General features: G+C 47.5%; 6 protein-coding genes across 6 annotated transcripts; 4 read left to right on the top strand and 2 right to left on the bottom strand.

The window, feature by feature from the left end:
- Window positions 1-2,483: 2,483 nt before the first annotated feature.
- LHX4 (LIM homeobox 4) lies at window positions 2,484-14,777 on the top strand. Its single transcript, XM_051625098.1, has 6 exons — window positions 2,484-2,562; window positions 9,163-9,334; window positions 13,165-13,367; window positions 13,564-13,718; window positions 14,105-14,276; window positions 14,380-14,777. The coding sequence occupies exons 1-6, from the start codon at window positions 2,487-2,489 to the stop codon at window positions 14,775-14,777; spliced, it is 1,176 nt and encodes a 391-aa protein (XP_051481058.1). The 5' UTR covers window positions 2,484-2,486.
- A 4,054-nt stretch (window positions 14,778-18,831) lies between these two features.
- ACBD6 (acyl-CoA binding domain containing 6) lies at window positions 18,832-106,345 on the bottom strand. The gene is made up of 8 exons (XM_051625385.1): window positions 106,117-106,345; window positions 98,771-98,835; window positions 98,160-98,256; window positions 79,065-79,147; window positions 68,503-68,608; window positions 61,858-61,947; window positions 23,311-23,341; window positions 18,832-19,438 (listed from the first exon to the last, which is right to left on the bottom strand). The coding sequence occupies exons 1-8, from the start codon at window positions 106,300-106,302 to the stop codon at window positions 19,284-19,286; spliced, it is 813 nt and encodes a 270-aa protein (XP_051481345.1). The 5' UTR covers window positions 106,303-106,345; the 3' UTR covers window positions 18,832-19,283.
- A 14,394-nt stretch (window positions 106,346-120,739) lies between these two features.
- XPR1 (xenotropic and polytropic retrovirus receptor 1) lies at window positions 120,740-223,342 on the top strand. Its single transcript, XM_051624634.1, has 15 exons — window positions 120,740-121,044; window positions 127,257-127,308; window positions 187,327-187,428; window positions 193,312-193,535; window positions 197,060-197,209; window positions 197,617-197,700; window positions 198,210-198,291; window positions 201,486-201,673; window positions 201,912-202,091; window positions 205,893-206,058; window positions 207,893-208,084; window positions 220,221-220,387; window positions 220,650-220,789; window positions 221,519-221,740; window positions 222,982-223,342. Exons 1-15 carry the CDS (start codon window positions 120,976-120,978, stop codon window positions 223,040-223,042), a joined length of 2,079 nt encoding a protein of 692 aa, XP_051480594.1. The 5' UTR covers window positions 120,740-120,975; the 3' UTR covers window positions 223,043-223,342.
- Window positions 223,343-230,602: 7,260 nt separating this feature from the next.
- KIAA1614 (KIAA1614 ortholog) lies at window positions 230,603-239,191 on the top strand. The gene is made up of 10 exons (XM_051624944.1): window positions 230,603-230,623; window positions 231,363-231,971; window positions 232,577-232,640; window positions 233,861-234,010; window positions 235,111-236,336; window positions 236,415-236,532; window positions 237,265-237,505; window positions 237,972-238,084; window positions 238,233-238,417; window positions 238,770-239,191. Exons 2-10 carry the CDS (start codon window positions 231,368-231,370, stop codon window positions 238,961-238,963), a joined length of 2,895 nt encoding a protein of 964 aa, XP_051480904.1. The 5' UTR covers window positions 230,603-230,623; window positions 231,363-231,367; the 3' UTR covers window positions 238,964-239,191.
- Window positions 239,192-241,258: 2,067 nt separating this feature from the next.
- Window positions 241,259-254,468, bottom strand: STX6 (syntaxin 6). The gene is made up of 8 exons (XM_051625436.1): window positions 254,390-254,468; window positions 251,438-251,607; window positions 250,813-250,907; window positions 249,348-249,410; window positions 247,035-247,157; window positions 245,663-245,769; window positions 243,977-244,071; window positions 241,259-242,401 (listed from the first exon to the last, which is right to left on the bottom strand). The coding sequence occupies exons 1-8, from the start codon at window positions 254,422-254,424 to the stop codon at window positions 242,325-242,327; spliced, it is 765 nt and encodes a 254-aa protein (XP_051481396.1). The 5' UTR covers window positions 254,425-254,468; the 3' UTR covers window positions 241,259-242,324.
- Window positions 254,469-264,350: 9,882 nt separating this feature from the next.
- IER5 (immediate early response 5) lies at window positions 264,351-265,965 on the top strand. The gene has a single exon (XM_051625662.1). The coding sequence runs from the start codon at window positions 264,469-264,471 to the stop codon at window positions 265,246-265,248; it is 780 nt and encodes a 259-aa protein (XP_051481622.1). The 5' UTR covers window positions 264,351-264,468; the 3' UTR covers window positions 265,249-265,965.
- The last annotated feature ends 17,750 nt before the right edge of the window (window positions 265,966-283,715 follow it).

Genomic DNA, 283,715 nt, shown 5'->3' on the forward strand with positions numbered 1-283,715 from the left:
CCTCTCCTCCCTGCACTCTAGGGTGTGCTGGGGAAAACAAACCCTTAAGAGACCAAAAAACACCCTCGAAGAGAAAAAAAAACCACCAAAAACCAACACAAAGCAACAAAAGACACCAAACCTGACCAACTCAAGGAATAGATGGACAGCAGGAAGGGTTGGGGGGGGGGAACACAAAGCAGTAGTATAAGGGAGGAAGAGATGAAGGCTCTACTGGGATGATGTGAGCCAAGAGCAAGATGCTGCTGGGTTGTTTTTTGGGTGGACACTTGTGGTGGCAGCCCCCCCAGCAGCACAATGGTCTCCTGAGATGAAGGCTTGGTGCTGGGTGACTCCCTTTGCCCACTGGCCCCTGCCATGAGTGATCCAGAGCGGGGCAGAGGGGGGAGGCAGATCAATCTGGCAAAGCAGAAAAATGAATGAAAATTGAATTCCCCGAGGAGAAGGGGGTGGGGGGAGCTGTTAGCCAGGCTGAGAGATAAATCAGAGCCTGCCAGAGAGGGGAGACAGAGACGACTCCCAGCAGTGGTGGAATAATTAGGGAAAGAGGTTGGAAATTCCAAGTGGTGGGACAGGGAAGCCACTGGGCGGTGTCCATCTCTCTGTCTGTCTGAACGTCCAGCCAAACTTCTCCCCTAAGTCTGCCTTAGGGACCTGTTTTTCTGTGTCCCCAGGCTGGCAGCCACGCTCTGGTGCTGCTGGTTGGCTGGGGACCCTGCAGGGGAGAGTGGCCCCTGTCCCAGGGGGGCTGTGAGCGCAGGTGGCTGGGGGTGGCAGGGGCCTGGTTCCTGCTTAATGCACTTAAGAGCTGGTGCTTGATTTAGGGGAGGAGATAGGATGGGAGGAGGTGGGATTCTCCTCCCCCGTGATGGGAAGCCCATTTTGGGGCTGGCTGAACTTGGGGTGGTGGTGGGGGGTGCCCCTCACTCCTGCAATGAGTGTGCAAGGGCTCTGCACAGTGGTGTGAGGTGAGCTGGCTGGGGCTTTGCTAGTACAACAAAGCTTTTGGGGTTAAAAACCAGGAGCTGATTGAAAAACTGTCCCTAAGGAACGACCAGACTCAACACAGGCTTATCACTTTTATTTGTAAACAACATTTTTTTCCCCCCTCTCCCTCCAGTTGCTGGTGTGTCTCACCTGCACATTTCCAGAGGGGCTGGTTCAGGTTTGGGGGTGGTTTGTTGTTTGTTTGGTTGTTTTTTTTCAGGTGGGAAAAGCCTCTTCCTAGTTTGCGTTTTGGCATGGAAGTGAAGGCATGGAAAGGGCAGATGTGAGCTGAGGGTGGCTGCTCTCCAGGCTGGGTGAGCTCCCTCCCCTCCTGTCACTGCCATGTTGTGCCACCTCGGGGGGTTGCTAAGCCCTTGTTGGAAGGGCAGAGCGGGATGTCACAGCACGCTGGGGACATTTGGCACTTTGTTCCCAAGCCAGTGGAGCGGTGATCATCAGGAAGGGCGATGCTGGAGGCACCCACTCTGGCTGCACTTTGGTGAGTTTCCTCACTCCATCCTTTGCTGCTGGGTGCCACCACCTCTTGACACGTGGGTTTCACCCTGGTGCCACAAGGGTTTTCCTTCTGGAAGCTGTCACCAGGCTGAGCCCTTTTCCCTGTGACTTTGGCAGCGCCAGCCTTGTGCTGCAGCAGCCAGCGGGGCTGCTGGGCTGGGTGTGCCACAGGACATGGGTGGGCCCTTTCCATGCCCAGGTGTTGGTTTTTGGTCTCTCTAGGGTTTGTGTGTCCCCAGCACACCCTAGGATGCAGGGAGGAGCTGCCATTGAGGCGGGACCTGGGACACAGGTGCCTTGTGTTGCCCTGTCAAAGCAGAGCTTGCTGCGGCCGTGCTTGGCTCTGGGACTGCCCACGGGGATTAGCAGTTGCTGGGACAGAACTGATGGCGGTGAGGGGATGGGGGTGTGCCCGCTGGAGCCAGGGGTGCTCCCGGGACCGGGCTGGGCTCGTGTGCCAAGGGGGGGGGGGACCCGCCATCCCCTCCCACGGAGTGGGAGCGCGTCCCTGCGCCCCCACAGCAGGGACCCTCGGCTCTTCGCTCTCTCCCACCAAGCGGCACAACCGGACGCAGCGTCCCCGCTCCCCTCTGTCGCGACAGGGCCCGGCGGGCTCGAGGCACCCCCAAGCCCCGCCCCTTCCCCGCAGGCCCCGCCCCCCAGCAGACCAAAGCCCCGCCTCCTTCGCCCTCAAGCTCCGCCCACACCGGTGCGGAGCGGGCGTCGATTGGTCGCGGGGGGGGGCAAGCCCCGCCCCCCCGCCCCCCGCGGCGGGCGTGACGTCAGGCGCGCTATTCCCCCGCAGGGTGAATGAATGGGAGGCGGGCGGCGCTGGCGGCACCGGCACCGGCACCGGGACCCGGACCCGCCTCCGGCACCGCCACCGGGACCCGGACCCGCCTCCCGCCGCCGGGCTCCTCCGGCCCGGCCCGCACCTCTTCCTCCCCTCTTCTCTCCCTTCCGTCACCCCTGGGGCCAATAAAATGATGCAAAGCTCCGCGCTCGCTGCCGAAGGGGCTGTCAAGGGGCTTCCCGAGATCCTCGGTGTGCCGGTGCAACGTAAGGACGCGTTTTCTCTTCTCGCTCCCTGCCGCAAAGGCGGCCCCGGGTCGGCGGAGCAGGGCGGGCAGGGGCTGGAGGGGCAGCGGGCTGGGCAGGTGCCTCCCACTCCCTCCTGGGGGTGTTTGGTGGGGTGTTTTGTGTTTTTTTCCTCCCATTTATTTCTTCCATCCCCCCTACCCGTGTGCGTTGCGGCGTTAATAGACGTAAAAACGGGGAGCGTGCGGGGAGGGAGAGCGGTTCCCCGGGGCGGAAGGCGGGAGCCGTGCGGTGCGGCCCCGACGGGGAGGTCGGTCGGTCGGTCGGCTCGTCGGCGGCTCTGGCTGAGCGCGTACAAGTGTCCATGTGTGTGCAAACGCCCATCTGTGTGCAAGCCTACATGTGTGCGCCCGGTGCCCTGGCCCACGCGCAACAGCTGCGGCTGCCCCGCTTTGATATCGCTGGTCGCGACAGGCTGAGCGGCGGGAGCTGCGGGAAAGGGACGGCGAGCTCGGCTGGGCTCCGCGCGACGCGTGGTTGCGGTGCCGCCGCGTCTGCGTCTGTCCCCAAAACCCGCTGCTATAATCCGGCCGTGGCCGCGGGGAGCGTGTCCGTGGGCAAGCACATGCTGGCGCGTGCCGTGGGGGTGCGTGTGCACGTCGAGGTGCGGGGTGGGGGGGCGGGAGGTACATGCACCCACCTCCGCCTGGATCTGTAGGGACCCCGCGGGTGTAGGGACCCCCCGAGAGTGTTCCAGCGGGGCGCAGACGCCGGCAGCTGGGGGGGGGAGCTGTAGGGGGGGAGTTACAGGAGGGGGGAACTATAGGGGGGGGGAGCTATAGGGGCCCGCGGCCGCCCCGCTTGCATAGGGCCGAACCCTATGCGGGGGAAGCCTCTGTGCCGGCACCCCAACCCCCCCCCCCACGGATGCAGAGCCGGTGCGGGGGCGGCCGTGCTCCCCCCTGCCCCCCCAGGGCTGCTAGGGCGAACCGTGGGGCTGGAGCTGCTCCGGTGTCAGTGTCACAATTACTACTATTATTATTCTTGTGATTATTGTTTATTATTAATAATAATAATAATAATTTCCCTCCGTTTGCAAACGGTTCCTGAGAACCGGGGTGTCCCTGCAGGTCCGCAGCGGGTGTGAGCCTCCCCGGGGGGAGCTCTGTGTCCCCCCCCCGAGGTATCCGAAAAGTTGAGGCGGGGGGAGCCCCGATGGTGGGGGAGTCAAGCCGGGCCCGAGCCCCGGCAGAGCTCGGCAGGGACGAGCAGCCCTGCGGGGGGGGTCGGGCCGCGTTTCGGGGGGGCACAGAGGGCTAGTGGGGTGTGCAACCCCGGCCACCTTCCAGCTCCGGGCCAGGCGCTGCCCCCCCAGAGCCTCCCCCTCCGTTCCGTGCCCCGCAGCAACCTCCCCCCCGCCCCAGGCGACTGTAATTCGTTTTCCGTGGGTGTTTCCACGGGGAGCAAATCCGTTGCCCCTGCCCGAAGCTCCGGGCCGGCAATCCCCATCCTGCTTTGGGTTGGCCTGTCCTCAGTATCCCCCATTTCGATCCAGTTGTCGGGCCCCGGCCTGGGAGAGGTGCAGGCGGGCAGGTTTCACCGCATTTCACCGCAGCAGAGGGTAAGAAAAATCCCCGTCGGAGCGTGCGGAGATGGAGAGGCTCTGTCCCACGGCCGAATCCCTGCCATCGAATGAATAAATGCCGCCGGTTCCCAGCCGCGGGGTCACTTTTGTGGTCCTGAAATTCGTTTTTATGGTTGTTTAAGGGGAAATTGGGCGCTTAAATTACCCGGGAGCAGCGCTCGCACCAGCAAAGCTCCCTGGTTTGGCCCTTCTGGGTGTCCCCAACCTCTCCTGTCTGTGACATTGCCATTTTGGTACCAGCTGACGTGTGTCAGGAATGATGAGGAAATAATCCAACGAACTATGATGATGATTATTTATTTAGAGCGCAAAATATCGGTGGCGGGAACGAAATACTGGAGGGTGGGCTGCCACAAAAGTTGCCGTGGCTCTGCAATATTCAATCCCCCAGCTCCCGGCCATCGGGGTTTCGTGGGGTTACACCTCTGGGGACTGATCCTGCCCTGTTTACCCATATGCAGGGCTCCCCGGGGCTATCCCTGGGCAGGGAATGCCTTCCCAAAGGGAATTCAGCCCCGCTAGCTGCGCCGGGGTCCCTTCCCCCCCCTCTCCCCCCTCAGAAGCACCTCGATATTTCATCGTGTGTGCAATGAAAATGCGTGACATTTTCATTTCTAATCTCTATTAAATCGCAGGTTTTCCTCACTAGTTAACCCCTGCCCAGCCTCCTCATTTTAGCAGGGACGGCGAGATTTTTGGGGAGCATCAGCTCATCCCTTCCACCCCAACCCCCTCGTCCCTCCACCCCGGGCAAACCCACCTACAGTTTTGCAGAGGGGATTGTGAAAACGATTCATTCCAAATATTATTTATGAATATTGTTTTGCAAATCTCACCGAAGGAAAAACTTCTGCCAAAGCCTGTGGGAATGGTGCCCGGGTGCCGCCAGGCTCTGGCCAAGGGCTTGAGGCGGGGGGGGGGGATTGATTAATCGCCGCTGGGAAAGTCGTTTGCAAGGCTGCAGAGAAATGAATCGGAGAGGGTTGGTTTTTGTTTTTTTTTTCTTTTGCGTGTGAAGGAATGAGTTTTCTTCCCTGCAGACAATCTTTTAAAGGAGTCTCCTGCTTGATGTTTTCCTGTGTGGGGTGGGTGTTTGGTGCAGGCTCCGGTACCGAAGTCGGGGGGCGGGGGATGGTTCTGGATCACATTCGTGATCCCGTTTCCCACCCGCATTGCCGAGGCACCCAGCCTGCAGCACCTTCCTCTCCCCGGGTGATGGTCCTTTTTCCCTTAAAAGACTTTAAAAAAAAAAACAAACAACCCCCAAACCAAAAGCAACCCAAAAAAGGGGGTCGTTTGCCCGTCGGGAGCTGGGCTGGGGGGTGCGCTGGAGGAGCGCAGCCCCCCAAAAACCCTCCCCGGCATCATCGCCTCTGCCCTGGGCTTTTTGGTGGGTTCTGTGGTCTCAGGGTCCCCCTCCCTCAAGTTTATTTCGTTTCCATCGTTATTTCTATCTTTTCCGTCGGGGAGAGGGAGAGAGGGATGGATGGAAAGATGGACCGGCTGCTAATAAATCCCGGTAACGGCGGGCACGTTGCTGGTGGGGGACAGACCCCCTGCACCCCTCCTCAGGCCATCGCTGGGGTACCCCGGGGCTTGGGAGGGTTCTGGGGGGGGGGTGGAGGGTCCCAGACCTGGCTACTGGTTTTAATGGGATACGGCCAAACCCTGCCGGGGAGGGAGGCAGGGATCCACAGATCTGTGCGCTCCCCCTCCCGGGTGCATCCGGGGTTGGGGGGGACTTAGTGGCTCCCCCCATCTGGGGGAGCGGTTTTCAACGCGGCTGCTCCATCCCTGGGGTGTCCCCAGGTCCTCCGGGGGACCGAGGGGCTGCGTGTGACCATCAACCCCCCTCTCCCCGGGCTGCCTGCCCGAGCATCCATCAAACCACCCTGCATCCAGAGCTGGGCAGCGACAGCCACCGAGCCCGTAGCGCCATTAGCCTGATTCCCTGTTCTATCAAATAATTTAGTTAAAACAAGTGAAATAAATGCCAGGTTCTCCGCAGGCGGGGAAGCAGCCGCTTGGGGTGCAAAGCACAAAGCGAGGGGCTGAAGATATTTTCTCTCTGCATGTGCTGGACAAACCAATGGGTTGATTGGGACACCTTCTGGTGCCCCCGTAGCATCTATTATTGTTATTATTGTTATTATTGTTATTATTGTTATTATTATTATTATTATTGTTATTATTACCACCATTACTATTACTAATATTATTATTATTCGAGGGGGAAAGCAGCCAAGTGGGTGCCAGTTCTGCACAAGCTCTATGTGCACACACAGCCCTGCGTGCATTTGGCTGGTGCTGCAAATCTGCAGACAAATCAGAAGCAAAAAAATAGAAGTCTCTTTTGTTAATTTATTTTTTTTTCCCCCTTTGGAAATTCAGCAGAAGATATTGTAGTATCTGTTGCAGTTGTTTGCTTGTTGAATTTAAGCCGGGTTGCTTTTTTTCTTTTTTTTTTTTAAACACCTGTAGGTGCGGGAAAGCTCCTGTGTGTTTATATAAATAACGGTTTATATGTAAAACAGGTTGATAAACGTGTTTATGAAAGAAATGAGGAAGATTTACTTTGCAATGCCATCAAACGCTGCTGTGCTCGGTGCCATCCTCCCTGCCAGCGGCTCCCGCGTCGCTCTGAAATGGGTTTTAACAATTAAAATGTGGAAAACGTGGCCAGTGCCGACCTGCAACCGTGGGGCTGGGGCGGGGAGCAGAGCACCCAGGTGTTTTCCCAGCAAGGAGGAGGAGAGAGACCTAAGGAAGCTGTAGATGCATTCGTTGTTTGTTTGTTTGTTTGTTTCATTTGTTCTCGTGTTGTTAATGCGACACAGGCTTAAATGCCAGCAATAACTATGGTCTGAAGGGCACTGGGATTGTAACTATCTAACCTGATGAATTATAAAATAAGCTGCCTTCAATTGAGGCATTTGACAGAACCCACAGTATTTAAAAATAAAGCTGTAGCAATACAATTTTCTACTGTTCTTTCACCCCCCCTTTCTTTCATCTTTCCCCTTCCTTTCTTTCCACGTTCCTCCCCGACTTCTTTCCTCATTTTTTCCCCCCGTCTTTTTGTCCTAATTTGTCCTCTTTTCTTTCCTGCTCCTTTCCCTTTCTTTCCTCTTTCCCCCTCCTTTCTTTCTTGTTCCTCCCCCTTTCTTTCTAGGTTTTCCCCCCCCCCTTTCTTTTCTCTTCCCCCCCCCTTTTTCTCTCCTCTTTCTCCCCCTTTTTCCTCTTCCCTTCCCTGCTTTCTTCTTTCCCCCTCTTTCTTACCTTCTGTTTTATTTTTTTCCTTTTCCCTCCTTTTCTTCCCTTTTAAAATTTCGTTCCTTTCCCCTCCTCTCTTTCCTTTTTTCCTTCCCCCCTTTTTCCTTTTTTCTTGTTCCTTTTTGTTTTTATTTTTTCCTTTTTTCCTTTTCCCATTTTTTCCCCTTTTTTTTTCTTTCCCCCTTTTTTCCCTCCCCTTATTTGTTTCCCCCCCCTTTCTCCTTTTTTTTGTTTGTTTTGTTTTTCCCTCCGTTTTATTCCTTCCTAGTAGCCCCCAGATTAGGGGACAGGAGGTTCCCTGCCGGGTGCTGCAGGGAGAGCAGCCCCTGAGCACGGGGCTGGTTCCTCCCATCCCTTGTCCCTGTCCCTCGCTGCCCAGCTATGCCCAACCATCGGGCGTGGGGGCTTGTTTTACCGTGGGTCAGGAAAGGAGCCCCCCACCTCGGACACTTCAGCTGGGGGCAGCAGGGTCCCTCCTGAGCCTCCCCAGCACTTGTAGCCGCATAACCCTCCCCCTAAATTCCCCTCCAGCCCCCAGGTATTTACTGCCGGCTGCTCTCAGGCAGGAGAGGGAGGCAGCCCTAATGCATAAACATCTCTCTTGCTACAGGGATGGTTTTGTGGTTTCTTTCTTTTTTCTTTCTTTCATTTCCCCCCCCCCCCCCCCCCCCCTTAAAATCAATCATCTTTGGTGCGTGCCTGTCAGTGTGATGTGCTTGGCTTTTACCGGGCAATCTCCTCCTGCAGACTTTTCACAGCACCTCCCCTTCGTGCTGAGCTGTGGGCAGCCAGGCAGGGAAAACCAAGCTCTGGAGCTATGGAAGCTTTCCCAGCTACAGAGAGGGATCAGACGGGAGTCCGGATGGCCAGGTGTACAGCTTGCTTTAGGAAAAGCCTCCTCTCCCCCCTTCCCCCATCCCCAGGCCTGTGCTGTGGGGTGGCTGGATGGGGCTAGACCCCATTATCCGTGCTTGCCACTGCTATGCTCCGGTGTGGCCTTCAGACCATGTTTTCCAGCCATTTCCAGCCACAGAGGGTCTGTAACCCCAGGCTAGATGGGAGAAAGCAGGTAGAAACCTGCTGTCCCTGGGGATGCAGTGTCATTTGGTACCCTGGCCCTGCAGATAGAGGGCCATGGGGCAGGGGGGGCAGCAGGATTGGCACGGGAGGCTTGTGGTCCTCAGGATGCAGCAGGAGCAGAGGGGAAGAGATGTTTGCTCATGTTGAAGAAGCTTCTATGGGTGGGTTGGAGGAGGTGGGTGTACTGCAACCCTGGGTCACAGCTGGGACCTCACAGGTAAACTCCTGGGCCAGCCTGGCCCTTGTGGGAGAGGGGGTGACCATGGGGAGCAACAAGTTGTGTCCCAGCCTGGGGGTCATGGGATGTCATCGCAGAGGGAGGTGGGAATCAGGTGGCAGGGAGTAGGACACGACCTGAAAATTCGGATGCAGAGGGAAAAAGCATCAGCTGCCCGTGCCTGTGCACAGGGCGGGGGGGTGGGGGGGGCTGGGCTTGGCTGTCCCAGAGGGTTTTGGTGAAGGTTTGCAAACGAGGATGTGCCGGGAGGCCGGCGGTGTCAGCTCGTCCCCCCGCCAAGCACCGGCACATCCCGCCGCGGGGCTCTGATGCTGCTCTTATCTCCATCTCTCTCTCTCTCTCTCTGTCTCTCTCTGTCTCTCTCTCTCTCCCCTCACCCTCCCAGAGATCCCCCAGTGTGCCGGCTGCAACCAGCACATCCTGGACAAGTTCATCCTCAAGGTCCTGGACCGGCACTGGCACAGCTCCTGCCTCAAGTGTGCCGACTGCCAGATGCAGCTGGCCGAGCGCTGCTTCTCCCGGGCCGGCAGTGTCTACTGCAAGGAGGACTTCTTCAAGTGAGTATCCCCTCGGGCGGGGAAGGGGGGCACCATGCCCAGAAACCGGCCTCTCTCCTTGCCCTCGAAGCAGTCCCACCGCCGAATTTTAAGTGTCATTTCTCCCAAACCGTCACCCATCTTCGTGTTGCGGGAAGAAGGGGAACCTCGGTGCCCTGCAGCTGCCGCCAGCTGGATGCCGTTTGTTGGGATTTAAGCTTCTGAAAGCCCCAAACGCCCGCGGGTGCTCCCGTCCCTCCCCTGGGCTGGTTCCCAAGCCCACGGGCTGGGGAGATGCAGGGGTTGGGGCTGTGCTGGAGCTAGAGGGCAGGAGAATCCCGCACAAGCAGCGCTGCCCGAGCTCCCCGCTCACCTCGCTGGGGTTTGCTGACGCCGTTTCCTCTCTCTTCACCTTTTCCTATTTTCATTTTCTTCGTTTATTTATTTTTTTCTTTATTATTATTTTTTTTTTCCTCCCCACAGTGTGAAAAAAAAAAAAAACCCTTCCTTTGGTCTGGTTGGCCGCTGCACCCGAGCTGTGCCGTGTCCCCCCCCAGGACAGGCCAACCCTTTTCCTTTTTAAAGACGGACTTTTTTCCGGCCAGGGATGTTCTCATCCCTGGCTGCCGGGAAAACCTGGGAGCTTCGCTGAGGGTGAGGAAGACAGAGGGGGTTGCACCAGAGCTGGTGAATCCCTGTGAAGCTGGGAGGGGATGCAGCTTTACACCTCTGGGCCGGATCCTGGCCATCAGGTGGCTTTTGTGGGTGCAGGTGATGGGGCTTGGCTGAGAAGGACCTGCCACACCCTGGGGACCAGGGACCATCTCCTCTGCATTCCCTGCTGCAGTGGCTCTCCCCATCACCCCCTGCCACCGGCTGGCTGGCTAAACCCCACACTAATCCCTGGGAAGGACTTTCCCTGATTGTCCATCTCTGGGCTCTCAGGCTTCCTACGTGTCCTGTGTCCCACCAGGGCACAAAATGCAGCTTGGATCTCCTTCCCAGCTGGGGAGAGTGTGGTGGTCAAAGCAGCCTCCTCAGCCTGGGTAATAACACTTCTCTTCTGATATTTTCCAGCCTATTAATCTCCAAGTCGTTTAAATAGTCGCCCGAAAGGTGCGGGTAATCAATGTTAATTAGAGTTGAAAGATCAGCGACTTTCTTAGATGAGGTCCTGCCTGGATTATTTTGGTGGCAATCAATAGCATCTCGGTGTTCACTCAGGCTCTCTCCTCACCTTTATTTCAACCGCTCATTGATTTCAGGGCAGGGAACCTGTGGAGGACACAAGGATTTAAGGCCAATTGCAGAGGCAGGTTTGCAATTCAGGAGCTGCTTCCAGAATGATCAGGTTTTGGTTGTTTTTTATAATCTTTTTTTTTTTTTCCACCCTCCCTAAATTGCAGCTCTCAGTCCCCAGCTGTGGGCAGCTCTGTTCAGGCTCCACCCATTTCCAGGTGGTGTAGGAACATCCCTGAATACTGGGAATAGGTGTCAAAATGGCTTTATTCTTTCTTTCTTTCTTTCTTTCTTTCTTTCTTTCTTTCTTTCTTTCTTTCTTTCTTTCTTTCTTTCTTTCTTTCTTTCTTTCTTTCTTTCTTTCTTTCTTTCTTTCTTTCTTTCTTTCTTTCTTTCTTTCTTTCTTTCTTTCTTTCTTTCTTTCTTTCTTTCTTTCTTTCTTTCTTTCTATCTTTCTTTCTTTCTTTCTTTCTTTCTTTCTTTCTTTCTTTCTTTCTTTCTTTCTTTCTTTCTTTCTTTCTTTCTTTCTTTCTTTCTTTCTTTCTTTCTTTCTTTCTTTCTTTCTTTCTTTCTTTCTTTCTTTCTTTTTCTCTATCTCTCTTTCTTCTCTGCCCTTCCTTCCTTCCTTCCTTCCTTCCCTTCCTTCCTTCCTTCCTTCCTTCCTTCCTTCCTTCCTTCCTTCCTTCCTTCCTTCCTTCCTTCCTTCCTTCCTTCCTTCCTTCCTTCCTTCCTTCCTTCCTTCCTTCCTCTCTCTTTTCTTCTTTCTTTTTTGTGGTAGGGGGAGGATGGGGCTGCAGACTGTGAATCATTTCAGCCTTGGGCACAGAAAAGAATTTTCTGTCTGTCCTATCCCTCCCTCTGTATATCCCCCCATCTCTTTATTCCCTCCCTCCCTTCCTCCCTCCCTCTCTTCATCTCCTGTCCCCTCCATCTCCCATCCCATTCCCTCCCTCTCTCTCTGTCCCTCCCTCCCAGCTGACTCCGGGAGAGCTGAGGTCTCCCCAGCAGATGGCCAGGGACTCTCCTTTTAGGATACAACCCAGAAAACGAGACCAACCAGGTTTTCCCTCCTTGCCTTCTGCTTCCTGACACCCCTTTGGGCAGCTGCTGGAATTGCACCGGTGCCACTCAGGCCCATCCCTGGGTGACACCTGCGTGACTCAGGAACAGCTTCAGGGCCCCAGCTGTGGTGGCTGTACCCCAGCATGGGCAGCTCTGGGGATCACGGGTGATTTTGCAGGGCTGGGTGGATGTAGCCCCCCCAGGCACTCCCCAGTGCCACCACCTGCCCCTGTGGCCTTGGGACCGGGGGCTGAAAGGCTCTGGGGTTTTCCTGGGATGCCTCCTCGGAAGGAGATGGGGCTGTTTAAGGTGTGGGGGACAGATTGACTCAGAGACCTGCTGCTGCAATGGCAGGACAGCTGCGTGGTGTCCTGGTGCCCTGCTCCTGGGGTGTTTAGTGGGGCAGGGGGCACACCCAGCAGAGCCCTTGTGGTGGCAGTGGGTCCCACACCAGTCCCAAAGCCCATGGCATTTGCCACTGAGAGCAGCAGTGGTATGTCCTGCTTATTTCTGACTCTCCTCTGTGCTGCCACCACCTCGTAGCATGTGTGGTCCTCGTGTCACTAATTCAGTTTACACAGGGTGTTGTCAGGGTGCCAGCCTCCATAGGGCTGCCACAGCCTGGGCTGCACCCACACAGGTTCACCCAGCTGGTGGGTTACAGGTTCCCCAGATGCTGCCAGCTGTGGGGGCTGCTGGGTGAGACCTAAGCTCCTTGTGCCTTCCTTGCACACTTTTTCACACCACTCTTCCATGTTCCTTGCACATGCCTTGCGTGCTCCTTCTGCACTTGTTGTGCTCTTCTTGCATGTTCCTTGCAGGTTCCTTCTGCACTTCTTGCACCATCCTTGTGTGTTCCTCGCAAGCTCCTTGCACACTCCTTTCTGCACTCCTCACACACGTCTGGCATGCTTCTTCCACACTTCTTGTCCTGTTCTTGGCGTGCTCCTGGCATGCTGTTTCCACACTTCTTGCATATTCTTAGGCCATTCTTGCACACTCCTTCCACACGTCTTGCACCCTTCTTGTGTGTTCTTTGCGTGCTGCTTCCACGTCTCGCACACTCCTTGCACACTCCTTGCACACTCCTCACAGGTGTGCTGGCTCTCTTACTTGGGCCCATGCCTACCCTAAGCTGGCCCACCCCAACCCACCCTTCAGGCTGTCATTACAGTGTAAGAGCCCCATCATTCTGCATTAATCTGGGATCCATCACGCTACCGGGGCGGCGCAATTAATATATTTGGTATTAATGTGGATGAAATATGTACTGTCCTTGCAGGGGAAAATCAGGCAGCCTATAAGCATTAGTTAAAAGAACCATTAAAATCAAACCTTCCTCAGCTCCATTAGGCCTCTTGTTCAGACTGAGGAAGACGAAGCCCTGTGGTGTGAAGTGTCACTCGTAATTAGGTTGATTGCTGGTTGAAACCCTGCCCTGTCTCCTGGTGTCCGTGTCCCCCCCCCCCCAGTCTCCACCAAAGCCCACCTCTCTGCGAGGGGGAGGGGGGGGTGGAGCTGTGCTGAGGGTCTCCTGCTTCTCCTTGCAGGCGTTTTGGGACCAAATGCACGGCGTGCCAGCAGGGCATCCCCCCCACCCAGGTGGTCCGCAAAGCCCAGGACTTTGTCTACCACCTCCACTGCTTTGCCTGCATCATCTGCAGCCGGCAGCTGGCCACCGGGGACGAGTTCTACCTGATGGAGGACGGGCGGCTGGTCTGCAAGGAGGACTATGAGACAGCCAAGCAGAACGGTAGGCACCCCAAAAGCAGGCTAGAAGGCGGGACAACACGCTGAGGGGTTGGCCATGGGTCGTGTCACCTGTGGGAAGGGGTCGCTGCTGGGGCTGATGGTTTGGGGAGGGGGGGGGCTGACCCAGCCTGGGCTGATGGTTTGGGGTTGCTCACGGTGCTGCGGTCGGGGCTGGTGCCGGCCCCCTTCCCTTGCAGATGACTCGGAGGCGGGCGCGAAGCGGCCCCGCACCACCATCACGGCCAAGCAGCTGGAGACCCTGAAGAACGCCTACAAAAACTCCCCCAAGCCCGCCCGGCACGTGCGGGAGCAGCTGTCCTCCGAGACCGGGCTGGACATGCGGGTGGTGCAGGTGAGCCCAAGGAGGTGCCCCTCTCCACCCTGCCCATAGCGGAGCGGGGGGGGGTGGTCCCGCTGGGGTGCAGGGGCAGGTAGGAGCTGGGTTGCACAGGTGTCAGCATGCTGGGCTGGCAAAGGCTCCGGGGTGCCGGCATGCTGGGGTGTAGGGGTGCCCGGGCGCTGGCTTGCAGAGGTGCTGGCATGCAGGGGTGCTGGCATGCAGGGGTGCTGGCTTGCAGGGGTGCTGGCATGGAGGGGTGCTGGCATGGAGGGGTGCTGGCACGCAGGGGTGCTGGCATGGAGGGGTTCTGGCTTGCAGGGTTGCTGGCTTGCAGGGGTGCTGGCTTGCAGGGGTGCTGGCATGGAGGGGTGCCATGGCTGTCCCCGTTTCTCCCCCAGGTGTGGTTCCAGAACCGGCGGGCCAAGGAGAAGCGGCTGAAAAAGGACGCCGGGCGGCACCGCTGGGGCCAGTTCTACAAGAGCGTGAAGCGGAGCCGCGGGGGCGGGAAGCTGGAGAAGGAGAGCTCGGCCGAGGACTGCGGTGTCAGCGACAGTGAGCTCAGCTTCCGAGGTGAGCTCTGGGGGGGGGGGGGGGGTGGCTGCCACGGGGCCAGGGGGCTGTGGGGCTCTCCCCTGTGCTGACCTCCCCCCCCCCCCTCTGCTTTCCCCGGCAGAAGACCAGATTCTCTCCGAGCTCGGCCACACCAACAGGGTTTACGGCACGGTGGGGGACGTGGCGGGCGGACAGTTGCTGAACGGCAGCTTCTCCATGGAGGGGACGGGACAGTCGTACCAGGACTTGCGGGACGGCAGCCCCTACGGCCTCCCCCAGTCACCTTCCTCCATCTCCTCCCTGCCGTCCCACCCGCCCTTGCTCAACGGGCTGGACTACGCCATGGATGGCAACCTGGGGCTGGTGGCCCACGGGGGGCAGGGGGTGAGTCAGACACTGCGGGCCATGGCCGGGGGGGGCCCCACCTCTGACATCTCCACGGGGAGCAGCGTTGGGTACCCAGACTTTCCCACCAGCCCGGCCTCTTGGCTGGACGACATGGATCACCCCCCTTTCTAAGTGATGCTCGCCCCTGCCCTGGCCTCTCCCCCACGCCCCCCCCAACACTCCCCCCCTTTTGCTCCCCCACTCCCCAGCCCACAAGCGCAGCACTGGGGAGGGCGGGGGGGGGGGGGCATCCACCAGCAGTTGAACTTTTCAGGATTTCCCATGGGAATCAGGCCTGGTGGGCTGGAAGGAGGCCGGAGGGGGTGTGTGCGGGTGTGTGTGTGTCATCATGGGGAGGGGTGTTGTGGGGGGGGGGTGTGTGTGAGGCGCAGCTGTGCCTGGAGCTGGGAAGGGGCACGGATGCCTTTGGGTGTAAGCACAAGAGAGGTGTCGGCGCACGGGATGCTCGGCGAGGACCTCGGCACAGGGCTGGGACGCAGCGGGGTGACAGCGACGGTGCCAGCAGGGGTGGGGGGGAAGGACAATCAGGGATGGCAGCATCTCCCCCCCCCCCCGCCCAGTGCCCGTGTTGCTCCCGCCCGGCACCGTTGCTGCTGTTGTTGTCAAGAATTATTTTTCGATACGGAGTTGAAACTCGACTCGGCGCTGCCCGGAGCCTCAGTGGAGAGAGAGAAAAGTCTATATTGTAGAAAGGTTTATTTTAGTGTGACTGGGGACCTGTCCAGGCAGGGCCACTTGCCCACTGCCTGGGGGACAATGTTGCCCAGGGTGATGCTGCCTGCTCCGAGTGCGATGGGAGTGGAGATGTCACACAGGCTGGGGTTTATCCCTGGGGGTGCAGGAGTGCTCCTGGTGCTTCCCTGTAGGTTTGACCTTGGTTGTGCTGCTGGGAGGGTTTAAAAAAACAAAGGGAAAAAAAACCAAAACAAACCAACCAAACCTGCAGCCCAACGGCCAAGCTGGGCTGTGGTGGGGCCGGGTGGGATGCTGGGGGCTGGCACTTGGAGAGGAGCCCCCACAAGTGCTGGGAAAGGTGGGTGGGAAAGGTGGGGAGTGTTTGTTCTGAGGGTGTTGCAAAGACTTCCCCAAAATCAAAGGGGGGGGGGGGGGAAGGCATTTTGTCAGGTGCAGGAACACCTGCATGCTCAGGACAGGAGGGCACAGTGGGGTGAGACCCCACACATCTCCTCTGGTGCCATGGGACTGAGGGTGGGTGCAGGCAGCCAGGGAGCACCTGGGTGGTTTTGGGGACAGGCCATGAGCCCCATGGGGTCTGCTCCTGGCTGAGCCCACCCAGCACCAGCCCCCTTCTCAAAACCCACATCCCTGGGCTTGTGCTCTCTGCCTGGCCATCTTCCCCCCCCCCCACAGCCTGGGGAGGCTCTGAAAGCAAAGGGGAGAAAAAAAAAGTGGAAGAAAAGAAGCCACACGAGAAAGCACATCACCGGTATGTCCCTGTTCCTCCTTGCCCCCCCCTCCAGGTGTCCTGGTGCTGCAGGAATTGCCCTGGTTGCACCCATGTGACGCCCCCCCCCTCACCCCTGCCCTTGCCATGGGTGCTGCTTTGTGCCAAGCCCCTGGGGGCAGTTGGCAGGGAGGGGGGGAAAGGGGCTGCTCCACCCCGTTTTGACACGGCCAAACGCCTCCTCCCTTCGCTCTGTAAATTTTGTACAGTTCCAGAAAGTGAGAGTCTTGATTCCGGGGGGGGGGGGAAAAGAAAGGGGGAAAAAGAAAAAAAAAAAAAAAAAAAGAGAACAAGAACCCGACAAAAAGAATAATAATATAAAAAAAAACCAATTCAGAGAATAAAAGCATATTTATTGCCATGTTTTTTGGGGGAGAACCCTCCCACCCCCCCCCTCAGCTCCCTCGAATTTGGGCCCAGGGCGTTGCTTTTGTACCCTGCCTCCTGTGCGTTGGCATGAGATGTGTATGGTCACCCCCTCTGCCTGGAGGGAAAGCCATGTCAAATAAACTCGGGATGCTCTTTAGCAGCTGCTGGCTTTGGGAATTTCTTCACTCAACTTCCTCACCGTTGCCTGTTTGAGGTCAGGATCCCCCGGGTCTTGCCCCTGGATGGAGAAGCCAGCGTCCCTAGGTGGGGACAAGCGACACCGGTCGTCGTGGCCTGGCTTTTTTTTGCAGGGCTGGAGCAGTGGGTGGGTTTGGGGGTGGGCATCTCCACCCCTGCTACATGGCACCCCCCCAAGATGCCACCACCATCACCCAGCTGTACCACCGCAGCACTGGCCGGGCACAGGTGAGATGGAAAAGCCATGCTGAGGTGGGGGGGGGGGCGTGGGTGGGTCCATGCTCGCCCCATGGACACCGGTGTGTTGGCTTTTTCTATGTTTTAATCATTTTAACATTTAATGCTTCTCAATTAAAGTGATTTCCTGGAGTAGATGCCAAGCTTAGGCCGAATGCACATTAACCACTTTCTGTATCGGTAGTTAAAGGCATCGAGGGATTTAAACAGCAATCTGCAAGGCTGCTGGGGAAAGGTTTGGCTGAATAAAGCAGATTATAAACAATAATATATGTCTTTTGCTTGCTTTTTTTTTTTTTTTTTTTTCCCCCCCCTCCGTGCTCTGTGCTTTTTTTTTGGAAAGGCTCCAACCTCACAAACAGACCTAGAGGGCTATAAACATCTCCAGGGCTGAAAGCACAGGCACGGCGGCTGCTGCTTTTCATCCCTGCTTTAAGAGAGGGTTGTTTTTTTGTTGTTTTTTTTATTACCCAGCATGTCCACCAAGCCAGGCAGTGTCTGTGCATTATGGCACTGCACAAGGGTGGCCTCAACTTGTCCCTAACCTTGATGCCACTCTGTCTCCATCCCAAAGCCAGCAGTTCCGTGTGGAGCACCCCAGGTGTCGGGTTGGCACCTTTTGCTCCCCCCACATCCAAAAGCTGCCAGCAGCTGTGTTCCCACTGCACGTGGCTGTGATGAGACCCAGCAGTGCCATCCTGGGGGTCCCCTTGGCAGGGTGAAGGGGAGCAGGAGCCATGGTGGGAACCTTGCTTAAGGGTCAAAGGGCTGCTGCATCACTTCCATCTAATAAGCATCACCCTGCAAGGGCACTAAATGTTGAGACCTGACATTTAGTTTATCATCATTAATGCTTATCGAGACATGGCTCCAAGGAATTGTTGAATGGCTTGGGTGGGGAGGAACTTTTAAAGGCCATCTAGTCCAATCCCCCTGCAATGAGCAGAGACATCTCCAACTAGATCAGGTTGCCTGATCCCCACTGCAGCTCCCCAGCCCGTCAGATGCCTCCAATATTAAGTTTAATGGAAAATAAGTTGACCTGGTCAATATAAAGGCCTGTTACCTTGCCCAAACCATGCTGTCCCCACCACCAGGCCTGCCCTGTGCCTCAGGTGCCTGAGCCATGTTGTGGTGGTGCTTTGGCTGCTGGCAGCCCTCAAGCCAGTGCAGCAAAACTTCATCAGTGTTAGCAAAAGCTGGCAGGAGCCAGTGGCCACCACGCAGGGCCAGAACCCACACGTGCCTCCAGCACGGCCAGTCCTAGCAGAGGGAACATTCCCACTTATTCTTCTGAGGCTGGATGTGCTGCAGAAAGGACTCAATGGCAAGCAGCTTCCCATCACAGTGATGGAGATGTCCTGCACTTCCCCAGGCTGTGCACAGCCCAGTGGGAAGCCCAATGAGGATGCAGAAAGCCCCACACCAGGACCTGAGGTATTGCCACAATTTTCCCCTTTTTCTGGGTCTTTAGCCATCTGAGAGGACCATGAAGCGTCCCAGACAGGTCCATAGGGTGAGTGCAGGTTTATGTCCTGGCCATACACAACCCCCATGCCTGAAGAACCACCCCAGGGGCTGGGATGTGACAGGAGGACCTGGAGCTGCTGATGGGGAGGGGTTTTAACGCCACTGAACTCAGCAAAGCGGCTGTGTGACGTGGTCAGAGTCCTCTCAGCTTGGAGAGGTTGGTTAGTCACAAAGCACTTGTCTTACACACGTTAGGTGAGAACTAGAGGGATGGACAGACAGATGTATGTCCCCACCAGCTTTTGTAGCCCTCTCCCCAAGGATGAGAGCTTGAGCAGAGCTTCCCAAGGGCTCCGTGCTGCCTCCCACCCTGAATGCTTCCATGGAATCAAGTCCTTCCCTGAAAGAAAACCACACAGAGGCTCCTTCCCCACACTGTGCTTTTATTTATAATATTTCGTTTGGACCCAGGAGAAAAAAACAAAACAAAACAACAAACGAAAACCAAAACTCAACCTGAACAGGAGAAATGAGGATCATACCTGGCCCAGCAGCCCACCCCTCCTACAGGAGAGACACCCAACACACTTACTTGTGTTTAATACATTACAACAATACTTGGGGCCTCTCCAGACTGTCTCTCCCCTCCCTGGCCACCCCCCTACCCCTAAAAAAACCCCCACAAAACCCAAACAAACTGATAAATGTCACAGCATGCACAACCCTGATCCCATCCTGCCCTGGACACGTGCTTGGCCAGCCAGCCCCTTGGTGCTGGAGAGCCCACCCAGCCCCTGTGTGTTCTAAAAGCTGCCCTTCAAACCCTTTTGGAGGGCAGCCGGGGAAGAGAAGGGTGTTAAACTGTGGAGGTGTCTCTGCTAGGCCTGGCCAGCCGTGTGCTGCTGCAGAGCTGAAGTGATGGCTTTACAGTCTGTCACCTCCTCCGGCAGGCAGCCCTCCTGGTCCCGCAGCCTGGGGTCAGCTCCCGACTTCAGCAACAGCTCCACGATGTCCAAAAACTCGCAGGCGGCAGCTGGGGAGGGAGGAAAAGAAGGGTTAGTCTGGGTTGGTCACTTGACCTGAGGTGGTGGTGATGGGCGTTGCTGGAGCCGGGCTGGAGCTGGCGACTTCCCATGTGTGCGTCCCAGCGGCAGGAAACGCTGCCTCAGCACCTGGCCCGCCCCAGCAGATCCATTTTTCAGGGCAGTGTTCTGTACTCAGTGTATTACCTTACCTCTGGATTTAAAAGAGCCAAAAGGAAGAGAAAAGAGTGAAAGCCACGAGAAGGCAGCAGCCCTGAGGGGGGGGGTGTTGCTGACGCAGCCCCAGAGATGCAGGGTTGGAGATGCAGGGTGTCTGGGCACAGCTCGGATCATGCTCCTTCTCAGGACTGGAGGCAGGAACAGTCCCAGAGTGCTACTGCAGCACGGCAGAGAGCCCCAAAGCCACCTGGGGATGCCTTTCTCACCTTCTTTTGTACCCAGGATTTATCGTGCATTTATAATTTCTAACACATTTATAAACCCCTACCTCTCACCTGCTTCCTGAACCTCCCGAGGACTCTGCAGGCAGGATGTCCCAGGCAGGACATCACCAGTGCTGCCTCGATCCTGACTTTCATCCATCTTTGCAGAAAATTCAGATGTTTTTTTAGCCACTGCCTGGCCCTTCCCTGAGCACCAGCTCTGGTGGACGTGCCCATGCCCAGGGACAGCCAGTGACAACACACCACTGCTCCTTCCAACCCATAGTTCCACTAGCAACTGTTTTTACAACCCCAATTTACTCTGCCAAGACAGAACCAAGTTTGCCCTGAGCTCTTCCCTGTCCTGAGGACAGCGGGGCAGCTTTCAGCTCCCTCTCCAACCTCGCCTGAGGACATTAAAAGAAAAACACCCAGGAAAAACTCGTAACACTGAAGAGTCAGACTGGGCTGATCGCAGCTGAAGTCTCAGTCCCTGGATTTTCCCTCAAACCCAAGAAAAGCAGAGCCTAGAAAACTGCCTCAGCCCCGACCTGCCTTACCAGACCCCAAAGCCAGCAGGTTTCTCTTGCATCGGTAGTGATGGGTTTTAATTATATTTTAGGGGCTTCAACCAACTCACTCGTTTTTGCCATTAAATGTGGTAATTAGAGCATCTTTTGCACTACTCTGCAGCTTCCTGCCGACCCACAGGGACAAGCAGCAGTGTTTAATTAAAATAAATTTGACGTGATTCAAGCTTATACAGAAAAAGATAAAAAAAACCAACAACAACACAACAAAAGGGAAAGGGGTTGATGAGAAGGCAGGTGGGGATGTGGGTGAGGCTGGGGGCTAATCCCGGGGTGATGGCAGAGCATCCGTGCGGAAAGACAGGAGAGCTGTGGTGGCAGCTCGTGTGGATGGGGAGCTGGTGGGGAGGTGGCTTCCCCGTTGGGTGCCACCAGCAGGCACAGCCCGTGTTCCCAAGTGGGCTGGGGGATGTCCCGGGGGGATGAGCACAGCTGCTGGATTTATCACAGCCTGGGACCCTCGATTTGTCAAGGGCCGGAGCGGCAGCCCTGACACTGGCACGGGTGAAGATGAATTTCCATTCAGCGCCGTTCGCCCTCCGACTCCATTAATCCTCAGGGTTCAGATGATGAATTCCTTCTCTTTTTTTTTTTTTTTTTAATTATTATTTATTTTCCCTCCAGCATCCCCTCCCACAGCACAAGACAGAGCCGAACAGATGGTGCTTTGCAGGGAAGCTGGAGCACCCATGAGGATACAGAGCCTGCCCACTCCGCGGCCACGTGGCCACGGTGCAAGCCTTGATTTCCTCTGGGAGAGGCAGAGGCAATGATTTTAGTATTCCCGGCGGGTGGGTGGGTGGATGGATGGATGGACGGAGAGGAGAGGAAGGCTAACAGGCTGTTCAGGAGGGAGACTGTGCTCCTACAGCTCCACAGGGCTTGGTGGTGGGCACCCCGGTGCCTTCGGCCCTCGCTGCCGGTGGCCTCCACTTAACCTCCGATTAAACCCGGGGTCGGCACCGATCGGAAGGAGGGAGGATTTATAACCCCCCGCAGGATGCAGCTCCCCACCGGCTGTAATCAGGAGAGCTGTCATCACAAGGACAGCTGTCAGGCCATGCTGGCTCGTAAAAAGGGATGGAGACACCCTAAAAGCCGTGGCTGTCTCGCTGGGCCTTGCTCGCTGGGTTTAACCCTTCCCTGAACAGCCTCGGACAAACAGCACCAGCAGAGGCATGCAAGCTCTCATGCCTCCCTACTGCAATTAACAGATTGGTTAACGAAGCTCTAACTGAGATGGTATCAGGAGGTCTTCAGTGAGCTCCAGTTTCAGGCCAACAGCCACCTGAAGCGAAACCATTCACTCCTTTAACGAGCTGTCTTCAAGATTGGGCTGATTTCTGAGCAGATCAGCTAGGTAAGGGAATGAGGATAAGCTCAGTGCCCCCATGGGGCATCAGGGACCTGTTGTGCCAGAGACCATGAGGGGCTTCCCCAAAGGGAACGTGCAGCGAGGGGATCACACTCAAAGGGAAGAAAAAAACTTTAACACTTAAAAACGTTAATGAAAAAAATCCCTGGTTAACTGTCAATATTGAAGCATCTGAGCTGGGTGGATCAGAGGAAGCACTCTGAAATGTTGTTAAATTAAATTTAGGTTTGTTTGCTTCTGCTGAAGAATCAGTTTCAGCCACCAGCCAGGGGGATCTACCTGCACATCATTTACTCTGAGGGGATGCATCCACCCTCTGCTTCCATGAGTTGGACTTGCTTGAAGCAGGTGCTCTTGGATAACTTGCATGCTATGCTTCTGCACAGACTGCTCTAATCCACTCTGCACACCTCAGGAGGCAGAGATCAGTGCTGGAGTTAGGAGCAGGGGAGAGGCATCTCCCCAGGAGAGAGAAAGCCCAAAATGTGGAATGAGCCAGGCAGAGAAAGAAGCAACATGGAGTGCTGTCATTCCATGGATACTGCAGCACTGAGCAACAGATTCGCTACATGAGTCAGAATGAGAAGAATTGGAAAAATAAAGTAACCTACAGGGAAGATTTACATGGGGAGAAATCACACATTATTGTAATTACAGTCTCTGCTCAGGGGCCCTGGAATCTGGTAGTTTAGATCCAGATCCAAATGCCGTGCCTTGGACTGATGGTCTGCAAAGCAATTTCACAACCCTGCTAATGTCCTTGTGGAGAGCTCACAAGAGAGAAAAAGACACAAACACTTCAGAATGACAAGGATGCTCTTAATTACACAGTCACAGGCATCGAGAGAGAGTATAACTGGGTAGGTCTAAATTTTGGAAAAAAACCCCTATGATACAGATTAAATTGATACTTTTTTCCTGTTCCCCACACATCGGCACCACGTTGTCACTTTAGCCTCTACTTTTCTCATTCATTTCTCTTGCAATTAAAGATCAAACAGGTTTGACACTAGGATATGTGGAGGGGAAGGCCCTTTTGCTTGTCCTTGTCCCTTCACCTGCTGTACCTGCTGTTAAAGCTGGTACAGACCCTCCTCTCAAGCTCCTGATGGCTGAGGGACTCAGCATTCCCCAATTCTTGGGTCTGGAGGTAGCACAACAGCATCCTGGAGCCACACAGGGGTGCACCGGACAAACTCTGCAGAAAGTGGATCATGGACTGGGGGAAAAGGAAGGTTTTAAGGTGAATTCTGCAGGGGAGAGGGAAGGGAGGACAGCAGTTTTCCTCGCTGCTTCTCCCAGGGCTCCTACTCATAGCAAACTGGGACTTGCCAGTGGAAGCAGCTGCTGGTTAATCAAATCCAGCTTCCCTGCTCGTATTCTTGGCTGAAATTTGCTTTCTGTACACAGACCATTTACTCCAGCTGCAAATCCATCCTGCTTAAAGGGAACAACTGAGCGGATGGGCAACTTACCATAATGGAGGGCAGTCTGGCCTTCCCCATCCTGAAAGAGAGACACAGAGACTTGATTTTAGAGGTACAGGTGTTGTCACGGCGACACAAGTCAATTCCAGTTTTAAATAAATAAGGTGAATCACACCAGTGATTTGAATGGACTAGATAAACAGCCCAGGACAGCCAGCTACCTGGCAGGTCAGCTTTGAATCATCATCCACCATCAATCCATATTGATGGATAATCAATATCTATCCACCTGTAGGAGTGCGCGGATCACGTCAAGACATGAAATATAATTCAGTTCATGGTGTTATCACTTCCAGCCCATAGAATCAAAAGATGTCAGTACTTTGGGACCCTCACTGATTCTGATGCTTTAGTGCAAGATGCTTCTGTGCAAGCTCAACCTTGGCCAGCTACTTGAGAGAAGGCTGAAGCAGTGGGCTGCTGGAACAGCTCGGCACTCTGCGCTCTTCAGCACAAGGAAGCACACGGAAAAAAACCCTAAAAAAAAAATCCCACTTTTCATCCAACTGAATAAATCTTAGGTCCTTGCTCTTCAGAATTCAGGTCTGGACCCAAACCCAAGTCATTTCTGCTGGCTGCTGGTGTCCTGGCAGCAGGAAGGCGAGGAAAGGGCTATGCACAGCACTTGGGAATGAGTGGTTGCTGAACTCAGCCTTTTCAAATGCCTGCAGTAAAGCAAACCTCATGGTTTGAAGACATCAGCACACAGGTCCCTCTTCAAGCTAACACCTACACCTTCACATCAGCTGCAAGGTTTGGGAAGTGTGTCCCCTTCCCAAACACAGGCAGGGCTTTGCAATGAGTGGTTGGTGCCTGCAGGGCATGTCCAGGCATCACACCGTGCTGTCCCACAGCCTAGTCCTGCCACAGGAACAGGTGAAATCACAGAAGGAAAGAATTACTGGCCCCTTGGCTTTCACTACCCCACCAGGATTAGCCTCTAATTCAGACCTTTGCCTCCTTAATTTATTTGCATCTGTTTACAGAGACTTAAGTTTTTAATTACCATCATTGCTGGGATTAAGGTGCCAATTCTACAGCCTGATTCTGGAGCAGGTGAAAGGGAAAAGAAGAACAGGAAAACAGGTAAAAATCTCACCTGTTGCTCTTTGGAAAATTCTGGTTTTTCAGCTTGCTTGATATTAGCCCTGTTCAGCTGAGGCACTAGGGAGGACTTGTGTTTTGGGTGGAAGGTGCCACACTTTGCTCTGGGACAACAACAACAACCAATTGCCACAACCACAGGAGCCAACAGGGACAAAAGAGAAAAGCCAGAGCATCCATTTAACGTCTCTGCTGGGGAAAATGGGGGTGGGGGGTGGTGGAGGGTGGTGAGGCTTTCCCTTCCACGTGCTGCTATGCCCCATCCATGGCCAATTTCTGGATGTGCCACGTTTAAGAAGCCTATTTCTGCCGAGCCTGTGGGGAGCATAATGCAAATGGGTGTCATTAGAAGATGCCACAAACCGAAGAACTGAAGGAATCAGGGACCACATCCATTGATTATTCCACACTAATAAGGTAACTGATCCGAGCCAGAGCCCCTGAGCGGCCCTTAAGCAGCTCGGAGGAATGACAGGACTTCAGCAGAATATGGAGCAGGGCTGGGGCAGAAGAAGAGGTGGGAGTGCTAGGAATGAGTGATTGGAAAGGCTTTCAAACATGCAGGCTGTGTGTGGTGGCGGGTGGGAAGCCAGCTCCCCTTTCCATCACCACCTTCCCAATCATAGCCGACAGAACCCGCAGGTGAACAGGACTGGAGATGTGCAGCAGAAATCCCTTTCCACAGGGAAGCCTTGCTGCAAAACTGTAAAAAATACACAGGTCTGCTCCAAGAACACCACAGCCATTTGCTCTTTTTCCAAAGGCTCTGCTGTTTCAGCTGCAGGCTTCGGGCTAACAAGGCTTTTTATTTCTTAGACGTATTTTCTGGCATTTATTAGGCTAAGAAGAGAGAGCACAAGTCCCCAGCATATGAAATGAGTCTCTTTTAATCCCAGCGTGGCTTTAAAACAGAACTATTAATCCAATGTTATGCAAACATAGTTTACACTTTATTTATGCTGTGGATTTCCCCCCCCACTTAATCCTGTCGTCTGGCCAAATGCTGTTTTGTTACACTTCTCAGGTATTTGCTTGCATTTTCTCTGTGACCAATTTTAATCCAGGTAAATGGAAAAAGCTCTAGTGTGGTCACTTGAAATGCCCTCTGGAGGCTGCTGTTCTCACTCCCTCTGTCATTTGGTTTCCTGGAGCACCGTGGCTAATGGGAGCCTGACGTGGCTGGTGCTCAGTGCGTGGCTCCGGGGACGGCACCGCTGAGCCTGCCGAGTGAAACTGTCACACCTAGGAACTCATCAAAGATGGGCCATGAAAGTGAGGATTACAGCTCCCGTTGTGGAAATTGTGCGAGACGAATCTTGCCTCCCAGGCACTCGAAATGTTTGTTTTACAATGAAAGAAGAAAGTTGAAGATTAATTCTAGCTGGCCTTGATGAAAGGGATAATTCCCGACGTGTGATAGAAAGCAGCTGTTTCTGGAGCATCCTTAGGGAAGGATGTGGTGTGTCCTTCTTCCAGGACGTGCCTCTGTTGGGACAAAGGACCCTGAATGGTAAGCAGACAGGGACAGCCTGTAGCAGCCCCTGCCCTCACTCTGCTGCACCCTGCCTAGGGCACTGGCAAATGTCACCACCCAGCCCGGGATCGCCGGTACCAGCCATCAGCAGGGCATCCCAAGAGCATCCTCTGCAGCCAGGAGAAACATGGAGATGCTGGTGGTGATGACAGAATCACAGAATTGGAGGTGTTGGAAGGGACCACCGATCATCTAGTCGAACACCCCTGCTAAAGCAGGCTGACCTAGAGGAGGTCACACAGGAACACGTCAGGGTGGGTTTTGACTATCTCCAGAGAAGGAGACTGCACAGCCTCTCTGGGCAGGTGTGTTCCAGTGCTCTGTCACCCTCACAGTAAAGAATTTCTTCCTCATGTTTAGGTCGAATCTTCTGTGTTCCAGTTTGTGACCCCTGCCCTGTCACTGGACACCACTGGACACCGTCCATCAGATGGACCATTTTGCTCACCTTGCTTTCAGGCAGGAGCAGCTAATTTTTCTCTATTGAAATCAATCAGGACTCTTGTTGGTTTGTTTTGTACAAAGTGTGGAGTTGGAGGGGGCTGCTTGTCATGAATGTTTATTTCTTCCCTCTCCAATTTAGCTTTCAGATTGCACCAATGTAAATCTCACAGAGCCGCAAGGACAAGATCCAGAGTCTATTGATATTCACTGAAACCAACCCTTTAATGTAGAAACCTGAATAGTGTAACCAGCTATTTCCAAACTGTGCTATGGAACATTAGGAAATCACAGTGTGCTATAATTTCTTGTGCTAAGATGTTAAAAGAAATTGTTTGTTGTGTTTTTTTTTGCCCCAATATAAGCTTCTGTAACGTGACAGAAGCACAAAGAGAAGGTGTTAAGTAGGGGAGCTGATGTCAGGGAATGCAGAAGAAGGGATGGGCATCTCCAGGGCCAATGTCAAGCTCTGCCCTATGCCAGAATGCCTCTGAGAAATGCCCTTTCACCATCATGCATTAGCTGGAACAATGTTGATGCAACAGGTTAAAAAGGAGGCAATGGGTGCTCTGATTCAGTGAATCTCAGTACAAAAGGGGGAAAATGCCAGGTACAAAGCAATGATAGGTAGTGCTTCTTTACAGCTTTGTTTTCCACTTGCAAGGCTCTGGCACGTACCTGTCCCACAGCTCTTTTAGCAATGGTCTGTCTATAAAAAGGAGGAGCTTGTGGACGTGGCAGATCCATATAAGCAGACAGAAGAAGACCAGAAAGGAAGAACAGACCATTACACACTCAAACATGAGAGTGCTCAGTCCTGCACATGTGAGTTCTCAACCAGCAACAGGTCAATTCCAAGCTCTCCTCTTGCTTCCTAACGCCATGTGTCATCCCTGGGGCCTTTTACAGCCTCCTGGCACATCTGGCCACAGCAGGATGACAGCTGAGTTGCACAGCCTTCAAGAGAGATGAGAGCATTTCCACAGACTTCAAAACTAAAACCAATTGTCCACGTCTTAACAAACTCATCAAAACAAAGATGCTACAAAATCACCCATAACTCCTATGTCCGTGGCCTGCGACAGATGTCACTCAATGAAAATCCAACTACCAGTGGGTAACTTATTGGATAACAGGATTTTGTTCTGCTCCTGAGAAATTTAAGCAAGAGAAATGAGAGAAGATGGACCAAGTGCAGATGGACCAACTGTCTTATCCCTTAAGTGGTACTATGGCTACTGCACGTCAATTTTGTCTTATAAGTGATAGGATTATATCGGTGTTGCCATCCCATGTTCATTCCTTGGGAATTTCTGAACCCTGCTTAACCTAACACAAGGTTTCTGGACCGAGGAGCAGAGACACGGAAATGGCTTGGCTGAGCCCTGCTGAAATGCTGCACAAGCTACAGAACCAGATTCCAGTCTTTTATTTTAAGGTTTCCTGCATCGCCTCTTCTTTCTGTTCATCTGTGGCACCTCTTAAGGTGGTTCCCACTGACAGCCTCCAAATGTTGGCAGGGATCTCAGGAGATAAGACCTATGAGGTGATAAGAGTGTTTAACAGCACTGGGTCCTGGGCAGCATGGATAGGCCGGAGAGAAGATAAATATTTACACTACATCTTTAGAAGGTGAGTGAATAAAAAGGGCTAGAATAATACAGCTTCTGAACAAGCACCAGTGCTTAGAACCTGTGAATATAAATCTCTGCAGCCTCACGACACACACTCACTCAAGCCAGGGAGATGAAAAATAGCAAGAAAATACTTCCCTCCACTTTTAAAAAGGGTTTTATTTCTCATTTATTTCCACTTTAGACTTCAATTTCCCAACAATTTACTTTAACCTCATCATCTTCTTTTTCTGTCTCTGAAATTCTATCCCTGAGATGACTGAGGGTGAGACTACAGCTAAAAGCAGAGCAGAATTTATATGCTAATACCCACCAATATGTAAAACCAGGCAACGTGGGCTAATATAACCAGTCTGAACTCCACCAGGCAACTCAGTGGATAGCCCCAGGACAGCCTTTATTTTCACTTACATGCTGCTTTTGCACACAGCAGCCTGAGTTTGGACACGTCCATTCACACATGTAAAATGAACACTTGTCCAGTTTGAGCAGATGGACGAGTGGGTCACTGTGGGTGCAAATGTTGGCACAGAGAAGCACTGTTTTTACTGGGAAATTTGATCCAGTTCTTTTAAAATCCCTGCCTTTGACCAGTGTGCTCCCACAGGCACCCAGACTTTTGCTTTTAATTGCCTCCAGAGCGATACCAGAAGCAGTGCCATTTGAGAGGCAGGACCATCTAACAGCTTTGTGCCCTGAAATGAAGCAGACCTTTATGTTTTCTCCTCACTTTTCAGCTCGCGATTTCGCTGAAGTAAAACATACTTGTGAGGGCTCACCTTCACCTCTTGTTCTAGACTGTTGCAAGAGATCACGACATGCATCCTTGGTGGCAGCTGGAAGGAAGCTCAGGTGCTCACTGACAACCAACACCGTGGGACAAAGAGCAACCTCTGGCAGAAGCAAAACCAAGATTCATGCACTGGTCACAAGAAGCTCTTATTTGGGGACTGCAGACTGCAAATAGCACAAGCTAACAAGTGCAGGGCTTGAATACCCCTGAAGTTTGGTTTCTCAGTAAGCTCTTCCACCTTTCCCAAATGTGGGTAGGCTTGGCAGGGTCCCCTCTCTTACTGAGCTGTCCCTCTCCTAGAGCTCTCTCCTCCGTCCCCTTCCTCCCACTCAGACCTTCTCCTGTGCTGTGCTGGGCAGATATCCATAAGGATGGAAGGTGCTAGACAGATCTTTATCATCACCTCTTGGGCCCTTCTCCAGAGCCTACTGCCAGGCTATCGTTTGGCCTATCTTCTAAGTGCCTCACAGATAAATTAGATCTGCATAGAGAAGCAATTATTACATTTCTAATGGCATGGACTCTTACAGCCCAATCTGCTACTGAAAGGCAAAGAAAATTGCATTAGCTTTTGTTTGATTCAAAATTATGATCAAGGGAAAGGGGGATGTTGAAGCCCTTTAAATCTTTCAATCTGGGGATCTTTCTGTCTGGGGACCTCCCTATTCATACTCGCCGCCTGAGCTCGTGCTCCCAGTTCATTTAGGTGCACTCATCTGGAGGAGCCCAGGATAGGGTATGATATGGATATGATGCCCAGGAACTGCCAGTTGCTCCCTCCTGCATCTGCTGATGCACCCAAAGGCCGCCGGCCGGAGGAGTTCAGCGTGCCAGGGTGACGCTAATCCCTCATTGCCCTAGTTTCTAACTGCTGCTGCACCTAAATTTCCAAGTGCAATTTCAATGGCATTTATTACATCTACTATCATCAGCATGTAGTGCTGCTGGCACAGAGACAAACTCTCAACAACCCACCGTGGACATGGCTGTCTTTCATGCGAGAACAAACTGATGTCTGACTCTACACAGCGGCTCATCCAGCGAGCCCCAGACTCTCAGGACTGTTTTCCTATCGTGTATTTGCACCCCAATTTGCAGCTGATAGTTTGAGCAGAGCTGTGTATGTACATATTTATAGGTTGCTCCAAAGAATATTTGCTGCTGCTTGTTACTTTTAGCGTGAGGCATCTTTCTGCTCATCAAACAAGTGTGTCAGGGTAATATAAAAGCTGCTTGGGAAGCTTCCTCAGCCCAGGGATCAGAAATACGTTTGGGAAGAGCCAGTGCCTAGAGCTGTAACAAGTGTCACTGAGCCAGCCTTCAACAAAACCATGTGAATGCAAGCCCAGGCTGCAAACAGGACCATACTCTTAAGGGCAAGATGCTAAAACCTCTCTTCTCGGGGTGCTCCCCTGCCCCCTCCCCACATAAAAGTTAGTGGCTCTCGTACTGCTTTATCACTTTAGCGTGGCTGAGGCAGATACCTGGTTATTTAAGGGGCAGGATAAATGGGCTGAGACAGCTTTCCCATCCCCAATTCACTAGGGAATGCTTGGAAATTCCACCTGACACCGGGACCGCGCTGTGCTCTTAAACAATCTCCCGTCTGATCCGATTGTTCCCCAGTGGGGAGGCAGGCTGCAGCTCGCTCAAGAGTCATTGATTGGATTAACAGCCTAATTCCCAACAGATGAATAGAATACTGATGTCTTGTCAGCCCACATCATAGAAGGAAAACACAATCTGCTTCTACAGCCCCGAAATTTAACCCTTTGCTTCCTTGCTCCCCCTCCTTGGCATGGGGCTGAACACATGGGTCCTGCACTTCCAGCTTGAGACCCTACCCACTGGAATGAGAAAAGAGATATTAACCTTTGGGATGGTTTGCCTAATCACCTGCCTGCTACGGGATCACACGTTATTTTCCAAAAGGTTAGTTTTGTCAGCAGCCCTCTTTTCAACCTTTCTGGCCAGAAGAGATTTATACTGGGGACCTTAATTTCTTTTCTTCCCTCTCTATTTTATCACCTGCAGCTAAAGGAAACACACGCTTCGCAGCAAGTGCTTGAAAATTAATTAGTGGTAACGATGTTTCTTCTGAAATGTACAGATATTGAATGTTTTCTGAGTCTATCATGAGATCAGGAGGACAGATCAGCCTGGAGAAGAGCAGGTGGCAGGAGAGGCACTGCTGCAATGCCCTCTCCCTCCAGCAGCTCTTGGCAAACCACAGGGCACGGGAGAGAAGCCGGGCTCATCGTTTGCTTCTCGGAGAGCTCTCATTCTCCACCTCCTAATGGAGACACTAATGTTTTCTTACCTCATAGAAAGACTGTGATAAGAAATTAATTGCTACTGGTCAAACGCTCACTACTACAGAAGCAGGACCGTGTGTGCATATTAAAGAGATGTGCCAAGAACAAAATTTATTTATGGACTCTTTGGCACTGTCCGCCTTTATTTCCTTGCTCGGGAGACAAAAATAAATAAAAATAACCTCATTTTAAGAAACGTATACAAAATTACCTTTTTTTTAGTTTTTCTTTTTCTCAGATCATTGGGATGCATAATGCTGTGGGTTTTGTTTCTTTCTAGCAGCCACCTTTTATGCTTGCACTTACAAAGCAGGCAGATACACATTTAAATATTGTCATTTTTCAGTAGCAATCCTAGAATATACAGAAATATGGCTAGAGCACTCATACCAGGAGTGTAACCCATATTGAGAGGTGGTCTCTGGAGTATCTGTGATCAACAGTCTCCATGGGAATTGTTTATCAGCCCTTTAACTGGTTTTCCCACCTCCAAGCCAGGTTGCTCTGTGAAATAGAAATACGGTATTTCCAGTTTCACTTGGATTTTAAAGCTTATATGCAGAGTAGAAAAATTCCCTCCATCATTCCTTAACTCTAAAAACTAATTAGCCAAGGACTAACCAACATGATAAACGGGAGCGAAAGCATGAAAGGATGGAGGTGCAGACCCTTTCTTCTCCTTTCCTTTTAACAGCACCTGTGAGCAACGACGCTTTTCCAGACTTCATCATTTCACAGCACTAATATGCATATAAAAAACTTGCTAGGAGACAGAACGAAATAAATAGGCCTTCCCTCTCCTGGCTGACAATACATCAACCCTACAGAGAGCCCTGTCTTCAGAGACACAAGGTGCTTCATGTTCCCAACAGAGGCAGTGGGGAGGCATCAGTGTGCATTAATGACTGAGCTGCCTTCACCAAAACAATTAGCGAGAGATGCTGTATCGACTCAAACAATTCAATTAATGCAGTGTTAGTGCTAGTATTTTAAAGTAATTAGAATTATTAGCTCCTTTTACAATTTGAAACCATAATGTTTCATTTCCATCCCAGATGTGAATTGTTCCAGAAAGGCAATAAACAAGTCAAGTGACCCCTGTCCAGTCCAGCCCCTGTCCTGTAATACGGCTGCATTTTATGTGCGCGAATCCAGGTTACGGATGGGGACTGGGGCAGTTGTGCCCTGGAACTAGCAGACTGCAGGTTTTATAAATACATACAGAAATAATTAAAATCTAAGGGGTTTAGAAGGGTTAATCTCCTTTAAATAATCTCTGCCACAAAGCCTGTAAAGTCACTGCTGGCCCCGTGCCCGCATGGGACCGGCTGTCGGATATCAGGGCAGCACGTGTGGATGTGGGAGCAGAGAGATTAAGCGGCAGCGCCACGGCGGTGGCCGCTCAGACACGCTGCTGCCCTGCATATGGCTCCCCTGGTCACTGCCCAGGGGCTGGAGAAGCTGCAAGAAGCACTGGATCCAGCGCCAACCAGCAAGTCAACAGGCCACTTGCTCCACCTGATTAAAGAGGGAGAAGGAAGCTTGATTAGGCTGCTAAATTTAGCAGGTTGGACAGGCGACAGCAGGAGCCGGGAGTGTCGCTGCCACTGCTCAGCTCACCCGAGCCCTTTCTGACTTCAAGACAAATGCTGGCTTGTATTTACATAAAGTCCTGAAAGCTTTGGAAATAACTCCTTTTCCTACGCAGGCTTGAAGTCACAGCCCTGGGTCACCAAGGTGATGTTGCACTTTTAATTGTCACCTATAATAGACTCAGAGCTGCCACGCTGCAGTTCAGGATGTCCTCTTCTTAATAGTGTCCTTTTAAAGCCAACAACTGAGTGACCATTAGAGATCCAGACATCCAAAAGAATGCAGAGAAACCACCCCTGTGTGGGCTAAAGCACCTGTTATGGTCTGCTAAACCTTCTTCAGCTTGGTGTGCAAAATCAAAAGTTTCCATGTTGAGAAGGTCTGAACCATCCTTCGAACTCATTAAGTGAGATCTGGATTTTATTAAGCCAAGCTTGGGGGAAGCCTGGAGCAGCAGGGGAGCTGATGTACATTGGCCCACGGCCCTTCAATTTGAAAGGCACTTCTTTTCTTTCTCTTTTTTTTTCCTGTTCCTTTAGAAAAACCCAGTGCTAGGGACCTTGCTCAGACATCTCAAAGCATCTCAGGATAGCACTGTGCCCTGCAGCCTCCAGCCAACCTTTCTGTCCCGAGCACGCCTTCTTTCTTAAGGATGACAACTCCTCTTTGTGGCTAATCTGGAATTAGAGAGGACGTTTGCACACTCACAGCTGTCTGCCAGAGAGGGATGGCATCAGAGCCTGGATCCTGCCCTGAAGTGGACCACTGCCAGGGAGAAGCCAACTGCACGTGTTGACTTCAGAAGCTCCCATCTCATCTCCTCAAAGAGCTGCTGTTTTTGTAACATCCAACAGCCTTTTAGCAGCCTCTGTGAATTGTATTAGTAGCTGATTTAACATTTTTTTCTTTTATAAGGCACGAAGCTGCTCTTTCATTTGATCATCCACCACCAAGTACAACCACACATTAGACTCTGAAAACTCCTCCTCTCAGTCTATGACTGTTGGGAGTGCTCCCTGATGGAAAAAATAAATAGAGAGGGAAAAGGTTTATTGGTTCTGCTTAGTCACAGCTATTAATAAAGTGCCAATACTAAAGAAAAAAAGGAAAAATGTCTGCAGAAAACTGGCTCAGGACATCAAACTATACCAGTAACTGGGATTTCTCGACGGAGCCACAATGCTATTAAAATAAAGCTGAACTAAGTACTTGCAGTTTGGTCTGTCATTACTTATTTAGTGAGATGCAAAAATGATCTTTGCTTTAAAGGGCTCTTTTCAAAGTCTAGAGGCAGCACTTGCTCTTTCCTTGTGCTTGTACAATAGAAGTGTTCCTAATGAAATTCAGAAGGATCTGGAGGCAACCAAGGAAAACTGCAGCCAACTTTGTAACAGACAGATTTATGTCCAGGGATGTCCTGCTTTTTGAATGAGTTATTCTGCACAGGGCAGGGATGGCAGGTTTGCCATTCACGGGTCGTACAAGCACGGCCGAAGGTCAAGTTCCCTGGCTGGTGCTCAGTCCCAGCTAAAGGCTGGGGGGCTGCTGTCACATCTGGGGCTGAGCTGAGCAGGTCTGTCCCATTTCCTACTAAAACAGCCCAGGGAGTCAGCTGGGACCTGGACATCTGTCCCCCATTGCCCAGAACTGGGAGCAGCCCATTTGGCACTAGGTGGGCGGCTGGGGAGGAGCAGATGGCAGGGACTGGTGGTGGCGATCGACGTGGGGCAGAGCTGAACCAGTGACCTCGAGGTGAAAGGCTTCCTATCTCCCATTATCCATCCCCAGAGCCCCCTCTGAAGTAAGTGTTGATACATTAATCTTTCTGACAAACTGCAAATATAACGTTCCACGGGGGAATCTTTTTATTTATTTTGAGCCAAAACAAGGCTTAACATCGTAAAGTTAAGGGCATGCTCGGGTTTCATTCTTTCATCAGAAATGTTCCTAGTTAATGCCAGCCTTTTTCTCTTCCAAGTACCACATTTAAAGAGCACGTCATCACACATTAGCCTCTGAGCACAGCCCCAGCGTGGATTGCTGCAGTAAATAATAAACTGGTGTTTGTGTTTCCTCCTGTGCATGCTGTCCTCCTAAACAGTTTAATAACAAAGGAGTATATTTAGGAGTGCTGCTGGAGTGCCTCGATGGAGCATGTTGTGTAGGATAAATACCTCCACATCAGGACACTTTTCAAAGCCATCAGGCAGAGGGGTCAGTCTGTTGTGGGTTTTTTTAAACCTGCACGAGCTAATGCTTTAAGAGTGTCTTGATGGAATCAGGGAAATTGGATTGTCCCCCCATTTGCTGGCCTAAAACAAGCCTTTTTTTATTTATCCCATTAGAGGAACACAAGAGAAACCTTTTAAATGTCACTAAAATTTTCCCTGCATTGCAAAACCCAGTCAAAAGGGTTTTAATTTTCCCTGAGACCTCTTAAGTAATGCAGTATGTCAAGGTTTAATACATTGCTTGTAGGGAACTGTCTATATTCTGTGCTGTTTCACCAGAGTGACTCTGTCGGGTTGATCCTACTTGCTGGATTCAGTCCCTGCCAGCACCAAGATGCCCAACTGAACCCAGCAAGTAGGACCAACCCAACAGAGTCACTCTGGTGAAACACACCACTTTACATCAGTTCTGGTGACACAAACAGGAAAGTGACAACGAGATGAGATGCAGCTTTCCCTAGATCAGTCTGGGATTCCCAAAAATTCAGCAGGGCTGGTCACTCTCCAGTAATTTTGGTCTGTGAATTGGGGCTCTCTGGTTTAGCAACAGCCTGTAATTACAGGCTTTATTTACTTATTTATAGGAGGACTAGAGAGACTTGGCAAGAGGCACTTACGTACACAAGGCTCCCAATTCCCCTGAAGTATTTAATATGACAAACACAAGCTGCATACCAGAGGCAGAGCCCAGGACTGGAAGCTGGCAGCACACAAAGCACTGAAGCACACTGGCTAAAATCAGCAACAGGGTCACACACACCCTCTAAGCTGGGCTGGTGCCCACTCAACCCTTGCTGTCCCAATAGCTGTGGGCATTAATACCAAAACAGCTTCTCTCAGCCCCTCCAAACCCATCCCATTTGTCAGCCAGCCTGGAAGCTATGGATGATCTGTTCTCCCAGATTAACCCCAACTAGTAACCTTTGCTACTAAAATACACCATTATTTTGCTCCTATGGGAGTCTCTATTCACAATGTACCCATTTCTTTTTGCAAACTGGAAACGTGCTGTCACACCAAGGTAGTTTTGGGATGACTGTATAATTCCCCCCAGACCTGGTTTTGTTGGGAGAGGAGGAACTGGAGGACACTGAGCAACTAGCCTGGGGGTACATGAGCACTGAGCCTCTTGTCCTTAAGCTCACATATGCACACTGGGAGCTGGGAAAGGTGTGGAACTGGGGAGAGTGAGGAAGAGGAGGCAAATTCCAGCCTCTCAACTAGCCACAATAAAACACAGCCCTGAGATGAAGACAGAGCCTCCAGATCTTCCCTGTGGGGCTGCATAATCTATTTTAGAAAATGTCAAAATTCAGCACGAAAATTGGAAAAGGGGGGGGGGGTGGTGGTTTGGAAATATATCAGACTGGCTGGTTATTGGGCCAAGGGCTGTGTTAAAAGGATCAGGAGGTGGTGGGCCGAGTGGTGGGGGAGGGAGTGGGATAAAGCAGTGGGTCTAATCAAATCAGTTTAAAAAGCTGCAGCCTCTCGGAGTTAACCTTGCCAATCAGAGAGCGAGCGGGAGCATGTCTGCGCACATTAAAGCGGGAGCGTGTCCTTGAACCCGCAGCGTGTGTGTGTGTGCCCAGCACCTCAGCCTGGCTGTGTGTGTGCCCAGCACCCCGGGCAGGCTGGGTGTGTGTGTGCCCAGCACCTCAGCCTGGCTGTGTGTGTGTGCCCAGCACCCCGGGCAGGCTGGGTGTGTGTGCCCTGCACCCCGGGCAGGCTGGGTGTGTGCCCAGCACCTCAGCCTGGCTGGGTGTGTGCCCAGCACCCTAGGCAGGCTGTGTGTGTGTGTGCCCAGCACCATGGGCAGGCTGGGTGTGTGCCCAGCACCTCAGGCAGGCTGTGTGTGTGTGCCCAGCACCCTTAGCAGGCTGTGTGTGTGTACCCAGCACCCCAGGCAGGCTGTGTGTGTGTGCCCAGCACCCTGGGCAGGCTATGTGTGTACCCAGCACCCCAGGCAGGCTGTGTGTGTGTGCCCAGCACCCTGGGCAGGCTGGGTGTGTGTGCCCAGCACCCTGGGCAGGCTGTGTGTGTGTCCAGCACCTCAGGCTGGCTGTGTGTGTGTACCCAGCACCCCGGGGAGGCTGTGTGTGTGTGCCCAGCACCCCAGCCTGGCTGTGTGTGTGCCCAGCACCCCGGGCAGGCTATGTGTGTACTCAGCAGGCTATGTGTGGGCAGGCTCAGGCAGGCTGTGTGTGTGTGCCCAGCCCCCTTAGCAGGCTGTGTGTGTGTGCCCAGCACCCTGGGCAGGCTGTGTGTGTGTGTGCCCAGCACCCCGGGCAGGCTGGGTGTGTGTGTGCCCAGCACCCCGGGCAGGCTGGGTGTGTACCCAGCACCCTGGACAGACAGGGGGAGCAAAGCCTGGGATTAGGCACCTTCCTTAGCCTCGCTCAAGTGGAAGTCAACACGGCAAAGGCAGCCCGGATGCTTCCCTGTGATTAGAGGGGGAGCTCATGGGATTAAGCCAGCAAGAGTTGGAGAAGTCTTAAAAAACAAACAAACAGACAAAAAAAAAAAAAAAAAAAGGGGAACCAAAGGAGAAAAGCTCCCAATGACAACTGCTGTCATATTGAGTCTGGCAGCTGTGAGACGCATTACTAACCTCTGCTAATGACTAAGGGCACTGAAGTCACTTTAAAATAAATATTCACTAGGAATTACACGGGTAATCTAAGGGGATTATCCTGCTGCCTTAACAGGTCCATAAACTAAATGTTAAATGGTCTACACAAGTGTTTGCATTAATTTTGACCCAAATCAACCCTTCTGCTAAAAGCTGCAGAAAGACAGATTCAATTTTGGAAACCCTGTGTCTGCTCTGAGTTACCGTTCTTACAAATGCCCCCAGATCCCCTAATTTCTGAAGGAAAAATGGGGCTGAGCTCTTGGAAGCCTGGAGCCTGCCAGCAGCCAGGGAAAGGATTTAGCAGAAACACACGTTCCGAACATGAAGCAGCAGGCACAGATCCAGTCTGCCACATAAGCCAGGCCCTGTGGCAAAAGTGTCCAGAATCTTAGCTCCAGCCCTTCTTCCGTACAGAGATGGGAGGAGGAGCTTTGCCACAAGCAGTGGCTGAACTCCAGCTGTTCCGTGCCTCTGTTTCCCCACCTGTAAAACGTGGAATGTGCCATGAGCCTTCCAGCTGAAGCCCTTGTCCTGTGCCTCAGACTCCAGGAGGGGAATTAATCTGAAGCAGGGCCCTCTGTCTGCATTCAGACTAGCTGGTACTCAGGCAGTTCAGGAGAGCAGGAGTTAAGGCACCATATTCTTCAACAACAGGAGCCGAATTCTGAGGTAAAAACATCTCCTGTGCACCAGTCTGCAGCTCCTGACTACAGCTTCATTGTCTGCACACGAACAAGTACAGTCTAAAAACACACAGATGCCTCAAAGCCACTTCATACAATGCCTGAATTCTGCCTAATTAAAACAATTTTATCACACACGAATGGGGAATAAGTACTCCAGAGGAATAATCAAAAGTACATTAATGCTTCCTTCCAGCAGGCATTTCAGACCCAGCCTTATAGAAAGGACTCAGGGTTTTCCTCATTTCCCAGCCAGCCAGGGAACACACCAGAGTGTTCAGTGCCCCTCAGTCCAACAGGAAAGATGCATCTCCAGCCTGTGATCTGACACACCAGACACGTGCCCACCTGGTAAACCTGTGTTAACCTTTTTAACCTGCACCCTTCAGTCTGAATCAACCAGCCAGTGTTCACACCTTCACAGCTATTTCTCAAAAGCATCCTCAATTCACCTGTAAGAACACAACAGCAGCAAGAGAATGGGAGAGACACAAAATTCTTTGAAATCCCACTGCTCCTGCACAATCACTGGCAATTAAGCTCCTCTTGGGAGTAAATTAGGAAAGTGAGGGACATGATCAGGCTGCTTGGAGCACAGAAACATGCAATGGCAATGGATCTGAAAAAACCAGCCCCTGGAGTCCTTCAAGGTCCACTGTACAACTCAGGGAAAAGAAGGACACACCATGGAAAGCTGGGAGATGAAACACAGTCCAGAGAAAGACCAAGATTTAAAAAGCTTGCTTTTACTGAGAGAGGGAAGAAAAACATTTGCAGCCTCTATGTTTTTTAAAGATTTCTTCACAATCTTCAGAATTTCCTGCTTTTTTTTTTTTTTTTTTTTTTTTTTTTATTTTATATTATAAAAAGCCAGGAAAATCTAACCTGGTAAAACCTAATTTCACAGATCTTTGGCAATAGCAGTGGAAGTGCTATCACCCACTGAAGGCAGTGCAGGAGGAGTGCTCTAACAAGACCATTTTAAACTCAAATGCCAGGCAAACATTAAGAGCAAGTAAAGACACAATTTTACACACTCTCAAATGAAAAATCATTCTGTTAAATGAGATTTCTTCCCTCTGAAATGCATATTTTTATGAACCCCTAAAGATATTCTAGAAAAAAACTAGCAGATAAAAACTAGGACTTCTATCTTCAAAGAAGATTAATTCTCCCCCTTCCTGTTTTAAACAGTTTCAAAGTTTTCTTTATATATTGTCAAAGAATGATAAAGGGGAACAGATCAGCATCTTCCTCACTGATTTCCATCTGCCAACAGTGACCTAAAACAATCTCTTGCAGCTGATGGAGTCCTGAACAAACCTGAGAACGTCACAGCAATCTTCACTTAACCAGCTCCGAAATAAGATACTAATTAAGTGCCATAAAAAATACACAGTTGCTATTTTCACTCCCCACCTCAGCTGGCAAGGGGATAGGGAGTGAAAAAGAAGGAGAAAAAGAAGTCACAGGGTCAGGTAGGGCAAACCCTTATCCACAGGAGTGTCCCTGCAGGTGTAGGACAACTTAGCCCATGGTCACAAGCCTCACTGGGTAGGCTGGCAACATCAGCCACCCTCACTTGGTGGATAATTCACTCCAGCAAATGTGTTTGCCCTTGTCAACGAGGTGTGAAACCTTCAGGAAGGGCTCAGAGCACCAGGTTCATTGCAGGAATTGAACTGGCAGAAATCACATTCCTGTGTTGATTAACAGGGCACCCATGTGGCACTTGCTAATACTGGCTGCTCTGGGCTGCAGCCACCAAGGATGTGTGAGAGAAAAGGGAGAGCAGAGCCAGCCAGTTCTGCTGAACTCCTGAGAGCAGTAGGAAGCTTGCTAGCTGTAGTCAACAAGGATACTCAAAGATCAGCAGCTTTCCAGAACACCTCTCCTAGACAATCATCAGTCCATCCAGGATAACTCATCCTGCTGCATCTCCTGGTTGATACCACAAAGCTTCCCAGCACCAAAAGTAAAATGGAAATGATGGCTTAAGAGCTTGAGTTGGAACAGAACACAGCAGCCATGAATACCTAAACATATCTGCCAAGAGCATCCAAAGTTTATCTAACCAAAGCCTTTTTGTGGGCTGCATCAATGTCTGATAGCTAATGAACACTGAATTTGGAGATGAAAATGCATTAATTACTGTACTTCTCTGGGCTGATACAGGCAGCAAGGTAAGGAAAAGGTGTGCAATATCTGGGGGCAAAGTGTGGGGTGGCTTTTTGTGTGTTCTTTCTTTCTTTCTTTCTTTCTTTCTTTCTTTCTTTCTTTCTTTCTTTCTTTCTTTCTTTCTTTCTCTTTCTTTTTCTTTTTCTTTCTTTCTCTCTCTCTCTTTCTTTCTCTCTCTCTTTCTTTCTCTCTCTCTTTCTTTCTCTTTCTCTCTCTTTCTTTCTCTCTCTCTCTCTTTCTTTCTCTTTCTCTCTCTTTCTTTCTTTCTCTCTCTTTCTCTCTCTCTCTTTCTTTCTCTCTCTTTCTCTCTCTCTCTTTCTTTCTCTCTCTTTCTCTCTTTCTTGAATATCCAGTTATAGGAGACACTACCTAGGGAGAATGGGTGAATGTGGACTTTGACCATCATTCCCTCTCAGGAAACCTCTTATGCTGTAAGCAGGGCTTCTAGTTCAAACACTCCTTTTGCTTTTCTATTGCTCCTTCTGCAAAACTTAACCCACATCTCTGTGACCCTGGGAAGAGAGAAGGCCCCAGGTCCCTTTGATTTTATGCAGTTGTAGCTGTCATTGGAGCAACTGTGCAACAGCATAAAATTTGAAGATAGATAGCTTCACTTGGTGGCTTTTCACACCTTGAGTGCTCAGGAGACAATACCCTTCTCTGAGAAGAGGCACAGTACTACAGAGTGATGGTACATATTAATTTCTAAAAGAGGATTTTAATCATGCAACGTCCTCTGCAGTCGCACGGAATTTAATCTCATTGCTGACAGTGGGTGATGGGGGAGCATGTTAAGTGGAAAAGTTGTATTCAAGACCTTCTTGCAGATATGTGCTACAGGCAGTCCCTCGGGAGGAAGAAAATGACCCAAACTGGTCTCTCTTGCTGCTGACCAACCCAGCCCAGGGCCCTGATGTAACCCAGCAGAAACGCGTTCCCAAAGTTCTGCGCAAGGTTCAAGTACGTGTGTTAACACAGTTAAGCATTTATCCAGGCTCACTTTACAAATATTGATTTATTAATCTAGGGATGTATGCACGTAGTATTCCTGTGTTAGTTACAGAAACTGAGAGAGACAAAAAAGCCACTGTCTGACTCGCTCAAGGTCAAACGAGGAACGCAGCCCACAACCAGGATGAGTTTCAGGATCCTGTGCTCCCAGCACTATGCTGTGACTATTAGGACGTGCTGTCCTTTTCCACACTAGGTCTTCCCTCTTCTCCTAAGATCTGTCTTCACCTAAGCCTATATATATATAGCCTTGCCTTCATTTAGTAACCTGGGAATTCAAAAGAATGAAGAGTCAAAAGTTTGAAACCGTAAATGCACCAAACCTCTCTCAGCTGCTAAGGAGACCCACCAAAACTGGGCTTGCCTGCTGGCACTTGCCTTCTGGGTGGTAACCTTCAGCCTTCTTCCACTTTCACTGAGGACTGCTTGCAGGCAGCTTTACAAGTTTGGGTCAATTCAACATTGAAGTGTTTAAGGCAAAAATCCCAAAGGAACGTATATAATTTGTTCCACCAGTTTTAATGGGACCTTAAAGCTTATATGAAAAGTTGTACTTGGAATCATGAGCCTGTTCTTTTTTAGAAGCAACTGCTGACTAGGAAGGATAAAATTAAATTTTATTTATTTCCCTCTGCTAAAATAAAAAAAAAACACTTCCTTAATGTATCTGAAGTTAGGACAAGCTAAGTGATGGCCCAACAGAATACAATTCCATAAAATCACTGCAGTTAAATGAAAAATGATGCATGTTTTCAAGCAGCATGCATCTGATGCCTACACTCTAAAGAAAGTCCAACTACTGAGCAGGCAAGTCACTGTAACCTTTCTTTTGAGGTATTAGACCAGATTTGGACATTAAAATGATGTATGAGACAACAGATCTCTTAGCTTTAAAATCCTGAGGAACTGGAAAGAAGGACCATATGCTTTTTGTGTATGATAGTCTTGTCTGCAGCACGGGAGCACTGCAAAGAGTTGAAGTATCTGAGGGATAACTACACACCATGTGTGAAGGAACAGCTTCTAGAAGATACAAAATGCAAAGGGCACTGCAGAACCCTCCAACAAAACCTGTAATTTATGTCACTGAAGGCACGGTTTGTTCTTTCCACTCTCAGTTTGCCTGGAACGTGGAAGTGTGCTCCTTAGGCAGCCAAAGTCAAGCCCAAAGTCTCAGGGTAGAGACAACACTATAAAAGAGGATAAAACTCTACCAAAGACTGAATGCTTAATGACAGAATTAAACCCCATATTTGGTCCTCATCCTTTACCAGTTGCCTCTTCACTTTGCTTCTGAAATCCTTTTCTTTTGTTAACAAAACTTGGGCAGGAAAACCAGCTACCAGAATGTGCCAGACTCTTTTAAGAAGTTATTCTGGATAGAAATGAATAGAAAGAAAATTCTATTTCTTTGCCCCCCTTCCAAAACCAACACCATCATCCTTATGGTGAGATTTAAATTTATTTTTAAGAAGTGTTTGAAAATGTCATGGTAGGAATTTCATTTCAAATCCCTGCTTTCCATTCAGATGTCCTTAGACACAAGTGAAAACAAAATTAGTAACAATCTAGCAGAGAAGGAATATTTCATTTGCTGTTTACTAGCCTGATCCAAATGTAACAATTAAGAATGTGAATAAACTAGGTTAAACTATATAATTAAGTAAACATGGACAGGCATTGTGTTTCTGATTAGCAAAAAGAAGAACTAAATTTACTAGAAAGGCTGTATTTAGCTGCAAATGAATGTATTTTAATGGCTACTAACCAATGAAAATCAACCTTTCCTTAGAAAAATAACCAAGAACTAGATTTAAATTGATTATTAAATCAATTAAATCAATCCAATGTGTCAGAATCTCTCATTAGAGTCGCTGTTAGAGGCAAAGCTGCTGCCTGCATGTTCTGCCTATACAGGCAAACCACACAGGGATGCAGTGCCAAAGGTTAGTGATCACATAGCACCTTTATGGTACATCCACCCAAAATTATGCCAGATGCTGGTGAGTCCTAATGTGTCCCCAGACCTCTCCCAAACTGAGCACATCCCTTTAATACGTGGAGCCCATTAATGTGCCCTATTTTCCTGTATTAATCAACCAAATGTTAAAAAAAAAAAAGAAGTGGGTCCCTGTAACAGTCTGACCCATTTTGAGAGTCCAGTGGAGCCAAACTGACTTTTATTTCTTAGCAAAAAAAATAAAACAAATAGTAAAAATTGTGCTTAAATAGAAAGCAACCAGTTGCAGCACTGCAGGATTAGTTGGATGAATCCTCCAGCAGATATAATCAGCTTAATGGCAACAAAGATCACAGCACAGCTAGGGCAGCTGTGACACTCTGAAGCATTTCACTGAAGGGGAAGGTTTGCATGAGGCTGGAACAGGCCCTTTTATTTCCAGCTTTTTTCCCCCCCCTCTCTGTGCAGTCAACATCCCCATCAGCTCCATTAGCATGAAAGAATTAAGGAGGGAAATGGGTAGGGTGGAGCAATTTACCTCTGCGGGTCAGGATACTTACACGGCGTCATATAATTCAATTAAATGGACAAATAAAGTGGTGCTAGTTGTTTTCCAAACTCAGGTTAATTTTAACTTAATTTTCAGGCTGCTGTGGGCTAAAGGGCTGCCCGAGGCTGCCTGCTGCACAGCTACCTAGTGCAGAAAGGATTGTTGTAGAAGCCCTCCTGCTCTTCCTATTAGGATACTCCTACGAGTCTCCTTACTCTGAGGATATTCTCAGCATCTTCATCTTCCCACAAAATGAGAGACTGAAAATTAAACACTTGATTCCCCTAACTATGGCTCTATTTTCACCAGGAAGTCCATTGCTTTGTATTATACTTTTTCTCACTGTGAAACTGCAAAAAAAACCAAACCCAAACAGTGGTAAAGAGATCTCAGCCTGCCCTGTAAGGAATTAAGAATGCTATTTTCTAGGCTTCTTAAATTCAGACTTTCATCATTAAATCCAGTGATCTACCACATCTAGAGTATCAACACACACAAAAATAAGCAACTAAATCCTAATCTATTTGCCCAGTGATTCTGGATTTTGCTTCCTCCAGGAAAAATCCCCTGAGATGCAGGGGAATGCACTAAGGACTGAGAACAGCTGAGGGTAAACACAGAAGTCCCACAAACCTGCTACCTGGAGGAAACTGATGGGCAAACATGGCAAAAGTACAAACACCTTGGAAACCAGCTTCTTGCTGTAGAGCTTGCTAAGGTCTTCTGCTCTCCAAGTCAGTAAAACTCAAGCACTTTGGAACAAGAGTCTGAGGGAGATTTAATTTCTATTTGCAGAATAAAGACCTTTTTCAGTTCTTTAATGTTTTTAAGCCTTTAAAATAAAGCAGTGCTGGAAGATCCACAGCACTTTCCATAAATAATACAAGTGTGCCTCCTTTTCCTTGGCCAAAACTTCCTTTGCTTTCTCCAAAACATCAGTTCAACATCCCACTGTCATTCTCCTCACCAGAAATACTTGCATTTCAGCAGTTCTGCGTGGATATAATTTGTAAAGTGCTAGGCAAATAAGCACACTCTGAAATGGGAAATGTTATTGACAGCCTACCTGGCACAAAGCTTTCAAACCCACCAGGAACGTCAGGAGGCCAGATTTGCACATGTCAAGTCCATCACCTCAGGAGGCTTTCAAAGTTTTGCTTTTTGTGACTCTACAAAAACACACCTCTGGAGCCATTATATGAATTAGTTGGAAAGGGGTGGGGGGGTTGGGGAAGGAGGAGCAGTTAAGAACAGCAATACACCCCCCTATGAGGACATTCAGAAGCATCTGGCTCAGAGATATTAAGAAAGGAAAGAAAAATTAATCATGCTGGCTTGGAAAAAAAAAACACAACAAAACCTGGCATCAGCACAGCCACCTTGTCATAAGGCAGATATTAATAATGTGAACCTCCAGGGAACACTCAGACATCTGAAAGATCCACTTGTTGGCTATCACAGAACAGGCAGATTTAACTGATGCCTCTTTGAAACCTTCTGAATCTCATGCTGAAACATTGCTTAGGATTTTTTTTTTTTTTGCACAGCTAAACGAAACCCTCAGTGCTAAAGATCAAATATTTACTGCTTTTCTTGCCTTTTTTTTTTTTTTTTTCTTCTTCTAGATGGTATCAAAGAGAGGGCAACACACCTTGATGCTTGTCATCAAAGCCAGTGTCTGCAGCGGAACGGAGCGATGCCCAGTAACTGGGTGCAAAAAGTACCTGATGCTGTGGATGTCACATAATTAGGATGTTAGGAAAAGGAAAACAAAAGGATTAATTCCTGGGGCTATTGAGGCACCTCGCCCCAACTGACTTTGACAGTGGGAGGCCCAACCAGATGTTTTGTAGAGCTGTAGCTTAACTGCCTGGTTGCTACGGGGGATGCACGAGAAAAATGGTGGTGAAAACTGGTTGAGTATTTTAAAAAGAGAAGAAGCAAAAAGGATCTTGCTGGAATGGAAGACAACAGGAAAAACTGGGCCTGGCCAAGACACTGTGGCAACTGGGGTATGTCCTGATACCACATCTCAAATATAACTCCTCAGGATTAGAGTAGCATGGGAAGTTGGAGGCAGCAATAACAAAACCTGACATGTTCAAGAGAATTCATGTAGCCAACAAAAATGGCAAAAATCTCCTTTTTTTTCTTCCTACCTTGTTACTTCTCCAGAGCTGCAGTAATCTTTCCTGCCTAATGCACTGAAAACGAACCCAATAAAGGAACCACTAACCTGCTTGTGTTTGGGAAATGAGACGTGTTGGTAAAAGGACACCAGACACCCCCAAAATAACCATATACATATTTTCTCCATATTTACTCTAGATTCACAGAGCTGACTGACTGAAGTGTAGAACCCGTTACAAACTAAGTGTCTCAAAGACAAAATTATGAGTGAAAAGTACCAAGTTGGATGTTTACATGCTTTATATGTTTATATGCTATCTGATGATGCTACCATAGGGGCTAACAAGCAGTCACATCAAACAAGATGGGTTGTGGTTGGGCAAATCTAGATGGACAGCTCCCCAGTATGGGAATATTGCTCAGATATTCTCAGTTTAGAAACAGCAAACTCCTATGCTTAAGTGGAAGAGGACAACCTGGAGTCAAGTGCTGTACTGGGTGTTTTCAGTTGCTGGGACAAGGTTGTCAGCATCATCTGTCCAGGAATGCAGTGCCACTGGCTGCTTAAATCAGAAGCAATTTTGCAGCTGGATGACTTGTGTTTTTTAACCCACCCTATCCCAGGAGGAAACAGTTTCTGCCCTGGGTACAGCTGTGATACATTCCCATGCAAATGAAACCATTTTCTCTTTTTCTCTATGAAAAGTCTGCCATTTCTTCCCCATCACTGAATATGCCTCCCAATAGATAAACCACTGCACTTGCAGGGTTTTTTTAGCTGATCCCAGAAAGGGGCACATTAAGCTGTCAGATACATGCCAGCAAAAGTTCCATTGACTTAAGCAGAGAATTCACGTGTTTCTCCTTCACCAGAAGTCCCCAGTAATGACACCTTGCCATCCTTTAAGTCCTCAGTAAGACAACTTCTGCCATGACCCTCTGTGTCACCGCTGTCTGGCATTGCTTGGGGAAGTGACGAGCCAAGAACACCATTTTTCTGCTGATCTCTGGTTTGTTCTCTTACTTCCATTCACTCAGCCCTTCCACTTGCACTACCTGTTGCACTGCATCTCATGCCAAGATGATCTCTTTGGGATAGGGATGATCTTTGCTCTTGCTTGATAACCTCGACCGACATTTCTACTGGCTACAACAGACAAAAGAAGGTAGAAGAGCCAAGGGCAAAATCAAACTTGCCATTTTCTATATGCCAGTTCTATACCTGCCTTGTTCCATGCCTGAAAAGGCACCCACTGCAGTCACACTCACTGCTCACATGCACCTGAGGAGAGAACTGGGCAGGGCAGAGAAAACTTGCATCTTTAATAAGTGTTTTAAAAGCTTGGCAAGATTTTCTTTTCTACTCAAGCTGGGACTTCCTTTCTCCCAGGTGAAACAAAACGTAACATGATCTCTAAGACTGTGTGGTTATTCTCAGGTAAATCCAGAGAGCTGCTTCATAATGTAATTTACACATGCATAGGAGGAAAGCTTGGGCTGGTAGGCAAAAAAGGGAAAAGAAAGATTACTTACAACAGGTCTAAATGAATAGTTTGTATCATCCTCAATTTTAGATTCGATACACATTTATAATCTGTCTTTCCATTGTGGTTTATCCGAAGCAACTGGGCTTCTGTGGCTTTGCAAATTGTTTCTTACCAACTGATGAGTGCAAGCTGGCGACATCCACGCTTAACTTTTCCATCTCAGAAGGAAAATTGATGATTTGAAGTCACCAGAGCTCTAAGTTTTTCTGCTGCTGTGAAACATCCAGATCGAAACTGCCTTCATGGTTTAAATTAACCTCTTTTACTTTGCAATTAGGACTGGAGGTGAGGGTGTATATGATCACTTCCTGTCATTCAAAAAACAAGCACTCAGTCATTAAGCTATGAAAAATCGATCATTTGCAATTGCTTAGCCACAGCTTTACAAACCTCTCCTGAGTTTGACCACTGGAATTTAAAGTGCAATGCTCAATTTCATACCACTTCAGAAGCCAAATTACCGTGTAATCTGTGAGCACCGCTTGAAAATATCCTGACAATAGCACCTGGAACAGGGCATCACAGAGAAGGTAACCAGGCAGCTTTTGCAGACCTGGCTTCTGACTCACAATTCATCTCCACAGTCTGAATGTGATTAAAACCTGAGTTTAGAAAAAAAGAATCAAGTGAAGTTTCTTGCACACAGGTAACTCTGCCTCTGGCCAAGACCAAACACGTGTCCAAGTTTCTCTGAAGCATGTTCCAGACTACTGCTTTCTGAAATACCTCTCTTGTCTTCCTTCCGTGTTGAAGAAAGTCAACCATTCAAAACTCTTGCCTTACTGTTTTGTTCATTAAACACCATCTTGCTTTGAGGGCTCTGCTGAAAGGGAGACATTTCTCATCCGATCATCAAGCCAGGGAAGGGAAATGCCTGCAGATAGAGCTGGTGCTTTCCTCCTCTCTTCCAATGCCTCACACACACAAAAAGCTCCTCAACTAACTGTGCTCAGCCATTCTGTCAACAGCAGGGACACAGGGATTTCTCCAGCATGGCAGGCTGGCCTCAGCAGAGAAGCTGCCCAGGGGTATGGCCATCTCCAGCCACTTGGCTCCACCTCTGTGCCACCCCTCACCACAGCTCTTGGGGCAGGTGTGTGCTAAGGACCAGATCTCCAAAACAGACCTGGATAAGAATAACCTTTACCATTACTCCCAGTTGTTTCCCTTGCTTGACAAAAATACTGCTGGATGTACAGTAAAGAAATAACACAGGGGAAAAAAAAAAAATCAATTAAAAGAAATTTGCAACCCATTGTGTTAGAGCATCTCATTTAGAGCAGCCACTTTTTATCTCCAGGGCAAGTAATTGCTGTGCTATCACAGCAGTAGCATCATGCATCAGAGGAGGTGACAACATTTTTAGGGGTATTTATTGAAAGCACACTAAATGCAAGACTGAACCCCATAAATGAATTTTCAAGGGTGACAGAAGTCAGCTGGCTAGAGCTGTTATTGCTAATAGCTAGAAAAGGTCCACTTAATCACTTTGCATTTTTATTTGTAGAAGATAAAGAAACGTTTCTTTCACTAATAGTTTCATGCCTGTTTCATCTCATTTTATCCAGACTGCAAGATCTGTTTAATTTCATTTGATCAGTTTTCTAAGGGTCTTAGAACTACCATATTTTTATAATCTTGTTATATCCAGGAGATAAAAAACGATGATTTGCCCCACCAATTCCCAAATGGGAAACCAAGACAGAAAGAAATCAAGTGACTTGTTCAAGGTCACACTGGAATTCTGCAGCAAAACTGGAGAATTAGAAACCTGAATTTGATTCTGAAGATAAAGGGAATTTCCTCACTGAGTCAACAAAGATTCTACAGATCTGGACATCGAACACTATGGTTTTTAATAGCACATGTAACTGTGGATAACCCAGTGCTGAATGGACACATCCTGTTGGTTCTCTCAGCTGAATAAAAGGAAGCAAATTATCTCTAATAAATAAAACCAGCCAACCCCCACTACTAGATAGAGTGACCAGAACCAGCAAAAGCACTTGAAAGCCTATCAATTGCTGGTTCTGAAATTTTCAAATAGCAGCTCTGCATCACAGATGTGTCTCTATGAAGAGGAAAAGAGTAGTAATACTAGTATTTTAATTTTTTCTCCTATGCCTTAGCACAGCCATGAAGTGAGTTAAAGGGAAATATCCATCTCAAAGTTCTGTACGTTCAGGCCACATGATGCTCACAAGATTTTACTGTTAAGTGGTGAATTGTTTAGCACTGTGGTACATCTGGATTTTTCTGCTACCTTTTATACCAACGTGAATTACATTACTCAACCCTCAGCTTCCCCCATGAGGGGAAAACCACAGTTGTCAATGCAATTTTGTTTCCAGCTGTAAGTGTTAAACAGCCTTGGGAACTCTGCTTTGCTCAGGTCCAGGCAGGAGCACACAATCAGTGCAGCAGAAACCTGGAGAGGGATGCCACCCACTTAACAAGAAGGAGGCTGAGGCTGTGCCATCAATGTGGCACGACCTGAAACCTGACCAGGTAAGATGTGTGTCCTAGACCTCTAAGCCTGAACAGTGGAGCCAAAGAGATATTCTGAACATTTTTGGCAAGTTAAGAGATGCCTTAGACTTGTGCAGTGTTAAAGGGGGAGGAGGTATGTCAAACTAAGGCACTGGCTACATCCAAGCTGCAGTTTCCACCTCTCTTTCAAGCTGTGGTGAAGTGCATGGGCAGAAGAACATTCATCAGGGATGTATCAAGTGCTGACCACAGCAGTATTTGTCCTCTGCAAAGAGGATACAAGCAGAACAGTCAGATCTGCATAAACACTGCATTAATAACAGACTGGGTGAAGATTGCATTTTAATATTGAACTCCAGTTGAAGCACCTACTTACTTAGAAGTTCAGAGAAGGTTCTTTGGTTGCTAGTACTGATGAGTATTTCAGTACTCATTCCTAGGGAAGGCTGTGTGTACAGCACAATGCCACAGGTCTCAGGCTAGGACCTCATGCTTCTTTCCCTGCCGAAGGAATTAAGGGATGAGTCTTGTAGTCAACACCCAAAGTCATACCACACTTAGGACATGCAAACCCCTGCAAACAGAGGGAACATTTCAGAGGTCAGAGCAGAGACACTGACTGCTTTTCTGAAGAACAGGCAGGACCACATCTCACACTACAAATCTACCTTAATGATTATTTACTCTTCCCTCTTCCAACCTTCCTCTCTCCTCTTATGTAAACATAGTGTAAATATAGACTTGGCACAAAGCCCATCAATCTACTGCTCAGTCTCCCCCGGTCCTAAAGGTCTTTCTCTGAACAAGCTGTGATTTAGCTCCAAGTTCCTGTAAGCCTGAGCAACTTCTTCCAACCTCCATCAGCACTAATGTGACACATGCCCTTGTGCTACCAAGAAGAGACCAGTACCTTGAGAAGCCAAATCCAAATTTCAGCATGACTCACATGGACTCCATCAGTGTCCTCCTTCTGTGGCTCCCACAAGCTCTTTATGAGTTCTTCAGGGTTTTGGGGGGGCAACACTGACAAAAAGTCACCCTCCACTGTACATGCCACAGGACTTTGCCCTGAACAACACCAAGACCTCTGGCCAGTGTCAGATAATCCGTCACTATAAACTACTTGTATCCAAGCCAGATATTTATTGCTATTGATCTGCTTGGTCCCAGCGAAAGACTTTTGTTCTCCCAACCCGGGACTTTGACCTCAATTAAGTTATGAATTTCAATCCGATAGACTGCTCCACTTACCCTGCTGCTCTCCCTGACTGGATTAATTAGAATTAGCTAGGCTGGGAGTCACCCCGAGCGCCTCATGGATCATGTTATTTTAATAATAAATAAAGAGACAGGAGCAGCATGCAAGGAAGGATTTTGAAAGATTGTTCATCCAAGAGCATCATTCAGAACCTGCCAATACTAATTTCTCTGCGTTTGATTGCCTCATTTACTTCTTTTTATTTCTATTCATTAATTGAGTTTTATCCCCCATTAATTCAGTTCCCCAAATGTGCCCTTCCTATAAAGGAACCAGACACATGCTTTGCTGTTGCAAAGTTTTATTACTACAGCTCATCAAAAGTACAGTTAGCAGGAACAGAATAGTCATGAAGCATTTAATAATCTAATAGTACTGAGAGAATACATCTATAATGGGAGAGGGGGAAAGGAAAGGAGAGGGACAAGGCAACCCTGTCTATTGTCATAAAGTGTGCTGACTGAGGGCTCTTTATTCAGATAGGTAATTGGCTGGTGGACAAAACCAAGAGTCTTCAAGATGGTAATATCTAACACTGGAGAAAATGCATATATCCATCAGGATATTTTCTGACACCACAATAATGCCTTTGGAATGAGCCTAAAATGGGTTGAATACCAAATAAATGTGATTGGCAAGGGGAAGTTTCTGAACCAGTGAGTTGGGGCCTGACAGCTACATTATCCTTATTGCTTCTCTTTCCCTATAAAAGCAATTACATACTTGAAGATGTTGCTCAAGACTGTACTGAAATGAATTGTCTCAGCCAGCCATGTCACGGACATACTAGGGAGTTATTGACCCATAAATGAACACTTATTTGTCATGCTCATTTTAATGTTTAATTGGCTGGAACCAGAGAATCAGATTGAGATGATGGAAGCTTACCAATTCTGCCAGCACTGGTACCCAGCTTGCAGATAGCCAACTCCTAACTCAAGAACAACTTCAATGCACCTGCCACCTTCGTGGTAAGTTCAGACCTTCATTTTATAAGACAGCTTTCTCAGGGCAGGGTGATTTATTCCAGCCAAGCTGGGCCTTGTCATGAGAGGGCAGAAGACCCATTTCAACACACAACGTCTAAGCTGGCACAGTCAATTGGTCTGTTAGATAAACCAGAAGGTTGCTCCAGGCTAGGATTTGTCTGTTTGGCTGCAAAAGGGACCAACTGTGTAGTCCCTCTGTGAGTGGCAGAGGGAAGATGGCACAAGCCTTTGTTTCCCTATGCAGACAAGCACCACTGGGAGTCCTGCTGTCCCTCACAGCAGCAAGGTGGATGCCTGTTCACATGGATTTCCAAAAGCCTTTTGATACATCTTCTCATCAAAGGCTATTAAATGATACTGTCACAGAGCAAGAGGGATTGAGTCTGAGGGATCTGTGCAAGGGCTTGGGTTGTTCAGCCCACACACATGAACAAGGGAAGCAGGCTGAGAGTGCAGCATTCAACTCTGTTAAGCCAAAAGCTGGCTGTCAAATGCTACCAAAGGATCTCAGAGTGAGAGGGTGAAAAAACTGTGGGTGAAATTCAGTGCTAATAAACACCAAGTAAGGCACATGTGGAAAACCAATCTTCAGTCTAAATCCACAGTGATGGGCTGCGAACTATTACCTCTGTGGCAACAGATCATGAGTTATTATAGACAGCTCTATTACAACACCAGCTCAGTATTCAATGGTAGTTCATAAAAGGCAAGCAACATGGAGGCATTTGGGGTGGGGGGGAAATAGAAATAAGAAAACATCATTATATTGTTTCATTAAACCTCATATTGCACTTACAGCTTGGGCAATGAGAGAAGTGTGACTCCCTTCATCTGAAAGGCAATAAGGAAGAATTAGAAATGATTCCAATGGTGACTAGAAGCAAAGCTACCAAGCAGCTCCCAAATGGGGTAGGATTAAATAGATTAAACTCCTCAGTCTGAAAAAGAAGTGATCAAGGGGAATCCAGGAGGCCAATAAAGCCAAAAGCAGGACAGAGAAGGTAACTGGGGGAACAATTACTGTTTCTGATTACACAAGAACGATGGGGTTTCACATGAAATGATTGTGGCAAGTGCAAAGCAAATGCACAGTTAAACTACAGAACTCCCACTGGCATAAAAGGTTGGGAAACCAAAGAGGGATGAGAGAAATTTATCAAAGAAAAATCCAGGAGCACAAAGGTAATACCAATGTTTCAGGAAGCCTCGAAGCCACAGACTCTGAGAAAATATTTTAAATGATCACTGTATGCTTGCTTTACTCTGTCCCCTAAGCATTTACTCTTTCCTGCCACTGGAGACATGATACTGAGCTAGAAAGACTCCTGCAGTTACATTCTCCTGGATGCAGAAGTGAGATGTACAAGTTGAGGGACAGGAACCTCCTCAATTAGCTTCACCATTTTGAGTGCCATTTTGCCACTTATGACCCATAAAGCCAAGAAAGAACTACGATCAGCAAAGATCTTATTTAAAATTTAAACAAAATAAACATGAAGAGTTATTCTCCCTGATATCTAAAGTGTTAGAACAATCTCATTTAGGAAAACTAACAGAAGTACTTTGCACCAAAGACTGCAAATTCAATATGCCCCAATGAAGATCTCAGAACTGTTTGTTTTTGCTGTATATGGTTTTGTTTTGTTTTAAACAAACTAGAGACAACTGTAGACAACAAATACAAATGAATAAAAAATTCCATTTGGAACGTACAGTCAGACTTTCTCCTATTCAAGAGTCCTCAGGGAGAAGATGAGTGGCAGAATTTAACTCATTCAAAACAGGGAAAGCTTTTTGAAGGAGCTGAATGTGAAGAAAGATGTTCTAGGAACCATCTCTCCTGAGCAAAGTGGAGCTGATTGCTTGGCAAAGGTTGTTCCTCTGGCAGGGAGAGGTGCCAAGGCTGTAGGAAATGAAGCAAGGCTGGAGACCATTCCTATAGTGATTAGAGACCATTCCTGTGGTCACGCGTTCACCTGAAAAACCAGCTTGGCTGCCAGTGGTATCCTGTTTGTGCAGTTACCCAAACACCTTAATGAGGGGCTAAAGCATTTCCAACAATGACTTCACAAATTACAGGTGTTTTAACATGTGCTTATGTCAAAGATGACCCCGAGACCAAGAGACAAAGGAGCATGGGACCATCCCATGTCCTCGCAGGGTAGAATTCAAGGTAAGGCTGTTTCTCCACCTGCAAAGCTCTATGAAGACAACAAGGAGTGAGATACCTGACCTCAGAGCTCACTGCTGCTGGCCTCTGTCTACTGTGAGCATTGGCAGAGATTGCAGCCCTTAGACCACAACACAGCTGTGCTAGTCAGGCACAGAAACAGGCACAAGTCTCCCCAAAGCTGGGTGGTCAGGGTCCCTGAGCTAAAACTATGTGCCTACTGCCAGACTGCATTCCTCCTGCACCAGCACTAGCCATGGAAAGTGACTCCCTCTGCACAGCCTAGGCCCTCAAAGCAAAGTGATGCCCACAAGCCATGCAATCTCACAGCAATTCACCAAAACGTGCTGCTGTCCTCAGTCTGCAGTTTTAAACTCTGCAGTTTTGATTACCCTGAAAGCAGCTTTAGATCGTGAGGGTAAAGCATCAGAGACCACTGGTAGTTCTTTCAGGACCAGCTCTTGGATGTCACTTGTCAAACACTGGTTTTGCACAAAGAGGTTGAAAGGACCGTGTGGACCCTGAAATCACTGCTGGAACCACACAGAAGCTTGCAGTTTCTTTCTCAGCTGGTGAGCCTACTTTGCAGGCAATGCTGCACGCATACTGCTGCAGCAAGGGTGCCAACTGCTTTGCTGTACCAGCAATGAAGCAATGATTCATGTGTCTACAGGGAGAAGAAGAAACAAAGACTGTCAAGCTGGGAAGATGGGAAGAAACAATACAAAAAGAAAAAAAAAAAAGCCCAGCCTGCACAAGCAGAAGGAAACATCTCATCATCTGTACAAACTAGAGTTTGTGTTGATGAGGCTTGAGGTGTCTTCAGAAGCCAAAGAGCAAACCAGGGATAAATCTCTGCATAAATTCCCAGCATATATTTAGAGCTGCAAATATTTTGCAAATGTTCCTGCTGAAAGGGACTTTTCTCCCAGTAGGTAAAATCAGCATCTGCTGAGTGGTGACCATTTAACATTCAACCTGCTGCCAATCTACATTCCACAGAGAGACCCGCAGGAGAGACATGGAGCTGTGCCACTTCTAATAACTGTGTGACTGGCACCATGTCAATGCTTTAATGTAGAAAGCTACCCTCTGTCACTAAGCAGATCTCTCCTTTCTTTTGGCTAATGGCTTTCACACCCATTGGCAACAATGTCAAGACTGAAGGGGTATGAGCCTGCGGAGTCTTCTGAGATGGGCTTGGCAAAGCTGACTACAGAAATATTGAGACAGGGGTTGGGGTGGGGGTAAAAGGGAAGAAGGAAACTATTGTGGTTAATAATTCTGCTCTCGTTGCTTCACTTTTCATCTTTGTTTAGTGCCTTCATCTGTTTCCCACTGTACCTTCCTACCACAGCAATAGCAGTTCAGCAGTACCTGCAACAACCTGTGCTTGTTGTGAGCGTAACTACCCCAAACCCTCTGCTGCAACCGTCAGCTCCAGGGAAGGATCCCTCCTGGCTTGATGAGCCAGGGTTTAAGGGGAAATTTATACCAGGGACATTAACTGCAAGGGCACAAGGCTCAGACATTTTCCTTTTTAATCTCAGCCAAGTTTAGAGAATGGTCATAACAGCTTTGGCAGCTGGCATCCTACCTATAAGGGTGTTTGTACTTTGCAGCAAAGGCAGGGGGGCTGCACAGACGCATTCCCTGGGGAGGAGGCAAGCTGTGTAGATCCATCCTTTGGTCCTCAGTCTAAACAGTCCAGATGTCCACACTGATTTCCTCAACAACTCCCTACAGATACAGACAAATGGGGGGCAGGAGGCAGGGAAGGGATGCAGGTTTGCTGAGACCAGCTTCGTTTTCAAATGTCTGTGCAACGCCTCCAACGTGAGGCCCATACAGAGACTGAAGGACTTTGCATTCTTGCTGGAAAATCCAAAAGAGCAAGCCTGAATAGAGAACAACAGGCAGTGAGTGTACAAGCAAGCAGCTCTGACTTTTTGTTGCTTCTTTTTATCCTACACAGGCAGAATCCTTTTAGAGTCAGACAGGAAAACAGAAAAGCCACACAAATGAAACAAAACCAACAGACCACTAATCTCAGCAATCTTCGACATACCCGTAATTTCTACTTCATTTTTGGCTAATGGTGGAAATTAGTCTTTGGATAGTTGATAAAAATCAACCTGTCTCTGCTGGGTTAGTAGCATGCATGATCTGTGGCCCAGCAACTACTTCTAGTACAATTGATTTTCCTTTTTGGCAACCAATAGGCTAGTCAATAATAATGTTGTTTGAGAAGGGATTGAGTCATGAGGGAGAAGAACCCTTCCCTGCCATTTATTATGTTTGTATTGTCTCCATTTGAAAAGATTTTTTTTCCCTCTTCTTTTTTTTTTTTTTTTCCAATGAAGATGTGAGTGAAGCTATTACAAGGGGTGGCCACTCCAGATCCTTGTCTCCAGGAGCCCCCTGAGTCACAAGCATGTCAACATGCAAACACGGAGGAGGGAAGCAGCTCTCTGCTAGAGACATGTGGTAGGGGACTGGGAAAAAGAGAAGGGGAGGCTATGCTAGGTACCTTTCAGAAAAAAGCTCTCACACAAACAGAAAAACAAAGCCCAGTTAACTCAATATCACATGCTAACAAGCACAACTTCAGAGAGCCACGCAGCCTTGTGTGAACTGGTTCAAGAGACAGACGCAACATGAGCACCAAGGAGCAACCAACTCTCTGCAGACAGTACAGACACTAGATGCTTTTCACTGAAATTCCTGCTGTGTATGAACAAATAAAATCCACACAGACTAGCAACAGATTTCCTAACCTGCTGACTTTCAGCTTTGGTTCTCAAGTTTCCTTCTCAAAGCCCTGAGGGTCCATGGGTGACCACTGAGAACTTGTTGACAAGCGGTTTAAAGTTTCAGAACAGTGATCTGCACCTTTGTTAGGAAAGTGAAAGGTTAGCAAATAAAAACTGAAGATCAACTATAGCTTTTTTCATCTTTGTAGTCATCATTATAGTACAATTCCAGCTTCCACAAATGATCACCATCTCTTTAATAACCTGATCAATAGAACTGCATAATAATGTAGTTTAAAAATCATATAATAATATTTAGATACAATTTTAACTCAGGTGCTCTACCACAGCCCCTAGTTATCCTGTGTGTCAAGTGACACAGTTCCACTCATAACTAGCAAAATTTATTTTAAGACTTGTTCACATGCCCAGAGAGGCTTGAAAAGCTTGAAAAGAGCTGACCTGTGGCAACCACTCCTGGACAGTTCCCCACACATTCCCAAGGGCACGCCCTGGATGCACAGAATATTATTTTGGAGTAAAAAGCACCACAAACGGAACACAGTGCAGCCACAGCAAGTCTGGGAGGACAGTCTATGGTCTCCTGTTCTAATATGACAAATGATACATGCTATTTTTCCTTCTCTCTCATTGGACAATTACTATACCATGATGCCCTTAATCTTTCTTAAAACAGCCTTGGGTAAACTGTACACCTGCAAGGCTGAGCAATCCTGTGGCAACTTTGCACCAGAGCACAGAATCCTCCTTTCCAAGCTGCCTTACTTGCCTTGCTCATGCAGGAGGAGGTCACTGGACTTAGACCGTGCCCCAAGAGCACTCTTCCACCTAACAGGCACAGTACAATGTGCCTAAAATTCCCTCCAAACACGCTAAAGGAGCTCCTCTGAAAGCTGGTTAAGCAGCACCGCGCACCCAGGAGCAGAGCAGAGTTCTGCTGTCTCCTCCACACTGGCATTGCACCACCAGATACAACTGAGGACAAACAGAGTCTCCAACCAGGCCAGCTGGCTGCTCCTGGAGTTAGGGGACACTAAGGATGCCATGGCACAGCCCTGGGGGAGCATGAAGCTGGGGTGTAATTCTGCATGGCCTGCATTCAGTGCCTTCCCTGGGCCCAGAACACCTCCTTTCCGAGGCTGGAGAAAACACCACAAGGAAAAACTCTCCCTGCAGTGGAAAAAGATTGTCCTTTGCTGCCCATCCTCTGCAAGGAAAACTTATTAATGTCTTCCTATATTTTAAAACTAGAAATAGATATTATAATCATGTTGCCGAGCTCCTTCATAACTGTTACTTTATCAATATTTTCCCCTTCCTTTCATTCCATCACTCAATTAGAAGCCTACATTTTAGGCAAACAGTTCCAGGGGAAGGAGGCTGTTTTCAGACTGAGCCCCAAGCTCTGGGTATTTCCAGCAGAGCTTCAAAATACCATACCACCACCCACTTTGAAATGGCCTCTGGCTCTGAAGATTTAGGTAACTCAATTACACAAATGCTCCTTTTCAACTAAGCAGAGAAGCCTGTTGCCTCTCTGCATCCCCTTGCCCATGGCAATCACTTACCACCTCTTTTCAAATACGCTATTAGAGCTAATTATGAACAATCAGAGAACTCAATGGCTGCAGCTTTTCAGTGACATTAATGAGCCACCCTTTTGAAACTGCAATACCACTGCTTAAAACAAAAAGCACAGGCACTGGGACCCTGCAGTCCAGGAGTGTGTGGTTATTCCCAGAACTAAAGCATGCTACAGGAATGAGTGGAGCCAGATGACTTCTCCTTCTGCACCCCAGCTGTTAATCAACAGAGAGCAGTAGGGTGACTCTTGCAGAGCCCTTTGGTTCAGAGATCACAAGTATTTTGACAATGGATAGTACAAAAATAACTGAAATAAGGCAGCAAAAAGTGAACAAGGCACACCTACAGGCATGGTGAACTGGTATGACTTGCTCCAGGTTACCTAGCAGAGCACCACGGTCACCATCTGCTTAGGGCAGCTAAATCCTTTACCATACTCCAAGAGAGCCAAGATGGAAGAGCATTTATTGAAAAGGTAATGGAAGACAGCATAAATCTGTCATGCTGGTTGACCAACTTTTTAGAAGCATACTAAAACACAGGTAATTAAAAAAAACATTGGTCTCTAACATTCCTCTTTCACCACCTGCTTGTAACCATCATAAACCCTAACTTAGCCCTTATCTCTTATGCTGCCTGCATGCAGGTACTGCTGCAAGATTGAAGAAGACAGAAAAATGCCTGAAAGCCTGAGTGTTGGGAGGAATTCACAGAGGCTGCTGACACGCCAGGCTCTGGCAGGTGCTGCGTGCAGCCTGTGAAGGGAACTGAGAGCACGTCCCTCCAAAATGGCAGCAACACTGATTCAAGTCACCAGAGATTCCCTCCCACTGAACCCACCATTCTTTATAGCCCAGACATTAACTGAGAGTGCATTTTGCAACGTGCAGTAGCAGGCATTTGCAGTGTTTATGGCCTGTTAGGAAGCCAGAATTTCTCCCTCTCCCTTCTTCTTCTGGTTGCTTTTAAAATTCCTTCTGCTCTCCCTTTGGATGTGAATTCTTACAGGGTAAAGGTCAAAATAAAAAAAAAGAAGAGAAATAAACATTGGGTCACAAAGTCTTGAAGTGGTACTGCAATTTATATATGGCTAAGAATAAGAATGTGTCTGCCTGCTCTGGGAACACACCTATGTGCAAATAGAGACCTTTATAAAAAATTCTCCTTTATTACCTTGGAGGGGAAAAAATATTCAAAGATTGATTTTCTTTTTATGGTTATTATTAACCTTTTGTTACTGGCCAAAAATAATCTGGTTAGAAAATGTGCAATACATCAAAAAGAAAAAAAGAGAAGAATTTAACAGAAAATTAGCGTTCAGGGATGACTCTGCCTTCAGCCTTTTTCTCTAAGAGTCAGACTTTACCTCCAAAGAAATGAGGCTAGCACCAAAGAGAAGTGACTTTTCAGCCTGCTGTGGTGGTACAGCAACCCAGACAGAACCATCTGCTGGGCTGCCAGGGCAAAGGGAATGGGCAGGTGTCTGATCTGACTCCTCCCAGTTTCAAGGAAAGCTGTTCCCACAGGCATCTGACATGTCACTCACCAGCTGGTAAGACAATGGTCTAGTCTGACAGTGGGGCACACAAAGCCCCCCACTTGTACTGGCTCCACTGCCCTTCCTCTATACAAGGAAAAACTCCTATAACATCCATGACAACTGAAATCCCCAGGGTCTAAGCATGAAGATACGTCTCACCAGCTACTGCAGAGCCACACTTTAATACCCATCCCACCTGCAATTCTGTTTCAGCAAGGGCAAGAAATGCTTTTTTACACCAATGCCACGTGTATGTGAACACCAGCACAGCTCCTTGCAGCCTGTGAATGCTAAAGGTCTGCTGACAAGCCTTTGGATTGCAACTGTGCTTAAGGTTCACCTCTTAAAAACTCCTGAAGCATCTATCACAAGGCTGCTTAAGATCTCACCAGCAAGAGAGAGAAAATTTGTCAGCAGAGGTATATCTATGTCCAAACTGGGCAGAAGAGGAAAGCCAATAAGTGCCACGCTGGGAAAGAGCAGTCAATCATAATTTGACAGAAATATGTTGGACAATTATTTCCGAAGACGATCGCACTTACACAGGTCAGCCCTTAATTACAACAAGCTGACAAAACCAGGAGCACTGACTCACAAGCACAGGCAGACTCAAGCTGGCTGGCTGGAATGAACCACGTGCAGAGTGGTGGTGGAACAAGCGTAGCTCACAGCTTGGTCTGTTCAGGTACCCTAAACCTGCTGCTCGTGAAGCTCAGACACATGGGCTGAAAACTGCAGTGGCTAAAAAGCTGTTTTATGTTGAGTTATGTGAAACTGGGCTAGCAACAGTGATTCCCAAGGGAATGAGGTAGGGATGTGGGGATGGAAACAGCATCAGCTGTTTGACGTGGCCCTCAGTCAGCAATGAGATCCTACTGTAGCTGTCATGCGCCCACCATGCCATAACCTGAAGCATCACCTATCCCTGTGGCATGCTTTGCCAAAACTAGGCATTTATTGGATGTTTTTTTTGCTAGGCAAAGTGGGATATTCTTTCCATTAGTTCACAGAGTTCTGCTGAGAGTGCAGTGTTACAAAAATACATTGGAAAATGCACTTTATGTGGGAAGCTCCCAAACATCTCGTACGCAGGAAATCCCTTTTGCCATCAGTACCACAAGTCACAGCAGAATCCATAGAGCCAGGAGATCAAAAAACCTTACAGCAGGGAGAAGTTTCAGCAAGAACTGAAAAATGTCCCTTATGACTATGTATTTCATGCAACCAAATTCTGCTACTCTGTTCCCAGGTTACCTTTTTGGATGTTCTCTGTGAGAAGGGCTCCGAGAGAACTTGCTGTGAAGTTTTGGAAGAATTCAGTTTCATGTGAAACACATGGTCAGGAGGCTACACAGCACAGAAATCCAATTCAACTCCTTTTTTTCCTTTCTTACCTGGCTGTTAACATCAGCAGCATGTTGTAACAAAACTGAAACCAGCTCCTTGTGTCCTCTGTCACACGCCCAGTGAAGCAGAGCCCGGCCCTGCAACATTCAGGAGAAAATTAACAAAGTGAGGCTAAAAAACCACACAGAAACAGCCTTGCTAGTAAGTATGGAGTACCAATAAGGAAATTAACACAGACTTAAAAAAGCACCCCACTACAGTAACATTAATATGTAAGATACTATTGCTCCTGATTTGGTCTTGCAGAGTAAGAAGCGTTGTAAGTGACAGGTCAATTTTTCATTAATTTAGCACCAAACCAGTGAAAAATTTGGAGGGGAAAAGCAGCAAAGCATGAAAAGCAGAAGCTGTGACATGATTTCTTTTCCTATATAGATCTGGAATTTTGACACCTCTGACTTTTCTGAGAGCAATGACTTACATGGTAAGGGTAAGATTTTCAATGCTGCCTTAGTCACCCGGATGCCAAGTCTCCAAAAGCTCATTTCCTCTGGCAGGTCTGAAGTGCTTTGTTTACCATGTACACTTAGTAAATTAGACTGACTGTTAGTATCAGCCTCTGCTGATTTAGGACAGCATATGGCACACTTGCAGGGAATTCCTTGGAAATCACCCTGCAGATAACCAAGAAATCATGCCTCAAGCTGTGACACTGTTAGACCGACCTGAGTTTTCCAGTGTGCTACACAAAACAGCCACAGACCTTCACAGATGAAATCAGTTAAATCAGCCCACGCCTGGTTATAAATCTCTCAACAGTGCAATGGGGAACAAGATGAGCAACTCATTTATCTGCTAATGGGAATCGTGAGCCAAATTTCCTGACCACGGTGCCAAAACAGCAGGAGGGGCAGGAGACACCTGCAACCAGAGCTCATTCTTGGGGAGGTAGTACAGGATTTTGAGTTAAGGAAATGCCATCTCAGACACCAGGCATAAAGCATTTAAACACACTTTGTGACCCAGCAGGTAATTAATTTTTGTAACACATAATATTAGTGTTACGCTAATTAACCTTGAATTAGAATGAATATTCTGACAATGACTTTTTATGGAAGCACTAGTAACATCCACAGGCCATTTAGTGATTAATGTTCTTGCACTCAACACCTCTGTCAAAGCCTAAAAGGGGGAAAGAGTAAAATTTAAAACAACTGGTAAACATGGAAAGATCTTTAATTCATGTTTGGCATCCCTAACTCATTTCTGGACTGGTAATTACTTAAGACTTAAGGTTTCAGTTAGACAAGTACTAACTTATTTTGTGTCACAGAGGTTTATTTCAAAAGAAAGCAGTCATATGCACAATAGCAACAGATACTACAGGAGATGACCTGAGTTTCTTTATATATGTGTAGAGGAGTAATATTGTAACAAGACAAATGTAATTATTGTGCAATTACATGACAAAAGAAGGGCATTTCTAGCCTATCAAAATTCATGTTACCATGTGGCCATAATACGTTGGTTTGTCTCTGGACAAGCAAAACCTCATGTTATTGGTGCTGAACTTGGCTGAGATCAGTAAAGGAAAAGCAACAGTTTGGGAGAAACAGTGCTGGCAATTCTATCAGCTCAGGGGTACTGCAGCACTGTGCAACTGGTCCCTTCCCATGCCACTGGGAGGCTGGTTGCCTTTTGAACAAGAAAATAAACTGAAGCCTGATCATCCATAGTCATTAAAAATCTCCTTGTGGTATTTGCAGGAGTATGGATTTCAAGTCTTGGGCCAATTCCACTTTGGGTAATTACACTCTGCTTACCTATATATTTTCTCTGCAATTCTAAATGGATACAGTATTTTCCAATTAGTGCCTTAAATGGCTCTGCATTGTAATTGTGCACTATTAAAAAGCTGACACGTTCCACCCAAGAAATGTCTGCACCCTTGCAGCACGTGACACCCTAAACACAGGGTGTAAGGGACTCTGGAGACCTCCTGTGCAAAGGCACACCATTTGATGTGGAAGTAAAAACACCTGCAGAAGAATCAACCTGCTTATTGCATTACTATGGAACTTGTATTTTAAACAAGAAAATATTCACTACTCTTTGCATAGAATCAGGCAAATTCAAACACGCAGGAGTTGTAGCTATACAGCCACAAAGTCCAATATTGTGTTCAGTTTTGGGCCCCTCACTGTAAAAAGGACATTGAGATGCTGGAGCATGTCCAGAGGAGAGCTACCAAGCTGGTGAAGGGTCTAGAGAATAAAACATGAGGAGGAACTTGGAGGGACCTGGGGTTGGTTAGTCTGAAGAAAAGGAGGCTGAGGAGACACCTCATTGCCCTCTACAACTACCTGAAAGGAGGTTGGAGTGAGGTGGGTGTTGGCCTCTTCTCCCAAGTAAATAGTGATAGGATGAGAGGAAATGGCTTGAAGTTGCAGCAGGGGAGGTTTAGATTTGATATTAGGAAGAATTTCTACATTGAAAGAGTGGTCAGGTACTGGAACAGCCTGCTCGGGGAGGTGGCTGAACCACCAACCCTGAAGGTATTCAACAGCCATGTAGATTTGGTACTTTGGGACATGCTCTAGTGGCCATGGTTGTGGTTGTTGGTGTGTTGTTGGGTTTTTTTTGTGTTGACAGTTGGACTCAATGATCTTGGAGGTCCTTTCCAACCATGACAATTCTGTGTTAAGTCTTCCTTAAGACAAATGTTAGTGATAAGACTAAGCTAAATGTACAATTCCACTCTTGGAATAGCATGGATATCACCTATGGACATTGAAAAATTCTTTAGTCTGCACAGCTGCTGCTTTGTATCAGCATATCACATGTTGGTATGTTTAAATAAGATGGCAGAAATCTTCAGAGCCACAGACTGAGCTTTCCCAAAACACTTCCCATATAACTATCTCAATAAGCAGGAAGAAAATCAAAACACCACCAGCAATTTCATATAGGGAAGTGCTGCAGTAGCAAGGTCTTGACTAAATGCAATCAAACATCAGGGTACTCCCTCCATGCAATTCAAACACACAACAGTTGTTGCAGAAGCTACTTGAGAGGATGCGTTTTCCCCAGCCTTTAAAGGATTTCATAAAAAAAAAGCATAAAAATAGCTCCAGTGCACTAACCCTGCCTCTTAAATCTTCTGTGCTTTGCTTAGATAACCACTGCCAGCTTGGCCAGCTTCTGCAGCAGTTTCTCAAGCCAACAGCACATCAATTTTGCTCAGCTCCAAGTCACAGGGTGTTCACAAACAAAGCACAGGACAGGGATTTGTCTCAGATAGACCAAGCCTCAGCAGACAAACGGATGGGGATGATTTTCACATCAATTAGGCAGCACAGAGAAAGAGGAGAACAAAGCCAAACTGAATGAAAGTGCTACAATACTAAGCTGTACTTCTAGGCACGATGTTTGCTGCTGTAATGGCTGAAGAGCAATGACAGCCACCTGTGACTTGTGACAGTGTTTTATTATTGGTAATTAAGAGGAGATATATATTTATATATATATAGAATGGCTGCATCTCAGTGACAGCAAAAACAATGAATGGAAGGGCTGTTGTTACATTTACATAGGTAAAACTTCAGATTTGATTTGGAAGTCAATCACTTCCAGAGCTCTGAAACATTTGGGGAAGTTTTTTTAATGGGAGCAAGCAGGTACAGCCAGAAGCATGCAATCCTTCTTCAAAGCCATTTTTTCCCCCCTGTCCTTTCCTTGGCAAGCTGGCACCAATTTGGCACTTTCCCAAAAGCATGAGGACCAGGCGAGCATCATTTCAGATGCCTTTCATTAAAGTTTTGGCAAGGGCTTAAACACTGCACACAGGTAGCACCTTTGTTTACTGGGATTTCTCCAACAAGCAAGAAAAAATTTTGTCTGCAACCTCCCCAGCCCTTGGCACAAATTACAAAAGCATCTCATCTATGCCTTTGAGCAGTTTCTGATCTGTTAAAAAGTTGAAGAAATACTGCTCTCAGAAAGGCAGCAAGCAATCCACACTGCCAGGACGTGCCACAGCCACAGGCCATTTCTGATTTCATTAGTCCTGCTGACATACACAAGAGAAACGGGTTGTTTTAGTCTGTGCTACTTCTTGTAAGTGAAGGCAAGCTATTCCATTGAACTCTGGGCAATTTAGATACAGTAAATGGAAGCTTGTACATGATTACTGTCATTAGGTTCTTTGTTTAATTCTAAATTGAAGTTTATTACATCCAAACTGTTAGCAGGTATGTTGGCTTGGATGCAGCACACAAAGATCTTTATTTCTTCTGGGGAAGAAACCACTTCTGCTTTGGAAGTTGCCAAGTGCATCTATCTAAACTATTATGCTTTCTGAAATCCCTTTGCTTCAAAGTAAGTTGGCTTGTCCCCATTTTACATTTTTATTCTTGATTTCTTTTCTCCTTTCAGTAGCTTACTTCAGGTTTGCACAAAATGAGGGGATACAATTAGGTACAGTACTAACCCATCACACAAAATCTAAACACCTTACAACCTCAGTCAAGTTTTATTGTATGAGGAAAGGCTGAGCCTAATAACTTTGCAGTTTAGCAAGAGGCTGTTTGGTGTCCCAGTAGATTTTATTTCATAACAAGTTAACTGTTTGTATGTATCCCTGCTGCCATTTTAAATTTACATGCATTTAAATCAAAGGATTGACAGTGTGAGTTACGTTCAGAGGGCTAGGAGAGGCATCTTTGGGATATGGCAGGCTGTATTTATACAGTAACAGTAAAATAGCTAATAAAAATGATTAAATTGTGCTTGCATACACTTCACTCTACCAAAGGCTCAGTCTCTGTTAGCTCTAGTCTGAAAACAGGCTCTAAAACTTCAATCAGCCTGCACGATATTGGAAAATAAGCTACCCTCCAGACTGCAAAGACAGCACTTGGATACTGAACAACACTGGTAAATGTTTCAGCTCCTTCACACAACATGAAATAAATACTTGGTTTAGATTTTTCTTTTTGGTATGCTAATATTTTTCAAGTTTGTTTTTTACCAGTTAGCCTCAAGCCTAAAAAAAAAAAGTTCTTGCTTCCTTTTTTGAGCATTTGCTGGGGTAAGCCAAAGTCACCAAGCCTGTGAGAATTTAATCTATGAGGGAATTTTGCACCAGTAGGAATCTTCCCATGAGCCCTTCACAGGTAGGCAGGGTTTTCAGTTCCTGTCTGTGGTGAAGCAGTTCCATACTCTGCAACAGTCATGTGCTAATACCCATTAGTTCAGAAATAGGTCTTCTCTTATTTTGTTGAGTTGTGGATAATTCCCAAAGAGGGCAGTTTTCAGAGCTGGCTATAAACACTCATGTTGTTAGAGCACAGAAATATTTCAGCCATCCTTCATGAAACATTTTGATTTTTTTTTTAAGCAACAAAAATTCTTTGGCTGAAAACGTGCACATTTGTTGCTTGAACAAAGAAAGATACAAGCTTCTGAGCCCTGATAACTCTAAAGTGCATCTTGCCCCTGGAAATAAAGCAATGCTATCTTGGTGTTACTACACACTTATTGCAAGAGTGTGATCCCAAAAATGAGCTGTTATTAATGAAAGGACTCCAGCAGTGTTCTATGGGACTGTCCTGGATATTTACTTCTGTGTTTGGCAGAAGGAGGGAAGGAGCTCAGTAATGACACTGTTGCAGTGACTATGTGGCACATGACAGTTTCAGTTCATCGAATTTATGATGTGAAATTCCAACCCTGATCGTGAACACCCTCCCTTCTCTCCTCTGGAAATTAATTCACATGAATTCCTGATTAATGATAAAAGGACCTGCCATCAGCATTCAGAGCCCCAGCCGAGGCTGTCATGGCTCAGAGGGCAGAAATCTGCTTAGAGCTACAGGAGAACCCAACTGAATTTGTGGCGTCTCAGTCTATGAATGTGTAAGCACTTCATCTGTTCACCAAAACACAATGTGCTGGAGAGCAGGAGGCAGAAGCAGCTCTGCATCTGACAGGCCACGAGCAGGGCTAGGTGGCAGCATGCAAACCAAGGTAATAAAGTGACATTTCCTGAAGGAAGAACAGGAAACTGTCCACACCAGGCATTTACTTTCACCAAGAAAAGGATCAAGCTGATTCACCATTTTCAGACACTTATTTTTCTTGAGGTTCCTGGCAATACCTGTATTGTCTCCCTATGGGGAAATAAGGCTTTGAGTCTGATGAGCAGAGAAAGACTGGATGATATCCCTGTTTTTGTGAAATTGGGAAGCCAGTGTCACTCATCTGCCCTCCACCTGGGGACAATGAAAAGCTGAAGGCATGGCAGAAACCCTACTCCATCCATGAACAGAGCCCACCAGTCAAAAAAGCCATTTCCCTCACTTCCTACTTCTATTTGAGCACATCTAGTAAGCAAGGTAGGGAAAGGGGGGTATTCAGAAGACCTCATTCTACAAGTGGTTGCTGGCATTACTGATAATAGACAGTAAATTTCTGACATGTTACAGCATCACAGTTCTTACATCCATGTTACTAGAAATCCAGTGGAAAGCTATTTTCAAATGGATTATCCCTATGTCAGTGACCAAGTATTTGTCCAACTGCTGCAGTACCTTCTTAAAACAATCCCAACTATGGAATTTGGAAGAGATGCAGCACTGAATTAATACATCAAACACTTAAAAGATAGATGGCCTTTATCTTTTGTTCCATACCTCCTCATCTGTGACATTCACGTCCACTTTTTTTGATCGAATGGCTTTGGTAACGTAGTCAATGTTGTTTTCTCTGCAGTAATCAAAAATGTTCTTGTCCTCTTCCCTATTCAGGAAACAAAAGCAAATGAAGCACTGTGTTACTGCACAGCAAAAAGGCTACATGCACATCTTATGCTCTAACTTTGGTACAGATGTTTTAATAGTATCACTGGACAGAAACAGAGGCTAGTATTGTTCATGCACGGTTGGTTTTTCTTCCCCCCCCAAGGTAAGGGACAGAAGATCCTTCTTCCTAGAAAACAAAGGTTGTTGTTAACAATATTATGCCAGGGTAAAAGTCAGCTTACTCCTGTGAAGTGGCACAGGAATTCTATACAGTTAGCCAGCAAAACCCATGTCTAAGTCCTGATACAAAGCACTGCAATCCCACAGAAGAAAAAAGGCTTAAGCTCCTATTCTCCCTGTTAGACAAACTTCTAACAGCCACTCTGGGTCAGTCCTAAGGCCCTTTGGATGCCATCCAGCTCAAACAGTGGCCACTAGCTGTGGCTTGGAGAAAACAGTAGAAGAAACAGGACACATGCAAAGCCATCTGTTCCCAGTTAGATCCTCCCAGTTTTGGTAACTCAGTGGCTTAAGGATTTCTGTAGCTAGAGGCTGCATCCAGATGAGTGTATTTATCAGTCATATTTTCCAGGTCCCTTTTCCACTCTGTTCTGCTCTTTAACTCATTCATAGTCTTGGCCTCCCTAAATGACAAGCTCTACAACTTTGTGTTCTGTATCCGAAGGGGTCAATTGTGGGCAAGGACTTCATTTGGTGGCTTTAAATCATGACTGACATGACTCAGCACTCTTTGGTAAGTAACTGTGCAGGGACTTCTGAAATCTTTGGTGTTTGTCTTGGAATCTCACCACTGGATTTTGGTTATTTTGTTTTGGTGGTGGTGTTTTTATTTGTCTTTTCTTTACCAGCTCTCAAGTGACCCAATCACACCCCTCCTTTTTGGGTTGACAGTGTTAAAACAAAGCTTGATCATGATCTCTGCTCAGAGCAGCAGGCTGATGTATGCAGAGGGACCAGCACATCACCACATACTCCCTTAGGCCTGCTTGCAGGCAGCAAGATCAACAAGTTGTGGTGTCACAGGCACTCAAGTTGCACCTACAGCTAATTCTAGAACTAAAAGAAGAACCCTGGCATCAGACACCATAAAACTTCTGTTCTTACCAGCCAAACAGAACCTCTAACGACATTAAGACATTTCACAGATTCTCAAAAACATTACAAGAGCTTTGTAAGAGTAACTGGAGCTGTAGTGCTGTGCTGCTCTTAAACCAAATGTGACAAATTGTTAGCAAAGGGACAGAGAAGAACAAAAACATTGTCATCTTGCCAGACAACTCTGCACTCACGTATGTAATGATGGGAAGTTACTGACAACAGTATTACTGAGAAAGTACAACTGTACTACTGCCCATGCTGTTATTCCAATGGACAGTTACTTACTCCAATACAGCTGATTTCTATATGGAAAAGAGGCTATGCCATACTAGCCCAAGACACCTTTACAGTGACTCCTGTAGGTATAGATACACTGATACAACTGTGTCCCTATGAGGAGTAAAGAAGTGAGTGGTTTTCTAGAATTAAACCAAAAGTCTGCATACTACCTTCTCTTTCTAGTTTACAGATGAAAACTATGGCTCAGATGAACCCAGTGTTGCTATGGTCTTAGTAGCTTCACAGGAGTTAAAACACAAAGTAGTTGCCTCTTATGAAATCCCCAGTTTTCAATCATCTGAAGGTAGCCTGGATGTTGAGCAGAACTCTGACCTGACAGCCTCAAAGGAAATTCCTCAAACAAACAGGAGGTTGCTGGCACAGGTCAGACCCACTCAGGGAGGTTGTTCTACTGCAGGTCTTTTGGGCAGGAGAGAACAGCCTTCACAATGCCACAGAGCAGTGTGAGGAGAATTGATCCCCAGGTGCTACAAGGCAACGCTACTCCTCCCATTCTTCTGCACTGCTCTTGAACTTCACAGGCTGAAGAATGTCAGAGCAAGGAAAAGTAAAAACATGCACATTATTTGCATTCAAGCAATGGCTTACAAAGAAAGTGATGCTCTTGGACCTGTAGTCCCAAGAAAAATGAAACATTTGTTCTTCAGACCTCGAGTATCTGTTTCCTTCCTCAGTGCCAGCAAAATGTGGGGAAAAAAGTGCTGGTGTTCAGCCCCTGCAGCAAAGTGCTGCTTCCTGTAAAGAAGTCACTTCCTCTGACCTCTCTCTTATGTTGCTCCTCTAGTAGCATTGTTCTCCTGCACATCACCCCTGTTCTTAGCACACAGGCAGTCCTTCCTCATGGCTGACTTGCACCTTGCTAGCACAGAGCTGCATGCTGCACAAGATTTCACGCTCCACGTGTAGACCCCAAGGACATTATAGAAGTCTTCCAGTTTCTCAACCAGTCTCTCATGAACTTACTTGCTGGAGGTCTTTTCTGTACACTCCACAAGCTCCTGGAAAGCATATCACTGCATGCTTTAGATGCAATTACTTTGAAAACCTGGAGAGAAAAAAAGCATCTCATGGCAGGCTTAGAAAAGGCAAAAAGCTTATGCTGCTCGAGATGGAGCTTGACAGATTCATGATGGAGGTTATGAGGCACGTCTGCCCCCACTAACAAGGGCTGATTTGATATGCTGGGAAGTCCCTCTAGTCCTACCTTGTTAGTCCAACCTCTCAAGCACCTCACCTTGACTGCTGAAAGCAGCCTTTTGGGTGAAGCTGCTATTCAGACAACATTGTGCAGTAACTTGGTTTCAGTGCACAGCTATGCATGCTTATTTTATTACATATTGCTTTCTTCTGTAACACCAAAGCTGAGCCCAGTCTCTTTGCTAAGGAAGTCCACAACCATCCTCAGTTACTCCTGGACGATTTTTCCATGCCACAACCATGAGCCTAGGCTGTGACAGTCCTGGCAGTGATGCCACCCAGTCAGATGGGGTGCTGGCACTTCCAGGTGCTGCAGAGCTTGGGCAGCTCAGCCCTGCCAGATTTCACACAGCAGCACTGGAGGTACCAGAAGGTATAAGGCACTGATAAAGCAACTGACTGTGCTCCATGGGGACCATGCTGCAGGGTCTGCACACAAACAATGATGTACCAAACCCAGGCCATCTTCCTACTGCAGCCTCCAGATAAGACTTCTAGTCTTTTCCTGAGAATATTTTTGTCTGTAAGCAGGAAACCTGACACAGCTATCTGGATATGATTTAGCTTTTCTGGAATAACCACCTCTGCAAATGCTCAATATATCCCCCTTCCAAAAAAACACTTTCCTTTCAGAAGTCTCCACAATGGAATTAATCCAGAATACCCATTTCCTCATTTGAGGATAAGGTTTTGGGAAATTTCATCTTTCTACTCTGCATTTATTTCTTAAGCTTTGAACCATTCCTCTGACCCTGATGCACTCTTAAAAAATAATTTAGCATATATTATCTCCAACTTGCCTATAGATATTAACAAAAAGAAATTAGTCCATACAGTCATAATGAAGATATTTTACCTGCAAACAAAGTAACAGGTCAAGTTGCACTCCAGACATTTAAAACAATTTGTTCTAGTCATGTGTCAAAGCCAGGAAGGGAAACTGAGATAAGAGCTCAGAGGGGTTAAAACCAAATTTTTAGAGGGACTGATACTAGGGAAAAACCTTCACTTAAATGAAATAAAGACAGTTTACTGCTATTTGCTGACTTTGCATTCGAAACCACACAGGGCAAACAAGAAACACAGCTTGAGTATCTTGCAACTCAGGTTGTCATCCCCCCATTTATTTCACATGTGTATGTATACATATTCTGCATTAGCTGTAAGAAACAAAAGAAAGGATGCATCTTTTTTATCAGACCAGTTCCTAGCAGGAATTTGCACTCCACATAAAACTGGTACAAGACAGCAGCAAGGCCCAGAAACTGGTAGAAACAGCCTAAAACCAGACAGAAGCACATCAGAAATACAAAAACGACACTGCAAAGACATTGCTCAGATGTTATGGCAGGGGGAACCCACAGCACTTCTGTCAGTATTTTCAGAAATATCTCAATTTAAGGAAAAATAGAGCATTTAAGACATCTTCAGATGGGAAAGACCACGAAACTCAACCTCACGGTGACGTGCACAATTATTTAAAACCTGTAGCTAAAAGGAAGATTCAGATGCAGTTTTGTTTCCAAGCCAGATTGCACGATACACAAGCACTGGCTTTTTTGTTCTGCTAAAAAGGAGTCAGCAACCACTTGTCTGTCAGTAAAGGTGTCTATCTGTTTCCTAAGGATGGCTAGAAAGGCTTCTGTTCTCCCCCCCAAAAAACCCAGTATTCAATCCTCAAAGCTATTTTCTTCTGCTTTCCCCCATAGGCAGTAAGAGATGCTAGCTCTGATTTGATGCCCAGGTGAAGCATACCTGTTGCCTGCAGCTAACACATGGGCTGCTTTTCCCATCCTTGAATAAACAGACACGGAGGGAGTTAAAAGAAACCATCTCTTCCCAGGCTTGGAAGGCTTGACAAACCTTCTTCATCAGCTGTCCAAAACACGTGTTGAGTTTTCAAACAGCTCACGGAGAAGACCTGCCACTGGTTCATCAGCCCTCACTTCTTAACTGGAATGCTGTAAGCCTCCTTGCTTCCTAAACAGCCACTGAGACTCCACCATGAAAAAGAAGAGACCTAAAATTCAGATATTCTGCCCTCACACAGAGAGCATCCTCCAGGTTTGCCCCGTCCCCTTCCTCCCCCCTCGCAGGTTACCTCCAGCACAAAGCTCTGGGCAGAGGGCTGCCATCGGGTGCTACCTTGGGTGTCCTCTCCCCTTTTCCAGGGCTGGTCCAAGCCCTGTCCCAGTGGCCCTGGCTGCCACTAACAGGTGGCTTCACCCGTCTGCTTGGCACGGGGCTGCCGAGCGAGCGGGAGCGCGGCGGAGCGGAGCGGGGGAGCAGAGAGACACTCACAACACTTACTGTTTATGTCAAGGCCCTCAAGCCCCAAGGGACCCATTTTCACATAATCTATAATTATCTCTTCGCTTTAATCGCCTCGTCACTTCTGAGGCTCTCCTGGGCACAGGAAGAGGAAAAGCTCATTAACTGAACCTTTTCTCCTCTCTCCAGCCACCCATAGCTTTTAATTGCTTGGTGTTGTTATTATCTACCAGTGCAACTGGGATCATTTTCATAAGAAAGGGTGGTGGGAGGGAGGGAGGCAGGAGCGGGTCCCCGAGGTATCCACCACAGACAAGCCTTTGCTTTCTCAATTATTTATGCCAGCTGAGGTTTTACAAGCTGAATAAATCCATAACTCAAGTTTATTTGGAACCAGCAGGCCGTCCCGGGGGAAGTGTTGCCCACTTGCCGGCCCAGCCACGCGTCGTCCTCCGAGAGCAGCCGGGACGTTGCGAGACACGTGTCATCCAATTCCCCACCCGTCGCCACACGCACTTCAGTAGATTAGTGGCAGCTCCAGAGGGGAGGTGGCTGTGACAACCCCAAACAAGACCCTCTGCCAAAGGATGTGCTCTCCCAAAGGGAAGGCAGGCCTGAGCCAAGCTGCCCCTCTGCACAACAAAGCAAAGCCCCAAGGGTCACCCTCCGGGGACAATAAAAAGAGGGGAAAGCAATAAACTTGGCAATCATCTTGAAGTCAGGGACTTGCCTGCTAAGCATCACCAGGAGAGCATCCATTTCTAAATAACACTGGACTGAAAAAAACAAACCCAAACCTAACAACCCAAGCCCCAGCTGCCTGGACCCGCAGGTGTTCTGTTTGAGACACACCACGGCTGAGCACACTGGGGGCTGCTTGGGCTCCACACAGCCAGGAAAGCTCTTCCCACAGGGGCTGCACAGCCCAGCAAGCAGCAGACATCTGCCAGGCAGCCCCCCAAAAGCACTCGGAGCACGAGCCCATCATTCCCAACACAGCAAGGACATTGGCTCCCACATGTTTGCAGCTTTGAGCTCATTTCCAGTGTTGGCATTCCCAGAGTGGGGCTGAAGGGAAAGAATAAAACCCCAACCCTGCTCCGGAGTGCTGGGCTCATCTCAAAAGCCGTCGCTGCTCCGAAGCAGCATCCTTGCAATGGACACTGGAAGGCAGCTCTTTAAAATTCAGCAGCCTTTGTGCCTGACCACACGCAGCGACCTCTGGTATTTTCTGCCAAAACAGTTCATTTGTCTCGCACAACAACTAATCAATTCCCCAGGCCATCCATCACGGGGGCTCGTGCGAGCCGGCCTGGCAGCAGGGCCAGATGGCGGCTGCGTTAGTGGGATTAATACCATTCTGATAGATTACATGGCATCAGGCAGGCTCCAAATACAAGGGGTGCCTGCTCTGCACCCCGATACTAAACAGAGTCCCCCTCACAACCAGGGTCGCTCCCAAGCGTTAAGGGAAAGAGTAGAAGGTTCTACCAGAAAAGCGCTTCTCCGGCATCCCTCAGGATGGCAGAAGTATAAAGAGTTGCTCCAGGAGGCCTCCATGCTGACCAGCAGATATAATTCCCATCCCAGCCCGCCGAGGTCACACAGAAACAGCCCACAGCAGAGTGCAGGAGGGCTCCTCTGGTGGAAGGGGAAAGAGACACTGACATTTGGCAGCATTATTTTGCATTCTCCGTCTGCCAAGTCAATGCTTTCGTTTGCTGGAAGCGCTTGTCAAGTGCCTCCTTCCTCACCCCCACTCTGAAAAATATTGAAGAGTAACTTTGAGGTTGAATTTCCAATGCTACGGTATTTTTGGCATCTCCCTCAGTTTGTGTCTTAGATTAGATTTATATTGGTGACACATCAGTCAACCTCATCTCACTGCTCATTTCCCAGGTTTGTGAAACTGTAATTATAGCTATTTGATCATGAAAGAGCTCAACTACTACTGCTTTTGTTCTGGTAATAAGACCAGAGACAAAAAGCTTGATGTAGCCATAAAAACAACCACAAATCCACTGCTATACCCAGCCTGAAATCACAGATAATTTCTAAATCCTTCCTTCCAGGGGAACCTCCAAGTTCCATCATCAGTCACCAACATACATTATTTTTATGTAATGCCCAAAGTGAGATAAGTGATTTGCAAAGGAACACAGAGGCAGAGCACTATGCTAATATATTCTGCAACTGCTCCCCATTAGTCACTGGGGGTACTTGAGCTCTTTATTGCCAGGGTTTATTAATGACTCCTAATTGATGACCAGTGCCCAGCACCCCAAAGTAAATAACTGCTATGCCTCATTAGCTCAAGAGACCTTCTCCTGATTTGAGGATTGATCTATGAACACACAAATTGCACTGATTTAACCAAATCTCTTTCTAAATTGATTTAATTAGACTGGTATAACCTGTTTCTATGGATGCTCTTGAATTTATTTGGAATCAGTGCAATGTACTTCTCAAGCCAGACTAACCATTTTTTTATCTTGTTCCTGAAGCAGAAACATTTGAGATAATTAGCGATAAGGCAAAAAACCAGCCCTGGCACCATCCCAGTTCCTCCTACTTCTGACCCACCTGACTTTAGGGTAGGGTATGGTAACTCCACTGTCCCAACATTTACAAGATTGGCACCCTAAACCTTCAGTATTTTATTCCACAAAAGGAATGTAAGCACTATTTATGCACAACTTTAGACAATCCGGTTGAACACAATGGCATTGCTGATTTGCTTGGTAATTTACTGCTGATGGTAAGTTAGTGGTTTAAAACCAGATCTCTCATCTTCCTGTTACAGAGCAGCAGTTTGAGGGAGGTTAATAATTTGCTAAACTGTTCAAAAGCTTCTGATGAGAATAAAACAAGTGAACCTGCTTAGGTGAACCTTCAAAACTCTGCACTTGCATTCCTATCGCCTGGTGCAAGGCAAGGCTCCAGGTAAATTAGACTCTTCCTGTCTCTGGATCAGTGGGATCCTAAAGGGCACACATTAGGCTGTGCTTGGCAGAGTAATACCTGCTGAGAAATTGCTTTCAGCACTCTGTCAGAGCCCAGGGCTGATGAGGATTCAAGTTTTAGTTTTTAATACACAGGATTTCCTCCCTCCATCCCTTATTCTGGGCTTCCTTAATATGATCCTTTAGATAGAAAATACTTATCCTATCAACAGCCCTGGGAAAGAGTTGTTTGATTTTTATTCCAAGTTTTGCAAGTTTGCTGTAAAGCTTCAGTAAGGCCCACCACAGACAACAGAGTCAATAAAATAATCTGCAAAGTTCCTCAGATCTGAGGTTTTGAGATAGCATACACACTGAGCTTTCAGCATGGCACTTACCAGTGTGTTTAAGTTTACACTGGCTCAAGCTATAAAATTTTCCTTCCTCTTGAACATTTTCATTTTTTTCCTCTACAGAAAATGCCTTTTTTGTTGTTTTTTTAAAGACTACATTCTATTTATAAATGCACAGAAGTATTACTGAATGCTAAATTTATGTTCTTGTAAGTAACCACTCACAGCCTCAGAAAAGTCACCCTTCTCAGGTGAATGCTGTTACTGTCAAAGCAATTCACCTCATGCTCTAGAAAAACTTGGATGCCAAATTGAATGCCTAGAACCATCCCTCTCTGGCTCATCTGCTTGCAGCTTTGGTACCTGTGACATTTTGCTGTTTAGGGCTATACTTTGATTATTTCAACTATCACCATTACAGACGTACCTATACTTGCATGCATTTATTCCCACTTCTAGTAAGAAAAGGAAGAGTAGACAAAAGCCATAATACACTGGCAACAGCACTGAGAAAGCTGAAGCTAGGTGAGATCTGACACTTGCTCACTTCCCATCTTGCAACTGAAGACACTGATGTCTGAAAGCCAAGCTATGATAACGGACCATGAGAGTTCCCATTCCGGCAGCAGTCACAAGACTTTATTCACCTTACCTTCAGCAGAATCACCCTATTCCAGCTGTTATCAGAGACTTACTCTACATACAGCCCCATTTTGTAAGGACTACAGCTATGCCATACAAAACATACAACACATATGCTCCTCATGGTATGCTTGAAAAGAATGTATTTGGAGATGTCCTTATCTTCAAGTCCTGCACAAGTCATGCTCTCGTGGAAATAAAAACAAATTAAATGAAGATTAGGGCTAACCAAGCCAACCAGAGCAAGCTGTTTTCCTGTAGACTGTGCTGTATTTTACATCCAGGCAGTACTTGGGATAGCCAAGACTCTGAAAGCACTGTAGGACTAAGCACAGCTCCTACTTAGCACCCAACACCAGGCAACACTGGTTACATTTCACTCCTAGAAGAGCTCAAACAGGATTTAAACCACAAGGTCAAACTATGAGATCAAGGATGTTGGCTAAGACCTACATTGACACAGCAGGGAAGAAAAAGGAGTTTGTGGCTAGCAGAAGTGCTATTCCTCAAACAGCATGTTAAACCAAGGTCATACCTGACCGTGTTGGCTCTCCATGTAAGGTGGACAAGGCTCCTCCTGGCCAACTGCTCCATCTCGCTATAAAGTGGATTGCAACACCAAGGGAGGTGCCTGCACTGCTGCTGAGCACAAAACTGCCACCTTATTTGATTACACAGAACAACCATAGCAATTTCTACCTCAGCTCCTTGCAAAAGGTTCAGAGCCACCTGTTCAAGATTTTTCATTAGCTTGTGACAAGTACAAGAAATGCTGTGTTAGAGTTTTAACACTGTGGGAAAGTTCTCAGCAAGCTTGGGAGGCTGTATGGAGAGATATCAGTGTTTATCTTTTAATTTCCTGGAACTGAAATGATGCAAGACATTCAATAAAACAAATGGGATAACATACACATAAATGAGTGACTGCAACATGACAGCAAACACTGCTCAAAAATTTAGTCTTCCCTGACTGTTCATTTGAACTGAAAATATGACACTGTATTCTGAAAGATCCTCCAGGCAATCACTTAGGTATTGGAGTTAATATTATACCCATGATTAGAAGACTGGAACAGTAAAAAACCAACCAAACAAAAAACCCAGCTGTCCTTATTCAGTAGCTAATGTCACTTACCTTGACAATTTTTAAATAGCAGCCATTCTAGTTCAGTAAATGCCTTTCTGCTATGCTAGCTGCAGAAGCTAGAAAAAATTAATTTGATATAAGGTACAAACTCTCCCTGAAGGCAAACACTGTCCAACATTAAAACCTTCACTGAACAATCCCTAAGGAATGTGTTGGTAAAGAAATAACTATTTCAAAAAGGAGTGTTAAGGTAGCATCTGAATAGCTTTCTATTAAAAAGATCCAGTATTACTTTTTTGAGTCAGATCACTGAAAAATGGGAAGCCTTGCCCTTCCCCCACATCTTGTGCTAGGGAAAGGTTACTACCTGGCAGTGATACAGACAGTTATTGATTTAAATGATTATGGACCTGAAAAGTTCTTTCCTGTCATTTATTATCCTGTTGTAGGTGCCACCACACTTGTGCAATATTAAAAAAAAAGCTTAACAAAGTGACACTACAAAAATAGTGATTTTAACTGAACTCCTTTGCAGATAATTACCTGATTGTTTCTTCTTGATATAAAGAGCTGACAACTGGGCCTCCAAATGCAGTTTTGTTTTCTTTTCCCCTCTTCTCTGTCACCTGAAAAAGAAAGATTGGTCCAGCATCCTGGCTCCCATCCTCTTCCAACCTGTGCCACCCCCTCTGCCATCTCCCACCCCTTCCCCTGCCCCAGAGATGGCACCAACCCTCTGGAAGCCTCCTCCTTCAGGCAGATCATACCCCATGACCCTGTTCCACCCAAAACAGCTGAATGGATCTCTTGGCAGACTGGATCAATGCTCTTCTCAAGGGTCACCTGAAAGGTGGCTTTGGCAGCCTTGCTGTCCCACTCACGAGCCAAAGTGTTGCTTGTGCTGCACTCCCAGCCCTGGCCCCTTAGGGCCCAAAAGCTGAGCTTCTGTGAGGCAGCATAATGTTATGTTACTAGATTGCAAAGCTTGCCTTTCTAAATCTATTTAATATAGATTTAAAATTAAATTTTATAATGGGCAGCATTTCCAAATGATTTACTCCCAGGGACTCTAGGATTCTGAATGATTCCCACCATAATAGAAATGAACAATTAGAATAATGATTGATCGATATGGAGGTTCAGGCCTACTTTTTTTTTTTAAAAAAAACCAACACAACCAAACCACACCACATCTTGCAGCTTGGGAACTTCAATTGTCTTACTTTACATTGATGCCATACTTGGAGAAAGGGGGAAGTGCCTGCAGTCTGAAAGCCTGATCCCATTTCAGGGGGTGCAGGGCACCAGAACCCTGAACTTACAGGGTATCTTGGTCTTTGGGTAAGTCAAAACTCATGTGCAATTTCCAGCAGTCATTCCTTATAAACCCAGCCCATTAATTGCAACGTGCAGTTGCCCGTGGGTAGTTCTGTGCATTTCTGTTAGGAGAGATTATCACACCCAGGGTGAACAAAACCAGCAGCAAAAGGAAAGCTGTCCCAACCTTGCAGTGACTCAGTAGCTCGAATACAGTCCTGATTACACCAAGAAGTCTTGCTGCCTCATTTGAATTCTACCTAGAAAGATGTTGATTTTTTAAAAATATGCTTACATGTGTTTGTTTTTTTCCTGCTCCCTAGGTTGCTTTTGGTTTAAATCAATTTACTGCTTCCTCATAATATATTTACTTTTACATTCTGCATAGGTTGAGTCAGTTCCACCTCTCAGCTCTCCTATACCAGCCAAATGCTGGTAATATTTGGATTTGCAGATATCACAGACATACTTCTCTAAGAAAAACAGGAAAGGAAATGGGCTTTGAAAACTATTCTATGTCAAGTAGGTGCTCTCTAAGTTGTATAAGAGTATAAGATGACACAAAGTTCTCCTTTCCTGAAGGGAAAGGGCTTCAGAGTCTTCACAGTGCCATGCCCTCTTCATAAATTATTTAGCAGAGAACCTGCTAGTCCATCAATTGTTTCCACACCACTTATAAAGAAAATTAATTTCAGATCATCTGGTAGTACATGCAAGAGTTACTTCTCTTAAATGAAATTACACTCAAAAATAGTCCACATTTGTTACTGAGGGACAGTCATTCAACTAGTATAAGAAACTACAAAAAAACTTTTAATCTATATTCTTTTACCTCTTCCCACTACAGTCTTTGTTTGCTGCTTTTTTCAAAGTCAGAAATAAGCCTTGAGAAAACATATTTCATCTTTCTACAGGCAGAAAAAGGTCTCTTGGATTAAGTTCACCTTCTTTGCACAACCAGTGCATTTCTACCACAGATTAATCATGTTGATTGAGTACACATAAAGTCGTGGGGAAATTGAGTGATAAAGGCTTTCCCAAAAATGCTCAGGCAAAAACTTTTCTGGCTTTTAATCTATACACAAGTTACTTTGTCCAAGTAGCTTTTATCTCATCTCTTTCACACAGAAATAGGCAATATCCAATTTATGTATGTTGAACCAGGCTTATTCCATCCCAGTCCTTGATATGTAGAAGTTTATGAAAAATGTACCAGAGAAGTTTCAGCTAACCTCTTGGGATTTAATGTGCACCTCTACTCTGCAAAGTCATGGCTGAACCACTCATCACCACTTGGTCTTCAAGGGGAATCAGTCCAGACTACAAGGAACACTCCTTCCCAAAAAGGTTAACTCTGCCTCAACGCAGGTATCAACTGGTTTCTTTCCACCTGCCCTTGACAATTTGCCTATACCATGAGGTCATCTGCCCACTTCTAATATCCATAGTACCCAGCCTGCCAGGGACTAGCACGCAGTATCAGAGCACAACGTACCAAACTGGGTAATCAAGAGGTGGGACACAGCAGTTGCTCCTTCCAAACCACGTCACAGCTACCGCGCTAACAGGAACCAGCATTTTTATTTGTGGCTCACGTGAGCTGATGAGATGAGTAACATGCAGATGCACTCTCCTGCTCAAATCTCTTAACATTTCTACAGCAGAAAAGGGCTTTTAGGGCTGGAAATAAAAAGGAAACACTACATATACACAGATAAAGACCGGGGAGTTTAAAGTCACATTAACTTGCAAACCACAATTCAATTAAAACCTGACACTGCACGTTCTTTCTCCCCCTTTAAAAAAGGCACTAATAATTAACTATGTGGCTCTCAATTAAGCCAGCTCCATTTCTTTCACTGCTGGCAGTGCTGTCCAAAAGCACTGCAGATACACATGCAACTAATCATAGTTAAGAAACAACATGATCCTAGGCTCCCCTAATTTGCAACCTGAATCCGTGAGAGATGACAGCAGCATTATCCACAGTCAGGACCATGCAAGAGAGGTGCTGCAGAAAAGGCAAAATTACTGGGGGTTCCATGAGCATGAGGGGTTGCCCTCAAACTGCCAGTTAAAAACTGTGGGAATAAAGGGAAATTTGGCACTTGAGTGCCAAAGCATAAGCAGTGGAATGCAAGAGATGTGGGAGGAGGTGATGAAGAAATTTAAGAGATGCCTTAAGAGGCACTGGAATTTCTTGTGTTCTCCCCTAACTCTTGCCCATTGAGTATTTGATGGTCCTGTACAATTAAGGCTGATAACAAAGCCACAATTACTCTTGACAGTTAACTTTGGTAGGTGGATCTGGTTTACCAAAGCTAGCATAAATCAAGGGTAAATATGTGCTTCAGTATGCAGCATATGTATTCATTAAAAGACATTTTCAAGTCCCTTGACTCCCAGTGTGCTCACAGGCTGGCACAGGAAACTCCACTAAGGCCAGAACGATCTTTCTCAAATGTCACCAGGAATGCCAAGAGAAAAGCCACACTCCCCCCTGAACAGACAGCAGAGCATCCTCATCCCTGCCTCACTGCACTGTATTTGTCAATAAAAGACCAGCTCGATTCAAGGTACAATTGCATCTCGACTGGCTGTCACTGGCAATGCTGCTCCAGATGGCCTCAAAGCCTGACAACCATTTTCTGAACAAAATGGAAATACAGGGACTAATATTTGCTAACATCATTAATTAATTTTTTTTCCTCCACTCCCCCTTCTTCCTTTATCCATGATGTCAAGATGTATACCTTTAAATTGTTGTCAGCCATAAAACAGACGTCGTGTCCCAGTTCAGAGGTTAACATATAATGACAGACACATTAAAAAACCCTGTCCAATGCCTCACTGACAATTCCAGCTCCATCTTCTCTTCAACGAGACAGTAGCTCAAACTCACTTATAAGCTTTAACAACATTAAAGTCTAATCATGATTGAAAAATAAAGGAGAAAGAGAAGATAGTTTTTATCATACGAAGCATTATAGAAACAGAAAACAGAGACATTATCTTTGTGTAGGCTTTGAGTTCACCTTCTATTTTGGTCTTAAGTCTCATGATCACAGCACGATTCATTTTTCTTCTTGCATTTTCAGTAACCAGGTTGAAAATTAGCATCTAAGAGGAAGAATGGTTGTTTCCTGTCAGAGCTTGGTTTGGTGGGCCAACCTGTTGCTGTATCCCTGAAGACAAGACAGGGATTTATTATTTTTCATCTCTGAGCCCAAACTTTGTTCTAATCTACATAAACCAGGCTACAACAGATTTAACAAGATGGCACTTTCAAGGGCCCTTCTGATGACTCAAACTCATGTGCCAGAACTCATTAGAGATGCCAGTGAACCTACCACTGGTGATAAGTTGGGACTGAACTTGACCTAGTGGTACACAGCTATTTTATAGGCAAGGGACTCATGGATCTGACAGAAAGGAAGGTACAGAGAAGTCCTACAGAGACATGACAAAACATCAGGCATAGCACAAGTTGCAGTACAGCTTTAAAAAAAATTAATACCATAACCTGGAGTTAACAGAAGAGCTAGATCCTAGGCATGGGTTAAATGTAGGGCATCCCAGTTTTATCCAGAGGAAAATGAGAACTGTCTAGCTGGTTTTGGATGTCTAGATGCCTAACACACACAGTAGCAAGAGCTGTTTGGAAAGGCATGTGGCTGTGTCACACAGTCCAACTATTATCCTCCCAGTTCCCTCACATCTCACTCTGGCTTTTCTCCACACCCAAAACCTTTGAGTAACTTCACATGAAGGCAAATTTAAGAAAGAGAAAGCCATCAGGCAAGAGGTTCTTCACATGGAAATACTTGTCTTCAATGTTACAGTAGCAAAGTGGTCAAGACTTCAGCTCTTTATCATGTATCTTGGAAACAGGAAAGTGAGACAACTTGAATGAGAGGATCTCACACCCAAGCCATCACAGTCAATGGAAGAAGTTATCTTGGGTTATATCCAGAGACTACTGATTGTTTTCTTCTTTTTTCCAAGCCTGATGCAACTGGAGTCAGAGTAGCAGCTGCATCCTACTTTATGGGAGGGACACAAGAAATAATCCCAACAAAATTACTCCAGTCAAGCCTTGAAGTATTTCTGCAGCAGTGAATACATAGTGCAGATTCCAACCTGCATAATTCACCTTCCTACAGCTTTCCTGTTCCTCCAGCTGCAGGTGTCTGCAGGGTGTGCTCCCTGGCTTCCCTGCACAGAGCAGCACTGGGGCCAGGGACAACCTTACCAGTTTGCAGACGGGTGTAGACACACCAGCAGAACAACAAACCCCCTGCTCAACAGGAAGTTGGCACCCTTCAGCAGCCACCAAAACCTGCCCTGGCCTCACAGGGTGCCTGAGGGTCTTGAGCCACCAAGTCTGGAGTTGCAAGCACTGGATGTTCACAGAGGTCTGCCTGGCAGGGGCAGAAGAAACCCTGGCCCATATCACAACTTCCAAACTGCACCTCAGAGGTGACATTTCCAGTCCCAGTTGTCACAACAGCACAAGCCACATCCTGTAACCCCATCAGGCTCACAAGAAGGTACCAGTAAATCCCCAAAGTGTGCTGACTGAATTGTAATTAAGCTGATTGAGTCACAGGTGACAAATTTTACAGAAGACACTTCAGAGTTAACCCAACAGTAGACTTCTGCTGGCCACCATGTCCCCATTATTGCTCTGGACATAATTTGAGGAGCCAGGATTATTAGAGAGGCAACAAGAAAACTCTCCTAAAGTTTCAGGTACTCAGCCCCCTCCTCTCCCTCTGTGCCACAGCCCAGCAGTTCCCCTGGGAAGGGAACTTGGGCAGACACTAATTGTATTTGACAGCAGCAATTACATGCAAGGCTGGAGATTAGAAGCTCGTTAATTGTGCGTGCCTTAATTGCTGCCGTCTCTTCCTTCACTAGTTAAGGCCAGTGCCAGGAGAGCCAAGGGGAGGAGGGTGCTCTCCACCCCAAATGCAGGTGGTCCAAAGATGAGAGCCCTTGGACAAGGAGATGTCCCTTGTCCCCCAGCATGGGGGGGAGGCTCCTGACCCCAGAACAATGCAGGAGGGTCCTCTGGCGGGGTGGCTAATGAAGCATGAAATGAGGACAAACAATGCCCTCTTCCAAAGGTATTTTCCACCTGTATCTTTCTGACTTCACAGCTCCCTGCAGCAGGAGGTAAATATTAACCCTTCAGAGGGTGATGCTACTCAAGGAAATTATTTTTTCACCATCTATAAAATTAGGCACAGAACTAAACACTTGAGCAGGACTCATAAAATTCTCCCTTCCCGACTAAAATGTACAAGCTCAGCACTTCTTACAGACAAGCAGAGGCCAGAGACATCCAAACAAGATCAAAATGCACCCAGGCTGAGGGCAGCCTCCCCGTCAGGCTCTGCTGTAAAACCACCTCTCATGAAAGGCTTCTGTGCCCTCCACACCAGCCGTATTAATGGCCATCATAAACAGACTATTTCAATATTCCTCTCTCAACAATCCTTCTTGGCTCCCAGCAGCAGCTCAGGGAGAACGTGCACATGACTCAGCACCTGGAGCTTTTTCAAGAGACCACTGAGAATCTGTACAATTTGAGCAAACTGTCCTATATATATAAAAAAAACGACAGTATGCTCTGCAGGATAATGTGGGGTTGGGTTTTTTTTTGTTTTAAGTATTGCAGGGACAGTTAATATTCCATCAGTGGCTACATAAAAAAAATGTTTACTGGTTCTTTTGAAGCTCATCACAGAATTTTATCTTAAAATACACAATCTAAGACAGGGAAAATATTTTCCAGATTGCATCCAAAAAAATAGACACAAACACACTATAATTTATGTCATAGTTAAATAGTGCTGTGATCTAAAATAAGGCCTTGCAGCTTATTCATTTAACTTTAAATGAGTTAATTAATAAGTGCATCATAATCACAGTTGGAAATTAGTAGTAAAGACAGTCAGGGGAGGGGAATAAATGTAAAATGCTTAACATAATTTAGAGCAGGTTTTATGTTTGCTAGTAGCTGTGGTTTCATGACTCACTTTATACATTTTAACATCCGTATGGAATGAAATAATATGCTTAATCAAAAAACCTAATGCAGTGGCTTCCAACAGTTTCTGATTTGTGAAGCTTTTCTTTAATGGCAAACAAGACCACCAACAGACTCTTCTTTTCTTTCCTCACATCCTTTTCATGGACTCCACAGTAACTTGGAGACTCCCCATGTCTGCAGACCCCAGGGTGGAGTGGCCTGTTTGCACCCTTCCAGCATGAGGCAGCTTGCAGAAACTGGGAGCTTTTGGGAAGGGAACACAGAGCACTGCATCATCAGTGCTGGAAACAAGCAATCACTGCTGTCACATCACCCATCTGAAAATCCACAAGTGTCCAGGCAGAAGGGACAAAGCTCTGGATACAGAGCCTGTACTGTAATTGCTGGTTTTTGTCAATCTAATAGAAGATACTAACATATATAGATTTACACAGACATTTGTATGACCAAAATATATATTCTGAGCCAAACTGGAAATACTGAAAAGCTACATAGCTTGGAATTAAATGTGTGATCTGAAGCTTGAAAGCTGAAGGCACCCCTATCTTCTGAGAAAAAGAAGAAGGACATCAGCCCCCAGCCTGCCTATTGACATGTTCATCCTCTACTTGTTGGACCAACAGTGGGCCAGACAGCATCACAGCAGCAGCAGAGGCCACTTCCCCCCCTCACAAAGGGAGCTGCTCCAGGGCTGCTTGACCAGTGCCACTGAAATTTGTTTCCCCCAGCAGATCTGGGTCATGAAGGCAGAGGGAGGATTTATGAGCTCTGCAGACAGGGAAATGGCAGAACAAAGAGATCTTCATTGCTCCTTGTCCCCATGGACTCAGCCAAGGGAAGGATCAGAACATCCCAAGAGGAACAGAAGGTTTCTGAAGTGATGGTGTAACTCTTCACTGAAGGATGCAGCAGGATCTGAAGGCTGCTGCCTGCTGAACAGCCTTTAGTGCTGTACACTGGGATTGTCTGAGCCTTTACATGCCTTTTTGCTGGTTAGTCCAGATTAAAATACTCACAGGATACTCTAGAGACACATCTTCTCTTGCAATAGGAGTGATGTGGTACAATAGTGCCCAAGTATCTAAGTACTAGACAATACCTGCTCTTTAAGGATAATACTTTTTTTCACTCTAAGGGACAAATAGCATCTACAAGATATTAATATGTTACTAACATCCTACCAAAATGTCCAGAATTACACTCAATACCTCCTTGATACTTCCTGTAAAAAGCAAACTGAACATAACTTACTCAAGTTAAACTACAGAAACAGCTTAATTATGTTCTAGCTTATGTTATACAGTAACAATTGCAGCTACTTTCTCCCAACTAAAAGCATATGCTGTTTTTAATTAACGAGTTATCTTTTAAACCAGACTTTACCTAGCCATGTGAAGTAACAACTAAAAGGTCTACATCTCCACACCTAAAGATCAAGGCATTACATACTCCACAGTAAGAGAAACCTGTAATGTCCACCCAAGACTGATTTTTTTTTTTAACCACCTCTGACACAGCAAGTTCAAAGTACTGCATTAGCTTCAATTACTTTGAAAATTGAGGTTTTTAACTCGAAGTTGCACCTTTTGTCATTTAAAACAGTCAAGCTGCTAGCATGGCTGGGTGAGTTGCTGCCCCAAATGGGAGCAAGAGTTTGATCAGAAGCTGCCAGGAGCTCCTAAGTGAGGTGCAGAGCAAGCCAAAGCCTGCCTCCCCACAGCCCACCTCATGCCACAAGCAGAGGAGACTGCCCTGCTCCTCCCAGCCTCACTCACCACCTTTGCTACTCAGGACAAGAGGACTTGGGTGCATTAAATCACCCTTTTCTGGGTTTTTGGGCACCACAGGAAGATATTTGGGTTCACAGATGTCAGGGATTCTCCCTGCTGCTTAGAAAACAGCCTGGCCAGCAGGAAGCTAAGACTGAGCATCTCTCACCCTCCTGATCCTCTCCTCCTCCCCCTGAAGCTCCTAATTTGGTTTTCTTCCCCTTCCAACCCCCCTATTACACCAAGCTGACATTCAGCCTGCTTCACTCTCTGCCCTGACCCAACTGTAAATGCATCTTCTGGCTGCCTGCTTACTTCCCCTGCCCTTACAGTCCATGACCACATCCTGCTTGGTTTAACACCTCTCCTCTGTCAGCCCACGCTGCCACCTCCCCAGACTCCAATTTTGTAGCGCTGCCCAACGCTACCCAAAGCTTCATCTTCCAACATATTTTAGCCAGTGGAGTTTCAGTGCAGAAACGAACTTAACAGGAAAGTTTTGACAACACTGCTCTTTTCTGCTTCCAGCCTCACAGCTGCTTTGCAACAGCAAGCTTTTCAATACTTTGTTACCCACATTTTTGTTACTGGGGGGGAAGCAGCATCGCTGCTAAAATCTGCCAAAAAATGAAAGCTGCATGTGGCATTTCAAACCCCTCCTTGCCTTGCCAGGAGCTGCCACCTCAAGACAGAAACAGTATAAGGCAGTATCTGCTTTCACTTCAGGCACTTCAGCTTGTGGGTTGGTACCTTAAATTCAACCTTGCCATCTCAATTTAAGCAAAGATCTGGGGCTCTTTTGAAGTATGAGCACCCACTCATTTTCTGTCTACTCAGCATTAGCACTAACAACCTTCAGCAGAGGACCAGGAGCAACTTAAAACTGATCTGGTATCTATCTCTGATACTGAGATGCTTTCTCTGCTAGGAGAGCACTTGCTCAAGTGAAGCTTTAAGACTCCAGAGCTCAGCTGTGTCCAGTGCCTCCAACCCCACAACTATGGGATCACAGAATGACCAGGCACTGTGGGACTTCTGCCTGTGCATTACAGCCCAACAGCAAAACCTGTTACTTCTGAACAGCAATTAAAGGGGAAAGAAACAAGCCACTAGGTCCCTGCTGCACAGAATGTTGTAAATGCCCCACTCTGTGACATCTTGTCAACCTCACATGCCAGGAGTTTGATATATATATTTAAATTTGGTTGATTTTTTTTTTCCAGTTGCCTCCAGCCTATCTGGCTAGCATGCAGTGTCTCAATCCACCAGTGAGCCAGGAATCATGACACTGGGATGCCACAGGCATCATTGTGCTGCAGCAGCACACTCAACACCAGCAAGGCAGAGCTACATCTCTAATGATTCTTTTTTTCTGAATACAGTCCAGATAGGAAAAGATATTTTAATTACTGCAAGATGATACAAATTCATTCACTGACATATTCAAAAGGGAAAAAAAAATATTTCATCTTTGCTTAAATGTCTAATAAAAAATCACTGCATCAGTAGCTAAAAATGAGGAGCCTCCTAATTTCTTGCTCACAATTCCAGAATAAAACTGTTACCTTCTCAAGTAGCTGTGAGAGCACATATGATGCTGGTCACAGTCCACTAACAATACAGTGCATCAGCATTGCTGGATCCAAGCTGGAAAAATAGGGGCTAATATTGTTAGAAGCAAAAGTTAGCCCTTGCAAAGGCAGCAAGATTGCCTGTCTAACATTCTGTATGTTTTTAGCATGGCCAGGCAACTTAAAAGGAGCGAGAGAAGAGAGGTATAAATCCTTGTGGTAATTCCTTACTTTGAAGAAGTTTAGGGACATAAAAATACAGGCAAGCTCTGTACAGGATTCCAGTGCAGCTTTCAATAAATGACTGTTTGCATTTCTGGTTTCCTTTCTGAACTTCAGCCTTCCTAAAATACAGGCTTTGCAGCTTGGCACCGTTATATTTCAATCAATCGCTTGAACGAGGATTGCAATGTCATAAATAAAGGAGCCGAGACCATAAATTTCTGCAGAGATGTAAAATCAAAGAGAACAATCCAACAGACTCCCAGGGGGTGGGAGGCTGACACATATTCCAGCTGTTTGTATTTCTACTACGAGACACTTGTTCATTTTAACTTTTTCCCTTCTGCACAGCTTGCTAGAACCACAATTCCAAGCCACCAAAAATCTCACTCTGGAGCTGGCATTTCGTTTTGTGCTCTACAATAAGATGCAGCTGCAGAGGAGAAGAAGCCCTATCATTTATCAAGTTTGCCCATGGGAAAACAAAAATCCCAGATCACCCCAGCTGGCAGCCCCTCCAGCACAGCACCCCAATGCCTGGCATGCAAGTCACTTGCAAGAAAAAAGCATCCTCAGGCCACCTCTGAGATCTCCATCCTCAGGCCCTGGGTTCATGGCAAACAAGCACCAGCTTGTGATCTCTGCTGTCATCCTTACAAACACAAGTTACACATAGTATTTTATTAATCTGCTCCCTCATTGAACAACAGCCCAAAGGATGGCAGGGTTATTGTCACAGTACTGAGCAAGGATGTGCACTGCCCATGAGCCTGTGCTGCTTGTAAAAAACCAGTATAAATAGGAAACTGAATTTGATTTGCTGCTCAGAGCAGAACAGCCTGGATAACAAAGCAGGTAGGCAACACACTACCTCTCTCTTGGTGTGCCCTGAGTTTTATTCCATCTTGCATGGAATAAAATTGATAAACAGTTACATGTGCAAAGACAGGGACAAAAAGGTAGCAAATAACCTCTGGACAGCTTTGTTTATGAGTAGGACCTATATCAAGCACCTAAAGCATCAACAGTTTACGCACAAGAAGGTACAGAGAAGCAAAGGATGCAGCACTTTCTGCCTTTATTGCAGAAGAACAGGGAAATTTAGTTGATGTTTGTAGAATGATATTTTACTGCCTTACACAACAGACACAAAAAGTATCCTCTTGCTAAGGGAAAAAAAAAAAAAGGACTCCCTTCATGCTGCTTAACACTCAAGGCCTTAACTTGTGCAGCAAATAAACTGCCATTTTTCCAACTTGGATAAAACAAGGTGGGTTGCTCTGCCTGTGGTCTTGAATGTACAAGAAAGGTGCACACAAACTGTGAGCTTTTGTTAGCCAGGCACAGCACTGATTACTCCCACAGCAAGGCTGCATCTGCCACTAACTCTGCTTCCACACTAGAGACAGTCCCTTGCACAGCTGGCAAAATGCAGCAGGGCAGAAGAATCCCTCTGTGTGTTAAGACCTAACCTCTCTCAGCACATGTAATAAGTGTTCATACCTCAAAGTGGTTCACAAAAAAACCCAACACTGCAGTTTGCAAGGCTGCCTAAACCCAGAGGACATCAATCTTACATGCCCCAAAATCTGGGGTGGATCTTTATTTTTGTTTTTAATTTAACAGAAAAGGAAACACTAGAAAAGAAAAACATCCCAACACAACAAAACCCAACAAACAGGCCTGCTAGGTTTAATGTTGTTGTTTTTTTGTTTGTTGTTTTTTTTTTTTTTTTAAAGGGGAAGAGGTGGATTAGAGTTCATTAATTATCTCAGTGATTTGTCTCTTATAATGTGGTCACCCATTGAAATAAGAGCTTTCAAAATATATACAATGAACAGTGCAGCTTGTCTCCTGCATTTTGTTACAATTGTTATTCTTAAGTGCAATTATTAACATTTGGGTGAAAAAAAACCCCAAACATGAAATTCACTGAGGGTGAAGCAACAGACAAGTATCTTGTACAACCCAGAAAAAAAAAAAGAGGGACAGCAGAGAGCAGAGATGCTGGCAGCACTGCTCATGGCTTGCAGGAATAAGGGAGGCTTCTCTCTCCCCAACATGCTGCATTTGCACAGCACAGGAAGCTTTAAGGAGCACAGCAATAATTCCATTAGCCCCCACTTTACACGATGCAATTAAATGGCTTTTCTGCTACAAAAGAAATAAAGTCCCTATTTCCCAAGTTTTTGACCTTGCAGTATAGCAAGCCATAAATTGAGACGTTTACCCAAACTAACTGCACAGCAGGTAGGTGAGCACTGCTGGTGGTGACAAGCTGAGACCCAAACAGGTCTTCTCTCCCTTCCTGCTCTCCCCATCCCCCTTGTAATCCTGCCCATACCACTCTGCTGCTCTTTCCCAACCACAAACGGTGGCTGCTTGGACAGATTATCAAGGGAGACATCTGTTTGACTGACAGACAAAACAGGAAAACATGATAGAGGCACTCATTTTGTTTACAGACCACAGTTTTTCTAATGTATTTCTTAATTTCCAGAATAAATTCCAACAGACTGCAGCAGAAACCAAGAAATCCACTGATTTTGGCCTGAAACTACTGTGTCATTTACCATTCACAAATGTAAACCTTAGAAGTTGACCAAACTTCTTGCTCCACACACAAACAGGCAAGCAATGAGTCCAAATTTAAGCAAAGTTCAGGTTTGGATTTCCAGATGCTTGTTTTAACACCATTGGATACACCGTTTGTATTTGAGTCACTGCAGAAATGTTATGTTGCCTTGGAGATCCTACTTAAATACAAGAGGCTCATCAAATTAGATCAATCACTAATATTTCAGTAACACCTGGTGCAACCTACAAAAAGCCTATGTACAAATTCTGCTCCCCCACCCATCTGGAAACTGTTTCTCCTGCTTTTCTCTGTATCCTCAAATTCCAAATTCGCTTTTCCACATTTGCTTGGTGCATTTAAACTGTGATAGAGAAAGGTGATTTCAACATAAAGAAGGATGAATGGAGCCCAGCCCTGTGCATGGGGTAACTGGCCACCCACCTTATCATATATTGCCCCCTGCAGTACCTCTGCAAAAAAACCCACTGGGCAAATCCATTTGCTTTATTCCTGCAGGTTTTCCAGCTTCCTGGACTGCTCTGAGCCTGCAGCAATAGTGCACTTGCTGTTTTACTCTGAAGTTCCTTTTCTTTTCCTTTGAGAATGACTGTCTATTCCCCAGGGGTCCTCTCCACCACGACTCTGCTCCCAGACCAACAGAGGTGTTCTACTCCACTACTTGGTCCAGAGTACAGAGAAATGAACTCCACTCAAACAAGGTAGGTGAAAAAAAAACCCAAACCCACAGGCAGCTTTCTCCCCTGCAAACATCAGCACTGAAATTTCAAACCTTTAAGAGCCTAAAAAGATGTTTGGTGAATGTCTATTTTCTTTGAACTCGAGCTCTCTTCCTGCTTTGCCTTGGAGACGTGTCTGTGCTCCTCAGACCTCTAGTATGCAACTTTCCTCATTACACAGCAGAAATCTTACTAAGTGCACTGTTAGTGAAGCCGACTCAAGTTAAAATGCCAATTATTATTATTTTTTTAATAAGGAAATAGAAAATCATTAAGTCATCCAGCGAGTTTCAGCAGTCAAAGCAAATAGAAAGAAGGCCTCTAAGTGTTTGGGGGAGGGATGTCACTTCAGTAGCATGACAAGCTGCTGAGACCCTAACTGGTAAACGTGCAATATAAGAAATAACAAAAGGAAATATTTAGAATCAAGAGATGCCAAAACTGCAATCAGCAAATGGAAGGCTAAAACTGATGAGCAAATCTGGATGGGTTTTTTATTATTTATTTTTATTGTTTGAGCTGTGCCATATAACCATCTTGTTACAAGGAGCAATCAATAACAGCTCCCAACCGCCTCACTGCAGTGTGGTGGACACACCTCCACCCACATCCCTTGCAAAATCAGCTTGGTTGGAGATGTGTACAATGGTGCTGAGCAAGAGAGGTGCTGCCTTGCTCCCACCTCCACACAGGCAGTGCCTGTGGTCATAAACCCCCACGGCAATCTGAGGTTTGAAAAATCTGGATGTCGAAAGCCAGTAGGAATGTGTGATATCAAATCCACAACGGATTAGAATTTTAGAGTGTGTGGGGGAAATAGAAATAGTCACTAAGACTGTCTTAAAACCAGCAAATACTAGAAGTGCCCAACTATAACAGCAGAGACAGCCAGGAGCATGAGAACAAAGGTTACGGCACAAAGATGAAAGACAAGCAGCTTTTGAAAGTGAACCTCCCTAAACCCCCAACCCACATCTGAGCCTGCAGGACAGCCCCATGCCAGTGAGTAACACAGAGCCACAGCAGGAGGGGGAACCAGGGGGATGAGGACATGGAGACAATAAGCTGCAGGTGGCTGGCAGACAAATATCATTGCCAAACTCACACATCAGCCAAAGCCATTAGAAGCAACACCAAAAGCCACCAGAAAAGCAGGAAGTAGACAGGTGAACCTGGAAGAAGTGAAGCAGCCAGGACACACTTCTCTAAATGACCCAAAGCTGTGAGAGGTGTTGACTACATGAAACATTTCTGTTTAAGGATAGAGAACACAAGAGAATTGCTTCATATGTTATTCTCTGTTCTGGAGGAAGAGTGAATAGACTTGAAGGACAGGTGATGTCTCTGAAATATGCAAATAGAGCTGAGCTGGCCCAAGCAATTACCTTTCCACTGCCTGGAACTTCAGACTGAAAGGAATGACTCACAAGGAAGAACAAGAAACAAAAGATGTGCTAAAAGATAGAAGATGACTAAGGAAGCCTGCATCAAGAAGAGAATGGAGACTAGAAGGGACAAGCATAGTCTCGACCTCCTACCAAGAGCTACTCTCAGGAAAAGGAACAAAACAACCTAGGACACAAACCACAGTAAGACCCATGCCAAGAGAGGAAGACCTCACTGCAAAGCATCCAGAAAGGTAGCTGTGATGGTGGGTTCTACACTTCTGGGTTCAAGATAAATCCAACAAGGAGGTCCCTGCAGTTTCATGAAAAGACAATGGTTCTCACCTCAATATCCTTTAGATTACAGGCTATTTTAAGGATTTCCTAGCAAACAAAATTGCTAGCATAATTTCTTCCCAGGTTTTAGACAATGCTCTGAAAGAAAAGATCAGGCATGACTATCAGGCTACCTGCTAGCAGCAAGGGTGAACAAGAAACTAAACCACATTGGGAATAGCCATGGATATGAGCACATAGATGTGCCACTACTATCAAAAGCAACATATCAGCTTCCCAGAGCAGGAAACAGCTGTGCCACTTGCTTCTCAATGTTCAGTTGTCTCTTAAGAAAGTGCAGATGCTCCAAACTCCATGCAGGAGTAGCAAGCAGGAAGTCAGATGTTGACTTCTACTGATGTTCCCATTGCTTCTGAAACCAAACTTGGGGTGCTTGTACTGCATCAGAATGCTTTTACTTTCTTTGGGGTTTTTTTCCATCCAAAACAAGCAAAGATTATGAAGTTATAACAGTTACAGCCTGATGTTGAAAATGTGCTAATACAGGAACTGCAAGGTCAATATGAAGGAATGAATCAATGAAAAAAAATCAAGACAAAGGAATGAAGAAGTGGATCCATTTGGACTGCATAAGAAACACTGCATTTAGTTCCATTCTATTTATTAAGAAAAATACTGACAGCCTGAAAGCTGCAGAACAGCAGCAAATCTGCTGGGGAAAAATGAAACTACGTAAAAGGTGTTTCTAAGCTTTACATTTTGCATATTTAGCACTGAAGGATTAAGACATTAAAAACTGCAAATAAATGAAACAGAAGCTTGAGGAGGATTTAAGGTAACAGGAACAACTTTAATGGATGCAATGAACTGTTGAAGAGAAAAATGTAGGCAATATTGGGAAAGCTTTACAATAGCAGAAGTCATGAAGCTGCACAATGAGAAATTCAACACCTTTGTACTGCAATTACTATTGATGATTCATATTGATATGAAAGCTGAACTTTTCAAATTTGTACCAAGCACTTTATACTGCTCTTAACCAAATATACTAGGAGTATTTCATTCATGATCTACTGTACAGAAGAAAATTCAAAGGAACCCAGCAGATGAGCATGTAAAGGAGACACAGTGACAGTGATGAAGCACCTTGTAACGCACCCACAGATCTTTTCTATAAATCCAATTTGAAATTTGAAGACTAAAATAGCTATTTTATCTCTGTCCCCTGACACATGCATCGCCATAATTTTAAAGAGCAGAGCTCCCCCTCGTGGCTCCAGAAAAAGACTACAGAGCAGCATGAGATGAGGGAGAGACTCCTGGTTTTCATATACAAGTGGAATTTAAAGGAAGACGCAGTAGGAAGGACAGATGACTTGTTTTAAAGAAAGCAATGTGTCACCTCTACTTTAGTGCTAACTTTTAAATTGAATTCTCTGCTAATGTAACTTCCTCTGCCTGGTCTTCCTGCAACTCAGCACCTTCTTTCAATGCAAAATGCTCTGTTCTCCTAACAGGTTCCTAGCTCAGCTATAAGCAAGGCAAAGGAAAAGGATAGTCAGGACAAGAAACATGGCACCTGTGCAGCAGTGCAGGGTAAGTAAACCAGGCAACTCCCTATGGATTCTCCTCAGCACTGTAGTTCCATGCACCAAGACCACACAGAGGAAAAAAATCACTGGCTTCAAAAAGCCAAGAAATATATGCATGGTCACCTGAGTGAGAGAAGGACAGCTAGTGAAACACTGCCACAAAAGCATCTGAAGAAAAAGCACATTTCTTTAAACCACTCTGACAATTCAGCCCTGCCATTTCCACAGAAACTTTTAGTCAGGCTCCAGGATTGCTTTCCTGCAAATCTACACTTCTTGCACCAACTATACAAGAAAGGGAGGAAGGAGAGATGCATGGATGAACAAACACCAGCACGACAAGCACTACCCAGCATGGTCAAGCTTCTGCTGAGTCCTCGGGACAGGCTTGTGCAAGGACAGCAGTGGGAGAAACATGCCCACACATATTCACTCCTCACCTCAGCAGAAGAGGGGAGGGGTAGTGCTGCAAACCAGTCTTTGTTTGCTATATTGCTTCTCTAAAATATGTTTTTTAAACTAACAGATTATTCCAATTTCCTGGCTGACATCTTTGTAACCCAAAGGTCACACCACAAAATCACAGAATCGCTGGAGCTGGAAGGGACCTCTAGAGAACATCCAGTTCAACTCTCCCACTGAAGTAGGATGAACTAGAACACTTTACACAGGACTGCACCCAGGCAGGTTTTGAGTATCTCCAGCCTGTTCCAGTGTTCCATCACCCTGACTGTAAAGAAGTTTTTCCTCATATTTAAATGGAACTTCCTGTGTTCCAACTTGTACCCGTTGCCCCTCGTTCTACACTGGGAACTCCTGAGAAGAGCCTGTCTCCATCTTCCTTTAGATACTTGTATTCATGTCACACCTGTGACAATAAGTATTTTCTAAGGCAATAAAGTGAAGCATGTACCCAAAAGCAAACCTGTCACCATGCATGAGAAGTCTTTTTATGAACAGAAGCTCTACCCATAAAAATTCAGGAAAGCACTGGGTGTTTCAGGTTGCTTTTTTTTCCTCCCTGTTTAATAAATATTCACATGTCTCACTGCTAGACACCTTCTTCATTCAGGATTGTATATGGATTCTTTTTATTTTATTCCTGTCTGAGAATTTTAGATTGGACAAGAACTTACAGAGCACGTGGCCAACTGCACTGCACAACACAGCATATAAAACTATTTTCCCCAACAGCATTAAAAGGGGTTTCCTCTAAATGACAAGATTTCTTTGGTGCAAAACAGGATCAACACTATTGAAGCATGAACTCACGAGGGAAAAACAATCACTCTTAAGTCTCCAGAACAGAAGACAACTGAGAATCAAATTCTTGATTCATAGTCTTGTGCTCACACACGATTTTGCTTCCAAAGCACAGGACCAAAAAAAAAAAAGAATCAATTTCCTACCATGAAAGAAATTACCATGCCTTCAGCATTTTCTTATTACTGAACTATCTCCACTCCCTCTTCAATCAAAGGCAGTACATTTTCTAGAGAGCAATCCTCTTAAAAAATTATATAAATACCAGCCTATAACCAGGGAGATATCCTTAAATATTCAATCAAGTAATAAACCTGGTAGATGAAAGACAGATTAATTAAAATGACAGTGCAGTCTCCCTATAACACACACATACAGGACTTAAATACACTTGTTATGTTGGAGTACCTAATCATAATCAGATTTGGTAATTTGCTGCATCGAAACAAAAAGGAAACATTTTTAGAATTGATCATTCAGTTCATGTCACTTTCACGGAGATTACTTTGTATTGATCAACATTTAAGTAGTAGTTGAAAAGAGAAAGATGAGAAATGGATAAAAAGTATCTTTACATGCTAAATACAGCAGGAGGCAAAAGAAATTAGATCACTATGGCCCAACCAACCCTGTGCATGTGCTCACTGTAATGAAGATAATTACGAATGAGACGGTTCTTTACATTTCAGTCATAACAAAAGGAGAGTTTTAAAAATGAATTTAGACTTTCATCTGCTCAAAATGAAGTTTGCCATGCAGCAATTAAAGTCTGTGTGAAGCTGAACCATAGTCAGCTTTACAAAGACAAATGCTGGTTTGTTTTCTGAACAATATTTTCGTGTTTCCTACCTGTGGATTCCAACTGGGATCCAGTTTTTTCACTGTAGCAACATACTCCTGCATAGCTTGATGAGGGCTGGTGTCTCCCAGGGCTTTCCAAGCCTCCCTACAAGAGAGAGGAAAACATCAGTTTGCCACTCAGAGACAGCACAATGAATTTTTATAGTGTCAACAGTGGAGCAGTGAACAGACTCATCTAAACACATTCAGGGGGTGTAAAGCCATGCAGTTTGAAATGGTCAACTTTTCTCTAAAGCCATGAATGGGCACTGTCAATCCAGAACTCTGCTATGAAAGCATCTTTCAGGGGATCATGATCCAGGCTGGAACACGGTTTGTGTTCACAAAGTGAAGCTGCTTGTAAAGCTGTGGCTATTTTCACAAAGTTTTTCTTGTATCTAGAATAATTCTGGATGAACAAGGTAACTACAAGAGACTGGTATTTTATGCCTGCACCAGGCACAGGAGCAAACATCTTCCTACTAAAGAAAAGATTTTAACACCAGTTCAGTGGCAGAGTTTCAGATTTTACATCCTCTATGTCTAGAATCTGTCAACAGACAAGACGAAGCAGAAAGCAGAGCCAGAAATTGTTAAGAATTACAAGAATTTCCTCTTACCATTTCTGTTTTCCCTCAAAATCAAAGAAGCCTGGCTTGGGAGTGTTACAGGTTCCAAATTTCACCTACAGAAAAGAAATTTCCTTCTGTTAGAACAAAGCAAAGGAAAGGGTCTTTCATAAAGAAATCCTGGGTTCTGATGGTTCCAGGGTAGTTTCTTCTTGTGCCAGAGGAAAGGTTTTTGAGGGAAAGAACTAACAACCCAGTCCTGTTTTACCCTCATTTTAGCACTCTGGCAGTTATTAGCACCTCTGCATCCCTGTGTTTTCTTTGTGGGATGCAAGGGAAGCAATTTTGTTATGGAGCTTGTTTCTTTTGCACGCATTATCTAACAGGGATAAACAGCAAATGATTTCTCACTTTATATTACCCAGCCAAATGCTTCAGCCTCTACCAGTATCAAGAAAAACTCTGTTGAATAGGGTTTCTACAGGGATGATTATTCATTAAGGCTGAAATTCACCTGCTTCCACACGAAGTTCAAATAAACAGACTTGGCTAAATTATTTTCAAAGACCTCTGGAAAGCAAGGGGACAAACTCAGAGGAAGAAAATGTCAAATATGGAAAATACCTTATAGCCAGTGTAAAATGGATTTGGCACCAGTGGGAATCAGGTAGTTTTCCATTGAGTGGTGTACTGGTAGGACAAAGTCCTTCCTCCTCACAGCAGGAAAGTCTAGCAGACATACCTGCTTTGTAAGGTCACACACACAGGACTGACAGAGGCTACACCTACCCAAGGCTCCAAAGGCACAACCACATTCTGGCAATAAGGCCAGTGCTAACAACTGCCTCAAAACCAGAGAAATTAGCAGGTTGAGATTTGGGTAACAGAGATTTTGAAGGCAGCTCAGGAGAAGGTGGAAGTGAACGTGCCTCTGTTCCTGCCTGGAAGAGCCAAGGAACATGGGTCAGGACTCACCAGGTCTGACTGTGCCCCTTTCTAATAGAAAATAAAGCCCTTTTTTTCCCCACACAGGGATCACTGGTAAAATTAATCTAACTGAAATGAAAAAGACATTGTGAGAGTGAATGAATTTTAACAAAACACAATTATTTTATTTTTTTAAGAATTTTTTTTTGGTCATGGAAGAGCTACATATCCCCCCAGGGATGATGGATGAAAGACTGTAGCAACCAGAGAACCACAGCTCCAAATGCAACAGCCCCTGGGATGCAGTTAGCACAGCAAGTCCCCATTCACAGAATCACAGAATCCAAGGGGTTGGAAGGGACCTTGAAAGATCACCCAGTCCAACCCCCCTGCCAGAGCAGGGTCACCCAGAGCACATCACACAGGAACGTGTCCAGGTGGGTTTGAATGTCTCCAGAGAAGGAGACTCCACAGCCTCTCTGGGCAGCCTGTCCCAGGGCTCTGTCACTCTCACAGGAAAGAAGTTCCTCCTGATATTCACATGGAACCTCCTGTGCTCCAGTTGCACCCATTGCCCCTCGTCCTGTCACTGGACATCACTGAACAAAGCCTGGCTGCTTCCTCCTGACACTCACCCTTAACATATTTGTAAACACTGATGAGGTCACCCCTCAGTCTCCTTTTCTCCAAGCTCAAGAGACCCAGCTCCCTCAGCCTTTCCTCATCAGGGAGATGTTCCACTCCATCACCTTTGTGGCTCTGCCCTGGACTCTTTCAAGCAGTTCCCTGTCCTTCTGGAACTGAGGGGCCCAGAACTGGACACAATATTCCAGATGCAGAACAGAGGGGGAGGAGAACCTCCCTTGACCTACTCACCACACTAACCACATCATCCATTAACACAGGACACAGCCCAGCACAGATGGGATATTTAAACAGACACAGGTATGTCATGGAGATGGGCAAAGGTTGCTGGTTGAACATTTTGTCAGCCAAGGAAAACTAAACTGCACTCAAACATTTCATGAAATACACTCAAGTGTTCAGGCAGGTGAAGTGCTTAAATCAACTAACAATTCTTCACCTTAACAGGGTGGGGATTTTATACTGAGGATGGAATAATTAATCAGGCTTTAAAGAGAGCATATCCATGCTGAGAGATATTTATTAGTTACACTATGTTTTCATTTAAAGTGTTAGAGGATGTGAGTGACTGCAACTGAAATTAATTTTCTGTACATCTGACTGTCTCCTAGTGAGCTATTCATTCAAATTAGAACATCTCAGCTGGCCTTTAAAACAATATATTGCATTTCATAGAGTAAAAAGAGAAGGGGCTAGCAACAGTTTAACTCTATAAATCAGTCAGGGGTTATCTAGTGTAAATGTTCTCTCCTGTGCTCAGAGGTAGATTGGTCCACTTGTTTTAAAAAGCAAAATAAACATGGAAATAAAATGCAAATTCATTATCTGTATGGAAAATGCCTGCTTGGCAGTTCTTTAGTTCAACAGCTAAAGTGCAAAAATTGGCCAAGTTGGATAAAAAATAATTCTGTTTTAATATTAATTTTCCACTGCCATCATCAAAGCACAACAGCAGCTTCTTTAGATTTGGCATTCAGAGGCAGTTCAGGGAATACTGTTAGTAACAGTGACAGCAACACAAATCAAGGAGCAGTAGTTACATTTCATCCATCAAGAAGGGTGAAAAAAGTGCACTTGTGCCGTGTTTGCTACTTTAAGATATATGGAAAAGGCTTGAAGTGGCTTTGTGGGAAAGAATAGAAGAAAGGTTTTGGCTTCCCTCTTTCTGCTGCAAGACTTGATAATGCATCAGGAGCCAATCAGGAATGTAACATCAGAGGGGACCCAAGTCTGACAGCTGAAGTTGGGGGAGTTTTAGTTAAATATCTAAATGCTGACAAATACTGGAAGGTGAAATTCCATGAAGGACTTTGTCCTCCTGGTATTTCCCTAGAGGGCCTCAAAAGCTGTTTTTCTCTACTACCAGCAGACAGACCAGAGCCTGTGTTAGTATTTCAAGCAAAGAGTTTCTCATTCTGTATCCACAAAATAATTGCTGATGGTCTCCAGGGGGCCAACTGGTCACTTGATGCTTAGCTCACCTCATTTACAGTTCATCAGCTGCATTAAAAATAAAAGACAGCCAGAATGCATTAAATACTTCCCTAGTATTGCTGCTGCATGCAGAGTTGCCTGCAGGCATCATTATACTGATGAACCATATAGAGATGACCCAGGCAGCTCCAAATGGGAAGTGCCTGCAGATGTCTCCACTTGTGGCCAAAATGGAAATCAAGAAACCTTGGATGAAGCTGCCACCTGAGAGCTGAAGGTCACAAAATTCAGAAGAGTGCTTGGAGAGAGAGATGCCCAGTGGTTTGTTAGTGCCACATATCACACCCATGCAACTTCAGCTGCTGGTCCAGACTTTGAGGAGCCTGGAGATTTTCCTTACACATTACTCCACAACCGATGCTCCTCCTTCTCCTGGTGGTGTTAAACTGGTTCTTTGATAATTTTTCAATTAATATATTGATACAACAGGGAGTTTCAGCCAAATACTTTTACCTGATTGTAAATCTTTTAAGGGGAACCCTCTTTGCAGCCTCCTTAAAGAGCAGTAACCAGAACAGGACTCCCCTTCATGGACAGCAGGACTAAGTTCCATCTGTGCACAGGCCAAGCAAGCTGAATTTCTTTGGCAAGATGGGAATTCCTGCCTGTTCCTGCCCAAAGCTCTTCCCCACTAACCTGCCTGAGCCTGTGGGAAAGCCCTGTGCTCAAATGTCTGAAAGTGGGGTGCAAGGAAGAACAAGCATACATCAACCACAGAAAGCAAGGGGGCCTGTATATCCCAGAGAGATAAAGGGCAACACTGGTAACACCAAGTCAGAGGTATCACACTGCTCCCTGCAACAGGAAGCTGCAGGCAGAAAATCCTGTGTTCTAGGCAGATTTAGGCACCATACTCCACCATTTTTGAAAGACACCACGCAAAAAATGGGATTAGACTCTTGAACCTACACTCAGAGACAGTATAAGCCCTGTTTTGCCAGCAACACTGAGCTTCCAGCTTGCCTGCACCTCTCAGCAGCTCCTTAGGCCTGGCACATCCTCATGGCAGGGCAGTTTACTCAATCCAATCATTTCCAGCAAGTTCTGGATTCCCACCCCTCTCTGAATGATGACCCCATTGCAACACTTCCTGAAGCTCAGCTTTTTGCACCCACAACACAACAGGCAAGCACTGTCTTTGCTTCACCACCACAGAAAAGCAATTTGCCCAAAGCCACACAGAAAGTAGAGGGAGAACCAGAAAAATCAGGCCCAGGCCAAAGCCCTACCACCTAGTCTGTTCTGCCTCCTGTTCTGGGGCAGAGTCGTAAACTCAGCAACATCTTCTAAAAACCTCACTGAAGATGACAACTAAGCAATTCCCTTATTTTCAAGTCTCTGTCACATAAACAAAATCAGAGAGAAAAGTAATAAAATCCTGAAATGGCCTCCAATAAAAGGTAATAAAATTCCAGGAAAATGCCTACATACCCAAACAGTTTGAAATAAATAATATACAGTATTTTAACAGAGAGCTCAGCTGTTGCTGTCACCTCTTTTATGATGGTGCTGTATCTTAAATCAAAGCCCTTAGTGACATAAAACACTAAACTGAGGAAAGACAAGGATGCCAAATCAAGGACAGTGGACAGATCTGAGTCAGCACCTTTTGTGCACTAGCAATCCTACTGTCCACCAGAGTAATATATTAGCAGCCCATTATGCATACTGATACAGCTGCTATAATTAAATAGAGAAAACTTGCATTAGTCTTGATTTAAAGCACAAAAGGCTGCAAAACCCAAAGTTAGCAGAGCATAATCCTGCAGTAGCTGCACTAGCAAACTTCTCCTGTTGCCACAGTCAGCACTACCCTCCCAGGCACTCAGGAACAGGGATGGCACCTTTCTGGGAAGCATGGAAATGCAGAAGCCAAGCACGGCCTGAAGCCCAGGAGCAGAAAGGCACCTGCTGTTGCATCCTGCTTGGCCAGGGACAAAAGGGACTGAGGAGAAGAGGACAGAAGTGCTCTGTTCCCCTCAGTTGAAGGCAACTGGAAATCTGTGCTGACAGTGTTAATTATCAGCTTTTTCTTCACTTGTATCAAAACTGTGGGTTCTGATTTAAGAATCTGTTAACATTAAACACCTCAGTGGTATAAGAGCTAACATCAAGAAGCCCTCTGGAGCTGGTTTGACAATCATGAGCTGATATACAACCTAAAGCATCTGCAACAGAGTAAAAAAAGAAGAGGTTAATTGCAATAAATCTCCTAAGAATACAGACAAAAAAATTAAAGAAGAGAAAAAACACCCTTTCTTTTAATCTCAACCTAGACACAGCTCCTGTCATTCTTAGTTCCCCTAGTATTTTTTTTTCTACCCTTTTTTTTTCCTTAAAAAGGCAAAGAGAAATCTAAAGACCCGTTTAAGCACTGGACAAATCTGAAAACAAAACCTCACATGACCAGTCTGTTTTTAAAACAATTAATGATCCACAAACCACAGCCTAGGAGCCACCAGCTTAGAGGATAATTAAATATTGTACTGAAAAATAAAAGCATTTGTAAGTGGCAGTGGTAGGACAAGGTTGTTCCACCTGGGGGAGAAACCATGGGGGAAATGTGCACACCCAACTTGGACTGTTAATAGATTCAGTTTTCAAGTCCAGGCAGCATCTCTTGCCACACACTTGAGTCATATTTGTACTTTTACTCTTTTGTCTTCCAGGTGTAACAATACTTATTTTTTTTTCTGTTCTTCAGGTTAGATGATTATTAGTCTTTTCTATCTTAATTCTTTGCTTGACTTAACTCCCCCCACAGGTGCAGGAAAAGGTCACACCACGTATTCCCGTGGGTTTGCTCAAGTCCTGTTCGATAGTGCAAGCGGAGCCAAACAGTTGAGTTCCCAGGCCACTTGCAAAGCCCTTCACGGGCAGATCTGCACAGGCACATCCTTCATGGGGTCTCATCAAGACGCCAAAGCCGCGGTGCTCACCCTGGGGTCACTGCTGCCTGTCCCCCGGGGCCAGGAGCACCCGCCGTGCCCCAGGAACCGTTCCATCCCCTCCTCTCGCCCACCCTGCTGGGCTCACGGCCCAGCACCCCCAGGGAGCCTGCCCAACACCTCCGCACTGCCCGGCCGAGACACCCCGTGAAGCTCAGGGGTTGCCCGGAGAGGCCACCAAACCCTCCAGCTAACACCCGACCTCGACCCCGCACCTGGCCCGCTGACACCGAACCGGCGCCTGAGGGCCAGGGCAACAACAACAACAAGCCCAGGCGATGATGAACCCCCTGCCGAGGCTTCACCTGCCCTCGGCGCGGGCAAACCCAGCGGCCCCGAGCGCCGAGCAGGGCGGGGAGCCCCCCGCAGCCCCGCTCCTCACCCCCCCAGCCCCGCTCCTCACCCCCCCAGCAGCCCCGCTCCTCACCCCCCCCAGCAGCCCCGCTCCTCACCCCCCCAGCAGCCCCGCTCCTCACCCCCCCGCAGCCCCGCTCCTCACCCCCCCAGCCCCGCTCCTCACCCCCCCCAGCCCCGCTCCTCACCCCCCCAGCCCCGCTCCTCTCCCCCCCCAGCCCCGCTCCTCACCCCCCCAGCCCCGCTCCTCACCCCCCCAGCAGCCCCGCTCCTCACCCCCCCAGCAGCCCCGCTCCTCACCCCCCCGCAGCCCCGCTCCTCACCCCCCCAGCCCCGCTCCTCACCCCCCCCCCCAGCCCCGCTCCTCACCCCCCCAGCCCCGCTCCTCACCCCCCCCCAGCCCCGCTCCTCACCCCCCCCAGCCCCGCTCCTCACCCCCCCAGCAGCCCCGCTCCTCACCCCCCCAGCAGCCCCGCTCCTCAGCCCCCCCCCCAGCCCCGCTCCTCACCCCCCCAGCAGCCCCGCTCCTCACCCCCCCAGCAGCCCCGCTCCTCTCCCCCCCAGCAGCCCCGCTCCTCACCCCCCCCAGCAGCCCCGCTCCTCACCCCCCCAGCCCCGCTCCCCAGCCCCGCTCCTCAGCCCCCCAGCAGCCCCGCTCCTCTCCCCCCCAGCAGCCCCGCTCCTCAGCCCCCCAGCAGCCCCGCTCCTCACCCCCCCAGCAGCCCCGCTCCTCACCCCCCCAGCAGCCCCGCTCCTCACCCCCCAGCAGCCCCGCTCCTCACCCCCCCAGCAGCCCCGCTCCTCAGCCCCCCAGCAGCCCCGCTCCTCACCCCCCCCCCAGCCCCGCAACTTTCTCCGCCCGGCATCCTCACCCCCCCCCGCCCCCCGTGCAGCCCAGGCCCTGGCAGAGCTGGCACCGGGAGAGCTCCAGGCCCGGGCTCTGCCACACCGCCCCGCTCCCCGCTCCCTCCCGCGGGCCTCCCGCTTCGCCCCGCCGGTACCACCGGGCCAGCCCCGCTCCCGCCTCACCTGCTTGTAGCGGGCGTACAGGTAGAGCAGCTGCTCCTTGCTGGCGGCGGGCAGCAGCGCCGGCAGCCGCTCGGCCGCCTGCTCGAAGAGGGCGGGCAGGTCTCGGCCCGGCGGGGCCGTCCCCGGCTCCTCGGAGCCCGAGCTCTCTCCTCCGCCGCTGCCGGCGGCCAGCGGGGGCGACGCCATGGCGGCCCGCCCGGGTCCCCCCGCCGCGCCGCTCCCCCGGCTGCCTCGGTACGGGCCGAACGGGCCCTCCGGCCAGAAACACGCACCGAGAGCGGAGGTTCCGCGGGGCGGCACGCCGGGCTCGGGGGGGGTCGTGGCCCCCGAGCGCGGCTTTATCAACCCTCTGTTGAGGTTGTTTATCCCCCTCAGTTCAAGAAGGACAGGGAAGTGCTTGGAAGAGTCCAGGGCAGAGCCACAAAGATAATGAAGGGAGTGGAACATCTCCCTGATGAGGAAAGGCTGAGGGAGCTGGGTCTCTTGAGCTTGGAGAAAAGGAGACTGAGGGGTGACCTCATCAGTGTTTACAAATACGTAAAGGGTGAGTGTCAAGAAGATGGAGTTAAGCTTTTTTCAGTGATGACCAGTGATAGGACAAGGAGTAATGGATACAAATTGGAGCATAGGAGGTTTAAGGTGAATATCAGAAATTTTTTTTTTGCTGTGAGAGTGACAGAGCCCTGGGACAGGCTGCCCAGAGAGGCTGTGGAGTCTCCTTCTCTGGAGACATTCAAAACCCGCCTGGACGCCTTCCTGTGTGATGTGCTCTGGGTGACCCTGCTCTGGCGGGGGGGGTTGCACTAGATGATCTTTCGAGGTCCCTTCCAACCTCTATGATTCTATGATTCTCTGCCCCGCGGCTCTGCTGATGGGGCTTAAACAGAAACACCTGGCCCGGGGTGTTTCTATTTACCCTCGAACTCTGCCAAACGTCAGCCTCGCCCACCATCCCCCTCCACCCCCCACACTCCCGCGCCCCCAAGCCCCCCCCCCACACACACACCCCGGGCTGGGGACCCCCGAGCTCCTGTCCCGGGGACCCGGTGCCACCGTCCCCGCGGTTGCCGAGCGGTGGCCGGGGGGGACCCGCCGCCTCCCCCGTTGCCGCTGGAGGGCACTCGCGGGCCGCCCGCGGCTCCGCAGCCCGTCCCGGGGGGGTGCGGGACGGCGGCCAGCCCCCCCCGGGCTGCGGGGTGCCGGGGGGTGGCCCTGCCCTCCCTGCCCACCGCTCCGGGGCATCCTGGCCAACAGCCACCCCAAAGGCTGGTTTATATTTAGCCCGGACGGAAAGTTTTTTTCCCCCGCCCCGTCCCTGGCACAGCTGTCGAGTCCATCTCCCTCCTCCGCTCCCGGCCTCGGTAAACGGCAGCCCTCCCGGTCCTCCCGGTTTCCCCTTGGGGACTCAGGTCTGGCATTTGCTAAAGCATCGCCCCGATCCATCCCACAGACCCTAGGGTCTCATTCCCACAGCCTGTGACAACGCACGAACCCATCTTCCCATCCCGGGGATTGCAGGAGCTGTGTCAAAAAAGGACCTTCCACCTGAGCCAGAAAGAACCCGCCTTTTTGTTCTTTTACTTCCTTCACAGCCTCGCTGGGTGCCGGAGGGGGAACAAAGGCCCCAGTGTGGCCAGGACAGCAAGTTGGACCATCGCTGGAGTGCCTGGACCACTTGCAGGGCCACTATGGCTCTGCCCCTGGGCCACCAAGCCCCAATGTTCCCATCCCTGGGCTGTGTGCAGGAAGGGGATTGGAGCCCAACCGTGGGAGAGGGAACACACAGGATCAGCCCCGCAGAGGGCAAGAATGGGTAGAGCAAGAAGAATAGGGCAAGTTGGGCTCAGTACCAGCTGCTCCAGAGCCAGCAGCATGCCTGCAAGCACCCATTTCCCCCAGGGCTGCCTGCTGAGGGGACAGAGGGTGACCTGAGAGTGGGTCTGCAGCCCCTGCAAAGCCCCAGTTTGAACCGGGAGGAGGGAGAAAGGTGAGAACAGCTTGGCTCTGCTGCTTGCAAATAAAAAAATAATAGCTCCTCTCCAGCGTGTGACTGGCACCCGGCCCCATAAAAAGGTCACCATATTTACAGCAAACTCGTCCTCCCTCCAGCTGGCTGCAGAGAGTCGCAGGGCGGTCGGGATTGGAAGGGACCTCTGAAGATCCGTGACCCCGACCAGCCCCTCTCGCCACGGGGAAGCATCACCTGGCCTGAGCCTGCCAGCGTTTGGCAAGGCACGGGCAGCCTGGCAGGCTGGCAGGATGGGACACTCCTGGAATAGCTTGGGAAAAGTGCTCGCAGCAAATGAACTGAAGCGGGGCCTCCGCGCACCCTCCGACTCGTCTCCCTGGTGAGGGAGGCCTCCCTCCCTTGCTGAGTTTCTTTGCTAGAGCACTCACTGCTCCTACTAGATTCCTCTCACTTTTTCCTTGCTTTTTTTTTTTTCTTGCTAAATTTTTTTTATTTTTTATTTTTTTTTGAAAGAGTGACTGATCCCTCCTTCCACCCCCTCACTTTGGCAGGCGTGGGAACAGGTTTGATGCAAGGCACCCAGGGAGGCTTTTCAGAGTCTGGCATGGAAAACACTGAGGATGAGGATGCGGGGTTCAGACTGCTCTGTGGGATGACATTTATTTAGTTGCTGGTCCGCAGCAGCCTGGGAGAAGGAAGGACCAGGGCTCAGGGGATGCCAGTACTGATGCCCTTGTGCCAGATGCACCAAACATCCCCTGCAAACATGAAGCAGCACAGCGCTGGAAGAGCTCCAGTCATCCCAGTATGAGCTGGGCCAAATTTGACCCATTCTCCCAGCCTTTGGCTGCAGAGCACACAAACCCACAAGTGTTACGGGCACCCAGCAATAAAGAAAGTCATGCAGGGCCCTTGCACAAGCTGTACTTGTGGGTCAGCCCCACGTCTTGTGCTGGGACAATAACAGGCTGTGACCAGCAGAGCCGAGCAGGGAAAAAAATAGCCCTGTGTAATTATCATATCAACCCTCCAGTTAGCCTGGAGACCTGTCATTGTCCATGTGCAGAGGGCAGAGGCTGCTGCACACACACCAAACCCTGGGCAGCCTGGACACAACATCTGAAGGGATCTCTGGGAGCCAAGCTATGATTACATATTTTTTTTCTCCACAACAAAAGAAGTCAGAGGCAATTAAGGGCTGGTTTTCTTGCAGCCATGCATTTTACTGCAGAGACACCTGTCTGGGGAGAAGAAGCAGGGACTCACATGCCCTCCCGATAACAAGGGGCACAGCAGAGTACACCTCTGGTTAATAAATGTCCCCTCCTGTCTCCTGATCTCCTCTGGACTACCCATTGTGTATGTCCTCATCTGGTCACTCTTGTCTCCTTCATCTCCTTCATCACTTCTTCTTGGGAGATTTGCCCCCAGCACTTGTGCCCTGGGGGGAGAGGCCTCCTCTCCATTGAATCTGCCACCATCCCTTTGCAGGAGCTTTTGCATCCAGGACACAAGAGTGACCAGGGGGGGACCCAGTCCTGACTGAGCCTTTGCCTTTGCCAAACATCCCCATGGGGTACCACCAATCCCCCCAAACCCAGGAATCTTCAGGCTGGGACTAGCCTCATGAAGCCTGGAGCTGTGCGGGTGGCAGCTGCCTGCCACAGCCTCCTCTTGGCAGGACACAAAGCTGATAGCTAAGAGTTTTTCTGCTGAGCCTCAAGATCACAAAGTCCTCACTGTAAAAAACAAAGCCATGGCTTGAGTTTCTGGCAGGTGGCACACTGGGGTGATGCTTCGACATGCTTTATCCTGCTTTTGCTTCTATGCTGCTACTATCTCTTGCATCTGTTCCAGGTCCTGCATCAAGAAAGTCCTTTCACTGCTCTGGTGGCTCCCCAAACCCCATGTCTGCCGTGCAGAAAGCACATAGCAATCTTTTTGGGAGCAGATAGATACCGCAGCTGACAGGAGCCAGTGCTGTGAGACCTGTGCCCTGCTGTTCCTGACCAGGAAGGTGATTTCCATGCAATGAAATCACAGTCCATGGGAAACCAAAATTCAATAATGGCTGAGGAAGAAGCTGAACAAAGGGCCAAGGTCTCTGCCCCCCCATAAGCAAGGTCTCCCTCACATGCATCACCTCCACAGAGTTCAACTCCACATTTTACCTGCATTTGTTATTGCATCAGGGCCATTTGTTTGTGTATAAGAAAAGGGGCCTGGGAGAAAAACATGTAATTAGCACATCCATCATAGAGGTTTTTGAGATATCAATAAAACATCGATTCCCTCCTTCCATAAATTCCTGTGCCGTGGTGAATACAAATCAGTAGCCAGGATGGGAAAGGAATACATAACCCCTCTCAGAAGTGCATAAATCTCCCCTCTCCCCAGCATATCATTAAACCTCTTAAATACTGATGGAAAAATTCTTCTGCCAGGTGCCAAGTGCTATATCAGCAGCAGCATGGTTGCAACACCGTGGCTGGCTCATGGTTCAAAGGTTGCAGCCAGAGCTGTGCAAATAGTGGATCTTTCCCTGGAGAGAGGTATCTCACCATGAAGTCTTTTCAGTTTGGGCAGTCATCTGAGATTTCGTATGGGATTTTGTTTTCTAAAATCCAAATGAAAAACATGAGAAATGCAAGTTTGGTTTGACACAGTGTTTCGCTTGTGAAACAGACACAAATGATTCATTTCTGTTTTGCTTTATTCAGCCTCCTGCCCCATCCACACCCCCCCCCCCCCCGCCCCTTCCCTTCTTTTTTTCACTTGTTTTGTTTTATTTTGAAACAAAACCCTAGGTGCCCTTTATTGAAAACAGCAAAACAAAAAGTCAGATCTTAGGCTTTGTTTGTTTGTTTTCCACTTAAGCTAATGACGAAGTTCAGTTTGCTTTTGGACGTGTCAGTTCCACTGAAACCCTGTTGAGAAGACAAGGGCGTTCAGCAGGAAAGCCCCACTGAGGTTCAGCTGCTGCCTCCACACTCCCCTGCCTCTTGCTAGCCCCTCCTTGTCTCACATCTCTGCACAGCAGCAAGTAATGGCTCCATTTGTCACTGCCCTGTCACTGCAAGGCCACAGACATCCCTCATTTTGCTCTCCATCTCCCCCAGGCAAGGTCCTCTGCATTCCTCTGGCACCCAGCTCCCAAATTCCCTGGCAGCTCCCTGGCTGCTGTGACTGACAGCACCTTGGTGCTTTCCTGCCTGGCATGCACCAAACATCTCACAGGCAGGAGATCTAGACTGTGAACACCATGGCAAGATCTGGCTGGCAACAACCCACCAGGGATGCTGCCCTCACCTGAAGTGCACCTCAGAGCTACCTGGGGCCACCAGCAGCATTTCTTCCTGACAAGCTCTTGGACTAGCTGTCTGTCTGGGGACAATTGCCAACCGTGTCCAAGGAGGTGAACACCAGCTGATGTGCTCAATGAGTTCTACTTACTGGGGAGCACTCTGTATCCCTCCCCAAACCTTCCTTCCTGGGAACCATCCTGCATCCTTCCCCAAACCTTCCTTCCTGGGGAGCACCTTGCATCCCTCCTCAGAACGACCTTCCTAGGAACCATCCTGCATCCCTCCCCAAACCCTCCTTCCTGGGGAGCACCTTGCATCCCTCCGCTAACTTTCCTTCCTGGGGGCTGCTCCTCATCCTATATCCCTCCCCAAAACCCTCCCTGAGCACTGCCTGTGGGTGACGAGGTCTGCTGGAGAGGGGACACAGCTCTGGAAAAGCCTCTCCCAACCCCTTCTAAGCCTTGGTGCTAGCTCTGCTCTCCCCCAGCAAGGAGAGATCGAAGGGAGCGCCGGTAATTGCAGCTGTCAGCAGGAACAATCACGTCGCTGCCGTTATAAATGGCTCCAGCCTGACTTTTACTTACTGATTTTCCCTCACGTGATGCTACAAGTCGTGCAGGGGAACAAAAAACAACACAAACCTGAGCGGTAGAAAAGCAATTGCACCTTCCAGCTCTGCAGGAGGAGATTTACGGCTTGTTTTGGCCATAAACTAGCGCGGGTAGGGCTCGGGTTGCAGGTCGGTGTGCCCTGACAGGGCAGGCTGGGGTGGTTGGGAGGAAGGGGACACCTGATCTCCCCTCCACATCGCCCTGCCAAGGATGAGCCTGGGCACTAGATCCCTTTCCCCTGCCCGTTTGGTGGTCCCTGTGTGCAAGGGAAGGGCTTTAGACTAATTCTGGCCAGGCACAGAAAATCACCGCGGTGTCTGGAGCCAGAGGAGGACTGCGAGGGGCAGGGCTCTGGGGTTGTAGAGGTGACCCTGGCCAAGTCTGCTGGCATCGAGCAGAGGTGCTGAGAAGTGCTGGGGGGCTGTTCCGTACACATCTGGTTTGCAGCACCCAGAGGTGGGTGGACCATTGAGGACAAAGCCAGACTGTGTGCAGTCAGTTGGAGACCAGAGCTGTTGTTTACCCAGTGGCTGGCTGGGAGCTGACGTGGAGTCCCCAGCAAAACTCAAGCTTTGCCACTCCCAGCCCATGGCTGGGCAGGGAGCTCAGCTGCCCTGTCACCTCGGTCTCTGCTCCTGTGGCACAAGGGCTTTTGGGACATGTTTCCACTTACTGATGTCAGTCCTGAGCCATGTATTACAGCACCTACAGATGGCTCACACTCAGCCCTGATCATAGATTCACAAAATAATTTGGGTTGGAAAAGATCATTGAGTCCAGCTGTTAACCCAGTCCTGCCAAGCCCACCACTAAACCATGTCCCTCATCACCACATCTACATGACTTTTAAATCCCTCCAGGGATGGTGACTCCACCACTACCCTGGACAGCCTGCTCCGGAGCCTGACAACTGTTTCAGTAAAGAAATTTTTCCTAATACCCAGTCTAAACCTCCCACAACTTGAGGGCATTTCCTCTTCTCCTGTTGCTTGTTCCTTGGGAGAAGAGACTGATCCCCCTGGCTCCTGCCTGCTTTCAGGCAGTTGTAGAGAGCCATAAGGTCTCCCCTCACCCTCCTGTTTTCCAGGCTAAACACTCACAGATCCCTCACCTGCTCCTTGTACAACTTGTGCACCAGATCCTTCCCCCGTTCCATTGCCCTTCTCTGGGCACATTCCACCCCCTAAAACTGAGCTCAGGTTTTGAGGTGCAGCGTTGCCAGAGCCAGGCACAAAGGGACAATCCCTGCCCTGTTCCTGCTGGCCACATTAGTGCTGTTACACACCCCTGTGTGACACCATGTGTTGGTGTAACCATACACTAGAGGATGTGTCACTGTGATTCTCCTCCCTAAACCTGTGTCCCATAACCAGCACATCTATAATGGCAACAAAAAGCAAAGTGCCAGCGAGGCTGAGGTGTGTGGTAATGACTATGGCAGAAATGCCCAGAGCTGGCTGGACTTTCTGGGAATTTTTGGAACTCTTGCCATAGCTTTGTGTTTTTTCTAACAACCTCTGAACCTTATCAAAGCACACAAAAAGCCACAAGCTTCCTATTTGCAAGGGCTGCATGAAGAAAACAACAGCTGCTCCTGTCAAACCTGACTTGACCCTGCCTGGCTTGAGCTCCAAACCCCACAGCTGAGCCCTGCATCATGAGCATCCTCAGAGTGGTCAACTCCTGTCAATGCCCCCAGTGCACTGGAGGGGACAGACCTCATCCACAATGAGTCCATTTGGTTATCTCCTGGGACAGTACTAGGTTAGGCAGTTTCTTCATGGAGGGTTTTGCCCGGCCTGGAAGGAATCATGTGGCTCCAGGTCATTCCCTTATGCAACTTTTCTCAAGTTGAAGTGGTAGAAGAAGAGGAAACAACCACAAGTTGTGCCAGGGAAATTTAAATTGGATATCTGGAAAAGTTTCTTTACTGGGTTAATGGTTGGACTCCATGATCTTAAAAATCTTTTCCAAAGAGAAAAAAGAGTTTATGATGCTATGGTCTCCTCTTTCCAGTGGGGACCACTCACCAAACATAAAGCATCTTTGTCCCAGCACCAAGGCACAACCCCTGCTATCATCGTCCTGCTGTGGGGATGGCACAGAAAGGGAGGTTCCCTCAGCCCTGCCCCACACCCCTGGATCCAGCTGGCTCTGGAGCCCAGGTGGAGGGAGGGATGGAGGGAGCTGGTCACTCGTGCAAAGGATGCTGTGCCACTGCCAGCTCTGCCCTGCCGCTGTATTGTGCTTGTGGCAGCTCTGTGCCAGCAGCACTGGTACACCCAGATGTCCTGATATCTCATGTTTCCTCTGTGACCTGTCACGACTCTGGAGTGACGGCGGTGTTGGCAGCTCCAGCAGCTCCAGGGACACTATTTCTTGTCACCACCCTTCCTGCTGTTTGGTGCAGTGCTGCCCCTCTTCCTTCACCCCCCCTTGTGGGTGCATCCCCCTAGAAAGGGACCAGCAGCCAGGATGGGGAGGTGAGAGCGTGTTTAATGAGGCAAGCAAGGTTGGGGTAAACAGCACAGGAACAGTCCCAGGGCCACCTGGCATTTTACCAGCCCCTGTCCCCTGGAAAACATCGTGGAGAGAAATGGGTGAATTCTACCCCAGGGCACTATGGATCAATGTAGGGAGGGGCTGTGGAGGGACAGACACTGCCCCGGTGAGCAGGAAGATTTAGTAGTGGGACAGTTGGGGGGACAGAGCAGGGAGAGCAGAAGCTCTTCCCAGTGCTCTCCTGGAAGCAGCCCAGGCAGCTCCGGTGCTTGGAGGAAGCAGCTCTTGTTTCTTCTCTAATTTTAGACCTTTTCAGGGCGTTCAGTTTTCTTAAGCACCGGTCAGCTGCTGCCTCCTCGCACAAAGCAAGCGTGCGTAAATGAAACCAGACACAGATACATACGCCCTGGAAGCCATCCAGGAGCCATCACTTACACGCCAGTGAAGGGTGTGAAACCCCCCATCTGCTCCCGGCTGTGAGACATTGCAGTGGGTCCCTACCCAAGCACAGCTCCCTGGGACTCATCCCTCTACAGCCTTGGGGCATACACGGCAGGAGCAGGGCTGGAAGCCACCAGGCAGCAGCATCTTGACCCTTGTTTATTTTTCCTGTTCCGTGGCTGAGTTTCCAAGCGGGACACCCCTCAGGCAGAGTGGATGGGAGGTGTGTAAATGGTGAGGAGCTGCCATCCTGCTCCTGGTCTCCACTGGTTCTGAGTCAGGCTGGGGAAGGTCAGCCTGCTCCAGGGTGGCAGGTGAGGGGCAGGGGCAGCCCCACTCCCCCCTCAGGGCATCTCCCAGCAAAGGGGAGCTGCTGCCACTTTGGCTTTTTGCTCCACGTTTCTGCATCCCTTCACATTTTGGTAGCATTTGTTCCTCTACATGAAGGCTTGCAGCCAGGGCTATGGTGTTGCCCAACTTCGGGCTTTTTAATATCAGGTACTTTGATACTGTCTGAACAATATACAGGCCAAATCCTGCCCCTGAGAGGGTAGAGGAGGCAATACATAGGTTATTGTCCATGACCTGGTGGCTGGGGACATGGCTGCCCTATCCTTGGAGCTGGCTGATGAGGATCTTGATACCTAAATCCACCTCTGCGACAGTGTCAAGTCCAGATGGATCAAATTCATCCAGGGGATAAAGTGACCTGCCTGCAGCCATGTCCCCCCTTGGCAGGTCTCCTACTGGTTCCCACTGAAATGGGGATGATAGCATCACCTTACCCTGCTCAGAAGTCATGGGAGGTTATGGCTGCTGGGACACCACTTGGAAGAGGCCAGATTGGTACTGACATCCCTGCCGCTGGAAACAGGTCCCTCCAGTGCATTAGTATTGCCTGGAAACCACTGCTGGTCCTGGCTTAAAAAACCTGCTGCAGGTAGCTTGGCTGAGTGTATAAACATCCCCACAATTCCCAGAGGATTGGGCTGTGTTGCTCCTGGTCTGACCTTATGCCCTGCCTCTGCTCTGGAGACTGAGAGCCCCCCTAGTTCCTGATGCTCCTACTCACACCCTTGTCCTCTGCCAGTACCCAGAGGGCAGTGACAATGTATTAAAAAATCAATAGCTCCGGCTCTGGCTGCTGGAGGATTTGTGCATTTTGCACTGCTCTCTCTGGGAAATCTAATATATCAATCGTGTTTCTCAAGACCTGTATCGAATGAAGCAGATACTGGGAGCACTGGGAGCTGGCCAGTGAATGCTGAGGGTGTCCAAAGCCCAGGGCTGCTGCTCTATTGATCCTGGTAGGCAGGGCAGCATCTCCTGGTGGGATTTACTAAATCCCCTCGTTGCTCCACATCAAGCTTGCCTCCATCCTGCTTTTACTTCCCTATTTATTCTCCCTTTTATTTTTCCCAAGTGGCAGCTGTGAAGCCCCTGGTCTTCTCTTGGGAGCAGGAATCACCTCTTGAGCAGGGCAGGGGAGGATACAGAGAGGAAGCATTCCCGTGGCTGTGCCCCCAGTCTGGGGACACACCTCTGGTCCTGGCTCCAGGCATTATTTTTTTCTGGTTTTGACAGAGAGAAGATGAATTTTTCTCCCCAGCTCCCCCCGACATTGACCCACCCAGTGGTCCAGGCTCAGCATGTCATGCTCTGCTCCTGGGGCCAGGTCATGCTGTTAAAACATCCTCTCCTGTGTCAAAACCAGCCCCTGAGTATCTGGGGGTCTTAAAAGTCAGCTGCCTGGGGAGGAGGTGGGAGGAGAGGTGTAAGAGTGGTTGTCTGTGGGTGTCCTGCATTGTTTCCTGCTATGGAAAACCCTCCTCTTTGTGATGTCATGAATGCCATTAAATAAAATTTTCCCTCTCCATGACTTTTTCTAAAGCTTCTTTTGCCAACTCCTTCTCCCCAGCAATGCAGGATCTTTAAAAGTGTAATTATATTTAAAAAAACCAACAAGCCCAAAACAACCCACCGTGCTATTTATAAATTATTCTATATGCTCTCAACAAAGCAAGTGCCAGACTGCACTGGCAGAAAGCCCACTCCCAACTTCTCCATTTAAAACAAGGTTTTAAAATGCAAATAATGTTTCTTCTGTTATTTTTTTCCTAGCTACAACAGCATAGGGGAAAATCACAATGTAAACTCTTTCCTGGAAAAGAGCTAGAGACAGGAGAACGTGGCAGCCTGCAGAAGCAAGGTGAAAGGATGGGGATTCAGACCCCAGGGATGGGAACCAGGATCCAAATCCAAGGCACAGGGTGTAGGATCCAGACTGGATTCAGACCCGAGGGATGGGGACAGGGATCCAGACCTGAGGGAGAGGGGCTGGGATCCAGATCCATGGCACAGGGATGGGAATGAAGACCTGAGGCATGGGGACCAGAAGCCAGACTTGAGGCATCGTGACTAGGATCAAGACACAAGGGATGGGGACTGGGATCCAGACCCAAGGGTTGGGGACAGAAATCTAGAACTGAGGACTAGGATCCAGATCCATGGCACAGTTTTCAGGCTCCAGACCTGAGGCATGGGGACCAGGATCAGCTGGGATGCAGGTCTCTCCTTGGCCAGGATGCATTGCCTACATTCCCCCTGTCTGCCCTCCAGCCTGGCCATGGGCAGCTGGCAGCAGAAGCAGGCAGCCGTGGCCTTCACTCTTGCATTTAAGGCTTCTCCTGCCCTTTTCCTTCCTGTTTTCCTCCCCTAGTGCCTGGATGTGCAGAGCTGAGAGTTTTGAAACATTTCAAGGAGCCGGAAAGCCCTGAGTCCCAGCAGAGCAGCAAAACACTGTCATGATGCCAAGCGTGGTCCCAAAGCGTGTCTGATAACAGGAGGCAGGATTTTGCCAATCAGATATTTAAACAGAGCTGTTGCTAGAGAACATGGCCATGGTGAGTAAGGAGTCCAGCCTCTGCTATTGTCTTTCTTTGTTTAACACCAATAAATAGCATTTCTGGGTATAAATAGCACACCAGTGCTTCAGAGGCTCAGGCATTATTTCTGCTGAGGTGAGATGATTATTGGTATAAATAGCAGTTAGTGGAATTAAATACATATATAACATTTATTAGCATTAAATAAATAGTATTTATTGGTGGGTACCTCTCCAAAGTACAAAGGAGGGATCACTAGTTATTTCCAGTCCCTGAGTTTGCAAGCTGTTGTATCAGAAGATAATAGCTTCTTACCACATCATGGTACATATTTCACGCAAGGCATCCAGCACACAATAAAGAGAATATTCCTTTCTTAAGCTGTTCTCCTCCCCCTGTTGCTGCACGTTATCTCCGGAAGCCCAACGGCACTCGAAGAATCCAAGCTGCAAATCCCCCCCTCTCCCCACTCATGCCTGCTCCCACCCAAGTCAGCGGCCCTGGCGGTGGTGGGAGCAGGTTCTGATCCTCAGTGGTTTTAATCCAGAAACGAGCCCCGCAAAGGTAACACGTTGAAAAGCTGGTGACCTGCTAAATGTAAGTCAAGCTGTGACAGAGCGGGTGGCCGGCGCTGGGGTCAGCGCCGGGAAGTTTCAGATGAAGGGCACTGAAGCTCTGTTCATTAAGAGGTTTTCTGCAAACGTAATTAAGAGATGGTATCAGGCAGCACCCGCTGTCGCTGCCGGGGAAGTCTTGGCGTGGGTAAGAATGCTTGCAAATCAGAGGTTCCCCGGGCCTGTGACAGGATCCCCATCAATCACGGCAGCAAACGAGCTTTGCCTCTGCTCCAGGTGTGGGCAGGAGTGATGCTGCAGGAATACTGCCCTGCCGAGGGGCTGGCAGCTGAGGGGGGATCAGCCCCGCCGCGGGGACAGGGAGAAGCTGAAAACTCTTAGCTGAAGCTGGGCTGGGGGCTGGAAAACCAAGGTGAATCCCAACTGTGGAAAATCTGGGGAATGAGGAGGGGCAGGATTAGGGAGACCCAGAGGTAACCAAGGGCTGCAGCCCCTTCTGAGTGGCTCCAAAGTGGTCTCTCAGGCTATAACACCGTGGGTACCAGTGTGCACGGCACCCTGCTGGTAAACAGGTCAGGTTGTCCAAGGGTGAAGGATTTTTTGATCTTGCAACTTTTGGAGAATTTTCCCTTTCCCTCCCCGTTCTCTTCCCCTCCTCTTTTTTTCCTTTGCACTGTTGTCTCTTCCTTTCCCTTTCCCCCAGCTTTTTGTGGCCTGTGAGCCAAATTTCCTCCTCCCTCAATTCTTACTCATTTTTCTTGAGTTTCTCCCACTCTTCCCCTCTATTTCCATCCTCACTCTCTCTCTTTTCCCTGGCTGATACCTCCCATCCCCTCACTTCTTCCTCCCATGCATATTGCTCTCTCTGCTGCACTTCTCTCTGCCCCATCCATTACCCTCCCCTTCCCATTCCCATCCCCATTCCATCCCCATCTTCCTCCCATTCCCATCTCATTCCTATCTCCATCCCATCACCATTCCCTTCCTATCCCTTCCCCACCCCATCCTCATCCCCATTCCACTCCTATCCCCATCCCATTCCTGTCTCACAGAATCACAGAATCACCAAGGCTGGAAAAGACCTCTGAGATCATCAAGTCCAGCCTATGACCAACACCACCACATAGGATAGTCCATGACACTAAGTGCCACATTCAGCCTTTCCTTGAACACCTCCAGGAATGGTACCACCACTTCCCTGGGCAGTTCATTCCAATGTCTAAACACCCACCCCGTGAGGAAGTGCTTCCTAATATCCAACCTAAACCTCCCCAGGTGCAGCTTGAGGCTGTGCCCTCTGGTCTTGTTGCTAGTTGCCTGGAAAAAGAGCTCAGCCCCCATCTCATTCCTACCCCCATCTCATTCCTACCCTCATCTCATTCCTACCGCATCTCATTCCTACCCCCATCTCATTCCTACCCAATCTCATTCCTACCTCATCTCATTCCTACCCCATCTCATTCCTATCCCATTTCATTCCTACCCCCATCTCATTCCTATCCCATCTCATTCCTATCCCATCTCATTCCTACCCTCATTCCTACCCCATCTCATTCCTACCCTCATTCCTACCCCCATCTCATTCCTCCCCCATCTCATTCCTACCCTCATTCCTCCCCCATCTCATTCCTACCCTCATTCCTACCCCATCTCATTCCTACCCTCATTCCTACCTCATCTCATTCCTCCCCCATCTCATTCCTACCCTCATTCCTACCCCATCTCATTCCTACCCTCATTCCTACCCCCATCTCATTCCTATCCCATCTCATTCCTACCTCATCTCATTCCTACCCCATCTCATTCCTACCCCCATCCCATCCCTACCCCATCTCATTCCTACCCTCATTCCTACCTCATCCCATCCCTACCTCATCTCATTCCTACCCCATCTCATTCCTACCTCATCTCATTCCTACCCCATCTCATTCCTACCCCCATCCCATCCCATCCCATCCCATCCCATCCCATCCCATCCCATCCCATCCCATCCCAATCAGCCGCAAAGGGCTCAGGATCCAACCCGGGGCTGTCCCAGCGCCGCCCCCTCTCCCGGAAGGACTCAGCTACCCCATGGCCTGCAACACCCCCCCCGCCCCCCCAAAAAACGAGCGGAGAGAGCCCACCGAGGCTGGACGGGGGGGGGGACGCCCGGGCGAGGGGGCAGCCCCTGTGCTCCCCTCGGCCCCGCCCCCCTTCCAGACCCCGCCCCTCCGCTCGGCCCCGCCCCCCGCGGTTGCCGTGGCGACGGCGCGTGCCGGCGGCCGGTTGGCTGGCGGGCCGGGAGGCGGCGGGACCGGGGAAGATGGCGGCGGCGGCGGCGGCGGCGGAGGAGGCGGCGGGGCGGCGCTGAGGAGGCCCCGAGGCGGGCCGAGGAGTTGGCGGGGCTGGGCGGGCGGGGGCCCATGTGTGGTGGTGGTGCTGCTGCTGCTGGTGGAGGTGGCGGCGGCGGCTCCCCCCCTCCCCCCCCCCCCCCCGCCCCCCGCTACCGGCGGCGGAGGAGGCCCCGAGCGCCGCTGAGGCAGCTCCGCGGGCGCAGAGCGAGCGCGGCCCCGGCCCGGCGGCGGCAGGATGAAGTTCGCCGAGCACCTCGCGGCGCACATCACCCCCGAGTGGCGGAAGCAGTACATCCAGTATGAGGTAGGGCCGCGGCTCGGCCCGCTCCCCACCGGGGGGGGGACCGGGGAGGGGGTGGGTTCCGCGCCCGGGCGTGTGTGAAGCCCCCCGGTCCCGTGGTCGGGAAGGGCCGCCCGGGGTTGCACGGTGCCGTCCAGCACATTAGAGTAGTAGCCAGGGGGTCTGGCGGCTCCGCTCTTGGTTCCTCGGCGGGAGGACGGCGTGAACACCCCGCGGGTCACGGCTCTGGCTGGCCCCCGGGGACCGCTCGGAGGAGAAGCGCCGGGTGGCCACTTCGTTAATTAATTAATCGTTGCTGATAACCTTTGCGGGGAGGGACAAAGGTCGGAGGAGATGTGGTGCGGTCCCCCTCCCCTCTACCCCCCGGGGCCCGGCCGCAGCCCCCCGCTCCCGGGTAGCGGTCGGTGACGGTCGGTGTTCGTCCGTTTTCAGGCATTTTTTTTTTTTCCCAACACGACCCCGAGGGCTCGGCACGGGCGGGGGTGACTTTGAGAGGCTCCCCCGGGCTGCCAAGGGCAGGAGCCGGGAGCCAGCGGGCACCCAGCGCCCGCCCGGAGGCCCAGCCTGCCCTTCCCGCAGGGTTTTCCTTGGGAAGGGCTGGCGAACGGCTCGTTCCATCCCCGAGGGACTCAAAAGCATCAGTTGTCTCGGGTTTGTTTTGTTGTTCTGGGGAGGGTTGGTCTGTTTTTCTTGTAGAATAAGGCTGGGTCGGCTTTGCATCTCGCTGCTCCGCACCTGATGCGGGGTGAACCACTTGCACTGGAGCCTTTCTGAACAAGTTCTGTTGCACTCAGCAGGAATTGTTTGCAGAATACAGCTGTTCCGTTTCGATGGTGCCAGCTTTCTAAAGGTCACGCTGATTGCTTAGGTTCAGGTTTATAATTTATTCACTTTAGATAGGTGAAGTCTGTATTTTCCCTCTGGGTTTATTTCTAGCCTTTATTTCTAGTATCCCTATTAACCTGTACACGTTTGCAAGGGAAGTCATGTTTATCTGAGCTTGCTTTGCTAGAATGCTGAATTTGAAAAGTTTATATCTGTACCTTTGTTTTCCTTTACCTGACTGCAAAGAAATGGGTGTTTAAACAAAAGCTGCAGCCAGATTGGACTTTTGAACAAAATTGTGATCTCCTTGGGTAGAATTAGATGACCAAATAGTGCATCAGTCTTTGTGAAGGAGGACATCCATTGTCTTGATAAAGTAAGATACCAGCTTAGGTCTGCATTGTCTCTCTGATGGATTGTCTGTGCAAGTGTCATTTTCTGTTCCTGGAAGCAGAAAACTTGCACATCTTTCTAAGAGAAGGTTTGGAGGGGAAAGCAAAGGAGAAATAGAAGGGCAAAAGATTTGGCTGCCTGCTGACCAGACAGATGTAGAGGTGGGTAAAGGAGACCCAGTGAACTATGGCACCTTGATTAATGTGTGAAGAACTCTGCTGCTTATCAGCCCCTGTTTTCATTATAGGAGGTTAATTTTCAGATATTTTAACTAGGGCAGTGTCATTATGTCATTCTCCCTTCCCCCATCCCAATTTAAAATAAAGGTAGATTTCAGTAAAAACTTCTTCCAGCTTGTTACTCTTTCTAGACTTCAAGCAACCTCCTCCTTGGATAGATAGCTTAATGTAGAGTGAGCAAAAATTAAAAACTCACCTTCCTTTTCAGTAATAAGTTTCAAAACTCTTTGTTTCCCTTGTTACAGCTGGCTGAATGTGAGTCAGCCTCCTGCTTATGCATATTACAGTAATGGAATAGTCTGGCATTTATTATTCAGTAACTGGGGGTCGTATGGGTGTGGTGCATAAAAGGCTGGTGCTACCTTGGAATACTTGTTGGTTGTACTTGAGGCAAAAAGAATACAGCCTTCCTTTGTCAGGACAAATTCTGAGTTGTTGGTGAGCAAACCTAAGGCCAAATGCCACTTTTGTTACTTGTGTGCAATGCGATTTACAGCATGCATCATGATAAAATAATTGAATAAAGAAGTACATTTAATAGCATTGTGTTTCTTCATATGACAGTTTAAATCTGTTCTTAATTGAAACGGTAATCAAGCACTGTATCAGAGAGATCTTGTTGTATAGGTTTTTAGCTCTGAAAAGATTATTCCTGGTTACAGGGACTTCCCGTGTCAAGTTCAAGATGCTGATGAAAGGACTAGAAGGTGGTCTAGAAACTGCTTTCTTGAAGTCATTCTGTATCATAAAGATTACATGTAGTTGTCTTTTTTTTTCTGCTCTGAAGTTTGTAGTTATTTCTAGTGGAGGGTGGGTGACTCATGCAGTCAGACAGTCCTGGACTGTGGTGAGACCTAGGTAACTTGTGAGATCCTCACCAGGTGGTGTGTCTCTGGTGGGATGCACAGTGAGTGTGGCTGCGGGGAGCTTTGCCTTGCATAAATTGGCCATCAAAGTAGGAGGAAGGTGTCATCTGTGGCTGACAATATCAGGAAGAAGAATGAGACTGTTGTGCTGTGAATACCTAAAAATGTAGTTTCACTTTCAGATAGTCTTCAACAATTTACAGTCCTCAGGGTTCTTGCCATTAATGTGAACTTTCCCTCCAGGAAGAATCTGAGTGTTATAACTGCTCTTGTGGAAAGCATGAGAGTTGCCTGGGTTTAGGGCAGATACCTGCTCAGCAGAAGAGCTTTAGAGAGAAAACCCCTTTAGCTTTCATTAAACAGGTAAACAGAAGACATACTTTGATATCTATGGCTTAGATTCTGATTTTCTTTTAGCAAAAGCTCTGCAGAGACCATTACTGTCTGTCTCCTTTCTGAGAAAGAGCACTTGGCTTGTAGAAAAGAGGAAAAACAATGACGTATGCTCTGCTGTTTCGTGCAGCCTTTCCTAAAGACATTGGCCGTGCCTGCATTATCGTTAACATAGGGCCTTACATAAACCTCCATTAACTTGATTTGAATTTCCATTCCAAATTTCATTTCTAAGGATTGCATGAAACATGCAAATTTTCTGTGTCACATTTACAACGCAAACTCAACCCAGCTGGTGGCTCTCAAAACCTCAGCCAGCGTGAATGGTCAGGCTTTGTGTGAGGGCCAGTGGCAACAACACAATACATAAACCCAAAGTAAAGGGACAGTTTTGATGTTGAAGTACTTAACTGCATTTCATTCAAATTTTTAGATGCAGTGAAATTGTTGGGTTGCTAGTTCTCTGTTTGTCTGTAAATCAAGCTGCAGATTTCCTTTGCTCTCGTGTCCATCTCTGCAGTGTTTTTAGGAGAAAGAGGGGAATGTTGCTCTGGCTGCCCAGACTTCTGCACAGAAGTCTGTGCCTGCATATCTGGCTGATGGAAATTTGGTGGAGTTTTACAGTTGCCAGGTGACAGTTTTGTTTCAGTTAGTCTGGCCTGCATTTGTTTATCTGGATGCAGAAGTCTCATGGTATTTTTAAAGCAAAAGAGCCTAATATCTTTGAAATGACAGCATCTGTGGAAGAAGGAGAATCAGAGAGTTATTCCAGGTGCAAAGTTCCTAGGAGAGATGGGTAAAAGGTATGAGCAGGTGACTCCCCTTTTCAGGAGACTGCGTTTTAAGTACTTTTGCCTTTAGGGGAGAAAAATTGTTTCTCTAAGGCACAACCTCCAGCAGGAAGTCGGGGAAAACGAAACCTGTAGCGGAGGTAGCGGGTTGCCCTCAGAGCCTTTCCTCCAGAAACAGGCATTCAGTTTTTGGGAGGGGGCCAATTCTGCTCATCAAACCCAGCTTCATGATAGGCAGTTCACACCCCGGCTTGCCACCTCCTGACACAAATCTGTCGTGCTATTTCACTATTTGTCCTTCTGCCTGTTAGGGGACGAGCTTAGAAGAGCGTAAGAGGTTTGAAAATGACTCATTTCAAACAACAGTTTCGTTGGAGCTTTTTGAGGTTTTTGTCCTTGAATTTGTTAATTGTTGAGGTTTGACAGTTGCATCTTTAAGTGTGTTTTCTTTCTGCCTTTTTTCGGTTCTCTGATACACATTTATACAAGTTTACTGTGTGAGCAAGGTGTGTCACTAGCACAATTTAAAGTGAGGAAATAACCCTTCTTGTCTAGCTTGAGTGCAGAAAGAGTAATTCTTAAATGTTTGAAGTTGATGGATAAATTTTGGAAACAATAATTTCTAAAATTCTGTCATCTCAAAGACTAAATACTTTAGATGTGAAAGAGCACCGAGCCTTTCCCTTTCAGGTTATTGGTTTACTTATATAGGTCAGGTAAGCAGAAACATAATCTGCTGCCCTGCAGCTGCCAGATTGTAATATGTCAGTCTGCATGGGAAAAGGTCTGTGGGATGGCTGACACCTTCAGCTTTCAACCTTGTTTAATGCAGGACTGTTAGAGTCTTTTTAAATTTGTATTTTAAAATGACTGAAAAAGCCAGAGATAGGAAGTACCCCGTGAGAGTTTACCTCTAGGTGGGTTAAGGGATGAAGTTCTTGCCACAGAACTTCTCGCTTTCGTCACTTCTCACAGTGACTCTCAATTTGATATCTCTTTGGGTTTGTTTGTCTTATGCCACGTGGTTCATGGAAAAATGTCCAGGTCGGCGAGGATGATGAGTGGGATGAAAAAGGGGGAAGGCTTTTTGACCACTTGATTGGCATGGAGGCTGTTCATGTGCTGCTGACCAGTGAGTCATGGGGGGGAAAAGGACTGAAGTGGCCAGTGTTTGGGAGGAATTTTTAAAAAGCTCTGAGTGTGGAGGAGAGCTGTGCCACTGGAATGAGGGTCACTAGGCAGTGGCTCAATTGGGAAAACAATTATGCAAGTGACCTTTGTTGAGCCCTCTGTGGACTCAGAAGCCAGACCTTTGAGAGCTGTCTGAGCTGCCAGTGTAGCCTGCCACCTGAGATACCTTGTGATAAACAGACATGTTCTTTAGACCTTGTATTTACTTAACAGGATTGTAACCATCGTGTTACAACAGTGCTCAGTTTCCAACTGCTGAGTTTGTGCTTTTTACCTTAGAGGTATTAGGGTGTTTGTTACTTAGGTTGGGGTGTTTTGACCCGGGGGACAATGACACACGTGCGGGGGTATAGGATTCTGGAAGTATAGGATATGTTGGGAAACAGGCAGAAAAGACAGGAACTAGAAAGACCTGAATTACTTTTGTGGTCTCTGTGGCCCTAGAAGTGAGGGAATAAAATCTAGCTCTTGTAGCAGCTGGGTGTGAAGCCCATTCACGTTCAGTATGTGCATTAAGATGCCTGTCTTTGTCAAGTTATGTGTGGTGCCTGTAAACAAACCGCTTTCCAGTAGGAATAGGCCCATCCTGGTGGCTTCTAGCTCCAAAATTATGGTTTCAGTTATTACTTCGGCCATAAATCTGAATTCAGTTTGTGTGATGCTTGCTTGCCCTTGTGCTGTGAGAGAGAGCAAATCTTTAGTCTATGACTGGAACAATACTAGTAGCTTAAGAAGTATCTGAAAAAAGGCCTTCTGAAAAGGAGCTGCAAGCGATGAGGTTTCTGGTGTCATGCCTTCCTCCTGGCTCTGGTAAGGGGATTGATTCCTGCTCAGGGTTTGGTTGTAGTACCACCTTGTCTCCAGGTGCTGCTGCCTGCACTGCTCATCTCTCACCCCAGCAATCTGAGCATGGGTGAGTGGCTGCTTCTGTGGCCTCTGTGAGGCAACTCACAGGGCCTCTAGGATGTGAAGACCTGCTTAATAACTCTGTCCACTGTTAATGTTGTCCTTCAGTTTCCACCTCAAGAGAAAGCCATCAACCTCCGATTCCCTAATCTCCTTCATCATGTTGTCTTCATCTTTTAGATGGATGTGTATTTTGGTACTCCTAGATAAGTGATAATAAATCCCTGAGGCTGCTTTTTCTCCGATTGCCTTGACAAACTCCTCTCCATGTCACGCAACAGTTTTTGGGTTTGTTTTAATGTAAACCTTCAACATCCTACCAACGGGCAAACATTTTTCTAAAGGAAGATGTTGAAAAATACAGTTAGGATAATTTTTGTAGATTGGTAAGCTAACAGGCCTTAGATAAAGTAGTCAGTGAACATGAACTTGTGTTTCTCTTGTTAGCTGAAATACGTGTGATAGTGTTGATGTCACGTTCCATAGCTTTTTGTGTCAGTCTGGAGGATAAAAGGACTTTAATTGCTTTGGTTTTCAAACAGGCATGTCAAAACGATGCTCTTTTATTTTTCCTTTAATGCTAACTGTGTTTCTTGTTTTCTCCTTTGTAGGCTTTGAAAGAAATGCTATATGCAGCTGTGGACCAGGCCCCTTCTATAGAAGGTAAGCAAATTGTAACTGAGCATCATGTTTTTCTTGGCACTGGGTGCTGAACACACAGTCCTGCTACTTTTCTGTCCTCAGTCCTCCTAAATTGGTAAACTTAAGACACTGATGGGCAAGTGCCTGGCCTTTCACAGCCTATGTGCTATTTTTGATTGTTAGAACTCTTTGTCCTCTGTCATTAGGACAATAAATGTCTTTGTATAGTTAGGGATTTCAACAGCTGGATTCCTCTTGCTTATAAGGATATTCACTGGTAGAAGTTCTTCCTTCATCGCTTGAGAATAGACCTTTGTTTTCCTGTGACAGTCACTTTGGCAGATAACTGTGCTAGAGAGATACTGGTCCCTGGTTTGCTACTGGTGATTTGAACTGGAAGAGTCTCAATCTTTCGTTCTGTGTCCTCCATGAATGCTGTGCTACCTCTCGTATGTGGACATGAGTATATTTTCTTGTTTGCATGTGTTTATTGCCACTGAGCATTCTAGATTATTTAATTTCAGTATTTGGCTTTAAGCTCTCTGTATTTTTAATAATTTGTTTAATTAAGTGATGATCTGTTCAAAATTTCTCAGTAGAGCCTTTTACTTTCTTTATCTTCGTCCTTTAGTTGTCTTTGAAGTGCTGAATGTTTTTTTGCCTTTATGTTGCTTCACTCCCTACTTTCTTGCCCTTCATGTGGATTTCAAACTGTTTTTAACCTCCTTACCATTATTATTTTCACTTTGATTGCAGCACAATGTTAATTTCCCTAACCTTTTTGCCTGTGGCTCTGAGCTTCTTTCTTGTGTATTTATAGAGCAGAACAACTGCTGCTTCCAGTATAGTCAGTTGGGTAACATGAATAATGCTCGTCCCTATTACTGTTAGCTTATTAACTACTTTCTTGTGTTGATTAGAATTGGGAAGTGAGATATGACATAGTTAAAATAATGTGGCATATTAGGCTTTTTTATTCAACTCTATCTGCTCTTTCATTAGAATTTTAAAAAACTGCAGTAGTTAGACTAAATGTGATGGGCCAGTCTTTAGTTATACTCTTCAGAGGCATAATCCTAAGCTGAAAACTTATTTGAAAGCAGTGCTCAGACAAGTATAATACCTAGGTTCAACCTTGCACTTGGTTGCTCACCTGACTCAGCCTGCTAATTTTGTTAAATCAATCAACCTTTTCTCTAAAGCCCTAGTCCTAGAACTAGATTTCTAAAGGTTATGGTCCTAGCATCATCTAAAATATATGGGTTATCTTTGGGAAACTGAGGAGAACTTGCCAGCAATACATTAGCAAAAGAGAAATCTTCCTTTATTTTTTTGAGTGGCAAAATTGTTTAAATACCACTCAAATCTTTCTGCCCACCAGCATAAAGCCAGTTTTCTAGCTAAGAGGAACTGAAGTGTTTTGTGTAGGCCAGACTGACTATCTTTATTAACTTTTAAAGACAATTTACTAATTTGCTTGAAAGCCCAGCATTAGGTTTATGGAAGACTGGAGCATTTACAAGATTGTTTGTTTCTTCTATCCATCAGTTTATTATTGATAATGGAAGTAAATGGTGTCTATGCTAATAAAATTTTCTAGTCTAATGTTTTAATCTGACTTACTGGGTTTTACTTTAGATACCTAGCATTTCAAAATGGGCTTTGAGTTGCTAGCTTTGAGTTTACTGCTACTTGAGTTGCTATCTCTGAAGTGTTATAATTAAGCATTTTGATTTCTTTTTTTTCAGTGCTTGTTGTATACTGGCATTCTGTAATGTGCTGTGATGTTTGTATAAATGTATTTGGCAAAGCAAGAGAAGGTGAAGAATAAAATGGTACAATGTTATACTTATGCTCTTCTAAATGTTTACAGACTTTTAACCTGTGCTTTTTCCACCTTCAGTGGTTTAAAAACCTCTGCAAAAGGACCTAACGTTGTAGGAAAAGTATATTCTCTTAATTTTGGTTGGGATTTGGTCTCTTCCATGTGTACTGTAGAGAATGAAATAATCAAAACCATTTTGAACCACTCATATTTAACTCTGTCTTGCCTAATCCACCTTTAAGTAGAGAGCAGTTACACTAATTCCCTCACCTTTTGTTTATGAAGTGTTTTTTGAATATGTTCCTGGTGTTTGGTGTTTTTTAAAGTTTGTTTTTCAGTGTTTTCTTTCCCTCTCTTTTGCTCTGCTTACAGACTGTTTTGCTTTTTTAGTGTCTGGGTTCATTTTTGAAAACTGTGTGTGTCCCTTGAACTTTGGGAAGGAAGTAGCAGCCTGTTGATCTGCATATTTCCAATTTAATGCTGATTTTGTGATGGATACTTCTGTGTATTTTGAGCTTGAAACAGAAACTACGTGCTGCTGAAACCCAGCTTCCTAGTGTGGGCCTTAAGTCATCTCATTTTAGGCCTCTCTAACTAAAATCCATTTTCTAATTGATCACAGGCATACTGTAGAAGTGCAGAGTTGTGTTTTATTTACCTTACATGTATTGTAAAGCTAACCTATACATTGGACTGTGAAGAAAAGGGAGTTCTGTGTACCAAAGCTGAGGCTGTTCCTAGCTCCTATTCTGCTCAGCTGGCTGTGTAATTCAGGACTTGTGAATGAGTTTTGGATTTCTGCTGCAGGCTGCTTACCCTATCAGTTGGTAACATTTGTATGCATACAGAAATGCTCTGGCTTGCGTAGTAGTATGCTGGAAGCATTTTGGAAACTCTTTAAAACACACAAGAAAGTGCTACCTAAACCAAGGCATGTTGTAAGTAATAGGCAAGGCAGGCAATAGGTGAACCATCCATCATAAATAGCTTTCATTTAGTTTGTTTTTGTGAATCTCCGGTTTGTGATTGGGATGTGGATAAACAAAGCTGACTCTGGAATGACTTAAGCTCTGTAGCTGATGGTCCTTGTGCTATTTTAGTGGACGAAGCATTGCCAGGAACAGAATCATGGATCTAAATGGTGCAATTTTTGCACTGCTGGTTATCTAGTTCTGTGGTGACCCTTCTCGTTGTGCTGCATTGAATCATACCTCTGTCCATCTGCTTTGTTCTATTTTTGGGTAAAAAACACAGACTGTGCTGTTAACCAAAAACTGTGTAGATGTGAATAAACAAAACTTGTCAAGGCTGTATGGTAGGAGGGTATTATTTATAGCCATCCCCTGACACTACTGCAAGAGTTATACCAGACAGTATGCGTGTCTTTTGTGGCAGTTACCAGCTGTAGATAGTTTTCTTTAATCTGTTCAAAGATACTTTTTTCCTCTGTTGTCTACTTTGTAATGACAGTTTTCTATATGCCAGTGTTACTCCTCCAGATGCTCATCATCTTTTTACAATGTATTCCCTGAAGCCACACCATCCTTCTACCTGAGCAGCATCTGTACAAAATTAGTATGTAGTCTCTTAATTCAATCTTGTACACATCACTGGATAAAGTATCAAATGATGCTTGATTCCCAGTGGTATGATGGGACTTGCTTGAATTTCTGGAGAATTCTTTGATGCATGTTTGCTTTGTTAGCTGTTTGTTACATGCTGCTTACTGTTACTGGAGCAGTCTGGATTAATTGGTGCTGCTGTGATGTTATTCTCAGTTTCCAAGTCCTTGTAGCACGGCAAGAAGATCCACATGGAAGTGTGCCAGATCATTGTGAGCAGGTACCCTTCCTTGACCCTGAGCTGCCTTTAGGAAGAAACTGACAATTTAGAGGTGAAAACCCAGCATAGAGCTTGTTTTCTCCCAGGCAGAATGTGCAGTATTGTAAAAGCATGTAATACTGACCTCACCATGAGCATGATGCTTTTTTTTGCATTCCTCCCACTGCTTCCTGTCCCATTTGTTACCTGAGTAAAACGGGTTACTGGACCACTGTTGCTTGGAGTCCTTTTGATTATTCCACTTGGTGAGCAGATGTGTCGGCATCTCCCCAAGCTCCTTATGATGCAGCTCTTCTCAGCTGCAGTGGAAATGAAAGTGTGGCTGTAAATTATTCATTCTGATTATCTGCTTGAATGGACAGGGTCCGCTCTTAAATATTATTTCCTAGAGTATTTGTCTTTTAGATATTGAAATTTAACCTTCCTTTTAATACTCGTGTAAACAAACTGTGTACTATCAGATGGTATGAGAGCATTTTGTTGTCTCCTCTTATTCTAGAGATTCCTTATTCTGCTTAACCCCAATCCTGAATTCCAGCAGCACCTTCTGAATGGGCATCACTGTTGTTGAGGGGCTGGAATGGTGTAACAGTGTAGGAGTTAGGAGTAGGGTTGCTTGGAGACAGAAGTCAAACCCATAATGAATAGGTGATATTAAAATAACATTTGATTGGTAGGGAAAAATCTTTAATGGTAAAGAAGATCCTCTGCTGGTACCTGAAATCTGTATGTTCACCTATTTACCTTGCATTAGATTGGAAAAGCAAGAGGTAGAAGTTTGGGACATGTGGAAAGTGCCAGCACTGGCAGCATGTCCTGTGTGGTTACACCCTAGTTTCTGCTTTCATTTGTAAAGCACTTACTGTGTTAACTGACAGTTACAAGTCTTTAGTTTGAATTTATTTCTGTTACTAAATAAGTTAAATAGTATTCTTTAGAGTGATAAGTAATCTTAGGGAACAAGCAGAATGTGGGAAATCACATTATTTTTTTTTTCCAAAGGAAGCCATGAGGTTGACAATTTTCCTTTGTCATATGCAGATAGGCTTTTTAGGGTTGACAAAAGGTTTCAGGTTTGTCTGTATGTGTACAGATGTCTTTTTATTTCAAAATAAACATTGACTTCAATTTGCATAAGCTTACTTTGTAACAGGTTGAGGTTTTGTTTACAACTGAATGCTTAGGCTTGAGGGAGTCTTCAAGAGAAGGGCTTCACATGAGCCTCCTGTGGAGCAACTACAAGCAGATGAATGCTTTGTCTTTATTTCACTTTATTTGCACACCCACAAAGGGCATGGGGACTGGGGTCCTTCTGAAGGATGCATGTGACAGTTGGTGTCCTACACCCTAGATGCTGGTCCTTGATTCTGTGCAGGTTGTAATTCAGTCTGGAGGCCTCTGTATTTATAACTAGTGTGTAAACATAAATAAATCAATCCCTATCAGTCTTCTTCTCAGTTGGAGACCTGATGCCAGGTATTGGATTAGCTATAGAAAAACAGGCTTTTGATCTTGTTTAAAATGTTAGCTTCCAGAGCATGCAAATGGTGGACAGGAGGAGAACTTGGCTACATACCAGCATTTCAAGAAGGAGGTGATGTCTGGTTTCTCTTACCCTTGGGCAATAAAATTTGAAAGATAAACAGTGTGTGTGGTTGGAGTGAGGTGCAGAGTTGTGTGAGAGAATAGCTGGATGGCCACCAAAATATTTGGAGCACAGATGCCTGCATGAAAATTATTGATGAGTACCTTGTTCTCATGTAAAAATAATTTTCCCTGTCAAAAGCAGTGCAGTGTCACAGCAAGTCAGCACTGAGACTGGCCATGGTGCTTGCTTTGTCCCCACGTGTGCTGCTTTCTGTTCACTCAGAGCAACATGGCCCAACCTGTGCTGTGACAGGGTGGCTTCCTCAGACGTGCTGTGGTGTGAAGCGATCGCCATGCAGAAGTTTGTGGTGGGACCTGGTTTAAGAGATGGATTGTGCAGATGACTGTTTCTTTCTGAAGGAAGTTTGTGACTGTGGTTGGTGGAAAGGCTGAGCCTCCTCACACTTTCCATTTGCCCCGTGGCCTTCTCCTGGGTTGATTTGCTGCTTCATCTGTGTGCAGAAGCCAGGAAGCTGGTGTTGTTGCTGAGCAAGCCTTTTTTTCTTTTCCTCTGTCTTCTGATGCATTCTGGGTGACTTCCCCAGCAGCTCAGAGAACTTTGGAGTGTTCACATCAGGCGAAGAACTTGAATTCAAAGTGTACCAAATACTGTAGGTTCAAGGCTGTTTCTGGGCTTAGGGATGGGCAGTTAATTGCTATGTAATTGTGTTCTGTACCCTTTTTTTTTTTTCTTAAGCATCCTTTGGTATTGAGTCCTAAGAGCTATTAAACCTGGGATAATCAAAGAGCTGAGTGTAGCTCAGGAGGCAACAGTGAAAGCTGGACCTGGTTGTCAAGGTCGACCTGTATGAAAGGACTGCACATAGAGACAGGCTTCTTTTCTGAGGCTGCCAGCAGCTTATCAGTCCAGCTGCAGAAGGGCTGTAGATCATTCCTTGATGATGTACGTAGGGAAACGGCAACATCAGAAATGCTCAACTGTGTCTTTTTTTAATTTTTTTTTTTATTTTTCCTTCCTGCATTTGCTTCCCAGTAATTTAAAAATGCCAATCTGTTCCCTTGTTAGTGGTTAAGAGGAATTAACAGCGCTTGTAATTTCACTGGTGTGTGCCAGGTTTCATGTTAGTGGTCAAAACTCGAGGGTTGGAGAGCAGGAAAAGATTCCCAAAGCTGGAAGATTGACAGACAGCTGTGCCTTCACTGAGGCACTCCTGAGACAACAGTGAAACATCAAGCAGTGTTTTGGCTGTGGACATTAAGAAGTGCTGCACATGTATACACAAGAGGCCAGTATTTATTGCTTTGTTTCAAGAAAAGACTGTGCTAGACATCTCAACAGCAAGATTTAGTGTGTGTGTGTGTGTAGGAGACAGCCTCTGGGTTTCTAGTCATTCCTTTAGAGCTGTGTTTGAAGTAGGTGACTTGAATTATTAGACAATTAAGATTTTGGATGAGACTATAGCCACTTGGTGAATAATACAATATGAATTACATTTGATTGGTTTCTCTCTCTTTAAAAATGCATGCTGTGGGCAAAGGGAATGAGCAGAATGTCCCTGGAAGGAAAGCTCATTCTTCTACATTGGAGTTGCTTAGAAGATGCCTCAGAAAAATGGCCAACCTGCCAATACCCCATGGAGTCCTGATGCCTCTGAGTGATGCAGTGTAGGAGTGAATGCTGTCCCTGGGCACCCTCCTGCTAGATCAGCCCCTTCAGTTGAGTTACCTTAACCTGCTGTAAGGCCATGCAGTGGCTATCACAGTAATGGTCTTTGAACATGAGAAGCTCTGTCTCTTTGATTAAGTAATTTAAAAATTAGCAAGCGTTTGGTAAGAACTCAACCCACTCCTGGTCATGTTTCTTTTTCCTGATTCCTGAAGTAAAAGTGAAGGCTAATTGTGTATTTCACCTGTTTTGTTTACAGTGTTTCTGTAGTCTTGCAGCTTTGACCCCTTATAAGCAAAAGTATGTAAGGAATTAATTTTAAAACGTAGTTTTACTTCTTGTAAATACATAATCTTCAATTACTGCAACATTTACAGCACCTTAGTTTTACAAAGCCAAAGTTAAAAAATTAAGTTCAAAAATTTTTTCTTCAGTTTTTATATGGCCATTTGGTTATTGTTGATTGTGGTAACCCTTTTCCCCTGAAGTAGTATGGCCTAAATATAAAAAAAAGTCTGATCTGATGGTACTTTTCCCCTGTGAACTCAGAAGGGGTGTAGCTTCAAGAAAACTGTAGAGAAATACAAAGAATATTTTACTAACATGTGGTATGACAAGAGTACCTAACACTCCTTGGCTGTATGGCAGCAGCACTGTGAGTCAGAGTTCTGTATGTTCAGCAAAAAATCACAAAGAAAACTACATGAAAATAACACTAATATGTTTTTTAAAGCAGTTCTTGCTCTGCCTGGGAAGGTGACTGGCATTGCAACGGGCACAGAGCAAAGCCATTTGTGGGCACTGACAGTTCACTCAGCAGCTCAACTTCCCCTCTGCAGAGGGGGAAGCCTTGTTTATCTCCTAGGAGATGAAAAACCAATGTCTGCTTCTTGATGAGAAGTTGACAGGCTATTTGACTTAACAAGAAAGGCAGGCAGTGTGATTGGGAGGGGAGAAATTGGATGCCATAATATACCAATATAAATGCAATTTATTTTGCATGTGCTTTATAGCTTCAGGCACGGGTTTTGGGGGGTGTGAGAGTTCTTTGCATGCTGAAACGTGTGCTCTAAATAGCAAAAAGAGGCAATTTTGGCATCCAGACTGTGTTTATAATATTGGTTTTATTTTTCCTGTAGTTGCTTCGCCTTCCTTTATAAAGGCTTGTTATGTGTTTGTGGGGCAAAGTGCAGAGAAGCTGAAGAGATCGGTGTGAGCGGGCTGTTAACTCCAGATCTATCTTGTCCCACAGTGTCAGACTTGTTCTGACATGTGGCCAAGGCTGCTATTCCATTATGGCTTTTGCTGGTGTCCTGTCTCCCCCCAGCTCTCCAGGATAGCTCTGCAGAACCCCTTACCTCTGCAGAGGTGGAGCAGTTCAGTACCAACTCTCCTGTCTGGTGTCCAGTCCCATAACATGTCAGCTGTAGGGGAAAAAAGGGCATTGTCTGTCTAAACCCCCATTCTTTGTTCTTATCCTTTCCTACTCTAACTCATTTCTATGAGTTCATTGTGAATATCTTTGTGGTTTTAGTGCACATTTAGTGTGGTTGCTAATCTGTGAACCCAGGTATGCTTTTTAAAGGCAGTTCCCTTGTGAGCCCAGCTGTAGGTGTGAGTCACAGGCAATGCACTAAAATGAGGTAATAATGGGCAGGATTAGCTGATACAAGGTATATCAGCTATAAGGTAAATTCTATAAAATAGGCTTATGGAATTTGGCTTGTTGTTCAGCGTTTTGGTCTGACTCTGTCTTCCCTAATCAGAAGTAGCAGTTAGAAAGCAAGGAAATAAATAAGCTGAGAGCCTGATACCACGTTCCGTGTTACTTCGTAGTCTTTTATATTTGCCAAATGGTCCTTGAGCTCTGCAGCAGCCTAAGGGGAAGGTTCAGTTTCTCCCATGCCCAGCCACAGGAGAATACACTTCTTCATTAGGAAGCCTGGGTCAAGGCTTAGTTCTGGTTGGACCTCAGTGAACACAGGGGCAGGAAAAGATTTCTTGGAAGTTTGTGTCCTTTTGAAGCCTTTAGGAGATTGCAATTCACTGAATCTGCCTTGAGACAAGAAGGCTTCCCAGGTAAAGGAAAAGAGAAGTCAGAATTCCTTTTGCATTTCCATGATCAAACTGGACTAACATCAGTGTTCACAAGTGATAATTGTGTGTATAGAAGCTGTGTTCATGGTTTTCAGATGTTGCAGTCGATGCTCTTAACACACAGTCTTCATTTATGGTGTAATTTTAATTAGTAGGACGTCAATAAGACTTGTTTATTAAAGCTCCATGTCTCGCAGGGTCAGCTGGTAAAATATGGATTGTGAATGAAATTTGGAGCAGTTGGAGGCAGATAGGTTTGAGACAGGATGCTGAGCTTGCAGGGCTTGCCACACCTGATGAGCCCCATCTGCTGCAACGATCCTGGCTGGAAGGTGGCTGTTGTTTCTGGTGAGCACCTCAGATCCTGCAAAAATACCCCATATCAGGTGTGAGTTTTAGCAACACCTCAGCAACGGGGAGCCCTGCCACAGCTTTAATACTGTTCTCTTCAGCAGATGCCTTCTTTGTGGTGAAGTCTCAGAAGGTGAAGAGCCAAGAAGGGTAGTGAAGGGGGTGAACAGGTTCACGTGCCTGCTTGTACCCTGCCAGGAGCAGGGTAGGGGGCTGGTCCCCTGGCTCTCGGAGGGGCTGCAGCACAGAGAGGAGTTTACCAGGCTGCTTTTGGTTCCTGGCTCACGTTTTGGGGTATATGTGGACACTGTTCTTCTCCAGCTGGTGTCTTTGGCTCTGGTGTTAGCTGCACCCATGTCTTCTTTCAGTGGAGGGTTGGTTTGCTACTGTCAGTGTTAAATAGAACTTTGAGCTTGACTTTCAGAGGCTCCAAAGGTACAGACAGAAGAGCTTTCAAGCCTGCACATCCAGTTTCAGAAATACCCATGCAGCTCGGCTAGAATTGATCTGTACCAATTTCCCTTTCAGTTTCTCCTGCTTTCAGCCATCTCCTACAGATTCAGTTCCAGCTTTTGTTCTCAGCTGATGGAGCTGGGTTGCTGTGGCCTCATGCTAATGCCGTGCTCAGGAGGGAGCAGATGTGCACCCGCTCGCTTTCCGGCTGAGGAGGAATTCAGCGTTGGAAGGTGCATGATCTGGGCTCGGGCTTGCCTAAGCACAAATCCCAGTAATGAATTAGTCATCAGACATGCAATTCATTTCCCTGGGGACACGGAGAGGGAGGCTGGTACAGCTCAGCTGTCAGTCAGGAGTTGCTGATGCAGGCAGGAGCTCTGGCCGGATGACAAGGTTCCCCCCACGGCTGCTAATACAGTGAGGCTAGGTTGCCAGATCCTTTAGGTTGGTATTTCCGTATTTAGCCATGTGCTTAAAGGCTTTGGTCTCTTCACCTAACTTACATAAAAATGTTATCTGGCTATTTTGAAACCAAAGGCAGCAGACCTTAATTGTAGCAAATCTGCAGTCTTCTACTTGCGAGCCAATTGTACTGAATCCCATTTATGTGGCAGGCAGGGTATACCAGAGGGGTTTGCCACCCTCCATCCATTTCAGGAGTGATTTCATGGTTATTGAGGTGTATGGGTGATAATGGGCTCAGTTTGGGAGGAGATGTTTCTGCTTCATCACTATCTTAATCCTTAGCTTCAATTCCCATTGTGTTTTGGCTTTTTTCTCTCTTGTGAGAGAGAAAAGTGTCCAGCTGTGGCAGGTGGCTTGTGGTGACTGGTCTCTGGTCTCTGTGGTGACTGGTATGATAATTATTTTCTAAGATGTGTTGAAGCTTTTACCTATCAAATGTGCAAGAGAAGTCTTGGGGTTGTGTACTCTTTTGTACATAACTAGATCAACGTCTGAGATTTTCACTTAGGTGCACTGCTTTACTCTTTAAAGAGGATAAAAAAAGCTGGTGTGGGTATTCTCATCCTGCTTTCTGAATTTCCCCATCATAACTCCCACCTACATGGATCCTTTGGAGAGCTGCTGTTATGGCTCCCAGCCAGTACCTCAATTTTTCTGTTACCTTTGCTGGACAAACACCATGTGCAGCAGCAGATAAATGAACGATTTCTGCTCCAGCGAGGGGAAGTGGCACAAGAACCTCAAGATTGTGGTTGATGCTGTGTGGGCTTTTGAATTATTCATTTTTGAATACTGAATATTGATACCAAAGCCTTCCAAACATAAGCTTCCAATTTGCCTTAACTTTCTGGTAGCTGAAGGACTCATTTTTATTAACTCCTATACTGAACTGTGCTGGAAGTGCAAAAGCAAAAGATTGCCGTGAGATTTATTCTGAATATTGTGAGAAGCAAGGATTGACATGAAACTGCACTTTATACTTGTACTCTTTTTCTCTGGCTATTTTGCAGTTACTTCAGCAAAATCAAATTGGAGTTGGAAAATAGTCTTTTTGTCAAAGCATAGACTGGAGAATGGAACCATTCAGTTTCTAGTGCTGTAATGTTGCTGTATAATCCCTTTATACCAATTACAGGATATCCCACCTGAAATATTCTCATTTGAAAATATACATATAGAGAGACCAAAAGGAAGAAGCTTATACATAGTGTCAAATACCACAGCTTCCTTGAATTCTGTTGCAAATACTCATCAGACCTCCCAGTATTCACGTGGTTCTGGCTGTTGTGACATTTCTAAGCAGGGGGAAGTAAACCATAAATCTCTCAGAATATTGCCCAGTGTCCGTACAGGTTTTAATCTTTTAGGAGTAGCTTTTAACTGTGACCCAGAGAGATGGTGGTATTTGCATTTTTTATTATTGATTTTTTTTGGATGACAATGTTTGACTCTAATGGAATGAAGAAAACTGCCACTGGGAGTTCTCATCCCATTCATATGTTTACTTTTTTCAGCCCTTTGTCTAGGCTAAACCAATATATCTTGGACTGCTCAATAACCCATGTTTTATTATTCTCTGTGTTTTTTCATTTTAGGTTTCTTTACAGAAAATAGCAAAGATTTAAAAGGGCATTAAGTACTGTGTTTAGTTGCTTGAGTGTTGTGTTGGATATGGTCAGAGTTGGCAATTTCTCTATATAAAGTGTTTGAGTCTTATTTGTGGGTTCAAATTCAGTTTTGGTCATCATTTGGTCATGTTGCTCTGTTTTTAATGTTTCAAGACATACACTGGTGAGATTTTAAAATACTAGGTCCTGCTTCTGAGTTTTATTTCAGTTCTGCCATGTCAGAAGTGAATGCAGTTCCTGGACTTGCAGTTCCTGGATTGCTCACCCCTAATTCTGTCTAGTCTGCATAATGTTGCACTGATCTTCATTGGGAAGTTAATTTATCTAGATCTTAAGTTTCCCGTGTTGGTGGGTGATAAAGTTATTTGAACTGGAAGCAAAGGCTCAAAATGGGTATTTGGAACCTAAAAAAGCAGGGAGCATGCAGCCTGAGAGTGAATTTGCTGGTTTTTATCCAGTGCCTTCTCTTGTACACCATGCCTAGTGGAACTGTTGATGGAGAGGCAAGTTGATAGCTCAGTTGCAGAGGCCGTGGCTGTCTCTCAGAAGAGGTGGAAGAGGCAGTTCTGGTTATGTAGCTCTGTGGTGCACTGCATCTGCCTGCTGACTTGAAATTCATCTTCTGTACTTTCTTTCAGTGTGTGGGAGAAAAATTATCACTTCAGATCCTCATAAAAAAGTGGCCTATTTAATAAGTGTTCTGTACATATATTTATTTACAAATGATCTTTAATTAAGGAATCCAGCTCAGTTACTTGCTGCTCAGTGCTCACTTTCAGGCAGGGGAGGCTGCAAGGAGATGACTGACAGCAGAATTTGATGGCTCTGTGCATCTGTCTGTTGAAAACAAGCAGTTTTGTGGCTGATCAAAGCGGGAGGCTTATGCTGCTGTCATGGAACTAAACTGGTGAGGGGGGGAATAAATAGCAGCTCTGAAGCAGGCCTACCTGAACTGATGGCTCTTTGTTGTCGACAGGATAACGTGAATAATTTGTGGTGTATGTTTTCTGGTTGTTTGTTTTTGGTGTTTTTGTTTGTTATTTTTAAACAGAGGTGTTCTTCTTTTTCTTGGAATATTTACTCTTGGATTTCAAAGCCCAAGCAACTGAGTTACTTTTAACAGAAATCTGCATTGCATATAGTTCCCTAGGCAGTGCAAAGTTTCTGTTCACCTAGCTGAAAGGAATACAGGGCATCCTCTGGAGATGTGGGGTTTTCAAAACTTTTCTTACAAAGAAAAGAAGGATTTTTGTTTTGTACACATGTATTAATACTCTAAGTGCAAAAGCTGCATGAGGGCTGTTATGACTCTCATTAAGAGGTGTATTTATCCTAGAAGTGGAAAAGTGTATGAAACTAGCAACCTGTTACAGTTTACAGTTGCCTTTCCTGCTATAGGTAGGCAGTCAGGTTGTGTCTTTTTTTCCCCACATGCATCAGTTTTTAGAACTTACCAGATATTCTCACCTAAATGGCATTCTTTTAAGTAGCTGTGTTCAAAGGCAATCTCTTTGCTTTCTGGATAATATAGCTTCTTATTAATCCAAAGTGCACCTGTATGTGTAATAAGTAGCTGTCAGACAATATCATATTCTTAATTTCAAAAAGAAATCACTTTTAGAGCAAATATTTTTTCTCATATGTTCTGCACTGAAGTGTTTAAATTTGTGATTTGTTTGTAATGAATCTATGGCTGTAAATTTAAAATTATTTGTAAAACCCTTCTTTTCCTCAGTTGAAATTCATGGAAGCCTTCAAGTTTATGTGACCTGTTAATAATAAATAAATGATTAGCACAAGTTTTGATCTAGTGATTTAGGAAATGCTGGAATGCTGGCTGAAGAACTAACCCATCTGTGGCCCCTTCTTTGTGAACAGTAAGGTTCTTTTCTCTTTCATTGTTATTTTATTTCCAGTTAGGAAACTAGTAAAATGTTTGAACACTTCCATGTTAAATCAAGAGTAGAAATACATCAGCGTGTCAATTACAGACTGTTTCCAGTTACTGCTCCTGTCAAATTGGTTACATTCACAAAGTACAAGCAGTATTTGTGATACTGGATAATTTTCAAAGGCAGATTTTGTTTAATAGCATTCTCTTGTCATACTATTTTTACTCAAAATTTCTCCTTCCTGCATAGTGAAGAATTTTATGGCTGAAGTAGGAGTTGGTGTCTGATTCTTTAACGAGCTGATTGGGAGTCTAACCATATCATGCTTTTATAGACTACAGTATTTCTTTTATGGGTAGCTAATTTAGTGTTCAGTAAGCGAAGATGCTTGTATATCCCATAAAACTTTAGTGCAAGATTTTTAACTCGGATCGTGTTCAACTGCCAGGGAGTAGAGGAGGAGGAAGAGGAAGAAGCAGAAAACTGTAGTTTGATTTCTGGGCAGGGAGTGAGTTCCTGCAGAAAGCACTTGGCAAAGGGAAAAATAGATAAAGGGTATTGAGCAGTTTCACTCCTTGTGTTCATTAAATCTGATAAAACTGTTGGGACCATGACTCTCTTACAGAAGAAAAGATGATAATGTGAGCAAGCTCAGAGTCTCTACTGCTCTCCAACACATTGCTTATGTGTGACATTGCTTTACTTAGAATTGTTCAATTGGCTCTGCCACATTACTTCAAAGTTGTCTTGACTTGTTTATCTCCTAAGGAAAAGTCTTTTATCTGGCACTAAGGTCTGTCCTGCCTTGTCTCAGAGGTTATGTTAGTTAGCTTGGTGAGTGGGCTGTCCCTTCTATGTTTGTTGCAGGATTTTCTTGAAGTGTTGTTGAAAGTCTGGATATGGTTCTGTAACATTGAAAAATGTAGACTTTGATGTTTGCTGGATTAGGCAGTTGTGTTTCTTAGCTTGTTGCCTGTAAGTGAAAGCTACTGGAAGGGTACACTGGTGTGGATGCTCTTAGAAACCATTGGCCAGGGCTGTAGAAAGTGCCTTGTAATTTTTGTCAGGATTGAGAATCACGAAGAGATTTGCTGGTGGGTTCTGAGTGACTTGCTCTCTTCCTTAATCTTTTCTGCTTTACGATCATCTGTGATGCTTAATCGGTTAAGCCACCACTGTTTTCTGTTTTCCATGAGCTGCTCTCTCACAAGCTTTCCTCTTTGTGTTTTTTTTCCCCTGAATTTATCCTTTCAGTGTAGTAATTGGACTAATTTTGTTTTGTGAGCATCTCATACAATAATCAGAATGACTTTTCCAGCTGGGAAGAGGACCTCTTAAATAATAGCCAGATTGCACCTCATTCCACAATCCGCTGCTGCAGCTGGCTTTGGTGTCAAAATTTACTTATAATGAACTTCCTTTTAAGCTTTCCTAGCAGTAGGTGCTGACAGAGAGCAAGGACATGATGGTCTGCTCATCAGAGATAGCAAGGAGTTTTGTCCTCCTAGAGCTTTGTGCTTGATATTGCCTGTTGTCAGTGGTGTGAGGCCTCTAGGTTTTGCATCTCTGGCTCTGCCATGGGTCCAAAGGCATTTCAGACATTTCACTGTGTATCAGATTTTAAATTTTATATATTTAACCTGTTGAAGGTTCCACTTTACATATTTAAAGTGTTTCCTTTTGGGGGAGGGATTGTATTAGTTTGATTTGGGCTCCGTGGTCAGCTTTAATCAGCTACATGTTGTTAAGAACTTTATCTGAGAACACACTAGAGGATTTAAAAAAAACCCACCTCTTTCTGGCTTTTCTGCTCTTGCCATTTGTGTATGAAAGTGTGTTGGAGCTTTCCCTGGTGATGCTGGTACTTCATTTGAGTATCTTGGAAGTGGTTTCTTATATTAAGTAAATTTGTCCTGTAAAAGAAACTTTAATAATCTAGATTTTTTTCATTGCTTCCTCATACTTATGTGGAAATTTATGAAATCTGGTAGAGGTTCCAAGACCCTTAAGGATTTAGAGTATTAAAATGATTCATTAACTGTTCTAATTATGTGACTTCTAGGACATGCTTGCATGCTTCAGGGCAAATAGGTATAATGACAAATACAAGATACCTGGCCTAAATGAGGGCTTCTCCTTAAGTGCATCTGATGTGACTGAAAAATGTTAGCAAAAAGAAAAAAAGCAGCACCACAACATGTAAAGCTTGGTCAGGTGATGATGCGTGGCCACCGTGCATGGGTGTTTTTATTTGGCAGGAACTTATTTGAAGAGCTAAAAAACTTGCTACGGGACTTTGTCCAAAGGGTTGATGGAAAATTTGGTTTGTTGCTGTTCTTAGTGCTCCTTGCTTTTTGTTAAAATCAATATTTAAAAAAAAAATATTTAAAAAGCTTTTTTTTTTTTTTCTTTTTAACCTGCTCCAAAGGCAAAACCAGATCTATATTTTGCTGTGATTGATGTAGGCTGATACAGGCAGCTTTTGAAATTCAAACTGCAGGCAGCTTCAGACATCTGTGTTGCAGGTAGCTCCTCTGAGGTGGACTTGTAGATAAGGCTGGTGTGTATGCCTCTTGCATTGTTTAATGCCAGAAAGCTGAGCTAAGATGTGATTTTTATTAACATAAGCGACTTGAAGCAATCATAAAACGACGGTATAATTTGTGAAAGTCTATTTTAAAGAACAGTAGGTCTGAATCTTTCCAGCCTAATTTCAGTTTCTGTTCAGGAGTGGTAAAAGGTCATCAGCTGAAACTAAGAAAAACAGAAGTTTAATTTCCTCTCAGTAGAAGAGGAGCTCCTAATGTAACAGGAGCCATAGTGTCAGGAGCAGAGAAAGCAGCTTCTTGGGAGAAGTATCAGATGATTTGTCTCAATGGTAATCATGCCAGAGTTAGGCTGCTCATTGTTATTTCCAAACAGCAGTGGAATAAACTTCTATTAGGCTTAGGTGGTACATGAAACCTAAAACTGAACTTAAAAGAAACTTTGTTACCCTGCCTGGGAGTGATCATTTGGAGTCTTGAATGGTACTTACAGGGAGTAAGGATCACCAACACCCCCCTCCCCCCCATGCTAGTGGGTTATTTTTGTTGTTGTTGCTTTTTTCCTCTTGCCACCCTCGAATAGAGAAGTCCATAATGACATTTCTCATAAATGCAGAGTGCTCTTAGGAGGAATGCTGCTGTTGGAGGCTGTAGGATTCTGGAGTGAGCTGTGTGTTGTTGAGGATTAGTAGCCACAGGGTACTTGAACAATACGGAGACGTATGTGGAGGACAGCACATGTTCTCCAGTTGCAGGCAACTGTTTTTTCTTGCATTCCCTGTAGAGAAACAATCAGGCTCATTAAGATGATTAATTAATGCAGTTTTCTGTCATTAATCTTTCTGAACACCAATATATATATATAAAAAATACAGTGAAGTCCATTAACACGTTGTGACCCTGTGCTAATTGGTAAAATGCATCTCTTTGAACAGCTTAGCACTGAGATAGGTACATGTAGATTACAGAAGGGCAAGAATGGCTCCTTCCATTAAATTTGTTAAAACAGATGGTAATGCTAGGTGTCTCTCCAGTGGTTGAAAGACTTATGTCATTAATGGTTTATAGGAATGGGGAAGACATGATGATGGGAAGGGAGAAAATTGGTGCATTATCATGTACGACCTTGGCCCTGTGTCAGGTTGATCCATAAAAAAGCTCATTTAAAACTTGTTTATTTAAACTATTTATCATACAGTTCACTGGCTTTGGAAAATGAAGATGAGGGGGAAAAAAGAGCACAGTCAAGGGGTCACATAAATCATGGGTTTCATGTGACTGTGAGTTGAGTGACACTCCAGTGCAGTGGAAAGAAGTGCCCAACTAGACTTGCAAACTTTAGACACTCTTTCAAAACCTAGTCAAAGTGCTAGTGGGAGCTACATAGACAGGAATTATTTTTTTTTTACTGTTTTACAGTAGCAACATCATTAGATACTTGAAGTAAAAATATTATGTGCCTAAAAAGACAGACAGTACCTGAACTTCAGGAAGAATTATGATGGAAGGTTAAGATGACTGCAGTGCCTAAAACACTGAAGGAAGGCTATGCTTATCTTCAGAATGATGGATAAAATCCCATGCAGTTATGTTTAGAGAATTATGTGATTATGTTCCAAAGTGTCTCAAAAGTGATTATTTACACCTTGTAAATTGATGTTTCTTGTTTAAATCTGCAGGGTATTCTTGACGCTCTTCAGCTGGTTGTAGAAACTAATTGGAGGAGAAAGATTTATGGCTACAATTTACTCATAGTCTCAGTGTGTTTTCATTTGAGTCAGTCAGGAGTATGAGGCTGACCTCCTCTTAGAAGAAGTTCATGTGAACTCATAATTCAGGTAAAAAAACCCAAACCAACCAAACCAAAAAACACCCACTGACCCCGAAACCTCTCAGTTTTATACACCTGTTTTAAAAGGATATGAATTGTTGATCAGCTTGTAGATTAACTTTTTAAAATCCTTTAAGGGTTCCCTTCCTAAGGGAAGACTTTCTACTGTTAAGCAGATGCTATTTAGATTATGTGATAGTGGTGAATTCTTCTTAGGGTACAAAAAAGTTACTTTAAGACTCTGTAAATCTCTCCCTGAAGTTCTGCTGGTGCTGTGTGTATTGTAATTGCTGGATCATGTTGCTGGACATCCATGAAGACCAAGATCTGCTCTTGCCAGGGCAGGAAGCTTGATGCTGTGATACAATACTCTTTTTTTGAATCTGTCTGATATTTCTTTGGATGCTTTTGGTCTCTCTAACTTTACAAAAACTTTTTTTAAACTTCTTCAGACATCTCCAGCTTCAATGGATATGGAATATTATTTGTCCAATGCAAGGCATCTGTTATCTGTTTTGGCAGCCTTCAGTTACTGGCATTCAAAGAAAAAAAAGTGCTTCCCTCAGTGCTGCAATTTTTGCTTTACCATCTTCAAACAAGTTCATTTTGTGATGTTCATCCATTTGCCCAATTTTCTTATCTCTGCAGTCCAGGCCTGAGGATTCACTTGCAGTATTTGGGCATTTGGAAGGGAGAGGTTTGGGGGTAGGAAGTAGTCTTATCTCAGTTATTGGTTACTTTTGCTTTTCTTCTCTTAATCTTCATTTTGTATGATAAAACGACTTCAGACTATATTAATTTCAACTGGTTGAATTATGGAAATGGATTTTTGTGCTGTCACAAATGATGGCTGGTGTTCTTATGCCAGCTGGATCTGGCTGGAAGAACTGGCACTTGTGATGGTGACATAGGCAATAAGTTATTTGGACCCCTGAAACTGTGATGAGGTGTATTCTGTCAAAATTTCACCCTGTGCTGACATTCCTCAACTCCTAGTGTGTGTGCAGATAGCAAAGAATACTTGTAGAAGAGTAACTTCCTAGTGAGACCCCCAGAACATACTGTTCAGTTCCAGGAAGATATGGTTCATAATATCTGCTGCAGTTGTATTCTTGCTTTTTTTAAAACAGAATTTAACCACCTGCAGCTGGCTAAAAACTGACATGAAAGTCTCACACTGCTCTTAACACATCAGTAATTTTTTGACCACTTGCGTATAGGTGCTGTCGGTGGTGAGGACCAGCATGACTTAACACCATGTCTTGGCTGCATTAAACTGTTTTAACCTTGCACACAGACTTATTCTTCACTAGATCCACCACTGTTTAATAGTCTAAATAGGGAACTAATTCCAAGGTTCCCCTTCTTGAAATCACTGGGTTCTGTACCCCTTGGCTTTTAGGCAATCTGATTAAAAATGGAGTCTGGTGGGGAGGATGTTACCACTGAGATGATGTCTAGTCTTTTAACTTAAGGTATTTTCAGATTGTCATGAAATAATTGAGGTTTCTGTTGGTGTTGTGGACAGTTTTTAGCAAAAGCTGTCCCAAGTACTTGGGTGGTGCATTTGCAAACAGCTTGAACTGCTTATTTGTCTTGTAACTAGAGAGGAAGGCAAAAAGTTGAGTAGAAGGCAGCCTGAAAGGTTTTGTGTGCAGTTAAAAAAATTAGCTGGCCTCTGTAAAAGTATTATTTAAGGAATGCATAGACTCTTTTCCAATCTAGAAAAATGTGGGATTTTCCTCCAAACTGCACAATTGCAACTGAAGGGACTTTGTTTGTACTTTGAAAACATGGCTTGTATTAGCAACAGAGCACAGAAGTCTCTGTAACTTTCTGAAAGTTTGGATCATGTGAGAATTTTCTGTGATAAAACAGTAAAACTGTTAATTTTCTACTGGCAGTTGGACTGTCTTTCATTGAAAGATGGGTTTAAAAAAGACACAGCCAGAAATGAACAACACTTCCAATGGGTTGACTGAAATTTCAGTAACCTACTCTTATTTCTAGGTTACTTTTTTATAGCTTGCAGGGGAAAGAGAGATCAAGAATATATTGAAGAACACTCTATACACTATTTTGGTGTCTTAATGCTAGCATTTATACTTAGAGTTAAGGTTAAAATAAGAGCTTGGGTTTGATTTTACACACTGACCATATGTGCTACTGAGTCTACAAAATTAGGGTGAAGCTAATTAGCTACAAACGAAACACAACACTGCTGCAGTTGGGGATTTACTGCCTGTTTTCTTGATTGTGTGAGGCTTGTGATTGTACTCTCTCTTCCCCAGTTTTTGAGCATATGATCTGGTTTCCACAGGACAGCGGAAGGCCTTAGTGTTGCCAAGTTCCTACATCTTTTTAGCAGAAAAGGGCAGTTGAGAGGCTGGGGTTGGTTTCTTCATTGCTGATAGTTGGGCCTGCATGAGAAAGCAGAGGTAGCCTGTGGTAGTTCTGGAAGATGAGTTTGGTTTATTGTGTTGTGGAGGGAGGTAACAGATATCCATGAGAAACCTGCTTCTGTTAGTACTTCCCCCCCCCCCCCCATGTATTAGCTCATTTACTACTGAAAAACTGCATAAATATGGGTGTCAGATAAGTTCTGAAAATGCCACCGGAGTTTCTAATTCCTCCATGATATTCTTGGAGGTTATTCACATATCCAGTAAGCTTTCTGAGCATCATCAGCAGGCTAATCCTGCTGAAGATTAATCACCTCTGTTAAGTGCTGTATAGTCAGAGAATGAATTTGTTTCTGGGATATTTGGGCTGTTCAGAGTTGCCAACTATGTACTTAAAGAGCAATATTTGGTCATAGGTCTGGTTCAGGCAGATCTACTGACTGTTTGTAGCCTGAGAATTTGGGACTGATTATTTTGCCTAGGTTCAAAGACAAGGGACTTTAAATCTAAATTTGTTTCCTACATAGAAATTAGACGTCTTTAGAAGTTGGAATGCATTCTTACAACAACTTTAATCTTATTTTAGATGGACATCTCATAAGGTTACTCCTCTTTCTCTTTTGAAGCTCATACTGCCACAACATCATAATTAAATGGGATGTGTTTTCTAACTTTAACATGTATTGTTTGATGGCTTTTTTGGAGACATCAGAAACTGGAACAGCTTAACTTAGAATGGTGAAAGAAAACCAGATTGCTATTCATTGAAAAAATGAAGGAATGGAACCAATATTTACTCTATTTTTATGGCTGGTAATTTGTTTTCAGGTCCATGACTCTGAGCAATCAGCTGTATCTATCTGTCTTCAAGTTAAGGAAAGCTGCTGACATGATCTCCAGTTAATCACTCTGATCATTTGAGCCTTGATAGCTGCTGAAAAAATGAGAATGTATCCTCTGTTACAGCAGTTGTAGTGATGGATTTTTTAGCATCTATCGAATATTGCACAAGATCCTAAAATCTCACAACTCTTTTTAAGGGAAACCTCTCTACTTGGTTCATCACTTGGATTGGATGGATAACGCAAGATAATTTGAAATGTGTATGTTTTTCTATGAGAAAGGATTATTTAGAAATTGGTCTTTTCTAGCCTACAGTGTCTGAGCAGTTCTGATGCTTGAAATACCTTTTTTGGTGAGGAGAAGAGCATCTTCTTCAGTAACTTCTAGAAAAACATGAAACAGTTGTGCTGAAGTGTCTTTGCCATAGCTATCCTGCTTGGACATTAAACTGCTGTTCTAAGTAGGACTCATTGGTGTTAACTGTGGAGTGAAATGAGGGAGAAGAGGGGAAAACTTGTGCTGTGGTTCAAACATAAATCAAGTCTTGCCTTTTTTCCCATTTTTGAGTTGCTTTGGTAGTAGTAAGACCCCACGTAGCTGAAGACGAGTAGACAAGAATTTCTGTAAGCTCTTGGCACTCCTTGGTTTGGACTTTGAAGAAAGCTTTGGATTATTTTGTTGGAGGTTCAGCATTTCACATTTCTTGGGTGCCTAAGAGGTAAGGAGGTGAAATCTGTTTTGAAGCCGTGGTGTCTTATTTTAGTACATTTGCTTGGTCACCAGCCCTGCTATCTGATAGCCTTAATCCATCATGGAAACCTACCTGCCTCTTGGCTTTCAGCTATGCTGCCTTGTCATGAATAATTATTTATACTTCCCTGTGCCTTGGAGTGTGGTCGCTCATGCTTCTTCCCCTCAACTCAAGTCACCCTGAACATTTTATTAGCTAAAACCACTGACTGGTTGGACTGATGAGAATGAGTTGCATTATATACTTGTGCATCAACTGTTGCTGTCTCAGCAGGGTATGGACGGCCTTTCAGCCAATGTCTGTCAGGAAATGGATCATGTGTGTTTGTATAGCCATTTTTCTCCAGTTTCTAAATATTGATAGCTTATTACACAAGTCTTAAATACCTATTTCATGAGCAAACTGTTTCATGAGCTCTGGAGCTGAAATATTTTTCCCATGTTTCTGAAGTTGTAACTTTGGTGTCTGTACAAGCTTAGACCAAAAAGATTTTCTTTAAAATGCCTTCACGACAGAAACTCATCTAACAGGCTTCCAGGGAGTTTCATTTTCTCCTCTCTACCTACTACTTTGTGTTATTTGGGAAAGCTGCTGATGGGTTCAGAGACTTTGGGGTGAGAGAGGTGGCATGGGAAGGCAAACATGCAGAAGCTGGGCTCAAATGGTCATGCTCCCTGGGGAAAAACCCATCTCCTTGCACTCTTGGACAGTTGTTGGCTCAGTATCCACATGCTAGGTTATCTTCAGATCTGTGCACCTGCACATCATGGTACACCTTACTAATTGCAGCATTGATTAATTTCTGACAGCTAAGCTGAAGCAGCTTTATTAGCAAGGAAATGGGCTGTTGAATTAGAGACTTGCTGAAGCATTGATATATCATCAGGTGTAGATGCCTACATTTCTCTAAGGAGATATCACTAGTGCTGTAGGGTGCATGATGTGTTAGTGACAATTGCCCAGTTTGGTTTGGCTTTGTCAAAACGATTCTCATCTGGAGAAATTGGCACAATTAGTATTTTGTCAGAAAGATACTATTTATTTTTTTTACACGACAGATGATTCTGTAATGTATTTTTGCTAGCATTTCTTTTTCAGGTCCAACACAAATACCATTTGAAACAGTTTTAAACTTCAGAAAGTTGAGTTTAGGGTATTCTGCAATAGCTGTTGATTTTCCTGTAGTAATTAAGAAAAGGTCTCTAAACTAGAGAATAAAGGCATTTTGTGGGAAACCTGTTAGTGTCATTTGAAGTTTTCTGACTTCCCCATTTCTTTCTTTTTCAGGGCTTTCTTGATTCTTGATTTTTCTTGTTCCAGCCTTACAAATGCTCTCACAGAATAAAAAGTACCTGTGTTTTACAAGGGGAATTCTTTCTTTAAAGAACTGACACAGATGAGTGAGCATCACCCAGATTTGTCTCCTGCTTTCATGTACTTCCCTGATGGGTCACTGGAGCCTGACCTCACTTATGCCAGCCACCCGTGCTTCTAAAACAACTAAACAGAAGAATCTAAGGCAGTAGCACATTCTCCAGGGAACTGGCATGACTCGGAGGATGAAATGAGACTTGGGTACGAGGTTGTGTCTTTCTTTAATGTCACATCTAGACATAAAATAGTTCTAGCAGTCAGGATTGAAGAACAGATCACATAGGAGGAAATTAAAGAACAAAAAAAAAAAATTCTAGAGGCTTTGTTAAAGCAGAGTAGTTGAACATTTTGGAGACATTTCCCCCTTTTTCAAGCACTGGCTGTTAATTCTGCTGTAACTCCTTTGTGTGGTAACCCCTCAATTGAGACCTTTTAAAATCTAGTTGTGAATCTGCCTCAGATGATGTTGTGGAAAAATTCCCACTTACTCACGCTCATATATTGAAGATAATGGTCTTGACGTTGTGTTTGAGGCTGTTGTTTTTGATAGGCCATGCAACACAACATAAAGCAACAAAATGTGAGGTTCACTGTGATGGAGATCTGTGATTTTGAGTGTAGCACAACACAATGTAAAATCATTTGAGTGACAATGCAACATAGTAAGAACATGTATAGCCTTTTTTTCCCAATCTTGCAGAGGTTTCTGTGAGACTGGAACACGGCGTTTCTGAACCAGTGCTTGTAACTCAGAAAGTTGCAGATCTGGAGCAGTCTCTCCTGGCTTAGTGAAGTTTTTGTTCATTCTGCCTGAGGGTGTCTGACTCTAATGCAGAAAAAGAAAGAGGTTTGTAATTGTTACCCCTTAGAAATTGGTGACCTTCTGTACTCGTGTCAAGATAGACACAAGCTGCTGTTTTTTCTTAGGAGCCCCTAGAGAGTGCATTATCAGGAATAATAATAAATGTAATATTCCAACCAAGAGCTGCTTGTTAGTCAGTATTTAACTGCCCCTTCCTCATATTCTCCTTATAATATTACTCAAGAGGATTTTCCTGAATAGTCATAGAACAGAAATGGAAAAGGAAAAAATAATTTTCCTTTAACTTATCACAGTGTTCAAGCTGTGCTACTTCCAAAACTCTGTGTGCTTATTTCTGAGAAGCAGCTGATAAACTTCTGGGCAGTGGGTGAACAGAGAGCAGACATCACTGCTGGTGTATTTATTGCAATGCTGTTTCTCTGGGCTGGCATGGTCTTTAACTTCTGAACATGGCCCTGTAGTGTTGTCGTCATGTCTCTGGTGCCGGCTTCAAAAGTGTAGCTGCCCGTTTTGTCCACCTAGGTCTCCCACCTAGTAATTTTGCTTCACTTAATTGAAAGAGCAGAGTAAAAGTTCTCTATATTTGACTCCTATTTACTTTAATTATAGTAAATTTTGTCAGAAATAAAATCCCGCTGTGTTTCCTATGTTAAGAAGCTCACTCTGATGAGCTTCGTAACATGAAGCTCATGAAGTTCTTCTGTGGATCCAAGTCCTTGTTCTCCAGCAGCTGTTAAGCTGAATGAAGTCTTCTAAAGTCTGCACCTGTGTTAGTGCTGCAACTAGGAATCAAGATGTTGCCTTGAGACTTGGCAGCACAAAGTGGTTTTAATCCACAAGTTGTGACTGTTTGTAGTAGGTGTGAAAGCTGTTGGTGAGATTTGGTTATGGACCATGATCTTTTTGAGCCCAGACCTATATATATTAACCAAGCAGTGCTGTTCTTTAAGTTTACCACCTCGAAGTTCTTGAAGTTTTACCTTCTCTATGTTTGCCTTCTTTGTGCCTTAAGCCCTTGGTATTTGTGACACAGGAATTTCTTTAGCTCTTTAGGAAGTCCTTAACCATCAAGTCAACAGTGTTGTTGAGACCCTGTGGACAGGAGTTTGAAAGCCCTTGTAAAGGATGGGGGTTGCTGTCTGAATTTCAGTTCCTCAAGGTTTCTTTGCTCACAGCTACAACCAGTTTGTTGCTCTACTTCTGGAGTATTTTTATATCATCCCTGTGCCTTTGGTCAGTGTGCCAGGTCATCTTCAGAAGTTCTACCTGAGCAGGCCAGGGAGGCACTGCTACTCCAGAATACCATTACCCTGAGTTACTCTTTCATGTAGTAACTGGAGGGATAATATTCTCAAGTTCCACCCGCAAAATATGAGCGTGTAGCAGGTACAAGCATGTCTCTTATGAGCCACTAAATGTGAAGACCTCCAAGCTGGCTGTTTGTTTTGTAGCCCTTCACTTGGACACAGCTATTACTGCTGCTGGCTTTGGCGAGTTGCATAATTTTGTAATGCTCTTGTGGCTGTCTGGCTGACCTCCATAACCAAAATGAAGGTAAATTATAGCATTCAGCACAGAAATGAATCAGAAGTTAACAATGCTTGTGTTTATAGTGCAGTTTGAAATTTATATTTGAGATCTTGTGATAATAGTGTGTCTTATTGTTCTAGCTTGTTCGCTCTTACCCTGTGATCTAGGGATTCAATAACACCAGTTGGTACTGTACTAAAAGAAAAGTGAAAATGGAAGATACTTAATCATTAACTATTGGAGTAGAGGTGGATTGTGGCTCTAGTGGGAACTTTATTGGTTCTTTTGCACATCATTGCAGTGGTCATGGGTGCAGCTCCCTGGGGAGACAGGAATTTTAAAAAAAATATATTTTTTTTTCTCCATGGTAAACTAGGAATAGCTATGTCCTTGAAATATATCTTGACTCTGTATCTCTGTGGAAAAGACTTCCCTAAAGCTTTTAGATCTTTGGTTCAGCAACAAGAAAATACAGCTGCAGAAAAGGAACCCCTTTGGTTTGGGTTTATGAAATCTGGAAGACTGGAGGGATGGAGAGGCAGATCAAACAACCATGCAAGGGGTTTGGCTGTGACAAGGCCCTGGCAGCAGTGCTGAGCTTCCTTGTTGTCCTTCAGCTGTCCTTTGTGGACAGATGAGAGGGGCACAGCTTTTAGGGACGGATGGAAAAGCAATGTCTCACTTCTTGTTTTAAACTTTCCCCATGACTATTGAATCAAGTGCTGTTTATCCTTGAGTCACTCGGTCTTATTCACTGTGGAATTTACTGAGGCAAATAGCTACGATGTGCTACTGCTATTTATAACTTATCTCATTGTCTGTGGGTTACATGAAGCCGTGCAGTGTGAGGATTTGAAGGACATGGGTGCAGGGAGACCCTTCAGGCTGTGCAGCATTTCAAAACTTTGTGTTTATTATTCCAGCGTAACAGCTGGGGCAGTTCCTGGAGCAGCTTGCTGCCCGATGGCCAGGGCTGCTGGGTAGGCTCAGAAGTGGTGACTTTTGAGGATCTTTAAGTATTTTTGTCAAGGCTGAGACACTAATATCTAAATAAAAAGGCTGTTTCCTTCCACTCTCTGTAAACCTGAAAAATGGAGAAGAAAGGTAAGGGGCTATTCAGAAATGGTGTTCCAAAGGTGTGACCTTTGGAAATAAACCTTCACCAGACATTTTTCTGTAAATAAACCTTGACCAAACATTTCTCTATAAATATTTTTCAGTAAATTGTAAGTTTAAAGGAGCTTATTCATCCAGCTCATGGTACTAAGCTCCTCAGGGCGTGGAAGAGGGTCCTCAAAATTTGGTAGTGTTTTTGCTTAAAACCACCTTTGGGAGTGTTATGGTGAACTTCCATCATCCAAAGAAGTTCCCAGGAACCTAGAATGGGGTAGTGCTGGAGGTGGAATCTAATGCAGGTTAAGTATCTGACTTGCTCTCAGAAAAAAGTGTGTGGAGCTTTCCCTTTTGCTTTTAAGGCTTTTTCTTTACTTTAGCTAAAAGTTCCTTTGTGGCTTCTCCTACCTCTGCTCTGGTTGACACAACTCAAGCCAGAAATGCATGGCCACTTTTGTGTCCAGGCCAAAATAGTCTGTCCTGGGGACCTTCTTCCTGAAACATTCTTCTGGTGATCTTCCTGGGAGCTGTTTGTTTCAAACACCCTGACCTTTACATGAGGAGCCATTAGTTAAAACTGCCACATCAGCTCTCCTTTTGACCAGGAAAAGTCAAGTTCTCACAAAAACGGGTTGTACATAATTGTATAGAACTCCATTACCAGAATATCCTGTCACTGTTGATACAGATGTCACTGAAGTCTTTTGTAAAAGCAGATGTGAAATCAATACTTCCATGATGCCTTCAGCTCAGAAGCAAAGAAAGCTTATTTCTGGATCTCAGTCAATTGGCTCCAAAATACTGGAAAGTGTCAGGAATGGGGAATTCCCGACTAAGTAAATTTCACTGGAAACGAAACAGAAGAAATACCTTAAGAAACTGTTTTGTCTTATGCTACTGAATATGACTTTTAATTACTTCCGTGTGTTTTCCAGATATTAGAAAAGAAAAATAAGCCAGACTTTGAGAGGCTTAGTGGAAGCCAGCGTCAAGAACAGGGAAAGGCTTTTCAAAGAACTCTTCTATTGGGAAGCCATGGAAGAGCAGATACTTGTGTTTGGCTGCGTTCCTAGAAAATGCAGGCTTTGTTGTTGAGCACGTAGCAGGGGTGACCTTAGCAGTGGCTTTAAATATGCCATGAGGATTTAATCCATTGCAACCTTGGGAAGAAAGCATGTGTGTCTATGTAGTGATGCACTTGGGTGCACTCACACAACTGCTTGTAGAAGTCCTCTGATACAGTCAGAGGGCAGAAGTGTAGTTTCAGAATAAACTCAAAGAACAGGAAACTTTGTTCTCTTTCTTCTGGTAAGGCTGCAAATATGAGATTCCAGCATGAGAATTCCAGGTCCAAGGGAGGCCTTAGACTTGCATTCCTTCACACCTTGTGGGTGTGCTTGCTGGTATCTGGCTGAAATTTGCAGAGCAACCCGAGTAGATGGTGTTTAAAAAATAATAAAATTGAACTGATATTGTTTTTTCTGTCACTTCATAATTTCACTGTTTTTCAGTGTAGAACATATGAACTCTGAATGGCTTTTCTTCAGTCATTCTTTCAGCTAGGTGGGAGGAAGCCAGATAACTTTGTGGCCCTGAGATGTCACCATCTGCCTCCGTTTTCTTCTATTACTGGTTGTAGGAGAAGGTGATTTTATATAAGTGCTCCAACAAATGAAACCAATTAATGCTGTAAAGTGAAGAGACTGACTTCAGATCTAAAATTTTGCAGCTAATAATCTGAGAGAAGGGAAGAGGGAAGTTCTGGGGTTTTTTACATACTGGGATGTGATCCCTGTGCAACTGGGGGGGAAGAAGTGCATCTAATAGAACTGCTGAGAACAATTCATGGCACCAAAGATAATTTTGAGAAGAGGGTTGGGCAGAGGTGCAGGTAGCTAATTGCACTGTCCTTTGCAGCCACAGATGATTAATTTAATCAGAATAAGGAGGTGAGGTAATGCCTTGGCTTTCTAAGTTTAATTTTGGTTTTGCAAGTGAATGTGGAAGTGTTCACTATACTTTTCTTGTTACCAACCCTTCAGGAAAAGGAGGTAGGGAATCTTTTAATGGCTGGATACCAGGCACAGGTAGATTGTGACGATGACATTTGTGTGGGTTGAAATTGCAGTTTATTTTTCTTCTTTTTTTAATGTGTCTTTTCTTATAGAGCTGCTCTCATCTCCCTGGAAACTGAGGAATTAGAACAGCAGACACAAAAGTAAGAGGAGCAGGATTTAGGAGAAGCTTATTGGGGGCTGGGCAAGTTATCTGACTGCATAGCTAGTATACACCTGAAAAAGAATAGACTTTGTTTACTCTAACCATGCATTAATACAGCACTTCCAGCTGCATTTTTTTCAGCTCTGAGATCATAATGGTAAAACTTTTTACCTTGAGCTTTTACAGCCAGCTGACTGCAGAGATCCCACCCATGCAAGAGTTTGTCTCTGTGTGTCCTTGAATTCTCCTTGCTGTCTGGGTACATGAACAACACTTCACTGAAAAATGCAGGCTTGGAGACGGGAAGTGTTTGGTGGAGACACTGAGTGTTGTGCTGTATTGTTTGAATACATATCTTGTACATATGTTGTCCTTTTTTATATGTCTTTTAGAAGAGACAAGAACTCCACTTGGAAGTGTAAGGGTGGCACTGGGGGGATGTTATGGCTTTGTAGTGCCTCAGCACTTTGTATTGATGTGCTGAGTGTTCAAGGTGTGTGTGTATGGGGAGTCTGTGAATAATTAACAAAATCTGTGTGTTTCATTTTGCTTTGATGGACTGAACATGCAGATTCAGAGTGGGTTCAGCCTTCTGTCTGCTTGCTTGATTTATTGCTTTGATTATTAATCTTACTAAGCTGAATTTTATGTGAGTTGTCTCTCGCATCCCCATGAAAGAACAAAATGTTGCTATAATAGCTACCCAACTGTGGGAACTGAGATCAAGAAATGATACCAACTTTTTTGCATATTATTTTCACAGTTTGGGCTGATGTCTTATCAAGGACAGCACACTCATGGTTGAACAAGACCCCTAGAAACTGACAGTACATGAAGGAGATTGATATTAATAAGTCCTTCCGGATTTATCTACAGGCATTTTTTTGGCTGACTGTATTTTGTATGAAGCTGTTGTGTGTTTCACCTTGAGTGTTGTGTGTTGCATGTCTGAAGCGTGTAGGTTGTAGTGAAGTGCTGAAATGTACAACTGTGGGTGTACCTGAGCTCGTGTTAGGAGCTGGCCTCAGTGCACAGGCCTTGGCTTTGGACTTGAAGCAGACACAGCTGGTGGAAGGGTTGGAAAAGTGAGTGTGGGAAGAACTTTTATCACATGAAGGCAAGGCTGCTAGGTAAAGATGGTGCACCTCTGGTGTTTCAGCTCTTCCCCACCTGCATATCTTGCTTCAAAAGGCTTATAGCAAAGCAGGAGAAGGTACAAAGGAGGGCTGTGACGATAAATGAAGGTGTAGAATGGCTTCTGTGTGATTGTGTTCATTAGCACTATTCAGCCCTGAATAAGAGATCTGACAGAGGTCTATGTGATTAAAAAAGATGAAAGGCTTACTCTTTCTTCTGAAACAAGAACTAGGGGACATCAAATGGAAGTAGCAGATGCCAGCTGCAAAGCAGAAGGAGATTGTAACTAGCTACTTGCCACAGGTCTAGAGGATGCTAGGGGTTTGTGAGCTCAAAAAATTCCATAGGACACAAATATATTTAAGCTCCAAACACAAAGTCAGGAAGCCCCTTAACCACATAGCACTACTTTTGGAGAGGTTATTTAGAGGAAGCTTCATGTGCATAGTTGTCTTGTCTTTGCATTCTTTCCTGGATAACCTCTATTGGATGGTGTTGAGTTGCTGGACTAATGCATCTTTTGGCCTAACTTGGTACAGCAGGTCTTGTAAATACAGCTGGTGAAATGAACATAACTTGTATGACCAAAAGTGCTTAGTTTAAATTATTTTCTTAGGACATAATAGTGGATCTTTAAACATATCCACTCTGGATTTTTCATTTAGACACACTGTGGGACAGAGTTGCCTTGTTGCAGTAGAAGAGCAGGATGGGTTATCCTTTCAGTCTCAAGCAGCACTTTCCTGGCTTTCTCAAGGCAACCTCTAGTAGTTGTAAAGAACTACAACTTGTAGTAAGTTTATTTATTGTAAACTGACTTGTAGCAATCTTTGTGGAGCATTTAGTCTGATGTTACTCTGGTGCACCTATCACTGTATGAAGGCATGTATGAACTATATGACATTTGCTTGTTAATGCAGTGTCCTGGCAATACAAATCTCTGAAGATGTCCCTTTTTGCATATTTTAATGTACAGGCAGTCTTTCTTTTACAGCTCAAAAAGGGGTTTAACTGCACCTGTTTGTTCAAAACAAAACAAAATTGAAGTCAGATCTTTTAGAGTTACTGGAAGTTGTTAATGAAAGGGGTGGGATTGTTACACCCCTACCACTTGCTTTAATGCAGAGAGGAGTCTGGTGGGGCAGGTGTCAGTCCCTGCTTCTGTGAACGGAACATTAATTCTACCCTGTCTTTTGGAAAAGGGACCAAGTAAATACAGACATAGACATTTCTACAGACACAGGTTTACTTTGCCTTGGTTTGTGATCTGCATTTAGTGTGTTTCCCGAAACCAGAAACTAGAAATCCCATCTTTTAAAAGGTATGTTAAATATTGCAGAAACCTTCTGTTAGAGGTCCCTTATCATGGCAAGCTCTCCTGCCTCATGTTATGTGAAATTTGTGAGTCCATGTGTTTTTTCTTTTTCAAATTTTATTCTTTTAGCTTGACCTGAAGTTTCTTTGACAAAGTTTTATTTTACCAAGTAATCTTTCTACTGGCACCTAACTCAGGCAACCAGGATGTTCACTGACAACAATCCTGTGTTAAAACCAATCCATTTGTGTTTCACCTCTGAGGATGTACTTCAAAATCTGGTTTTGAATCCAGCAGTGCTGGAAATGTGATACTGGGACGAGGGTGCTGGTCAGCTGTGAGAAGTGGTTGTGAACAGGGTGTATGTAGCACCTTACTCCTTTGGTTTTCAATTCACCCAGACTGTGTGTGAAGAAAAGGCCGAAGACCTGGCAGTGAACCCTCATCCATGCTTTGTGACAGCTATTTCTTAAGAGGATTGTGTCATCTGAACTGAAAAGGATATGTATGAATGTTGTGTTGTTTCCTGATCTTTGTAAATACTGCTCAGAAACCAAATGCACCCGTTCCCTCAAAGAAATACCACTATTTTAGGTGTTGTTTAATACGTGCTACTGGCAGTTCTCTGCTTCTGGGGCGCAGTGAATTATTTTATTACAACATTTGTCAAGTGAGACACTGTCACTTGTAGAAATTCAGTTGTCCCAACTGGCTCTCTGGCCCCTTTCCACCCCCAAAGCAGGTCTTGCTACCTGCTTCATGTGACATTCTTAGTGAGACATCAAAGGGTGAAGGGCTGCTGATAGTCTTTGTCTGGTCTGATGATGTAAAATCTGATAATACAAAAGCTCTCTCTTAATGCGTGGGGCGAATCGTAGGTGAGATGGCATGCCTGGCTTTAAATATGCAAAATATGCCCCCGATTGTCTCTAACAGCTGTTATTCCTCTTAATTGTAATGATGTATGCCTGGGTGCTTCTGGCTTGTCTAATCAGGCACTTGTTAGGAAGCTGACTGCAATCAGGGCAGTGCCTTTCTTGGTGCTGACTTGTATGAATTAGGTAGTTGTAATTCAGCAGCAGTGGCACAGAGAGATGAATGTGTGCTCATGTTCTCTGCAGCTTTTTGTCAGGTGGGAACCGTGCAGGGTGAGGATGGTCTCTGGGGCTGCAGAGCACCTGCCTGTCAGTTGGGATGTTGTTTTAACTGTTTAAAAGCTCATTAAAGTTGCATCTCCCCTCCTTAGTTCTTTCCTTCCTCCCCTCTGGCTAGCTGTCCAGGCTTTTGTGAACAAGCCAGAATTGATCACAGCAATTAGCTAAGCCCAGGGGAGATTTTGGAATCTTAATGTATATGGTTTTTTCTTTGCTATTAGGTAGCTCTTTGCTACTGCTAATGATGTGTGCTTCTTTACTTCAGTGCATTTATTCTTCTTCTTTTTAACAGTTCTCAATTGACTGTTATTTAGGTAACATAGTAGACCTTGATGTTTGTTTAGCTTGAAATTTCTAACTCAGTATTTAACTGGTCATATTTCCAGCCATTGTTGGAGTACTGCTTGCCTTTTCCCTCCTGAATTGTACCCACCTACACAAAACACGAAGTAAATGTCACTTGCTGAATGATCCAAATAAAGACTTCGTTTACTCAGAAATAAGTCAGACTCCAAGCTGCTTCAGGATTTTAAAGGAGTCAGGTTGTTTGAGCTGGTTATAACTTCCTTCACTTGAAACATATTCAAAATAAAAGAAAAATGTGTAAAGATTTGGTTAAGAGACAGTGGGAAGCCATGGTCTGAACCTCAAAGCTATGACTGTTATATATGTCTTACCAAACATGGTGCGTGCTACAGCATGTACCTTACCTCTCTGCTTGAAAAATATTTGTCTTTTTCTCTCAGAAGAGGCATTTGGTGTCCTTTTCTGACTGATTTCCTCGTTCTTGACCAAAGTTCAGCATTAACATTTGGTTCTGAAGGAAAGGAAACTTAATAGAAGATTGTGGGTTGACAGTTGAGAAACTCAACTGATGTTGTGGTTTTGAAGTATTGACTCAATGTGGCAGTTCTAATGAAACTAAACACATCTCACCCTGTGAACTGGGTGCTTGCCTTGAAAAAGAGGATAAAAGAAATAAAAACTTTGGTATTTTAGTCTTTAGGTTGCAATTGTACATCACCTAAAAGGTGATGATGTTATGTATTCAAACAGTTTCCTCTCCTGAGTGTCACAAATAAGCACATCTCTTAGACTAATCTGAATTTTTCCTCCATGATTGTTAAGTATTGAAGCTCTTACCTATTTCTGCTGTTGACAGAAGCCCCCACATGCTGCAGATTTAAGCATGTAGAGGCATCTTGCACCAATACCCTTCTTACTTTATTTTTCTATGTTAGAAAAATACCAAACCAGCTTGGGATATTCCTAGCTCACACCTATACCATCATGGTGCTTTGTTAGTTGGTTTGCTGAACTATAATATGTGTTTGTCATGTGAGTTTGTGGATATCCAGGGTTTTATCCTTTCTACCTTGATAGCTTGTTGCTCTCTGCAACTACCTGAAAGGAGGTTGTAGTGAGGTAGGTGTTGACCTCTTCTCCCTGGTAACCAGTGATAGGACAAGAGGAAATGGGGTCAAGTTATGAGAAGGGAGGTTCAGATTGGACATTAGGAAAAATTTGTTCACAGAAAGAGTGATGAGGCATTGGAACAGACTGCCTAGGGAGGTGGTGGAGGCATTGTCCCCAGAGGTGTTAAAAAAATGGGTAGACATGGTGTTTCAGGAGATGGGTTAGTGGTTAGGGGTTGTAGGGTGGGTGGTTGGACTTCATGATCTGGAAGGTCTTTTCCAACTATAATGATTCTGTGATTCAAATTCTGGAATGACCTCTGGTACCTAGGTTATTTGGGGCTCTTTTTTGCAGTTGCATCTTTTTGGTGTGAGAGTTGATATTTTAACTCATGGACTTTTCTTTTCCCACTTAGGTGATGGCTTAGGTAGGTGGCTTGTCTAACTTAAAATTTTCAAAGCACCCCCAGTCTTATATTCTTTGCTTCATCCATACAAGTACTGCAGGTGCTGCAGGTAAAAGGTTGGCCAGGAAAAGCCCCTGACCATGTTGCCCATGATTCATTCTGCAGTAATGCTGGATTCTGAAGGAAAGGTCTCTCTGTGCATGCACACTCATTCCTCCTGCACCCTTCTCAGCATTAGGCAGACTTCCCACGTGCCAGCCCTTCTTTGGAGGTTAGAAGAGCAGCAATGCTTGGTAAAACTATCACAGGTCTGACTGAACGTGAAGACTAAAACCAATGGCAGGGGAGGAGGTGGTGGTGACCTTGATGTTCCTAGGAGGACCTAGACATTACCTTGCTCCTTGTGTCTAAGTGGGGTTTTTTTGTCTTTCCTGCTTCCCTCTCTCTTCACTCCAGATGAATCCTGTTTCTTTCTTCTGTTTTGACTCTCAACCTGAGTCACCCTACTGTTCAAACTCACACAAATACCCAATTCTGTTTGTGTATGGGGTGCAGTCTTTGATGGGAATACCACTTCCTTTGTTGCCACAGCATTAGGACCATAAAAAATACTCTGATAGCATCAGAAGCATTCTCCATAACTTATTTAATTAAACCCATAGTTTCCAGTATGCCTCAAACACGTATATTGTTCCATTTCATGACATTGTGATGATAAGATGACAGCTTTAAAGCGTAGTAGTTTGGCTAAGCCTTCTCCTTCCCATCTTTCTTTTTGGTTTCAAGGGCTCTTGATGCTACAGCCTTCATATGGCACATGAATTCTTGGCAGAGTTTCCTCTGCTTGCAGTTCAGACCTTCACTGCTGCTCCTCTCACACATTAAAATGTTGGGGGGGTTTATATTCAGTTTCTGTAGCCTTGTTGTCCCTTGTTAACCATAAGGGATAAATGGTTCTTGTTTTGCAAATCTTCAACTCTCTAACATGATTCTTGCTTTGATACTTCTTGGTTGTGTATTGTTTCTCCTTCAATGATCTGTGGAGATGTCTTCCTCACTGTGAGTGAGGCCCTCAACTCTGCTTCTCCCCTTCTACCTCACTTTCAGGCAAATGGATGCTAATTTTTTCCCCCCAAAAAAAGCAAAGACATCCTCATTGTTTGCAAATGCAAAGAGTAGCTCCATAGTAGCCCCCACATGGAGAGTTGGCAGCAATGTGCTGGTAAAACAAGTTGTAACACTTGTCCCTACAAAATACTATACTTCCATAAAAAGGGCTTTTTTATTTGCTTCAAGTGTTGTGCTGGCTATTTTCTTACAGTGTAGATAAATATTGTTAATTATTAGACTGATTGCAACTTAAAACCTCCAGCTTAGATTTCTGAGCTGCAAGCTTTGAGCCTAAATGATCCAATTTTTCTTCCCCTGTGGTATTCCCTTGTCTGGATAAGGTACTTTGAAGTCAGGGAAATGCAACTTAACTTGGAAACAACAATGGTGACCTGGTTCAATTCATGACTACAACGGTACTCCACATTCTTTTCCACATTCTTTTTTGTACAACAGGCACTTTTGGAGGTGGTTTACTGTTTTTCTTTCTGTAGGTGCCATGATATATATTCAGAGACCATTGCACATACTGGGTTTCTTTGACATAACTACAATAATGATGAGCAATCTGTTCAGCCTGCAGGGATGTTTTATTTTTATTACTATTTTTGTTTGTTTATTTTGAGAGAGATTTAGCATGCGCCATTTTTCACGGTGAAAGGTCCTCCTTGCAGCTTCGTAGAATAATGTAGGTGAAGAGGCTTTGGGAGGTCTTTGGTCCAAGGTCATTATCTCAAAGCAGGTCCGACTAGATGAGGTTGGTGAGGGCCTCTTGTAATAGGGTCTTGAATATCTCCAAGAGTGGAAGCGCCACCACCTCTCTGGACTCACACTCAGTGCTTGACAGCTGTTGTGGTGAAACCATTTTCTCTACTTGTGTTTTCCCATGTTTCAACTGTCCATTAGCTCTTTTCCTTTGGCTGTGTCTGGCTTGTTCTTCTCCATCCCCTCTGACTTGTAGTTTCAGCTAAGACTTTGACATTTATCTTCCTAATGCCAAGCAAATCCAATTTCTTAATCTTTCTCATCGTGGTTATCTTGGACATTTTTGTCAGAGATGCAGATTTTCTAGAGTACTTCTGGCCTTTTAGCTGCTTTCATGCTTTTTGAGGTGAAAGGCAAGATTCACTGGAATAGTACCAGTTGGTGAAAGACTGCTAGACTTTTTTGCTTGCTCCAGATGCAAGTCTCAACAGCTTTCCTTTGCAGACTATACACCTTGTGGCAGACTTGCTTTGTTTGTAAACAAGTTCAACTCACTGACCTGCCAAATAGGTGGTTTGTATCCAAAATGATTATTGTCACTGGATTCAGTCTGTATGGATGGATACAGAGTTCTGCTTTAAGGAAAAGTTGTTCCTTGTGAGTTCAGACAGATTTTAAGACTTTTTTTAGTCTTGTGTGGTTTTAAGTGTACTACTCTGACTTTCAGAAGTGAAAAGGGGACACTGAACAGGGAAAACTCTTCCCTTTTTATCTCCTCCTGACACATGGGGCATATTTATTTATGTGCTGGAGAACTGGACAGCTGCTGAAGATGACTCCCATTGCCAGTGTGTGGGTCTAAGGTCATGTGAGCTCAAGAAAACCCAAGGAGTTAGGGGTAAATTATCCAGAGCACCAAAGTAAAGGAGTGGATCCAGCTTAAAGCCTTTAATAAAATAAATAAAGAAACAAAAAAATAACCCAGAACAACAGTTGTTGTGATTTAGAAGTTGGTTCCTGCAGGAGCAAGGGGAAGGAGGAATGAAAGGGTGGGATGTACTCACTTCTCTTAAAGTGGGACCAGATCCCTGGTTCAGAGCTCAGCCCTGCAAATGGGTGAGCTGCAGTAACAAGGGCAGATGCTGGACTGCAAAGGGGGAGGGACTGGAGTAAAGGCACAGGGTGGAGAGACAGGAAGGTCAAACTGGAGGTTTTACCAGCTTCTTTATAATGGCCAGTTCAGACATTTGCCTACCTAGAGCTCCTTGCCAGTTGTGGTGTTAATTATATTTGCTTAAAGTTTATAATGCAAGTTTATTTGCAAACAAGGTGTGGGAGTTCTAGTACTTGCTGATGGTATGTTTTCCAGCTCAGAGCACTGGGCCCTTCTGTTTTTTTAACCTACATCTTATTTTTTTGACAACCTAACCTTAAATAATACTGCTTTAACAATACAGAAACAAAACCCCAAGGCAAATCTTGTGAAATTTTGAAATTGAATCAATTAGATGCCAGTTTTCCATAGTTTTTACACTGGGATACACTACTGCTAGGGCAAAGACTTGCTCTAGCATAAATTCTTTCATAAATAATCATTTCTGTCCCTGTGTCCTTTTTTCCTTCATCGCCTGATATTCAAGCAACTGGTGTTGCTTCCTCAGGGGGTCCTGGTTTTCCTTCAGGCTGCCTTGCAGCATGTTTCATTACTGTCATTGCAAAAGCACAGTAATTGGCTAATCTTGCCTTTATATTCCTATATTCTGTTGTCTGGTTTTCTACTGTTTAATGTGCTTAGTAATGTCAATTGAGCTTTGAACTTATTAAAAGATCGTGTTGCTTCTAACCTTTCTTCCCCTCACTGTGATGTTAGTGTATGCTCAGTATCCATGATGGTTTCTCATAGTCCTGGTGTCTCTCATCTATTCCCATCCTTGTTCTAAACTATTCTCAGAGATTTTAGTTTATAAAAAGAAAAGGTGTTAGATGTCTATATGCATATACCTATCTTCAGGAATTTATTCTAAGTGGTCTTTCATTCCTCATACACTTCCTTGATTTGGGTACTGAAAGAATGTAGAATGGTATTGAAAAGATGGCTTATTTGGAAATAAAACATTTAATTGAATAAATGCCTGTTACGTATGGAACACATGGTCTTGCATCTATAGTTTAAGAGTAGAGGTGTCAAAGGTAGAGATGACTGGCTTACATACTTATCTAGAAACACAGATAATAAGACTGTTGTGGGCTTTTTCCCCTCAGTTGTCTGGAAGAAAAAAATCTGCACACAGTTATTGTAGATAAAATAAACCTTTTAGCCCTATCTGTGGATTGGTTAGTCCATTTGGATGGCTGAACTCAATTGCAGTATCATCAGTCTGCTTCCTTCCCAGGTTTGAGAATGCATCAGATAAATGCTTCTGATAGCAGACAAGGCTGTTGCTTCCGTTTTTGAGGTGGTCTGGTATCCTGTGATATGCAGCAAAACATGATTCAGATGTCACAGGGGATTTTCACCTTTCCAGCCCTTTCCCTATCCACATTTTCCATTTCTCCTCAGTCGGGGTGATACGTTTCCAGCTCATGGTGAAAGCTAACAGCTTCTCTTTCAGCTTTCTGCAGGCAGCTTGCAACGTGAAATTCAAAATCAAATGAGGTCTCCAGAGTTAGCACTGAATGTTGTTTCTTTTCTCATCCCTGTAGGTTTAAATTTCTGCCATTAAGTATTTTGCAGAATAAACAAATGGTACTGGCCTCATCTGACATCTTGAGTTTTGTAAAGCTTTGTAGAAATGACTCTTTGAAGACTGAACAATTCTGCAATTAGTAGGATTTTGTTCGGTGTTAGAGGTTGAAAATCTTGCTGGCAAGGAAGCTGGGTCTATGCCAGAACATACTTTTAAATACCCATATTCTGATCCCATTTCCAAAGGCAATACTAAGAAAGCCCAACCCCTTTACTTGGCTGCTGGGAAGAAAAGCAAGTGCTGGAAGGAATCCATCTTATCAGCTTGTGCCATTTTCCTTTGAAGAGGAGCTCTTTGTCCTTTGCCTGAGAGCCTCCTGCCTCTCTTAGGAGTGATTTTTCTTGCCTATTGTGTCTCTCTTTGAGCTGCCTTGTTCATGCAGGGCTGAGATGGCCTTTGTGCAGGGCTGAGCTGCCATCAATAGCTGCCTCCTCCCTCTGGTACATGGCAGTGCTTCCGACTCCTGCCTGCTCCCCATTCTCCCAGTTCAGCTTTCTCATCGTCTGTGTGGCCTTCTCATCCACAGGGATGGAGCATCTTGGCCTAACTGTGCAGCCATTCTCACAGGTGGAGATGATATGTCCCTGTTTTTTTATCAGCTCCAATTTTCACCAACAATTAATGAGCGATCACCAGACAGACCTGTGGGAATTAATAGTTTTCCCTCATAGATGTTTTATGGGATGTGCAAGTGTGTCCAGCCATTGACAGTCTCTCAGAAACAGATGGATGTAAAATGGCATCCTGGGACTGGAATTTTATTAGTTATTGTTGTTCTCAGGCTTGGGAAAATGCATTTAATTTGCAATAACTAATTAGTAGGGGAGCCTGTCTAGGAGTGGCTTTGCTGCCCAACTCTGGGCTGCAGCTGTGCCTCTGCAATTTGCTGGGCATGTTGGCCTTAATGTATCCATTAATGTGATGTCCAATTGGAGCAAGCTGCTGGCTGCCAGTCTGCTCTGTCTCTTGTTGTCACTCTCAGACTTTAAGGAGCATGAACCTGTGAGCCGTGATGTCAGTAATAATCACACTCCTCTTTTTGACTGCTTTTTCCTGGTGAGCAGCCAGTTTCTCTGCAGACTTGGAGGATAGAAAGAACATGGAAAGATGAGCTAGGTTGCTTGCTCTTGCAGGAGGTATTTTTTCCTGCTCCTTAGGACGAATGCAAGAATGTGTTGTCTGTGTGTGTGTATCTTTTCAGCAATCCTTGCCATGCCTTAAAAGCTGAGTCTGAGTTGCTATGTGTTAAAATATCAATGTCTCTCTTTGAAAGCTGCCAACTTGATCAAAGTAGAGCAAAGAGAAAACACAAGGTTGGAGCATTTGAGTTTACTGACCTCATTACCTTCCCTCCAAGACTTTAAAATTAAGCTGTTCAGACAGGCAACTCACATCTTACTGAGAGCTGCTTTTGGTAGCACACTAAATTGGTAGTGTCTGCTACCTTTAGCCCTTACTGCATAAATCATAAGGGCATCTCTACCTAAGCCTTAATTAAACCTCCATATAAGTGGGTTTTTAGTGCTATTTACACATTCTGCCCAGAAAAACCTTACTTCTGTGCCAGTGTCACTGTTTCCCATGAATTTCCAAGCAGGGAGCAAATGGATCAGCTTGTGTCCTTTCGTGCCTCTTGTCTATTTGCTGTATGATTTTTTTCATTGTTACCAAGGCAACCCCTCCTACCTACCCCTCCACAGGCAAAGTCTCAATACAATGTAAGTTATTGTCTGGAGCAATTATTAGGCTATTATTAAAGCACCATTGAGAGATGGCAGTATCCTCTAGGAATTTTAAACAAGTGGGAGCAGAGACAATAGCGAGAATTGGAGGCCTGTGAATGCGTTGTGCTGCTGGTATCTTGGGGAGGATGCCTGTAGCCCTCCAAAAAACATCTCATAAAAAGTATGAGTGGCCTTCCCAAATTGACAGGAGTCAGGACTTGCCAGTGTGGAGTAACACTGAAAGGTAAAAGAGGGGAAATTGCTGACAGTGCTCTTTAGCTGCGTGCTGCTCCTGCTCGCATGGATGCAGTGGACACAGAACATCTTTGCGTGAGTCAAGTACAGCCCACTGCAACATACTGTAGCATTGAGAATGTTGCTTTCATGGAAATGGTAGTAAAATAGCTCTATCCCACATGGATGGGAGTGATTTCTGTGTTGGAAAGTCTTGGGCATTCACAATCCCTATTTGTGTGTCCTCAGTTTAAAAAGTCAATTATCTGTCATCAGTGACAGGATGTGTGAAAACCATGCAGTGAGCAGGTAAAATAAGAGGAAAATGACCCTTAAGAGGATATATTTCTTTATTTATAGATTACAGTGTCCTTTTTCTTTTCCAAAAGAAAGGTCTTTGCCCGTTTCTGAACTGTGGGAATTCAGGGAACTGCAGAGTGGGGCTTGCCTTGGAGGCTCCTTTTACGGTACATGTTCCCTGCAGGTGCCACTGGGGTTTTATTCTTTCAGGCACTGCCACTCATGCAGTTGCAATAGTCCAGCCTTTTCCATACCTTCCCGTATCCTGGGACTACATTTTCTGTCTCTTTTGTCTCACCGATGCAGTCCTTATTTTGAGTGATAGCAAAGCTGACAGGGTTTTATAGCACCGTATTGATTTCATCCAGGAATTTCCTTCCAAGAACCTGCAATGTTGTCATAGGTCAAAGATGTCACCAGACTGATTTGGCATTTCATTTCTGAAAGTTGCCAGAAGGACTGCAGCTCACAGCGACCGTTTCTGGTTCTTTAGAAGCTAATTCCTGTCCAGTTCCTCTCACTCACTGTTTTCCTGACCTCTGGTGAAATAAGTGACTTGAATTTTGGGAGCTCTGTGGTTACCCATAGGTTTGTGAAGAGCAGCAAAGAAAACAGATGCAAACACTTCCTCTGCAGCTGCTCAGAGCTTCTCTGTATTTTAGTGGTGTTAGAGGAAGCTCTGTAATGAACACTGCCACGATAGAGAGGTTGTTTCATTGAGACTTTGTTAAAGGCTTGTTAAAGGAAGTCAGACTTCATACTTGATGGCACTGGATGTCCATCAATTTGTCTTTTGACAATGTTACAAATCCAGGCTCTGAAAATGATGTAACTATTTTGCTGTAACTAAATTACAATTTGCAGAGAGGAATCTAGGGCAGTAGGCTCCAGCTCATAAGAAGCACTTAAAAAGAAAAGCAACTATTTAAAATTACAAAATATCTTCTTTGCAATGTTACAAGCCTTTTTTAGGTTCCAGCAGCATTCCTGAAAGTGTAAAGCTTGCCCTGAATACACCATCCCCACTATGGAACATGGTTACCTTCTTGTCAAGCTTGCCTACTTGAAACCTTATGTTGTGAATATTTTAAATACCTGCACTTGGACTGTTAAATTTTTGTTGCTAGTTGTTGTAGTGGTGACATGGATTTATACTTTGTAGGGAAAGAGTTTATGTTCCATCTTTCAGTGCTAATGGAGCTGCTCATGAGAAGGGATACGTAGTTTGTGGGTATCCAAAGAACAATTCATGGGTCATTTATTAAGTAGAATTAAACAGCATGCTAATAATGCATGTGCTAGGTCATGTGTTAGTGAATCTTTGGGTTCGTGTCTGCATTTTGAAATTAAAATGATAAAATTCTTTAGAGTTAATTGCAAAGATACTTTCTCATAAAATGTCACTTGCTATGAATTTCCTAGACTTGCTTTCTACAACAAACACAAAAGCAAAGATACCCATTAGTTCAGCAGCAGCCATTCAGAGAGGTCTTTTCAAGCTTATTCTTAAAAAGCAAGATTGATTTAATGATCAGTGACTTTTTTTTTGTGGAGAGGCTGCCTGTGTGTGTAGTTGTATTTTGTGCCTGTGGGTGTTCTCCAGTGCCTCAGAACAGCCCCTGTAATCGATACTGTCAGCCCAGCCCTGGCACCCAGGCTGCTCAAACGCTGCCAACACGGGACTCAGCTTCTGGGTTAGGTGCAGTTTCTCTCTGTTTAAGGACAGGTTCCCATGCAGCCCTTAGAAAGGAAAGGCTATTTTATTGTTCCAACAAATTATTACAGCTCCCTTTGAACGTATTTACGTTTTATTGTGTACCTTTTGTCCTCACTGCCTTTGAGACCTTGTGTTCTTGTGTTATCTTGTGGTCATGCATACAAAGCCTATAGGTCTTGTGGATACCTCTGCTTTTTGGCTGTTGAGTATATTAGCAACAAATGAACCCTGTAGATTATAGGATGCTTGAAGCAGATGCTCAGCTTGGTCCTGGCCACAAATTTGAAATGTTATTTAGACCCCTTGTCTGTAAGAAAACTTTAACTCCATCCCAGAGAGTTTTTTTCAGACTCACTTCTGTTGATCAGTGCTAGGTGCATGTGACAGTCTGTAAATGCTTCTTAGGTAAACTCCAAAGTGGGTGTCTTTCCCCAAAATGAACTGTGTGTGCTGTCTGAATCTGTTACAGAAAACATGCCATCTTTGCCTCTGGTGCAGACTATTGCCTTTGTGTCAGCAGTTCCTTTTGTCATAGTCTCAAAATTTGTGGCGACTTCTTTCTCTATCTGGGAGGTTAAGGCAGACACATCAACAGATAATTGGGTAAGTTTGCATCTGAGACCCAGCACAATCTTTTGGACATAAATGCATTTCTCTCTTTCTCAACTGAACTAGAGCTTACAACAATTGTGGAAGATAGCAGCTCTGGAGAGCAAAGACAGGCCAAAGCTTTTCTTGCAGCAGATATCAGTATATTCTTTTGACAAAGAGTTGTTGGCATCCTTCTGGCAGCCCCATCTTGTATTTCTGCTGAATTCTGACTGTTTTGTCATCTGCATGCTACCTGCCATGTGGCACATTTCATATACTTCTTTGGCAAAAGAGAGGGAAATACTTCCATGTTCCACTTTAAAAATAGTGCAGCCGTCTGTAAGACCAGTTGTGTTGTGTTGGGGGATTGCTGTGATAATGCTGTCTCTTAAGGCAGATTGATAGCTCCAGAATTGCAGTTTTGGGATCTGTGTGTGAATCAAGTGATAAAACAGCAAAGAAACCTGAAAATTAGTGCATATGTTATATGTGAGCATGCAGGTGGCTTTAATCTTTTGGATTACTTTTCAGTTAAAAGTTAGCTATTAGGTCAGGGGTATGGCAAGAAGCTTCATGAAAAGCTGAGTTGACTCCAGTGGGTCAAAAGAGGTGACTGAGCCTTAGCAGACCTCAGGCAGCTTTAGCAGGAATAGAGGCCATGTTCCTAATCTGGGGTGATAGAAACCAAACCAGAAGCAAATAGCTCTTGTCAGTGGTAAGAACAAGTGCAGCATCAGCAGCTTCCCTTTGTATTGCTGCAGAGCATGGGCATTCAAGTGCTGTTGCTGTCACATGTATATTTTTCTGTATAGTCAAAGCCATGATGGTGTAGTGTTGGCAAACCTTAAGGTTTTTCAGTTTGAGAAATTTCTTTGAGGTTAGTTGTGTTTCTCTCAATCAGGAAGCTCTGTGTGCATGGATATTGTGCTTGTGCCTCTGGCTTAAATATTCACTTCATTCATTCCATCCTGTCCCTCCTAACCCATCCCTCTTTTCTTTTATGACTGTAATGAATTAATGATTTTATGTAAATCTGGTGTTTGATGGCCTTAGGAGGTGTGCCTTGGGACTTGTTTAAGCTATCAGATAGGAAATGCATCATCTGCTTCATGTTTTCTGCTACTGCTGTCAGTTTTATATTTTCTTTATTCCTTCTCCCTGTTTTCTGATTTATTTATTTGTTTATTGTTAAAGCAGTTCTTGAGGCATGTTTAGACCATTTGCTTGGCTTTAAGGATTAATTGTTTTTTCCATCCTGTCTTTCTGCCACACCCTCCTCATTTTCCACCTTAAATAGGAAGAAAAAAGCAACTCTCCCTGCATTACATACCTGATTGCTATTCAGTTCCCAAGGGAGAGACACTGAGAGCTAAATGGAGGGGCTTGGAGATCCAGGCTCTCTGGTTAGATTCACTGAATGTCACTCATTTAGAGTAGAGTAGCCACTTACAGATTTATTCATGTTTCAGAACAGTTGGTGAATTGACTGAGGGAGTGAACTAAGGCAGCTTTGATGCTTCTTGTGTGTGAATATGCTTAAAAGAAACCTCCAAAGCCATTGAAGTTGGTTCTTCATGGCTTGCTGGCTATAGCAAAACTTAATTTCCATGTGACTTTTGGGTAATGCTCTTTCCACTCTCCCTTTCTTCTGCTGTTAAAAAGAGAAGCTGATTCCAGCAGCCTCTGAAATATTTGCCAAAAAAACCACCTTCTTTTCTGGTGAGACAAAAATGACGTTACCTTTAAGGCCATCCTCACTCTCTTTGTGGTTAATGGATTAATTTGCCCAAAGCTTTAATTAAAATCCTTGCAGGAAGTAAAATCAGGACAACAACAACTTGTGCTGATGCATTGCTGACAGATAGAACAGGACAAGAATAACCTTGCAATACACGGTGGCTCTTTTTTCAATGGAGCAGATTGATTTCCCCATAAACACCTTGACGTGTTGCCTTTCACCAAATTTCTGTCTGGATTTAGCTCCTAATTGATAATAGCTCATTTATGTTTTCGGAGCAGGATGGTGACAGCCTTCTGGTCTCCCCTCACCAGGAGATTTGCATCCCATCTGCTCTGGCAGTTGATTAGCAGCATGCCAGCTACATGAGCAGTGTTTCTGGACATTAGGGTCATCTGTTGCATTACAATTTTTCTCTGAGGACATGACCACAAAGCTAGAAGGATGGTTAGGGGAGCAAGAAGAACATTTTCTGGGTTTTGCTGTGGTTGGAAGGAGAATGCCTCATGGGCCATTTGGCTTTTGAACGTGCATCACTGGGTCCAGATTTCCTGGAGCATGGCAAAGGCTTTCAAGCACTTGGTGGACAAAGCTCTGAGTTCCATCCTGCTTGCTCCTGCAGTTGTTCTGAGTGCTTGCCTCTCTGTTTGAGTTGTATCAGCTGTATTTTAATAAGGAGCAGTCTTTATTTAACAACTTTTCCAAGGAACAAGGTTTCAAGTCAACCATAGCTTCAAGGTGGCCAATATTTTATCAACTGCTGCTTGAAAAAGTTGCTGTGTACAGCAGGGTCAGAAAAGAAACTAGCAGGTATTTTTACAGCAGAGTTTGCTTAATTTAATTTACCCTTAATAGAAAGTGCTGGTGTGAGGTGGTGCAAATGTGAGATGGCAAATGTGAAGGTAGGGTGGAGAGTGAAATAGTTGCCTAGTATCTGACATGTGTTGTCAGATACACTCCCCAGTGTCTTTAAAATCAGGTTCAGCTTTTAATCTACAACAGTGACAACACTAAAATGTTGTCATTTAATTGGATTTTGATGTGAGGGGAACTACAGATTAAGGCTGAGGTTTGTTGTCCTAATGTGAACTTCTGTGCTGTAACTTGGCTGGTTTAGCTGGTTTACAGCCCCTGTGGCAGAATGTTATCATGTGTGGTACTGGGTCTGCCTTAAGGTGAGTGTGCCAACTTGAAGGCACAGGTTTCTTTGGGAAGATTTTTTCAGGTTTATTGAAAATACTGTTTTGCTGACCATTTGCAGAGCTGATACTGCAACTGGACTGGGACTTAGAATACAGGCTTTTTGCCACAGTCATGAATAGAGGTGAAAGAGATTTGATTTGTGTGGCTTCGTAATGCCTTTGGTAAATAAGAGGTGACTTAGGAAGTTGGGCCATTCTGTTTTTTACCCTCAGCATACTTGCAATTTGTGTTTGGATGCAAAACCTTTCTGTTGGCAGTTAGTTCTGCAGTTTGTGTATTCCCTTCCCACCAGGTTTTGTTCTGTAAGCAATAGAAATTACTGAATGGTTCCTTTTCCCTTTTTATTTACTAAGTGCCAGCAGAGCTGTGCATTGAGCCTGGGGGAAATGTTGGGGGGAAATCACATGCCTTTAAATCTTTCTTCTCATTTGGGGTGTAAACATCCTTTTGAGAAGGATTCCAGTTCCAGTCTGGCAGGGATGCTTCTAGAGGAGATACCCAGGCCTTGTGGGTTCTGGCTTGGGACTTGTGCTGTGCAAAAAGAAAGAGTTTAGCTTGGAAGACAGACAGACAAGTGCAGTCCTGGTCTCTGTTGCATTTTAATCTTAAACTAAAATTACCCCTTGAACACAGTAGCTCTGTTGAAGAGCTGAAGTGAGCATAGGCTTTCAAATGAATCCCTTTGAAAGACCATCTTCCATCCCCTGGAAGGAAGGACATTTGAACTGTAGCTTATTCCTTCCATGTCCTTAAATCACAGCAAAACTTCCGATGGCGAAGCAGTGTCTGAGGAATGGCTGCTTCTACTTGAGCTGGATTTAAACAAGCCCTTTAAGTGCAGGATTGAGAATAAGGGAAAGCAAGGGATGCTACTTGAAAGTATTTTTGAAAGCAAGCAGCTCTGAACTTGTGCAGACCTGCCCTGGAGAACTTCTACTAGGCTTGAATTTACCACAGTGTCTCCAGGCGTGCTTTAATACATATTTTTTAATGAATAGCAGGGTGGGGCTCAGCTGGGTGGCTGTGCTCGTGTGTGAGTGAGGAGGAATATAACCTTGGGTAGGCTTTGTAATGCTGTGAGGATCTTACAGCATCTGTCACTTTTGTAATGGAAAAATTAAAACAGAGGAATTGCTGCCTTGAGTAGATAAGCAGCTACCTTAATGCTCATTTACTGTTTTCTTGAGCTTGCTGTGTATCATTTAAAAAGAAAAATCTTGTTTTAAATGGTGCAGAATGTTTAGGAAGCCACTGATGTAAACACTGATGAGGACTAAAAAGCTGTAATGTTTCCTCCTTCTTTCCTTCCCCTTCAGAGAGCTGCACATGGTCTGACTGTAAAGGTCCCATAGTATAATGTTGCAGAGCCACTCTCCAGCCCTGTGTCATCTCTGAGAGATACCTCAGAAGCATGTTTTTCTTCATCTGATAATTGCTTGCTTATTATCTTCTAGATAACTGTTTGTTCTTAATAGCTGGTAAAATAAAAATTAAAAAAAATAGAAAAAAAAGAGAAGAAAAATGAGTTTGAGTCATGTTCACTCCCTGGGGGGAAATTAAGCCATTGACAGCATGTTTAAAGTAGACTTGTCTTTGTACTGTGTGTTCACTGTCCTCCATATGGGGAGCCTGTGGTTGGTTCTGCATCATTTGTTTTGTCTTTCTGATTGCTCTTAATATTAATTGAAGTCTTTCCCAAGACACAGTCTTGTTAATCTTCCTTTTGTCCCATGCCTTCTCCCCTCCCTCCTCGATGTCACCAACCAAAATGCTCTCGTGGGTCTGAAAAGAGGTTTACCAGTAGCTTTCTTTCTTTTTTTACTCTTGGGGGTCCATTCATTCACCTGGCATTTACCACCAGAATTCATGTTTCTGTTTCTTTGTTGAACTTCTGAATATTCTATGTGCTGTAATTGTGACAAGGATGCAAGTAGTTTCCTGGAGTGATGGATATAGGTCTCTTATCAGCTCCAATTATGCAAAATGTTTTCAATTAACTGTAATTCCCTTTTCTGCCTCCCCCCAGACAAACCCAACCAAGCAGAGCACTCCTGTGTCCCCTGTGTGCTGTGCAGGGCCAGGCTTTCCCCCTCCAAATTATGTCATGTCCCAGGAGCATTTGAATCAGAAACCACACTCTGCTACTCCCTGTATTTTTAAAAACTTATCATACTCTTAATTACACTATTTCCCTGAAGATTTTTACTATGCTGGCAACCAATAGGAGAGGGTAGTAGCTCCATCTGGAGATCCTCACCGTTTTGTTAGCAGCAATGGAAGCAAATGACTGTCGTGGACTACAAAGATTTTTCTCCATTACTGTGCAAAGTCACAGAAGGTAGTAAAGTGTTTTTGTCCAAAACTACCAAAGTGGGATGTTTTGTCAGATGGACTGATGGCTAAATGTTAAAGGGCAATTTCTCTGGTGCCACACAAGGTGAAGAACAGATGCTGGTAACTGAGCAAAATGTTTCGCTGAGCTCTGAGGTATTTCTGAGGTTACCACCTCCATGTGCAGCAGCAGAGGAGAATAAGGAGGAAGCAGAGGAGTTTTCTGACAGGAATACTTGTTGTATGGAGGCTTTGTTGAAGAGGTTTGAAGCCCTGGGGATGTGGATGGTGTTTGCCTAGGGAAACGGGGAGAAAGGTATGTGCCTTCTGCCTAGTGTGGAGAAGATTCCCTAGTTCAAAACAAGTGCTGATTCTGGTTTGCCAGTGTACCTACTGGGGTATTTGTGACAGGATGAAATAACTGGGTCCAAATAGCTGGGTGCTTCAAAAAATACTTTCAGGCCCTGTAAATAAAGCCTGTGTAAGTCAGAGCTTACCTTTCTTCCTGTTCTGCCTGAAACTGACCTTGTTTTAGGCCTTGTCTTGGCCTTTCAATCATAACTCCTGTTGCTGTTTTCACAGCAGCCTGACTGAGTCCATCGGGGAACTGAGGAGGGTTGGAAATAACCTTTTCCAGCACATCCATGATTGCATGGTTGCAGCCGAGCAGCAGAGATTGCTGGGTGCAAGGGCTGGCTCTCTAAGAGGTGTTGGATTCCCAACTCAGGTTTTATAACTTCTATATTACTTACCCATCCAGCTTGTCAGGCTGCATTTGCAGGAATGGCTTTATCATGAAAATTGGTTGTTTCTGGGCCTCCTATTTCAGCATTAATTAGCACTTTTTGTGTAGGACTTGCTCATGCACAATCTGATTTTAGCCAGTGATTTAAAAAAAAAAGACAAATATACCATAGAAACTGGTATGTGGTGGAGTGAGGGAGAAAGAACATGGGAGAGAAAGCACCGAAAGAGTAAGACATAAATTATATTTACAGATGGTTCTGATCTGCATGTATCTTGTTCTTCAGATTAGAGGGTGACAAGTTTAGTCTGTCATGGCATGCATATATGAACCATTTATAACCTTTCCTCTCTGGGAAGAAGGTTTTCTTCTTGGTTTATACCTCACTGTCATACTGAATGTTGCTTGCACCGTAGGAGCTGTGGAGAAAGGAAAATGTCCACAAGGGAATGTATGGAAACTTGGATCTGTTGCATAGCCAGTCATGTGCAGAGCACCTTCAGTACAGATAAAACCCATGAGCCTGGGTCACCCAGCAGAAGACATCCCTGTAAGGACACAAGTGAAGGGGACAGTGACCGGCCATCCTGCCCAAGAGAACTTTGTTCAGGGCATTGCCTGCTTCAAAGGTCCCAGTAACGTTTGCAGAGCAAAATGTTCCTGGAGTCACTTGCATAACACCACTTCACGGTGAATTCTTATGTAATTTTGTTTTTCAGCTTTTTCCTTTTAAGGCATTTAACCTGTTGAAATGAAAATAATTATTTTTATTCCTATTCATAATAGTAGCGTACAAAAATATCTTAAAATTTTTAGAACATCAGTTGCACTGGAGCACATAGAACCTGGCCAGTTTGTATCCAAGGCAGGGAAGGCTTTTTCCCCATAAATGCATCACACAGAGTTGGAGAAGAAGGGAAGACTTAAAGGCACATGTGTTGCTGGGGCCTTGGCAGAAAGTTTGGTGGTGTTGAGCAAACGACCAAAGCTTCGATGTGTTCAGTCTGTTTAACTAATAATGGAGACATTTGCTGTGCTCATATCAAGGCTATGGGCATGTGATTTCAGCTGCAGTGAGTTGGTGGCTTTACCAGTGTCTCCTTGTCAGCTGAGCTGTGGGGAAATGCTTTTTGTCATCTCTCCTCACAAGGTGGCCGTGAGTTGAAGTGAGGTGGTTTGATAGTCCAGTTAAATCAGCCTAACGGGTAGCTGCTGCCAGAGGGGGAATTTCCTTCTCACTGCCTCCTCCCTACCTGTGATGAGCTGTTTCAGAGAACTAAACCACAAGAAAGTAGTTTATTGATCAGCTTTTAATGCTTTTCAGTTCACTGTGGGCTCAGATGAGCAGCTGTACCAGGGTAGGGGACGGGGCATCGGGTGTGTTGTATGGGAGAGGACGTAATGGACAGCCTGAACTGCCTGCAAAGCTCTCCATCACTGCATCCATGTATGGTTTTCTTGGGAAGGAAAAACTTTAATGATACAAGACTTTAAAAGTGCCCTTTGCCTCTGTTTCTTTAACTCTCTGTAGTTGCTGAGTTTTAATTCCTAGCTTGTGGTTTTGGTTATGTCAGATGTTCTGAAGGGTTCTGTGCAATTTTAACGAGACGGTAATTGTTATTGCTTAGTAAAACTCTGGAAAAAGTAGTATTAAAACTGGAAGCTCAATAAAAGGAGCATAAACAGTCATCTTACGAAGCTTTATCTCCTGCTATAAACCTTCTTTGCTTGATTCAAATATTCACAAGATGAACTTAAGTCTTGCTTGCTAGATATGAATGCACATTAAAAAAGACTGGAAAGTTTCCTCTCATTTCTCCTTCCATGCCATAAAATACGACCTTTGTTCAGGAGGTGGGGCATGGAAAGAGTATTTGTGGGTTTTAGGGTGAGGGATCTCTACTATATTCTGCAATGAAGTGTCTGAGTTTCCTTTAATTGCTCCTTGCTGCTGAGTTTCCAGTCCCTTTCCAGTTCCATCAGTGATTTGGGGGCTGACTCCAACTGGGACAATCTTCTCCTTCCTTTCCTGAAACCTATGTATGGATTTGTTTAAATGTCACTTAACTGAAAGGTCAGGAGCTCTAGCACTCATACTGGTCTCAGCAGAGGATTTGTTGAATGCATTGAGTTTTGCCAGGTTGAAGGGAAATGTGGGGTAGGTGAATATAAGGAAAGACACAAATTTGAACTCAGAGCACCTGATTTTACATAAAAAGTTCTGGTCTTGTTTTTCCGTGCTGCTGTGTGGTTTTGTGACTTCTTTTTGTTTTGTGCTTGTCTACTTGGGTTAAGGACCATGTTGGGCAACACAAGGAAGTATCCTTTGTTTCCATCCATGTGAATTGGAAGAAGGAAGGTTTTTCAGATTGTTTTGTAGCTGTATAAAACACAGCTGCTCTTACTTACATGAGGTCATAGAATCATAGAATTGTTTTGGTTGGAAAAGACCTTTAGGGTCACTGTGTCCAACCATTAACCGTTCATTAACCATTCAGTGGATCTTAAATTTGAGGAGATACTGCTGATCTTTTACTTCAGAGGTCCTGTCATTGAAGAGGGGGTAAAAGTATTGTTTTGGATACAACATTGCTCAGATTAAAGACTAATGAAGATCTCTCTTTGCAGAAGGAAGGATGTAACTGGTGAACTATTCTCTCATGCAGTATCTCTCAGAGGTGTACAGGCTAGTTCAAACCTCTTGTCCTTTAGACAATGCTGGAATATCTCTGCATTACTTAACCTCAAGTGTATAAACTGTGATACTAGTTATTTGTGCAACTGTAATTGCTGCTGTCTTGTCTTGTTTAAATGAAAGCCAGAACTTGAGGCAGCACATGAACAGCTTGAGGAATGTGCAGGTGCATTGTGTAACCAGGGGTTGTCCCAGTGTGATCCTACTAATGCCACAAAACTGCAGTATCTCCCCTCCCATCACTGGTTACTTGTCTAAACTGAGCATACATGACCATTGTGTCTGGACAGGTTCTAGTATGCACCAGCTGAATAATTCAGCCCTGGTGTTCCCCATTCTTTGTCTTTGAATCTGGGAATGGTCAATGTGAAGTTTCATCTGGAGTCTTAGCTCTTCTTGACTGTCTCTTCTTGACCCTTTAAGAGTGTGTGGCAGTATTTCTGGTCTAGAAATGATTGGGAAACTTTTGCAAAAAACACATTGTGAATCTTTACTTCTGGAAAAGAATAGGAATTTAGAGGCTGTTCTTAACCAGGGAAGGCAGGTATTGAGAGTCCTGTCACTGGATGGTATCTTCTGGCATCCAGGTCTGTCATACTGCATTAAAAATATTTTTATGGTAGGTTTTGAAAAATTATGAGGCATTTGTGCTGCTTCTCTTATTTTGTTCCTGCCTAGCTGTCCGTCAAATCTGAGGTACCACATAGTTGTAGGTTTTGTTAGTCTACTGGGAATATTCAACTGGTGCATCAGGGTCACGTATAAGGATGGAATGGAGGTAGAATCCCAAAGCAGAAACAGTGCTGGCAGTTTGCAAATGCAGACAACAATCTAATAATTGTCGATTTTAACAGCAAAACTGGGGACAGCCAGGATGTAAAGCCTACAGAGCCTTGGGATGCTCTCTGCTCCAAAGCTGGGCCAACCTAGTTGGGTTTTTGCACCTGCCTTGCCTTCCTCCACCCCATATACTTGGAAGGTAGTAATTTAAAGCCTTCTCCAGGCACACGATGGTTAAACTAGCCATGCTTTTTACATATCTGCTGAAGGGTTAGAATGTTTTTCCTCTGAAACAAGAGCAGTTGAGAAAGGTCAGCTTTGAAGTATCAGATGGCTTTGCAGCACCGTTGTCACAGGGATGCAGGAGCATCCAGTGGGAGCCCCACCATGCTCTCACCTTGGTCACTTTCCTCTAATAGCTGACACAGACTAGTGTGTTCTTTGTTTGCAAAATGACTTCTTATGAGTGCCAGGTAGTCTTTAAAAAATGTGAACCTGTAGAGCAGCTGTGCAGCTCTCCTGTAGGCTGCAAAACCCGACCATCTTGGAGCTGCAAAGCTGATAGCCAGCCAGCTGGGTAACAGCTGTCTTTTCACATCTGGCTACTGCATTGCCTGTCTTTTCAGCACCTGAAGCTCATACCAGGTTTCTGTCATCACTTTAGAATCTATGTTTACTAAGTCACAAACATCAATAATTTATAGTAGATGCTTGATTGGGTATCCAGCTTGTGTAGGTATGTTGTGGAGGTTGATTTTTCTTTCCAGTTAAACAAACCCTCTGTGAGAATCTGGTTGGTTTCCTGGTAAGATTTCAGTGATATAATGTAAAAACAAGGAAACAGAATTTTTACCAACCTGAACAATCTGAACTTCTAAAGGTATTTTTGAATAGATTCCACTCATTCTGAGGGAATTGTTCAAAACAAAATGGTGAACCAAAACAAGAGAGAACTTGTGCTGGTGACCTGCAGCAGTTCCCTTCTCCTTGCCCTACCCACACATAAACACTGTGTTTGCAGGCAACACCAACCTCATTTGCTACTTGAGTGCTCTTTTTGTTATATTATTGAATTTAGTGGAATAACTTAATAACCAAACCTAATTTGGGCTAAAGCATTCCTTAAGTGGACAGCCCATCCATGATTGCTTAGAAAAGTAGGTATAGCCTGCTATGCTTAGATTTATATAAATATGTGTCTTATATTTCTATATAAAAATATATATTTATATAAAATTATTTTACATTATGTTATATATCATATAATATACATTAGATAAAATATATTTATATGTAAATCTAAGAAAATTCATATATATATATATAAAAACTAGTGCATGAAGAGTCTGTCTTTCTGATTTTATAGTATTTTAATCTGAGGTCCACTTTTTGGTTGACAGACAAAATTCCAAGAGATGCACGCCTTTACAGGTGTGAATACAATTTGCAACTCAAAAGTTAAGGTGAAATAACATGAATGCAGATACTCCTTATTTGCTTTCATGTTTGCATCATCCTTATTTGCAAGCAGAGTTGGTTTCTTCCGTCTTCCTATAGCAAGAATATATCCCAGGAGGACATTTCTGTGTCCTTTAAGCACTTAAAAATTATAGAGGGTTTTATTTGGACAAGGTTGGACATGAAAATGTACAGTGAGTAATTAATTTATGGGGAGATTTCAGTGAGTGAGAAGGTTTGCTGCTGACCTAAGGTGCAGCTTTCTGTGGTGAGGGAGGGAGTTGCCTCACGGAAACACCTTTCCTTTGGAAAAACACCCCAATAAACAGGAGGATGACGCACTAGAGGTGTGAAGGTAATATTTGTCCTTGCATTTATGAACTCCACACTTTGATTTTTAGCTGTACTTTTTTTTTTTTTCACTGTTCTGTTTAAAAGGTTGGGAAACTGTACAAGCTTGGTGCTGTAGAGCTGTCAGGGGTATTAGGAAGTTATCCTGGTTGAGCGGCTGATACGGAGGATTTGGAGGCATATAAGTGTTTTCATTATAGTGACCCACTTTTGTAGAGTTTGAAGTGTGGTAATAAAAGTGGCCTCTTTTCTTTTTTTCCCTAATCTGCCACTGAGTGGGGAAGTATAAGTAGTTACTGTCTTCATAGACCTGGGAACAAGAAAACTGTCTTTAAAATCTTGGTAATTTTTCTGAGCACTGTTCAGTTGCTGCAGACCTATTTGAGCCCCGTGTTCAGGGCTGTTAGTTAGTGAGAAACCAAGGACAGGGTGGGGAAAATGTTAGAAGTTTAGTATCTGTGAAGTGGTGCGGGTGTTAAACTTGTGATCACCTGTTTAGTATGATCTGATGTGCTATTTGACTTTTTTTTTTTCTGAATAGGTGGCAGAGCCCTCCTAACAAACAAAATTCTCTTACTGAAGTGTTGAAATAACCTGACTCAGATGAAGCTGTTTTGTGGCAAACAGGAGGTGATTCAGAGAACTACACCTGTGCTGATCTCACAGCAAAGCTAGTTAATATTTTTAAAATTAAATGCCCCTTAAAATTCAGCATGATCAAAACTGAAGGATATTTTATTATTTTTAAATGATTACTCTTAGAAAACATTGCCCTAACAAAACTTCTACTGTCTCTTTTCTTACATGGAAGGGAGTAAGCAGAGCTGCCCAGGATGCTGGTCATTTCTTTGAATAGTAGAGCTGCAGAAAATGAGAGCTTAAATGAAGAGTTGACAGATGCACTGAGCAGTGAGTGTTTGGGACAGCGCAGGAATGTCACTTGTATGTTAATTTTTCAATTTTAGGTTTTAGGGGAGAACATTCAGATTGCTGCTGGTTTACCACTTGGCTTTGCAAGTAAAAGCAAGAGCCTTTCAGGCTGAGTCTGTTTTTCATTCACAGCAGGCAGTTGTATAGGAAGATGAGGTTGGGAAGCCACGATAGTGATCAGACTATCTTCTTGGCTGCCTTGATCATGGCAACTTCACGGAGCTTAGGCTAAATGGAGTGTATTAGGGCTATAGAAGAAGAACAAAAAGAAGGTTACCACTGGCCCTTCTTGGCAGCAATAGCTGGATGCCTTTTAAAAACAGCTTCTGTTGTCATGGAGCTTCTGAATCCAAGGCCAGTTTCTGGCACTGTGATTTTCTTATGGCAAAAAGAAATGCTGTCCTGTCCTAGCCTTGGGGGGAAATAAATAAATAAAGGCAATAGCCTTGGCAACACTTTTCCATTATTGCAGCTAAATGACTGAACTGCAGTGGGAAGGGGACCAAAGGGAAACCTTTTCTTCTCAGAGAATCCTCATTTTTAAAGCTGGCATCCACCATGGTCTGCAAAATATCTTTTGTAGGATGGTGCTTGACATTTGGAGAAGGATTTTGGATAGTTTAAATAGAACTGGCTTTCCTCTGAGTCAGAGATGTTTTAAGGTTGAAATAGAGACCTGGATTCCTAATCTCAAGGTTTTTGGAAGGTCTTCCAGTATTGGTTTGTTTATGTTTTAAAGCCTGTTTTCCTCTTGTGAACTTCAGCTGTAGTCAAACAGTTTAACACACTTATCATTTCCTGAAGTGGTCAGTGATGTACAAAACAAGTTATTTATTCATGAAATTGGCATTATGTTAATTTAACACTATGTTGCTTTGCTGAGCTCTTTACTGTCTTAAAAGGAGGTATTTTTTGTTCTGTAGAAATATCCATACTTGACTTCATGGACAAAAAGTACACTCTGCTTCCTGAGAAGATTTTGGTTTTTAATTCTTGGATAGTTCCAGGGACTGAAGTTTAAAAACTTGCTTGATTTTACTTTATGCTTTGTGAACTTACTGCAGCCTAGAAACAAGTGGTGATAGAAGTCATTTGGTGTTTCTGAAGCAGGAAAGCAGTGAGCCTCTGTGCTTTTATTTCTACATCATTTGTTTTTAAAGGCAGGTAAGGGCAATTATGCCATGTATGAAGGCATCTATAGGTGAGCCCTAAACTCCTTGGGCTGAAGAACCTGCCCTTTGGGTCCTTCTGTAAGAGTCAGGATTGTTTTGATACTGCTGGATTACTGTTGTTTTTAAAGTTTTGAGCAGCTAGTGAATAAAATCTCTGCATATTAAGTATTACATAATAATTTCTGTTACTTTACCCACCCGTTTGTGTTCTGTCCACCCTTGCTAGCGGCTGTTGGGTCAAGGATTGGGGCACTGGCAGGTTCAGATTGGCCTTGCTGGCGTCGTGCCCCAGGGTAAGATGTTGCAATTGCTGGGGCTCTCCTGTTAGAAATTGCCAGCCCCAAAGCAGAGTTATTTTCTGTCCCCTTGGTGTTTCAGGCAGCCTGAAGAGAGGGATGTATGTGGAGGTACCAAGCTGGGCAGGAGCAGTTTGGGGCACTCGGGCGTGTGGTTCTGCAACATCTGCCTCGGGCAGGGCTGTAATGACACCTCGGGGCTGCTGTGGCTTTGCTTCAGCAAAGAGGAGTCCCAGCTCTGTCATTTCAGGGGTTGTTTGCACAAGGGGGAGGGAGCCCTCATCCTTGGGAGTAGCCGTGGAGCTGCAAGTATAATTGTTGGATAATAAAGGGATCTCGGGAGCCAAAACTTGGAGCCTGGAACAGCCTTTGGAGCCCTCGTGAATTCCTTTCTACAAGCCCTTGGATGGTGGAGTTGTAAACACCAGTCATCTGTGCAGGACTGGTTGTTTTTTTCTCTTTTACTCTTTAAAGCATTGTCAAATTCTGAAGGAAAACAGACTTCTTCCAACATTGGCCCTGCAGGCTTGCATTATTTTCCCTTTCTACACAAAACTCCAAAAACATGAATATACTGTCTGTAGGTTTATGGTGTTTAGTATCAGTGCCACAAACATAAAAATCAGGAAATTCTAAATGTGAAAAGTTTGTGTTCAGTATATAATACTACTACTTTGAGTTTGTTTTTACCTAGGAATTAGTGCTATTTGTGGTTATTATGACAATCCAGAGTGTTTGTCTGCTAGTGAGTCAAACTTTCCTGTAGATATTTGTCATCTCAGTTTAATAACATAGTATTTCAAAATGTATTTCTTTACCTTATCAGAACCATAATAAAAATCTTAATTTTTCCTTTTTGTGATAATACTGACCTCTTTTAGTCTATAAGGCTGCATGAGAATTCAGAAACTGTAACTATGGGGGGTATGAAGTCTGCTTTATTACAGCATTAGGAGCATTTGGGACAGGTGATGGTGCTAAGATTTGTAATTCTAGTGTGGCCTCTTTGATTTTTACTCATTAAGCTCATTTCTTAATTATTAGAAAATTCATTCTGTCTTTGAAATTCTGCCCTTCTGGAGATGCTCCACTGTATTCCTTATAATAACAAAGTGACCAAGTTCCTGCTTTCATTGCAAAATTTTACTTGAACTACTAAATTGTACTTATTCCAAAAGAATTTAGAGCAGAGCAGTGGGAGAGAAGCGTGGATCTGATCATGATCCTTTGAACTTGCTTATGAGAGAGATACTTTATTTTCTGGGAAGGAAGAATGTGGTTTCCAGGCAGTTTCCCATTTAGTCACTGGATAGAATTTAATTTGCTGTGATGCTACATTTTTATTTGAAGGATTATAGTGATGAGAAGGTGGGAATGATGGCTGAAGCCAGTGAGTTCTCCTGGGAGGTCAAATGAAGCCTTCACTTAAAAGCTTGGCCCCTCCTTTCTCAATACAATTGTTTGCTAAGCTGAGAGGAATACTTTTCATGGCCAGCTTTGTTCTTCAAGAGCAAGACCAGTGCCTGTGGTTGGCTGAGAAGCTGTGTACTGGTCCCAGCACAAAGCATGCTGCAATTGTGGGAGTGCTGGAGAAGCTCTGGTGGAGCTTCTGGAGCTCTGGAGGAGCTCTGGAGCACTGACAAGTTGGAAAATGCACAGTATGAACGTGCAGTACTGACTGTACTTGGCTTTCTGCCATGGTAAGCCCAGGGAAGAAAACCCAAACCCCCATCGTAAAGCCCAGTCTTTAACAAAGAGGTTTGCTCTCACTAAAGTGTGTATTGGGGAACTTGGCAATGTCCAGGACTGGAAAGCAGAACAACTTCTGGGGGGAACAAATGTACAAATTTAATCCTGACAGAGAGCAGTGTAGCAGGTTGAGGGTGGTTATGCTGCTACTTAATCTGCTTTTGTTTTGGTTGGAAGATCTCTGTGTTCAGTTCTGGGGTTCCCAGCACAAGAAGGACATGGAGCTGTTGGAGTGAGGCCAGAGGAGGCCACGTAGATGCTCAGAGAGCTGAAGTAGCTCTGCTGTGGAGACAGGCTGAGAGAGTTGGGATTGTTCAGCCTGGAGAAGAGAAGGCTCCTGGGAGACCTTAGAGCTCCTTCCAGTGCCTGAAGGGGCTACAGGAAAGCTGGGGAGGGGCTTTTTACAAGGGCATGGAGTGATGGGATGAGGGGGAATGATTTCAAGCTGAAGGAGGGGAGATTTAGGCTAGACATTAGGAAGAATTTCTTTCCTGTGAGGTTGGTGAGACACTGGCACGGGTTGCCCAGAGAAGCTGTGGCTGCACCATCCCTGGAAACGTTTAAGGCCAGGTTGGATGGAGCTTGGAGCAACCTAGTCTAGTTCCTTTTACAGCCAAATGTGTTCCCTCAGAGCCCTTTGGACTTTATTGTTCTTTCTCTTCATGACAAAGAAGATTAATCTGCTCCAAAGAAATATTTCCATGGCAGCCATTTAGGAAGCTGTGCCTATGTTCTTCTGTTACAATTTATTTTTTTCCATTCTGTTTTATAGACACAGATGAGGACACAGTGAAAAGGTGTTTTGCCACGTTTGAAGAGAAGTTCTTCCAGACCTGTGAGAAAGAACTTGCCAAAATCAACATTTTCTATTCAGGTAAGGTGCTTATTTGTGTATATTTGTGGAAAATACAGCAACACAAAAAGAGTCTGAAGCTCTCAAACCTTCAGAATAACCACAGTGGTCATGTAGTTCTACTATCAGGTAATTATAGGGCAGGTTTGTGTGGGAAACTGCTCTGGTTTAATCACAGATGTGAAACTAAACCGTGGTATTTGAAAGGAGGCAGGATGAAGGGCAGGTGATTTCCCTCCTTTGCAGTAGCATCCTGCTGAGCCTTATGAAGCCACTCTTAAACTTAAGTGGCAGCTTACAGACAGGGCACAGTTTCTCATCCTATCCATGGTGGCAGCCCCCTTGTGCACATCTTAGGCATGCTAAGCTGGTGTTCCCTGAGCTTCTGCAGGAATAGCTCTTCATGGACTTGCCTGTGTATGGTGACTTGACCATCTTCATGTCTGCAATAGGTTTTCAGGCACTTAACTCTCAGTTAAACTCTTGCAACTTTCTGGAGTAGATCAGCCAGTAGCAATTCACCATTGGTTGTGTAAAAAATCCTCTTTAGTAAATTGAATAGAAATATCATGGTGGTAGGAGTAAGGATTCTTAGGGGTTATGTGTCAAAGTGCTATTGTTTGTTGTTTTTCCTGAGAAAATTTGCTTTCCCACCCTGTGTTTTAAAAATCAACTTTAGAATGGGATAATCAGAAATTCACCTGGTAACATTGCTACAAAAGGTGTAGTAACAGTGTGCTCCATTTCCACCCACCACTGCACTTCAGCTGATTTTTCAGCCTCTCTTGGTAAGGTTTAAAGTGGGTTTTCAACTGGGAAAGCATTTAAACATGGATACAATGACACATTGTCTTCTGCTGCACTTTCTCCTAACATGTTGATTTATTAGCTTGGTGCTGTAAACAGGCCTTTGCAGCACCACGTGGTAGCCTTTTCTATTTTGTGTTTTAATCTGGTAACAAAGACAAAGTTGGATAGTCCAAAATATTTTAATAACCATCAGGCAATGACTTTGCTGCTAGCTGTTTTACTGCTAGCAGGATCTGGGTTATGAACATAAGAATAGCTGAAAGCATCAGAGATGCCTGTGCACAGCTTCCATCTAGGGAAGTCCATTCCTTTTGGGCTGGCTGGGCCTGCCCTTCTGGCTCCCTGGAGCAGGGGTGTTTTGCTGTAGCCACAGTGGGGGCAAGGATAAGGAACAGTTTGTAGGCAGCAGTGATATGTTTTATTGGGCCAGATGGATTTTACACATTATAGACATTTTTCTGCATGCAATTGACATGTACCTAACTCAGAACAGTTATTCTCTATTGTGTTTCTCAGTGAGGTGTTTCTCTCCTAGGTCTGACATGAGGCTTTTATGCTCAGAAACTTGTCTTACTTTTCTAGTTAGATATGTACTATGAGCTAGAGACTGTGGAGGAAGTTCTGTCAATTCAGATGCACAATACAGATTATAATTTTCCCTAATGAGAACCTGCTAGCACACATGCACCCACATGTATGCACCAATTCCAGCAGTGTTTAAAATGGCATTAATAATACAGGGTAAGGGTTTTTTCAGCCTGCTGTCACTTCAGAAAGTTACAGGAGAGAATACATGTCATTTGAAGATCTCTTGTGACAAGCATAATAAGTCTTTTATTTGCAGAAGAGTGACATGACTTCAATAGCATGGAAGCCCTCTATTAGGGTTATTAATGTTAAGCTGCATCAAGAAGTGTTCCATCAGTGGTTCCTCTTCTTGATCATGTCAGAAATGTGTCACGTTGGACCCTATTGTAACTCCAGGCATGTGTTGGCTTGGATGATGACCTGGTATATCCTATTTATTGTAGACTTATTATTATGACTTACTACACACTTGTCTTTCCCACAATAAATATTGTCCTTTTTCAACAAAGTGAAGCTTTCTGTTGATGTCTGCCTCATTTCCTTGTCATCTTTCCCTGCACTGAGGTATCCTCAGGGAGCATCACAAGGGATTGGCACAGCATGGACAACCCCATCCTCTGGGGATGGGCTGCTTCCAGACCCCAGCTCTGAAACACTTGGGGTAGGAGAACCTCCTGCAAAGTGCCTTTGCCTTTCATTGTGTGCTCAGGTTCTCAGCTCTCAGCAAACACATCCTTAATTCCCCAGACCATTATCTCAACCCAGTAGGAAGGAAAACTGCCATCAACTAGCTGATTTGATAGTTTGTGATTATTTGGACTAGCCTCAAGAAAATCTATAGTCAATGGAAAGAAAAAAAAAAAAACAGCAGTAACATTTTCAGATGGTTCCAACAGAGGAATTCCTGTTCAAGTGCTAAAGTTTGGTTTGTGGCCAAACTTTGGGATTTTCTAGAGGGGAGGTTTGTTATAGTTTAAGTTAACATCATCAGCATCTGCTTGGGCTACTGTGTAGCTAGTAACGTTTTTGTGGTTGATTTAGGAGCTGGTTTTAGTATTTTGTAGGAAGTGGTGGCTTTAACTTGGTAAGCAAAATACTGAGCATATGTGCAAGTAGGAAAAGGATGAAATGCTAAGTGAGCCTGCCTAAAATGCCCAGAGCCCTGAGCTGGGGAGCTGTGAGCAGGTATGGGCTACTTGATGACCTCCTGTCTGATGAGACAGGTTTTGTCACAACCATGACCACATAAACTGCAACTTGTGGGAACATTTTACTAGCTCCTTGGTGTGACAGGGATTTGTTTTCATGATCCTTACCTGTGAACTTTTCTTTAAACTTGGAAAAGAGAGTCAAAACCAACTTGGCATTCCATAGTTGAGGTGATAACTTTAGATGGTGGGTTTTAGTCAGGACTTAGAAGGATTTTTGGGGTGAAGCTGCTACTTTTCTGCAAGCTTTATGGTTGAAGTCTGTCTCTGTTGGTTTTACATCTCTCAGTCTTTGCCCTGAGATTGCACTTGAGCTGAGGACTCAGCGGGTACCAGGTCATGCAAAATGCTGCAACACAGGAGTGGTTCCAGTTTTTGCTAAGTGTGTGCTGCTTTTTTCCAACTCCTTTGAGCAGCATACTTTTTAAAATGTCACTTTTCAGCACGGTACATTAGTGGAGAATATATTTTCAAATATTTTGGAACATGTTGCAAATTGAGAAATTGATTTCTGTTTTGCTCTGGCAGCTCCCTAGGAGGCTATAAGAGCAGCAACACTCATTTTGCCTTATTTTGTTTCTGCAATGAATCTTGATGATAGAATAATTCCTTAACGCGATGAAATGATTTGTGGATTGGGTAACTGGTGTCAGTGCAAGAGACTGGGCAAGGTGGCAGGGCTGGTGTTTCTCAGAAGTGGCAGTTCATTGCTGGGCTAGTTCAGTTCCCTTTAAAGTCTCATCCTTAGAGGACTGAGATCCTCCCCAATGATTGGGAAGGGCTATATAGAAAACAGCACATGACTTTTTGGCAGTGCATAATTTAAGAAGAGTGTGTTTGAGGATGATCCTTTATATGGGTGTTGGTTTGCAAACAGGTAGGAAGAGTGCAGCAGCAGTCTTACAACTGTTTCAGAGCATTATCTTTTATTTATAAACTGTTCTTAAGCTGATGGATTTTAGGATTTTTCTGGACATGGGGAGAATGGAACAGTGCTTTCCAAAATTTCAGCTCTTCTGTATTTAATAATTTGATCCAAAAGAAATCTCAGTGAATCACCAGAAGGTTTTGAATATAGAAAGTGAACTTGTGAGTTTTATTTATATGAAGGCTTTTGATTCTAACAGCTACTCTAACAGGTATATCTATTACTTCTTCCTGAGAGAGTTCCCAAAGTGGGGAGAGATTGTTTTTGTAGCCCAACCTTGTGCATGCTAAATATTCTGTGGTTGTTGGCTGTGGGCAGACACTTCTCACTGTGGGCTGCATTGCCTCTGTTTGGTGGAGACCTTGCAGTTGTAGAAGTTGTCAGAGATGAGTTGTTCTTTCCTGTCTTTTAAAAATCTCTTTAATAAAATGAAAGAATCAATAAAGCTATAGAGAGTTTCAGGCTCTTCTGTACTTGAGTTTTCTGTATTAATCCACGTTCTTTGTTCAGGAAGGTATTCTCCTCCTGGAAAATACACAGAGCACTGTAAAATTATTTACAGAGATATTTTGCTCTTAAAATTAACAAGAATTGATTAAGACTGAGGAAAAGGTCAGAATGGCTCCCATAAGAGTAAATCCTACTTGTCGGGGGTGGGGGGCAGCAATTGAGAATTACCATGAAATTGTTATATAAGATACTAATGAAGAGAATTAAGTTGGCAGCCAGGAGACTGTCGGGCAGAGCTTTGGGTTGTGATTTCTGGTGTGTCTCCTTTTGGGTGGAGGTGGCTCCAGCTCCCAACTTTCTGCTCCAAGACTGTGAAACTTCTCAGAGTCTTCCTGACCAACGCCTGTGGTCTGCGATGGTGCTTATCAAGGAGATGCCAAAGCTGTGACTGAAGCCCTAGGGAGGGGGGGGAAAAAGCCTGGAAGGAACTAGTTGTACAGAACAAAGAGAAAGATAGTGGTGTCAAATGCGCTGGTTTTAGCATGAAAATATGGTTATTTAGCTGAAAAGATCTTTTTCTGAAAGAGCATAAAGCAGCATGTTTAAAGGAAACACCCTTTTCTCACTGGAGATGTGAGGAAGAGAGTGACTTTTTCCAAAGACACATCAAAATGATCTTTAAATTCAAGTTGACTTTCCCTTTCATCAGTAAATAATGAGGCAGTGCTTCTAACCTGCGTGAGCCTAAACAGAGGAAAAGAGGGATAAATGATTACAGCAGATCACGTACAGCAGCTGCTAGTGTTGTAGCTCCTGATCAAAGCAGGAGCTGTTTCTATCACCCAGAGCTTTGGTCTCTGTGTTGGTCTGAAATTCAGCATCAAGTTTAAAGTGTGGGGTTTTTTCCTTTGATTTCCTCACTCTCATATAAAAAGGTGGTAAACACGTAGTTGATAGTGGGTGTGCAGGCACAAAAAGTGCTTTGCTTAGTGTTTGTCCAGTTCCCCAGGATTTTCCAACAGGGTTTTGTTGGTTTTTTTTTAATGTGTTTTGTGTGCTTGCTTTAATTGAGAAAGTTGAGCAGCAGAGTTAGACGTGTGGTCACAGCTTTGCTATTTGGTTGCCTGGCTGCCTCCAGCTCTGCCAGCATGGGGTGGTTGGACCCTGCATCCCTGATATCCCCAAGGTCCAGGTGGCAGCTGTGCAGGTTGGGCTTCTTCCATCTGTAGTGGGTATTCATATGGTCCTGGAACAAGCCTACTGGAAACCTGAGGAGGGACACTTTATAAAAGTAGAGATAGGACAAGGGGTAATGGTTTTAAACTGGAAGAGGGGAGATTTAGGTTAGACATTAGGAAGAAATTCTTCACTGTGAGGGTGGGGAGAGCCTGGCCCAGGTTGCCCAGAGAAGCTGTGGCTGCCTCATCCCTGGCAGTGTTGAAGGGCAGGTTGGATGGGGCTTGGAGCAACCTGGCCTAGTGTCCCTGCCCATGCAGGGGGGTTGGAACTAGATGATCTTTAAGATCCCTTCCAGCCCAAACCGTTCTAAGAAATCAGATCCAGGGTGGATGTTGGGAGGTCTGAGTCCACTTTTAGTGCTGCTTTAGTCTGTGCTGAGGGGACAGCCCCTTGATTTTTTGCTGTATTGATCAAGACCTGTCTGACATAACAGCTTTGTTTTTTTTGGAGAGAGTAGATGTTTTACATAGGACTGCATTAAGACCTTTAACCAGAAGGAGCTTCACAAAGGAGAAACATGTTGTTGAATTCAACACTTAGTGACCTACCACGTGGCCTTCTCCCACTCAATGCTTTTTACCTACAGACCCGTTACTTGAGGCGAAAGATCTAGTGCTTTTTACAGGCTGATGAGGCAAGTCGCTGTCCTCTCACCCGACCTTTCCCTTTCCTTGCTGACAGAAAAGCTTGCAGAAGCTCAGCGCAGGTTTACCACGCTTCGGACCGAGCTGCAATCAACTTTGGATGCACAGAAAGAAGCCAGTGGGGCTCCCACGCTGCAGCGGCGCCGAAAGCCGGTCTTCCACCTGTCCCATGAAGAGCGTGTCCAGCATAGGAATATCAAAGATCTGAAATTGGCCTTCAGTGAGCTCTACCTCAGCCTCATCTTACTGCAGAACTATCAGGTACCTGCAAAAAGAGGTGGTTTTGCCAAGCTCCGTGGCGAAATGGCTCTGTGCTTTTTGTATCCTTGAGTGGCCTCGTTGTATCCTTGAGTTGCCTCATTATATCCGTGAGTTGCCTCATTCAGGCAGTTTTTGGTTTTTTGGGAGGGTCCTTAAACATTTTTTAAATAAAAGGCCCAGCAGCTAGCAGCATATTTCTTGTTACTTCTTGTTGAGCTAGACATGCTAAGCTGACCTGCAGAAGAACCTTCTTCTTTTTCTGGGCTGGCTGACACCAGCAGCCTTGGCCCAGGCATGGTCAGGACACAAAGTCACTTTGATGTCTCCTTCTATAATGTGTTGTTCTGGGCAGGGCTGGAGCTGGCAAGTTGGGGAAGAAGCTCTTTTATCTAATATTTGTAATGAAACTTTAAATACAAACGTACTGTTTCCTCTTGGCGTTACCATGGTAGTGACTGTGACCTTGCTATATCAGAATTTCTTGTTAAAACATCCATTTAAAAAAAAAAGATGTTATTAGTTCTGTAGGATATGGGCTCGTTTGCCTTGGAGTATGAAAAAAACAAATCTTTAGTTGTACTTGGATTTCTGGCATGAAAGAGCATGGTAAATATTACAGACGCTGATTTTGTTCCAAAAAATCTGGAAACAAAAATCTGAAACTGTTCTGATATTTTTTTTCTTTTTTCTTTTTTTTTTTTGGTGTTAAATACTGAAATGTTTTTATGTGTCTTGTTGTGGGCGTTTTAGCTTGTTAAATAGGAATATCTGAACTTAAACTCATTTAGATATTTACCAGATTTAGATATTTACCAGATTCACACTAGAAAATTTTAGTAAACAAAATTCACCAGAAGAATTAATTGAATACCACTCAACAGTGTGAACAAACCTTAATTCTTCAAAAAAGTGTCTGTACCTCTCCTAATGTGTCATTATGTCTTTGAACACGTGTCTGGAAACTATTTATTGATTTCTCAATAAAGCCCTTTAACTATTAGAGATAGTTTCTAGTTCAAAATCCTAGGAAAGGCACAGTATCCATAGCTTTTCAGGAATGGAATGAAGCACTATTGCCTGCTGTGGTTTCTTCACTTTTTAAAAACGAAACAAAACAAAAGTAAAGCTCTTACCCTTGGCTAGAGAAATCACTTCTGAGGCTTGATGAAGAATTTGAATAGGTAATCCCTTAGAATATTTAAATAGGTAAATAGGTAATTCCTTAGAAAAATCATTTTTCTGCTCTGCATCAGAGAAGAAAGGCATCTTGCACACTTACTTTTTTGCTGCCATGAATCCAGTATATTAAATATTGATGTAATACCCATCCGGACTGGATGGCTTCCACAGTTTCCAAAAGGAGCAAAGCTGCTTTCTACAACAGATCTTCAAAGAGAGAATGAGAAAAATAAGTTCAAATTGCCCTTGAAGTTGAGGACAAGGAATACAAGTACTAAACCAAACGTAAAACCAAATCTGAGCTTCTGAGCTTAGAATATAAGAGCTAGGAATATTCAAACTCTTGCAGTTTTGGAGAGAAAAAACAACAGCCTGTTGGGAAGGTGATAGAGCTGAGGGTTTAATGTAGGAAGTAAAGTGAAGTCACTATAAATATCAAATATCACATATATCAATATCATATAGAGTAATATACCAAGATAAATACAAATATCATCATTATAAATATCAAACTATGGCTTTGATAAAGTGCTGAAGGCTTAGGTTGGCTTAGCAAGAAAGGAAAATCCATGCCAAGCAAATCCCTCAGTCTGGGACTGAAGCAAGAGCAAAAGTTGCATGTGTCCATTCCCAAGGTACACAAACCAAGTGTCAAGGGAAGCTACAACTCATCTCCAGAGCAGCTGTCACTTGTTTACCTTACCAACAGTTAAATTTCGGATAAGATTAATTTATTGTCAACAGTAATATGTAATTCTAGAGTGTGTGCATTTAAAAATAAAGTCTATTTATTTTAAATACTATGTTTTAGAATAAACAACACTTAAAAAAAACCAGTATCACTGTGGCCATCAGTGGTTTTTATCATGCACTTTGTGGTTGCAGAATTTTCCCAGCCAGAGGGTGGAAAGCTGCTGGAGAGGTTCTAGGGTGTGTGGTGTAACCATGACCCAACCAGTCAAGTCACACCAGAGTCAGGCTGTGACTGCACACTTGGCAGATCAAGTGCTGTTAGTTCAGGCTGCAGAGAAATCTCTTCCCAAAATCATAGCTTTGCTGTGTCTTTAATTCCAAATGTATGAACTAGAGATCTGCTCTCCCTGGTGTGGAATGCTGGCGTTTCTAATAGAAAGTAATTAAAGTCTCTTGTCTGCAATAATGCAGATCATTAATGCTTTGGCTTCCTGCTCCTGTCTCCCTAGCCTCATTTCCCCACCTGTACGGTAGGGGTCTGGTATTAAATCACTCTAAGCATAATTAGATTGAAAATCATTTCAGTGAGTAGTTGGTGCCTTTCCCCAGGGCATTAGAATTTGTTGTTTTCTCTGTTTACTATCTAAGCTTTTTCAGAAGTCAATCTTGCCATGGTCTGTGTTCCTGCTGTTGCTGGAATGAAACGTTGGGCCTTTCGAGTGATGTTTTCTGTGTAATGAAACACAGGATTTTAAGTGCATCTCATCACAGCAATTGCCTGCATAATGCAGTGTGATGAGCTTGGCCTGTCTTAGTTATTGTGCATCAGAAGAGTCTTGGGTCAGGGCTCTTTGGAAATCACCAGAGTGGTTTTGTTTTTTTTTTTCCAATGGAGCATTGTGTGCTTATCCTGATGGACTAGAATATTTCATCTCCCACATCTGCAAGTCCAAACTAGTGGAAAAGGATGCTGCTGTGGGGATGCACTTGTCTGGATTGAATCTGCAGCATTTTAAACTTTCATACAAAGATTCCCCTTCTATAATGCCCTTATCCAGAGAACCTGATATGAAACCAAGGTGAAGTTTAAAGAAGCTAGAAATCAGTAGTCTAGTTTCAGGAGGGAAAACCACTTGAAGGACTGGCAGTGACTGTGAGAGCTGGGACAGAACATAGTCTCTCTGCAGTTTCCTATGTTTAAGAGCTCCTGGCAACTACTGCTAATCCAGAGACTGGTCTCTGAGTTGCAGAACCTGGGATGTGTGCAGTGTAGGGTGCAGAGGGACTGTCTGTAAATAACTGTTAGCATACAAGTTTTGAGCAGGTCCAGAGGTTATTTTTTTCCAGTGAGGTTTCATCAGGAATGTCATCGCTTCCTGAGTTAAGGAGGAAAGTGGCAGGGATTTGGCTTTTCAGGGAATGTGAGGTTTAGGTAAGTTACCTCTTTTTATGCCCTTGAATCCCACATTTTTTCTGTTGTTTGCAAGGGATATATGTATTACTGCTAATAAAGTAATAACTCAGACTTCCTGACAATAGAGGCAATAATTGGATTCTTACTCCATTTTTGCTAGCACTGGAAATACAGCCACTTAGTTTCCTTGGGAGCAGCCTGAGGTTAAAAGCTGGTAACTGGTTTCCCTTACCTGCAGAACCTGAACTTCACTGGCTTTCGCAAGATCCTGAAGAAACATGACAAGAACCTGGAGACAGCCCGGGGGGCAGAGTGGCGGGTGGCTGAGGTGGAGGTGGCACCCTTCTACACCTGCAAGAAGATCAACCAGCTCATCTCCGAAACGGAGGTAACGACGCTAACCTGGGCACTGCTCCTCTTTTAACTAGAAAACAATGTTCCCTTGTTCACTGCTGATTCCTGTAATGTTTTGCCCTCTCTGTAGCTTGTATTCACCACCAAGACACCTAGTAATCGATTTTGAAATGCCACTGATTCCTGGCACTGCTTACATAAGCTTGGGTATGCTCTTTTCAGCTGGTAACTTTTCACTCAGAAAAGCTCACGCAGGGTTGGCTTGTATTGTGTAGTTACTTGATGCAGCATGATGAGCTCTTCCTGTCTTTATTGCTGTATATTAAAAGAGGCTCAAATATAACCTGGAAACCAACTGCTGTGTTTGTTTGTTTGTTTAGTGCAGCACCGTGTGCTTATCATTTGTATGAACTTCTGTGGTGTGTGTCTTTATCCTCTTAGGAAGTGGTGACCAACGAGTTAGAAGATGGAGACAGACAGAAGGCTATGAAACGTTTGCGTGTTCCACCCTTAGGAGCAGCTCAGGTGAGAGATCAAGGGGTGTAGTGAAGCTGCTTCTCCAGCTTGTCAAGGTGCCAAATTAGATTCAACATTGGAACACAATAGTGAAAATAATTGATGTGAGCGTGTTCTGCAAATTGTGAGGGGGACGTGGTCACATAATCTGCATTAGTTCCAGAAGGTTTGAAAATAGTGTACTTACTATTTCTAATGCGTGCAGACAAGGTGTTGAAGGGGTGAGATACATAGTAAAAGGAAATTTGTGCTAATAATAACATAGGCTTAGTGTTTGTCCAGCCTGGAATATTTTTTCAGAGGGTACCGAGATGCCCAGGCTCTATTTCAACATGACAACAACACAGGCAAGAATATTATGCTGCATTTTCAGGTTTAAAAAACCTCACTTGAAGAGCAAGAGTGCATTCAGAGATCAAAACCTTGTATTCCTGATTGTAAATTTACTCTGCAAATTAATTTGACTTCACTGATAACCTATTTACCCCACCTTCATTCCACTGTTGCTTTGTTTACAGCCGGTGCCAGCCTGGACTACCTTCAGGGTTGGATTGTTCTGTGGGTTGTTCATTGCACTGAACGTGACTGTCATACTTTCAGGTGGGTATTCTCAGCTGGTTGCCATGCTCCTGGATATGTTCTCCTCACTTAACAAGGGCCTGGATCCAAACTGGCTTGGTCAGGATGTTCTGGGTTAAATCAGCCTGAGTCACATCACACTACTGTGAATTATTAGTTCTGCTCAGTAACGGGTTGTGGGTTTTTTTTGTGTTATATACATGGATTTTGGACTTAGAGCATATTATGGTTTGTTCTCCTGGTTTCCTTCTTACTCTTGGAGGGATATTCTGGAGATACAACATCCATGTACAAAGACAGATTTCTCTTATTGTTCCGTGGACACACAGCTCTTGCCCACCTTGAGAAAGGTGCTTGTAAAACTGGTGCTGACTCCCTGCAGAGAATGAGACCAGACATAGAACCACGTGAGCACCATGCCACTTGGGACACTTACATGTTGAATTTTCTAGGACTTCAATGCCTGGTGCCTACTGAGTTAATTGAATTTTTCTTGTTGGCAAATTTTGGCAGTATTTTGTAGAAGCTGCAATGAATTATTGTGTATCTCAGGCCTTTTATTTTATTCTGATTTGCACCTTCTGAGTTTGGACTCCGGTTAGAATAAAGCCCACAGCATGTAGATCCAGCTCCAGTGCTTAATCACAAGCAGCTTTGCTAAGTGTGTGTGATTTCAGTAGTGTTGTAACTTAAGCAGTACAAAGGAAAAGGCTTAATAAATCAACAAGACGAGCCCTTGCATTAGGGAAAGCCCATGTCTGTGTTTCTGACTTAAAAGAATTTTAAATCAGATGTTTCTGGAATTGGATCCAGTCATCTCTTGGGATAAAATTTCTCTGAGAAGCTGTTTGCAGTGCTGCCCATTTGGTTTTGCAGTGGTAGAGACAGAAAGTTGACTTGTCTGTGTGAAGGGTCTGTTTTATGTCTAGAAGCTGTTCTTTATTCATGGTATCATTTTTTCCCCTGTAACTTATGTGTTTGATCTCTGTGTGAGATGCAAATACGATTTCGGCCATTTGTGTCTGTATTATCTCTCAGTATTAAGCATGAAAAAGTCACACAGTTGTGACAATGAATTCAAAGAAGTGATTATGTGTCTAAAGCAGATGTTACTAGCCTAGTGTGAATAATAGGTGTGTTTGTATCAGCAGACATGAGCTGATAGCTCTACATTACTTCAGATATCGGGCAAAAACTTCTAACTGCAAAGTGGTTTTTAAATGGTACAAATTTAAATGACTTTGCTAACCTCTCTATTACTTTAGCCAAACTGTTTTTATTATTTGATTGATTAAGGTAGGATTTTAGCATTGTATGTGTAGAATCTGTGAAGCAGCATGAAAACATGCCTTCTATTAGCAAACCACTTCTGTACTGCCTGATTTTCAAAGCAGAACAGCAACATGTTATAGAGTTGAGTTCACGATAATTTGGGGTCCATCAAAGGCTGCCACAGGTGGATCCCAGGAGTGTGTCACCCTTAAGAGAACAAATTTTAAAGCATCACAGTTTCTGTGTCAGCCCACGTTGGCTGAAGGGATGAGCTGATCAACTGTCACATACCTGCTTACTCTAGGAGGTGACTTGGCTCGTATTGAGTGTAAGTGGAAAACAGTCAATGAATGGACAATCACTTTGCCTCGGGGCTGTAGTACAGGGCCCTGGACTGGGTTGTGCCAGCTGGAGACCTCCTACACCTTTGCTGGGTCCCTGAGGGTCTTCAGTCAGACTGCTCAGCTCTAGTGATGAAAACGGTTCAGTCAGGAAACACGGAGAGGAAATCAAATCTAAGCTTGATACTGCTGAAGTTAAGCTAGAAAGGGTTTAGTATCAGAGAGAAAATACACAGAATTACTCTTAGCTTCTGTGTTGTCAGTAGCTCAGCTCATTGTATTGTTCAGTATCTGCTTTTTCTCTAGTACCTGCTGCTGTTCCACAATGTAATTATGGTCCTCTACCACCCTGAGAGTCCAGAAATAAGATTAGCAGACATCAGCTATGGAAGTCATATGCTATACTGTCATATTAAACCGTGTTCACCTCAAGATAAACCTTGGTCTGGGTGTTCTGTCTCCAGTAGCACACAGCACGTCTGTCCTGCTGTCTGGTCAAGCAATATTTTTGGGACTGCTCTGTCCTGTTTCAAAGCACCTCCCTTGGTTTTGTCTGCAGGCACTTCAGATGAAAATTTGAAATGCTTCTTTTGCAATTCCTTGTTTCCAGCTTCTTCTGTTCAAGATTCAACTCCATTTTGCCTGACTACTATGATTTAAGTTTTAAATTTAAAACAACAGTTCTTGTGTCGTTGCTCCTTGCACAGTTTTCCTCCATAATTTCATGTCATATGAAGTACAGATGCTGAACACAAGAAACTTCTTGTGGATCTGCTTTCTCTGAGGAAAAGTTTGAACAACTTGGGGCTGTAGTTTAGACAGTAAGGTTTGTGGGAATAAAATCTCAGCATCAATTTATAAAACTGCATGTTCTTTTTTCCCCCCCTTGCTTAAAAAGCACATGGTTGAGAAACTCAGTGAAAGTGAGGATTCCAGTAACTGTGTTTTATTTGTGTTTTTTCTCATAAAACCCATACTGGGCAACTGGGGGACTGTATTTTGCACAGGGGCTTGTGCTGGAAAAAGCTGCTGCTCTATAAGGCTGCTTGTTATTTGAAATTAAGCAGGTTTGTTTCCAAGCCCCTGAAGATTTAATAAAAAGAAGTAACAGGCTTTCCAGTACTGCTGCCTAAGGTTGAGCTTTCTGTTTGGGTTTGGCTGGTTATTACATTGTTATGTGAATATATTAGGCTACAGTTGCACTGACTTCAGTGATTAGATGCAGTTGAGCATTGCTTTAAATGCTGTGAATGGTGCTGCTTTGGTTTTGTGGGGAGCTGAAGTATTTGTGCATCTGCCTGGTGGGCTTTCATCTCCGTCAAACCAGAACATTTTAAGTGTGTGTAGTCACCATTTATGCTGGTGCTTGTGGTGTGAGACAGGGGACTCAAGATGCTGCTGGTGACCCGACTACACCAGCCAGAAGGTGAATTTCCTCAGGAAACCCCAAATCCTCTGTCAGGTTAGAGAAAAATTCCTCCAGTTGCAGGTGCTTATGAGCGTACCATGTTTGCAGGAGCAGAGCCAAGCACCTGAGAGCCAGTTTGCTGTGTGCCATGACTTGTGCTGTCAATAAGACCATTTTGTTTTTCCCTTGGCCAGGTGTGGCTTTTATAGAGGGACCAAATGTGTGGCCACTGGTGAGAATCTATCGAGGTGGCTTTCTCCTGATAGAATTCCTCTTTCTCCTGGGTATCAACACGTATGGCTGGAGACAGGCTGGAGTGAATCACGTCCTCATCTTCGAACTCAATCCCCGCAGCAACTTGTCCCATCAACATCTTTTTGAGGTAAACAGAAGCAATTGTAGGAGTGGTGGAGCCATGTGGTGTATGGGGAGGATAAATCCTGCCCCATTTCCTGGCAAGGACTTCTAACACAATTAGAAGAGGAAGTTGCTGAAGTCTGATTAGATTACAGGATTGAACACTGCTCTCCCTGTCCTTATAATGAGAATTCACTGTAGGTTTCAGAGCTGTATTTTCATAAGGTATCTGTGTGTTTTGTTTTTTTTCTGTCTTTCTGTAGATTGCTGGTTTCCTGGGGGTTTTGTGGTGCCTGAGCCTGCTGGCATGTATATATGGCAAATTCACCTACATCCCTATGCAGGTGAATCCACTCATCTTGTACGGCTTTATGTTGCTTTTTCTCATCAACCCAACCAAAACCTTGTATTACAAGTCCCGTTTTTGGCTGCTCAAGCTATTGGTAAGTCTCTGATAAAATAAATAAATAAAAAAAAATGCTGTAGGTGAGCAGAAGCAGTGAGGTTATACACAAGCATCACTAATCCTTAGGAAAGATGGATGCTTGTATCCCTGTATATTCCTAGAGCAGAACAGTTTAAGGTATTGACTGCAGATGGTTGAGCATGGATTTACAGAAGCAACCTCTGCTTGTTGGTGCCAGTCTATCATTATCTTTGTATTGCAGGTAGCTGCTTGTTAATCTTCTTATAGACAGCTCTATACATTTGCACTTACAGAAACACTCCAGTGTCTTTACTTGTTTGTTCCCAAATGTAGCCTAACAGTTTGGTTATGGTTACAGTGCCCTAGGGCAAAGCTGTGTGGATGTTCCTCAGCCCATGCTGGAAGGGCCAGCATTGAGAGGGTTCACTGATGGAGAGGGAAGGAACCTTTGCAGAGGTTACTGCTTATAAAATTAAGTTCCTGGGTGGGTTGTTTTGGGTTTTTTTCATCAAATCTTTTTGTGGTCTTAAGCAAACTATCTATTTCAGACACAGCTCCTGTTTTCTGGGTAAGATTAATCTGGTGAACAGAATGTAAATATGCATGCTGCTGCACTGTTCCAGTTAGAGCTGTGACCTCCAAAGAGCAGTTTTCAGACTTGTTGGATAGCTCACCAGTGTCTTCCCAAAAGTCTGTTTCCATGTTCATCCCCACCCTGTATGCCTTTTTAAATCGACTTTAATCAAGCTGGTTCCCTTGATACCTTATTCTTGCTGGAACTGCTCTGAGAGCATCGGGTGGAAGACAGCTTGGCTGGCTGATGTTGTTCATAGAATCATGTTAATGCCAATGAAAACAAATCACTGTATTTGGAACACGACAAAGATGAAAAGTAGCAGCATCCTCCAAGCGTGTGCGTGCAGGTGTGCACACAGCTAGTTAACCTCTGTGCCTTTACCTCTGTTACTTGATTTGCAGCTTACTACTATTTCAGTTTCTTCCTTTTTTGCCTTCCAGCATTCAGCCATCTCTCACAGATGTACCTTTAGTCCCAAGCCTCATTAATCTTCCTGCTGTCCCTTGGTGCTGCCATGCGAGCAGTATCTGTGCTAATTTACCTTAATGTTTTAACAGAGTGAGATTCTCAGTCTTCACAGAGCACCTAGTTACCAGTATCTGCTCTGTCCCTGCTATCTCTAGACCATGCTGCAGCCTGCCATACAGACCTATCTTCAGGCATGCACAGGCCAACTTACACCAAAGTGTCCTGGGGAAAAAAGCTTCATCAAAATGCAAGATCACCTTAATGGTGGAAAAAGACACAGTTCATGTGACTGTGTGTTATGTGGAGGAGGAAGGGGGAAAAAGAGGCCAGACAAACCACAGAAAGAGAAGCTGTTGGGCATTCCTAATTTTTATTGTATGTAATTGGCTGGGTGGGTGTATTTTATTTCTGCTTGCAGTTGCCAGCAGCTATCTGGGTTAAAGGAAGTTTAAACAGCACAATTCTTAGAGCTGTGCTCTTCACACACATTTTGGTTTGGTGGGTGTTTTTCTTTGCCTGCTCGGTATGTTTTGTTTCCAGCCAAAATGAAGTCTGATTCATCAGGTGTAGCAGAGTGTTGCTGCCACCTCCAATTTTTCTAGACCCAAACCAGGAGTGTACTTTAGTGTCTTTTAACATTTCCTGATGGATCTGGGAGGCTGTCACAGGCATCCGCCTGTGACCATCACCAACTGCTGCTTGGTACTTATGAGTGGGTTCTCTTTAGCTAAACCCTGAGAGGCTGCAAGTTGCTCCTGAATTTATCTTCCTCAGAGTGAAAAAAAGTTATTTAGCCCATAGTAAGCTTAATTCTTCTGCCAGGCTCTTCTTTCTTGCCTGCATGCTTTGGTGGTGTTCCTTGTGCCTTTGCTGCTGAGTGGACTTGTGTAGGAGAGCAGCTTTCCAGCAGGAATTGGATCTGAGCACAGGGAATGGCAGAGAGTCTACATGCCCACCCCCTCTGCAGGGCACCAAAACAGCAAACTGGCTGCAGGGAGCCTGGTTGGGAGAGGTGAAAATCTAGGAAGTGTCTGGCTCCAGTTAAGTGTCTGCTGTCTCAGCACTAAATTAAAACTGCAGTGATCAGCACCAGGAAATCGGTGCTTGGAACTGTTGCTGTGTGATGGCAACCAATTACTTGGAACTGAGGTTCCACTCCAGCTTTTGGGATGGTTTTTATACTAGCAGCCCATCTTCTCTGGAGGAGACCTGCTCTGGGAGCTGGGCTGCAACTCCAGCTGTGCCCAGGCAGTGTATGGCAGCAGCCAGGAACCACAGAGCCCAACATGTGGGGTTAGGAGGGTTCAAACAGAAAGTTCACTGACATGCCAGTGCCATGCCAGATGTCCAGCTAGGTCTTGGACATCTCTGCTGACATTTGTCTGCTGTAACCTTTAGGTGGAAAACTTCTACTCTTTGATGATGTCTTCTGACAGTGCTTAAGTTTTTCACCCTAAATTAAGTAACAACATGAATTTAATTTATTTTGTGTTTTGGTTTTTTTTAGAGATATCTCTCCCTGAAGTTCTTTTCACATTTGTTTTAGTTAGACTTTGTTTACAGGAAAAAAAAAGAAAAGGTTTATGAAACAGGTAGAGATGGTATCTTTTCTGGGCCTTTTGAAAAGGACCATTTGAATAGGAAGGCTGGTGTGGATTTTCTGACCTCTGAAGAAGCTGTTGTGCAGCTGGACAGCTTTGAGATCCTTCCTCCCCAGTGACTTGTCCTGTCACAGCCTTTGTAATAGGTGCTGTCCTGTGTGACAGTCCTTTATGGGTCAAGATCCATATATGCTTTATGCCACTATGTCTCAATCTCCTATTTGGCTTTGAAATTTAGGACCAGAGCCTTAAATGGGCATTGCAAGTTGATGTGTCAGTCCTCTCCCAGGCTTCTGGAACTGTGTAGCCTTCAGGTTAATAAGGAGAGCAATATAAAAGATCAGCCTTAGCCTGTGCTTCCATTAATTTAAAGGTTCATAAATCTCTGAACTGCTGGCTGGTGCTGTCTCTTTGAGAAACTGGCCCTTAGTAACTATAACTAACTGAGTAGAGAGAGTTGTAATCAGGGGTAATGGAGCATGAAAACTGTCTGGTTTGAAAGTAGTAAAACTGCTGTTAAGGCTTAGAGGGAAAGTGGACTGGGATTGAGGGGGAGTCTGCTTGACTGTCGATAGGATTGCATCTGTCCTCCCTTTTAACTCTTTCCCTACTAGAGGCTTTGGAAGATCCAGCAGCAGCAATCTGCACTCTTCCAGCTTCTGACACCAAAGAGCAACTAAGGGTTAAAAAGCAGAGCCAGGATCAGACTGATGGCCATGCTGAGGGTCTGTAATCTAACTGACAGTAAGTGTGAGGGAGAGGCAAGTGTGGGAGATGTCAACAGACATGACAGAAATGGTTGAAAGAAAGTGCTGATCAAAATGAGGAGCAACAGGAGAAACAAAGCTGTGCAGAGCTCTCACATGGAAATGGGGAGTTTCTGGGAAGGAGCTTGGATGAAGGAGACTGGGCTTTTGTGCCAGTTACAAGCCAGCAAGGTGGGGGATGACATGAATAGTTGCATACAGAAGGAAGAAAGCAGGAATGCTATTTGTACTAAAAGCAAGGAGACTTTTCTGTCAGCAGGAGTGAAAGGTCAGCAATAAATCTTCAGGGGTTTCTGTTATTTCCATATTTGTCCAATGCTGTGATGTCCTGCCACTGCATTTAGATGTCTTGGATGCTATGTCATCAATTATTTCTTTTTTTTTCTTTTTTTTCTTCCTGACAGTTTCGAGTGTTCACTGCTCCCTTCCACAAGGTTGGCTTTGCAGATTTCTGGCTGGCTGATCAGCTCAACAGCCTGGTGGTGATACTCATGGATCTGGAATACATGATCTGCTTCTACAGCTTTGAGGTTCAGTGGGGGGACAATGCTGGACTTCTGGCAAACACAGGTAGAGTAATGCTGGCAACCCATGCAAACGTAGTCAAAATGACCTGAAAAACACTGATCATCTCTCTGTTTTGAAGAGAGCTACCAGTGGCCTAGGAAACTAAAATGATTGGTGTTTCTTGTAAACACAGCATTAAAGAGATCCTGCCCTTTCTTTCTTCCATCCAAAGAAATGGAATTTCACACCCATGTTCATTTCCTAATCCAGTCATTTGGCCTGGTGTGTATATTCATCGCAGAGTTTAGGCACAGCACTTCTTGATGGGAAAGAGAAATCCACTTTCCTGGCATTCTTGTTTTATTTCATAGTGGTTTATCCATGGATTTGCTTTCAGCCCAGTCCTGTTGCTCTGCATGAAAATGAGATGCACGAGCTTGTTAGCCACGATTTTCTGTGCTGTAGCCTGTGTGTTGCAGCCTGTGTGTTGCAGCCTGTGTGTTGCAGCCTGTGTGTTGCAGCCTGTGTGTTGCAGCCTGTGTGTTGCAGCCTGTGTGTTGCAGCCTGTGTGTTACAGCCTGTGTGTTGCAGCCTGTGTGTTGCAGCCTGTGTGTTGCAGCCTGTGTGTTGCAGCCTGTGTGTTGCAGCCTGTGTGTTGCAGCCTGTGTCACAGAACCCTACAGCCAGAGGGGGTGGAGGAACCTCCTCAGAGCTCATTAGTGCCACCCCTCATCCAGTTAGACTTGATGCTCTGGTGCCAGGGTTGTGTGTGCTCTGCTTCTTCTCTTCTTCCCAGCCAGAAGAGCTGCAGAATTGGTGCATGAATTTTGACTGTGGGCTTCCCAGTGACAAAATCCTACCTGTCTGCTCCTGGATCAGGCTGCTGTCTTTCCATTTTAAGCAGTGACTGCTGGCAAATCGTGTTGCTTGGTGGTTTTGACACTTGCTGAAAGAATTTGCAGTGTGCTTCAATAAGCATCACTGTTCACTTTGTTCTTCCAATCTGTCTCATCTTTATCTTTGCTTTAAGACAGTGTTGCAAGTAACTAAATATTTATTAAAAATAAAATAAATATAGCAATCAAGTGGATAATAACTTGTCCTCTTCCAATCCTAACAAGAGAATGATAACACAGTGCTTTGGGATAAATATCACCTAATAACTTGCCTCCATTATTCTGAATAAGAAAGAAATGTTGGTGGAGTGTTTGGTTTAGATGTTCTGAAGGAGAGAGCATAAGAATTACAGCATGTGTGGAAGTTCCAGGCAAAGCTGGAGTCTTCCTTGTTGTTTCCTTAATAAAAAGAAAACTTTCAAACACCAGAGGTGTGATACAATGTCGTGTTGGTGTAGTTGTCTTCTGCTCCCATTGTTTGTTTCTTTTTAAGTAAAAGAACAGCAACAAAACCAATCACATGCTGAAATCTGTTTTTGTTTCCTATTATAATACACAAGAAAAAATGGGTGAAGGACCTCTTAGGCAAAATAGCCTTTTTGAGCTCTCCTGCAGAGGTTGAAAATGCTCTCCCATTTATGTACAAAAATGCAGCCTCGACGGCCTCTTGTCATTCCATCCTTAACTTGATCTCCGTGCTGCCAACAGCACAAAATGAATATAAAACCAGATTAGAAATAATCTCCTTGGATGTTAATTATAGTGAAGGAGTTAGATGTTGGTCTGTCTGGATGTGTTGTTGATGTCCTGCCACCTGGGTACCTCTGAGAGGCAGCAAAGGGCTCCAGGATGCTTTCTGGTCTGGGTGTGTGCGCCCCTCAGTCCCACATGTTGATGGGGAATTGCACAAGTGTCAAGTGATATTGTGCTGACAAAAAAAAAAGACAATAGGAGTTCTCTAAACTTGCTGACTCTGTGTCCCTTTTTTTTTTTTCTTCCAGATAATCAGATTTGTTACAGCTACTCCTACGGAGTGAGAGCAGTTGTCCAGTGCATCCCTGCTTGGTTGCGATTCATCCAGTGCCTGCGCCGTTACCGTGATAACAAACGGGCCTTTCATCTGGTTAATGCTGGAAAATATTCCACCACCTTCTTTGTGGTGACATTTGCAGCCCTCTACAGCACTCACAAAGGTATTGGTTATTTTGGAAAAGTCTTTGCAGCTTGTGGGGTTTGCTTTTGACGTGGGAGAGGCTCAGAATTTGGCATCCCATTGAAGCATGAACTTTTCTTTTTGGGCACCTGTGAAACATCTCCATGGAAAATCTTTGAGGTATTTTCTTTGCTTAGAGTTGCACTTGGGAAGAGTGAAAGAGAATTTTGCAGATTTCTCTCTTGAAAGGAGAAAACTGAAAGCCCTGTCAGTTTTTGCTATGAAGGGAGGTTAAATGGGAGGTGTGTAAGCAAAGGGACAACATGGGAAATACTTCTCCCTTGGTCCATCTGGTCCATCATTCCTGAATATGGGGAGATGTGCACAGTTCCAGGAAAATGCTCTCTCTGGATTTTCTTGTGTGTTTTTATCCATGTTTTTTCTGCAGCTGGTAAGGAGTTGTTTCCAATCCATTTAGCTGCAGATTGAGCTCTGATCCCTCAAGTTCCCCATCTCCCTGGAAACGACAATTACTCGATTCTGCTCTTGTTCTGAAGGAAAAAGCTTTTAGTTTCTGCACTTCAGGCAGTCATCCTGCCTTTCATTGTTCTGAAGTCCTAAGAGCTGTATTCTTTTATTTGAAAATATATGCCTTCTGTATCTCCAGGAGTTAGCAGCCACAAATGCTTGTGAGCAATTACTTCTCCTGAAATATGATTGTAGTGGGGCAGGTAGAAGTGTTCAAAGCATACTTCCAGTTAACATGCTGGTTTTTTCAAGGGGTGGTAGGGTTATTAGAAACCTTTCAGTGGCCAAAAAATGGCTGTTTTGACGTAGCTGGGCCTGAGGTCACACCAAGAGTGCTTCTCAAGGCTTGCATTTTAACAGCAGGGGAGGGCAGCTGAAGGCTGGGAGCTGCGCACACGTAAACCTGACGTGGGAGCATTAGTGCTGGATGCAGTGTCAGGCCCCTCTGTGCATCTTCTCCTTCTGCTCTGTCCTCAGAGCTTGTTCCTCTTTTAACTTGTTTGCTCAGTGACATTCTGCAGCTCTTCAGTTCCAGCCCTGCAGTCCAGTTAGTCAACACTGCCAAACCCAAAGAAGAGGCAAATACAGATTATTGCCTGACTATAGTCACTGCTTATATGCTTTTATATACAGTGCCTGCTTCGGGGAGGCTGACTAATGCTTCTCCTTGCTGGAGGGGAACACTCTGGCAGAGCCTTCTGTGGAAAGGTTGGAGTAGATTTTGGAACCAAGAGGAAAAGCAGCATCTGTCAAAATGTCCTGTTGACAAATTTGACCTCTCCCTCCTCCCCCTGGAGTCTGCATCCACGCCAGTACCCCTGAGCCTGGTTCTCATGGCTGCCATACATCACTGTTGTCTGCTCATCTAGTCTGGCAGGGAGGGGGTTGTAACGAGGTGTTTATGATCCAGGCACGGGGCTGGTTCCAATTGCTGAGAGATGTTCGTGACTCGCAGCTTTTGTCTGTCTGTGTGGCTTGGTGGGAGTCAGGAGCACAGAGTTGTTGGTGTCATACAGGAAAAAAAAAATAATTTGGAAGCTTTGTGGCCTTTGGAAATGGCATGTTAGTGCAGGTTTTGTAAATGTCACTGTGCCTGGGCTTGTAGTGATTTTTCAGTGGGCTGCCTGAAGACTTTGCCCTGTCTTGTCAGCCCCGTAGGCCTGTTCCCATCCTGTCACAAGTGCACTTCCTAATGTGCTGTGCCTGTTAAAATCCCCATTTTATCTAAGTGCTTTACATAGATTCCCAGTTCTTTTTGAACTTGGAATCAGATGGTCTTTCACCAAGTTATGATGCTCCTGTTTAAAATAGATGCGTTGCTTGCCCACTCCTTCTCTGTGTCTGCCTAAGGATGGCAGAGACATACGCTTACGTCTTACCTACAAACCACCTGTTAGGGGCTTGCTGCCTGTTGTTGGGAAAGCAAACACTGGCCAAAACAAGTGTCAGATTGGTCAAGATCCTTGCTTCTTAGGCCCTGAACTGCAGTAGGTAACGAACTTGTTAACTGCTGCGGTAATGAGGGTTTTATTTAAACAGTCTTCCGTGCCTGTGTTTGTCAGCCTATGACTTATACCTCTGGAATGACAGTGTTGGGCTGCCAGGACAAGAGGGTAATTGGTGGCCTTTTCTTGGGAGGTCAGGTAATGTAATCCAGCCCCTGTGTTCCACTTGGGAGTCCAGGGAACGTCACAGCCCTCTGGAAAGGCTTGTTCTCCTCCCTTGGTTTGAACGTTGAGTGACCTATACCTGCTTTGTAGGTTTTTAACTTGTGTCTGCTGGTTGTGTGAAGATGGACTGTGAAGCTGGGAGTGTTTGCTGGTGTGGAAAGCCAGCTAATTCATCAGGGGTGCACTTGCAGTATTGCTCTGCTGTGCTTTTTTATGTGTGATGGAAAACTTGAGCTAGAGAAATGTACAAATTCCACCTTATGTTTAAGTTATATGCTTTTAGTTACATGTGGTACTCCCTTCTCCAAGCCTTCTGTAGAGAAGGGGTGTACCATACCCCCCCACAGTGTACCATAGTCTCTAAATTTGCCCCAAATACCACTGTTTCACAATTCATATTGCTCAGGCAGTGTGTAATTCTGATTCTTTCTTCCCTGAGAGAAGCCATTTCTTTTTCTTCCTTTTGATTTAGAGGGAGAATGCAGTTTTTCTGTGCTAATTGCAGTCGGGATTTTGGACCAGTATTGAAGTAAAGTTTTCTCTCCTGGATTTGCAATCCTTATGGCCTAGAATAGATTTAGGGAGTTAACTCCAAGCTGTCACCTTGATACTCAGACATCATCTGAGCTAGTGAAGCTGAAGATTGAGTAACCACCCCATAACGTAAGTCCGGAGCAGGCAGTGTTGGCACAAACAAGTGCTGACACAGCTGCCTGTGTCACCCCATCTCAGGAGCCCAGCCACGTTTCAGGGAAGACAGCAGCCACCCAAGGGCAACTGTTGCTGAGCTCCCAAAGGAAGAGCTCTCAGTATTTTTATATTGCTCAAAGGAATGGGAAGCAAAGGCCACGTTCTGTAAATCCAGTCCTGCTGGGTGTGTTTGCACAGGCAAATGAGGCAGATCTGTAGCTCTAGGCTGCCTGGCAACTGCAGTGCATGCCCCCAGCCCCTGCTGCTTGCAGCACAGCCAAGCAGAAGCCTCTGCTCCTGGTCTTAACTTCCCTGCCTGGGCTGAGCCCCTCCTGAGCAGCTAGCCAGATGAATATTATCATAGAATCATGGAATGGTTTGGGTTGGAAGGGACCTTAAAGATCATCCAGTTCCAACCCCCCTGCCACAGGCAGGGACAGCTCCCACTAAACCAGGTTGCTCCAAGCTCCATCCAACCTGCCCTTGAACATTTCTAGGGATGGGGCAGCCACAGCTTCTCTGGGCAACCTGTTCCAGTGTCTCACCACCCCTATGGTGAAGAATTTCTTCCTAATATCTATCCTAAATCTCCCTAAATTTCAGCTTGAAAGTACTCCCCCTTGTCCTGTCACTCCATGCTCTTGTAAAAACACCCTTCCCAGCTTTCCTGGAGCCCCTTCAGGCACTGGAAGGTGCTCTAAGGTCTCCCTGGAGTTTGCTCTTCTCCCAGCTGAACAACCCCAGCTCTCTCAGCCTGTCTCCACAGCAGAGCTGCTCCAGCCCTCAGATTGTCTATGTGGCCTCCTCTGGACTTGCTTCAACAGCTCCATGTCCTTCTTGTACTGGAGGCCCCCAGAACTGAGCACAGCACTGCAGGTGGGGTCATGAAAGCAGAGTAGAGGGGGAGAATCCTCTCCCTTGACCTGCTGGCCCTGCTTCTTTTGATGCAGCCCATCAATTCTTTCTGGGCTGCAAGCACACATTACATTGCCTTACTTAATCCCTACGGAAACCTGCGTGATCCTGGGGAAAAGAAATACTACTCCTGAGTCTGTTGTAGAATTTTTACCCCAGGTGCACTCTTACTTTGACACACAACTACTTTTTTTGCAGTGTTTTTACTCTGCCTGATGCAGTTGCGCTTGCCTTGAAAAATGCAACAGTATAGCTGCTTCCACTTCAATTCCAGCTTATTGTGGCATTCCACAGGGATGCCCTCTTGTATAAATTGCACTTGCATTTAAGAAGGCAGGCTGAGATTCCTATAATAGTCAGCCTTGGTTTCCTGCCTCACTCAGACCCAATTTGGCCTTTGCAAAATAGGCTTGTCACATTTAGGTGTTGAGCTCTTGTGAGGAACAGTGCAACTGGAGTTGTCGTGCTGCTCTAAGAGTGCTGGTTACTCCTTAGGCTTGATGCATGATTTATGCTCCAACTTTATTCTTTGCAAAATGAGATGCATCTTTCTTTTGCTGCTGTCAGTCAGTTTTCTCTTACCTTGCTGCTCCCGTGGTGTCATTGGCTTACACGGAATATAGATTTGGCTTCTGTGCTTGAAGAACTGAGCTTCTCGAGTGCTTTGGACTCTTCCATCATTTCCTTCTTTTGTGGGATGTGCTGTTTCAGGGTGAGCACTTGTGTGTTTACCTTGGTGTTCTTCAGGAACGTGTTGACTGAGCTTTAATCGCAAGTTCAGGGTCTAAATGGAGTATGTGGTATTTTATCCTTTAACTGAAAGATGGTTTATGCAAGTTTTCATTATAAGTTTGATTTACACACCTTACTCAGTGAGGTCCTTGTGGTCTGGGTAGCATCCAGCTATTTATTAACCTCTGAATTATTCCAAAGTTAATCCCCTGTGGCCTGGAAACTTGAGTAAGCGTCTCCTCTTCCACACTGCTCCCACGCCTTTTCCAGGTACTCCAGAGAAAACTGCTGAACACTGGCTGCCATCCTCTTGGAAGTGCCCTGGAGAGCCTTAGGTCGGTCTAAGATAATGTAACCACCACACACTTTCTCATTAAACAGCCCAGGAAATTGACAGTAATTAAAAATACGGAAGTTAACTAAATAGGGCTGTCTCTACAGAGCAGTGCTTCTGAAGCCCTGGCTTCAGAAACAGGCTTCTCCTGATGGAGGGGGGGGGGGTGGTGGGGTGTAATTTGTCTTTTTTAAAGCCTGAGAAAACTGTGAGCCTCCTTCCCTGCTTCTGTTCCAAGGAACAGAGATGTGAAGTGTCGAGGCAGGAGTCATCCTGTGATTAATGGGCTTTGGCAGGAAGGTGTTGGACCATCCCCTGCTAATAGAGAGGTTCCACCAGATGATGATGATGAATGGGGCGTGTGCTGCTTTTTGCCAAGGCAGTGGAAGATTCCCAGGTCTGGTAGCTGCTGCCCACTCCTCATTCATCACGATGCCTCCAGCCATTACCAGTGGTGACACTGGCTGGCAGAGCCGCCTTCATGCTGGAACGGATCACTGGTTCTCCCACTGCTGCTCCCCTGGGGAGGGGTGAGACTTCCAGGTGGAGGGTGATGGTGCACGACAGAAAGGAGCAGAGGGTGGTGGTGATGTCAAGGTGTTGCTCTGGGAGCTATAGGAGGATACCTGACTGCACCTTAGCTCTGCTCTTCTCTCTCAGCCAAAGTACTGGGTAGTGAGTTGGGTCACTTAGCTCTTGTTGGCACTTTGTCAGAATCTGCAGGGTGAATTCCTTGGTAGGTGGAACAATAATTAACTGTGATCCTAAATGATTACAGCAGGAGGCAAGGTGGTGGGAGAACTGAGAATAAAATCACTTTTACAGAGGTCAAACATGGGTGCAGCAGTTTATAGTACTTCAGCTGAAAAGTGTCATTTAACTTCTAGGGAGTGAGGCAAAGGGAAATAAATGGACATCTAGAATTCAAGTACAAATCCCATGAAACACTGAAACAAGCAGCTTTTGTGAGATCCTGTTCCCTAGCTTATCCCTCGTGTCACAGTACAAGATCTCCCATCTCTCCCCCTTTGTGCTGGCAAGAGCTGTCAGTGCTGCAGCAAGCCAGATGATTTGATTTAGGTGACACAAGAGCCTTATAGAGTGCTTGGATTGACCTCTTGAAGTAAAACAAACTTTGTAATGGGATTAACTGGCTTCTTTCTTAATACTTGCAGTTTTCACCCAGCTTGCCTCAGCACAGCACACTGGCAACTCCATCAGGGTGATTATTTGGAGCTGAAACGTGCAACGTCTGTCACATTGCTGGGAGCTAGGGTGATTTTTTTGTCTGAAACCCTGTCATCCCATGCCCAGGAGGCCATCAGTAATGAGTTGTGTTCATTAGCCAGTCTTTCTGATCCTTTCCATCAGAGCAGCAGCAGTGTGATTAGTGAAGAATTGGAGGCATTGCCATGGGCAAACATTTCCATCCTGGCCTCTGACCCCATCCCAGCTTTGACGTGGGTCTCTGTGGCATCCTGAGTGAGACTGGCTTCTCCACCCCACCTTGTTAGCTCCTCTAATTGCTTAGAAACCCATCCTGGTGATGGTGCTCCAGGGTCAAGCTGCTAGGAAGGGTGAGGAGCACCTTGGCAGGACCACCCTGGCTGGGGAGGAGGTGCTGGCAGGAGCTCACTCGCTGGTAAGTGAGCAGGGAAGGTGGGATGAGATGGGAGAGGGATTTTGGGAACTGCCACTGCACCCTGAACATCAGCACAGACGAGGCATGAAATCCCAGAGGGAAATCTTCCCGTGCTTTGTAGGTCTACAAATGTCAAGTGGGACATTCCCAGTGGTGGCAGCCGTGCCATGGGGGAGAGGCAGGCTGGGCACCTGGCTGCTGAGTGGTTTGTGTGTTTGCTTCTCAGGATTGCAGCTGAGAGATGGATTTTAATAGCTGGGATTTGGAAAGTGGACTAATAGTACCTTGGTATCACTTAAAGCTCTGTAGTGTTAAAGGTGGCTGGAGAAACAGGAGCACTAATGAGTAAGGTGTGAGTAAAAAGTATGGCCTAATGATACCTCATTTCAGGAGCACTTAGGGGAAGCCTGACCTTTTTTTAATGGAACATTTTAAGAAGAGCAACTGACTACATCACAAGTGATTTTCATGTCAAATGACTGCAGACCTGGAGTTCTCTGGTGCTGCAGAAATCTGGGAGATGCAATCATACAATAGTGGGGTTTTTTAATTTTGATTTTTATTATGTTTTGAAGGAATCTGCTTTGGGATCTCAAAGCAATATAGAAGTAGCAGTTGACACTGTCTCCCAATCCCTAAGTGGTCCAATGAAGGCCCTGATTGCCATGCTCTTCATCTCTGATTGTGAATCCAGGTATTTTTATTAGAGAGACTGCTGACCAATGGTTAGATTGCAAATCCCATCCTTCCTAAGTGAGCATGCCCCAAGAACATTTCTCAAATGCTGGAGGAGCCACCAGAAGAATAGTCAGATCAAATCTCAGTCCTGACTGATACGCTTCTTCCTGTCTGCAATTAAATCACCTTCATCTGTTTGTGAGATGCAAGCAATGAGACTGTGGTGGTTTCTTGAAATTGGGCAGCATCTTATTTTTTAGTCAAAACGTGATTTGGGGATTTTCCTGCTCTACCAGTGTAGAATCTAGCTAGAAGAAGTAACGAGATGTTGCCTCCTGATGGTTCTTCTCTGCACTGTATCTTGGTGCTTTGCTTTAAATCATGCCCAGAGGCTAGAAGAGAGGTTTGCAGAACCTAAGGGAAAGATTATTGCCACAGTTTAACTCAGGATTGGCAGCAGAACCGATGATAACAAACCTGCTCAAATCAGGACAGTTGTTCAGATGAAATGGTTGGTGTTTGACAAAGCCCATCAGCACAGGTTGGCAGGTCCTCTGTGTGCTCCTCCAGGTTGTTTGCCTTTTTACTGCATTAAATCCATTGTGGCTCTGCCATTGATCAGTGTTTAACAGCAGTACATGCTGGCCAGGCAGAAAGGCAATGCTGCTGCTCCCCCCCCCCCTCATTAAGATGTATAATTACTGAGGGAGCAGTAATAGTGCACTTGCAGCAGCAAAGTGTTAGAGAAATGCTTTGGGATGTCACTCTGGTGGCAGTTCTTGTGTGGATGAGTCACTTCTGGTTGTCACCCCACCTTCCTGTTGTGGGCTGGGATGGAGTTAATGGACACGTGTCATCCCTGGGCTAACGGGTTGGCAGACAGTGTATGCTCAGTGCTCTGCTATCTGGACTTGTAAATAAATACATATTTTTGGTTTTTTTTCTGCTTAAATCTGTGCTTGAAAGGCTGGTCATCAAATGAGGCTAAGTCTGGCATGCCTTGACCAAGAGGCTTTTAATTGCTGCTGGAGGCAGCATTGCTGGGGCTGAGTGAGCTTTGTCTGATGTAGCAGGGCTTACCTGACTGTGTTTCCTGATAACCTCATGCTTCTTACAGCTTTTATCACAGCTTTCCCCACCAGCAGAAACCACAGCCAGCTGCAGGGGCTGACACACCAGGAGTGCTTATCGAGGGCCATTGTGCTCTTATCCAGATCTTCAATAATACATGGCATTGATTTTGGCTGTGTTGAATACTATATGCTGTTTACATTCCTCAGAATAATTCAGCAGGGTAAACAGATAGTATTCTTCAGAAGTAAAGTCAATATTAACAGCATTCAGGATAGTATTTGCTGTCTATCTCTGATGGAAAGCAACCTTTCCCTTGCCTGTGTTTAGAAGGGGCTGTAATTTCTGCTGAGTATTATTCTTGCCTAATGCTACTCAGATATTGTGTCCCCTGGGGCTGGTTTTGGGATCCAAGATGTTGTCTATCAGCAATTTTTGTAGACAGTAAATTCTGCTGCTCTGAGTGCCTTTGGCTGTTTTCTGTGACCGTGGCCATTCACAGCTTCAGTTCAGAGGTGGAAGCCTTCCATTATTTATCTAGTTGACCTTCTGGGGCCATTTGTGCAGAGTTATCTACTGGGATTGCCTTTTATAGGGTGAACTGGGGTTGGTGATGGAAATTCTGCGGTGAAGGTTGCAAACGGCAATGGGGAGGGTAAAACTGCACCTGCAACTTTCCATGCAGAGGTTTTGTGCTGTCCTGCACGTGCTGTTTTGAATAACTGTACCTGAAGGAATTTGCTAGGTCCTTCACCCACCTCTTGCTGGGTGGACTGGCATTTGTGTTGCCAAAGAGTGGCTGCAGTCCATGGGATGTTGAAGACTTGGTCTTTTTTTTCCCCTCAGTCCATGGGATGTTGAAGACTTGGTCTTTTTTTTCCCCTCATGGACAGGTTGAGATCTACCAGGTATCCAGAGTTCTTCTCTCATCCTGAGACTACCCCTCTCTAATGGTTTTTGGTGGTTTCTAGCACATCATTAAACAAATAAGAAAAACACAGGATGAAACAGTTCCTGCTGAAATAGTCGCTGACATCATCACAGCTATATATTGCTCCTGAAAAAAAACTGCCAGGCAAGGAGTGGATGGAGCCTCTGGGCAGAATATGAATGCCTTCATTTTCTACCCCCCTGAGCAGCAGTGAAGAGGGGCCACTAGGACCAGCCAGTGGAGATTGAGATATAATTGCTTGCCTAGAGCAGGAACATATTTCCATACACCAGCTGAATACCAATGAGGACAGAAGGAAGGAAGGTATCAAACAGAATTGCAGGCAGGAGGAAAAGAAGTAGTGGTGATTAAAGGAAGGGACTCCAAGGCCAAGGCTGAAGACAAGAGGTTAATTGTGATTAGAGCATTTTATCAAGAAGTGATTTGGGTTTTTAATGGAATTTTTCAGGAGCTGAAGGCGTTCTGGAGCCAGTTGGTGAGAGAGCCAGCAGGAGTGAGGGGTGAGCAGCGTGACCCCAGGTGCTGCTGAAAAAACTGCTGTGAAGACAGGGGCAGGGAAAGGAGCTGAGGCCAGCGTAGCCTAACTATAAGCAAGCACATCCTTTCAAGGTGGTTGAGGTTCATGCCACAAGATTTCTTATGTGGGCCTCTTTCTTCCTGGTACTCCTCCTTTCCCTAATTGCACCGAATAACCTTTAAGGCAGTTGAGGTTTAAGCAGCGTGACCCTTTGAAATCACCTTCCTGTGTCATTGCCTACTTAGGATACAGTTTTGTTAGCCCCTTATATAGTTTGAGATGATTATCTGGGGCTGGACTGTCCTCTCTGTGGTTGGAGAACTCCAAAGGAGCTCCCAGCAATGTCATTTTGCTGGTCCTTAGCCCTGTACCTGCAGGGCATGGCTCAAACCAGGGATGTGGCTGCAGGGAAAGTGATGGATGGTATTGCCCACACTGCCTTCTCCATGTCTGCTCCACGAAGATGTGGAGGACGACTCAGTTTCTTTGTGTTCCGTCCTTAAGGGATAAAAACAAAGCATGACCTAACCTTTAAACCTAAGCTTGATAGGATGCTTGCAGCCTCACAGGGTGGTTGGGAGCATTAATGCTTTGAAAGCACTTAACCCATCAGCTACTTCTGAATTATCATTAAGGATCTGGTAGCAGGAGCTAAACATGGAGAGCTAATGAGCTAAAAATAATGTTGGAAAGAACAAGCTTAGTGTCTCTGAGTCACCCAATGTCAGCATCTGCCTTTTCTTCCTGAAATAATGTAGGGGAGGCTTTGGAGGAGCTGATTGGGGCAGAATGAAATCTTGCAGTAGAGCCCTAATTGCTGAGCTCCAGAAACCTCACCTGTGTCCTGGTTTGTGGGCAGCTGCACTTTAAAAATAGATGGGAGAGGTGGTTTCAAAGCAGCAGCATGACCGTGCCTGGGCGTCAGAGCCTGTTTTGCTGCAGGACTTCTCTGCCGGCTGCTGTCACGGCTCTGCAGACCTTCCCTGAGTGCTGCCAAGTCTCGGGAAGACGTGGGTTACTGCTCAAAGCCTTCCAGCCTTGCACCAAAGCAGGGGAGCCAGTCCAACCCGAGAACTTGCAGCAGATCTCGGGTCCTTTCCCTCAGTTTGGAGCTGCGCTGCAAACGGGCTTCGCTGCAGCAGCGGCTTTAATAGGTTTGCCTTAGGGGGTGTGTTTTGAAAGGAGAATGACTGTGTGTATTTGACCTATATCCTGCACATCATGTCCAGGAAACCTGAAAGGCGTCATGGGAGGAATGTGCTCTTCCACAATGCCTCTCATTTTCACCTCCATTAATTTTCTCGGGTTGCTGCGTTCCATTTATATCGTCATTGTTAGAAAGGAAAATGGAAGGAGGGAGCAAATTGCCCTGTTGCTCCCTCGGTGATCGGTTTCACTGATTTGTTGGTTTTAAAGCTACATCTGTGGAAAACAGCCCTGTCACTGAGCCAGGCGTCGGGTTTGGACTGCAAACCTTCTGGCTTTTTTGTACTGGAAGTCTTAGTGGCTTTGTTAGAGAGAACAGGGGAACGAGGGGTTGTGGTGGCTGCAGAGAGAGGAGGGAAGACTCCTGGCAGCAGGGAGATGCTAAGTGTCTCAGCCTTGAAAAACCTTCTATCTTGTTCTGTTTTCATGAACTTTATGACCCGAATTTGCTAATTGAAAGCAAACCGAATTACCAGATCTGTTTGGTTTTACCCAGCCGACTGCTTGAGGGAAATTTACCCGAATTGAGGGAGCAATATCACCTTTTCAGGGGGGCAATGGGAAACAACTTAGTTGCAAAAACACGTGAGGTGAGCAGACTTTGTGCCCACAGTCCTGTGTTTCACGAAGAAGAGCTCTGTATGGGCGATTAAAGCTCCATACTGAGCCTTCTTCAGGATTTATACAGGCATGTGAATCATGTCTTGCCTTCTTTTTTGCTTATTTTTTCCCTGCCACCACCACCTCTGACACAGCTGGTGGAAGTTCCTGTACTGCCTGTCCTCCTTCAGGCTTTTAGTACACTTAATTCACAGCTGTTTCTGTAAAGACAGACTAAAACACTGTCTTGCCAACCCCTCCTGACTGAGCACTGCCTCGTTGCTTTTTCCTTTGTACAAGCCTTCGTGAAATGTGGCCCTCAGCCTCCACCTGCTGTTCGGAGTTGGAGTAACAAGCCCACCAGGCGTTTCAAGAAAATAAAAATATTAGTGTCAATCTCGATCCCAAATGCAAAACGTCGAAGGAAGCGAAAGTAGATTCTGAATTATTATATGAAGCTGGTCCTGGCAAGGCTTTTGGTTTGGCTTGGAGTAGCTAGCCTGATTTTCTTGGATAAAAGGGCTGTTATTTCCACGGATCAAACGGGCCAATTTGTAGCTGTCTTAAGAAGCAACGTGCTTTAAATTTTACAGAAGTTGTTGTGCAGTCGTAAAGAAGAATGTTGTTCTTCTCTTTTCCAGCTAAAAACCACAGTGACACCCAAGTGTTCTTCTACCTGTGGATTATCTTCTATTTCATCAGCTCTTGCTACACCCTTATTTGGGACCTGAAGATGGACTGGGGTCTCTTTGACAAGAATGCTGGTGAAAACACCTTTCTTCGAGAAGGAATTGTCTACCCACAGAAAGTGAGTGTACAGCCTGCTCTTACCTTAGAGAAGGCTTTTAATGTTTTAACAAAACGTGCTGAGCATGGAGCATGTTGCTGCTGGTGCTTGCTGAATGGCACGGGCTGGGATTTTCTAGCAGTGGAGTTTATATTCCTTTCAAAGAGGTCATTTCACACTCTTCAGTCCTCTAGTGGTTGAGCAGCCAATTCTGTGTCTTGCTGAAGGCCAGAAGAGGTCTGTCTTCTGTGCAGTGAGCTGTCCTGTTTGTCTTGTTCTTCAGGCATACTACTACTGTGCCATTGTAGAAGACGTGATCCTGCGTTTTGCGTGGACCATCCAGATCTCCCTCACTTCCATGCAAATCTTTCCCTATGCTGGGGACATCATTTCTACTGTATTTGCCCCACTTGAGGTGTTCCGGTAAGGATGCTTGACTCAACAGTTTGTTTCTCTTTGACATTTTTATTACTTGTGTGACATCAGCACAGTGGGATGTCACCTCACCCTTGGACATGGAAGGTACCAGTCCTTGGGATGGAAGACTAAGTCTAACAGGAATGTTTAATGCCAGACAGGATGCTGAGTGAAGAAAGCTGGAGAGGGCTCTGCTGTAAAAAATTACCTTGTGGAAATGTCCATGTTAAATTTCACTTGATTCTCTGGTTTACAACTACTCTGAAATCTCTGCTGCTTTTCCATCCACTTCTTTGGAGTCCACGTGATGGGTTTGGATCCTGCAAGGTTTCATGGCTCTTCACACACTTGTACTCTAGCTGGAGTCCCACCCCAACAGCTTCTTGAGATGCCTAAAAGCCCTTGAAGCTGAACCTCACCTGTGTACATGACGGAGGTTGCCTTTTGCTTTCAGTGCCTTCTGCCTTCATGCTCCCCAGGTTAGGGCTGTCGTCCTTAGGACAATAAATGAGCCTGACAGATCTGTTCTTCTCCAGAGAGTTGGGAAGATGTTGTAGGAGGCACTACTGTGAGTCAGTGGCTGTTTCTCTGTACTCCCAACATGTTCCCAGAGGCACTTGTGTTGGTGAGAACAGTCCGTGGTGGTCAGGTGCATCTACCAGTGCTTTGCAACCACAGGCAACGGCTGTAAAAGTGAAACCAGGGGGGTAATTTTTCACTTTTTCTCCACACCAGGCGGTTTGTGTGGAACTTCTTCCGTCTGGAAAACGAGCACCTGAACAACTGTGGTGAGTTCCGTGCCGTGAGGGACATCTCCGTGGCCCCCCTCAACGCCGACGACCTGACGCTCTTGGATCAGATGATGGACCAGGAGGATGGTGTGAGGAACCGCCGCAAGAACAAGCAGTGGAAGCGCAGCCAGAGCGTCTCCTTGCGCAGACCTCGTCTTGCCTCGCAGTACGTGTTGCCTCTCTCTCCTCCAGCAGAACAAACCCAACCCTGTGGTGTTAGAGCTGCTGTTAAGTCCTTGGTGGCCATTTATGGACTTGCATAATCGTGCAAAGATCTTGGCCAAAATAGTCATCCAAAGGGGGAGGACACGTCCCAATTAGTAAATGAAAATCCCTCTGCTGGAGGGCTGATCCGTCCTTTACGTCATCTTGGGGTTCTGGTAAACCACTGGAAAAGGGAGTTCACTTGACAAGGCTCCCCTCCTGCAAAAAACAGCCTGTAGTGGTTGCCAGAGGTTGTAAATCCAACTCTGGAAAAGAGGTTCCCATCAGCTGGCCATTTTCAGGCTTCAGACCATCCCAGGATTTCAGTTATCATTTGGTTAAGATTTCCTACGTGAGATCTCAGACCCAGATTTCCTCTCCCAAATCTAAACCCGTGCAGTTTTCCTTTCCATGCCTCCTCCTTCCAGCCTGGACGTGTCCCCACCTTGCACCCCAATCCCTGACCCTGTTCAGCGTGTATCTTCACTGCAGTGCTGGTTGCTCTGAGCATCACAGGGTGCTCCAGAGCCTGGGCATCACTTCTGCTCCAGCAGCGCAGCCAAGGGAGGGCCCATCCCTTTGGCCACATCTGGGGCTCCCCTGGGAAGCACAGAGCAGTTGTGCAATCCCTGCAGCACATCCCCCTGTTGCATCACTGTGTGGGGAGGAGGGGAAAAGGAGTTGGTGGCTGTCAGGAAAAGGAGTTGGTGGCTGTCACATGAAGGGTTGTGCTCTGGCCTGAGCTGCAGCCCTGGGGCCATGCTGGTCTCATATCCGTGTTGACTCTGAGTACACAGATACCACCAATACAAACAGTTCACGTGGCTGCTGGGGACTGAAAAGCTTTGTGCAGAGGGGATGTGGGCCAGAGCCAGTTTGAATTCCATGCAGCCACCTCTGTTTTCTTCTCAGAAGTTGCAGCCAGCTGAGACAACTCAAACATATTCCAAAATGAGCTGCTTTCTACTCTGGTGCAGCCCAGTGGCAGGCAGCAAAAACCACTCCTCTGGATTTGCAGTGCAGTGGTTTTCTGGAGTTTTTGTGCAGAGGGACGGGAGGGTGTGAAACAATTCCAGTGGAGGAAAACAATTCTTCTCTGTGGGAGAACGATTTCCAAGCACGCTGTGTTTTTATTGCCTGCATGTGTAGTAACTGGAATTTCTTCTCCCCAGTGAGTGTCTTCTGTTTGTTTGTTTTTTCCAGGTCCAAGGCTAGTGACACTAAGGTGTTGATAGAGGACCTAGCGAATGAAGTGAACACATGAGATGGCCACGGGCTTTTATTCCTCATCCTTTGTTTTCCCCTTCTCTTCCCCTCTTCCCCAAGTAACCCGATCTCTGGTACAGTTCCAGCTGAAAACAGGAGAAAACACTGAACATGTTTTCCGAGCTCTTCCAGACCAGATCCTATGGACTCCAACAAGCTCACTGTGTTTCTTTTCTTCTGGGTTAATTTTAATGTTCTATTTAAAAAAAAAAAAAAAAAAAGAAAAAAAAAAAAGAAAAAAAGAATAATAAAATATTTTACTTTGTTTTGCCAATAAAGAGGACAGTTCAGGAAAGAAGGATTGTTTACAGTCTCAACAAGGACATCCAAACCTGTCTGGATAATGAAGCATCATAGGGACTCCCTCATGGGACAGTGCCGAGGGCACACTCGGTTTCTGCTTGGCCCGGTTTTGACTGGTTGAAACCGGACTGAAGTTTTTAAATCTGATTCTTTTGTTTCATTCCTGGTTTCTTTCTTCATATCCAGCGCTGAGGCACTGGCTGCACTTGCAGGGAAAGTGCACTTAGAGCAGTATCTTCATTCATGAAGCTACTTTTTAATTTGATGTAACTTTCCTTATGTTTTGGGTTTGTTTTTTTTTTTTGGGAAAGATGATGTATCTGTTTGCGTAGAGTTTTCACATTATTTATGAACCTGAACAACCATATGAGAGTGCTTTTTGAGTCCTGTGCAATGAAGGTTGTAACGGTGAAACGAAGCCGTGAATGTAGATCCAGACCTCCAGGGTGGTGGGGTTATGCCCTGCAAATGCCCCTCTCGTCAGACAACTTGCACCTGTGTTTACCTTTTCTCTCTCTCTTTCTCTTTTGATTTTGTTTTAAACCAAAGTTTCTCTCTCTGGCTTTTTTTAGTTGCTGCTACTGCTCCTGGGCATGTCTCTTGTGCTGGTTTAATGCCAATTTCCCCTGCAGCTACGTGACAGTAGTGCAGATGATCCTAAAGCCCTTTTGAAAGGAGAGTTGGGTCCCACCAGCAACACAGCAAAGGCTTCAGAATTCCGTTCTCTGGATCAAAAAGTATTTTTCAAAGCCTTAAGAATCCTTAGATGGCTTGAGGGCGTCCCACACCGAGCAGGGAGAGTGTTGTCCTGCAGCCCAGCACAGCAGAAGTAGGATGAGGCAGGGAGGTGGTGGTTCCCATGGGATGGGGTTGGGATTCAGGAGCCCATGGTGTCTTAGAGAGCCATCGTGGAGCATGGAAGGGACTGTGTTGGGGAAGGGAAATTGAAAACAAGTCTCCTTGGAAGGTGGCAGTAGGATTCTTGCTCTGATGTCTGCTGGCTTGCCTCTTGTTTGGGTGATGGAATTGCAGGAATCCCTGCTCATCTGCTGTTTGGTGGTTTGGTTCTTTTGAATTCCCCAGTGGCATGGCTTCTCTCATGACTGGCACGTTGCGTTTTCTCAGTTTGCCTGCTGTGCCTCTTGCCCAGAGGAACTGAAGAAGGAAACTTCGTTCTCTTCGTTTAATTTGAAATAGATGAACTTTGGTTGCTGGTGAACCTGTGCCAGGCTGAGGGCAAAGCTGTAACTACCTGCGCTCCTGTAGCATGACCTCAGCTGATAAGAAAGGATGGACCTGCCAGGAGATGCCTCCACTGGCTGCTGAGACAGTCTGTGTGCTGGTGGAGCAGCTGATGTGTCTGTTGAGATGCTCCTCATCTCATCTCCTATGGTTTCGGTCTGCTCCCGTGGAGGACAGCTGGGGTTGTGGTGGTCATCCCTTCGGTCCCTTGGAGCCTGTGTTCCCTTATCTCACTCCCTTAGGTCTGTTGTTCACACTTGAATGGAGGGCTCCTGTTTGTCCCAAGTGGATTCTGAGAGATAAAGCCCCTCTAAAATATTTCAGTTTCTGCACTGCAGCGGTGGTTGCCGTGTCCAAACCTCGTGTAGGTGTTTCCAGCTGGGAAATGGTGGGAGATGAATGAAGCCAGACTGACCCTCGGGGTGGTTTAGAGGAGGGCAACCCAAAGTAAACCTGCTGTTACTTAAGCAAGTGGTTCTTTATCAAAAGAAATGGGGCTTTACTGGTGATTCTTGCTTTCAGAGGGAAGGAAAAATACAGAGAGACGTTTTGAAGTGATGCCAGTCCCCTGGGAACACTCTGCCTTCCTTAGCTGGGGTGGCCTGGGACCAGCTACTGCTGCACTGTCTGACCTTCTGCTTCCTAGCCTGGTGGGGAGGGTCGGGTTGTGAGTAATTAAGTTTCCACTCTGTACTTTACCCAAATCCTTATGGAAAGCAAGAATTCCGTCTGTCTGCTCTGCTCCCTGCTTTGTGCTTTCCCTTCCCTTTTTATCTGTCTTTGCTGGCAAGGGAAATAGGAAAAAGGGGAGGTGGCATGCTGCAGCTAGCAAAGGTTATCTCCTAAAATAAAACATTGTCCCTGTTGGGAGTTAAGATGCTCTCTTGGGGGAAAGGAGCCAGAATTCCTGGAGGCATGGCTTTTAAAGTGCTCCCAGTGCTGCCTCTGCTTGTCCCCTCCCTCCCAGAGATTTCTGAGAAACCAGGCGTGCCGATTCCTCCCGAGATGGCTCCGTGTCTACAAGAACATCTGGCCAATAAAGGGAGACCTAACGAAGCTGAGCAGATGGTGAGAGAGAAAATAGCCCCTTGTGCTCAACCTGTGTGAGGGAAGCAGGGACAGTCCTGGGGTGGTTTTGTTTCATGAGTGGGCTTTCCTGATGGGTGCTTGGCAACGCTCCTGGAGTGGACAATCCAGAGTAATGGAGAGCAGAGTTGAAAAGAGCTGGGGATTTTTATTTTTTTTACCTGGCACTTTAGTTGTCGGGATGTAGCTGGATGGAAGGTGGAAGCTGAGACAGGTCTGGGGTCTGGCTGCCATTAAGCAGTGCTGGGATTTGGGTGTTGAGCTCTGCCTCTCCTTGCAATTCGGTGCAGAGGTTGGCAGAGGTGGTGCTCGTGTCTGGCTCTGAATTCAGTGTGGAAGCTGGTTTTGTCTGGCTGAAACCCTTGCAGATGGTCCTGTCTAAGGGAAGAGAGAATCACAGGCTGGTTTAGGTTGGAAGGGACCTTAAAGATCATCCAGTTCCAACCCTCCTGCCCTGGGCAGGGACACCTCCCACTAGACCAGGTTGCTTCAAGCCTTATCCAGCCTGGCCTTGGACACTTCCAGGGGTGGGGCAGCCACAGCTTCCCTGGGCAACCTCGTCCAGCATCTCATCACCCTCACAGGAAAGAATTTCCTAGTATCTAACCTAAATCTCTCCTCCTTCAGTTTGAAACCGTCCCCCCACACCCCCCCCGCCCCCATCCTATTGTTCTATGCCCCTGTAAAAAGCCCCTCCCCAGCTTTCCTGGAGCCCCTTCAGGCACTGGAAGGTGCTCTAAGGTCTCCCTGGAGCCTTCTCTTCTCCAGGCTGAACACCCCAACTCTCCCAGCCTGTCTCCAGAGCAGAGCTGCTCCAGCCCTCGGATCATCTTCGTGGCCCTTTGAGATGCCGCAGTGTGGCTGATGACTTTTGGAAATTCCTTTTGATCTGGCTTCTCTGTGCTTATTCCCTCCTGCTTCCCATCCTTCCAGGGATTTTTGTATGGCAGGGGGTTAGGATTTGCAGCATCCGGGGTTTATTTGCTTGTTGGAATTCCCTGCTTGGCATTCAGACCTTGTCACCAGAAGTGCCAGGTCCCTGTGCTTGGGGAGGCAGTGCTGTGTGCTGGGGATGTGTTGCTCCTGGAGGGGCAGTGGCACAGGTTTGGGCTTTATGGATTCAGCAGGCAGGAGTGGGAGCTGCTCCATCAACAGGAACCGATGCTGTCCCACCACATTTTAAAATAAACGCATTTGCAGGGCTCATGGCTCATGGATGTATCAAATAAGCTCCTACCTCTCAAATCCAGGCATGTTCCCAAAGTCCACTGTTGCTTGTCCTACGCCTTTCCCTGCCCCGCTCCTTGTTCTGTCGGTGTCTGTGCTGCTGTTGTTTGTCCAAAGCTGATGGTGCACAGAGCACGGGGGGGACAACTGGCAGCTGCCTTCAGCAGGAAGATCTTTGAGGGGGGAAGTGTCTCTTGTGGAGCAGAGATGGATCCTGCAGCTCTCACTTCTCTTCATACCTTTCTTGTGCTGCCTCCTTGCCAGTGCTCGGCCACTGCAGCCGCGTGGGAGGCAGGGAGGGAAAGCACAGTCCTTGTTCAGGAGACAACAATCCCTGGGGATTTCACTGCAGATTTTCCAAGGAGCAGGGGAGATGATGTGATGAAGCCTTTGAGCTTTGCCTGTGTTTTGAACAGCCAAGTGAGTTTGGCCTTACCCCGTGAGGATGTTGCTGCTTGGTGTGTGCCCCAGGCTTTTGGGGGCTTGTGGCCCCAACGTGGGGCCCTGGAACTGGGGCATGGATTGGTTCCTGCTGGGAACACAAAACCCATCTCTTGGTCCTGTGTCCTCCCTCCTCTCCTCCACTGTTCGGCTTCGCACTCGCAGGGGGAAGATGATCTTCTGCCTTAAGCATTTTTATTTTTATTTACATTTTTATTCCAGAGGGCAATTGGATTGTTTTGTCTCCTTGGAAAAGAGGGGCTAGGGATCCTGGGGGAACTCTAGCAGTCACAGTTGGGCTCGGGTGCTGTCACCTCATCAAACCTTGCCTCCTGTACATCACACCATCCCAAATACTGTGCCGAGGCACGAGAGCTGTCAGCCCGTCCACCACTGTGGGGTTGAATTGGTGTCACTGTCCCTGCTGCAGCACCCTGGCTGCAAGAGAAGTGCAGGTTTTGCAGGGGGAGGAGAGGACAAGGCCAGTGATCGTGGATGTTTCCCAGGTGGTGATGCCCCAGCCCTGTTCCCAGTGGGAGTCAGAGCCTGCCCTGGCCTCGTCGTGGCCCCACCCAACACGGCTCCACCGACAAAGATGTCCCGTGGCCTGACAGTCTCTCACGCTTTAGAAACCAAATTACAAACTCTTCGCTCCAGAGGAGAAATTGGGCAGCCTGGTAGAACTTGTGATGACCTTCCCGTCCCATAGGTCCTGGCAAAGGATCAGCATTTGGAAGGGGCCCGGGGTGGAAATTCCTACAGTTTCCCCTTGGTCCCGCTGCCGCCTTCCTCTCCCCTCCCCACTGTGTTGGTCTAAATGATCTTTCTATGAAGCCCTGTAGATGTCAAAAGTAATTATGGAGTGTGGTTAGTCCTCTGTGGGTGCTTGCTTTCTTTCCTCCTCCTTTCTCTTTTGCTATCCCCTTCTCCACTCTTCTATTTTGGCTCAGTGGAAAAGGTGAGGACAAAGACTTGCCGCTTGCTTGGACTCATGGTGTATCTGTGACTGCGCTGTTAGCTGTCTCCTCTTTCCTCCCCAAATGGATATCATTTTTGAAGTGTGGAATACCCTCCTTGATAAGTAGGTTTTAAAAGAAAAAAAAAAATAATAATGCACAATGTGATACTGTTTCATAGTTTCTAGGTGGTTGTATAAAGCAAAGTTACTGTGATTGTGTTTTTCAAAGGAAAAAGTGATTGGTTACGAAATCTGTCCTTTTTTCATTATTACAAGCTCTTTGTTTTCCAATGATCTGATGGCTCTTTTGTGCCCGGTCTGTGTGTGTTTCTTCCCACCCCTGGTGCTGTATCCATCCACAAAGTGTTTGCTTCTACTGGTCTGTAAACGGATGCTGCTCTTGCACCCTTGGGAGCTGTGGGCTGTCAGTGGGGGCTGTCGGTGGGTGATGTGTCCTGGGAGGGAGATGAAGGTGCTTGGAGGACAGAGATGGGCAGGAAGGTTTCCCAGCGTGCCTGGGATTTGTGGGAAGGTGTCCCAGACTTACACCCAACACACAGGGGGTGATGCTGGAGGAAGCCTCCTGCCCAGCCTGTGCTGTACCAGCTGAAAGCTCTTGGTCCTTCTAGGAGCCTTTGGTTGCCTCTCTCTGGCTTGTCCCTGTTCCAAGGTGTTGTCCTGCCTGGACACTGGATGTTCCAGAGGCCGAGCAGCCCAGCCCTGGGTTTTACAGGGTCTGCCCTTTCGTTTTCATCTCTTAAATCTCTTCATCGTCTCTTGCAATCAATCTTCCTGCAGAAGAGAGCCCAGCGCCTTGAAATCACTCTAAGCCTGTTGTCACTCGTGCCAGCCGCTTCCTGGAGCTGTAATCCCTGGGCCCCAGGTCCTCCCTGCCTGCACTGCCAGCCCCTGCTTTGGCACCTCACTGGACCGTTTGTCCCCAGCCTGATGGGGACAACATCTCCCAGGCACGTTTCACCTCCTCAGCGTGGGTGGAGGAGCTGGGATCCCTCTCTGGGGTGGCATGGAGGTAAGGATGGGTCTTGGAATGGCAAGGAGGTCGGACCCTGCTGCTGGGGTGCAGAGTGAGGCTCTCTCTGCCCTGGGCTTCAGTACCCCAACCTGCCAGTGGTCCCCTCCTGCCTGGGAGCAGCCAGGGGGAGGATTTCAGGGCCACTGGGGTTCTGGGAGTACAGTTTAAGAAGATAAAAGTGATTTCTTGCTGCCCGTGCTGGCAGGGGCTAGTGTGGCGGGAGCTGGGAGGGGGATTAAAACAATTTCATAATCCTGGTGATTTCCTTTTGATCGGGATTATGAAACCAATCACGAATATCAAAAGCTGCAGCTTAAAGCGGCAGCCGGAGCGGGGCTGGGATGCCCCTGGTCCCCGTGGCAACCCTCCTGCCCCCCAGGGACAGTGGCCCCAGCACCTCCAGGTAAGCCATGTCCACCTGGGACACGCTCACCCTGTGTGGTGAGTTTTGTGGGGTTTTAGGGGAGGAGGGTGGCGTTGGGGGGGAACTGGTGGCTCCCCAGGGTGCGTGTTGCGTGCTGGGTTTAGGGGTGATGACGGTACACGGATGCTCCAGGCTCGTTTCCCACCACCCTCCTGCCTGCAGAGGTGCTGGGTTGTGGCTCAGTGTGGGCTCCAGGCAGGATTTGGTCTCTGCAAGAGGCAGGAAAACTTAACAGATGTGTCATGCTCACAGGAGGGTCTCTAAAGCCAGCGGGGCTTTGCTGCCGGGCTAGGGGCTGTTAGAGAAATCACCCCCACGCCGGCAGGACCGCCCTCTCCATCCTTTTGGGGCCCCAGTGTGGGTCAGACTCCTCAGCACCACCCCGGGGAGGTGCCCACTCACCTCCCAAACCCAGACAAAGGACATTCCGGAGAGCCGGCCGAAGCAGCCGGGCTTCCCTCCACCCAGCCGTGGGTCGTCGGGTCCCCCCCTTCCTGCGGGGTCCCCCCTGTCCCCCCGCGCTCTGCGTGGCCACCAATGGCGCTGCCCTGCGGGATCATTTCCCAGCCGCGGCGGGGGCAGCCGGGGGGGCTGCAGGGCTGGGGCAGGATTTGGCCCCTCGCCCCGGCCTGGGGTGGAAGAGGAGGAGGAGGAGGAGGAGGCCTGGGCGGGAGGCAGGGCTGGCCACAGCCCCACGGCCCAGCCAAGCAACCGAGCTCAGGCTCGGCTGAAGGGGCCGGGATTTGCTGGTTTGTCCTTTTTTTTTTTTTTTTTAATTTCTTTTTTTTTCCCCCTTCCTCTGCTTCCTTCCCTTCTTCCGCTTCCTTCTCCCTCTTCCCAACCCTCTCCCGATGCTGCTCCGGGGGTAAGGACAGCCCTCACCTCCCCTCCTGCCCCGGGACAGCGAGGGGCTCTGGTGCCCCGGGGGGCGGGATAAGGGGGAGGCAGGACCAAGGGGTCTCTGGGGTGGGTGTCCCCGGGATGCTCCCGCACCGCAGCCGCGGGGGAGGCTGCTCCGGGGGTACCAGCGGGACCGGGATGCTCCTGGCGGGGTGCAGGGGGGGCAGTGGCAGCCGGTGCCGCTGGGACCACGGGGCTGGTGACACGTGTGACCCTGGGGGGGGATGAGGGGCTGGTGTCTGTCTGCTGGCACATCTGGGTGGTTGCACCTCTGCGGGATGTCTGCTCTGGGGGGTTCGGGCCTCTCATTTGCCTCGCAAAGTGCTGGTTCCCTTGGGGATGTCTTGCTGGGTGCCCCAGGGCACCCAGAACAGGACGGGTGCTCTGCTCCTGCTCAGCCCCTGCTCAGCCCCTGACCTCCTGCTCTGGGGAGCTGCCTCCTGTTTCCCCGGCTCCGGCGCGATGCTGAACACAGTGTCAGTGCTTTGGGTGGGTGGCCTCGTGCTGTGCCATGTCCCCGTCCCCTTCCCCACCGGGCTGTGCACCACAGCGGCCTCGTGTGCCTTTGCCCACCCCCTCACCGGGCACGGGCATCACCAGGTCTGCTGCCCCCAGAGCTTGGGGCAGGAGGGTGGGTTTGCAGGAGGTGCTGAGGAGGGTGAGGGCTCCAGGAGGGGGCTCACCCCAGACTTTTCTCCCCACAGGGCACATGGAGGGGGGCTCTCCAGCTGAGATGTGGCAGGCCCCGCTGCCCCCCGTGCACCCTGGCCAAGGCCCCGCTCCACCGGAGCACCCCGAGGCCACCCGGAGCCCCCACGCCATCCTGGAGAGCAAGGTGAAGGCGCTGAAGGAGAAGCGGGGGGCCAGCCAGCCGGGGACCCCCACGGCTGCCCCTGAGCGCCATTCGCCCAAGAAGCCCCGTCCGCGGCGAGGGAAGACGGGGTCGGATGTGGCAACGGTGGAGCCGCGGGCTCAGCTCCGGACGTACCTGACGGATGGGCTGCTGGATAGTGGGGACACTGCAGCTGGTGGCCCCCCGGCCCCCCGCGCCAGCACCCCGGGGCTCTGGCGGGTGCCAGCACCCAGGGCAGATATGCTGGGAGGTGCCGAGCTCTCCCGAAACAATGAGGGCAACAGGTCCCGAGGTTCTGCCTTCTCCTGTGAAAGATCCCCTATGGAAGATGAGGCGTGGGACCAGGGTGGTCCCTCTGGATCTCCCAGCGTGGCAGAGGGCTGGGAGAGGCTCTCGCTGGCTGAGCGGGTGGAGAGGAACCGGCAGCTGCTGCAGGAGGTGCTGGGCCTCGCCGTGCCTGGTGTGTATTTTGGGCGGGGGGGGTGATTTTTCCCCTGAGAGCCAGGATGAAAAGCTTTGGGAAGCAGGGGTGGGTTCTTGGTGCCGTCCTCCAGCCTCTTACGCTGTGAGCACAGCTGATTTGCACCCCCAAGGCTGCCCCGTCCCCTTGGGGGGGTTGCCCCATCCACAGTGGGGGCTGCATCCCTTTCACTGGTAGCTGTTCAAGGTGCCCATGAACAAAGTGGGGTGCTGCGGGTCCCCTCCTGTGTCCTGCTGAGGAATATCACTGCTAACAGCAAGAGCAAGAAACCCACCATCTGGGGCACTCAGGGTCTGCAGGCACCATCTTCCCTTTGCAAGCTGCCACCAGGAAAGGAAATTAATTTCTCCTCTGAAAGCATCTGCCCTGGTGACCCCGCAGCCCCCATCCCTGGGGGAGCACCCCACGCCGGGTGATGTCATCCCACATCCCGCTCCTCTGGAGCTGAGCAGCTGGGACGCCGTGCAGAAAGCCCCCAAAAGGGTTTTTGTTAGGATGTGCTGAGCCATGGGGCTGCCCGGGGGTGCTAGTGAGGGACTGCAATCTGGCCAAGCTGATGCTTCCCCTGTCCTCCTCCTTTTCAGAGGTGCCAGCAAGTGATGGGGACTGGGACTCGGGGGTCTCACTGCAGGACGCTGAGAGCTGTAGGTAGGTCTGGTCCAGCATGTATGTGGGGGGGGGTGGGGGCGGTGCAGGGAACATTTCCCTCTATCCCTCTCCCCACTTTTGCATTTTAAACGCACCCCCAGGGCAGTGCTGAAGCTTCGCAAGGCTGGGGGAGCACAGAGATGCTCCAGAGATGCACTGATGTGAGGAGGGTCAGGTCCAGCTGGGTGTCCACGGGCTGCTTGGGCACAGGGGGTCCCTGCCTGGAGCCTGGGTAGGAAGGGAACTGGGGAAGAGGGCAGGACAGAAATTTGCTCCAGGTGCTTAAGAGGATCGAGGGAGCAGGCGTGTGTAATCTTGTTGGCCTAATGATAAATCTGAGAGGTATGGACTAAAAATATGGGGGCGGGATGTGCGGGCGGGGTGGGGGCAGCACGCAGGCTGGGGGCTCGGGGTGGCATAGGGGAAGCAGTGGGTGGGGAGGACCCCTCTGTATTGTAGTTACTGGTTCTGCTGCACCCCTGCTGCTGGGGTGGGTGGGTGAGAGTTGGGTGCAAGGCTGGGAGCAAGGTACCCTGTGCTCCCTACAAGGGGGGCAGCCGAAACTTGGGGATGGGGAGGAAGCCTGGACACCCCCCTCAAGGCCTTGCACAGGGGGCTTTCCTGGGGGCAGCCACGCAGCCACCCTCCTGCTGCGAAGAGGTTAAGGCCAGGCTCCCCGAAGTGACTGCCTGAGCTGATTATTTTAATCAGAGGGATTAGGGCCATGGCCAACTGGGAAGGCAGCTCTGGAGCAGGGCTGTGCCCTCCCGGCGCTGATGGATCCCTCACCCTGCGGCTGGCAGTGTGGGAAGACCCCCTGCAAGGAAGGGCAGGCAGCCGGGTTTTGGGGGGGTGTGGTTGTCACCCCAAACCCACCTGCTTTTACATCACTGCGGGTTGTAAACCTCTGGGGAGCAGAGGCAATATCTGCCTAAGTTGCCCCTCCACTTCCGAGGTGGCCGTGGTGCAAAGCTGAGCCGTGCAGGTGCTAAGCCCCCCCTAAAGCATCACCCCCCCCATTCCTGCCTTGCACCAGGGGCTGAGGGGCTGCCCGCTGGCAGTCCCCTGGCACAGCAGCCAGCCCGCCCGTGCCTGGAGGCCGAGCCCCACTTTCTCTGGGCAGAGCAGCTACATCGTCACTGTTAAAACCGCGTCTAATCCCTGTTATTTTTTCCTAATCCCCCTTTGCTGCTGCTGCTGCTGCTGCTGCGGGGCTGCAGGGCCTTGGTCCCCGGGCAGGAGCTCCAGCTGAGCCCACGCCACGAGCAGGCCAAGCAGCTGCTGCAACGCGCCCGCATGAAGGCTCGGACCAACCCCCTGCGCGCCAGCCACGACATCCTCCTCCTGCCCACCGCCCTCCCACCACCCAGGTCAGTGCCACCCCACCCCCCCCGACACCCCCGGGGGTCTCTCTCGGGGTTAAAGCAGGGCAGTATTTGTGTGTGCAGAGCAGGCGAGGGCAAAGTGTGCGTGGAGTGTGTGCAGAGCCAGGGTCCGACCTGCTGCCTGAATTGTACCCTCGCGTGAGGAACCCTCTGCTGGCAGGAGCATCCCCCTGCCCAGGCAGGCGTGGGGCCTTTGCTGTGTAATATTTGGAGTTGTTTAGTTGCTTTTTACAATAATGGGGGGGGGGGGGGAGGCACAGCTGCAGTGCTGTGTCTGGTTCTGGGGTTCCCAGCACAAGGAGGACATGGAGCTGTTGGGGCAAGTCCAGAGGAAGCCACGTAGACGATCAGGGGGCTGGAGCAGCTCTGCTGTGGAGACAGGCTGGGAGAGTTGGGGTTGTGGTGGGAGAGGAGAAGGCTGCAGGGAGACCTCAGAGCACCTTCCAAGACCTGCAGGGGCTACAGGAAAGCTGGGGATGGACTTTTTACAAGGGCATGGAATGACAGGACAACGGGGGAACAGTTTTAAGCTGAAAGAGGGGAGGTTTGGATTAGATACTAGGAAAAAAATTCTTTCCTGTGAGGGTGGTGAGACACTGGAAGAGGTTGCACAGAGAAGCTGTGGCTGCCCCATCCCTGGAAGTGTTCAAGGACAGGCTGAATGGGGCTTGGAGGAACCTGGTCTAGTGGGAGGTGTCCCTGTTCATGCAGGGGGGTTGGAACTGGATGATCTTTAAGGTCCCTTCCGACCCAAACCAGTCTGTGATTCTATAATTGAGGGTGTGCTGGTGCCCAGCTTGGGAGGGTTGTTTCCCAGCTGGTGTGAAGTGCTTTCCCAGAGGAGACCTGGTACTGGAAGGCTGTACCGAAGCCCTGCGTGCCGGGTCAGGTGCAATTCCTTGTTCCCGGGCTGATTAACCACACACCTCGGGGAGGGGGGGAAGGCGGTGGCCGCAGGGCAAGGGGCTGGAGGGGTGCGGGGCCACCCGGAGCAGCGGGTGGGCTTCCCTCCTGCTGGGCTTTCCCCTTGCCGCCTCAGGCAGCTCTGGCAGGTCCCTCAGCCCCTCCGTCTGTCCCCACGCCAGGGAGCCCAGCGGGAGGCCGAGCATCTCCCCGCGGGACGGCGGGAGCCTGAGCGACTCGTCGAGCGGGGAATCGAGCTGCGGGCGGCCCCGGAGGCCCCGCGGACCTTCCCCGTCCCGCGTCCGCTTCGAGGACGAGTCGGCCCGGGACGCCGAGGTGCGGTACCTGGAGCGGCTGCAGCTGCGGCACCGGCGGGCGCTGGGCTCGGCGCTCCCCTGGCCCGAGCCGGCCGTCGGGGGGCGGCCGGGGGTGGGGGCTGGCCAGCCAAAGGGCCGGAGTGGCAACCCGGTGGCCGGGGGCAAGTGCAGCGCCTGCGGCTCCTTCCTCGGAGCCGCTGTCAGCCGGGGCACGGACACACCCGCAGGCACCGATGTGGCCGAAAGCAGCCCCGTGGCACCACCGGGAAGCATCCCAGGGGATACCGGGGGGTTGAGCGCAGCCCGGCCGGAGCTCAAACCCAGGGCTCTGGGGCCCCGGGGGTCCCCGTTGTGGATCCTCCCCTCCCGGCAGCGCATCCACACCGAGAAGATCAAGGAGACGTACATCGGGGATGTAACCTACATCGACGAGGTGGACTCGGCCCTGGAGAGCACCGACACCTCGGACGGCTGCCGGACGGACAGCGAGGAGGCGGGACCCCGCAGCACCCACCCCCGGGAGCACCGGGACCCCCGGGCTCGCGGGCACAGGGCCTCCCGTGCTGCCCCACCGCTGGAGGCCAGGGCTGGCAAGGAGACGTGCGTGGCAACTGGTGGCCCCCGTGCAGGGGGTGGGGGCTCGTGTGGTGCCCCAAGCAGGACGGGGGCTGTTTGCCCCTTGCCACCGGGGAGAGCTGGTAGCCAGGAGGACAGGGACCACCCCCCTCAGCAGCCAGGGGGCAGGGAGGTTGTGGCAAACACCGCTCATCCCCTGGAGCAGCCAGGAGCCAGCACTCCCATGCGGGGCACCCACCTCCCCACTCCCCCCCCCACCAAGAAGGCCTGTTCCCAGGTGCCTTGCAGGAAAACCCTCTTTGGTGGCAGCCGCCGGGCTTTGAGCCAAGGATCCCGGGGCCTGGAGCCCAAGGATGGGAGCTCTGTACTGCCCCAGCCTGGGGGCGAGGCAGGGCCAGGGGAGCAGCGGGGTCCCTGCAGCCCCAGGTGGCTCCCAGGGAGCCCCCTCCGTGCCTTGTCCACCAACAACTGCAATAACACCCGTGGGCAGGAAGACACCCTGGGGACAGGCAAAGGTAAGAGACCTGCAGGTGGGGGTGCTTGGGGGGTGACCCAAGGAGGTGGGGAATGTGACTGTCTTACTGCTGTTTCAGGGGCACCATCGCAGCCCATTGTCCCCACACTCCAGGAGGCTGCTCGTCCCCCTGGGGAGGCTGCTGGGACACCTGGAGCACAGCAGCCACAGCATTTGGCTGGGAGCATGGCACAGGGGTGAGTGAGAGAGAGGAGCTGCTGGTGCTGCATCCCTGAGCATCCCTCCTCAGTGCTGCCAGGATGCTGCCAGACTTGAGCCCCTTGAGGCTTCCTGGTGAGACTCCCTTTTGCACCAAAAACATCTCAGAAACTATTATATGGGGGTGACAGTTTTGCCTGTGCGTTCAAGTGGGTTTAAGAGTGTTACATTTCACCTTGCATCTGACTCTACCAGGTGTGTTGCAGCAAATATAACACTGGGTGACCTTGGAGGGGTTTAGCTCAGTGCCAGGTCTTTCCTTTTGGAGAAAATGAAATGTTAAATTGGGCAGCCTGAGGCCACCTTGGGGCTCACTAAACATTAACCCACTGGACCTGTGCCCAGATGCAACATGTCTCAGCCTGGCAGGAGGGTTGGGATGTGGCACTGGGACTTTCAAGCCCCTTGGCAGGATGCAGTTCCCTTCGGGCAGAGAGCAGGGGAGGTCTGAAAAGTGTTAAAACTCAAATAATCTCAAGGGAAGCACCCTTGACATAATGGGGAAAATGGGGAGGGAGCCCTTCAGATCTCTCTGGCTTGCAAAGCCATCCCTCGTGCGTGCTGGATTATTGCTGCAGGGAGGTGGCTGCACCCGGATCTTGCCGTGCACCCCGACTCCGCTGTGCTGCAGCCCTCCGGGCTGCACGGGTGGGTGCAGGATGCACCCCCCAGCTCTGAGGTCGGTCCTGTGTTCCCCCCCCCCGGCCCAGGCACGTGGTGGATGACCATCCTCCCTCAGAACCCAGGGAGCCAGGGCGGCCAGCGAGCCGCAAGGGCAGCAGCGCTTCGGTGACGGGGCTGAAGAAGCTCCTGTGCAGCCTGAGCCAGAGCACCAAGCAGCGCCTGGGCCGCTTCCGCTGCTACAGCATGGAGCAGCTCCCAGCCCCTGGCAGCCCCTCCCCGGGTGGCCCCACCATGAAGAAGTCACCCTCCCTGCAGTCCCTGCAGCTGGTGAGTCAAAATGTACCCCCCCCCACCTCATGGGGAGGTATCTGTGGGGGGTTCTGCAGGAGGAGTCCTGAGCATTGCTTTCTGGCTGCAGCATTTCAAGGGGGTGGGGGGGTCTGTGCCATCCCAAACCTGCTGGGTTTGAAAAGCCCAGAGCCAAATGGGGAGCGGGAAGGAGGGAGTGACGGGGGTGTCCAAGAGAGGATTTGAGGAGGAAAGATGGGATATTTTGGTTCTGGGTTGTGGCTTGTGTGTTGCAGACAGCTGAGCAGCAAGGTGCCTCCCTAAGAAGCCCTTGGGTGGGTGTCCTGGCTCAGAGCTGGGGACACTGGTGTACCCCTTCTCGGCGGTGGTTTGGAGAGGGGTCAGGGGGTGTGGGATGGTCCCTGCTCCCTGGGTACATTGGCAGGGGGGGAAGGGCTGTGGTGCCATGCAGTGTTCACGGTCTCAATTGGGTGCTTTTCCCCAGGTGTCACCCTTCTGCCAGCCCCAAAAAGCTGCCTCCATCCAGAGCCTGCACCCTCTCCTGGGCAAGGCACCCCGTGCCAGTGCCTACCTCCTGCCCCAGACCCCTGCTGACAGGTAGGATGGGGCCCACCATGTCCCCTCTGTGCCCAGGAATGCTGTTTCAGCATGCTCAGCCATATATGGCAGCTTGGTGCGGTTGGGAACCCTGTTACCTGGTGCCCCAGCAGCTTCTCAGGGTCTCTGCTCACCCCTTTACCTGCAGGAAGGGGAGCTCGGGGCCTCGGCGGTCACTCAGTGTGGAGGACATCGGGGTGCCTGGCCAGCTGCACACAGTGGGGCGTGTGGTGGAGGTCTTCCCTGATGGCACCAGCCAGCTGGAGCTGCAGCGACCTCCCCATGGTGCCTTTGGGTTTTGTGTCACCTCCGGGCATGGCCGGCCTGACACAGGTACGGTGGGGTCATCCCAAAGCGTCACAGGGGGATGAACAGCACAGCCTCTCCGTGGTGGCTTTTGTCCTTCCCCAGGAGTGAACTTGGGGATGGGGTGGAGAGGGCTGCTCCATCACTGCTGAGCCCCAAAAGAGTGATGGTGGGTGGTGGGGAGGGAGGCTTTGGCCACACACAGTCCCGTGTGTCCATCAACCCTTGCCTTGGGACACGCAGCCCATCCCAAAGATCAGTTACAGTGAATTTGTTGCTGCTCATGGGCCCAGCCCGCAGCCCCTGGGCACCCCAGGAGGCACAGGCCTGGCCACGGGGGTGCTGGGTGGGTCTTACCTGCCCCTGTCCCTCTCTGCAGGTGTCTATGTGCAGGAGATGGTGGATGCTGGCACGGCCAAGCTGTACGCGGGGCTCCTGGGCGTGGGGGACGAGATCCTGCAGGTCAACGGGGCGGCTGTCTCGGGGCTGGGGCTGGACCGCATCCGTGAGCTGCTGCTCCAGGCAGACACCCTGTCCCTCCGCGTGCTCAGGCACCGTCCAGCACCCCGGTAACCCTGGCACAGCTCCCAGGAAGCCTGGTGGGAGGAGGACAATGTCCCACTGACATTCCCGGGATGCTGCCGAGTGGACCAAGCTGCCTCACAGGAGCAGGACCTGCCCTGCTCCGCTGCAATCCTTGGCTGCACCGGGGGGCAGGTGGGTCTCCCAGCCCCTCAGGAAGCAGAGCAGGACCAAGGACCCTCCCAGTGCCTAGTGTCTCCAGGTGCTGCCTCAAGTGTGTGTGTGTGTGGGGTGGGGGGCGTGGAGGGGAGGTCTATCCTGCTGGGCACTGGGGTGGCCAGCGTGGGGACACCCCACCTCTACAACCCCAGGAGATATGGGGTTGTCCTTACCAGCACTGGGAACCTGTGCCTGCAGGCTGGCAGGTTTCTCTTAAATTATTTCAAACTGCAAAAAAAAAAAAAAAAAAGAATATATATATATATATAAAATTATATATAATAACAAACCATGGTGCCCTTGGCTTGTGGGTGGCATAGAAGGGCTGAATGGTGACGCTCAGCCAGGGAGATGGGATGTGCGCCAGGGTCATGGGGCTGCTGGTGGACATGGGAGCCAGGGATGGGGCTGGGGAGCATGTGGGTGCCCTCACGTCGTGCTGAGCTCCTCCTGGGGCTGGTGTAACCAGGGTGGGTGGCTCGTCCAGGACACTGAATGCATGTTCTGGCTGTGGGGTAGCAGGGGTGGGCTGGTGCACAGCCCTGAGGCAGGCAGGGATGTGCCTGCAAGTATCCATTGCTAACTGCAGAGAGGTCTGCACTCCTGCTGCTGGGTTTGGGTTTGTTTTTTTTTTCTAGCCACGGAAGGAAAAATGATACTGGGGCGTCTCCACAGGGACAAGGAGGCACCGAGACCGGCAAGGGGGGAGGTGCCTGTACCCGGGGGGGGAACACAGCTTCCTCCTGCCTCCCCACATCTGGGCAGCAGCTGCTCTCGGTGCAGACAGGACTCCAGATTAAGTCTTAAAAGCCAGGGGGGGTGATGCCCAGCAGACGCTGGTGGGAGGGAGCTTTTCCCACTTATAGGGTGCCAGGAGTTCCACCCCCACCCCCCTCTCTTGCCCCCGGCAGCTTGTCCCTGATCAAGGGTCACTGTGAGAACAGGAGAGCTCTGCTGCACCACGGCAGGCAGCAGCAATGCGTTTATTTATTGTTAAGGGAGGGGCACCAACATGTAGACGGGGAAAAGGCGCCAAAGACGCTTGGGTGCCTTGTGGTGATGCCAGCAGCTGGGCCACCCTCCAGCAGAACGCTGGAATAATGGAGTGACAGTCGGCGTGAAGTGCTGGCAGTCATTCCCAGAGGATGCACCGCCACGCCAAAAATAATGTGGGATGGGAGGCGTGCAAACACCAGCCAACAGTGAACCCTGCTCCCCTCGTGCTCCCAGGAACCTGCTCTTTGGAGAGGTAGGAAGCCCAAGGGGCCAAGCAGACACTGGGATAGCCAGTCTCAGAAAGGAGACATGGCTGATTTCTTGCAGTGCCACCAAAAGAAATGAGGTGCTCCACAAGGATGAAGAGCAACTGCTGGAATGAGTGCAGGTTGCTGTTAAGGGCACCTGTGTGTTCATGAGCACCCACTCAGGCATGGCAGGGTGTCCGGGTCTCACCCCCCTGCCTGGCTGCAGAAGGCACAGTGCCACCAGCTGCCAGTGCCTGCAGGGGGGGACAGGAGGGGGAGGGGGTCAGGCAGCTGCCTGAAGGGAGCCACGGAGCCAGTGGGGAGGAGTGCTCAGTCTGGGCTATGCATTCCAGAGGTAGAGCTGTCTGGTGGTGAGCTTCCCGCTCGGGGAGGATGATTTTCAGGGCGATTTGCAATTTCAGCAGAAGTCTTAGCGTCAGCACCAATTAACTTCCTCCCCCAGCCCCATCTGAGACCCAGATGGGAGGTGTAAACCAGCCCATCCCAACTCTTTCAGTGTTCACTACTTCAATGGGGGAGCTGGCTTCAGGAAGAATTCCATTTTGCTTTCCCAAAGAGTCACCCCGTGTCCTGCAACTGGTGTTTGCAGCATGAACACCCTTCTGCCTGTGTTCCTCCCCAGTGGGTACTGTTCAGGTGAGCCTTCTTCACCACAGTTTGGTATCTGACCACCCAGCTAACTCCTAATTCATTGTACAAGGGAGACAACAGAGGGAGACGACAGGCTGTCCGACACTGCCGAGACAACTCGAAGGACAAACAGCTCAAAGGTAACAAAAGGACTGGGAAGGAACACAGAAACCTGACCTAACTTTGAGTCTCCAGCCTTTTGGTTGCTTACAAATGGAGGTGTTCAAAAAAATAGCAGTTGGAAAAATGAAGACATCCTATTTACAAGTTCATATGCACTTAAAATACATGATTGAACCCCACTCCTCTGGTAACGCGTCACGCACCTGCAGAGAGAACGTGGCTCGAACAGTCATCCAAAAATCTTTTAAAGTTTTTTTTTTCCTTAAAAAAAAATAAGTTATTTTAGACCTGACAAAGCACTTGCCAAAGGGAAGCAGCTGTTAAACAGAAGCAGTCAGTTATACAAGGGCAAAGAAAAGCATCAGTCAATGAGCTTTAGAGGCTTGTATAACAAAGGAGGCAATTTCAAAAGCTTTAAGAAACTGACTCTCCAGCCAACGGTTGTTTGCCAGCTCTCAACTTGCATCGACAACCCGTGTGTAAAGCTCTGGGGTCTCTAACAGTGCCCAGCCAGTGGCAGGACACTCCACCCTGCAGCTCACCTGCTGTCAGCTCACCTGCTGTCAGCTCCTGCCAAGGGGTGGCTGGATGGGAACGCTCCGCTGCCGACTCACAAGGGTAAGTTGGCGGCAGGGAGCTGCCTGGTGGGAGGAGGGCAGCGTGGGGTAGTGGGGGTTCAGCCAGGGCTCCCCTCCCTCACTGTGGCTGCCTGGGGTTTCATGCCACCACTCCTCCTGGTAATGCTTTTGGCTGGCAATACGGTTTGTAATGCTCAGTGAATTAATTCGTTTCTTCCCTCCCTCCCCCTCATCCCGTCCTTCCCAGGGCTCGCTGCTCTGTCTCGGCATCCGGCTTGGGACCGCAGCAACCAGGTCCTACCTGCACGGGGTGGAAGCACAGGGGTGAATCCCCCTCCCTCCTGCTGGCTAGGTCCAGACCTGGAGCCCAGGGCTGGATGGTACTGCCCTGGGGGAGAAGGCAGCTCCAGTCCTCCACCCCCTCTCCCCAGGGCCAGGTGAGCAGAGCTGAGGTCCTCAGAGGAGAATGGTGAGAGCTGGATGCGGGTTTTCTTGCTGGGGATCTCTGTGGGCGGACGGAAATGGTGAGAGTTTCATTTCCCCATACTATGGGGGGGCAAAGGGGCGGGGAGGGGGCGTCTGAGGAAGTTCAGTCCATCACAGGACAAAAAACAGGATGAGCACCACCAGCAAGATGACAAAGAGGATGATAATTGCACACCACTGCCGTCGATCTGGAAGGAAAAGGAAGCGTCAGTCTTCCTGCTTTACCAGGGAAAGATAATCAAGGGAGAGCTCTTCTCCACTGTACTGCAAGGCTCCCACTTTAAGCTTAAAGAAGCCATAAAAAGCCAAAGCAGCAGCTGCTTTGGCAGTCTGCCCTGCTGCACCCCATGGGGCAACAGCATTTCTCCTCCAGGATGCATCCATGTTTGGGGACAGCTGTGGGAATTTTGAGGCTTTCCCCTCAACCAAGTTCAAACAGATTTGACAAGCTGGTTCAAAAGCAGTCAGGAGGAATGAGCAGAGAGCTGCCGTGTGTTGCTGGTCATTCTTGGAGTAACCTGTTTGCTAGAGGAACAAGAAGGGGTCTGGTAAAAACTACCAGGATGAGTTTGTGGCAGGTCCCCTTAGAAGAGTGCCAGGAATTAGTTTTCCCCTGGATGTCTACACCTGGCTGGCTCGATGAATGCTCTGCAGAAGCTGAATGCTGCATCTCCTCTGGGAGCTGCTACCTGTCCAGTCATGTCTGCAACAGCAGAAAGCTTCTGCAAGACAATGGTGCTGCAGCAGAGAGAGAGCTGCTGGCACATCCCAGCAGTGCAGCTACCTGGAGCAGAGCCCTCTTGGTCAGCCCCAGCACGTGCCATGCCAGGGGGAGCAGAAATGCTCTTTCACAGCTCTCAGAAGCAGGCAGCAACAATCAAGTCTTTTTCCCAGAGGAAAGGGGGATACACAAGATTTGCCCAGCGGTCATGCCGCCACTAGGCTACTGGTGACCCCAAGGGCACTGTCAGCACTCCAAATGGTCTCAACAGGGCTGTATTTCCACCACCACATAAATACCCTGGTCAGCTTAATCCCACAGAGCAGGAACACTTCTCCCAACTCACTGCTACCTCCAACAAGCTCCTCCAAGCACCCAGGGGAGAAGGGTAACAGAGGAGGTGACAGCCAGGCACCCTGCCAGGACTAGAGAGGCAACCCTGCGGCGGGGACTTCCCGGCAGGCACGGGCTTCCTGTCTGCTCTGCCTGTGGCTCAGGCACAGCCTTATAAGGACTTTTCTCATGGGTTCAGCCTCCCATCCTGGCACAGAAATCTCCCTTTTCCTCTGCTAACTGAGAGATGTATCTGACTGACAACAAGCCTGAGGGCAGGTGAGATTTGGGAAGGGGCTTGCCGCATGCAAGATTTGGGGCAGGGAAAGCCACGTGGAGTGGTGAGTGTTTTATGGCACCTTGAAAGCTTTTGTTCTGCAGGCAGCCCAGAAAACTGCAGCAGTGGGAAGCTGCTGAGCTTCCCCTCCTACCATCTAGAGGGGGATTTTCCCACCACAGCAGTAGCAGCATAAATAGAAAGGCATCTGTAAATAAAACAAAGGCAGAGGATAGGCTGCAGAGCAGTGTCTAGGCAGGACCAGCTGCAGGGCTTGGACGTGTTCCCCCTCTTTCAAGCACCAAAGGCTCCCTCCCCTCTGCTTGGGTCTGGGATGGCTGTTGGTGGGTGGGAGCATGCAACGTTGCAGCCCTGAGATCTGAGGGCTTGTCTCTGCCTTTCCAGGACGGGATCCCACTTCCCAGGACTTACCGCTCGTCATGTGAGACACTTTGGCGAGCTTCTTCATGACGTTATCGAGCCGCGACTGAGTGCTGTCCAGCTCGTGGGAGAAGTCATCCAGCATCCTGGGGAGAGAGAAGCACAGCACTCATCAGGCAGTGGTGTGTCCCCTGGGGATTTCTCAGTGCTCTCACACTGTGATCAAAACACTGATGCTATCAGTGTATCGCACCTTGGCAGAGAAACGCGACACGGCCTGGTCTCCTGAAGCACCCAAGGTGGAAAAAAAACCTGCTGAAGCAGCTCTGCTTGGGTAGAAAGTGAGAAGTCATTTGGGACTCCTGTCAGACTGGTCCCCCCTCCATGTGCTCATGGCTGAGCTCTACACATCCCTGCAAGGTGAGGAGTGTGGGTTTCCCTCCTTTGAAGAGGAAAGTCTCATTTATAATCTGTGATTAGCAGAGACTGGTTAGATAGATTTAAAGTCCAAGCTGGCACCTACATCTTTTTTTGTTCAGGACTTGCAGTTGAAGCTAAAATCTTGTTCCAGTCATGTCAAGAAGCAATGAGAGATGCAATTGCTTTTAAGGTGCTTTTTTAAGCTATACATGGATGTTACCCCTCTACTTCCTCCATACAGTGACTTGAATGGATCTGAAAGCTTTCCTGAAGCTCTGCTTTGTCAGTGCCAGGAACCCATTTGAAGAGAAACAAGCACATCTAGAATCAAGGTACCAATCCAATCGTCTCCAGCCAGCAGGACTGTTAAGTTCAACATGTTTAAAAGGACAGCTTCTCCTTCATTTGGAGTTCTAAGGCACCAGTTAAAACTTCAATTCAGCAGGGAAAAAGGAAGACCTGTAAAAACCTTGTTTTGCAGTAGTTACCTACTCCTGTCTATCTAGCAAGCACTGATGGCTTACATGATGATCTAGAAATGGACACACCACACTGATCTGCTTCCATAAGAGCAGAAGACTCTCATGCTGCAAGACTTCAGAAAGGAGGTCAGTTTTAAGTTCCTCCTCTCCATCAAAAGAACACATCACTCCACACAGGACATAGCCCTCCAGACTCCCATCTGCCAAAGAAGGAGGGTTTTTAGGCATGAATCCTTCAAGCCCCTCTGGAAGTCAAAGCTGTTAGCCTGTGTAACTGAAAACTTCTGTGCTTGTTTGCAAAGAACAAGAACTGGGAAAGAAATCTAATTTATATGTAAATGATGGATGCAAATGACTCTCTGAGCTACCCTTTAACCCTTTGCGTAGGCGAGAGTTATTTTTAGCTTTAACTATCAATAGCAGCTCTGTGCTGCATGTCTGAGAGCAGCAAGACAGAGCTGAGAGCTCCTGGGTCAAGCAGTTCTCCAGGGGCAGAACAAAACCCCATGGAGTGGGAAAGCACCCAGTCTTCCCTATATATAGCACCTCCCTCCCTCATCTGTTGCGTACTGCCTGAAGCCAATGAGTATAACTCAGTGAGAGTGCTTGAAAAAGGAGAGGGAAGGAAAGGTGAACTGGCAGAATAAGACTGCAGCTGAATCCTTTCAGGCTGCAGCAAGAAATGCTTTTCATTGCCTAAGATCAAATGTTGGCTAGGAGAGGCTGCCTGAGGGACAAAGAAATTCAAGGCCCTAGCAGGGGCAGAGGGCCCCCCAGCTGTGTTGCAGCCAGCCCCATACCCCACTGGGTTTTTGGCACCACATCTCACACTTACACTGCCTGCTCCTCCAGCTCCCCGCCGATGCGCTGGGACATGTTCTTCAGCACCCCGATGCTGCCAGAGACCAGCTCCAACTGCTCATCTTGCTGCTCCACAATCAACTGGGGCCAAAGAGAAGGGAAATGGGCAATTACAGCTCTGCTGTCTCCTGCAGCTTGGATCACAGATGGATGGATACTTGCTGCTCAGCCAACATCAGCTGCAGGGCCTGGACACAGACCTAAGCCACTGGGAATGAGGACCACACTCCAGCACAGCTGGCTGCAGTGTCCTGACTTCCCTGCAAATCCAGCCTCAGCCCAGCCATGCCCCCTCCCTTCCCTGCTGCACCCCAGACCACCAAGATGACTCTTTAAAGCCAAAAGGGCTGGTCAGGAAAACCTGTGCAAGCTCCCCTGCTTGCAGCAGGTACCAGAGAGCCACTCTGGTCCTGTGCCTGGGAAATGTAACCTGTAACATGCTGCAGCTAACAAGAGGTTAATGTGAGTAAAAGGCTGCTGAAGCTTCTAAAGCTAAAAATAGTAAGTCTGGCTCCCAGTGTGCCAAAGAAAGGAATGGGTCTGCTGATGTTTTAAGTCATTTTCAGGACACAGTCATGTTAAGGATTAGATTTACCCTAGTTACCTACTTCTGAATCGATTTATCTTCCTCGAGTCACTAGGTAAAACTTGTCTGAGCCCTGGGAAGGTGTCATGGGTCAGGAGCTTTAGCACGGTTTGTCACCTCTGAGAAGCTGCCTGTTAAAAGGCCCGTGTTTGGGTGGGCTGCTGCACGTGGGTCTGCATGCTGCCCGGGCACTTCTGCAGACAAACTTCCTCCAGTGCCAGGAAGCACCTCGCCAGGGGTTCTCACAAAACCCTCACCATAGGCTTTCTCATGAACCTCATGTTGACAAAGGCAGGAAAAGGAAGCAGGCACGTGCTCCCCTGCTCCTAGCCTGTTCTGATGAAGATGCACACAAACAACAGCAAACATCAGCTCATTTTTTAACCAGGGGAAGTTGTGTAAGAGAAACAAGCTCTCTTCTGTTTGCTGCATTTCTACTCTTCCAAGGATTTCAGCAGTCCCTGTAGTACTAAAGCATGGTGTGCTACATCTTACAGCTCATCTTGTTTGCCTCCTGCACGGAGCAGAAGACTCAAGCCTTAAAATCTCTGCTCCAAGATGCATCCAAAGCTGTGCTGTACAGAAAATGCATGCACAGGTATATTCTGCAAGCAAAGAAGAGCGCTGTCAGGCTCCTGGATCTAGACCAGCCAAGGACTGGATTTCTTTTTTTTTTGTGCCCTTGCAGCCTGTACCTCATCCCCCTGGCACCCCTTTGGCAAGCAAAGGTATTTAGTCTATGTGGTGCCAGCTGCCTTACCTGTTGTTGAGCTTGCTGCTCCTCAATGAAGTGTGAATTTGCTAATTGCAGCTCCCGGTCCAGACGGCTGTATTTGTCAGCTCCAGAGCTCCAACTCTGATTCCCACTTTCTCCCAGGAGCACCTAAACAGATGTAGAGAGCTCTTTGCAATGCCCTTGTGCCTGCTCACAGCCCCTCTACAGGGTGTAGTGAGAAGGCAGACAAGGCAATACCCCTGTACACACATGCACAACATCCTTTTCCACTTGCTCTGTCACTGCTCAGCCAGAGTGCTGTCACAAACTACACCACCACAATGCCAGGCTGGGAAGTCTCCACAGCCAGATATTGCAGATATCCCTCTCCAGCAGCAGGAGAGCTGGAGGACAACTTACAGAAGGTGTATGCAAAAGGTCTGCACAGGACAAAGGACTAGCAAAGATCTGCTCAAGAGGCAGCACTGTGTGCTACGACACGGAAGCTGGGAAGTATATGGATATGTTGTGTCAACATACCTACAGCTCCAACTGAACACTGTGCTGGTAATGACAAGGGGCTTAGGAGAGTCTGAATAAAGAACTTCACCAGTTGAGCTGACACTAAAACAGTGGACTATGTAACCACTGCAGTGCTCTATGCTCAGGTTGATTCAGGCTACCTGTTTCTCTGGCACACGGCTCAGTTGCCAGCATACAAGATTACACTTGCCACCTGTTCTACAACCTGAAGGGAGAAGCTTGTGCAAAGCAAACAGAGAGGTAGCTTTCCAGCTGAGGAAGTCTGGAGAATGGAGGTGGCCTTCAGGCCAGGAGCTGCAGCCTGCAGCACTTTAGAACGGGTTAGGGAGCTCTGCCCACTCGTGGAGGCAAGGCTGTCACTAGACTTGTCTCACAGCTTCTGGATGTGGGCAGGAGGTGCTAACTTAGTCTTTGTGAACACAATGACCAGGCTGCTCTGGCAAGCTAAAAAAAAGGCAGTGTCTACAGTTCATCTGCCTTAAAAGGTTCAAGGGGGAGTGAGGCCAGCTGAGGGACTGACCGCACAGGAAGCCATGGGAATATCTGGCTTTGCCCAAAACACTTAGCAAGATCCTGGTTCTCTGCTGCTCATGGCAAGTGTGGCCACTGATTCTTTAAAGTGGTACAGTAGTTTTGCTGCTGCTTCCAAAGAAAGGTTTCTGTTTGCCAGCCTTAGCCTGAGGGTCAGGTCAGCACCAGCCTGCCTGTCAGACACAGAGGCATGCTGGAAAAGCAGCCCTGGCTTTGCTGTCTGGAGGGAAGGTGAGGGGCTGGAGAAGGGAGAGGAAGACAGCAAGAGGAAGTCAGCTTTCCTGACCAGATGTTGCTGCATGAGCTGGGCCATACAGTCTCCTGCAGCTCACAGGAACTTTGAGCAGAGGAAAGCAGCAGAACACTGAGATGGCTACAGGCTTGTTTGAGCAGGGGTGTGAGGGACTTGGCTTCTTCAAGCATTTGCCAAGCATGTCAGTAACCCCTTAACAAACTCAGGAATCACCTCTGTGCCTCTCAGTAGCTTGTAGTAGTTTGTCATTTTTGCCACAAGTGGCAAGACTGATGCAGCCAGGTAAGTTCATTGTACAAAGTGCATACTAACTTTGACTGAGGCAGTTCTGAGATCTCCTTACAACCTCCCTGCCAGCTGGGGAGAAGCACAAGCAGCATCTATTTCTATTCCTTAGGTTACAAATGCAGACAACCCACGACTCCTTCAGCTTCTTCCCTCTTCTTACATAGCTATCTATTAGGAGAGGCAGCTGTGTGAAGCGATATTGCAATATTTTGGCTCCTGAATACAGCAGAGTGCAGGGTTACATTCACTGACATGGATTCTGAGCCCGTTGCCCCTTAGGAGAAGGGAGATTCCCCTTTCCAAAGGATGATGCAACACTGACAGTTGTATGCAACCAGAGCTGAAGACAGAGACAGATGGTGAGAGCTGACTTACGGCTTTGAGAGACAGGCTTGGAAGAGGGTGGCAGCAACGTGCCTGAGAGAAAAAGCTCTCTCTGGTCAGCAAAACAGGCACAGTTCAAACACACAGCTTGGCTGCAGCATGCAAGCCCCTTCCCAGAAGTAAGGTTTTTTTAAGGGGATGAACCACAGATAGGACATATACTGCAATTACAGCTTTTATGCAGTTTTGATCAACACTATACCCTCTACCTTACCATCTGGGGCCTCGAAGCAAGTTAAAATGGAAGCTTCACCTAAGACACACCTTAAGACAACAGCTGCCAGGGCTGGTAAATTCTCCTTGCTCAAAGTACCAAACAGCTACTGCATTCACTCAACTTGTCCATTTCTGGTTCTCACCTGCCTGTTTTTTCTTTCAGCCAGTGCTTGCATGGAGGAGTTTGACATCTGATCCTTCATATCCTGTTTGTTCAATGAAAGGAGAAGTATGTCAGCATTGGATCTGAGGTGACAGGGAGCTTCAGGGTACTACAAGGCTGCCTATACCCAGCAAGGCTTCTTTACAGGGAGTGAGGAAAGGAAGATTTTCTTTGAAAATGTGATTTTGAAGAGTCTAGATGGATATTCTAGAAACCTTCACTGAGGTTCATTGTTTTAGTAATACCAAAATCAATGGCAATATTCTGAAAATATTCCTTATTTACTGCTCATTTTTCTCCCCTACAGCCAGAAACAATTTGATTGGGATATTAAACTAATTTTCTCATTGATAGACTGTAAGGAAGAGCCATGTACTTCAAGGTCTTGGGAAGCCTGTAACTCCCTGCACTTTATTCCCAGTTGTATCTGGTTTTATATTGCACAGAAGATATTCCTGTCCTGTGGCCATCCTCTCTGACTGCACCTCTGAATTTCATTTAACAGTGAGATACTGCTCCAAAACCCATTAGCCTGCATTTTTCAGCCAGGAAAAGAGAACCATAGAGTGGGTTTGCCACATCCTGCCTGTTTGGGAATGGACTGCACCAAGGGCAAGGCAGTGAGCACTTATCTGCTACCTGGGGCAAGAGCAGTTTTGGGATCAGTTCCTAGGCAGCAAGCCTTAGGAAGTGCATCCAGACCCCAGGACTGCAGCTTGCTGCATTTTGTGAAGCAGGAACATCAGAGTCATGAGGGGCAGCAGAAACTAAGCTATACTCAGTGTAGCTATTAGTAGGGAGAAAACTTCCTAACCAGCAGCTTGTTACTAGGCAGTGAAGCTTTTTGGGAAGGTGCTTCTCTATTTTTTTACCAAGTTGTTAAAATCCTCCTTTTGCTTCTCAAGTGTGAGCTTAAACTGGAAAAAAAAAATTAATAAAAAAAAATTCTTCCCCAAGTTAAAAATAAATCTAGTGGTTGTTTGGACTGTTCTGTAGCAGTAGGAAGTTGGAGTCACCACATCAACAACACCGGGCTTTAGCCATCTGTCAGGGTTCAGAGTGGACTCTCCATTTTTGAAAACCAGTGCTACAAAAGCACAGGACAGTCCCAATTTCCTTCACCTCTGAAGGGAGGTTCCGGCCTCCCCTGCATCCCAGCAAGGTCTTTACTCTTCCACCCCAGTTACTACAGGTTCCCAGCGCTGCTGTTGCAAAAGAGGTGTGAATGCTTAAAGAAGGGCACACTATGGGGCACCTGCACCCCTAAACCTGTCTGGGCAGCCCCAGGAGGGAACGCACGGGGAAGAGGAGGAAGCCTGAGAGCAGGCAGCAGGTCTATTCTCTCCACTTCAGCCCAGAAAGAGACACAAGCTTTCCTTTTTTCAATCCCTTAATCACTCCTCCTGCCCTCCTCCCCTCTCCCACCCCAAGCCCACACTCCTTACCCTGACCACCTGCCGTGTGCTGGTGATGAAGGCTTTCCTGATGCCCAGCTCCGTCGCATCCAGGTTGAACTTCCGCGGGTTCGCCTCAACAATGCGTAGGCAGAGAGTCAAGGAGCCCCTGTCAGCAGGGCTGGGGACACACAGCTGCACCCCCACCCCGAGCCTGCTGCAGCAGGGGTCGACCCGTGGCCACTGTGCTTGTGCCTATGCCTGAATTTTACTAGCAAAGCACGACACACTAGAGGAAAAAAGCCAGGAAGCTGCTCTCTCACGCCTTTGCTTGGTTCTCCAACGCTGCGCGGCGCTTTCAGGAGTGTTCAGAGGAACACAAGGGAAAAGGGGTATTTTCAGAAGCCAGCTGAGACTATGCCCGACTACACAGAAATCCAAATTCATCCAACACAACAGGCTTTCTAGAACAAAGCATCTGAGAACATACCTTGACAAAAGGAAGCCAAAAAGGCATGTTTGCTGCAATTTCTCGTTTGCGGTTTGAGAAGAGCTGATGTAAATGTAAAAATTCAATCCCAAATAGTCCTGACTTCTGCCAAAAGTTACTGCTGGTAAGTGCTGGTACTAAGCTATTTAGTGTGCCCCTACCTCCAAAGGACCACAGAAAGGATATTAATTGTCTCATCCAAGTCTTCCAGGTCCCACTCGATGCTCCGCAGGTTGTTTCTGAGCTCATTAGTGGTCCAGTCGATTTCTTCTCTTGTGGCGATGGAGGGATCCTGCAAGAGCTCCGTCCACCTCTGGAAGAGCCCCTGGGCAGTGTTCACGGCCTTCTGCACCTCCCTGCAGCCAGGGTGATCAAAGAGAAGTGAAGGGATTATCACCAGTTGCTCCGCAGCAGTCACACCAGGACAGCGCCGTGTCCAGCTGAGCCGGGAAGCACAGGTTTGTCCCAAACACCTTTCCTTCAAACAATGTTCAGTTTGTTTTGTAAAAATAAGGATTTGCCATACTTGCAAAGTAGGCAATCCTGTCTCTTGTTGCGGCACAAAGTGCCTAGCAGCAACTTCCAGGTCAGCTATTACTGCAGGGATCTGTTTCTTTAGGAAAGGTTTCTGTTGAGTAGCACACAGGCAAACCAGGGCAGTGTCTGAACAAGGCAGCTCTTTGGCAATTAATATTTTGCATTCCTCTCCACAGCTTTACTCTGACTACCTATGTAAGATACCCCAAGGCACACAGAATTCCAGGAACTGTCCCCACAATACAGCCAGGCAGACTGTTGAATGCAGCACTGTTTATTTTAACTCAGCATGAAAAAAAAATACACAGCTCTACTACACTGGCTTGGGGAACAGAAGTCTTTTCTGCTGCCCTAAGCTTTTTGGAGATGAGAGCATTCAGAGTATGGGAAGGCAGGCTTTGCTGACAGCACTGAACGATGCTGTGATTGGTTTGGGGTGAGAGGGTCTGCAAGTTTGGGTCATGGTCCATCAGTATGTACCAGCTCTGGGGTCCTCAACTGCTCCCCCAGGTTCATGGGATGAGGGACACGGAGGAGACCAGACTCTGCTGGTGAGAGGTGGCCAACGTGAGCTTGCACCCAACATCTAAGTAAGATGTAGGCGTTAATCCCCAGTGAAATAAAGCAGGTTAAGCAGTGGGGGAAGCCCAGGACAGATGAACTGAGCCCACACCCTGCAGGGGTGCCAGGACTGCAGCTCTCTCTAGGTTATACCCTGGCCTTAAAGACTCAACTCTGTTGCTGAAGCTGCAGTCTCTCAGCACCCTGATGCATGTCCCTCCTTGCACATCTGTGGCTCTGAGTCTGCCCCATCTAGTGCCCTGAGGTCAGCAGCCTGCACTGAGGATCTGGCAGCCTTCATTTCCTTCACAACTTGCTAGCAAAACCTTCAGGCTTTTTTTCAACTGGGCACACTTGGCAAAGTACCGACAAGCAGGGATTCAAAGCAGAGCTGAATGTTCTTCGATGGGAGGTGTCACGAACTCCAGGACTGCCAACTGAATGCAAGGTGGCAGCCTCCACCAGCCCCTTCCACCCCAACCTGCCAGGTAATAATTAACACTGGGAGTGGCAGCACGTCCCCTCTTCCCTCCCAGCACAGTGCAGGAACCTCTCTGGAAAGTCTGACAGGACATTTGCTCCTCATTCACAGCCACTTGCATTGTTTTTTTTTTTCCCCCTTAGCACCAGTTCAACCTGACAGAATGATTCACTTTCCCTGGCTGCACCAGCATCCCCTGCCACACCTCTTGTGCACACATGGCTTTCCCCACTGCTGCCCTACAAGCACTTCTGCTGCTCCTCAGAGCTGTTTCACTGCAACGTGGGGCCATCAACCAGCCCGCAGCTGAAGCCCGGCCTCCTCAGGTTGGGTTTTAGAGACTAAGGTGCTATTACTGTATTAAGATTATTTACATCTACTCTGTCCTAGTGAGGTCACATCTGGAGTACTGTGTCCAGTTCTGGGCTCCTCAGTACAAGACACACAAGGAGCTACGGGAGAGTCCTGCAGAGAGGTATGAAGACCATTAAGGACTGGAGCACCTTGCTTATGAGGAGAGGCTGAGAGACGTGGGTCTGTTTAGTCTGGAGAAGAGATGACTGAGAGGATCTTATCCATGCTTATAAATATATAAAAGGGTGGCTGTCAAGAGGATGGGCCCAGACTCTCTACACTGGTGCCCAGCAAAAGGAGGAGGGGCAACGGGCACAAACTGGAACACAGGAAGCTCCCTCTGAACATGAGGAAAAACTTTGAGGGTGACAGCACACTGGAACAGGCTGCCCAGAGAGGTTCTGGACTCTCCTTCTCTGGAGATATTCAAACCTCTCCTTGACACGTTTCTGTGCAACCTGCTCTAGGTGAACCTGCTTTAGCAGCCACCCTGGACTAGATGATCTCCTGAGGTCCCTTCCAACCTATCCTGTGATCCTGTAACTGCAATTTTCCTTTCCTCCCACCTCAACCTCTCTTGGTTTGTGATTGCCTTTGCTCAGCTCCCTCTCTCCTTGCCCCCTCTCACGACCACTGCCCTCTCCCCTGTCTTCTCCCCCATCTGGATCCCCGCTCCGACTATTCATCTTTCCACCCGCACCCCGAGAGCTCTGGCCTTTGGCGGATAAACCCTGACAAGCCTCCAGGACTGACATTTCCTAAGCGATTGCCGTTTGGGGGTGGTGGTGGAGACACCCGGGCCGGCTGCCCCTCAGCTTGGAGCCGCACCTGCACCTCCTCATCCTTCCCCCCAACCCCCAACTCTGGGGGGGCACCTCCAAACCTTGGAGTGGGGGGGGGGGGGGTGGGGGGGCCTTTTGCGGCCGGGCCTCCACGCCGGGCAAACCCAGCGGGGCTTTTTGGCTTGGCGAAGTGACACCCACCCCCACTCCCACCCCCCATCACCTCAGAATCAGGGAGGGCTCCGCCATTTTCACACCCCCCCCTCCCGTCACCTCACCCCCGACGGCCGCTCACCCCCCCCCCCCCCCCCCCCCCCGACCACCCCCCACCCCGGAGCCCTCCCTTCCCCGCCCCCCACCTCCCCGAGGACAACCCCCCCAAAGCACAGGGCCGGGTCCCCCCGCCGGCGGGTGGGCGCTCACCCCTTCACCACGAAGAAGGGGTCCTCCATCGACATGGCGCCGCCGCCGCGCGCCGCCCGCCCCCCTCCCCCGCGCTGGCCACGCCCCCCCCCGCCGCTCCGCGCCTGCGCACAAGGCGCCGTGGCCTGAGGGCGGGAAGGGGCGGCGGGTGGGGCGGTCTGTGAGGGGAGGTTTTTTGTGCTGTGGGGAAGTGCGGCTGTCCTGGCTTATTCCCAAGGGGTTTGTAGATCTCCCACCCTGCTGGGAGGCCCCCTTAAGTGCTCAGAGGCCTAACGGCTTCCTCTAGGAAAGCGGCATGCGGGAGGGTGGGACCCACCCGGCACCCACCCACCCACCCACCCACCCACCCGGCTGGGGAGAGGCGGGTCTGTGGAAAGGGGTTTGGGGGTCCCCGGGGGACAGCAAGCTCAACGCGAGGGATGCAGGGCGCTGGAGCAGCGCAGGAAGCCGGCAGGATGCTGGGTGGCATCGACAAGGGCATCGCCTGCAGAGGTAAAGAAGTCAGGCCGCACCTGTTCAGTTCTGGCCCCCACGGCAGCAAAAAGGTGTGGGGAGGGTCCAGGGAAGGGGCCACAAAGGTGATGCCAAGGCCTGCCGAAGCCTGTCAAGGCTGAGAGGGCTGGGTTTGTTCAGCCTGGGGAAAAGGCAGCTTAGGGGAGGCCTTGTTGCTATGTACCAGTGCTTACAGAGCGGCTGCCAAGAAGGTGGAGACTCCCTGTTCACAAGGAGTCGTGTGGGAAAGATGAGGGGCCAGGGGTACAAGTTACTCCTGGGGAGGTCCTGATTGGGCACCGGAAAAAAGCCTGTTCACTATGACACCAGTTGATCATTGGAATCATCTCCCCAGGGATGTGATGGATTCCCCAGCACTGGACATTTTGAAGACTCGGCTGGATAAGGTGCTGGGCCATCGCATCTCAAACACGTTTCTGCTTAGAGAAGTTGGGCCAGCTGATCCTTGAGGTCCCTTGCAACCTGGCATTTTGTCATTCTGTCCGCAGCCCTTCACTGCCAGCTTCTAGGTGTGTTGTGACCTGGCTGCCAGGCCATAGTCCCTGCTTGGGTGCCGGGCAGGAACAGCTGGGCCAGGCTTCCCTCCTGGTGGGGGAGGAAGAAGGGGAGAGGGACAGGCAGTCTGCTCTGTCCCCACTCACTACCCTTCCTGCCCCAGGAATGAACAGGCACTGCTTCCTTCCTTCTGCAGGGCCGGAACAGCCCATTGCCTCTTGGCTGTTGTCCATCCTTGCAGTAAGGACCCCCTGTTCCCTCATCCCCCCCTTAATCTCTGAGCTCCTTAGTAGCCTCTCTCAGCTGCCAGCATAGGTAGCCCTGGGCTTACAAAAGCTGGCAGGAGGGGAATGGAGCCTGTGCAGCACTGGGGGATGTTCCCACATACACACAGCTGAACTCCCTCTGTGTGGGGGATGTCCCTGCTTTGGGGCAGACAGGCCTGGTGGTCGATGCTCTAGAGGCTTGGCCAGGATTAATCCCCGAAATCTTCCTCCCCCTCTTGACCGAAGTGCATGTCCCTGCCTGTGCTTCCCAAACGTGGCTGCAGTCCAGCATCCCCAGTGCTGGTTCATTGAGGGAACAGCCACAAAACCCAGTTGCAAGAGATGCCTCCTCAGCATGTGAACTGGGTACCTGGCTTTTGCAATCGCAGCAGCTTTACTCACCGGTGTGGGCTGGGAAGGCTGTGGCACATGTAAAACCGGTTTCTGCAGTTTGTGGGGTGGGAAAGCAGCCTCCTGCTCTGGCCAGCCCCACGCCTGGGAAGCTGCCACTTGCCAGATGTGGTGCAACAGGCAGCAGCTTTAGGGCTTGTGTTTGCTGGCCCTTCCTTCGCTGCTCCTTGGATGGCTTGTTTCCCACTCCTGCAGGTTTCGGGGGGGGGGGTCCCTGCCCAATGCACTGTGCTGAGCACGTGGGGTTGCCTCCAGGAAAAATTAGAGTGGCAAGGAGTCACTGGGCTAGTTTGTCTGTCCCCATCCTCCAAATCTACTCCCCAGAATCCTGCCATGATTTCCAACCATGCTTCATGCTCTTCAGAGCATGCTGCCATTCCCCACACTGGAATAGAGAAGGGAAGCTGGTGTGTTTCCAAGCATGGGCAGAAGAGCTTGAGTTGGGCTGGAGCTGCTTGGCAGTTCTGGTTTCCTCCTGCCAACAGCATCCCAGCAATTTAGAGTGCTCCTTTTGCTGTTCTGAGGCTGCACAGTTTGTCTCACGCTCACCAAGTGTCCCCTGAAACCTTCACCACACTGGGAATGAAAAAGGGAAAAGCTTCCCCATGGCCTCTGTGAGTTACTGGCTAGCAAATTCAGAAATCCTTTAATAAATTATATTAACACTTTATTCAGTTAATTGAAAATGGGGGTTTTTTACACCTTGGCAAAAAAGTGTGAAGCTTCACAGAGCTGTTGAGGGCTGAAAGCTGTTGAGGCACTGCTGAAATGTGGGAAGTTGCAAACTTTCCAGGAATAAAAAAAGATAGCCTTTTCTTGTTTTTGGTACTAGAAATTAATTTGCACAATGTAGTAAATTATTTAGGTTTTCACATGAAAGCCACTCTTAACTGTGTATTTTTTAGAATGGGGGCATTTTTAGTGTTTCTTGTGGGATGCTCTGATTTTTGGTCGGGGAGCAACTGAGTCCTCCCTGGCAGAGGAGCACTCAGCATGCAGCTGCAGAACTGGTCAGGAAAGATCTGATTAAACACTTCTGTGCCAAAAAGTGCCAGCTCGTCAAAACCCCAAATGTCTGCAGGGAAGAACTGGGCTCACTGAAACTTTTATCAGGAGCATTTTTGTGGCATGTGTGTACACGCATGGGGGGGGGTACATGTGTGTGATCCTGTACTGGCCTGGTGCAAAGAATATGCATTTGGTGTGGAAAAGATTGCTTTTCCTCTCGGGCAAAAGCTGGATTGGTTTGAATTTTGATATATAGATGTATAGGGGATTTTGGGTTTGGTTTGTTTGGGTTTTTTTTCCCCCCAGAAAGGTTTTAAGGAAGAGGTGATAAAGTGAATGGGTTGCATATGCTTTGGTGTTTTTCCTCCTTGTTTGCATTTGCAGTGAAAGTTGTTGAAGATTTTTAGTCGTGGTTGTAAGGTGAGGATTGAGGCCGTGATAACTTGGCCTGAAATACTAGTCAGTAGCTGAATATTCAGTGTTGTGGTGGGCAGTTAGGGTTTACATCCAGTCCTGAGGGTTTCCATCAATCCTACTGACTCATGGCCCGTCTGTGTTTGTAAAAAGGTTTCTGGAGCCTCATTTTTACAAATCTGTGGTGACTTCACTGTGAAGCACTGAGGGAGCAGAGGACATGAGTCCTTAGCCATGTGAGGTATGGTGACTTGGCTTTGGTGACTCTGAGGTGTTCAAAAAAAAGGTGCCAAGAGGCGACTGTTCCTTGCCAAGAGGGAGGCTTGGCTGCTGGATGCTCCTGGGTCTCATGTGCTGGAGCCAATGAAGCATGTTTTCTTGGGCTTGCAATTGTCTGGGGAAGGAGTGAATCCTGACCAAAGCTTCATGTAGTCATGGCTTTCCTCCTGTTGCTGTCTCGTTAGACAACAGGTTCATAATTAGGGTTTGTAATAGTGCAAGGCCTGTGTTTCAGCAGAGACTGCAATGCCTGACTGGGCAACTGGACAAAAATGGTAAAAATGCCATCAGGTATGGAATAAACAAGCAAATGCAAAGAGATAATTCATGGCAGGATGCAGGATGACTATTCAGAATGGGGGTTGTTTTGGAGAAAATTAGTTTTCCTCTTTGTAGTGCATGAGCAATCGGTTATTTATTGAAGATGAAAATGGGAAATACAATTGAGCAAAGGTGGCATTACTTTCTGTAGAGTGAACCTCTGGGACTGCCTGCCATGGGATGGCAGGGATGCTGAAGGTGTACCTGGATCCGAAAAAGACATTAAATTCCATGTGCAGCAAGGTGCTGGACTGCCAGAGTCCTCATTACTTTTTGAAGTGGGTGAAATTAGAAGGACCTCTTCCCCAGCAGCTTTTTCCTATAACCATTCCTCGTTATCCGTGTGTCCATGAACGACTTCACCAGTGATATAGTCAGCCCCATAAGCCAGGTGAAGGAGGAGGTGGCCAAAAGAAGGTCCCTGCAGTTGGGAAGGGGTACAGATCAGGAGGATCAGTGGGAGTCAGCGCCTGCTGGCAGGCACAGGGGTTTTATTTTGCACCCTTGGTGGTGGGAGGAGGGATTTGGCACAGAGATGATCTGCTCTGCCCTTGCTGCTCATGGCAGTGATTGCTACTCTTAAGTTCTCAGAGGTTCCCTCGTGGCATGTCTTTGGGCTTTTAAATAAGCACTGTGTGTGCTGCCATTTGCCTGCAAGCCGCAAGACCTCGGTTTCCCCTTTGATTAGTAGGAATTCTCTCCTAGGATAACGGCTCCATGGCCTGGAAGCATCACTGTACAACCTCCCTGTCATGCCTAAGCAGGAAGCAGTCGTGCAGAGGACACATCTGTGCTCTGTGATGTGCAGAGAGGGCTGCAGTTGTCGTTTGGCCGCCAGCTAAAAGGAAGGTGACATTGAGATACAGGGAGAGGAAAAAAAAAAATAATTAGGCTGAGACTCCTTTGGGCAGATGATCTACCCTGCTGTTTGCTGAACTGTGACTTTGGTTGGCTCCATGTGGAGTTTGCAGGATTAATTCAAGATGTTTAACCCTGTGCTGGGCTGCAGGTGAGCCCTACTGAGGCTGCCTTCTGCTTTAGCAAAGAGTTTGCCAGGGAGCAAATAGCTCCAGGGAAAAGCCCAGGCTGTGCTGGGCAGCTGGAGGGTTGTCTGCTGGGCTGCATCCCAGGGCTGTCCTGCTTCTTTTCCCCCTGGACACAAGGCAGCCTCCGTCTTTGGAAATGGCACAGAACCCATTGCAGGCATATCAGAGAGGGAAAAAAAAATACAGGAAGGTGGACTACAATAGAAGGGTTGCCTAATAGGAAACCCTGGGCAAATAAATGCATTTTTTTCCCCAGGAAACCCCAGCCAGTTCCATGAAACACTGAAAGATGTGAGGCCACGTTTTTCCAAGGGAAATGGCTGCCTAAAGAAGCTGATAGCTGGGAGTGGGATTTTTTTTTCCCCTCTTTGTGTTTGGAGAGGCTGCTGGAGGAGTAGCAGGTTTTCTGAGGGGCAGGGGGTCTGGGTCATAGGTCTTACAGGGCCAGGGAGGGAAATCCCAAGCCGGTGTCTCAGAGTAAGGGAAAGGAAATTTTAAATCATTTGTGCAGGGGGAAAAGGGGGAATCCCAGGTGAATAAAGAGAGGTATGGGAGGGAGTCCTGCCTGCCTGGGGTATCTACACTTCTATCTCTGCTGATGGGAAGGGGTTTTTAACCCTGGAAAACCCCTTTGCTTTCTAGTATGTGCTGTGCTTCTGGCTCACACCCCACTGTGGTTTCAGGGGTTGGTGTCTCGGTGCTCTCAGAAGAGCTGCTTCCCCTCCTTTGGGTTTAGGTTTGTATTGATTTGTTTGTATTTGTTTCACTTGCACATTGTTGTTTGGTTGTCATTCGGCAGCAATTAGTGGCTAGCACTCTTGGCTGTGTTTTTGGGATGTTTCCCAGCTCTTCTGGCCTCATCACCAAGCATGGATAAACCAGCGTAGTTGGGAACCCTGGGGGATCAGTTACTGATACCCAATTGCTGCAGGTCCACGTGAATCATCGATTTTTCTGAAGGAAGAACAAAACAAACAGTCCCCTCCTCCTGAGTCTGTCCTGCATGGGTCCCTCACAATCCACATGTGGGTTATTCCCATCTAGAAACGAACTCAGGCTGGGGCTGTGGATGAATCCACTTTTGGAAATGCTCCTCCCTGTTTTTTTTTTGTTCCATCAGCAATCCCAAGGGGTGCGCCTGGATCTCCACTGGGCTTTGGCTGTCCCGAGGCTCCATTTCTGCTGCCAACCCCTGTTGGACCTTTGCACCAACCCCACTGGTGGTGAGTGAAATCTGGCTGTTTTGTTCCCGCCTTCTTCCCAGGAAGATGGGAATCCTGAATCCTGGCCTCAGATGAAGGGAGAGGGGACGGTGCACTGCAGAAGTTCTGGAACGGTCAAGAGGAGCGATGGCTGACTTCAGCCTGTCCTTTGAGGACACCCTAAGCTCACCATCCATCCTACCCAGAGGGTTTTCCACCCCTTTGCTGCAGCTGGCTTCCCCCTGAGGCCTGGGCCGCACATTTGGTGACAGCAAAGGGCGGGCGGAGGGGGTGGGGGTGGTGGGGACGGCAGGGACCGGCGCCACTGTCGAACAGGATCTCGCTAACCACATCCTCAGCCCCAGCGCCGCAGCGGGGGCAGCCACCCTGCCCTGCCTGCCAGATGGCCGTGCCGGTACGACCCCCGGCCACCCTGCCTCCACGTGGGCTGCGGCTGGAGGGGACCCCGCTGGGGTTTGCCTGCCGTGGCTGGGGGGTGCTGGGGGGTGCCGGGGGGTGCAGGCAGCCGGCACGCAGCTCCCAGCCAAGATGCAACGGCACGAAACCCCCGGTGAAGCTTCTTCCTGGCGCCGACCTCGTCTGCTCACCCATCGTCGAAGGGCGGAATTTGAAACGCCTCCGAAAAACCCGCTTGGTGTGCGCAGCACCTCCGCGATTATTATTTGTACCACAAGCTGCTTCCTGCCCCGAGCTCCTTTTATCTCACATTGTTTTCCTTTCCAGGTGGGGCCGCGGGTTCCCCGCTGCTCGGCCTCCGGGGCTGCCTCCTCCACCCGTTCGCCGGCCGCACGGCCGGCTGCAGCTTTGCTGGCGGAGGGGCCACCTTTGTCTGCCAGCCAGCCAGCCAGTCCGCCCTCCTCCTCCTCCTGCTGCTGCCAGAGCTATTTCGGGAAACAGCAGCTGAGCTGGAGGATTGTTAATTGTTCGTCAAGCCCCTTCCAGCCTGGTTAGATCACATGCGGAGATTAGAGCGCCCGTCACACCCTCTCCTCCGCCTCCATCTCCTGTATCCCCCCCTGACCCGCAAGGATGGAGGGCAGTGCCCTTTCTGTGGGCAGATGGACGAACATGAGGTGCATCCGACTGTCCAGGATGCCAGCCCCAGAGAGGCGATGGCTCCCACGCCACGCCGAGCCGCGGGTATCCTGGGGATGCTGAGATCCCAGAGCTACTGAACCGTGGGTATCCCGGAGATACCCTGCTCAGAGGGCAAACCCCGGCAGGGTCTCCCACTGTCGGGGACGAGCAGAGGCGCAGGCAGGAGGCAGGGAAGGCAGGCAGGAGGCAGGGAAGGCAGGCAGGCAGGCAGACAACAAAGCCACCGCAGGCGCTGACCTCAGAAGCTGCCATGTGACTCTGCCTCAAACTTACTAAGACATGACATCAGCCTGGGAGGGAAAGGCAGGGCTGCCACCAAAATACTGCCTGGCTTAAATGGGCTGCCGGGACAGCCTCTGCCTGCATTGCTGCCTGTCCTCTCCTCCTGCCTTCCCCTTGCCCAGCCCACCCCTTGGGAAAGTGAAGCACTGGCCCATCTTTTTGCAAGAGGCGTGAAGTGCAGGCAGGGGCATGGAAGGTGCCAATGCTTTGGTGCTCTGGGAATGACACGTGCTGGTGGTTGAGCCTGACACCAGGCTCAGTCTTGGTGGGTGAAAGTGGTGGGACCAGGTGGTAGCTGTGCTGACTGATGGGGAGCACTTCTGCTCTTCCCTGCCTGCTCCCAACGGTCTGAGCACTAATAGGGATGAGGGACAGCTTGGTACCCGTCCCCATCACTTGGTACCTGTCCCCATTATGCCCTGGCCAGGGCAGGGGAAAGGCTACCAGCTCACCTGCTCCTAGGCAGGTTAGGTAGCCAAAATGTGGCAACTGGAGAGAAATGGTGCCTCATGCCATCAGGGTGAGGCAGTGAGTGGCAGAACAGGTCAGTCTGCTCAGATCTGGGCATCTTTACCCAGCACGGCTCTCACGCCTGGTCTCCTCCACCTGCCTCTGGCTTTGCACCACTGCTTTTCATCCACGTCCCAAGTTGACAATATACCCAGCTGGGGTATATCAAGCCTGCTTTATCCTTCTATCCAGGGTCATCTCTGCTGAGGATGCAGGTGCCCAAGTAGCAGTTCTGGAGCCACCCCCCCCCCAGTGATGCACAAGCCATTTTGCAGGGACACAACCAGAGGTGGTGCCGTGGGAGGGGGCAGCAGTGTCAGGCAGACGTGCTGGCTGCAGGTGAGGAGGCATGACTGCAGTCCCAAACACCCCAGCCCAGACCTGCCCAGGCTGGTTAGACTGACCCAGGGGCTTAGGCCAGGGTGTTACCAGCACTCCGAGGCTCAGGGAGCAGGTTTGGCAGGTCTGGAAACCTTCGGTTCCCACCGCTGGGGCTGGCGTCCCTCTGTCCTCCCACACCAGGTGCTGGGGGACAGCCCTGCTCTTGGCAGCTGGGAGAGGCTGATCCCAGCACGGATATGGGGGAAAGCTGGGACTGGCTGTTGTGGCTGTGGGGTTGAGCCTGCTCCAGTCTAGGCATTTAATATGGAGTGTGGCAGGTTTGTGCAAGAGAAGGTGGACATTTTGAGGTGTCACCCCCCCCCCCCCCGGTTGACATGCTGTTGTGTTCAACATCCAGAGAGCAGCATTTGATGTTTTCCAGCTGTGCAGGAGCAGGAAGAAGACATGCATTTGGTCCAAGTGTGGGGTTTTTTTGGGGGAAGGCTTCTGCTGTGTCAACTATGTCTTGATGTGGCTCTATCTTCATCTATTTTTTGTTACCACTGTGACCAGCCACCCCCTTGTCCTTCTAACAAGCCAGGATGTGGTGGCAGATCCTGCCAATAAAGCATCATGACAGGCTGTGGCTCTTTTTTGGGGGAGGTCTGCAGACAAATCCCTTGGAAAAAAAAAATGGGATGGAAGTGAGTTTTCATGTGTCAGATGGGAATGGAAATTGATATGGGGCAGTACAGTACGTTGAACTTCCTTAATTTTGGGCCCTTTCACTTCTTGCTTCCTTGCAGATGGTGGTTTCTCATTAGTGGAAGAAGGAGGGTTCCTGCTCCAAGCCCTGAAGCACCCCATGGCTTTCCCAGAAGAGGAGCTGCATGGAGCTTTCTCAGAGGCTTCCCTGGTGCCTGGAGCTGTGTCTCGAGGTGGTGGGTTGTCCCTTGTGCCCCCCAGCCATCAGCCTGGCCTTGCCACTGTGATTCACAGCTACGGTTTCAGTTCCCAAACAAAGTGCTGCCGTGGTCCCCGTCACTGCTGGTGATTCTGGTGGCTTGTTGTCCTCCCCCATCCTCCCTTATAGCCCTTCCCACCCTCCTTGTGGATCTTCCTCTTTTTTTGCCGGGCTCTTTTTGCCGGACCCACCTGGCAGCTTGGGCAGAGCTGGCTCTCTGCTCAACACCCGGGCAGATTCATCTCGGAAGCATTCAGAGGTGCACTTCCCCCTCCAACCAACACCCACAACACCAGCTCCTTCTCTAACACCACCAGATCTCAGAGACCGGTGCTAAGACTTGGGGGGGGGGGGGGACGGACAACAAAACAAACCCCAAACACATTTCTAACCTGCACAAGACGGGGTGCGCTTGGTTTAGGTTGTTGGGTTTCTTTCCCTCCCAGAAGTGTTCCACTTGTTTCGCTCAGCATCCCCGCTGCTGCCTGTCGGTACGGTCGAGCCAAGGTGGGGTGCAGTGGATCTGGGGTGCTGCAGAGTTGGGGGGGAGCTGCCCCGTCCCGTCCCCCCCCCCAAGCCCCTGCCGGCGTGGTGGGGCCCACCAGCCGCCGCGCGCCGCCGTTGCCCCTTTAAGAGCCGTCTCCGCGGGGCCCGCTTTCGAACCCGCTGCCCTGCCTCGCCATTGGCTGGCGCCGGCGCGCGGGGGCCAGCCGGCAGTTGGAGCGCCCGGCGGGGCGTCCTGATTGGCTGGGGCGGGGGCGGTATAAAAAGGCGGCCGGGCGCGTGGGCTCGCCTCAGTCGGCGGCGCGAAGGAGCGGCGTGCGGAGCTGCGGCGCGGGAGGCGGCGGCAGAGCCCGGCTCCTCACAGCCCCCCCCAGCTCCTCACAGCCCCCCCATCGCCCTTCTTCTTCTTCCCTCCCCCCCCCCAATGGAGTTCAAGCTGGAGGCGCACCGCATCGTCAGCATCTCGCTGGGGAAGATCTACAGCGCGCGGGGCCAGCGCGGCGGCCTCAAGCTCCACAAGAACCTCCTGGTGTCGCTGGTGCTGCGCAGCGCCCGCCAGGTTTACCTCAGCGAGCCGGGCTGCCCTCCCGAACCGCCTTGCGGGCCTCCCGACGAAGAACCGCCGCCCTGCCCCACCGCCTGGCCGCCCGGCGAGGAGACGACGACGACGCCGCCGCCGCCGCCATCGCCGCCCCCGCAGGACCAGGCGGCTCGGGCCGGCCCGCGGCTGCCCGGCGCGGCCTGCCAGGGCCTCCAGCCGCGGCGCTGTTGCTGCGGCTGCTGCTGTGCGGCGGGGGGTGAAGCGAACCGCCCGGACTGCGCCGCCGCCGCTGCCCCCGGCGGGGCGGCTGCCGCTCCCCCGCTGCCCCCCTGCCCACGGAAGCGGAGCGCCGGCGAGCGGGGCCAGGCGGGCTCCCCGGTGAAGAAACCCCGCCGAGAGGTAGAGGAGGAGCCGCCGCCCCCGCCGGATGAGCAGGAGGATATGGAGACGGGCAACGTGGCCAGTCTCATCAGCATCTTCGGCTCCAGCTTCTCGGGACTGCTCAGCAAGGAGCCCAAAGGACGGCGGCGACCGCCCCTTGACGGCGGCGAAGCAGCGGCGACCACCCCCGCCGAGGCGGCAGCCGAGCCGGGACAGATCTGTTGCGACGAGCCGGTGCTGCGGACCCTCAACCCCTGGAGCACGGCCATCGTGGCCTTCTGAGCTCTGCCGGCCGCAGAGACTTTGCCCTCCGCCTCGGAGAGAGGGGTAGCGGGGGTGGGGGGAGACGGGACTGGCCGACCGCCGGGCAGCAGGACCGAGAGGTGACCCCCCCCCCCCCCGCTTCCCTCCCTTAGCCCCCTCCTCCCGCAGCCCCCGGCCCACCGAGGAGGGCGAGCAGCGCCGCGGGGCTCTGGCGCGCTGCCCCGCCGCACGGGAAGGACCGCAGAGCAGCAGCAGCAGCACTTCCCCCTTCCCCGCCGGCACCCTGGGTCCCAGCGGCCCGTCAACCACCCTGGGAGCGTCCCGGCCCTGCCCTCCCGGAATTTCCCTTCCCGGTCGGGTCGCCGCCCTGCCCGGCGCCCCGGGGGAGACTGACCCGGCTGCCGCCGGCACCGGGAGCCTTCCCGCCGGGTGGTATTTTAAGCTTGGAAAGTATTAAGTTTATTAAATAAAGTCTCTATTTTGGAAAGGTTTAGGTCAGAACTTCTTACATGGTGCTTTTAAAAAGTGTTTATTGAGAGAAACGAAGTTTACAGACGCTCTGACGGAAAAGTCCTTGAGCCTGTTGGTTAGGCTTGGCAGCTCCCGGTCTTTGTTGTATAAAGGCTTGGGGCTCCCGTAGGGATTTTTGTACAGTGTTTTCCTTCGGTGATGTATCTTGTTTTGTATAAAATGTAATTCTACGTGTACAACACGTATTAAATATTTTCAACTGTATTGAAGCCTCGTCCGTGTTTGTGTGTGTGTCCCCCCCGTGCCTCGGCTCGGGTTGGGGGGGGGACCAAGGGCCGCGGGGAGCCGGGCAGGCAGCAGCCAGGGTGTGGTTGCTGCATGTCTTGTGGCTGGATCCACCCTGCCTCGCCAGAGGCTGTGGGGTGGGTTGGGAGTCCAGGTCCTCTGGGAAGAAAGGAAATTTGTGTCAGGGAGGCTGGAGTCCCTCCCAGGATCTTCCAGGTGCTCCAGCTTGCTCCTTCAGTTGCAACCTCTTCCCGGTTCCGGAGCTGTCGTGGCGTTTGAGGTTCTTACTCAGAAAGTCCCTCGTGTGCAGAGTCACTGTCTGTGGGTGGAAAGAGGTTGCTAAATCCCAGAGGAGCAGCTGCCTGCAGTCCCAGCCCTGCGGCACTGGGGGCTGGCCTGGGCTGGGGGACGTGCGAGGGGCTCCTTCCCGCACCCAGACAGTGCTCCTGGCCAGCTGCTCGCTGCCAGAGAGGCTTTTCAGAGCCGCCTCTTTGTTGTTACTTATGGAACAGTTAAAATGATGACTATCAGACGTTCTTCTTTCCTCATTATCAGTATGACTATAACTGGGTTAAAGTTCCTGCTCTTAGGGGTGGGGAGAGAAGTTTGGCCTCTGCTTCACAGTGACTTCAGAGCGCCCCGAGGCGTTGTAATTAGACTGAATTGTGGGGGGAATTTTTTTTTCTTTCTTTCCCTGCTTCTTGCTGGGAGATTCACTAGAGGCTTCTCTGCTCCTAATTAACAAACTTTGCAGCTGAGGGTTGCGTCTCTGGCGAGTTGAAGATGATGGGTTTTTTTGTGTGTGCTGTGAAATGCAGCCTGGGATATCTGGAACCTCGGAGGCCTGGCTGGAGTGGGAGAGCTGAGGAGTGGGGTGGGAGATGAGGGCTGACCAGCATGAAGCTTTCTGCTCTCCACGTTCTCTGGCATGGCTGGAATAGGCCCTGCTTAGGGAGGCAACACTCTCCCTTACAGGAGACACTGGGCTTGTAGGCTGGGGTGTTTGCACCTTGTTTTTGTGAGAACCTGGAGCACTAGGAAGACAGTGAGGGGGGGACTTGTGATGGGGGAGGAGCTGCCTGATCTGGGGTGGCTTAGAGGGAGCTCTGCCAGTTTGTGTGCAAGTTAGTAGCTCCCTATTGCATAAAAGTGAAAGCCCTACCAGCTTAATTTTCTCGATAATTGCACTTAATGGTGACATACAATTTTAGCCTGGTAGACACCACCAAGGAAATACTGTGCGATGAGACATTTCTTTCCACTAGATGACCTTTGGGAGCTGACAGGAAAGGCCTGTCTTTGCTTTGGTTGTACAAGTCCTCTTCAGGAGAGCCCAACAGCATGACTGTCAGATAGGAGACATGGTCACTTGACCTCTCCAGTAAGAGGAGAGCAGCAGGTGGAGGAAAGTGGCTGTGGAGGACTTTCTCCCCAGCCTCTTCCTGCTCCCTTGAGGAATGCCCTGCTATGAGGGCACAAGTTGCTCTGGTGGGTCAGAAGCTGGGCTGGGGGATGGAAATGGCCTCCTGCTCCTGTACAAGCATGGCTTCCTTCCCAAGGCTGGAGGGAGTGGGTTTCTGCCCTCCTCAGCCACCAGTAGCTCCATAGAAGTGGATGGTTTTGCCTGAAGCTTGGAAGTCAGCTCCTGAGCGTTAAAATGGGATGGGGGCACTCCTGCTCAAGGCTGTCACAGAATTGCTCAGGAGCATCTCAGTGTACCTTCAAGTCTTTTTGGACACCCAGCTGCTGGAGGAACATCTGGCCCCAGTGTCCCTGTGCAGACAAGACCCAACCTTCCTTTGGCACAGACCACCAGCAGTGGTCACATCTCTTCTATCTTGCGGAGAGGAGTTGTGCAACACCTCAGTTGCAGTTGGCCTCTGAAAACATGGCAAAGACTACCCAGAGATGCCAGTGGAGCTCTCTCTGGCTGGGGTGACCTCTCCGTGGAGCTGAGGTGAGCAAGTTCTCTCTTACTGACTGATAACCACAGTCCTGTGTCCCCAAAAGACCCACTCCAGCTCCACTGGCTGCGGGAGCCGTCTCTGCTGCTTCCCATGGCTGTGTTTTTATAACACGTGGGGTTTTCTCCCTGGGATGTGTGTGTCCCTGGGGAGCCACAGGCTGCTGCTGAGGGGGATGGGAAAATGAACTGAGACAAGCTAGCTGCTGGTGAGCTTTGTCTCATTATAGAGGTCTGCCTGTCCCCTGGAAAATGAGTCTCAAATCAAAAAAGACCCGTAATGACAATGCTGTGTTACTTCTGGAATCGACTTTTCTGCTCTTTCTTGTGGGTTTTTTTGGGGTTTGTTGTTTGGTTGGTTATTTTATTTGTTTGATTTTGGGGTTTTTTTGTGTTGTTTTTTTTCCCCTCCCTTAGTGTCTTTTTTTATTCCTAAAATCACTTTTACCTAAACACGGTCTGTTTTCCTTAATGAATCTGTTCTGTTGTGCCACTTCGATCCCTGCACTTTCCCTTCTGCTTTCTTTCCTTCAACAGCTGCAGAGGTGAGGGTGGCAGGATGGGACACCAGAGCAAGGAGAGGAGCTCAAGGAGAGGCTCATGACCCAAACCTGCTGCCCAGGCCAGCGACAACAGAGGGAAGTGAAGTGCGTAAATAAGCCAGATAAAAATAAAAACTTCCATCACTTGGAAGAGAAGGTGACTTCTATGGAAACTACCTCATGGGGTCAAGGAGGATATGACTTAATGGCAAGATGGCAGGATCCTCACCTTCCTATAATAGCAACGAGCTGTTGGAAGCACTTGCCTGGGCTGCTGGCCCCCCTCCAGTTCAGATTAGGTCTCCTGGGAGAGGAGAGGTGCTGGGAAAATCCCTTAGCCCAGCCAGAGGGTGCAAAACATGCTGGTAGAGGGAGCCAGGAGCATGGCCAGGCTGCCTGGGAGATGCTCAGGGAGGAGAGTGCACAGCAGGTTTCTGCCTTTCTCCTCTTCTAATCAGCCAGGAACCATCAGCTGGTTATGGCTTCGGGAGGATGAGCTGTGGCTCCCATCAGGGATACCTTCTGGAGAGAGGGAATGATTTAAAACCGGCTCTTGCCAGTGAGGGAGTGTTAATGGTGTGAATCATCTCGACCTTTAAAGGGATGGATGGATGTCTGGCTCAGGATGGGGGCCAGGCAGAGGCAGGAGGAAGCCCGCAGGGCTGGGAGGTGGTGGGCAGCGAGGGGCTCACAGGAGGCTCCGGATTTCACTCCGGATGCTCTTGTTCCCTCCAGGCCTGGTGTGACCCGGCTTTACCCGCCGGTCCCTCCTCTCCTGGGGCAGGGGAAGGGGGGGGGGGAGGCACTGCACGCTCATTGCTGCAGCATCCTGTGTCAGCGCTCAGGAATCCGGCGAGCTGCTGGGAGGGAAGAGAGAGGCAGGCCAGGGCTGCCTGCCTGCTGGGGCCTCTTCCCTCCTGGGGAGCTGGCGGGGGGGACACCAGAGCAGCCCTGGAGGGGATGGGGGATGCTTCACCAAGGAGTTAAACCCCAGAGCAAGGGTTTTGAGGGGAGGAAGGGGTGGAGTACTAAGTCGCAATACTTCTTGCTTAAATGATGGCTTATAACACACGTCTGGATCTCTCCCCTGGCCCTCCCTGCGGGGCTTGCATCTGTCTCCAATGTACTGTGCTTGCCGGTGATGCTGTGCCAATATATATTTAGGGTGGGTGGAGGGAGCTCCTCCCTCCAGGTCCCCAGCAGGCTGGGCAAGGTGAGGGCTGTGCAAGGTGGGAGCAGGGGCTTGTCCTTGCTGCTCTCCCCAGGCAGGGACAGGCTGGGTGTTTGCCTGGGCAAGGTGCTCCCAGCCCAGGGGAAGAGGAGAGGAGGCGAAGCTTGCTGGCAGGGCTGAGCCTGCTGGTGAGGCTGGCAGAAAACCCCAGGGCTTCTTCTGAGGAGTGTCCAAGTGTGGTTGTAGTGGAGCAGAGAGAGGGGTTGGCACTGAGAGGGGATCCTGGTGGGGGGAGAAGCTGGCTGGCTGGTGCCTGGAGCTGCCTTGGCACAGAGGGACCCCAGCAGAGAAGAGCGATTCCAGGCTAGCACGGGTCCTGGAGGCAGGCTCAGGGCCAGGAGAGTGCTGGGACATGGTTACAAACACAAACAACTCCGTCGTCTTGCTCTTCTGGTTGTGATTTCTGCTCCCAAGATGAAAAACCCTGAGGGGCCCCCCCTCCTTTCCCTCTCCCCAGCTGGGCGAGGGCTGGCCTGGCCACGGTAATGAAATGCAGAGCTGTTTGGGAGAGTAGGGGCGGGGGGGAAGGCTCTGTTTGAGGTTTTGTGCCTCTGGTTTCCTCTGGCCCTCTCTCCCAGCAGCGTGATTTATTGGTGATGGAGCCTGGGGAGAGGGGGAGGGAAGGGCTTGGAGCTGCAGGCAAATAGTCATCATGTATTTCCCAAGCTCTCACGTGAGGTAGAGGGGAAAATGGGATGAGAGGAAGGTAAACTGCCTGGGCAGGAGCTGTAGAGCATCATTTACCAGAACTGAGCTCTGCTGAGCTTGTCCCAGGTGCTCCAAGGTGGCTTTTAGGACTTTGCCCACCAAAGGACTGGCTTTGTGGTGGATGCACTCCTCTTCTATCCTGATTTTCCCACCTTCCCTTCATCCCAGCTTCCCTGCTGGGGTGCTGGGACCTGCCGTGGTTGGTTCAGGCTCTGCTGTGTTGCTCCAGCACTGCCAGCAGCCAGGTACAGGATGCAGGATGCTCTGTTGTGCTGCCTGGTTGCAGGGTGACCTCCTGCTCGGGAGAAGCAGGCAGGGCCGCCTGTTGTTCACGCTGGCTGCTCTGGTTAGGAATGTGTGTGGTTTCCTAGGGGGAAGGTCTCCTCCTCCTCCTCCTTGCCTCTGCTGACAGCGTCTGACCTCAGCTGTCGTTCCCGGTGGTGCAGGGGATTAATCTGAGCCTCAGGACAGGTTGAGGCATGTCCAAGGCAGAGGAGAGCTTTATGTGTACAGACACAGAGGAAGGAACAAAAACAATTCCCAGGGAAATATTTTCCTGCTGCTTTTCCTGGCAGTAGAGCAAAAGTGGGAGGAAAAGACCTTGCTGTAAATTGCTTGCAGGAGTCTCAAGTCCCAGATCTGCTTTCCCTTGGCCTCCAGCACCCCATGAAGCTCAGACCCACGCAGGGAAAGCCACAAAGGGTGCTTGCCCCAAAACCTTCTGCGGAGCATCCCCAGGCTCTGCTCAGCCAACATTCCTCTGAAACCCAACTCCGGGATGCATGGAGCTACCTCTCAGAGTGTTTAAAAAGCAAGAGGAACCTCCCCACAGCGGGGCAGTCAGGCAGGATCTGCTGGTGGACTCTGCCCCTTGCCTGCTCTGGCCTTGGCTGCCCTCCTCCTCCTCCTCCTGCTGTTTGCTTTGGCGAGCCCCCCGGCTTGGCCCAGCCACCAGAGCCCTGTGGTCCTGAGTCAGAAGGAGCAGGAGGGAAAGCTGTGGATGTGGGGCAGGGAGGGTGTGTGTGGAGAAAGGAGAACAGGGAGGGAAATGGGGAAGTAGATGGGCGGATGGGGCATGCCTGCCCTGCCACCAAGAGCAGGAAGGACACAGCTTGCTCGGAAATCTGGAGGGTGGGTTGGGAAAGGCAGGAAAAGGGAGTGAAGGCAGGAAGGAGGGAGAATGTCCAGAGCAGGGTGCAGAGGTGGGAGCCCCAGTACTGCACCAGCTCTGGTCTGTGGGATCCCATGGGTGCCTGCTTCCCTCACCCTGTGGGGTCTGGTGTGCTGTGGTGCCCTGCTCTGCTTTCTGGGCAAACAGAAGGATGTGGGCAGCCTGGCATGGACCCCCTGCTGCCATCTCTTGTGGAGCAGGGATCCTGGCTGGAACACCACTAGGAAAGAGCGGGAGGAAGCAGGAGGCAACGTTTTGTCAGCGAAGAGGCAAAGAAATCCCTGCTGGCCACATCCCGTTGGGTTCTCCTTGCAGCACAGGGCACTGGGGATTCACACAGTCCCCCCATTCTGCTTCCCTCTCTCCCCTGGCATGCTGGGCGGGCATGGATGAAGTGAATGTGCCAAGGCCGGGTGTGGGCAGCACGGAGCATCCCTGCCTTGCGTGGCCGGGCCGGGGGGGTGGTTGGGGAAGAAGCTGCGGGAGCAGCGCAGGGTTGCGTCTCCACGGCAACGCGGCTGCTGTTTTTTTTTTTCAAGGCGGGAAGATTTTATGTGTTTTGTTCTTGTTTTGTTTTGTTTTGTTTTTTTTCACCAGCCCAGGGCAGCGTTTTAACGGGAGCCGGAGCGAAACACCAAGAGGCAACCGCAGTCCTGCAGGGACCGAGGGGGACGTGGCGATGGGGAAACCTCCCGCCCCCCCCTAAAATCTCACCTCTGACCGGGGCTGAGCTCATTGGCAGCTCCCAGGGCAAGGATGCAGGGAGGGCAGGGGAGGGCAGAGCCGGCACGGGCAGCCCCGCTTGCTCCAGAGGGAATATCTGACCCCGCCGGACCTTGGCGCGGCGGAGAAGCCGGGAGGAGCCGCATCCGGAGGCAGGCACAGCTCCCACGGGAAAGCGGGGGGGGGGAACTGAAGGACAGACAGCGCCGGGAACTTGGGGCATTTCTTCCCACCTATCCGGCGCCGGAGAGAGTCGCAAAACGCTGGCTGGTGGTTTTTTTTTTGTGTGGTTTTTTGCTTGTTTGTTTGTTTTTTCCAAGCTGGGATTGCTCCTGTGCAGGATTGGGGGTGCTGTGCTCCCCTTCCTGGCTCTGGCACTCGGGGGGGGCTGGGGGCAGCGCCCATCGCCCGACAACCCGTGCCACCGGCTTAATCACCGTGGGCGGCGAGTGGCCCTGCCCTGTGGCTTTTGTAGGAACGGAGAGCAAATGTCAGAGGGATGTAAACACCAGCTGGAGGGAGCTGGGTAAAACCCCGCTGGGTACTCAGGGCATCGTTCTCCCATTCTTTCTCAGAGCACGGCTCTGGCTCTAAAGGGTACCCCTTTCAGTGAAGCCTTTTCAAGGTGATTTTTCTCCCCGCCTTATCCTTGCAAAGGTTTCCCAGGGAGAATTGGTGCACGTTTCTGTGGAGGTAGCCAGGGCCACGCATGCCTCCCACTCGACCTTGTCCCCGTTTGGCCCAGGCAGTGCCCTCTGTGTGCTGGGCTTGCCGAAATTCCCTCCCTGGAAAGGGCAAAGGAGTGAGTGTTTGCCTTCAGCCCAGGAGGGCGTGACGTGATGTCCCTGGTGGGTGGCCCAGTGGAGAGGGACTGCCTGTCCTGGGCTCAGAGGGGTGGCACAGGGCCGTGTGGTGCTGGGAAAGCACCAGGAGATGCTTTCCTGGGGTGTCATAGCTGAGCGGGAGGGAGGGCTGTTAAAAATCAACAGGGTGACAAGTGGCAGGAGGGAAGAAGCCACCCCTCACATCCCTGTGGCCCTCCCTGAGGAGTGGGAAGCGTGTGCCTGGTGAGCCGAGCACAGAGCTGGGCTGTGATCCCAGCCCTGCTGTGATGGAAGGGTGGGTGCCATCCCAGGTCACCCCAGCGCCTCGCACTGCCTGCTCCTTCCCTCTCAGCTCATGGTGGAAGCTTGGTGGTCCCAGTGATGGATGTGTGCTGGAAAAATGTCACCTTCACAGACTGGCAAAAAAAAGAAAGGAGGAAAACATACTGTTTTCAAGGTACTTCCTGGCTTTTCCTGGCACGCTGGGTGCTTGAGGAGCGCTGGCGATGCCATGGTAGAGCCTGGCACCATCCAAGTATGGCCTCCAGCCATACTTTCTGGGAGGAGACATACCCATGTTGGGACATGATGGTCTCATTCTGCCCTGGTGAGGGGCACCTGGTCCCATTCTGCCTTGGTGAGGGGCACTGGGTGGGCTGCTGGCAGAGGATGGGCAAATACAAGCCTGGTCCGTGCTGCAGAGCAGGCACATGCTGCCAGAGACAAGGTGTCAAGCAGTGGAGCAGTTTGGATCCCCCTGTGTCACCACTGCTGTCCTGGAAGCTGGTGGCAGGGCAGCTTGAGTCCCTGGGTGACTTTAGCTGGGAGCTGGCACCGTTTTGCACCCATGGCAGTGTGACCCCCAGCTCTGGAGCTGTGGAGGTCCCGGTGCCATGGCTGAGCAGAGCTGACCTTGTCCTGTCTCTGCAGGACTTTCTGGGCGGGGAGAAGCTCCCGAGTGCTGGCACATAAAAGCAGCCACCACAGCCCCCTGCAGCTGCCTGCCTGCCCGGCCAGGCCTTGCTTCTTGTTACATCAGGGGCGTAGGAGGTGACCTTGAGACACAGTGTGCTGCTCCAGCCCTCCAGCGAGCCTGGAGATCACCTGGTGAGGGATTGATCTCAGCTCCCACGAGATGAAGGTGTCCTACTCCAAACCCTGCTGCTCTGGGGACACACTTGGCACTCAGGGACCTGCTCTGGGGAGGCTTCCAGTTAAGGTGATACTACCCAAAACCAGATACATCAAGGCATCTGCTCAGATAAGGGTTTTTTGTGGACTAGTGAGAGGACACACTTTGGGCTGGCCAGGCAAGGGGTGACGTGCTGTTATCCTTTACTGGAGCTGGTGGCCTGTGACTTGCCCCTACAAGTACCTGCTCCACAGTTTGTGTCTCCTGCTAAAGACCAGCATGAGCGTGCGTGGAAACCCAGGGCAGAAGATTCACCTCGCTCCTCCTCTGCCCTGTGAGTTCCCAGGGCAGCAGCCTGACAGGATGCTTATCTGCAGGGACACGCGTGTGGGGACAAGGGCACTGCCCCATCCATCATCAGATGTGCTTCAAAGCCATTGGCTCTGGTGAGAGGAGTGCTGGCTGACAGCTCTGAGCCTCCCCAGATGCGGTGGCCAGCTCGTTTCACCAGTGGGTGCATTAGTGCTGGAGGCTACATCAGTGTCTTCAGGACCAGGTTTGGTGCCTGAGCTCCCTGGAAAAGCTGAGCTCAGCCTCCAGCAGCCATGGGATGCACCCTGGGATGCAGCTTAGCCAAGAAAGAGATGCTTCAAGGAGGGGAAAAAAAAAAAGGCGACTATTTCCCACGCTGTCAGTAGCACACGAGTGTTATCAGAGCCTTTGGGTGGACCCCGTGGTGACTGTGTCCTGCTGCTGCCTGCTGAGCCTTCGCTCGGAGGGTGTGGGGAGAAGACAGGATCTACCTGGGAGCAGCTTGTGAATAGAGCTCCTCTTAACTTCGTTTCCTGGTACAGCAAAGCCCTCTCGTGGAGGTCGGTAGTAGCTTGCCAGAGAAAAGCTGGCTACTGCGACGGGCTGCTGCTTCTTCCCGTGGAGACCCAGTCCGCTGGGATACCGTCCCCTGGGGCCCCACGGAGGGTTATGAAGAGAGCTGTCCCTGCCTGAGAGCACGCGGGACAGATCTGAATGTACCATCGCACTCCTGGAGTGCCTGTCTGCAGGTCCCTTCGCTTGTCCCTGGGTCATCTCGTGGGTTGTCTCAGACTTCTGCAGGGAGCTGCTGAACCTGCTCTCCTGCCCGTGTCAGGAGATGCTCAGCACCTGGTGGAGTAGCCTGGTCCCTCAACGTGTGCCTTATAACATGGGAATGGTTGTGACTCTGGCTTTTCTGATGGGACCCTGCTTTTAAGGGCACCATTAGACACCCCCAGTCAGTAGCATCTGTCCCTAGGATCTGTGACTCTGGGGTGGGACAGCTTGTGCTTGCTCCGAGGCTGGTCTGCTCCAGACCCCGTGGCCATCCACACATCCTCAGCACAGATAATTCCTCGGAGCTGATGGGGAATGGTGTCCACCTACTTTCCTTCTGGAGGTGTGAGGCTCCTTGAGAGAGCTGCTACAGCAGCAGGTGGCTTGGTGGTACTCTGCATGCCCTGGCAGGCCCCCTTCTCCTGTCCTCTGAGCCATCACTACCCCAAGGTGACACCTGAGCCTTGTTTACTGTGGCAGTTCCTCTGGGAGCATCGGGATGAACAGTGGCATGTGTCCCCTGGGCTGCCCACACCAGCTGTGAGCTGCCCCATCACCCAGCATCCCTGCTCCCTCACCCAGACCGAGTCACCTGCTTCCAAGGAAGCAATTTTCCCGAATGGATACAGCCTGTCTGGCTCTTTAAATCCAGCAGAGAGGAGCCATTGCTTCACCTGCAGAGCCCACAAGGCACGGTCCTAAATGTCCTCACCTGGGCTTCCCACCCACACCCTATACCAAAGGCTATATTTAGGCTCAGCCCAGGGCTCTCCTTCCCTAGTTGGTTGTGTGGGGGATGCTGGGTTGCCCTGTTCATGTGGGGTTTCCCCCTTAGAGCTTCAAGGCAGGGAGCAGGGTCAGACTGAAACAGCATCTACTGCCCCGGTTACAGCTAAGGACAAGGAGTTCAGGTAAGGTTTGATCCTGCAAAGGGCAGGGGATGGGGCTGGTGGGTTCTGTGCTGGGCTTGGGAGATCTCTGCTGGAGCTGTGGTCCTGCAACTCTTGTAGCATGTGTAGATTGTAGAGCAGTGTCCTTTGCCTGGTTATACATAGTGCCTGCAACAGCAAACAAGTAGCTCTAAGGAATTATTTGCATTTTATTTAGAGGCCCCATTTAACAGTTGCTTTGCATGTCCCTCCTTTGTGAGCCCCCAAGCCTTGATTTTATTCCAGTCTGAGTAATTGCACCCTGCTGCCGTTACATGCCTTCCCTGCCACAGCCCCCCCGTTGCTTTGCTGTGGCCCTGAAGGGGTTGTTTTCCACCTGGGAACCTCCTGGGTGCCTGTCCACCCCAATCCTGGCTCTGTTACAGCAGTGGGTGAAGTGTGCCCTTGTGCTTGGGGGGCTCTGATGCCTTGTGACTTCTACAACCCATAAAACCCCCTGGAGCTGGGTTTTTTTTTTCCTTGCACTGCCCAAGTGCTTGGATCCCTTTGTCCTGACTGAGTTTAATTCCCTGCCTTGGGTATGCTTAAGTAATTTTCTTGCACTTCCAGTTACACAAAAATTGTTATGCTGGTTGCACGTAAATTGCACAGTTGCCACCTCCTCGCCCGGGGGCTGGTGGCAAGGCTGTGTAAATATTTAGTGTTTCTGCTCCACTGGCATCAGGCTTTTGGTTTCTCCAGCCCACCTTCTCTGCTGGGGCTTGCTGTGCTGTGGCCTCAAGTAGGGTATCAGTGGGGGCTTGTTCCTCAGTCCCTGCAGGTGGCTCCAGGGGCTGACTTACCCCCTGCTGGAAGTGATGGGTGGAATATCACTGGTGGGTCTGGGTGAAGATTTTTGGGTGCTGGTGTGTGTGAGGAGCAAAGCACTACACGGTCTTGGGATCAAGAGCAGGTGATTTATGCAGGTGGCACATTGGGCAAGGCTTTGGTGGCCCTACGAGGCTGTTTTCTGGTGGGTCGGGGGCTTGTCTCCTGCGGAGCATTCACTGCACCCGCTGTGGGCGTCTTTGCTCACAGCCTGTGGGGGATCCAGCAGCAGTGCTGGCCCTTGGGTGCTGTGTGCCTGGCCGTGTCTCCTCGCCCTGGGGAGCTGGGATGTGTGTTCTCCAAGGCCAAGCCGGCAGATGGGGCTCCTGCCCACGGTGAGCCGTGTCGGAGGAGGCTGGAGGGCCGGGCATTCCTGGGCAGGCAGAGCTGGCTGTGACTCAGGGATGCTTTTTTTTTTCTGGCCCCAATCCTTTATGAAGGATGTTTGGTCCATTGCACAGGCTTGTTTTACTTCCTAATCATCTCACGTCAGCTGAACTCAGCATTTCCTCGAGGCTTTTCCTTGCAGTGCTGAGCCTGGTCAGGTGCATGGTCACTTGGGGTGAAGGAGTCTTCAAGCTCTGCTCAGCTTCACCTCCCATTGCTTGGCCCAGACTTCACCTCTCAGCTGCTCCCAGCCGTGCAGTGGGCAGGATTTGGGGCGAGGGGGTGTCTGGGAGACCCTTTCCCTTTGGGAGAGATTCTGATGGTGGAGTTGCACCCTGTAGGGTTTAGGCAATGAGCTGTCAGGTCTCAGCGCTGTTGGCAGCATCACTGACCCTTTCTGCTGGGCTGGAGGCTGAGCTCTGGGGAGGACCAGGTTAGAGGAGAGGACCCCTGCTCTGTTAGCTCCCAGGCACGTTCTGCTCTGCCAGCACTGGAGCATGGCTTTGCTATCTGTTTGGCATCTTCTCCTCCACCATTTTTTAAGCTGGAGGCTGTCTGCAGCCAGGCACTTGTGATGAGCTGGTGCAAGGTTGCTCCATGAAGACTTGAGGTCAGGAGGACCCTGTGGCTGAATGCTCACGCCCCACGATGCCCCCTCAGCTCCTGCTGTGCCTGAGCACCTTTGTGCTGTTCTCCTGTCTGCAGCCATGTGGGATGATGTCCCACCAGCAACAGCTATCTGGCTCCTTGCCTGCAGTGAGTGTACTCAAAGCCATCTCCTGACACCGTGCCCTCAGACCTGTCCCTTTGCAATCCAGGACCCTCGTTGCTCCAGGGTCTCCTTGCTCTTCTCCCACCCCTTGCCAGCTGTCCCTCTGCCAGCACCCAGACACAGCACTCGCTTTAATTGTTCAACAACATCTCATTTGATTGATAAATTACCCTCTGCCATCTCCAAAGTAATGAAATAAAGACCTGATGGGCGTAGAATGAGTTGATAGGAATTAATGACTTTCTCGTTGTCTCGCTCGAGCTGTAAAACAGCCTCTTCCAGCCACTGCCACTCCTGGCGCCTCGCTGTTCTGCTCTGCAGCTCCCTGGGGAGATCTCCACTCCAAGGGACTCCGTGTCTCAAGGAACACCCTGTAGCATCTGAGTCAGGGGCCTGGGGACACCAGGCAGCTGGGAGATGGTCTTTAGCATCACTTGCTGCTGTGCTGTCTGGGAAGGAGCTGCTGAGCTCTGTTTTCTTCTTGGAAGGGCATCAGGAGTGCTCAGTGCCCCATCCTATGGACCTGGCAGGTGGAGGAGGCTATGGGCAGGTCACCTGGCTAGTGCTTCTCCTCTTTGGGCTGTGCTGCTGGAGATACTTGGTGTCATCAGCTTTCTTGCTGGGTGCTTTCTGTGATGGGGGAAGAGGAGGTCTGGGGGTGACTGAGGCTGCTTTGCTATGAAATCACTGGTGACCTGTGGAGGGTGGGTGGGAGTTACTTGGTTTTGGACTCTGATGTGAGATCTAAGGGACTCCAGCTACAAGCAGGCAGGGTCCAGGTACACAAGCTGCATGGAGTGTGATCAGTGGGGGATTCCTTGCTGCAGGGTCCTGTGGGTGCTTAAAAGAAATAAAAAAAAAAAATCATCTGAGTGCAAGGTGTGGTGAAAAAGGCCAGAAAGAAAAGACCGTGGGGGGTGGGGGGGCTAACAAATAAAAATGACCCTCTGCTGAGCCTGGGAGAGGATCTTTTTTACTGTGAGAGTGACAGAGCACTGGGACAGGCTGCCCAGAGAGGTTGTGGAGTCTCCTTCTTTGGAGACATTCAAACCCACCTGGACACGTTCCTGTGTGATGTGCTCTGGGTGACCCTGCTCTGGCAGGGGGTTGGACTAGATGATCTTTTGAGGTCCCTTCCAACCCCTAGGATTCTATGATTCTATGATCTTGGAGAAGCATCAGTGCATGCTTCCCTTCTCAGCCACTTCTCTAAGCACTCTGGCTGTGGTGTGGTGGGTTTGGTCTGCACAGCCCAGCTGCCCCTCTGGCTCTGAGGGTGCCAGGCCTCCTGCTTTCTGCCCATGCTGCTGCCATTGATTTTTGGGCTTGACAGAAGCTTGACTTTGTGTTCTGCCACGGTGTTTACAGGCTCTGAGAGCAGCCTCCCCTCTCCTTCCCCCAGCCCTGAGAAGAAAGGCTGTGCTTAGCCATTTTCCTCCCTCCCTCAGTGCTCCCCAGCCACGAGCCAGCAGAAAGCTGCTGGGGCAGGAACCAGGTTGCTCTGTGAAGACAATTTTAGGTCCTTTTTTTTCTGCTGTTGCTTTTTTTGACATGTGGATATTCAGAGGTCCTGCCCAAATACCCCAAAGTGGGGTGGGCAGCCCTGCCAACTGGTCCTCTGCAGAGCTGCCCTGTGCTGGGCATGGTGTCTGGTGGTGAGGGAAGCCACGTGTGCATGTGCTGGGAGCACTGGTGTCAGACTGGGAACGCTGTATGCCAAGAGCAGGCTGCTCACCTGGGAGGCACTGGCTGGTTTAGGATGCAGACTTTCTGTTTGCAGGGAGAAGACCCACTTGAAGCGTGGGATGGTGAAAATGGCCTCGACGTGAGTGTAGGTGTGGAGAAGAGTAGAAATAAAGAGCAAGGCTTGGTGTGTCCTTGTCCCAGAGTGGTCCATGTGCTCTAAGTGGGCCTCATGACATTCCCTGGCTGGGAGGGATGCTTCTGCAAGGCTTGTCCCCATGTGGCATCTGGGCCATGCCTACCCACAGCCCTGCTCTCAGGGTGACACCAGCTGGGGTTGTTGGAGCATGGAATGGTTGCTACATCTCCTTGGCTTCCCCCTCTTTTGACAAAACAGCACCCAGCCCGTGCCCTCAGTCAGGATACCCGAGTCCCTAGGCAGCAGCTCTCTGATGGACACCACTCTGGAAAGCCCCTGGGGGCAACCACCCTGAGGGGTGGTTTTTTTTTTCCCAGTCCTGGTCAGCACGGGTGCTCTTCACTGCACGTGTCGCTGTTGTGTTGTTGTTTGCAGCTTCCCTAGAGTCCTTGCTCTCCATTAGCTGTGTGGTGATGAGTCCCACAGGTTAATTGCATATTGCATCTGAAAAAACCAACCAGAAGATGTGTCTATTGTTCTGAACTTGTTGTGCTTTGGTGTGAATTCGGGGCTGCTTTTTCAGTTGACAACGGAGACAGCAGAACTGCTCTGACCTCCCAGCCTCTCATCCCAGTACTGCTCACTTTGAGTCCCTGCCCTTTCCAGTCTCACCACAGCTGGGAGCTCTGCACTCACCTGCTGACCTGGCGTCCTGCTGTGCTTCTCCCTGTCCCCCAGGGGGCTGGGATCAGTTGTGTGCCGGTCCCACCTCAAGCTGGTGCTTCCCCAAGCACCCATTGAGCCTTGCTGGGAGCTGATCCCACCACAGCAGCTTGCAGAGCTGGGCTTGTGCTTCATGATACTCCAGGGACCTCTGCAGCACTTGTGGTGATGATATCTCCTCCATCTTCAAGCTGCTGCAGCACATGTAGTGCCCAGCAAGGTCTGTGTGTGAATGATGTTACTGCCTTGGCTGGAGGACTTTGGTCCTCTGTCAGCAAAAGATGTCACCTGCCCTTCCACTGCTTACATACCTGGTGTGGGCTCTGTGGTCCCAGCCATTCCTCTGGATTCCCTCTTCATGCCACCAGCTGCTTAGGCTGGTCCCCAGTGCTGAATTTTGGGTGTTTTCAATGTCTGTTACTACTTCTTCCTGTTGTGTTCTTGATGTCCTCGTTGGTTTCAGAGGGATGAATTCAGTTTATGGCTTAGGAAAACTGCTTTGTTTTTTTCTTAACCTCTTGTTGAGGGAGTTTGGGGCTGAATCATTTGACAAACTTGACTAAATTGCCATGTTCTGCCTTTTTCTTGGAATTCTTTCTGTAAGCTACCTGCAGTCTGGGGAAAACCCTTCCAGTGCAGAAGGCCTTTTGCTGTGCCTTTCGTGTCTTTCTAAGGACTTGTAAAGTCCTGCTTGTGTGATCAGGTCTGCTTTTGTCACTGTAGCCAAACTCTGTCCTGTGGTTACCTGGATCTTTCTTAAAGATGGATGTGATGCCTCCTATAACGTGATCCTCTGATGCCCCTTTGTAACTGAGAAGTTGGCCTTTTTTTTTTTGACATAGCTACCTATGGATCAGAGCAGAAACTATTTTGGTTGATTGGGAAGCCTGCAGACTGCCTTGTGATGGGCATGGGAGGAGCTGTGGGCAGCACATGTTGAGGGAAGGTGGGTGAAAATTCAGGTTGCACCAATTTAGTCTTCCTTGAGCTGACAAAACAGTTTTCCCCATTAGGAAGCAGCAGTGCTTCAGAGCTCAGCTGTCTGAGGTGGCAAGTAGAAGGTGATTATTCAGTGTGGAAATGTTGAGTTGCATTTTGGAGTGCTCCCAGGGTTGAAACCTCACGCTCCTGGTTGTATTGAAGCAACCTGAAATGCTGGACCTGAACGAGCCCAGCCCAGAGCTGCATCTCCCTTGGCAGCATGGTCAGTGAGGGAGGTTTGTCGGGTGGGTTGTCCCTGCTGGGTGATACTGTGGCAGAGAAATGCAGCTTTGTTTGCAGTCACAAACCTGCTAGGTCTGCACTGAGGGCCCTCGGGCAGGTAACAAATGTCACCCCGGGGGTACCTGAGGTGGTGTCTGCTATTGAGATGAGAAGGGGTCAGGGTCTTGGTCCCTACTAACCCAAAAGGGCTTTGCAACCTCGATGCTCGATGTTGCCACCATGAAAAGCCTGTCTTAGGGCTCTTGAAAGCTCTGCCTTGCTCTGCACCTTCTCCCTCAGCAGGAGAGCAAGGAGGGGCAGTCCAGAAGTCCCAAAGCTGGTGCCAAGGCCTTCCCTCCCTGTGCTGCATCCCTGCTCTGGGGGCAGGGACTTCTAGTGGGATTTTGGGTGGTGATGGCTGCATCCACCTGCCTTTCAGCTGTAGCAAGATGTCCTTTCGCTGCCCGTGCCTGCCAGGCTTTCCACTGCTCTGGGATGTCCTGCTTGGCTCGTTTCTCTGGCAGCATCTCCTTGCAGGGAGTAATTAGCTCTGTGCTGGAGGAGTCGATAGCCCAGCCGAGCTACATGGAGGGGAGCAGGATGCTGTCATGTGCTGTCGGGGCTGAGAGGCTGGTGGAGCTGATCCTCTCAGCTGCTTTTAATTAATTGCTGGTCTGGCAGGAGAGCCTGTGGGCAGGATTGCTCCCAGGGTGGAGGAGATGGCAGGAGAGCCAGCTTTCTCTGCAAACAAGCCACCCTGGGGCTCTAAAGAAGCTGTTCTTTGCTGTCCTGGTGTTGCCCTGGTCCTGGGTTGGGGGGTAAATGACCTTTTTGGGCTTGAAAGATATTTTTTTCCCAAAGCAATGGGCTCTCTGGTGCCCTTGGAGGCTCGTGGCAGCCAGAGGGGTGGGATGTGCTGGGAGACCTTGAGGTGCCTGTGCACCAGCCCTCCAGGGACATGGGGCTGGAAGGCTGCACGTGGAGCATGGGCTGTACATAAGAGATGGAGAGAGCTCCAGGTTGCAGCAGGAGAGGCAGGGTGGGGTCTGAGTTGGGGCTGTTGCTGCCTGGTGGGAACGAGGAGGGGGGCTCAGGCTCCTGCCCAAGACACCCAAGGGGTTTGCTTCCCCGTGTGATGGAGAAATGATCTCGGGAACATCTGCCCAGCTCTGTTGCTGTCAGGTGAAAATGAGGAGAGAAAAACTACCCCCCGTGGGTGTTCACCACAGAGCAGGGTGGAAAGGAAATGAATGTCCTCCCTGGGTTCTTTTCTTAGGGGATAACAGACACAACAGGAGCAGGAAAAGCCAGGAGAGGAAATGATTCATATGTTTAATTCACCCTCCAGTTCCTATTATCACTTTTTATTTGTGCTCTGTGGCAGCGTTTGGAGGCCCCAGCTGAGATCAGGGCCCTCCACGTGCAGCCTGAAGCAGGAGGAGGGTGGTGAGCAGCCTTCATCTGCAGGGAAACCAAATCATAGGTTGTGGAAGTAACTCTGTGGGCCAAGTGGGGTCTGCACTCAGCTTTCCTCCTCATTTCTTTCAAGAAATGGGGGAGGCAATTCCCTGGGGCATGTGGTATAAATTGCCTTGGTGTAAATCACTCTCCAGCCCTGGATGTTTCTGCTATATCTGGGGCCAAACACCTAGGTCTTCTGCTGCCCTGAACCCCAAAGGTTT

The sequence above is a fragment of the Apus apus genome, chromosome 7, assembly GCF_020740795.1.
Source record: "Apus apus isolate bApuApu2 chromosome 7, bApuApu2.pri.cur, whole genome shotgun sequence".
Classification (NCBI taxonomy): domain Eukaryota; kingdom Metazoa; phylum Chordata; class Aves; order Apodiformes; family Apodidae; genus Apus; species Apus apus.

What these genes read in the sequence shown, in the direction of transcription:
- LHX4 (XM_051625098.1), top strand. Translation starts at nt 2,487, where the DNA reads ATGATGCAAAGCTCCGCGCTCGCTGCCGAAGGGGCTGTCAAGGGGCTT. An exon ending in TGAGACAGCCAAGCAGAACG is followed by an intron (nt 13,368 to 13,563) that starts GTAGGCACCCCA and finishes CTTCCCTTGCAG; the next exon opens with ATGACTCGGAGGCGGGCGCG. An exon ending in TGGACATGCGGGTGGTGCAG is followed by an intron (nt 13,719 to 14,104) that starts GTGAGCCCAAGG and finishes TTTCTCCCCCAG; the next exon opens with GTGTGGTTCCAGAACCGGCG.
- XPR1 (XM_051624634.1), top strand. Translation starts at nt 120,976, where the DNA reads ATGAAGTTCGCCGAGCACCTCGCGGCGCACATCACCCCCGAGTGGCGG. An exon ending in TCTTACTGCAGAACTATCAG is followed by an intron (nt 193,536 to 197,059) that starts GTACCTGCAAAA and finishes CCTTACCTGCAG; the next exon opens with AACCTGAACTTCACTGGCTT. An exon ending in CGTGACTGTCATACTTTCAG is followed by an intron (nt 198,292 to 201,485) that starts GTGGGTATTCTC and finishes TCCCTTGGCCAG; the next exon opens with GTGTGGCTTTTATAGAGGGA.
- IER5 (XM_051625662.1), top strand. Translation starts at nt 264,469, where the DNA reads ATGGAGTTCAAGCTGGAGGCGCACCGCATCGTCAGCATCTCGCTGGGG.
- ACBD6 (XM_051625385.1), bottom strand. Translation starts at nt 106,302, where the DNA reads ATGGCGTCGCCCCCGCTGGCCGCCGGCAGCGGCGGAGGAGAGAGCTCG. An exon ending in TATCAAGAAGAAACAATCAG is followed by an intron (nt 68,609 to 79,064) that starts GTAATTATCTGC and finishes TTTCCTGAATAG; the next exon opens with GGAAGAGGACAAGAACATTT. An exon ending in CCAGACTGCCCTCCATTATG is followed by an intron (nt 19,439 to 23,310) that starts GTAAGTTGCCCA and finishes CTCCCTCCCCAG; the next exon opens with CTGCCGCCTGCGAGTTTTTG.
- KIAA1614 (XM_051624944.1), top strand. Translation starts at nt 231,368, where the DNA reads ATGGAGGGGGGCTCTCCAGCTGAGATGTGGCAGGCCCCGCTGCCCCCC. An exon ending in GCTGGGAGCATGGCACAGGG is followed by an intron (nt 236,533 to 237,264) that starts GTGAGTGAGAGA and finishes CCCCCGGCCCAG; the next exon opens with GCACGTGGTGGATGACCATC. An exon ending in CCCTGCAGTCCCTGCAGCTG is followed by an intron (nt 237,506 to 237,971) that starts GTGAGTCAAAAT and finishes GCTTTTCCCCAG; the next exon opens with GTGTCACCCTTCTGCCAGCC.
- STX6 (XM_051625436.1), bottom strand. Translation starts at nt 254,424, where the DNA reads ATGTCGATGGAGGACCCCTTCTTCGTGGTGAAGGG. An exon ending in AGACTTGGATGAGACAATTA is followed by an intron (nt 250,908 to 251,437) that starts ATATCCTTTCTG and finishes CTCTCTGCCTAC; the next exon opens with GCATTGTTGAGGCGAACCCG. An exon ending in AGCAGCAAGCTCAACAACAG is followed by an intron (nt 245,770 to 247,034) that starts GTAAGGCAGCTG and finishes CTTTGGCCCCAG; the next exon opens with TTGATTGTGGAGCAGCAAGA.